The 213,544-nt window shown below is 51.8% G+C and overlaps 4 protein-coding genes and 2 non-coding genes across 10 annotated transcripts; 4 read left to right on the forward strand and 2 right to left on the reverse strand.

Moving 5' to 3' along the window:
• The first annotated feature begins 15,103 nt into the window (after nucleotides 1-15,103).
• Nucleotides 15,104-21,447, forward strand: RPS3 (ribosomal protein S3). Its single transcript, XM_055282965.2, has 7 exons — nucleotides 15,104-15,218; nucleotides 16,360-16,490; nucleotides 17,313-17,406; nucleotides 18,022-18,116; nucleotides 19,702-19,889; nucleotides 20,353-20,549; nucleotides 21,372-21,447. The coding sequence occupies exons 1-6, from the start codon at nucleotides 15,189-15,191 to the stop codon at nucleotides 20,544-20,546; spliced, it is 732 nt and encodes a 243-aa protein (XP_055138940.1). The 5' UTR covers nucleotides 15,104-15,188; the 3' UTR covers nucleotides 20,547-20,549; nucleotides 21,372-21,447.
• On the forward strand, nucleotides 16,057-16,204 carry LOC129485554 (small nucleolar RNA SNORD15). The gene has a single exon (XR_008658694.1). It is a non-coding gene; the product is annotated as a small nucleolar RNA SNORD15 (small nucleolar RNA).
• Nucleotides 20,102-20,247, forward strand: LOC129485553 (small nucleolar RNA SNORD15). Its single transcript, XR_008658693.1, has one exon. It is a non-coding gene; the product is annotated as a small nucleolar RNA SNORD15 (small nucleolar RNA).
• A 14,499-nt stretch (nucleotides 21,448-35,946) lies between the features above and the next one.
• KLHL35 (kelch like family member 35) lies at nucleotides 35,947-46,816 on the reverse strand. The gene is made up of 7 exons (XM_055282966.2): nucleotides 46,656-46,816; nucleotides 43,369-44,250; nucleotides 42,062-42,246; nucleotides 40,438-40,556; nucleotides 38,977-39,165; nucleotides 37,277-37,465; nucleotides 35,947-36,325 (listed from the first exon to the last, which is right to left on the reverse strand). Exons 2-7 carry the CDS (start codon nucleotides 44,247-44,249, stop codon nucleotides 36,137-36,139), a joined length of 1,752 nt encoding a protein of 583 aa, XP_055138941.1. The 5' UTR covers nucleotide 44,250; nucleotides 46,656-46,816; the 3' UTR covers nucleotides 35,947-36,136.
• A 1,454-nt stretch (nucleotides 46,817-48,270) lies between these two features.
• GDPD5 (glycerophosphodiester phosphodiesterase domain containing 5) lies at nucleotides 48,271-142,696 on the reverse strand. 5 transcript variants are annotated; one of them, XM_055282969.2, is made up of 18 exons: nucleotides 141,927-142,654; nucleotides 102,915-102,998; nucleotides 90,935-91,111; nucleotides 76,645-76,748; nucleotides 71,254-71,347; nucleotides 70,324-70,383; nucleotides 63,485-63,583; nucleotides 63,102-63,195; nucleotides 62,562-62,707; nucleotides 58,018-58,100; nucleotides 56,730-56,880; nucleotides 55,957-56,175; nucleotides 55,254-55,411; nucleotides 54,785-54,932; nucleotides 53,504-53,586; nucleotides 52,964-52,978; nucleotides 50,564-50,676; nucleotides 48,271-49,290 (listed from the first exon to the last, which is right to left on the reverse strand). In XM_055282969.2, exons 3-18 carry the CDS (start codon nucleotides 91,049-91,051, stop codon nucleotides 49,151-49,153), a joined length of 1,824 nt encoding a protein of 607 aa, XP_055138944.1. In that variant the 5' UTR covers nucleotides 91,052-91,111; nucleotides 102,915-102,998; nucleotides 141,927-142,654; the 3' UTR covers nucleotides 48,271-49,150. The 5 variants fall into 5 exon arrangements, with proteins under 5 accessions (XP_055138944.1, XP_055138945.1, XP_055138947.1 ...); XM_055282970.2 differs by having other exon boundaries at nucleotides 48,271-49,287; nucleotides 141,927-142,653; XM_055282972.2 differs by lacking the exon at nucleotides 52,964-52,978 and having other exon boundaries at nucleotides 48,271-49,287; nucleotides 141,927-142,696.
• A 44,905-nt stretch (nucleotides 142,697-187,601) lies between these two features.
• On the forward strand, nucleotides 187,602-198,301 carry SERPINH1 (serpin family H member 1). Its single transcript, XM_055282974.2, has 5 exons — nucleotides 187,602-187,838; nucleotides 191,834-192,489; nucleotides 194,252-194,350; nucleotides 194,462-194,694; nucleotides 197,295-198,301. Exons 2-5 carry the CDS (start codon nucleotides 191,868-191,870, stop codon nucleotides 197,595-197,597), a joined length of 1,257 nt encoding a protein of 418 aa, XP_055138949.1. The 5' UTR covers nucleotides 187,602-187,838; nucleotides 191,834-191,867; the 3' UTR covers nucleotides 197,598-198,301.
• Nucleotides 198,302-213,544: the final 15,243 nt, after the last annotated feature.

Raw genomic sequence — 213,544 nt, forward strand, 5'->3', positions numbered from 1 at the left:
GCCATTTTCCCAAGGCCACACAACTGGGATCCACACCAGGTTTTGTGAGTCCAGAGCTTGTTCTTATCTCTTTTTTTTTTGGTTTTTGGTTTTTATTAGAGACAAAGTCTCACTCTGTTTCCTAGGCTGGAGTGCAGTGGCACGATCTTGGCCCACTGCAACCTCCGCCTCCTGGGTTCAAGTGATTTTCCTGCCTCAGCCTCCCAAGCAGCTGGGATTACAGGCATGCACCACCACGTCTGGCTAATTTTTGTATTTTTAATAAAGATGGGGTTTCACCATGATGGCCAAGCTGGTCTTGAGCTCCTGACCTCAAGTGACCCTCTCACCTCAGCCTCCCAAAGTGCTGGGATTACAGGTGTCAGCCCCCGTGCCCAGTGCTCTCACCTCTTTTTGGATCTGCCTTTCCAGTGGGAAACAGGATCAAGAATCCAGTTGGTGGTGGTGGTGGTGGTGTTGCCTTCCCAACACTGTGGTCTTTGAAGTTGAGCTATCTAAACTCTCCAACCTCTTGAATCCTGAATAGCTCTGTTCTCACACCAGAGGGGAACAGAGAGACAGGGGTAGCCACAAAAGTTTCCTAATCTGGGACATGACAAGCTAAGTTGCATTTGTTATTTTATTATATATTTTAATTTTTTTGAGACAGGGTTTTGCTCTGTTGCCCAGGTTGGAGTGCAGTGGTGTGATCATAGCTCACTGTAACCTCAAACTCCTGGGCTCTAGTGATTTCCCTGCCTCAGCCTCCCCAGTAGGTGGGACCACAGGTGCCATATATATATATATATATATATTTTTTTTTAAATATAATTTAGAGACAAGGTGTCACTATATTGCCCAGGCCTGTCTCAAATGATCCCCCCCGCCTCAGCCTCTCAAAATGTTAGGATTACAGGCATGAGGCACCACGCCAGGCCCAGCTAATTTTAAAATTGTTTTGTAGAGACGGGGGTCTCACTATGTTGCACAGGCTGTTCTCAAACTGCTAGTTTCAAGTGATACTCCCACCTCAGCCTCTAGAGTAGCTGGGACTACGGACATGAGCCACCATGCCCGGCTGAGGTTGTGTTTTAGAAAGCAGCTCTGATGGAGCAAGGAGGAGGCCTGAGGGCTGAAGAGACAGCAAGTGTCCAGGAAGTGTGTGGGGGAGGTGTGGGCTGGTAGGGCTGTGGTCAGGGCAAGGAGAAACTCTGAGCCTAGCTATCTCCCACGGATGCTCTGAAATCCTCCTAAGCCCTTGTCCCGCAGCAGGTACTTATCTGACTAAAATTATCAATAGCCACAAGTGGATACTGAGCCCTTGAAATGTGACTAGTCCAAATTGAGAAGGACAAGAAACAAAAAACATCAGATTTCAAAGACTTAGTATCAAAAAAAAGAATGTAAAGTGTCTGAATGATTTTTAGATTAATGGCATGTCGAAATGTGAACATTTTTGGATATATGGGGTTAGATTGAAACACTATTACAATTCAAGTCACCTGTTCCATTCTTTTTTTTTGGGACAGAGTTTTGCTCTTGTTGCCCAGGCTGGAGAGCAGTGGCACAATCTCAGCTCACTGCAACCTCTGCCTCCCAGGTTCAAGCGATTCTCCTGCCTCAGCCTCCCGAGCAGCTGAGATTATAGGTGTCCACCACCATGCCCGTCTAATTTTTGTATTTTTAGTAGAGAAGGGGTTTCACCATGTTGGTCAGGCTGGTCTTGAACTCCTGACCTTAGGTGATCCGCCCGCCTCGGCCTCCCAAAGTGCTGGGAATACAGCGTGAGCCACCGCGCCCGGCCCCTGTTTCATTATTTTTTTCTATGATTCTCTTTTTGAAATGGAGTCTCGCTCTGTTGCCCAGGCTGGAGTGCAGTGGTGCTATCTCGGCTCGCTGTAACCTCCGCTTCCCGAGTTCAAGCGATTCTCCTGCCTCGACCTCCCAAGTAGCTGGGACTATGGGTGTGCACCACCACGCCCCGCTAATTTTTGTATTTGTAGTAGAGACGGAGTTTCACCATGTTGCCCCGGCCGGTCTTGAACTCCTGACCTCAAGTGATCCTTCGCCTCGGCTTCCCAAAGTGCTGGGATTACAGGCGTGAGCCACCGGGCCCGGCCTACTTTACTTTTTTTTTTTTTTTAAGTGGCTACTAGAAAACTTGAAATTACATAAACTTGCCTCACGTTGGACAGAGCCACACATCCTGCCTTCCTTCCCTTTCACAGAAGCTGGATGCTCCGCGGCGAGGGCTCGGCATCAGAGGCGTCCTCCTGGGGCCAGGCTCTTTCTGGGTTCGCTCCTGCTGCGGAACCAAAGCGCGGCTCTGCAACCCGCGGGCTCCGCTGTGCTCTGCCGCCCCCTGGCGGCGCCTCTTCCAAGCTGCCCTCCCGCTCTTCAGCGACATCCCATCTTCGTTGATGTGACTGGGCTGGACTCCGTATCCTGAAGCACTTTGGGATCCCAAGGCGTTCATTTCACTACCTACCATCCTGTGTTGATTTTAGTGGAAAGCCACCTAATATAAAGAATTTAAGGAAAAAATTAGAGTTTAAGGCATGTCCTTGTCCCAGGTCTCAACGCAACGAAAATGTCTTAGGTATCTCTTCTCGGATTGTGACTTCTGGTTGGTGAAGAGTTATCAATGATGTCTGGAAAGCAGTATTGCACCTACTCTATTAAACTCCAGGATGTTAATAAGTAATTTGACTTATGGGACTAGATGTTTGGTCTCAGAAGGCAGTTTCCTGATTTTGGTAAAACAGGTTAATAGTATAGAGATCAGTTAAACTGTACCCTGAGGATTATGGGGCAATAATGTATATAAAGTACTTAGAACAGTGCCTAGTACATTATGAACTCTCAACAAATGTAGCTATTGATAGGTGAATTGATTTTTTAATATATATATAAACAAAAACCGGCCCAGGTGTGGCGGCTCTCGCCTATAGTCGCAGCACTTTGGGAAGCTGAGGCAGGCGGATCGCCTGAGCTCAGGAGTTCTAGACCAGCCTGGCCAACATGACAAAATCCTGTCTCTACTAAAAATACAAAAATTAGCCAGGCATGGTGCACACCTGTAATCCCAGCTGCTCTGGAGGCTGAGGCAGAAGAGTCGCTTGAACCCGGGAGGCGGAGGTTGCAGTTAGGCGAGATCACGCCACTGCACTCTAGCCTGGGCGACAGAGTGAGACTCTGTCTCAAAAATAAATAAATAAATAGTATAAACAACAATTGTTTGTAGATTTGGGGAGTGTTACTTGCCCCTGCATGCATGCTAGAGTCTTAGCTCAGAACCTTTTTGACGAGTAAACAAAGGAAGTGGAAAGAAACAAAACTTCCTTTTTTTTTTTTTTTTTTTTTTTTGAGCTGGAGTCTCACTCCGTTGCCCAGGCTAGAGTGCAGTGGCACAGTCTCAGCTCACTGCAACCTCTGCCTCCCGGGCTCAAGTGATTCTCCTGCCTCAGCCTCCTGAGTAGCTGGGATTATAGGTATACACCACCACACCTGGCTAATTTTTGTATTTTTAATAGAGACGGGGTTTCATCATGTTGGCCAGGCTGGTCTCGAACTCCTGACCTCAGGTGATCCACCCGCTTTGGCCTCCCAAAGTGCTGGGATTACAGGCGTGAGTCACCACGCCCAGCCAGGAAATAAATTTCAATGGGTCACTGGGTTGGGAAAACATCCCGCTGGTCAGATTCTTCCTGGAAAATTACCCAGTGAGACCAAACCGAAGTCAACTCGGCCACCCTGGGCAAGGGGAGCAAGTGGGGAAGAGGTCATGGATCAACTCCACAGAGAACTCTGGATTTTCCGGAGTGCATGAAGACATTCCCAGGGTTGTGCAGAATGGAAATATAAATTCAAGAAGGAAATGAAGCAATAAAAAATGTTCAACTGTTCAAGAAAAGCTTATCTGTGTATTTGTGTATTTTTTAAAGTGGATGATTATGGGTATCAAATCACTGTGACATTTATATTCCCATGGATACATTTTCCTAAGTGACTAACTGCTTTAAAGTGTCGACATTAGAATACTGCTGGAAATTGGCCTGGTGCAGTGGCTCACGCCTGTAATCCCAGCACTTTGGGAGGCTGAGGCGGGTGGATCACGAGGTCAGGAGGTTGAGACCATCCTAGCTAACACGGTGAAACCCTGTCTCTACTAAAAATACAAATATTAGCTGGGCATGGTGGTGGGTGCCTGTAGTCCCAGCTACTCGGGAGGCTGAGGCAGGAGAATGGCGTGAACCCGGGAGGCAGAGCTTGCAGTGAGCCGAGATCGCACCACTGCACTCCAGCCTAGGTGACAGAGCAAGACTCTGTCTCAAAAAAAAAAAGAATACTGCTGGAAATTATAGACTTTGTAAGTTTATTTAAACTTACGGTGAAAAATTCTACCTATGTCAAGGTTCTACATAACTTTTTAAAAATTTATTTATTTATTTATTTTGAGATGGGGTCTCACTTTGTCACCCAAGCCAGAGTACAATGGTGCTATCTTGGCTCACTGCAACCTCCGCCTCTCAGGTTCAAGCGATTCTCCTGCCTCAGCCTCCTGAGTAGCTGGAATTACAGGCGCATGCCACCAAGCCTGGCTAATTTTTGTATTTTTAGTAGAGATGGGGTTTCACCATGTTGGCCAGGCTGGTCTGGAACTCCTGACCTCAAGTGATCTGCCCGCCTCAGCCTCCCAAAGTGCTGGGATTACAGGCGTGAGCCACCGCACCCTGCCCAAAGTTCTGCATGTAACTTTAAACACACAAAAGAAAAGCATATCCTTCAAATTCTTGGAGGGAGAATGTAAGCACACCCTGAATCCCAGGGCTCAGGCTGTATACCTGGGAGTGGTTCATCTGGGTTGTAGGACTGCAGGATCAACATTCCTTAAGGATATGCCAGACTCCACAAAGCGGCTGTGCTGCTGTATTTCCCCCCAGCAGGCTTGGTAAGATCCATTGTTCCACATCCCTGTGAAGGGGTAAAAGATGCGCCATCACGAAATATGCCAGATTGGTATATTTATTATTGCAAGATGAAAACACTGGAGAAATTGTAGTTTCTGAAAGGGTGAGCTGACCTGTCTCTTGCTACATGTGATGCAAGCAATAAAGATTCCTCTGGGAGGAGTCCCTTCTCCATACCAGACAGAGAAAATAACCATTATCACTGGAGACTGGGAATTGGAGGTTGCCATGGACCTGAATAAACATGCTTAACAGTAACCCTTATCTTCCACTTGGTTCACAGCTCCCCACCACCATGTATCTCCTAGTGACTTCCCTAGAAGATCTACTGCCCCATAGCCAGATTTTCTTGGTCCTGTCATTTCTTCTTAAATGTGTCACTCTATCTAAAAAGTATAAAAGTTTCTTGCATTGGCCACTTCTTCATGCTTCACCCTCTTATGAAGATCCCCATATACATATGAAATTTGTATACTTTTCTCTTGTTCATCTGCCTGTTGCTGATTTCGTTTCTAGATCCAGCGGAAGAGCTCACTAAGAGCTAAAAGAAGGGGTTGGAGGTGATCTCTGGCTCCCCGACACTCCCCAAGCTTGATGACTGAGTGGGGTCTTGCAGCATTCGTGAGGCAAACACATCCATCATCTCTCTAGGGAAGTCCAAATTAAGCAGAGGTTACTTGGAGCCAGGACCTCAGACTCCCAAGCCTGGTGAGTCAGGGTTTGCGGTTTTTGTATGTGTGTGTCTTTCGTTTTGTTTTTTTTAGAGACAGGGTCTTGCTCTGTTGCCCAGGCTGAAAAGCAGTGGTACAACCTTGGCTCACTGCATCCTCAAACTCCTAGGCTCAAGCAATCTCCCCACCTCAGCCTCCTGAGTAGCTGGGACTACAGGCATGGGCCACCATGCCTGGCTAATTTTTATTATTATTATTATTTTTAGAGATAGGATTTCACTATGTTGCCCAGGCTAGTCTTGAACTCCTGGCCTCAAGCGATCCTCCTGCCTTGACCTCCCAAAGTGCTGGGATTATAGGTATGAGCCACCGTGCCTAGCCAAGAGTCAAGGTCTGAACTAGATTAGATGGTTCTAATAGCTTCTCTTTACGAAAGTCCTCAGCACTCACCCCTAAGTTAAACCTCTCTCTTCCCTGCCATACCTGGTTCCTGTCCCTCCCTGGTCAGCTTGGCTGCATGCCAGTGCTTGGCTCTTCCCCTCCCCACTTGCATCCAAGTTAACCAGCTGCCTGTTCACACAGTCTTATTCTGGGTAGGAAGCTGGGAAGTTGGTAGCATTGGCTTGTTAGTCTCTTGTTCCTGTCCTCCAGCTACCTTAGTGGAGTCACACAGTATATTCAGACCCATATGTGTGGATTTCACTAGTCAAATCCTGGGAAGCCAGCCTTCTGCCTGTTGTTTCTGTGGGGCATGCCCACCCCTCGCTATGTACTGTTCTCCATGCTCAGGCCTTTGAATGGAATTTGAATGGGGTTACCGATGGTGTCCACTTGGCTGTGGGCCAGGTTTGTAATGGCCCTAGGATGCGGAGAGCAGCAGCCCAACCCTTTCTGGGAAACAAATTGACCACGTTGCTGTAGTTGGTTGTTATGACCACCAGAGTGCGCAGTATGCACAGTTTTGGGAGAGCCAGTTTAGAAGAGTGGCATTTTAAACCTAAAATTAAGTGATAGCCAAGATGGAACTTATGATGAAAAAAAAAATGAAAGTAAAATTAAACTAGATAAACCTACTGCCTCTGGGTATTCCAACTGTGTTCCCTGTCTTCAATCTGGGCTCAGTAACAGCGCTTCAAGAAGGGTCCAGCTGGTCTTTCTTACCTGGCTGACCACTGAAACTGCCCTACCGCTCCTAGCCCTTATTGGCCCTGGGAAGGCCCTTGCAGCTGCTCTTGGGCCCCATCTCTCTAGAACAGATGCTGGTCCCATTCCCCTGCATGACGCCTGATGGGGTTGGGACATCCTTGGCCTTTCTGTTCCAGCAGTCTGATCTCTGGCCGACTTCTTCCCACATTTTTCCTTTGAAGGAGCTTTCTCTGTCCTCTACGTCGTGGTAGTGCGGTCCTTTTGCCTGTAACGAAATAGTGCCTGCTGTGTGTAAGAATGAAAGGCATTGGTGTCTTGTGGTCTTCCGCTAAGAGCAGAGATGTGAGCCACGCGTTCGTGTTGAGTAGGACTTGTTGAAACTGACTCACTAAACAAAAACACTGAATATTAATGTAAACCTAAATGCCAAATTGTTTGTCTGCATTAAAAGCAATGATGGCCAGGTGTGGTGGCTCACGCCTGTAATCCCAGCACTTTGGGAGGCCAAGGTGGGCGGATCACGAGGTCAGGAGATCGAGACCATCCTGGCTAACACGGTGAAACCCCGTCTCTACTAAAAACACAAAAAATTAGCCGGGCGTGGTAGCGGGCGCCTATAGTACCAGCTACTCGGGAGGCTGAGGCAGGAGAATGGCGTGAACCCCGGGGGGCGGAGCCTGCAGTGAGCCGAGATTGCGCCACTGCACTCCAGCCTGGGCGACAGCGAGACTCTGCCTCAAAAAAAAAAAAAATAAAAATAAAGTATTTTTAATTAGGTATGTACGTTTTGGTTTTAGACATAATGCTATTGCACACTTAATAGACTACAGTTAAGTGTGCAATGGTGCAAATATAACTTTTACATGCACTATAGTGTAAATATAACTTTGATATGCATTGGGAAACAAAACAAATTCATGTGACTCACTTTGTTGGGATGTGTCTGGAGCCAAACCTGCAACGTCTCTGAGGTATGCCTGTAATTCTAAATGTTCTAGTAGCAAAAAGCAAAGAGAACCAGATGAACTTAATTGTAATAACATTTTATTTAACCCAATATATCTAAAGTGTTACTGTTTCAACATGTAATCAATATAAAATATTAATGAGACATTATATTCCTTTTTATATTTCCAAATCTGATGTCTATTTTATACTTAAGCACTTTTCCATCCAGACTAGCCATTTTTATGTGCTCAAAAGCCCCATGAGGTCAGTGGCTATGGTAAAATACAGCACAAATTTATATCTGAATAAGAGACTCTGAGTTGTTTTTTTTTTTTTTTTTTCCTGAGATGGAGTCTTGCTCTGTCGCCCAGGCTGTAGTGCAGTGGCACGATCTTGGCTCACTGCAACCTCCACCTCCCAGGTTCAAGCAATTCTTCTGCCTCAGCCTCCTGAGCAGCTGAGATTACAGGTGTGTGCCACCACACCCGGCTAATTTTGTATTTTTAGTAGAGATGGGGTTTCACCATGTTGGCCAGGCTGGTCTTGAACTCCTGACCTCTGGTGATCCACCCGCCTCAGCCTCCCAAAGTGCTGGGATTACAGGCATGAGCCACGGCTCCTGGCCCTAAGACTCTGAGTTTTCTATCATAGAACACATTGTAGGTGAAAAGAAAAAATTTTTTTAAAAAAAGAGACTGAGTTTTCAGAAGAAAGGATTATGCCATTTTGTGGTGTAGGCAAAGACATCCCCATTGTTTCACAAGTGGCCGCAAGATCAGAAATCCATATATGTTCGTGTCTCCTTACATTTTCTTCTTTTTTCTTTGTTTTCGTTTCACAAGTAACACATGCATATATATATTTTTTTCTTTTTTGTTTTTTGAGACAGAGTCTCGCTCTGTCACCCAGGCTGGAGTGCAGAGGCACGATCTGGGCTCACTGCAACCTCTGCCTCCCAGGTTCAAGCCATCCTCCCACCTCAGCCTCCTGAGTAGCTAGGACTACAGACCCACACGCCCAGCTAATTTTTGTATCTTTTTGTAGAGACGGAGTTTCGCCCAGGCCCGTCTCGAACTCCTGAGTTCAAGCAATCTGCCCACCTCAGCCTCCCCAAGTGTAGGGATTAAAGGCGTGAGCCACTGCACCCAGCCAATATATTTTAAGAAAAGTCAAGCCATAAATTGCTCCTTAACCTCCCCTAATACTACTGCATTCCCTAGAGGTAACCTTAGTTCTCTATCAGTTGAGTATAAATCCTTCCATGCATTTACATGCATAGATATGTTTTATTATATTTTACATAAATATTATAGAGTAATATTGTTCTGCAACTTGCTTTTTTTCACATAGCAGCATTACTTGCTGCTTTTTCCATGCAAGTACACAGATCTATTTCTTTTTTATAGTTATTACATAATATTCCATAACCATTTTCCTACTTCAGGGCTTTTTGGCTGTTTATAATTTATTTTTTCACTATTACTAATAATGTTCTAATAAGCATTCTTGTAATCACCGCATGTACATTGTGTGAGTGTTTTTCTGCAGTAGATAAAAAGAAATGTATTTTCTGGGCCGAAGGGAATCTACATCTTCAATTTTAGTGGATACTGCCAAGCTGCCCTCCAAAAAGGAAGTCCCAATTCACACCTCACCTACAGAGTGAGGATGCTTGTTTTATCACACCCTTCCATACACTGAATCTTATTTTTATTTTAAGTAGGGGTATTCAGAAGTGTGAGTCTTTTAAGCAATGATACAAAAGCAGTAAAAAAAATCTGTTCAAATTTATTTGACAGCATTCTTCTATGAATATGCAGAGACTCAATTTGAGACCCAGAGTGAGTCACTGATCAATTTTAACCAAATCATTGAGAATCCAATGACATCATTGTGTCTCTCTGGGGGTGTCAGACTCTAAAGTAAGTGACGACTGAATATGGTCGCTATTGCCCTAGAACAGCAATCCCTTAACAGGTGCCATAATGGAGACCCATGTACCCTCTCCCTGTGAACAGTAGAAGCTCCTCTGTCCTCCCACCTCCCTCTGAGCCACTCTGGAGCAGCGAGGCAGGCACACCCACCCTTATTCCCACGACTTCAATTCTCTCTCTTTCTTTGCCAAGCTCATCGAGTGGGATTCAGGTAAGTTTTTCTCTCTTTCTTTCTTTTTTTTTTTTTTCCTGAGACAGATCTCACTCTGTTGCCCAGGCTGGAGTGCAGTGGCGCAATCTCGGCTCACTGCAAACTCCACCTCCTGGGCTCAAACGAGTCTCGTGCTTCAGCCTCCTGAGTAGCTGGGACTATAGGCCTGCCACCATGCCCAACTAATTTTTGTATTTTTAGTAGATACAGGGGTCTCACCATGTTGGCCAGGCTGGTCTCAAACTCCTGGCCTCAAGTGATCTGCCAGCCTTGACCTCCCAAAGTGCTGGGATTACAGGTGTGAGCCACCATGCCCAGCCTTTGGATTCAGGTAAATTCAATGCTTTCTATGAGGTTCTACTGTTTTCAAACTGTTCCCAGAAACTGTGGGCTGTATTCATTCAACCAGGGCAGATCTCACCTTTCGTTTTCAGGAATTTCAGGAAAGTACCTTTGTGATGCTCAGAGGGCCCCTGCATGGCCCAAGTGTGGCCACAAAGCCATATGTTTCTCAGACACACACAGTCCTCTCTTCACGATCCCAGGGACAATTCTGTGACTCTGTGGGCTAAACAGATAAAGCCTTGCTTTCATTTTGGATACCCAGGGAGAGATTAAGGCACTCTCACTGTCCTTGCTCTTAATTACAACTCAGTGTATTACAACTACTATTGTTTTCATAGCATTATTTTGAGTACTATATTGCCTTTTTCTTATAATAGTCTTAGACAAAGGAAGGGCAGTATGATCAAGACAAAGGCTTCCTTCATGGACTTTCTCCTGGGACTGGGGGGTGACAGGCAGGCAGCCTCCTGGCATCCCTGGGGAGGGGCAGCAGATGAGCTACCACATCATCAAGAGGCATTTACCTCAGAGAACTTGCCACTGTCTGATCCTTAGCTTTGAGCCTCCAGAATTTGGTTTTCTGAACATCCCAAATAAGATACAACATGTGCAGGCAAATTCATATTAGTTCCACACTACAAGGAACTATCTAAAAACCAGAATCCGTGCATTGATTTGTTTGCTCTTCAAGCTTTGACTGACACTGGGCCTGAGCCTGTCCAGATCCAAGCTCTGAATAGAATGAATAAAATAGGCTCAGTCCAGGCTCTTACAGAAATTACAGTCTACTGAGAGAAACACATAGACCATTCCAACTCAGTGAGATGAGTGTTACAGGAGGGGATGCACAGAACGCTATCAAAGCAATGAGAGGAGGCACAACCCTGAAGAAGTGGTGTATTTAACATGCAGGCAGCAGGGAAGGGAAAGAGTCAGTATGAAGTGAGATTACCACAGGTAACGGGGAGAATGATTGCTAGAGCAAGGTCTTAAGGAAACAGAACTAAACTAGGACCAGAACACAACAGGAAGGCTGACCTTGGGAAGAAAGAGGGTCTCTTTCCTAAGCCAGGAAGGAAGGAGGAAAGGATAGCTAGGGACACATGGGATTATAGGATGGGCGGGAGGCAGTTTCTGGTTGTACAATCTATTAGGGGGGCAACGGGCTAGGAGGGAGGTTGAGTACTGAAAGTGAGGAGGAAGTTCTGGGGTTCAAGCTTTGTCAAAGATTATAATAGGGACCATGGGAGAATGTGAGGCATATGGGAATTAAAAATAGAAGCGATTCACTGAGAGGGTCTAGGAGCCTGCTGTGATTTTACTCTGATCCCAGCACGCAAGGCCGGGTGCTCTCCTTCAGCGCCCACATCTCTAGTGAATCCATAGGCAGGTGGATTTACCAGGCTCACGTTTTCAGCAACCTGGCCCCACTCTATAGACAGACCAAGGAGCTGGATGAAGAGGCACATGAAGAGCAGAGAGAGATAACAGATGGATGGGGGGTGGGGGGGAAGAAAAACAACCTATTCCTAGGTTCCTCATCTTGGTAAGCGTTGTCGCCAAGCATTCACACCTGAAGTCACAAACTAGGGCATCTGCTGGGCACAGTGGTTCACGCCTGTAATCCCAGCACTTTGGGAGGTCGAGGCGGGTGGATCATCTGAGGTCAGGAGTTCGAGACCAGCCTGGCCAACATGGTGACACCCTGTCTCTACTAAAAACACAAAAGGTAGCCAGTGGTGGTGCATGCCTATAATCCCAGCTACTCGGGAGGTTGAGGCAGGAGAATCGCTTGAACCCAGGAGGCAGAGGTTGCAGTGAGCCGATATTGAGCCACTGCACTCCAGCCTGGAAAACAAAGGGAAACTTTGTCTCAAAAAAAAAAAAAAAAAAAAAAAAAAGATCCACAGCTACTATCTCTTTGGTTCTTTGGTTCATCCACTTCTTTTCTTTTCTTTTTTTTTTCTTTGAGATGGAGTCTTGCTCTGTCACCCAGGCTGGAGGGCAGTGACTTTGACCATGGCTTACTGCAATTCCACCTCCCGGGTTCAAGTGATTCTCATGCCTCAGCCTCCCAAGTAGCTGGGATTACAGGCATGCACCACCACACTTGGCTAATTTTTGTATTTTTAGTAGAGATGGGGTTTCACTATGCTGGCCAGGCTGGTCTCAAACTCATGACCTCTGGTGATCCACCTGCCTCGGCCTCCCAAAGTGCTGGGATTACAGGCATGAGCCACCGCACCCATCCACTTTTTGTCATCTTCCCTAGTCCCTCTGCTCAGCTCCCATAGAACTCTGTTAATTCCATGATCATAGGACAGGTCACTTTACATCAGAGTTGTTTTAGTGCTGGAGTTAAACACTTCAGTGGCTTCTAGGACCAGAAAATAACTGAGTGATGCTGCCAGGGAGTGTGGCACATTGGAAAGCCTCTTTTTGTATAACAGGGAAGGAGAGCACTGCCCATGAAGAAATGTGGCTTCACTATTTTGCTAGATCTTTCTATATCCTTAAGAAAAACCTAAAATAGTTTTAGAGAGAAATACCCTGACTTTTAAATGAAGAAAACTATTCAAACTTAAAACTGTTGGCTGGGTGCGGTGGCTTACGCCTGTAATCCCAGCACTTTTGGAGGCCGAGGTGGGCGGATCACAAGGTTAGGAGTTCAAGATGAGCCTGGCCAACATAGTGAAACCCTGTCTCTACTAAAAATACAAAAATTAGCTGGACATGGTGGCGCGTGCCTGTAGTCCCAGCTACTCAGGAGGCTGAGGCAGGCGAATCACTTGAACCCGGGAGGTGGAGGTTACAGTGAGCCGCAATCGCACCACTGCACTCCAGCTTAGGCAACAGAATGAGACTTTGTCTCAAAAAAATAAATAAATAAAATAAAACTGTTACTGAAGTGTTTAGGGGTAAAGTTTACCAATGTCTGCAACTTTGAAGTGCCTCAAAAGATGTATTGGTGGGTGGCTACAGGGATGAGTAGATACATGATAAAGCAACAGCAAAATATTAATTGTAGCATCATTCTCAATTCCCCCTCAGCTTGGTGATGCATACATGTACAGTTTTTTCAACTGTTCTGTAACCTTCATAAAAAAATGAAGGGACATTTTTAATTTTTTATTTTTTTTAGACTGAGTCTCACTCTGTTGCCCGGGCTGAGTGCAGTGGCACAATCACGGCTCACTGCAGCCTAGACCTCCTGTACTCAAGCAATCCTCTCACCTCTCTCTCCAGAGTATCTGGGACTACAGGCACACACCACCACACCTGGATAATTTTCTTTTTTCACTTTTCATAGAGATGAGGGTGTCTCGTTCTATTGCCCAGACTGGTCTCAAACTTCTGGCCTCAAGCGATCCACTTGCCTTGGCTTCCCAAAGTGCTAGGATTACAGGCCTGAGCCACTGCACCTGGCTAGATTTTTTTTTTAATTGAAAAAGAAGGCCGGGCACAGTGGCTCATGCCTGTAATCCCAGCACTTTGGGAGGCTGAGGCAGGTGGATCACTTGAGGTCAGGAGTTCAAGACCAGCCTGGCCAACATAGTGAAACTTCATCTCTACTAAAAATACAAAAATATCCGGGTGCAGTGGCTCACGCCTGTAATCCCAGCACTTTGGGAGGCCGAGGCGGGCGGACCACGAGGTCAGGAGATTGAGACCATGGTGAAACCCCGTCTCTACTAAAAATACAAAAAAAATTAGCCGGGCGTGGTGGCAGGCGCCTGTAGTCCCAGCTACTAGGAGAGGCTGAGGCAGGAGAATGGCGTGAACCCGAGGGGGATCTTGCAGTGAGCCGAGATCGCGCCACTGCACTCCAGCCTGGGTGACAGAGCGAGACGCCAACTCCAAAAAAAAAAAAAAGATAAAAATAAAAATAAAAATAAAAATACAAAAATCAGCCGGGTGTGGTGGTGTGCACCTGTAATCCCAGCTACTCAGGAGGCCAAGGCAGAAGAATCACTTGGACCCGGGAGGTGGAGGTTACAGGGAGCTGAGATCGTACTATTGCACTCCAGCTTGGGCAATGGGAGAGAAAAGAAAGAAAGGAGAGAAAGAGAGAGGGAGAGAGAAAGAGAGAGGAAGGAAGGAAGGAAGGAAGGAAGGAAGGAAGGAAGGAAGGAAGGGTCCCATGAGCCACTCTCTGGGACTTCTGTTACAAATTGTAATGGACTTGATGAAAGTAAGGTGGGGTAAATGAGAACAACATAAAGGACACAGAACGCAGTCCTTAACACTTAGTAAATATCAGGTTTTGTTGTTATCATTTGGAACGGAGGAAATGGGCACAGACTGGGGGACATGAGTTGTTTTGTTTGTTTGTTTGTTTGAGACAGAGTCTCACTCTGTCGCCCAGGCTAGAGTGCAGTGGTGGAATCTCGGCCCACTGCAACCTCCATCTCCCAGGTCCAAGCAATCCTCCCACCTCAGCCTCCCGAGCAGCTGGGATTACAGGTGCCCGACACCACTCCCAGCTAGTTTTTCTATTTTTAGTAGAAACGGGGTTTCACCATGTTCGCCAGGCTAATCTCGAACTCTTGATCTCAAGTAATCCGCCCGCCTTGGCCTCCCAAAGAGGAGTCTTAAATGAGTTTCACTAAGGGATTTCAGCAGATTTTCATTACAGTGTCCACTCTGAAAGTGTAGGGGCCAGAGTTCCACGCTGGTTCATCTATCTTGCTATGTGAACTTATACCTGTAATTTCCACCTCTGCATCTCACATTGCTTGTTTTTAAACTATAAGAATTGAACTCTAAGTTCCTCTTAAGTTTAGAACTCCTGCTGGATGAACCCTCTTTCCTGTTCCTGCCTACACTCTTCTTTCCCTTGGCGCTTTATTTACGTAAAAACTACATTTCCCATGAGCGCCCACAGGCGTCCACGTAGCGCAGCCCTTCGCCGTCGCTCGCGCCCTTTATACTCACTTCCGCCCGCGAACCACTTCCTTTCCTTTCAGCGGAGCGCGGCGGCAAGATGGCCGTGCAAATTTCCAAGAAGAGGAAGGTGAGCTTCTGGGGACTGGGTTTGGGGAACGACGGCGCCGCGCGGGTCGAGGGCTTCTCGGGGTGCCACCGCAAGGCCTGCAGCTCCGTGGCCTGCCCTGGGAAGCGGCTTAGGCTTCTTGGCGTTCCTGCGGGCCGCGGATGGCGGTGGATTGAGTGAGAGGCCCGAGCCAGGCGGGCGCTGTGTGACCGGGGAAGGGAGAGACAGGTTTTTCTCTGTTTCCAAGTGAAGCGCAGAGAGATGGGCACCAGGCGCCCCATCTGTCCCGGAGAAGGCGTTTGTGAGCATTTTTTGGTCAATGGAATTAGTAAACGTGGTATTTTGAGGGCGTGTGTCATTTTCCCTCATGTCTTATCCCATGGTTTTGGGAAGGGAAGGCAGCAGTGTATTCTTGCCTTAACTGGTCGTGTGTGGGTACAGTCTGCTGGCCCTAGGACCTCAACCTGAAGGGTTGCTGACGGTTGCTTGCCCTGTCTGGGGACCCCGGGAGGAAGCTGCCTCGGATTTAACGCCTTGTCATTCCATGGGAGAGAACTGTGTAAAAATCATTAGCTTTAAAAATAGACAGTTTGTCGTTTAATATATACACTTCGATGTTAAAATTAAATCCACAACTTCTCGAGAGTTAGGATTTGCCAGCTCTGTTGGTACCGTAAGGCCAGATAACATGGCTGGGATTCTTTAGACGGTGCAGGTTGTGTCTACAAGTGAGAGAGCTTATGTTAAGTCTACTATCTGTTCCTTAAAGTGACAGGTACAGTGTCTTTGCTGTGCTGAGTGAAGTGTAAATAGGCCATTAGAGCAGTTTCTTGTTTTGCATGTGGAACTGTTTTAGACCCTTCGATGAAGAGATGATGACGAGTCTGACTTGGGGGTGTTCTCTTTGCCCAGGTGGCCTACTCTGTGCTGCGTTCTGTGGCACAGTTTAAAGGGCCCTGGTTGAAGTAATTTCCTAAAGATGACTTAGAGGCATTTGTCTGAGAAGGGTTGCTGCACTCCTGTTGGAACAAGGGTTTGGAACCATTGGTTGGAGGTATTTAGTTTTGGTGAGGGATGCATTGACTAATAAGACTACACTGGCTCAGGCGAAAGTGAGCCTACACCCATGTCCTAATTTTGAACTTTGCTTTGTTTGGATTAGTTTGTCGCTGATGGCATCTTCAAAGCTGAACTGAATGAGTTTCTTACTCGGGAGCTGGCTGAAGATGGCTACTCTGGAGTTGAAGTGCGAGTTACACCAACCAGGACAGAAATCATTATCTTAGCCACCAGGTAAAACTCTGGCCATCACCTATAATTGTTGTAAATGCCAAATTGGTTTATTTATTTATTTATTTATTTTTGAGACGGAGTCTTGCTCTGTCCCCAAAGCTGGAGTGCAGTGGCGCGATCTCGGCTCACTGCAAGCTCCGCCTCCCGGGTTCACGCCATTCTCCTGCCTCAGCCTCCCGAGTAGCTGGGACTACAGGCGCCCGCCAACACACCTTGCTAATTTTTTGTATTTTTAGTAGAGACGGGGTTTCACCGTGTTAGCCAGGACGGTCTGGATCTCCTGACCTCGTGATCCGCCTGCCTCGGCCTCCCAAAGTGCTGGGATTACAGGCGTGAGCCACCGCGCCCGGCCGGTTTATCCTATATGAACTTAAGGGGACAGACGGACCAGTGAATCTGGGCTTAGTGAATGTAATTGCTTCTTAAAAGCTAGATTTTAAGGCCAGGCGTAGGATCACTTGAGCTCAGGAGTTCAAGATCGGCCAGGGCAACATGGGGAAACCCCCTCTCTCCCCCTCTCTACAAAAAATAAAGGGTGTGGTGGTGCATGCTTGTGGTCCCAGCTATTCCAGAGGCTGAAGCAGGCGATGGCTTGAGCTCAAGAGGTTCAGGCTGCAGTGAGCCATTGGTGTGATCCAGCCTGGTTGACAGAGTGAGACCCTGTCTCAAAAAAAGCTGCATTTTATAAATTTTAGTTTTTGTCAATGAAAAATACATGCTTTGTGGCAGAGATTTTGCTACCACACATCCACACGTATATGCAAGATTTAAAGTTACATCTAGCATTTGTGAGAATCATGAATTGTCACTTTTTCCCCCCAGAACACAGAATGTTCTTGGTGAGAAGGGCCGGCGGATTCGGGAACTGACTGCTGTAGTTCAGAAGAGGTTTGGCTTTCCAGAGGGCAGTGTAGAGGTGAGTGATTCTGGCATATGCCAGAGATAATGGCTCTTCAGAATGATACTTCTAAAAACTCTCAACTTGGAGACTTTAATTGTTTGTTCATTACAAATGGACTGGTATAACTGTTGAAATCCTCTTAATGAATAATGGGCTTAACTTTGTAAGCCTGTTCTGCTAATCGCTGATGGTTAAAGGATTTTACATTCAACTTGGGTATAGAAATGATGCATATGATGGATTGACTATCCCCATTGGTGTACTTGGTATGGCCAAAGGAGCCAGGGTGGGAGGGCAAGGAACCTGCATTGTGTGTAGGTGGTAGAAGTGCTTTAGGAATTGAGGGATACTGAAATTATATGCTGTATGTGATGGTGGTGTCCAATCTTTTTGGCCTCCATAGGCTACATTGGAAGAAGAAATGTCTTGGGCCACACTACTGGTAGTGCAAAAAATCACGATGTTGAATTTCTGTTGGGCCACAATCAAAGCCATCTCCTGGGCAGCATGCGGCCCGTGGATTGGGCAAGCTTGGTGTAGAAAGTGATACTTGTGTGGCAAATGCCAAATTTCAACTTTCAGTTGAAAATAATGGTGATGGTAACAGGATATCCCTTGCTTCCTTTAAAGCTTTACGCTGAAAAGGTGGCCACTAGAGGTCTGTGTGCCATTGCCCAGGCAGAGTCTCTGCGTTACAAACTCCTAGGAGGGCTTGCTGTGCGGAGGTAAGTGTCCTGAGACCTAATGGTCATGACCTTTTGTGTGTATCAAAATATGTCTGCCATTTGTTAATTTAGCATATGAGCTGTTATAAAAAGTTACAGGATCTGCTAGTCTCCTAGGATTATAGTAAGATACTAAGCCATGCCCTCACTGAACTGGTAGGCTAACAAGACTACTAAAGCAGCAAGAACCATAAAGGGTGGTCAGTCCTGTAATGGAGAAGTGTTCTGGGTGCTTTGGGAGTTAAACACAAATAGAATTGTCCAAGGAGGGGACCAACTCCTGTTGGTCTTCTCGAGAAGGCTTTACAAAGATCCCTGTTGGGGGTGGGGTGGGGGCGGTGGGCATTGAGGAATAATTAGGCCTGTTACTGGGTGTGTGTTACATATCCCTAGGTAGAAGTGCCTTAGTACTTGTAGGATACCATGAAACTTTAGTAGCAATCATTCAAATCTGCTTAATGTGTTCACTCTTAAAATGGTATTGTGAAGAGATAAGATAGACCTGATGCAAAATAGCTTAAAATCTAGACACTTAACCTCTGAGTTGCATGCAGATGGTAGTAATGTGAGGGTCTACTGGTAAGATTTCAACAGGAAGTTATTTGTGCAGTTTGACTGTATGTCAAGGCATTGAAATGCCTTGCCTAGAGGAATGACAGGAAAGCTGTGCTGTAGGAAGATTGATTGGTAGGGATGGGTAGTGTAGGCAAGGCTCTAGGTAGGGACCTAGAAAAGACTGCTTACCTGGTTTGAGTGCCAGCTAGGCTGCTTAGAACAATGGTTCTCAGATTAGTGCCAGTCCCAGACCCACCAAATGGGAAACTGGATGTGTGGCTCAGCAATCTGTCTTAATAACCCCTCCACATGCTGTTTGCACACATTGAAGCAAGTTAATGAACTTCTCAGCCTGGGATCTCCTATCTTCTAAGGTGGACCATTATACCACCTCTCAGTTGTGGGATATTAAGTAAGATAAATGTGAAAGGGCCCTGGAGGTGGCTAGCTCTCCAGTTAGTATCTCACAGAGTGTAAACTATGGAATGAGTTGGGGTGGGGGGTAGGTCATATTTTAAAATGTTTTATCAGCATTCTAATAGCAAGGTAGCCAGGATCCTAGGTGCGTTAGCTTTCCTAGTGAATGAGACTTCGGAGCTTGCAGAGTATTTCAAGGGACCACTGAGTGGGTAATTGTGGAGTTTAAATGTGGTTCTCAGTTTTGATTATACATGAGAATCACCTGGGGAGCATTTTAAAATACATATTCCTGGACTTTGCCCATTTAATTGGCCTAGAGTAGGGCCTAGATGTTAGGGTTTCTTTTGTTTTTTATTGTAGCCTTCTGAGGTGATTGCAGTATGCAGCCAGGGTTGGAAAGTGCATATTTAGGAGCTTGACATACTTAATGAATATTACCCTAAGGTTCGGAATGATAGGTGTGGAAGAGAATTGGTATTCTTGGGGCCAGACTCTGGTCAAATTTATTCTCCATTAAAGGAACATTGAAAACCAAGTCTTTGTTTTGTTTTTCAAACTTGGTGGAGGTCCTTGACAATAACACAAGTGGCTCTCTTCTGTTCTTTTAAAGGGCCTGCTATGGTGTGCTGCGGTTCATTATGGAGAGTGGGGCCAAAGGCTGCGAGGTCGTGGTGTCTGGGAAACTCCGAGGACAGAGGGCTAAATCCATGAAGTTTGTGGATGGCCTGATGATCCACAGCGGAGACCCTGTTAACTACTACGTTGATACTGCTGTGCGCCACGTGTTGCTCAGACAGGGTGAGCAGCTGAGAGTGCTTGGCAAAGGGCATTTGTGGACAGATTTGGTTTTCCGCAGACATCTAAGTATTTGGGGGAGTTTATCATGGAAGCAGCCGGGCATGATCATATTCCTTGGTGTATCGATTGCCACGTTGATCTGTAAGAATCGAATTGCTGAGATCTGTCAGATCCAAGAGTTGGTTTGTCCTTGTTTTAGCCATCTGTGTACCCTTCAGTGATGACACGATGACGAGTCAGAAAGGTCACATCCTGCTGTTGGTCCTTGTCAGTGCCATGTTCTGTGGTGCTGTGCACGAGTTCCTTTTGCAGAAGTGTCCTATTTATTGATCGATTTAGAGGCATTTGTCTGAGAAGGGTCCAGACCCAGGGGTGCTTGAGTAAACTGCTTACTCTCTTTGGTCTTGTGTGATGGGGGCCAGTGAGACCCCAGCTGTGTGCTAACAACTGTGGTGTCCTCTAGGTGTGCTGGGCATCAAGGTGAAGATCATGCTGCCCTGGGACCCAACTGGTAAGATTGGCCCTAAGAAGCCCCTGCCTGACCACGTGAGCATCGTGGAACCCAAAGATGAGATACTGCCCACCACCCCCATCTCAGAACAGAAGGGTGGGAAGCCAGAGCCACCTGCCATGCCCCAGCCAGTCCCCACAGCATAACAGGTATGTCTGCAGGGGCAGGGGTCTCTTGGGGCAGAATAGGGTCCTTCCAAGTCTTTCTGTTAATACTTGTATCCCACATTCTGGTAAGCATTTGGTGAATAAGAATTTCATTTATTTGCTTTATGTGGGAGAATACAAGTTGAAACCTGAGGTCTATTTAACCCTCGATTCCATTGGGACAGGTGTTTGCCTTTATTCTTTTCAGAAAGAAGTTCCTGCTTTTACTCATGTATATGAAATAGTTTTCCCTTATCCTCCCTTATTTGCTCAAAAAATTTTTTTTTTTTTTTTTTTTTTTTTTTTTTTTTTTGAGACAGCCTTGTTCTGTCGCCCAGGCTAGAGTGCAGTGGCACAATATTGGCTCACTGCAACCTCTGCCTCCCATGTCCAAGCAATTCTGTCTCAGCCTCCCAAGTAGCTGGGATTATAGGCACCTGCCACCAAGCCCAGCTAATTTTTGTATTTTTAGTAGAGACGGGGTTTCACCTTGTTGGCCAGGCTGGTCTCAGACTCCTGACCTCAGGTGATCCACTGTGCTTGGCTGCTCAAGATTTTCTAGGCACTTTTGCTATTCTGTCATTTAGCAGCCCCTGTAAAACACTAACAAGCCTCCTATGGTCAACACTTGGGGTTTTTTATAGGTGTTGTGTCTCTAGGTGCCTTGTTTTTTTTTATATATATATATGAAAAAGGACAAACCCTTATGTATGTATTTTATTAATGTTGCTGCAAACCCTAAGTGGGAGTGTGTATCCATTTGGTAAATGAGGAACTTAATAACTCGGGTAAAGTTTCTTACTTTTGTGCTTTATTTGGTTTCAGGGTCTCCTTGGCAGCTGTGTTCTGGAGTCTGGATGTTGCTCTGTAAAGACCTTTAATAAAATCTTGTACAAAGACACAAGGTCTGACTAGACTGTTCAGTATTCAGACTGAGGGGCATGTTGGCCTGGGAGCATTACATACCTTCTTGGTTTTAACCATACTTGTGGTATTTGCAAGGGCCAGAACAGTAAGACCCAAGCAGAGCCAACCAGAGAAATATCTTTGTGTGATAGCGAAGGCTGTGATAGCAAGCAAGGCAGCACCTTGATTCGTTGTCCTGTAGTTAGGATTGTAGGTTTAGAAGAGGGATATATTTTGAGTTTTTCCTATGTATAAGGCGATCCATGTTGCACATAGAAAGTGAATATAAATGGCCATTATATTTTGTGTCATTCTGTGCTCTAAGTGTTCTTTACATATGTACTCGTTAATCACCCTCTTTAAAGTGTAAAGGAAATTTGCTCGCACCACTGAAGGCACTTAAGGCTCAAGTAAATTTGCCTAAGCAGTATAAAGCTATCGTTAGAATCCACATTCCTAAGTTGTGTTCTCTTAGGGTATCATGGAACCAGTCATTGGTACTACAGGCCATTATGTTCTGGAGAACTGTAAAGAACGTTTAAATTGTCTCTGATTTTATCTATCAAAGTTTTGAAGCATTTTCTGCTAGTGTCTGTACTTTACAAGAAATTCAGCACTATTTTTTTAGGCAAAACTAGTGAGGGATAGGTTGGCTTGAAAATCATATGAGACCGATGATAAATCAGATTCTGGTTGATCACAGAGGGGACTTCCAGGGACAGCTGTTACGGGCCTGGAAGGCCTAATCAGGTGGCTGCTTCCTGGTGATGCAGCCTGGCTGATGAGATAACCCTGGCTCCATAGACCGCTTAGCAGGTGCTGTGATGATTTGGTTGTCTTCTCAATTAGACTGAGCTGCACATGGTGTTTGTATTGCTTGGCACATGGTAAGGGCTTAATATTTGAGGTAGTTATGTAGGGCGCACACTGACAAGTGTCTGTCCCCCCTTCCTCTTTGACTCATAAATTGGTCATCTTAACCATTTAAGTGTACACTTCTATAGTGATAGAGTCAGCCCTCTGTCCAAGGGATTTGCATCTGTGGATTGAACCAACTTTGGATAAAAAATAATCAAAAAGGATGGTTGTGTGTGTACTGAACATGTAGACTTATTTTTCTTATTTTCAAAATACTATATTTGTCACTTATTTTCTTGTACACTGCAGTGTAACAGCTATGTAGCATGTACATTAGGTATTAAAAGTAATCCAGTGAAGATTGAAAGTCTAAGGATGTGCCTAGGTTATCTTAGGTATAAATACTCTACCATTTTGTATAAGGAATTTAAGCATCTGGGGATTTTGGTATTTGAAGGGGGTCATAGAACCAATCATTGGTACTGCAGGAAGACTGCTGTATATTCTCATTGTGCATCAATCTCTAGAACTTCATCTTGCAGATGTGCTGCCCCTCCTTCACTTTTTTGAAAGAGTCTTTGATGATTATATGGATTCCTTTTTTTTTTTTTTTTTTTTTTTTTTTTTTTTTTTTTAGGTGGAGTTTCGCTCTTGTGTACCAGGCTGGAATGCAATGGTGCTATATCGGCTTATTGCGACCTCCGCCTCCCAGGTTCAAGCCATTCTCCAGCCTCAGCTTCCTGCTAGCTGGGATTACAGGCACCCGCCACCATGCCCAGCTAATTTTTGTATTTTTAGTAGAGATGGGGTTTCCCCATGTTGGCCAGGCTGGTCTCAAACTCTTGACTTCAAGTGCCCCCCTCCTCGACCTTCCAGAGTGCTGGAATTACAGGTGTGAGCCACCACACCCAGCCAGTTGAACTTACTTGAACATCCGCAAATTTTTTTTTATTTTTTGAGACGGTGTCTCGCTCCGTCACCCAGGCTGGAGTGCAGTGGCGCCATCTCTGCCCACTGGTTCACGCCATTCTACCTCAGCCTCCTGAGTAGCTGGGACTACAGGTGCCTGCCACCAAGCCCGGCTATTTTTTTTGTATTTTTAGTAGAGACGGGGTTTCACCGTGTTAGGGTGGTCTCGATCTGACCTCGTGATCTGCCTGCCTCGGCCTCCCGAAGTGCTGGGATTACAGGCGTAAACCACTGTGCCCAGCCAAACATCTGCAAATTATGTGCTGGGAATAGGTTAAGACTATACTGCGCTGTGTATTACTAGATTAGGTGATCTTTTTAAATTCCTCATGAGTTTTCTCCAGTTCACTTGGAAGTTCAGCTGGTAGGAGAAGTTAGTGCTGTTAATTCCCACTAGGTGTTGCTGTAACAAAGGAAATGTGCAGTAAGAGTAATAGCTTAAGGAGAAAGAAAGAAACTTAATGAATTGTGACAGAAAAGTATGCAGATTATTAGCATAATAGATTACTGAATTATTGGGAGAAAGTGCTGTTAATTACCACTAGGTGGTGCTGTGACAAAGGCAATGTGCAGTAAGAGTAACAGCTTAGGGAGGAAGAAATAATTGTGACAGAAAAATGAAGATTATTAGTGTATAGATTACTGAATTATCAAAGTGAACACCCCTGTGTAACCATTTAAAAATGCCAAAATGTGTGCAGCTGTGGTGGCTCACACCTGTAATCCCAGCGCTTTGGGAGGCCAAGGCAGGTGGATCACTTGAGCCCAGAAGTTCCAGTCCAGCCTGGACAACATGGTGAAACCCTGTCTCTATGAAGAGATTTTAAAAATTTGCCAGATGTGGAGACTGAGGTGGGAGGATGGCTTGATCCTGGGAGGTGGAGATTGCAGTGAGCCATAATTGTGCCACCACTCTCCAGCCCAACCTGGGTGACAGACCCTGTCTCAAAAAAAAAAAAAAAAGACCCCCAGATTTGCCCCCTCCCTTGTATCTAAGAAGATATGGGAGGCCAGGTGCAGTGGCTCATGCCTGTAATCTTGAGGGGGCTGAAGTGGGATTTTTTTTTTTCTTTTTGAGACAGTCTTGCTCTGTCGCCCAGGCTGGAGTGCAGTGGCACAATCTCAGCTCACTGCAACCTCAGCCTCCTGCGTAGCCGTGATTACAGAAGACCACTCCTGGCCAGTTTTTGTATTTTTAGTAGAGATAGGGTTTCACCATGTTGGCCAGGCTGGTCTTGAACTCCTGACCTCAAGTGATCTGCCTCCCAAAGTGCTGGGATTACAGGCGTGAGCCACTACGCAGCCTAGTCTTCTACAGAAAACTATGTAAGACAAATGTAGAGCTCAGGTGAGCACTCGGTAACCAGAGTTTGAGAAGTGTAAATTATGCTGGGACTCCCTCTGTATCCCATTCTAAACACAGCCCCACCCTCCCAAGTTACCTTGATTTTCTTTTTTGAAAAGAACACTAATCTATGTGTTTGTATTTTTATTTTATTTATTTTTTCTTTTTTGAGATGGTCTGGCTCTATTGCCCAGGCTGGAGTGCAGTGGTAGTGACACAATTTCACTGCAAACTCCATCTCCTGAGCTCAAGCCATCCTCCCACTTCCACCTCCCGGGTAGCTGGGACTACAGGCATGTGCCACCATCTAACTAATTTTTATTTTTACTTTATTATTTTTTGAGACAGTCTTGCTCTGTCACCCAGGCTGGAGTGCAGTGGTGATATCTCAGCTCACTGCAAGCTCCACCCAGGTTCATGGCATTCTTCTGCCTCAGCCTCCCGAGTAGCTGGCACTACAGGTGCCCGCCACCACGCCTGGCTAGTTTTTTGTATTTTTCGTAGAGATGGGGTTTCACCATGTTAGCCAGGATGGTCTCGATCTCCTGACCTCGTGATCAGCCCGCCTCAGCCTCCCAAAGTGCTGGGATTACAGGCGTGAGCCACTGCGCCCGGCCTAATTTTTATGTTTTTAGTAGAGATGGGGTTTCACCATGTTGCCCAGTCTGCTCTCGAACTCTTGACCTGAAATGATCCTCCTGCCTTGGCCTCCCAAAGTGCTGGGAATACAGATGTGAGCCACTGTGCTTGGCATTTACCTTGATTTTCAAAGTAATTGCCTCCCTAGACAGTATAATAAAAAGTACTAGCAAGTGTTTTTATTTATTTATTTTCTTTTTTGAGACGGAGACTCGCTCTGTCGCCCAGGCTGGAGTGCAGTGGCGCGATCTTGGCTCACTGCAGGCTTCGCCTCCTGGGTTCACGCCATTCTCCTGCCTCAGCCTCCCGAGTAGCTGAGACTACAGGCGCCCGCTACCATGCCTGGCTAATTTTTTTGTATTTTTAGTAGAGACGGGGTTTCACCATGTTAGCCAGGATGGTCTCGATCTCCTGACCTCGTGATCCACCCACCTCGGCCTCCCAAAGTGCTGGGATTACAAGCGTGAGCCACTGCGCCCAGCCCTTAATATGTCTTAAATGGGGAGGGAGAGTTGAAAATGCTTGTTGCTTGACCAGATGGCGTTACTCTTCCAGCCAGGGCTGTGCCATAGGAGTGCTATTCAGTAGAGGAATTAAGTGGTTCCCTGAATTTAGCTGCTGTTAGAGAAGGTGGGAAGACCTCTAAGGTAATTCTTAAAGGCCTTGTGGCTCTTGGTGAAGCAGTCTGACATTGTCAGTGTCCTTTAGGGATAACCATTCAGCCTTATATGTGGTGCTGGACACAACCAGAGATCCTAGCTTGTAATCTATGCAAGTAGATGGAATCCTGCTGCAGTAGTGGTCGTGGCCCTACCCTCAGGACTGCAAAAGGCTTCCAGTTAAATACCCAGGTAAAGCACATCTATAGCACCCTTGAAGGAAAGGCCAAACAAGGACTCACCTTTCCCTCTTTGTGCTTTTGTACCTGGCTGTTTACACTGCTTGCACCCTTGTGACTGACTCCAGTAGAACTTAGTTGAAACTTGGCTTTGTGAAGCCTTTCCTGATCTGGCTCTTGCTGTTATGGACTGATTTATGTCCCCCCAAATTCTTATGTTGAAGCCCTAACCTCCAGCACGACTGTATTTGGAGCCTTTAAGGAGGTACTGTGGCACTGGCTTGGCTCTTGTCATGGACTCTATTGCCTTTCCTGGCCGGACCTCTCTGCAGCTCCATCTTTCCTACTTCTACAGTGGGGGCTTGATGAATGAGGAGAGACTTGCTTACTTGTAGCTCTCCTGAATGTTCTTCGAGCCAAGGCTGAGGGCCAGGGGTCACAGGAAAGCTCGAGAGTCATTTTCTTTCTGTCAGGGCTTCAGATATAAAATCTGGTTACCAGTAAAATAAAGATGATACTAATCTATGTGTTTGTATTTTTATTTTATTTATTTTTTCGGACACAGTGTCTCGCTCTATCGCCCATGCTGGAGTGCAGTGGTGTGATCTCAGCTCACTGCAACCTCTGCCTCCCAGGCAAGTGATTGTTGTGCCTCAGCCTCAAGAGGTGGGACTGCAGGCACACGCCACCATACCCAGTTTTGTAATTTTTCGTAGAGATGGGGTTTCACCATGTTGGCCAGGCTGGTCTTGAACTCCTGGCCTCAAGTGATCTGCTTCATGCCATTCTTCTGCCTCAGCCTTCCGAGCAGCTGGGACTACAGGCGTCCACCACCACGCCTGGCTAATTTTCTGTATTTTTAGTAGAGACGGGGTTTCACCATGTTAGCCAGGATGGTCTCTATCTCCTGACCTTGTGATCCACCCTCAGCCTCCCAAAGTGCTGGGATTACAGGCATGAGCCACCGCGCCCAGCCCTTCTTGTATATTCTTAAAGAGATACAGTCCATGTATACACAACTGAGTGTGTGTGTATTTTTATCTTTTCCCGGACGCTATTGCCTTAAGTATGACAATACTGGCAGCTTAATGCACGATTTGTTCAGAAGCCATTTTAGAAAGGGCAGGCCTGCCGTCTCAGGGTAACCTCACCACAACAGGATTTTAGGGAAGACTCCCACATTGGAGGCAAGAACCCTCTGAGCTGGATGCCGTCCACAGCAAATTAGGTATTGTATCTGTAAGCAAAAGAAGAAACTGGCTAACATAAGCAGCCTAGAACTTTATTGGAAGGATCCCAGGTAACTCAGAATCTATGAGAAGCCTGGAAAACTCAGCTCTGAAATGAGATCTAGGGAGGCTGGCATCAGGGAACGCAGCCAAGGTCATGGCTGAAAAGCAAGTCTGGTCTAGGATGTCATCACCAGACTCTCCCAGTGAATGATTTTTCAGCTGTCCCTTTTTCTTTGTGTCACTCTGAGGTTTAAAGTTGTGGGTGTGAGCATCTGATTGGCCAAGCCTGGTGTCTGACCCAGCTGCTGAAAAAAGAGCTTTGGCTTCTACAGTGGAAATGAGGCCCAGCCCAGTGCCATACTCAATGCCCGTCTCCCCCAACTAGGCAAGGTGTTGATGCTGGGTGGCCAAAACCATGTTGTGAAATTGTCCTTGGAACCCACTGGTAGAAATATAGCTATTGGCAACATGGAGACAAGGGCTGAAGCCTTTCATGGACTTCTCATCAAAGGTTACTGTTGGCCGGGTGCCGTGGCTCACACGTGTAATCCCAGCACTTTGGGAGGCCGAGGTAGGTGGATCACAAGGTCAGGAGATCGAGACCTTCCTGGCTAACACAGTGAAACCCCGTCTCTACTAAAAATACAAAAAATTAGCCAGGCATGGTGGTGGACACCTGTAGTCCCAGCTACTAGGGAGGCCGAGGCAGGAGAATGGTGTGAAGCCAGGAGGCGGAGCTTGCAGTGAGTTGAGATTGCGCCACTGCACTCCAGCCTGGGCAACAGAGCGAGACTCTGTCTCAAAAATAAATAAATAAATAAAAAATAAAAATGGTTACTCTCAGGCTCTGAAGAGTTAGGTTCTAGTCATTAGGTTTCCTGGCAGCTGGTGACAGACTGGGAGCTGCTTAACTGATCAGCTTGCCCATCAGGCAAGGAGAGAACACCTGCTAGTAATGTGCGCTCTTGAAGATAGACCCAGAGAGTGAGCCAGTCAGGGATGAAAACACCACCATTAGCGTAGAGAACCAGGAGATGCACAATGTGTGCTGAGAGGACAGTGGATAAAGGGTTTTTTGGGGGATCCACTCCCAGACAGAAGCTGGGCTGGCAAGGCTGCTGAAGCTCACAGCATAACGTAATAATCTGGAGTCTGCCACCCGCATCTGTGACCTCACACCACCAAGGGGAGGTCCAAGAAATTTCAGCCACAGACCCCACCCAGCCCACCACCTCCAGTCAGCGATGCTCTGCACTCTTACCTGGGAAATTAAGCAAAGGCTATGAGTATCTCAGTGCTGCTGTGGTGGTGAGGCGAGTGGGAACACCTTCCTCTGCAGTGCTTTACTAAGGAGACTTGAGATGCGGGGAGAAACTGAGCATTGCAATCAGAGACCTGGGATCAAATTCTGGCACCAGCACTGATTGAGTGAGTGGGTGACCTTGGACCTTTCTGTTCCTCAGTTATCTCACAGGGCTGTTGTGGGAGTTAAAGGAGATGTAACTATTAATACGTGTTTCTGTGTTTCTTCTCTAGTGTTTATCATCTAGTATATTCCCTCTGTTTGGAGACATTATAACAGTTAAGAGCCCAGCTCTGGCAGGGTGTGGTGGCTCACACCAGCATTTTGGGAGGCCTAGGCTGGCGAATCAGTAGAGGCCAGAAGTTTGAGAACAGCCTGGCCAACATGGTGAAACCCTGTCTCTACTAAAAATACAAAATTTAGCTGGGCACGGTGGCTCACACCTGTAATCCCAGCACGTTGGGGGGCCAAGGTGGGTGGATCACGGGGTCAGGAGTTTAAGACCAGCCTGGCCAAGACGGTGAAACCCCCCCCCACCATCTCTACTAAAAATACAAAAATTAGCTGAGCGTGGTGGTGGGTGCCTGTAATCCCAGCTACTCAGGAGGCTGAGGCAGGAAAATCTCTTGAACCTGGGAGGCGGAGGTTGTGGTGAGCCGATATTGTGCCACTGCACTCCAGCCTGGGCGGCAAAGCGAGACTCCATCTCAAAAAAAAAAAAAAAAATTAACCAGGTGTGGTGGCACATGCCTGTAATCCCGGCTACTCAGGAGGCTAAGGCATGAGAATTGCTTGAACCCAGGAGGCGGAGGTTGCAGTGAGCCGCGATCATGCCACTGCACTCCAGCCTGGGTGAGAGAGCGAGATACTCTGTCAAAAAAAAAAAAAAAAAAAAAAACCATCAACACTCATTGTAGAAAACTTGGACAATAAAGGAAAACATGGCTAAGAGAAAAATAAAAAAGACCCCAGCTTTTCAAGCCCGACAGTTTGGATTCAGCACCAGCTATACAACTTAGCAGTATGAGCGCAAGCACATCAGTTACCTCCCTGTTCCTCCCTTTGGTCATCTTCATGTAGAGTGCTTAGCACAATGCCTGACCTATCACAGCAAGTGCCCAATTAGTGCTAGCTGTTACTATTACCACTACTTAAGCATATCCTCTTGGATTTTAATACCTAAATTCATGATATTGGATTCTCCCCATCCCAACTGTACGTTCACTGACTACAGGTGCCATGCTTTCTGCTTCTATTCAAAAGGTGGGCATAGCTGGGCAGATAATCAATATCCCCATTTTACAATGGTGAATTTGGCCTTTTACTGTGCCTTGTTCTATTTTCCATCTTGATTATTTCTAATTTTTTTTTTTTTTTGAGACAAAGTCTCACCTAGGCTGGAGTACAGTGGCATGATCTCTGCTCACTGCAACCTCTGCCTCCTGGGTTCAAGTGATTCTCATGCCTCAGCCTCCTGAGTAGCTGGGATTACAGGCATGCACTAGCACACCTGGCTAATTTTTAATTTTTAGTAGAGATGGGGTTTCACCATGTTGGCCAGGCTGGTCTCGAACTCCCAACCTGTGGTGATCCGCCAGCCTCAGCCTCCCAAAGTGCTGTTATTATAGGCATCCATCTAGTGATTATTTCTGAGATCTGATGTTGCTATGTATAAATGCAGCTGTTGTATTTCAAAGTAGGGTCTGCCAACATCAGAGCTGGAAAACATTGAAGTATCATAGAGAGTGAATATTTTCAACCTCAGAGATTGTTTTTCTTACTATTCTCCCCCTCAGGGACATTAGATCTTGATATTATTTATCTACCAAACCATTCTCTTTTTTCCCTTGTAACACCCAGATTGGTATGACTTTCTGTTATTAGCCAAAGCTACATTTATAGCATAAGCATGACCATGGTGAGAAGATAATTGTTATATGCCCTGAGCTTGCTGTAAACATTTAATCTTCCTGACATCCCTTATAATGGACAGATTTCATTACTAACCTCATTTTACAAGTTTAATCCATGCAGTACATCTTGGGGGGAACTGGTGATTTTTCTTAGGCTTTAAGAAGTATTGGCAGGGTATGGTGGCTCACATCTGTTATCCCAGCACTTTGGGAGGCCGAAACGGGAGAATCCTTTGAGCTTAGGGGTTCGAGATCAACCTGGGCAACATAGCCAGACTCCATTTCTTAAAAAATTTAGGCCAGGCGTGGTGGCTCACGCCTGTAATCCCAGCACTTTGGGAGGCCGAGCCGGGCAGATCACAAGGTCAGGAGATCGAGACCATCCTGGCTAACACGGTAAAACCCCGTCACTACTAACAATACAAAAAAAATTAGCTGGGCGTGGTAGCAGGCGCCTGTAGTCCCAGCTTCTCGGGAGGCTGAGGCAGGAGAATGGCGTGAACCCGGGAGGCGGAGGCTACAGTGAGCCGAGATTGTGCCACTGCATTCCAGCCTGGGCGACACAGCGAGACTCCGTCACACACACACACAAAAATTTAAAGATAGTCGGGCGTGGTGGCACATGCCTGTAGTCTCAGCTACTGGGAGGCTGAGGTGGAAGGATCACTTGAGCCTGGGAGGTGAGAAACATTGGTCTCCTGGCCCCTCCTGGGCCCCTGCTGAGCCCTCCTCACCCCTTCCCAGAGCCACAGCCCCAGGCCCTTGCTTTCTGAGGTGCTGCTTGTCCCAGGGGACTCAACTGCTGGTGGTGTGCCCCAGGTGCAGGATATTGCCACTGGAAAGTACACCTGTAAGGGGATGCTGGGGTCTTGGGAAGGAAGGTGACTGTTAACCTATGGAGATCAGCTTACTGTGTGAGTGTTGGCCAAAATGACCAGGCTGTCCAGCCTTGGCCCAGATCAAGATCTAGAGGCCAGGAAGGAAGTGGGCCTACCTCCCCACCATGCCACACAACCGGTCAGATAAGAGGTGCAGATACGGGCTCCACCCCTCCAGGACCACCAGCAACCAGGGTGTTTGCAGCCTCACAGCCTGGTTTTCCACAAGTCTGCCCCATCCCTAAGGCCACACAGCTGAAGCTTTGGCTCCGCTTTCATTCCAGGGATGGGCAGGCTGGCATTGGGCCACCTGCTGCCCCTGGCCCCAGACTCTCTGGGTGGGTGGCCATGTGATCCATCTGGCTGGGGCAATGCCAGGACCACCCCACCCATTTCAGTGTCCTAATTCCTACTTTGTTCTGCCATTGTGGCAGTCTGGTGGTAAATATAACCTTTTGACAGAGTTTTTGAACTGCCTGGAACCCAAGATCCTAAACATTTTTTAACCGTATTTGGATTATCTTTTATTTTGGTTTTTATCCCCAATGGAGAAAAATTAATATGGAAAAAAGTTATTTTAAAATACACGATGGGTGGCAGCAGTGGTGGTAGGGGAAAAAAAGGTAAAAAGAAATTTTTTTTTTAATAAAAAAGTACAGGATGAAATGAATTGAAAGATTTGTTTGATGCACTTTTCTTCAAGGATAGTATTTCTGTGTTCGTAAAATTTGAGAATAAATTGGTCTCGAATTAAAAAAAAATATTTAGAATGTCAAGATCCTAACTTCCAATTTGAGAACACGTAACATGAGTCTCTGGATTGGGAATGACTTATGTGATCCCAAACCCACATTTTCACAAAGAAGATGGAGCCCTAGTAGCTCTGAAATTCAAATGAAGCCATGCCTCTGCTGCCTGGCCCAGTGCTGTGCTAACCCCTCAGCCTGCCCAGGTACAGCTGGGTCTTTGTCCACCAAGCAGGGAGTTCCACTGTGATGTATGCATCCCGCCCTCACTGGCAGGCCATTGACTACACCTGCAACCAGCCTGTTCTCACAGCCCTTTGTGTTGGTGAGCAGGAGAGCTGGACTCTGAGCCATCAGTTGCCTAGAGAGAGGGTAGAGCTGGCCTTTAAGGACTTTTTTGCTTTTTAGAGCGAGCTTCCAGGGAAGCATAGCACAGCAATAGGACCACTTTCCTGCCAGAGGGGGTGGGTGCCAAAGGAGGTGGATCTTTTGCTCACTGGTTTACCCTCAGCATACCAGGAAAAACAGTCATCCTGATTCACCGTTTGGTCCAGGTTTTTATCACACAGTATTGTGTGATGAAATCCTTCCTGTAGAATGATTTAACTGGATGAAAATAACCATGTTTCTTTTTTGTCTTTAGAAATGTTACTCTGGCTGGGTGTGGTGGCTCATGCCTGTAATCCCAGCACTTTGGGAGGCTGAGGCAGGTGGATCACCTGAGGTCAGGAGTTTGAGACTAGACTGACCAACATGGTGAAACCCCGTCTCTACTAAAAATACAAAAATTAGCTGGGCATGGTGGCGTGCACCTGTAATCCCAGCTACTAGGGAGGCCGAGGCAGAAGAATCTCTTGAACCCAGGAGGTGGAGGTTGCGGTGAGCTGAAATTGTGCCACTGCACTTCAGCCTGGGCAACAGAGTGAGACTCCTTCTCAAAAAAAAAAAAAAATAGAAAATCTGATATATCCATATGGTAATGAATGTTTCATTTTATTTTGTTTTTATTTTTATTTTTTGAGATGGAGTCTCCCTCTCTAGCCCAGGTTGGAGTATAGTGACACAACCTAGGCTCACTGCAACCTCCACCTCCCAGGTTCAAGCAATTCTCCTGCCTCAGCCTCCCCAGTAGCTGGGACTACAGGCATACGCCACCATGCCCGGCTCATTTCTGTATTTTTAGTAGAGATGAGGTTTCGCCTTGTTAGCCAGGCTGGTCTTGAACTCCTAATCTCAGGTGATCCACCCACCCGGGCCTCCCTAAGTGCTGGGTTTACAGTCATTCTTTTAAAAAATAACTCTTGTTCTTTGGAAGACCATTGAGAATAGTCATCCTTACAATAGTCAATCCTTACAAATAGAACTGCTCAAAAAAGAAACTCAAAACTAAATTTGGGTTCAGTGGCTTCTGAGGGTATACCATGAGTGAAGTCTCTATGTTCTCAACAAGGAAGCGAAAGGCAAACCCACACACCTGAGGGCTCAGTGCTCTCAGGACTCATAGCCTGGCTTCCTGCTGAGTGGTAGCAGGTCCCTCTCTTTCATTTGGACTGAGTGTCCAAAGTGCAGTGTATTAGGAGCTGGGGAGATCCTCCATTTTTGGTCTTTTGGTTTAACCAATAGTCCTAGGAGCTTAGCACACCTGGGGTGTCACATTTTGCTTGTGTTTGTGAACCTCTCTTATCAGGAACAAGAACCATGTCGCCATCTAGCTGCAGGCCTCTAGGGTGGGGACAGTATCCCATCAGACAGGGATTCCCCATGGTGCAAATGATGGTCTCTCCTCCTTTGACACATCTGTGCTGCACTCAAGCCATTTGTCAGGTTAGCAGACCCTGGCGGAGGCAGTGTGGAGAGAGCTGGCTTCGGAGATAGCTGGGCCCAGGTCTGAATCCTGGCTCTGCTGCCACTCCCCAGCCCACTGACTTTAGTTACTTCACCTCACAAGGCTGAGTCTCTGTTTCCTCATTTATGAGGGGGCAGGCAGGCGGCAATAGTGCCTGCCTTACACTATTACAAGATTTAGTGTAGTCAGTGGGAAGCCCTGTTCCAGGCACTGGAGGACACAGGTGAAACTGACACCTTTCCTGCCTCAAGGGGCATCCTATGGGTGTGTCAGGGGAGACTAGAGAGGTTACATAAAAGAAAGACCTGGCCATGTGCCTGGTGATAGAGGCAGGCAGCGGATAAGGAAGGGGCACAAGGAGAAGAGGCAACTCTGGGGTTGCGGTTATAAGGTGGGCCTGGGCAGACAAAGCAGGAGAGGGCACGTGCACGAAAGCGCACTGGAGGCACGAACAGTCAGCACAGGGGAAATGAGGCGCCCTGCCTGGCATGAGGGAAGGGTGCAGCCAGCTAAGATGCCCACATGTTTGGGAGGAGCGTGCCCTGGATCTGCCCCTACCTTTTCCCTGGGTAGGCCAGTGATACGGTGCCTTCTTTGCTTTGTCCTGAGCGGTCCCCATAGGGTGGGCGCAGGCAGGCTAAGTGTCCCCACTCTCCTCCCCCACTGCCATTATCAGCTGTGTCCAGATGGTCACAGGCTCCCTAATCTGGGATAATCGGCGGGTCGGAGCTCAGCTGGGACTCGGGCCTTTATGCCTGCCGTGATGGGCCGGCCCCAGCCGGAGAGACCCTGTAGACAGGGCCCTGGGGCTTTGGAAGATGGGGTGGGATGTAGGGCTGGCTCTGTGCTGAAGGAGATGCAAGGAGCAGATGATCGCTCTTCTTCCAAAGGCAATCTGAGTACAAATGATGGGGAGCCTGCAGCTGGGGCCTGGCCAGCTCCTCCAGGCCTCACAGCGATATGCACAGAGCCTCACAGAATCTGTCTATGGTGTCTTTTGTTCCCTTTCTCTCCCTCTCTGAGCTCACCCCTCCCTACCCAGCAGTTGGTTGCTGCCCGTAGAGCCCCAGGCTTATAATGACATCAGGGGCTTGTGCCCGCATTGATGTTGGACACCTGACAGGTTCAGGTGCAGAGCCAGGGTGACTGGCTTCTCACAGGCCCATGGCTACGGTGCCTCCACCCTGGGGCCTGTAGTTTGCTGTGAGCCTCCACTCTGTAGTTGTTCAGGGATCCATAACTGTTTTTGTTTTGTTTCAGCCTCTTCCATGAGTGGGGGAGCCCCCTGCTTGTCTCCAGCTCCTAGCAGTGAGTCCTGATAATCTCAAATTTAAGGATGGTAACTTCGTCTGGGATGAGTGTGGGAAAGGATGTGTTTGGGAACAGACGCGGGCCTACAGAGGTGTTTGTAACCATCTCTTTCTAAGTGGTGGGAAATAGACATTTTATGCTTTAACTGTTAATATATATAGTGTGTGTTTTTTATGCATGAAATATTTTATAGTTTTTTAAAGTGCCCACACTACTATTTTGAAAGTAAATGAGGTAATGTGTGTGTCAGAACCCAATACCCAAAGCGATCGTAGTAAGAGGTGGGGCCTTTGGGAAGGCATTCAATTGCTTAGGGAATGAGGGTGGAACCCTCATGAGTGGGATTAGAGCCTTATAGGAGAGGTTGGAGGGAGTTGTCCGGCCTCCCTGTCCCATGTGAAGACTGAGCAAGAAAACATTATTTAGGAAGCAGAGAGCCCTCACCAAACACCAGATCTGCTGGCCACCTGATCTTACACTTTCCAGCCTTGAGAACTGTGAGAAATAAATTTCTGTTTATTTCTATAAATCACCCAGTCTAAGGTGTTTTGTGATAGTAGCCCAAACAGACTGCAATGGCATAAAAGTGCTTCATCAAGAGTAAACACAGGGAGCAAATATTAGACATTCCATCTCCAGGCAGGGCAGACTGCAGCTGGAACACAGACCCAACAAGGTTTTATTTATACAAGAAAAGGGACCATTAAATTAAGGGCTGTTTGCGTAGAGGTGCCATGAGGGAGCAGAGTGCGCACCTGAGCTCCGCCTACCTCTCCGCCTCGTGGCTCAGGCTGTCCAAATCTGAGTCACCTGCCCAAGCTCTGGATGATGGTGACACAGCCGTGGGAGCTGGTGCAGCGCTGCAGGGATGGCTGGGCCTCCACCTGCCCACTGCTGGGGTCAAAGGTGAAGACCTTATCGGTGCTTTCTCCACGATCATCCCGCCCGCCAAGGATGTGGACCTTCCCATCACACACAGTGACTCCACAGCTTTCCTGGGTGGACAAACAGAAAGACAACTATCAGGTCCAGCCTGGGGCTTCCTCTGTCCCTGCCTGGCCAGGCCAGATAATAGACCCTTGACCCACAGACTGTGAACAGGCAATCTGGACTGTAGAGAGGCAGGAAACTGGATGGAGCTGAGTTCCAGCTCTAGCTTGAACTATGGTTCTTGAACTAGAATAAGGGTATTCAGTGAATGGCCTTAGGCAAGTTACTTAACCTCTCTGGACCTCAGTTTCCTCATCTGCAAAGGGAGAAGAACTAAAGTGCCTTCTTCACAGGGTTCCCTTAACAGTTAATGGAAGTTAAGCATGTAAAGCATTTTACATAGAGCCTGGAATGTGGTAAGCACACCAATAACAATAATCTCGACTGCCGCCATCTTAGAATCTCAGACTCAAGAGAAGCCATAAATCTCACCTCTAAGGTCACCAAAGGTCAGAACTGGCAGAGACCACCAGTCCAACCATACTTGTGTAGTCTCTGGAGTTTCAGGGGATGGAGAAGAAGGTAGGGGAGGCAGGGAACTGCAGGGGCCAGAGCTTCCAGGACTTGGGCCTCCCTGCTCTGATATCACTAGAGCAGAACTTAAACTCCCTTCCCCACATCTTACCTCATGATTGGTTACCAGCAGTAGCCTTCAGGGCAGGAGAGACCACAGGGTCATTGGGACCAAATCCCCACTCAGAGCTATAGCACTTGGGACTGCAGGGTTCTAGGCTCTGCCTTAACAGGGCCTAGTTGTTGGCCTGGGCCAGGTGCTGAACCTCTCTAAGGCCAGTCTCCTCATCTGTGAAATGCATGGTTCACTATCACTGTGAGGACGAGCTAGAGAGTGATGTATAATAAAACCACCTAGGATGGAGTCACACAAGATTCATAAGCTCCAAGATCCAGAGCCTTAGAAGTGGGTTCTGCTCTCCTGCCTTGAAGCCTCCACTTACCACAGGGCTGGGGAGGACAGCTGCCTCCCCCCACACATCTGTGCCTGGATCATAGGTGAAGATTTTGCTCATGAGACCCCCCAGGACATAGATGGTGTCCTCAAGGGAGATGGCCTCGAGACACCGCTGTGAGAAGGGTGCTGGTGACCGCAGGCTCCACCGGTCCTCCTTGGGGTCAAAGCACTGCACCTGAGGGGCAAGAGGAGCAGCGGTGATGAAGACTCACCACCCCCCCATAAATGCCCCACTGCCCACATGCTGCCACCTCTCTCCTCGGGGGCATTCATTCAAAAGGACATTTGCCAGTGTCCACCAGGCCCGAGCCAGCATCTGGGAGGGAGGGGGAGATCCACCGTCCCTGCCCTCAAGGGCTCTCCATCTAGTTCCATGTTCTGTCCTCTGCCTCTGGACTCCCTTTGTCGAAAGCCTCCTCATCTTTCAAAGTCCTGCTCAAATGCCACCCCATCCTTAAAGGTCTCCCTGGTGTTCCCCCTTCCCCCAACCCCCCAACACACACACACAAGAATAGTCTCTCTGATGGAGAACACAGTCGCCTCATGTAAGATTAATCATAGAGCACATCATACTGAGCTGGGAGAGGTACTGTCTACTTTAGGGTTATAGAGGGTCCTCAGAGCAGACCCCCGATGGGGATGTGTTCCTAGTTGCATACACTGTCAACTCCCTTCTCTTTTCCTGGTGCTCTCAGGTCATAAGATTCCAGCTGAGGTGTCTTGCAGCCCTATTTCTACAGCTGTCCACATGCCCATGGGTGTTTCTGATGCCCTTAACAGTTTCTGTATTTAGCTGCCTGCTCACCTCACTCTGTTTCCTCAACCGTTTCCTTGGAGACCCCCCTCCCCCCACAGCAGCCTATAACAAATCAGTGCTGCACAGATGGTGTTAAATGGGGCCTCCCACCATGAATGCCCATCACTCAGCTCCAGGAGGGTTTGCTGGAAGAATGTGGTCAGGGAATAAGGAAGGGTGGGCACCCTAATTTGGGAAAGAGTCAAGTCCTAGGACCACAGGCTTATGAGGCCATCAGGGGAGGGAAGGAACTGCTATGATAAATATTTTTATTTGCAAAAAGCCTAATTGTCCAACAATAAAAGATGAGTAGACTCTAGTTCATCCACCATGTGGAATAGTACAGACATTGAAATGATGGCTGTAAAGGTGCTAATCACGTGGAAAGTGCTCATACCTAAATTAGAATAAAACGCAGAATGCAAAATTCTAACAGTGAGAAAACAAAACTGTAAGAAAAACAAAAATCAATTCAGTGGAAGCCTGTAAGGCAATGCACCAAAATACGAATAGCAGCTCTGCCTAGACGGTGGGATTATGGGTTTTTTTTTCTATTTTTCTGTGTTTTCTAAATTTTCAGTAATAAGTGTATTATTTTTGGAATGGAACAAAAGCATTTTAACTATCTTGCCCTCAATTTTTAAAATGTATGAAACTTATATGGCACCAGCCCAAACATCTGAGTCCCAGTGTGCTGCTGACCCACTATGTGACCTTGGGGTCATTTTTCTGCTCATTTCCTTCCCTGAAACATGGAGGTGACTGGTCTGGGCTGTTGATGGGATTAAGTGAATAAATAGACAAGGGCACGGAAACGCCCAATTCTGCGCCTGGCACACAGTGGGCACCCCAGCCTTCAACGCCCTCTCACGCCCGAGGCCCGCGCCCACCTTGTCCGTGTTGACGCCACCCTGCCTGGCACCCCCGATCACGAAGAGCTGGCCCGCGCAGGACGCCACCGCCGCCGAGCTCACAGCCTCCAGGAGGGGCGCGGCGGCCGCCCAGGTGTTGGAGAAGGGGTCGTAGCGCTCCACGCTGTGCAGGCGCCTCAGGCCGTCGAAGCCACCCACCGCGAACAGCTGCAAGTGAGGACATGGGCCGGGGAGCCGGGTGCCTTAGGCCCCTCGGCCTCATCGCTTCAGTCTTACAGTCTTTGAGCTGGAAACTATCCCTGTCCCCAACCCAGCTTCAGGACCAAACTGACCCCGGAGCCCAGTGCTGCCACCACCTGGGCGGCCTCCCCGCAGTTGCTGTACCTCCCTGAGCCGGTTTCCTCTCATTTAGCGGGGATGAGACCTGTCTTTAGGATGGGTACTGAATGCAGGTTACAGCTGTAAAATACCTGGCACCAAGCTGATGCTTAATAATAATAGCTAGTATTGAGACTTTACCACCCCACTTAATTGATTCTAAGAAGCATCTTTGTTTCTGAATTCGGTGTGTAGCTTTCAAAGATAATTGACAGATTTTTTTTTTTTTTTTTTTTTGAGACAAAGTCTTGCTCTGTCACCCAGGCTGGAGTGCAGTGGTGCGATCTCGGCTCACTGCAAGCTCCGCCTCCCGGGTTCACGCCATTCTCCTGCCTCAGCCTCCTGAGTAGCTGGGACTACAGGCACCTGCCACCACGCCTAGCTAATTTTTTGTATTTTTAGTAGAGACGGGGTTTCACCGTGTTAGCCAGGATGGTCTCGATCTCCTGACCTCATGATCCGCCCGCCTTGGCCTCCCAAAGTGCTGGGATTACAGGTGTGAGCCACTGCGCCTGGCCGACAGATTCTTGTATTCTTGAGTGGCACAGTCAAGATTCAAACCTAGACTGTATGGCCCCAGAGCCCACACCCTTGACCATCAGGCTGTTACTATTTTTTTTTTTTTTTTTTTTTTTTGAGACGGAGTCTTGCTCTGTCACCCAGGCTGGAGTGCAGTGGCGCGATCTCGGCTCACTGCAAACTCCGCCTCCTGGATTCACGCCATTCTCCTGCCTCAGCCTCTCCGAGTAGCTGGGACTACAGGCGCCCGCCACCACGCCCGGCTAATTTTTTTGTATTTTTAGTAGAGACGGGGTTTCACCGTGCTCTCGATCTCCTGACCTCATGATCCACCCGCCTCGGCCTCCCAAAGTGCTGGGATTACAAGCGTGAGCCACCGCGCCTGGCCCAGGCTGTTACTATTACAGTAATTGCTATTATTATTAGCATCAGCCATTATTATGTGATCTTGGACAAGTCTCTTTCTTTTTCGGGGGGCTTCAGACCCCTTCTTACAAAGAGAGGGTTTTAGAGAACCTCCCTCCAGCACATCCACAGATCTGTTCCTTGGGTCCCAGGGCAGCCACTGCAGCTCGTGCCTACCTGCCCCTGCACAACTGCCATCTTGTGCCTCCACCTGCCCTTGTGCAGAGAGGCTACCTTGATCCAGGTGTGCAGATGGGAGCTAAACATCCACACATCGTGACTGCTGATGTGGCCTCCTAGGGAGAGAGAAGCAGCTGTTGCCCACAGGCTCTCTTGCTATCCCAAGCACTCCCAAAGGGCTAGAAACTAGGGCCCCCAGATCCAAAGGAAGGGTTAAGGGAAGGCGGCAGGAGGACTTCTTGAGCTGGTGTAAGACTTTGGACCTGTGACCCAGTGTGCTTTGAATAAGTGGTGGGAATGTCTAAGTTACGACTCTCGAGGGGAGAAGCCTGACAGATTCAGGAAGAAGGGGCTGGTTTTCACCGGGCGCCTTGTAGTGGTGGTGGTGGTGTGCCAGGCTATGTGCTCAGGAAAGCAAAGAGGGGGCCGCTGTACTAAAGGTAAGAGTACAAAGGGTACCTAAGGCAAGCATCTGGAATGTACTGGGGACCCAGGAAAAGCAGAGCCAGCTGCACTGGGAGCCAGGAGAGGTAGAGGGTGATCCAATAACCCTCCCTCCCGTCTGCCTTCACCTGCACAATTTCATTTCTCATCTCATCCCTCCATGAGGTGTTGGGAATATTACACCCAGTTTACATATAAGAAACTCAGATGAGGCTTAGAGACCAACAGTGACCTGCGGAAGACTACATGGCCTTTTGTCAGAGCCAGAACCAGAGCTTCTGGCTCCAGGCCCAGCATTGGTGCTGCTGGAGGACATGGCATGCCCTATGGGGCCAGGCACTGGGGATGCAGGATGTGGACTCTTCCTTCCCATGTCTGGCCACCCTGGGGATCTTGGCCGGGGATTCACCTCTCAGTGGGAGCCTCCCTGGGGACAACCCTAACTGCACCCTTCAGCCTGAGCCTGTGACCAGAGCCACATCTGTTTGGTAGCCCTCATCTTTGTTTATTCCTAGTGGCACCCAACAGAGGCCCCACATGTTGCTCAGAGCCATCAAGGGCCTTAGATAAATTGTCCAGTGGTAATCTGTGGCCTGGATGGTCTGTGAGGCCTCCCTGGCTTATTCTCCTGCTGCTTACCCTTTGCAGGCACCCATAGTTCTTTACAACATTAAGGTCAATCCACCTAGCCCCAGACTCAAAAGTCTCCCTGATCTGACTCCTGCCTCCCTTGTGATACTCAACCTGCACTTCAGAGCCCTGAGTCCCCAGGGCTCCTTTCTGCATGTCCCTGCCCTTGTGCCTTTGCCCATACTGTTTCCTCCAACTTTCAAGGTCCAGCTGAAAAGTCATCTCTTCTATGAACCCTGGCTAGATTCCCTGAGTGGCATTCCAGATCATCTGGGGACTCTGAGAATTCTGATCACATTCTGCCTGGCAGTAAAAGTGAAGTGTCTCTCCTCTCCAGGACACTCCAGGGGAGCAAGGACTGTGTTTTATGCTTCTCTGAGTCTTTAGGGCCTGAACCTCAGGGAGGACACAGTTTGTTGGTATCAAACTGTAGGTTATCAGACAACATCCCGCCCCTCTCTACCGATTGGAGGGAAATGCAAAGGGGGTGGAGTGCGGAGGCTACCAGTCAATCCCGAGTGAGCTCCCGTTGTGGCTCCACCCTCACCGGAGACGTAGACGTCATTGCGGAAAGCACAGGCGGCGAATTCTGAGCGAGTGTAGCCGGGCAGGCTGGGCAGTGGGGTCCACCGCTGGCTCTCTGGGTGGTAGGCATCGGTGAAGGGCAGCTTCAGGAGACCTTTGCGGTCGCAACCGCCGATGACCACGATCACTTCAGCTAGGTCCATGAATCTGGCGTGTGGATAAGCCCAGTGCCTGTTGGGCCGCACCCAAGTTCGGCCCTCTCTTACCCTCTCGACCACACTGCACGGTCCCGCTGCCTTTTCATGCGCTTCTGCCCTCACCCCCGCCCACCCGATCCCCCGGCCCCAATCCCGCTAGACTCTGCCACTTCCAACTTTCCCTGTGGGTACTGGGAAGAGAATCGCTAATTCTTACCACATTCTGCTGACCTCTAAACTACAGAAAAAAACAATCTTTACAGAGCCCTTGCCCTCACCTAGAAAAATCACCTCGTTTAATCCGTATGGCAGTTCTATTAGTAGGATTACCCCTTTCTCAGGGGAGGAAACTGAGGCTCACATACCATGGCGTGCCCAAAGTCATGCAGCCATTAAGCGTCAGAGCTGGAATTCAAGCCCAGATTTGTCTGTCGCTAACTCATCTTCAACACCCTTTTCTCAACTCCAATCGCTGATTCTGCTGCCTCCCTCCTCCTATGACATCCCCTCATCCCTAATTCCATTAAGCCGGATAACTCACCCTTTCAGCAAATCATTCTTCCCTCTAATTGACCCCTCAGGCATCTGACCCCACCAGAATTTCCATACCCTTTAGCCACTGGTTTTCTAATTCCTTTGGCACATATTTGAGGATCTCTGTCCCAGGCTCTGTGCTTAGAGATAGTGTCGTCTCTGGGGGCATGATTAAGGGCTACTCTGCCCAGAGCCTCCCAGTCTGGCTTTCCAAAGGTGGGGCAGGCTGCTTTCACTCCTTCCCCATGCCTCTGCCGATTTCTATCCCTCATTAGACTGCAAGCTCCCAGAGGGCAGAGTGTTTTCAAATCACTTCCGCATCCCGGCACCCTGCACAGAACTTGCGTAGAGTAGTAAGTACTCGGAATTACGGTTGCATGGGCCCAAAGAGAGTGTGCGCAGGTGTGGGGTCTCTGCATCTCCCTCACTGGCTTGTTAACTCTTCAAGGGCAGAATTATGGGCACCGAGCCTCTAAAATGTTGAACGAATGACTGAATATCATCAGGAAGCAGTACTAAAGGATGATGAAAGAATGAATGAGCGGTAGAAGCAGGCAGGAAGAACGGAGGGCGGGAGGCTAGGGGATGGCGGCCGTACCTCCGCGGCCGGGTCCGCAGCGCACCGGCCTCGCGGCCCAGGATGAAGCAGGCGCGAGCCTCGAGCAGCAGCGGGCGGCACTCGCCGCAGGCCTGCAGCAGCTCGTCCGCCTCCACCTTTTCCAGGAAATAGGCGGGCGCCAGTAGCGGCAGGCGCACGTGCTCCAGCAGGCGTCGCAGCTGCCCGCGGCGGGCCGGCGCGTCGTGGCGCACCCAGCGCATGGCCGCCTCAAACACGGCTTCCTCGCGCGCCACGCCCAGCGCGGGGTCAGCCAGCAGCGCCGCCACCTCGTCAGGCGCCAGCTCCAGGAAGTCGGCGTGGCGCGCCACCTCGGCGAAGGCCTGGCGCAGGACGCGGCCGCAGCGCTCGGCCAGTGGGGCCAGCGAGAAGGCGGCGGCCACGCGGCGCAGCGCTAGGCTGTTGGCGGCACGCAGGCGGCCCTCGAGGAAGCGCACGCAGGCCTCGCGCAGGCCCGCCACGCCCAGCCGCTCCGCCAGCGCCAGCACGGCCGCCGCCTCGTCCTCCGCGCGCAGCCGCACGCCCGCTCCGTACACGTAGTCGAGCACCACGGCCAGTGCCGCCGCCGCCCCGGTAGGGCTCGTGCCTGGCGCCTCGGGAGCCACCGGCACCACTGGCACCACGGCCGGGCCGCGCTCGGGCCGCCCGGCCGCGAACAAGCTGCGGAAGTAGGCGCTGCCCGCGCTGAGCGCCGCGCGGTGGCACGGAAAGTCGCTGCCGCCGGCGCGCAGCACCACGTCGGTGAGGGTGCCGCTCCGCCGGTAGGCGTTCAGGGTCTGCAGTACGCGCTGCGCGTGGCACGGACCCGCGCACGGCGCCTCGCAGCCCGGCTCCGACTCCTCCGGCCCATGGCCTTGCGGCATCCTGCCGGGGAGAGAACACAAACAGCGTAGGGGAAGCCACCTGACTGCGCCCGGGAGAGGCGACAGCTCTCATCCATTTATTTCCTCCCTTGTCCATTTGTTCAGCGACTCTCCCCTCCGTTCACCATCCAGGTTCTTTATGGCTACAGTGCCCCAGCCCCGCCTCACCAGCGCGACATTCTGCCCTGCCTACCCGCTGAGACACAGTGCCCTTTTCGGTTCTTCAAACTCGCTAAGCGTTTTCCTATTGATATCTGCAGGTGGCAGATGGCACGCTCTCAAATAGGGTAATTGGAGGAGGGTCTAATAAAGGAACTATATTCAACAGCGGAGTAGGCGTTAGGGGCTCCAGTGGGAGTAGGGCTGTGTCCCAGGATACTAACAGCAGGGCTCCTTGGCCGCCCCTTGGTCTGAAGCGGGGAGAGCAGGGAAGTTACTGGAACCTGGAAATATATCTGTGTAAGGAGGGTCCCGTGACAGGAGCTGAAGCCCTGGGTCAAGGGACTCAGGCTGCCCCACAGAGACCCGGTGTGTGCATGTGCAGGGGAGAGAGGGTACAATAACTCGACTGCCCTCTGCTCAATCCAGCCTGTCTCCTGCCCATCTCCGGTAGGTGCTGGACACTGACCACACCCTGAGCACTCCCCTGACAGCATCATACACACAGCATTCGCGCGAACGAATTCGACAAGTATTTATTGGGAACCCTTTCTGTGCCAGGCAGTGAGCAAGACAACCATAGTTTCAGCGTGCCTGGAGCTCCCAGCCTAGCAGGGGTGCCATGGGGAGGCACCGGGTGTTAGGGGAGTTCATAGAAGGGGCACTGGACCCAAGTGGAGGGGAGTCAGGAGGGCGTCCCTGAGGGGAACCTTCCAGCTGAGAAGGATGGGCGAATTCTGAGAGGGTGAAAGGTTAGAGCCCAGGCTGAGGGAAGCTGGCCCTCTCTGTAGTAAGTTCTCTTGGTGTTCTCCAGGTAGCACCGTCAGGAAGTGGAAAGAACTCCAGGGACAAATGGGGATTCTAACCCAGACCCTGCCACTGGCTCACAGTGTGGCCGGGGCAAGTCACTCCTCTCACCTGCCCCCCCTAGCCTCAGTTATCTCATCTGAAATGGGATCATAATCCCTACCTCACAGGAGTGTGGCGTCATGACTGTTACATGGGCTGTATGAAAAGTGCTAGTACACAGTACGAGCTACATGGGTGTTTCCCTATATTGCTTTTACTCAAGAGGAAGGGAGGACAGTGTGTGTGCCATTTGCTTTTATAGACGTAATTTAATTTCATCCTCACAACCTGAGAAGTTTCTTTAGCCCACCCCTGCCTCTTTAGTTTGTCATAAGGGAAACAAGCACACACAGGACACCTGCCCTTCAGAGGTTTGCGGCGAGGCTCAGCAGAGGGGTGTTTGTGAAGGCGCTCTACAGACTGAGGGGCTGGGCCATGCTGGTTATGATTTGGCCATTATGAACACAAAGCCTCTGCTTGCACACCTCCAGGGACAGGGAGCGCCCTCCTTTCCATCAGTTTACTCTAGGGGGCTCAGGTCCACCCTCTGCGCCTTGCCTCTCCTTCCATCCTCCTGCTCCCCGCTGCTCTGCTGCCTCTGGAGGTCAGATCCTGCCTAGTGTCAGCCTGGCTTTCATGCCCTGGTCATCCAGGGCAGCGGATCCCCTGGTCAGCATCATGAGTAATGAGCTCCCTGGTGGGCAAGAAAGTTAACTACTTTTGCCCAAGTGGAGCGACTGGATCCTGAATCCACCTGGCACCAGGGTTTGCATGCCACACTTGCCGGGGGGGGGGGGGGTGTCCCAAGGAGCAGCCAGGACTGGTGGAAGGAAGTGAGACAGGTCATCACAGCACGCTGCAACCAGTCTGTCCTCCACTGACCCAGAAAGCAACCACGCTGTGAGTTGAGACCCAAGAGGGCAGGTCTCATCAGCATAAGGATGGACTTCTTGCAAAGGTGCCCCACAGCACAAGCAGCTCCTTGGAGGAGAACGAGTCCCCTTCTAGGAAGTGTGTCAGTACTTTTTCATTTTACTGTCTACTGCGCTGGGCACTCTGGACACACAGAGTGACATCCCATCCAGCATTCACTCTGGGGACCCAACGACACCCAGTTGGAACATACAAGGTAAAAATTCCTAGGTAGGGCTGGGTATCCTCCCTTCTCGGCTGAGTCTAGGCACTTCAAGCCAGGGGTCATGATGCAGATTGAAGGGCCCAGCCTATAGAAGCTGACTCGAACATGCCACCATCACTCTTTTACACACCCACATCCACTTGAAGCCATTACCCAAGCACCTCCTCCGCATCCTCCCCATCTCAGACTTGCGGACACCACGCAGCCACAGCCGGGGCAGCCCTGCAGCTTAAGCCTTGCCCCATGCACCTGGCGCTTACCTGGCCACGCCCTCTCCCAAGTGCTCCGCAGCTGCTGCTCTCACAGGTATCACTCCCGTTTGTGCCTGCCGCCCGCACCCCTGGCAGCCCAAGCTCCAATGTTCATGCTGCTCTGCCCAGACTCCCGTTTGCTGTTCGCTCGGGCTCAGCTGCGGGAGGACAAAGGCGCTGGACGCCAGGAGGGAGGGGAAGGGAGGGGAAGGGAGGGGAAGGGAGAAGCGAGCAGGGAGGGGGATGCTGGGCTTTTGTTCCACTCTTGGACTAGCCCTGGGAGGGAGGGAAAGAAAGAGGGGGCATGATAGTGGGATTGACTGTGTGTGGAACTCCAGGATTTGGTGTGCCTGGGTTTGGGGGTGACCTGGTGCTGGCCTTGTCCGGGAATGACAATGGGTTTGAAGGTGTATGGTGCTGGAGTTGGGGTGTGGGAGGGGTGTCATCATGCAGTTGTGGGCATGTAGGTTCCAGGGTGACTATGTGTGATTGTGGAAGTACATGGAATGAAGTGACTGTGTAGCATTGGGCTGCGTGTGGACATGTGGCTCTGTGACCATGTAGATGCCAATGTGACTGAGCATGTGGGGGGGGGGCACAGTGGTTCTGAGTCTCACTCCCTTGAGCTCAGGGAGAGGCGGGAGCTGACCTCTGCCCCAGGAAGTGGAGCACTTGCCAGACATTCAGTAGCGGGGGCAGGAGGGCCGGTCCTCGAGGTTACTGTGGGGGCCTAGTGGAGCTTCCAACATTTGCAGGAGGCTCTTTTCTTTTTTACCTATAAGGTGCCAGAATCTCCTAGACCCCAAGAATTTTATCCAGAAGATCCCTGTTTGGAAGAGACACATCCCTTGGCTCCCAGGAAGCATGGAGTTAATTTGATGCAGGCTGGAGCTGGGGCTCAGCTTCCCCCTTTTCCCTCAGGTCACACCCATGACCAGGCAGACTCTCAGGACAAAGAGGGGAGTTACAGGCCTGCTCTGACGCCACCACTGACCCCTGCCCACAGACAGCAGAGGTCCCAAGGACTGGAAGGAAAGGACATCTGTGGTCCCAGGGCTATACTTTGGCTTCCAGCCCAGGTGCCCCCAGTCCTGGGCATGGGCATGGGCCCTCAGGCAGGTCCAAAGCTCGGAGAAGTCAAAGCCCAAGTCAAAGCCAAACTCCTGGCATGGGGAAGAGGCCTCCCTGTGCTGAGGGCTTGTCCCAACATAGCCGGGAGGCTCAGAATGCCTTCGTGTGGCTGTGAGGGCACCTGCCAGTCCCACTCCCAGCCCTACATTGGACCCAGGAGCACTCCCCCTCTGTGTATCATTCCTAGCTTATGGGAGGCACACATATGCACTGAGGCCAGAGTCTGGATGGGATTCTGGCTTGGCCTGTTCTAAGCTGTGTGGCTTTTGGAGGTCACTTTACCTCTCCAAGACTGTCTCCCCATCCACCATATGAGGATACCGGCTCCCAGCCACTGGCACCATGGCGGACCCAGGGAAGGGGAGGCACCATCCTGCCACTTTCCCATTCATTCCTGAGAATGGTTCCTCCTCAGATCATAGGGTCAGAACTGAAACCTAGACCCAGCGCGCTTGTCCCCACCCTCCCGCTGGCAATTCAGAGACAACACACATCAAGATGGCAGCTTTAATCACATTGGCCAAGGCCCTTGGGTTCAGACCTCTGTGCAGGCCTACTTAGCCACACACCCACCTGACCATGTCCAGAACACCTCTATCAGGTGGGCCCTGCCCTGTGGCCACTGATGTGGGAACCTGAGGTCACATCAGTCTGTGGACTCCCGGATTAGGTGACTCTTCTGCCCTGAGGTCTGCTGGACACCTGGGCATGGGATCCAGTAGTCCTGAGCTCACTCTTCTGGCCATCTCCAGCTGCTCCTAGGGGACATGGCTCAGGCCCGCTCCTGGGGCAGGGGGTTGGTGGTGGCATGAGGTGGGTTGGGGAGGAGGACGTGTCTCCACATTGCAGCTGGCTTCCTCCTGGGTTGAACCTCCTTGTGCTTTGAGACTGACGGGAAGAGCAGAGTTGCTTCAGGTAGAGGCTCGGTCCAGGCCCTTGGGGCAGGATAACAGCAGAGAACTCAGGTGCCTCGTGGTAGACAGGAGGACAGACGGCACAGGTGAGCATCCGCACCCTCCATTGCCACAGGGGGCATGGCATGGCCCATGACCCATCAAAGCTTCCAGGTCGGGATACAGGAAAGGGCCTCAGAAGAGGGAGACCAAGCCCTAGGCCCCATACTTCCCAGAAGGAGCCCCAGGCCTGCAGGGGCATCTGAAAGGATGGAGTCCTGGCCCAGCTGGGCCTCAGGTGACAGGGAGTCCCCCTCGAGAGGCTGCGGCTGACAAGGGGCTGGAGCCCACAAGGAGGCTGCGGAGCCTGTTCCCAGAGCACTCCTCTGAGTTCAGACATGCTTCCACCAGCTCTCCTAGGTTCCCCAGCTTCTGTGTCAGGTACAGGTGGGACAGACATGTCTTCAGCTAACGCCCACTTCACTCTATGAGGGTCTTGGCACAGCTGCCACCCCCTCGGGGGCCCACAGGGGTGGCAGTGCTGTTGGCATATGTGTCGTAACTGTTGTCTGAACATACGGAGAGCACATCGGAGACCTCTACACCATCGCTGATCTCTGCTGGGCCAGAAGGAGACAGAATGTGAGTCGGGGAGGAGGCAGTCGTGAGGATGGGTGACAGATGGGGCGGGAAGGCTGCACCACCCAGTGGGGCACTTGGAGGCTGATGAAACCACTGGGCTCAGGTCGACATTGAGCCTGGCACTCAAGGCCCCTTTGGTGTCTGCTGAGCACTCTAGCTTCGCCTTCATCTGCTGTCCCCTGGGACTCCACTTTGCAGCCACAGAAAACCACCTGTGCCCCTGAGCTTGGCACCCATGTGTCCACTCTCCTCAGGGCCTTTGCATGTGTCGGCCCCTCTCTTAGGAGTGACTGCCCCAACAACACCTCCTTTTCCTACAGTCTGGCTCAAGTCTTCTCATCTGTCACTCAGCCTCTTGGGAGCCTCATCAGAGCCCTGGGCCGGGTTGGGGCCTCCTCATGGCAACTCCAGCCCCTGCTTCCTTCTGCCCTGGCCACATGCTGTATGGTTGCTGCCTGGGCCCCCAAAATACCTCAAGGACTGGGGTGGGTTCTGGGCATCTATGTCCCTAGGGCCTGGTAGAGTGCTGGGCACAGAGCAGAGGCTCAAGAAAGCTCTGCTCAGTGGAGTTCGGCCCTATAGAGGGACACTTCTTTCTTGGTGCCCAGGCAAGCGGTGCTCCCTTGCCACCTCTGAGCACATGCCGTGCCCACCTGGAATGCCCTTCCTTCCCTTAGCTCACTCAGCCCTCATCTTGAAACCATTACCCAAGCACCTCCTCTGCATCCTCCCCATCTCAGCGTATCAGGCGCCCAAAGCCTTCCTCACTGCCCAGGCAGCTCTGACCACGCCCTCCCCCCAGCACTCCCATTGCAGGAACTCGACTTTCCATGCCTCTGTTTATATAAGTAGCTGCTGCTTCCATCAGACTGGAATGTTGACAGGGACTGGCAAAGAGCAAGGGTAAGGCCAATATTGTAGGATCCAAGTACGAACCAGGCAAAGGGGGATGGGCCTTCAAAACAGACTCCTCTCCCTACCCCACCCCTGCCCACCAACCATGGCACTGACACCGAGCCATGGTGGATGACAGGGTGGATGACTGTGTGTGTGGGGGTGTGTGTTTTCACATGTGTACTTATGCCTTTGTCTGTATGTGGGTATAATCCCGGTGGGTTTATGTACGTCTGTGCCCTTGTCCCTACCCATATGTGCCGCATGTGAATGTGTGTGCATACACATCTGTTTGCATGTGGGGGTGCAGAAAGCTGGGCCCAGGGCCTGCCTCCACCTGTCTGCAGGGCTGTGTACCTGAGAAAATGAGCTTCTCCTTCATGATGCTGACATCCCGGCTGGTCCGGCGCACCGCAGCACTCAGCATGATCTGCTCAGGGTTGTAGCTCCGTATGCCACCCAGGCGCCACCTGCAGAGACAGCCCCGTGGGCATCAGGTCCCTCCTCACCCCTCCCTTGGAGCAGGGACCCTGCCTACTTCCAGAGCCTCTCTGGATGTGGCCTGAGAGACCAGCAGGACTCTTGTCCCACTATACAATGGGGAAATAGGCCCAGAGAGGGCAGAGTTGGGGCTTGAATCAGAGCCTACTGACTCTCAGCCAGGGCTCCCTGGCCTCCCTCTTACCTCCAGAGCCGTCAGTCAGCAGCCCTGGCCCAGGACTAGGGTTGGTTAGTTCTGTCTCAGGTGTCCCCAGTAATGCACCTGGCTCTCTTTGAATGGGACAGATTTGGGAGCAGGAGGAGCTTAGTAGCATGACTCTGTTGACCTAAGCTGGGGCACACACCAATCTCAGGGAGTCCCAGCTGATGTCTCTTACAGCTCCACCATCATGACCAGACTAAGTGAAGCCATTGGGGAGACCCCGAGAGGGACGGAAGGAAAGCAGGGGGGTGGGGCCAGGTGGTAGGGGGCTTTGCCCAGAGCTGGTCTGCACAGGTTCCCAAGGCAAGGGGGTTAGAGTGACTTGGAGTGGGGCCAACTGCTGCTCTGTCCTGGCAGTCCTAATGGGGAGGGAGGTCAGAGCATGAATCCCTCTAATGGCTGAGACAGGTGCAAGGTGGGGGAAAATTACTCACGAGTGGGCTGGGAGGTGGAGCATGCACAGGGCATGCAGGGACCAGGCACTAAGTGGAAAGGACTCAGGTTTCTGTGCCCAGCCCAGGCCACTGTCTTCACTATTGTCATTCCTCTGAACTAGCCCCAGCCCCTGGCCTCTGAACTTACACCTCTCCTGGGATCCAGGCAGAAGGATCACTGGACTCTCACCCCTGTCCCCACCAAGAGGAGTGGGTGATCAGCTTGGGAACAAGAACCCAACTGCCTCAGGGACTGAACCCTGCTTGGGGGGTGGAGAGAGCCAAGACTCCACAAGAAACCAATTGTGAGTTACTAGATGGGGTCAGCGCAGCAGAAGTGGACAGACAGACGGACAGGCGGATGGATGGATGAACAGAGCAGGCAGACAAGGGGAAAGCAGGAGGCTGGGGGTGGCACGGACACCCTGGCGAGGCTGGCTGCCCTATGAATCGTTGAGTGCAGTGAGCAAATCTCTCTCTGTTCATCGCTGTGCCCCAGCACCATCAGTGCCTGCCATGTCCCGGGAGCTGACCTGTACTTGTTGAGTGAATGAATGGAAGAATAAGGCCCGCAGGGAAATGGTATCCTCCCCTGGCCTTGTCCCCCAGGGTCCCTTCCTCCATCAGGCCTCTCCTGATCCCCAGGAGACAATGACACTGCCCTGGCTGTGTCTGAGCAGACCCAGCATGTCTGTGCCAGCCACTGAATCACCATGGGGCAGCCTCCCCAGCACACTGGGGCTCCACGTGAGAAGTCTCAACACCTGCTGCAGACACAGCATTAGCAGCCCTCATATGTGGATGCTGGTCAACTGGGTGGACAGAGGAATGACTCAAGGAATGTCCCATAGCCAGGGACAGCATCTCCTCCTAGAACCTGGTTGGTGAAGCTGCCTGACCCAGGAGGGGCCAAGGCACTAGACAGAGGGAGACGTGGGTCCCTAAGCTCTAGGTCCCATCCTGGAAATTCATGTTGAAGCCCAGAAGGACAGTGTCAGGCCAGGGTCTCTCGGCCAGGCACATCCAGAACAGGAAGCTCAGCCACTGTGGGGTCCTCTGAGGGGAATGAGGAAAAGGCTGTGTGTTGCGGGGAGCAAAGCAGGGATGGGTGCTAGAGATAGAATGTAAATAAGAGAGAGAAAGAGATGGGAGAGAGAGAGAAAGGTAAGCAGGAAGAGTGAACAGTGGGAGAGGCAGAGCCAGGAAGGGAGAAGATGGGAAGAGAAAGGCAGAAACTTGGTAGGGTCTGCCCTGGGCAAGTGGTGAAGGCCTCTGTGAGTGCCAGAGGCAGGGGGATGGGGGTGCCCAGGCAGGGTCCCCTCCCCCAGGGAGACACTTTGGTGCAGAGAGGCCAGGTCAGGAAGCTGTCAAGGAAACACTGGTCCCCACCTGCAGAAATGGCTGTGGGAACAGGGAGCAGAGGGACACACACGGCAGTGGGACGGGAAGAGCAGAAAAGAGGATCGCAGGGGTAAGGGAGGCTTCAGGCAAGGGCGCTGTCTGCGAGGTGACCCAGGCACAGGGCTTGGTGCACGGTGGATTTTTAGACAGAACTGGAGAAGGGGAAGGCAAGAGGGAGAAAGAGGAACAGAAGGAGGAGGAAGACCACACCAGAATTACCTGATCAAGTGATAGCTGTGAGATGCCAGAGTGCAGCAGAGAGAGGGGGAGGGGGAGAGAGGAGGGACATGCGCCGATCAGAGCAGAATGGGACAGAGAGAGAACGTCAGTCAAGAATAAAATCCCAGCCCCTTAGTTCCTGGCTGGGTGGGGGCCCCAGGCTGGCCCTAGACCCTCCCTGGGACCAACCGCACCTCCCCACTGCGAGCACATCCCAGCTATCTTGCTGGGGGCTGGTGGGAACCCATGCCCTGGCTAACAGATAAGCAGGCCAGCCCGGAGAGGAGCTGAAATTCACTTAAGCCCACACAGCCACTCAAGGCAGAGCTTGGCTCTGGGCTCCCAGCTGCATGTTCATTCCAGAAGCCACCCAGCCTCTGTCTGAGGGAGGATGGGGCCACCGGAGTCCTTCCTTCTTCCCTGGTCAGGCCTGCTCCTGGCTGAGGGCCCAGGGCTCAGGAGTGAGTTCACCTGGCTGGGGTGGGGGCTGGGCCTGCTGCAGGGTAGGGACAGCCACGGAAGTGGTCAGATCCTACTCACTTCTGGAGCACGAAGATGCCCACGATGAGGGTGAAGGAGACCAGGTCGGCAGTGACCCACATGAGACAGTACTCGTCCGGGGGCTGTGGACAGACGGCCCGAGGCCAACTTCCAGTCATGGCCAGTCCAGACTGAGGTTCCAGACTGAGGGTCCGTGGACCAGAGGACCCCCCATGGCCACTGGGGAAGGGCAAGGGAGGATCCTGAGAGGGTCTGGGGGCTGAAGATGACATTTTGCAGGTGTGGGCTCCGGGCGCTGTGGGCCTGGGGGTCGGGGTGTGTGTGTGCACACATGTGTACTCTCAGGGTAGGAGGGGACTGTATGGTGCTCAGGGCAGAGGGGGTGTGTGCTAGGCCTGCAGGGTCTGTGTGTCCAGGGATCTCAAAGCAGGAGCCAGATACTGAAAGACAGTGGCTCTGCTGCCCCCCACCCCGCTGACTCTCATCCATCAGTCTCGCCCCTTTCCCCAGCCTGCCTTCCCTTCACCCTCCTCTCCCATAGAACCATCCACAGCTTAGGTCTGATTCATTGGCACTGCATTCTCTCAGCCATAAGGATACCCTCCACCCCCCTTCCGCATGCTCAGGGTGACAGTGGAGCCACCACCTATCTGCAGGTGCCCAGTCAACCAGCTAAAATATTGCTTTATTTGCTGTTCTCTAAGCAGATTTTAATGTTTCCTATTTATTTTTATTTTTTGAGACAGGATCTCACATTGTCACCCAGGCTGGAGTGATCACAGCTCACTGCAGCCTTGACCTGCTGGGCTCAAGCAATCCTCCCACTTCAGCCTACCGAGTAGCTAGGGCTATAGGCGTGTGCCACCATGGCCAGCAAATTAATTAATTTTTTTTTTTTTTTTTGTAGAGACAGGGTTGCCCAGGCTAGTCTTGTACCCCTGCGCTCCAGTGATCATCCTGCCTCTGCTTCCCAAAATGCTGGGATTATAGGCGTGAGCCCTGCACCTGGTCAGTGCTTCCTATTCCTGTCCTTGTTGTTACCCTCCAAAGCAAAGAAACCCAAGCAGCTCTTTACTTCTCTAGAGCCCTTAGTGATGCTTTTCTCCCTGTGGATCAGGCCCAGGGTCCTCCTAGCACCTTAGTGCAGATCCCAGATGCCATGAAACCCTCATGCCTCAAGCCTGCACTCCCACCATGGACTCCCCACCATGCCAGAGAACTCCCAGCGACAGCCCCAAGCACAGAGCTTGCCGAGTGGTCAGGGCAGGCCATAGGCAGCTCCAGCACTGCCCCCCAGGTGCTCTCTGCCCCCCAACTCACCATGATCCAGAGGGGGGAGGGCACCTGGGACAGGGTGTGGGAGTTGTCAGAGGTGACGGATGGGACCCCCGCACACCACAGCAGGGAGAAGAGCCATGGCGCGTTGACTGTGTAGAGGTTCACACTCAGGTTCCAGGACGCGTAGTCCCTGTGGGGCAGGGGAGAGGCAGGTCAGCATGTGGACCCTGGCAGCTCCGGGCCCAGTGTGGGGGCTGGTAAAGTACGTCCTCTTCACGACCTCACAGCCATGCCCGGGGGAAGGAACATCGGCTCCAGAGGGCCAAGCTCCGGGACAAGCCCGGGTCTGCCCGACACACTCATCCTCTCATCTTTGAACCATGTGTGCCTGATTCCTCTGTGTGCCCATCCCTCTGCCCGACTGTGTGTGAGTGCTGGGGGGTGGTGGTGGCAGGACTGGGAGAGACTCAGTCCCGCCCTCTCCTGGAGGAGCCCTGGGCAGGGCAGGCACCTGAGCTCCTGGCGGGACACCTGAGTGTAGCGCAGGTTCAGCCGCTGGATGTGGCCTCTCCGCAGGCTGGCAACTGCCTCCTTGGAGCCTGATGTCTGTTGGAAGCCGGGAGCCACCTTCCGCACCAGGGGCCTCTGCCTGCTAGGCAGCCACATGACCTGCAGGCAGGAGAGAGGCAGCCTCAGACTTTTCTGCACAATAGGTAAGAGTACCTACTCCTCCTAGAGCATCTGTGGGGTTAAGAGACGGGACCTGGCAGGTGGTGAAAGTTTAGATGCAGTCATTAGCAGGGCAGGACTCAGTCCCAGCTAAGGCTGCAAAGCACACTGGCAGCAACTCAGGAAGCTTCCCATCTGGCCTGCTGTCAGTATGGGAGGGAAAACCCAAACAGCCACTACTCTGCACATGGCCACTAGCACCTAGTGTGCCGTCGTAAACTGACGTCAGATTTCTCCGGTCCCAAATTATTACACCACACGACAGGGCAACACTTCGCTGAAATAACTTGACGACCTGGACCTTTATACATTTTAAAGTGTTTTCTTGTCCCATGATGACCCTGCCAGGGAAGTGAGGGGTGTGTGATCCCCATTTTACAAATGGGAAAGCTGAAGTCTGGAGTACAACAGGGAAAGGCTATGCAGCAGCAGGGCTCTAGCCAGGCCAGGGCTCCCAGGGGCAGAGCTGCGCTGCACAGCCTCACCTGGTGCTGGGGGAAGCCGGAGTGCAGCACGGCCTCCAGAGTCACGTTGAGAAAACTGCTGCGGTAGGGGTGCTCCCGGGGCGGGTCGCGCAGGTTGAGCAGCAGTGTGGCATTGCCCTTGGCCAGCTCCAGGAGCTCTGCCAGGCTGCAAATGGACTGGTTCTGGGCCTCTCTGTGGTCGGAGGGTGACAGGGAGCTGGCCGTCCAGAAGGGGTCAGTCTGGCAGGGACAGGGACACACACATGGCTGCATCATCAGCCCTTTAGGGGCCCCCACATACCCTTCTGGCAACCAAGCGTGGAGACCCCTGGGCTGCCAGAGTCTGCTGGGGTCAGGCAGATTGATGGCTATGGCCATGTGGAGACTGTAGGAGGCCCCAGCCTTAACTTTTCTACCCCACACCCTGCTTACCAAGAGGACGGCGGACAGCTTGCTTGGAATCGCTCCCAGACCCACAGCATTTCTCCTTCTAGAGCATTTCAGACCACAGAGCCAACCCCTCTCTAGAGTTTTACAGAGTTAACAATTCTATTCACTGCTCTCATCCCTGTCAACATTTTCTAGTGAGGGAAATGGACCCAGAACAAGCAGTGACAACCACGAGTCTGGCAGCAGTGGCAGGAGCCTAGGAGGCCACTAAGCAGCTTGGGTGGAGGTCGGGAAAGCTCTGAGAGTGGGGGTCTCGAAGCTGATGGCCACCCTTGCACCTCTCACTCCTTGCAGTCCCTGCTGGTGTTTTCCATGCCTAAGATTGGGATCAGGTGCAGCCAGACCTTCAGGAACCACTGGCCAGCGTTGAGTCTCTGCAGGGTGGTCCAGTTGAGCATGGAGGCAGGTCTGCGGGCCAGCTCCGGGAACTCCTCCTCCACGTTGGTGGTGCGCCGCAGGGTGGCGTCATGCATGAGGAAGGGCACGCCGTCCAGGCTGCAGGGAGGGTGGGGCCACCGAGTCACTGACCCCCCAGATCCCTTACCTGCCCACCAATGATCACCCCACACAGTCACCCCACACAGTTCTCCCCACCCAGCACAGGATCCCGGCTGGCTCTGCCCCTCTCGGGGCCTCAGTCTCCCCATCTGCACAGGGAAGACAGTGGGCTGGTGGCTGACCCTGAAGGGCCAATGCCTTCTGGCTCTCTGTGAGGGTCAGATGGGGGTGGGGACTGCCAAGGAGGGAGAGCTGGGAAAAAGCTGAACCTACTCTCTTAGCGACCTTGGAAGGTAGGTGCTGCCTCATTTGATAATGGAGAAGCTGAGGCTAAGAGAGGGAAGTATCTAGCTCAAGGTCCACAGCCTGTAAGTGGTGGAATCCAGTTTGGAACCAAATCCCTGTGATGTTATGATGAGAACAGTGCAAACGTAGACCTCTTTGGCAAATTCCACCCAACCCCAATCCTTGTCTACTCTACCAGGGTTGCAAATAGCTCATATGGTGCCTTAGTGTGAAACAGTAAAAGGTACCCATGCCCTCTGTTCCTCAAGGCATTTTACCACCGGCTGCTAGAAAGTTGTGATAAACACACAATTCTATGTCTATACTGGGAACAATGTCCTCATATATGTGATGCCCTTCTTCAGTATGCAACCTGTACAACTATATATGACAGTCCTGCCCTTCTTCCCTTCTCAGATAACCTCTGTTATGAGATTAGTATGGATTCTTCCTGCCATTTATACTAATATCTACTTATATATGTACATGGAGAAAGTGCATATGTCACTTTTTTGTGGTATTTTAAAATGTAACTGGAGTCACAGTGAATGTATCACTCTGCAACTTGCTTTATTTCCCTCATGAGAGTGTTGGAGCTCTATCATCTATTTTTCCCTTCAAGTGGCTCTGTGGCAGGGCTCCTGCTTGCACCAAGAGCATTTGTTCTTTCCTCTATTTTACATCCTGGAGTCTGCAGGAACAGGGTGCCTTCCCTGCTGTGGATAATCTAAGCCTCTCTCCTCCCATCTCAGAGGCTCTGAGACCAGAGGTTCCCCCAGCAGAGACCCAGGTGGATGCCGAAGTGTGTGGGAGGGGTTAGAGGAACTATCTCCCCTCCGCTACACCTACCTGATGGTAATGTCAGCCTGGAGCCCATACAGCTTCTGCTCGAGGGCCTTCCGGAAGGACATGAGTGTGTGCTCTGGAGCCAGCTGGGGAAGAAGGGTTGGTGAAGGGAGAGCCAAGATTCAGCTGATGTACCCTCCCCAGCCAGTGGAAAGTCTTCCATGTTGGGAGGCTGGGCTAGGCCTGGTTCTAATTCTGGCTCCTCCACAGAGTAGCTGTGTGACCCTGGGCACCCACTCAGCTTCTCTGAAGTTCAGCTTCCTCATCTGCTAAATCATGCCTACCTCATTGGTTTTACTGGGGGCTGGGGAGGCAGGGCTGGTTAGTGTGATGCATATAAATGCCTGACATGTAGCTAGCACTTGACACATGGTAGCTATGGTCACTATGTTATCATTGCTGTATCCCAGGCACTGAGCTAGACACTGGGACTGGAGGGCTGTTTTACAGTCCTCTGTGGCTCTCTGGCAGTCTTGGGCTGGGGCAGAATGTGAAATTCCCTCTTGGTTATACCCTGAGACAAGTCCAGGGGGAGACCTGGAAGAAGAGAGTGTAGATGGGATGGTAGTTTCAGTGGGGGACCAGTTTCCTCATCTATATAAACATGACAGCACTATTTCCCTCCCTGGACTGTTATGTGAACTAAAAGCCTCTAGCACACTGCCTGATATATACAGTAAGTGCTTAATAAATAGCAACTGTTTTCCCCTTACATGATCCTGGTTCTAGCATTTTTTTAAGAGACAGGGTCTTGTTGTCATCCAGGCTGTAGTGCAGTGACACAATCACAGCTCACAACAGCCTCAAACTCCTGGGCTCAAGCAATCTTCCCGCTTCAACTTCCCAAATAGCTGGGACTACAGGTGCATGCCACTACACCCAGCTCTGGTTCTAGCCTTGACTCTGCCATTAACTATTGTTCTGACTTTGGGTATATTTCTCTGTGGGTCTCAGTTTCCCCATGTGCCCCTTAGAGATGTGTACTCATGAGGGTCTTTATGCTTAGGACAGTTGGGGTTCTAAGCCTCCCTAGTTGGGTCTCATCTGAGGACTGTCATACCCATTTCTGCCACTGGGGGTCAGCACCAAACCAAGGATTGGGCTAAGACCAGTTCCATGAGGGATGGTTGGAGGGACTGAGGGAAGGAGGACATCCCCCGCCCCCCACTGCCCCGCCTGTCAGTGAAGGGGTGAGGTGGGAAGGATTCCCATGGCTTATCTCATTCATTCCCACTGAAGACAATCCTGTTCCCAACTTCTCTCCCTCTGGCCACGATGTTCCCCAGCTACTCCCCTCTTTTGTGACACAGCCTAGCACTGGGGAGCCAGGGAGTGGTGAGGGCTTTGGAACGGACTGAAAAGGTGCAATTTCACTTCCCAGACACAGAGCTGGGGCCTCAGTTTCTTTAGCTATAAAATGGGCTAACATTATCAACCTCATAGGTGAGATAACAAAAGTCACAGACCCTAGCCCAGGACCCGGCACACAGCAGGGTCTCTGTAATGAGTTTCTTTCTTCCCCTGTCCCTGGCATACAGCACTCTTGGAGGACATGTTATCTGTCTCCCAGTCCAGTGGGTTGTGTGAGGCACTTCCAGGGGGAGCAGGACTACACAGGCATGGAGAGAGAGGCATAGACTCAGTGGAATCCCACCCATCTCTAAATATCCTGTGGCCAGGCCTTCCATCAGTGGCCACTTGACAGAGGCCCATGCTCCCTGCTGCATGGGCTGGGGCTGCAGAAGGCAGAAGCTTGGAAGGGGTTACGAAGACCCTCAGGGCAGAGGAAGTGTTTGGGAAGGGGAAAGTCTTTTTTGGAAGCTTTTAGACACAGTTCTCTCTGGCTTAGGTGCTGGCCTCCTGGAGAAAAAGATGTGGAAACCTGGCCCTCCCTGGCCAGACTCAGGACTCCAGGAAGGCCCCAGAAGCATACACATTGCTGGGGTGAATTCTTAGTCCCCATCTCAGAGCTCGCACCTGCCTCAGGCCAGTCCAAGTGGGGTTCTGTTGTCAGGAGGGTGTGCATAGGGGGGTGGTGGTTACTCAGGTGGGCGGGACACTATGGTTAAGAGACCTGGATTTAGAAAACAGCAACTCAAAGTACTATTAAAAAAGAGTCCTAGCTTCAGAGTTAGTGCAAATATTAAAGTACACGTACACATATGCACAGAGGGACAGGCCACATCTGCATAGGAACAACACATCCAGGGACACACAGACAGTCTCCAAGACAGAGATGTGCACTTTCCTCACCACACACAGACATGTGGACCCAGAGTCAGAGCCCCCCAAGGCAATGCACAGGGACACACAGAGGGGACCCTTGCCAGCCCCTCAAAAACTACCACCAGGGCATGATCAGCCAGATGCAGAATGTGAAAAATCCCACAGGACAAATGACTCAATTTCTCAGGACAAATAAACAGCCTAAGGGAAAAAAGGGAGGGGGAATTTTTTTTTTTTTTTTTTTTTTTGAGACAGAGTTTCACTCTTGTTGCCCAGGCTGGAGTGCAATGGCGCAATCTCGGCTCACTGCAACCTCCACCTCCCAGATTCAAGCAATTCTCCTGTCTCAGCCTCCTGAGTAGCTGGGATTACAGGCATGTACCACCACACCCGGCTAATGTTGTATTTTTAGTAGAGGTGGGGTTTCTCCATGTTGGTCAGGCTAGTCTCGAACTCCTGACCTCAGGTGATCTGCCCGTCTTGGCCTCCCAAAGTGCTGGGATTACAGGCATGAGCCACTGAGCCTGGCCGTGGGGTTGTTACAGACCAAAAGGCACTCAGGAGACACGCGAACCAGATGCATGCTATGGACTGCATTTGGATCCTGATTTTTAACAACTAAACTGTAAAAAGACATTTTCAAGACAATAAAGGGAAATTGAACATGGATTCCATTTCAGATAATATTAAGGAATCATTATCCTTAATATTGGCTGGGTGTAATAACAGCATTATGGTTATGTATCTTTCTAAAGTCCTCATGTGTTACAGATACATCCTGAAGTGCCTATGGGTAAGATGATGCGATGCCTAAGATTTGCTTTACTACTCCAGAAAAACAAGTAGGGAACAGATGAAGCAAGAATGGCCAAGCGTTGATAAGTATGGGATTGGATTCATTACATCCTTCTTCATGATGTGAGTCATTATATGCTTTTCTCCACTTCTGCATATATTTGACCTTTTTCTACTAAAGAAAACCATCCTCGCTGGGGCCACCTTCCTGCTTCAGCATACCACTTGTGTCCCCTGGCCACTGGAGGGAGCCCAGGAGATGGTAATCTGAGTCACGGAGACAGGAGGAGCCATCATTTTGAGCCCCTCAGAAGAGTTCCCCTGCCCCCACTGGGAAGGCTGGGCTCCAATTGGTCCTCACAATAACCAGCAGCATGGGCATCTGTACCTTTGAGGCACAGAGGGGACTGGTGACCCCTCCAAGATGCACAGGCAGCATGTGGCCAAACTGGACACCAGATCCAGATCCCCACTGGCTGCCTCTGGGAGGGGCTGGGGTCAGCACTGGAGTTTGGCTCAGGGGCTGGAGTCTTATCGAGAAAATAACACCCACCACATGCAAGGGGCCAGACTTCCAGAGTGAGTGGCAGCCCGGCAGACCCAGCACCTCCTTCCAAAGCAGTTATGTGAGACCCCCTAACTACCCTGAGGTCCCACAACAGCCTGGAACACCAGGAAGCCAAGCCCTCAGGAAGTGCTCACACACCCCCCCACTTGGCAGGGTGGGGGTGGTACTGCTGCTGCTGAGGGCCTGGGTTCAAGGCTTTCATGGAGCAGGAGACCCTGATCCAGAGAGATGGCCCTGCCCAAGGTAACAGCAGTGTCTACCTCTTACTTTCTGTGCACCATGTGCATATTTGGGCACTGCACACATGCTAACTCCTGCTCCTCATAGCCCCACGGCAGGTGCTCTCACTAGTCCCATGGTACAAGATGGGGGAACCAGGCAAAGAGATGGAAACTGTTGGGCCTCCCACAGCTGGTGAGGGCTGTGCTGGGATGCTAACTCAGGCAACATGGCTCTGGAGCCTGCCCTCTCACCGAAGCTCTCCTGCAGGGCTGTGGGGTGCCCTGGTGGCAGGATGCGGCGCTGACTTTGATCCCTTCCTCTCTCTCCAACTCAAGCTGGTTCAGCCATATTCATTGTCACAGTGGGCTCTGAGCTGCCTCCCAGCTCTCCTGGAGGGTTCTCCTGATGCCTGGTGGCAGCCCCCAGGCCCCACACTCAGCATCCGTCTCCTGGGCCTTCCTAACTGGTACCTGGGTCTAGCCTGGGCCTAAAACCCTCCTGCATCTTTGCAGGGCACTTAGGACAAAAGTGAAATCTTTTTAGCAAGACGCCTTCAGGACGCTTCAAGATGTGCTTCCATCCCAGCACTCCCGGCCTTTTTACCAATCCTTCCCATGTACCTCCCCTCAAAAAGCTACAAATGGTTGCTACCATTACATATATCCATTTCCCAAGAAGGTCCCCCCCATTGCACCCCACCCCAATGGGGCTGTTACGACCCTGAGGTGGCACTCACCATGGGGGCCCCGCGGTGGCCAATGAGAGCAGGCTTGGGGCCGAGGTCCTTCTTCTCCATGATGCAGGGAGAGGAGATGGTGAGAGGGGCCAGGTAGAGGGCAAACACCACGGTGAAGAAGGTACAGAGAATGGTCACCTGGGAGGCTGCAGATAAGGGGCCGTGAGTGCTGCCTGGTGAGCCCTGGGCAGGTTGGGGTGCAATGCTGGACCCCTATACTCCCGACCTGTCAGGATCCAGGTGCTCTAGGGGGCAGCCCTTATTCTTGCTGGGAAGGTGAACCCTGCCTCTAACTCACACAGACACAGGTGCATGCATGCAGAGAGAGAGACGTGGAGGAGGAATACAGTGCGAGGCTGACTGAAGCTGTGACCCTCTGTGGACTCTGTGGGCCACTCTGAGCCAGAATCCCCCTCACTGAGTGCAGGGGCCCCACCCCATCTCCAAGCCACCCCCAAGGAAAGCCCAGGTCAGGGCAGCGCCAGCTGGTCTTGGCACCTGCAGGGATTGGAGGGGCAGGCCCTTCACAGTTCTACTCACAGGTCCGCTCTGCACGGGCAAACTGTCCTGCCACGATCCAGGACAGCATGGTGACTGCTGCCAGGGCCCCCACATGCAGGAATGGCGCTGTGCCCTGTTTGCAGGGAGAGGGAAGGGAGACCAGTAACGCCCAGCTCTGCCCAGACCCTGTGTCACCAGCCTCCTACTTCTACCTATGAGCCAGGCAACCCTGTCTCCATCTGCCAACTGAGGACACTGGGAGCCTCAGGACCCTGGTGTCCTCCCTAGTTCTGACCTGCTCTGTGACCCTGGGCCCCTCCCCGCCCTTCTTTGGGCCTTGGTCTGGAGAAAGGGAAGTGACAGAAAGGCTCTTGTTGTGAGGGTCCTGGGGGAGCAGCTGCCCAGGCCCCCTCCTCACTCACCTGCAGGGAGATCAGCAGCACCTCCCACTCATCCTCCCACAGCTGGGCCACGGCCGACATGGCCACCACCGTGGAAGCCAGGATGACCACCAGCCCGATCTGGAGGGGGAAGAGTCACCAGACAGAGGCTCAGAGCAGGTGGGTGGGTTCCCAGTGTGTGTGAGAGAGGAGCCAGAGGGAGAGACGGAGAGAACAGGAGAGGCCGATGGAGCAGGGCAGAGGGGAGGGAGGAATGAGACAGGCATGGGCTGCCAGGAAACCAGAGACCGGCAGATGGACACAGCAGGGAGAGACTGAGGTAGGAGGAGGCCAGCAGACCCAGCGAGGAAGGGACAGCGAGAAATGGAAAGGAGGATGGGGACAGGAGGAGGAGGGAGCTGTGAGGAGGGAGGACATTCAGTAAGGGGGACCTCCCTGGGCCTGGCAGGTTAGTCACATCCAAGGTCCCGCCCAGCCTCCCTGCCACCTCAGCATGGCACAGCAGAGGAGGAAACCCACTTGTCCAGGCCATGCCCAGGCCTCAGGGGAAGGAGGCTGAGGACTTGGGTCCGCTGCAGGAGCCTGGAGTGCAGCCCAGCCTGACACCCTGGTCTGGGCTCACAGTGGCACTTCAGGCAGGGATGGGTGGTGAAACACATCTCCACCTGCCCCACCTCCACGGCCTGCCCTCTCCCAGACTCCCAGCATCCAGGTCCACCATGATGGGGGCCACCCTCCTTGCAGCCTCCAGAAGAAAGCAAAGCACAGCTCTCATGGAGGATGAGGTGGCACCTCCAAGGGACAGAGATCTCTGGTGACAGGTAAGACCTGAAATCTTCAACCACGCGAAGCTCGGCAGAGGTTTTCAGCTCCTCGGCCCCCAGCCCCTCGCCCCTGGCTGTGGATCCCACTCCACCCACCCCCCTCCACACCCCCAGGCGTGCCTCCCTAAAGCCCAGGTTGTGGCTCTCCTCCAAAGCCTCCTGCAGCTCCCAGTTTCTGGAAGGGTCAGTCAAAGCCGCTACCTCCGTCCCCCTAGTTTCTCCAGACTCGTCTCCCACCTCCCTCCAAAGGCCTGTCCTTCTCCCACAGCACTGCCGGCCGCCCTGCCTGCCTGGAGCCGTTCTCGCTGCTGGCAGGGCCCTCACCCCCTTTCTCCTGAGGCAACTTTTCCCAGAGGCAGCAGCGGCCAAGGGCCCTCCGACGCCGAGCAGGGACAGTGGCATTTCTAGATGATGAGGGTGGGACGGTGGCCAGCATCTCCGCTCCCTACCCAGGGACCTTCACTCGCTGGCGGGGAATGCTGAGTCTGGGATGAAGTTTCCCTTGGAAGGCTTTTCATTCCAGCCCATCAGCCTGGAAACAAATGTTCCCCCAAGAGACCCGAGCGAGGCAGGTGAGGAGCTGGAAGGGCTGTGACATACGGGCTTGGGGCGGAAAGAGGCACGGGCGTGCCTGGGCCTGTGGGGGCGCTTCGCGTGGTCCACAGGTTGGTTCCGCGGAGGCATGAGCATCCTCATCTCACACACGGAAAGCGAGGTTCGGGGAGCGGAACAGCTGGCTGGGTCACGGAGCTTTGAAGGGGCAGAACCAGAAAGGAACACCTTCTGCCCATCTCAGGGGGTGAGGGGGTGTGCGCTTTCTTGAACAGACATCACGCTGGTGTCAGAGAGGCTGCGCAGTCTCTGGGAGGCCCAGCTGCGCCTCCGAACCCCTGAGAACCCCGCCCTCGGCACTCAGGCCCCTCTTCCCGGCTGCCCCCGGCGCGCAGCTCCCCCTTGTGGCCATCGTGGGAAGAGGCTCTGCACACAGCGAGTTAAGGATGGTTTCTGGGAGCATCTCATCACAATACCTGTTAATGGAAATGGCTTGCAATAAAACTGATTCCCTAAACCCTAATACAATTAAAAATGTTATTATCTCTGAGTTCCACAGTTGCTTTGGTGGTAATCATCACGCTCAGCAGCATCACTGCATGTTCAGCGTCTGTGGGACTTTCCCTATCTTGCATCATTAAGTTACAGCAATAGCACTGACACCCAACAACGCAACCACCATCGCTCCTGAAATCTGACTGAGAAGGATGAATCCCACCCTAGAGGCCCAGAGACAGACCACCGTCCTTCTCTGAGAAAGTGGCCTTGGGTTCTCTGTCCTCATGGGACTGTGGCTTGTGATAGCAATGGTGGGAACAGGGGATACAACAGTCTTTCATTCACTCGGTGAGTCTGGCCTAGGTGCTGGGACCCGAGAGGAGGTGGAACCCCGCCTTGCAGAGGTGCAACAGCTGGCCTCTTAGGGGTATCTGACCTCTGGGTTTTGCAGTCCAAATGGCAGACAGTTTGGCCCAGGGTTAAGAGCCTCACTTGAATCACGATCTTCAGTCAAATCCTGGCTCTGCTACCTATTGGGGATCTTTCCACATCCTCTCCAGGGACCTTTCCAGAGCTGTGAAATAGGCATAGCGAGTACCTACCTGGAAGGGGGTTGGGGAAGATCAATGAAGAAATGCAAGTGAAATGCTTAGTACAACGGCTGGCCAGAAGAAAATGCTTACTAAATCTCAGTGATATCATTTTAAAAAGTGAGCATGTTATCATGGGAACAGGATTATTGTGAGGAGTGAAATGATTGTGAAATTCTGAGTGAAAGGTGCCTGACACATGTGGTCAGCACCTGATAAAGGATGGTTACTGCTGTTATGGTGAATGCAGTGTCTGGCACACACAGGAGGTGCTCAGTGAATGTGCCTTCCTTAAGCTGCTGCTGGAGGGACAGAGGCTGGACACCAGGAAAAACCATAAAGCTGGGGCCAGTGCATGGAGAGAAGTCTGAATTCACCAGGAGAGGTGATGAAGTAGACATAGCAGATGGCAGGTAGAGGCTGATGGAGCCTTGGTAGGAGGCAGAAGCCCCAGCCCCAGCCCAGCCAGTAACTTGCCTTGGGGCCGTGTGGTACCCAGTGCTCCTCTCTGGGGCTCAGGTTGGGTTGCTGACAGATGCCTCCTCTGTGCAGGTCCTGGGCTGGGGGCTGCTGCCACTCAGGCAGGGGAGTCAGGCGAGGACACAAGAGCAGTGCAGTGTGCTCAGGGCAGCCTGGGGAGGTGTGAGCTGTGACCAAAACACCTCACAGAGGGTGGTGGGTGGGACAGGAAGGGGGGCATCTCAGGGAAAGGGCCTCCTGTTTACTGTAAAGCTCCCAAGAACCCTTCAGCCTGCTCCCTCACCTCCTGGGTACCTCAATTTCTCCTGAACACTCACCTGGGAGAGATTTCTGGGAAACAGGAGATTTTGGCAGACTGGGGAGAGGAGGAAGGTCCCCACATGAGCACCAGATCTACTCAGCACCCAGCCTGTTGTGAATGGCTCCCTCTCACCCTGTCCTGAGCATTTCTGTCTTCCCCTCCTCAGGACCCAGGGGAACCAGAGACTCTCAAAGTTCATGAATAAAACATACTATAGGCCGGGCGCGGCGGCTCACGCCTGTAATCCCAGCACTTTGGGAGGCCGAGGTGGGTGGATCACGAGGTCAAGAGATTAAGACCATCCTGGCTAACACGGTGAAACCTCGTCTCTACTAAAAATACAAAAAAATTAGCTGGGCTGGTGGTGGGCGCCTGTAGTCCCAGCTACTCGGGAGGCTGAGGCAGGAGAATGGCGTGAATCCAGGAGGCAGATCTTGCAGTAAGCCGAGATTACGCCACTGCACTCTAGCCTGGGCGACACAGCAAGACTGTCTCTAAAACAAAACAAAAAACAAAAAACAAACATACTATAAAACTGTGGTCTTTAGAGTTTAGAATGCTATGTTGCTGATATAAGACCAGATAGATAAATGAAAATAAGCAAAAAATTCAGAAATAGATCCAAATACATAAAGAAAATTTAGTATATGATAAAAATAGCATCTCAAATGAATAAAGGACAAATTCTCAGTAGAGAGAGTTGGGAACATTGGGAAGCCATCTAAAAAGAACAGAGTAAGATCACACTATACCCCAAAATAGCTTCCAAAAAGAGAAAAAATTAAATGTTGGAAATATATAATTACCAAGTGACACCATAGAAAAATTTTTATAATCTTGGAGTGGGAAAGACCTTTCTGAGTCTGACACAAAACCAAGGAGTCATCAAGAGATGACATATTCAAGTATGTAAGAATAAAAAAATATATATCCCCATGGTAAAAACGCAATGAGCAAAGTCAAAGGATGAATGACAAACTAGGAAGAATTATTTGCAGTTTGTTAGCCTAATGGCTAATTTCCCACATCTATAAAGAGTTCCTGCAAATGAATAAGCAAAAAGCAATGGCAAAAATGGCAAAAGATATGAAGAGACAGTTTTATGGAAAAGAAAACACAAGTTACTCAAACGTGAAAAATGCTGAATCTAACTCACCCAAAGGGAAATGCAAATGAAAACTACAGCAAGGTACCACTTTTCACCCATCAGGCTGACAAAAGCCAATAAATCAGCTGATGGTTTATGGGCAAGGGTATTTTTATAGAACAACTATCCATTGCTAAGAGAGCATGAATCGGAGGCACTTGGCAAGGAGGCCATTTGGCAAGATCAAAATGATGAAAGTACACATTCTTCACCCAGAAATTCCTCTCCCAGGTCACCGCCACATCATCCTGGCAAAAGACAGAAAGCAGCTGGGATGTCGATCCGGTCTATCAACAGGGAACTGGCTAGACGCCTAGGGAATCAGGGAATATCCAGAACAGGGAGCAGAAGCAAGGGATGGATACAAACAGGGATGCTTTAACGCAGCGAAGGAGCTCCAAGAATTCTGTTAAGGTGCAGAACAGAGGGTGGAGTAGGCGACTGTTTGTGTTTAAAGAAGAAAGAAAAAGGAAATGCATATGTACATGTGCATGTGCTAAAAATCTGTCTGGAAAGAGAGTGAGGAGGACTTTCTTTGTATACTTTTTTGTGCTTTTTGTATTTTGAATCATGTTGATGTATTACATGGTCAAAAATTAATTAAAGCAAACAAAAAAGAATAAAGAGTCCTTAGAATTTTAGAATCAAATGACAGAATCTTGGAAACAGAAGAGAATTTCCAGGCCCTGCTGGAACACTCTGAGCTCTGGGGAACTCCCTCCTGGTAGGGCGGGTCCAGCTCTGGGTCAGCTCCACCTGGAAGGACCCTGCTCATGCTGCTATCTCACAGAGGGGGCAGAGGGCAGAGGAAGGCACCCTGGGAGCTGGCACCAGCATGGACAATGGGATCTGCTTCCTTGCATTGATCTGCCAGCTCCAGCTGGCTCAGCAGCTCTGTAGGCCTCTCCACTAGAATCAAGCAGGTGTGACCTTACCTGCTGAGAGCGAGGCATGGCCACAGAAGGTGACCACAGCATGTGCCAGCCCCACCGGGGGTGCCAGCTGGTGCAGTTCTTTCAAATGCCAGCTTTGCGGCCAGGAGAAGAAAGTCCCTCGCAGAGGGGATGGTGGAAGCCCAGAGGAGGCCTGTGAGTAGAGTGAGGGGCAGGAGGAAGGTGGGGGGACCAGGGGCTGCTCACGGCTCCTGTCTCTGGGGTCTGACTCCCAAGCTCCAGGCCTGTGTAACGAACTGGCCTCGGTACCTCCCTGGATGCTCACAGGCACCTCCCACTCCACACAGCCCAACCCAGGCTCATGCTGTCCCCTCTTCCTTTCCTGTTCCACATCTGTCTTCTAGCTAGAAGTGAGCCCCTCCCCTTGGAGTCATTCTGGCCCCATCTCATGCGCTCATGGTAGTTTCTGAACATTTCTGCCCTTTCCTAAATGGCAGGCCCACAGGGAGCCAGGCTCTGGGGAAAGGCAGATGATCCAGATGTTCCTGGGAGGGAGGGGCTCTGCCTTGGTCAGCTCGGTACCACTCTGTGCCCACCAGGGTCCCAAGAAGACCAGGCATCAGAAACACACTTCAGCACTATGCCTGCAACGGACGTAAGGCAGAGAGTTAAGGCTCCGGAATGGGTGAAGCCTGTCTGCCTTGGGCCCAGCCCTGAGGGGGTCACTGGGAACAGGGAGACAGAGGTTAACTCTGGCCTGCAAGGGGCACCTCAACTGGGTGGGTCGGGGTCAGGGAGCCAGACGAATACTGAAAACACAAAAACACAGCTGTTCAGACATGTAGCAGGGGAGGCTGCAGGGCCTGAGGAAGTCCCAGGAGAGAATCCTGTGTATGTAGGGGAGGTACTGAGGAAGGGGTCCGAGAGAAAAAGGGAGGGCAAGAGCAAAGTGCTAAATGGGGGAAGGAGGCAGACATGCTGGGAGAGCATGAGATGTCTCATGTAGCAGAAGCTGAGGGTGACTGTCCCATGACGGGTTGGGAGATCAGCAGGGGCCAGATTATGCCAGGTAGGGAAGTTTGGGTCATCCTGGGAGTGGTGGGAGTGGTGGAAAGGCTTTAAGTTGGGGAATGAAATGGCCAGATCAGGGTTTTCAAAAGAGCTCACCAAAGAAGGAAGAGGCAGGTGAGACCCGAGGCAGGGCCCCCAGAGGGTGGGTGCCACAGTATGAGCTGTGAGCTCTGCTGGTTAATAGCATGACTACGGGACCCTGGATCTTCCATGTTTAAACTGGGAGACCTTAGGCAAGTCACTTAACCTCTTTGTACTTCAGTTTCCCCAACCACAAAATGGAATGATAACAGTACCTACATGACAACGTTGCTGTAAGGGTTAAGTGAATGAAGACGGGCGAGGTTGTGAGACAAGTGCTTGGCGCATAGTGAGTGCTCAGCCTTAGCTATGAGAACAATTCTAATGGCAATCCAGGGGAGGGACACGGTGGCCAGGCCCTTCTGCTGCTGTTGCCTCCAGCTTCCCTTGCCCTCTCCCAGCCCCGGCCGAGGCGGCCCTTACCTTGTGCAGCCAGTGCAGGTTCATCTGCTGCCCCACGGCAATGTGACATAGTGCCAGGACCTGAGGAGGGACCCACAGGGTGATTGTCAGGCCCGTGTGGGCGGGAAGGCTTTGCCAGTTTCTCAGACACCCTGCTCCCCACTGCGGCTCTGGGCCTGACCCTGGGTAGAGGCAGCAAACCTCCTTCCAGGCGATGGGAATGCCCTGCCCTCCCCAGCCCAGCCCAGACTAGCCAGCCTGAGCCTGGCCTCCTTCCAGATGATTCCAGGCCTCTAGGCTCTTCCTCTGTGGGACTCCCCGTCAAGAGGTCACTGGGTGCTGCTGTACTTGGACTACCCAACTTCATTCATCAAACATTTGGGAGTTCCAATCCCCAGGATTCTGAAACAGACTTGGGCCTGTCCCCAAGGAGCCCCCAGTCCAACATGGGGGATCCACCTGCATCTCAGTGAGTGGAATATCGGGAGCAAGAGCCTGAAGCAGAGGCTCCTGGAAGAGGAAGCCTGCAGTGGGCCCTCTCAGCCAGGACAGCTCTCACTGGGTCCGGAGCAAACATTCCAGGAAGGGGCAGCCTAGAGAGACAGGCAAAAGCAAGAGGACCTCCTGCTCTGGGGGACCCAGGCCTCAGGTGCAGCAGCCCGAGAGGCCCTGGGCAAAATCTTAATGTGCCATATGTAGCCAACTTTCTACTAGTGGCATGAAATAGCTTCTGATTAGTCGCTATTATAAATTAAGATAAAAATGAAAATGTTATACATATCTTTCTGTATTTTGATTACTTCCTTAGGATAGATTCCTACAAATACATTATTCCTACAAATACAGCTTTCCCCTTTATACCAGGGTGGGACCCTCCACCAGCCCGGCACAGGGCCAGTCTCCCTTCCCCTGGGAGCAGGGCCACCTGCCCTCCGAAACAGCCCCATGTACCAGGAGGCCAGCGATGTATGCGAAGGCAGCAGCTGTGGTCACAAGGATGGGCACGGGCCAGTCACTCCAGTAGCCCATGCGGTTGTAGAGGTACCTGCCAGGAGGAGAGGGGGCAGGGGTCAGACCTCCACCAGGCCACTGCCTGGTCCAGGAATCAGGATGGTCTGAGCCTCCACACAGACCACAGGCTGGGCTCAGTGACCAGGCCCTGCTTACCCAGCAGTAAGGCTCAGCGTCTGCCTGATGCTCTACCATGCCTGCTCATGGCAGCCACCTGGGGACCAAGAAATGTAAAGGAGAAAATAATGCCCCATAATCTTATTGGCCAGAAGTAGTCATTACCAAGGCTGTGCTGGATCTTCCTCCTGTGGGTTCCCCCGCCCCCATGCCTATATGTTTGTATCAACAGCAAAGCCAGGACTCTGCTGCACAAAGCAACATGGTCAGGAGCACAGGCTTTGGAGTGAGGCACACAGGCTGGATTCAAATCCCCTCTCTTCTCTGCTTTTCACTGTCTTGTAGGACCTTGTGGAGGACAGGCTTCAATGATTCTAAGATGCCATCAATTGTGACTGTCATCTCAACTTCAATGTTAAAATGTGAAAATTGGGGGTCTTAGAATGGATCAAATATAATACTTGACTTCTCTGAGCCTTAGTTTCCTCACCTATAGGATAGGGATAAGAAAGTGCCTTTCGAGGCCGGGCGCGGTGGCTCATGCCTGTAATCCCAGCACTTTGGGAGGCCGAGGCGGGCAGATCACGAGGTCAGGAGATCGAGAACATCCTAGCTAACACGGTGAAACCCTGTCTCTACTAAAAATACAAAAAAATTTAGCTGGGCATGGTGGCGGGCACCTGTAGTCCCAGCTACTCTGGAGGCTGAGGCAGGAGAATGGCGTGAACCTGGGAGGTGGAGCTTGCAGTGAGCCGAGATCATGCCACTGCCCTCCAGCCTGGGGGACAGAGCGAGACTCCATCTCAAAAAACAAACAAACAGACAAACAAAGAAAAAAAAAACAAAAAACAAAAAAAAAGAAAGTGCCGTTCGGCCAGGCGCGGTGGCCTACGCCTGTAATCACAGCACTTTGGGAGGCCAAGGTGGGCGGATCACGAGGTCAGGAGATCAAGACCATCCTGGCTAACTCTGTGAAACCCCATCTCTACTAAAGATACAAAAAATTAGCCGGGCATTGTGGCGGGCGTCTGTAGTCCCAGCTACTTGGGAGGCTGAGGCAGAACGGCGTGAACCTGGGAGGCAGAGCTTGCAGTGAGCGGAGATCGCGGTACTGCACTCCAGCCTGGGCGACAATGCAAGACTCTGTCTCAAAAAAAAAAAAAAAAAAAAAAAGTGCCTTTCATGGGGTCCCATGAGGATGAAGTGAGGTGAGATGCATGGTAAGTACTCAACAAACTCACTTTGTTTTTGTTTGTTTGTTTGAGACAGGGTCTCTGTCACCGAGGCTGGAGCGCAGGGATGCGAACATGGCTCACTGAAGCTTTGACCTCCTGGGCTCAAGCGATCCTCCTACCTCAGCTGGGACCATCGGCACCCGCCACCATATTTGGCTAATTTTTTTTGTATTTTTTGTTGAGGCAGGATCTTGCCATGTTGCCTAGGCTGATCTCAAACTCCTGAGCTCAAGTGATCCTCCTACCTCAGCCTCCCAAAGTGCTGGAATTATAGGCGTGAGCCACCACGCCTGGCCAACTGTCTTCTCAACACAAGCATTTACTTATGCCAGTAAAAATCCTGAGAAAATGTGATTTTTAAAACAGCCACATGGTTTTCCACTGAATTAATGTACCATATGTAGCCACCTTCCTACTAGTGGCATGAAATAGTTTCTAATTCTTCACTATTATAAATTAACATAAAAATGAAATTTTTATACATATCTTTCTGTATTTTTGATTACTTCCTTAGGATAGATTCCTACAGATACAATTATAGGGTCAAAGAGAATGAACTTTTTTTTTTAAGATAGGGTCTTGCTATGTTGCCCAGGGTGAACTTGAATTCCTGGGCTCAAGCAATCCTCCCGTCTCAGCCTCCCCAGTACCTGAGACTATAGGCACATACCACTGTACCTGGTGGGATTGAAATTTTTAAGGGGCCTGATAGATACTGCTTAGATGCTCTCCAGAAAGAATGAACTACCCACATCCGGCCGGGCGTGGTGGCTCACGCCTGTAATCCCAGCACTTTGGGAGGCTGAGGTGGGCAGATCACGAGGTCAGGAGATCGAGACCATGGTGAAACCCTCTCTGCTAAAAATTAGCCAGGCGCGGTGACGGGCGCCTGTAGTCCCAGCTACTGGGGAGGCTGAGGCAGGAGAACGGCATGAACCTGGGAGATGGAGCTTGCAGTGAGCTGAGATCACACCACTGCACTCCAGCCTGGGTGACAGAGCAAGACTCCGTCCCAAAAAAAAAAAAAAAAAAAAAAAAGAATGAACTACCCACATCCTCCTTGTACAAAGGGGGAAACTGAGGCTCAAAAGAAGCAGCAACTTGTTCAAGGTCATTAGAAAATCCGAGTCAGCGCCAGGCAGCTTCAGCCTGCTGTCATCTGGGACCTTGCCAGACAGCTGGGAAGGGACACCAGGAGGACCCCATGGGGTATCTGCCCCCCCCGGCCCTCATCCTCAGAGTCCAGGGGAAAATCTACTGCCTGGCAGATCACTGAATGCACTCACCTTACCATACAGTTGGGAAACTGAGGCCTGAAGAGGGGCAAGGCTTGCTCCTGATAACTATTCCTGAAAGATGTTCTGGTCCCATTTGTCTCTCAAGTGTGACCACTTTTGGCAGGGAGTCCTTGAGGACAGCAACAGCCGAGATGGCCCTCCCTGGCCCTCCTTGTCCAGTGCTGATCCCCGGCTGTCGCTCACATCCTCTTACTGTATGAATTGAATTATTCCCAGAGATTCTTTTTTTTTTTTTTTGAGACAGAGTCTCACTCTGTTGCCCAGCCTGGAGTGCAGTGGTCTCCCAGGAAGCAGTCCTCATGTTTAGGTAGAGCTTTGAGCCCTCTTATGTTCATCATCTCATTGCATCCTCAGAAAGACCTGATGAGGTCAGAGTTACCCCATTTTACAGAATGGCGTAAAATGTGATCTCGGCTCACTGCACTGCAACCTCCACCTCTCAGGCTCAAGCAATCTTCCCACCTAAGCCTCCCAAGTAGCTAGGACCACAGGCATATGCCACCACACCTAGCTAATCTTTTGTAGTTTTTGTAGAGATGGGGTTTTTTCATGTTGTCCAGGCTGGTCTTGAACACCTGGACTCACGTGATCTGCCTGCCTCGGCCTGCCAACGTGCTAAGATTACAGGCATGCGTCATTGTGCCCGGTCCCCAGAGGCTCTTGAGGCCATCAGGACTGGGCCAGGGCATCCTGAACCCCAGCACTGACTCCAAGAAACTAAGGTGACAGGCTAAAGGAGATGCAGGTCTCCAGGCATCCCTAAGTGCCAGGCAGGCCTTCCCTTGCCACCTCCCCGACAGGGCAGGAACCCATCCTCTGCTTGAAACTCCCAGTGACAGGGAGCTCACTCTCTGGGTAGAGTGGGTGACTCCATGGACATGATACAGTTAGGCAGGCTGAAGTCCCTGTCCCAGATCTGTCTGCTTCTTGCTGTGTGATGCTGGAAAGGCTACTTAACCTCTCTAAGCCTTGGTCTCTTCAGTCTGTCCTCAATTCATGCAGTAACTGGTTGTGTGATCATGAATGAGTCTTGTCCTTCTCTGGGCCTCCATTTCCCCATCTATACATGATAGGGGGGTAGACTTGATGATCTTCTAGGCAGCAGACTCCAGTTCGGAGGAACTGTCTGGGTCTGCGGTTGAGGGCCAGTAGGGAACTTTCCCATTTACTCATGACAGTGCCCATGCTTTGGACATCTGCAAAGATGAATAATTGATTTATGGCATTTAATAAAGGCCAGAGGCCACCTCTGGGACTCTGCCGGGGCTCCGGCTCATCTTGCTTGGCTGCCGCAGGGCAGGGGTGGGACCGCAGCATATTCTTGATTGTGCTCATTAATAAGAAAGGCACAGCCTGGTGCCATGTGGGGAAAAGTGGACACCCAGCTCCATGAGCAGAGTCCCAGGATCATCACAGAATCCTAGAACCACAGCCTGTCAGAAGCCCAGGGTCTTGAAAATCCCAAATGCTAACATCATGCTGCCTTCCGGCTAGAGACGTGGTCTCCCAGGAAGCAGCCCTCATGTTTAGGTAGAGCTTTGAGCCCTGTTGTGTCCATCATCTCAGTTCATCCTCAGAAAGACCTGATGAGGTCAGAGTTACCCCATTTTACAGAAGGAGAGGCTTAGAGAGCACCAGAGACTTGCTTACGGCCACGCTGATCTGAACATCTGATCAAAAGGAAGGAACAGCAATGGATGGGGAGTGAGGAGCCAGGCTTCCAAGCCCCAGCTGTCCCCAACTGGCTGCGTGACCTGGGCCTGTTTCCTTATCTGTCAACAGAACCCGGGGTCCTTGCCCTCCTCCCATGACCTCTCCACTGCTTAACAAAAGGCAGGCGATGGAATGGGGAAGAGGAAAAAACAGGTGCCCCTCCTGTACCCAGGTAAGTGGCTCAGACAGCCCTGCCTTTGGATCTGAGGTACCCACAAAGGACCTTGAGCCCAAACTCATCTGCCAGCCCTGCCCAGGGCCTAGCTAAGGGAGTTAGGAGGCCTAGGATCCAGGGCTATCTCCTCTGCAGAGACCTTGGTCTCTCTGAGCTGTAGATTTCTTGTCTACAAAGGGGGTGACCAGAGGCCGCAGCCCCGGCTGAGCCCTGGCCCAGCCTTATGTTCCTATTTTCCATGGTCACAGCACCGGGAAGGAATGTCCTGTGTCTCCCCAGTGGGCTTCGGCTCCTGTAAGCCTTTGTTCTTTGAGGCTCCCCTCCACCTCTTCAGGAAGCCAGGAACGCAGGCTGAATCATCAATGCAAGCACCAAGGGGTCTCCAAGACCAGCAGCTGAAGTTCCCCAGGTTTCAATCCCACCCATTCTTTAAGGCCCAGTTCCCATGCCTCCTCCTCCAGGAAGCCTTCCCTAAGTTTGCAGTAGGAGTCCCCTCAGGGCATGGATCTCTCTTTGTTTCCTCCTCCTCTTTCTTGCCAGTCTGCGATACAATCCTCACCCATACCTCCAGCACTTCCCACTATAGTCCCACACCAGCCTCCTCACCAAAGCCCTGGAGGTGAGCAGGACAGGGGCTCCCAGGGAGTAGGCCCTGCCCAGGGCCACACAGAGAGCTGGTGGCAGAGCTCAGAGGGCCAACCTGGGAGACAGGCCCTAACTCCAGCCCCCAGGTGCCAGCTACTGGATACCTGGCTCCGGGCCCCTTCCTCCCCCACCCACTGCCCCCACTCACCAGTTGAATTCATCATAGTCATTGTGGACTTCCCACCAGAAGTAGAGCCAGGTGAGCGTGAGGCCGAAGGTGAAGGTGAGGAGCAGGAACCACAGGCGCTCCCACTGGAAGAGCAGAGGAGGAGGGGATTAAGCGGGTCTGGGGCCAGCCCCTTAGGCTGCCTCCCACCAGAATGTGTCCCCCTCCCTCCCACTTTGTAGCCAAACCTGCCAGGCAGGAACTCCTGCCCTCTTTACCCTGGGAGAAACTGAGGTTCAGAGAGGGGAAGTCACAGAAAGGTGGAGAGCCAGGGGCAGTCAGGGCCTCCCCCGTGGGGCTGTGCTCTTTTCACGGTGGCCTGCAGCCTTTCCATCATGTACTGCTCTCCCTATTCTGGGGATGGCTCCCTTGGCGCTGGCACAGTGATCGGCAGTCTGTGAAGTCACATCCCTCACACACATGCCTACAAAGCAGGCACTGTTCTTCTCCACTTCTACCCCGTGCTACCGAGAAAAACACTGAGGTCCAGAGAGGCCAGGTGACTTGCCCAGGTCACACAGCAAGTTAGCAGAGGATTAAGGAAGAAGTACAGAATGCCATGTTCTGCTGCCTCCACTGGGCCAGATACCCCTGTCTCCAGCCAGGTAGAAGTGGGGTGGCGGGGGACACTGACACCACCACTGCTGTTTCCTGAGGGGCCAGCTCAGGCATCTGCAGGCACTTCCTCCTGGCCCTCCGGTTTCTCCCTGCTTTCATCCGTCCCCTTATCTTGGAAGCACAAAAAGCTTGGAATATCCTGCATCCCGGGAAACTGCTGAGATCATCAGAACAAGTCAACAGCCCTTGAGGGGAGGTCAGTGTGAGGAAGAACCAAGACTACATTTCCCTTGAGGGTGTGAAGTCACGGAGGCAGCCCTACCTCTGGGCTCCCTGCTATGTTTCTAAACCATCCCAGTTTAACCTCTTCATGGCTCCTTACTGATAGCCAAGCAGGAGTGTGGCCCCCTGACCTCTCCAGCTTCAACCTACACAACCAGTTCCTGCAATCTGGAAGGGCCACTGCCTCTGGGCTTGTTCCCTGAACATTCCCACTCACCTTTCAAGTCAGCTCAAATATCACTGCCTCTGTGAAGCCTCCCTGGATCCACCCTGCCACCCTCGTGCCCGCCACGGTGCTCCCGCAGCATCGGCACCCCTCTGTCTAAACTCACACTCTGCACACCATGGCCTGTTCACTGTGTCCCCCAGACAAGTGTGGGTTCTGCAAGGACGGAGATTGAGCCGACTTCCACTCCACTAGTACTTTATGACCACATGCAGGATTGGGCAGGAAGGAGGGAAAGTCCTCTCACTGTCCAGAATTCCTCCATCCCACACCATGCAAAGATACCATCAGTCTGCCCGGGAACCTCAGATCCCTGTCACCACTTACAAGCTGTGTAACTCTGGGCAAAGTACTCATTCTTTCTGTGACTCAGTTTTCACCTCTGTGAAATGAGGGCAATACTAGTACTTATGCCATGGGGTTGATGGAGAATTAAATGAGATAATACAAGCCAGGTGGCTTGGCGAGCACTCAGCACACTACCAGTGTATCTGTGACATCCTCTGCCTCTCCAGAACGTAGGAAAGGCCTTCACACCCTAACGGTCCATGACTCCATACCCACTAAGGGCCTGCTCCGTGCCTCGCCCTGGGCAAGCGGGCTGGTGGCTGGGTGACTCTCCTGCCCAGGTGGGTCACTCCAGTTGGGCAACTCATGCTTGGGTGAGCAGCTGCCACCACTCCTTGTCACGTGCAGAGCCAGACTGCCTTGCTTAGCCTCACTTTGTACATAAACAGAGATGCAAAGGTGACGACACCCTGAGGCCCAGTATTTCTAGCAGGTTTAGGCTTGGGGAGGTGGTGGCTTCTCAGAGAGTAGGCCACTTGTGTCTGCCCCAGCTGGACACAGAATGGCAGAAGCTCCAGTTCCAGGCACAGCAAAGCCCAACCTTGGTCAGGAATAGGGAAACCATGGCTAGGAGCCGGGCAGGACATGTGCCCTTCTAGAGCAATCGAACCCTAGAAGCCACCACCCAGAGAATGGCTGAGTCCCTAGACTCAGTCCTGCCTCCCATGGAGGCAGTCTGTGTCTGCACATGACCGTCTCTCCACCACCCTCCAGCCAGCACCCCAGGACTAGTCCTTCTCAGAATCCCCAGTGCCCTGCAGAGGGCCTGGCACAGAACACAACTTCATCAGTCTTGGATGAAGAATGAGTGAATGGAATAGCCTGGAGTGTCAGAACAGGAGGGGAGTTTGGAGATCTCTGAGTCTCTCCCATTCTTTGGGCTGATATAAAGACAGAGGCTCAGACAGAACGGCTTTGCTTGAGGATTCAGGGGCACCTGAATAAGAACCTCAAGTTCTTATTTGCTCATAACAGCCTTCGTTTCCTGCAGAGTGCAGCTGGTGAGTCCCAGGCCAGCTTAAACATCTGAGTCTCCCAAAGGGTGAACCATGTCTTTAGACTGACACCCATCTGGTCATGTCATGCCCCAGCTTGAGAGTCCCACTGGCCAGAGCTTCTCAGTAGATGTCAGGGCCCACTCTGGCCCAGGCCAGCTCTGTGCTTTATGCCCCATGCACAGAATTACATACGGTTCCCCAAACAGGCTCTCCAGACCCCAGGGTCCTATGCTCCAAAGACCATTGTCCTCACGTGTCCAGATCCTTACAGTGGAGCAAGGCAGGGCAGGAATGAGGGGCTGCACCTCCCACTCCTGGGAACCAGCCAAGACTAGAGCTGGCGGTGGTTGGGGGTGAGGCATCCAGGCATGGAAGGAATGCAGGCAGGGCCTAAGCAACAAGGAGCCAGGGACCCCATGATCAGAACTAGCACATGAGCTGGGGTTGGGGCAACCTAGGGATTAAAGCCCTGGGAGCCGAAGCCGGAGGCCACAGGGAGCCTGTAGATGGGGATGAAGAGGCCCCAGCACAGAGGGAGGCAGGCAGCGGGGGTCACTCTAAGAACAATCAGAGGAAAACACTGAATGGCAGGGGCTGGAAGGAAGGGAAGGGGAAGGTGAGGAAGTAGCCGGAGGAAGTGGCCTGGGGAGCAGCTCCACTGATAAAGAGGCCCCAGTGGCACTAATGGTCCTTGTCAGGGCACATTACAGCAGAAAGAGGCCTGCCCGCTCCACCCATTAGCAAGCCAATGTGGCCCTGCTCCCAGAGATGCAGAGCAGTGATTGCTGCCTCAATGCCCCGGCCACGGCCCTCCTTCATCTCTCACAGTCTGCATAACACTAGGGGTTGTTTATTTAGGGGTATCTACCCCCATTGCACAGAGGCTCAGAGAAGGGCCACCACATATGGCTGAGCAAGTTATGCACTGCCCCCTAAGAAGTGCCACTCACATCATGGTGACCATCAATGTGCATATTATGACGATTTGCTGGCACATGGCGGTCGTGTCCTAGAAAAGGGGTGCTTTTTGCTAATTTGCTTAAAGGCTCAACACAGATGAGTGGAGGGGAATCAGAGGGGTTAGCAGGTAGGGGAGGAGTGGGGATGAGATTTGAACCCAGGCATACTGATTAGACTCTGCAGGCCCCCTTGGGAGGCAGCCTGAACAGCTCCCCTCAAAACCCACCTTGCCCTCTGGGACCCAGTATGGCGAACCCAGGCCCAGCCTAGTTCCCTGGATTTCCCTCCTCCATCTCTCTGACCACTAGGCCAGAACTGATGCTCCTTCAGGAAGCCTTTCCATCCCTCCAGGCCTCAAAGGTCTCCCCTCTCTGACCATCCTGCACAGACTCTTGGCACCCACCACCGTGACCCTCAATCAAATTGTAAATTGTGGAGATGGAAAGAGCACGGGGTCTAAAGAGCTGGCTCTGCCACTCAGCACGTCACGTGGCCCCTCTGAGCCTTGGTCTCCTTGCTGTAAATGGGAATAACAGCCCTTCCCTCGGAGGGAGGCTGTTAAATGAGCTGAAGGGCTTCAAGTGGCACATAGTAGGCGCATAATGAGGGCTGGTTCACTGGGCTGCGAGCTCCCTCAGGGCAGGGATGGCCTGAGCTGTCTCTATGTCTCCTAGGCCCAGCATCACGCTGGGCACAAGGTGGTGGTCACCTATGGCATGAGGGATAGAAGGAGGTATGGATGAGAGACAGGGCAACAGAGAGGTGCTCAGGGCCACCAGTGGGCAGGGCCATCGTGCAAGCCCCAGACTTACCCTCAGGGAGCAGGAGAAAAGCTGAGTGGGCTGGGGCTGAGGGAGCAGCTGGCTTCTGGGGTAGGCACCAGGAGGAGTGTGCTGGAGACTGCCTAAGGAGGGACCAGATAGGGCGAGCAGCTGGGGGAGGAGTGGCCCCTGGCTGTGGATGGGGTAGAATGCTGATTCCTGCCCCAGGGGATGGAGGCTGAGGTCGGGGCTGCTGTGATGGAGAATCCTGGAGGCTCCAACCCAGAGGCCGCTGCATCTCCTTCCATTCTTACCCTAACCCTCCAGAAACAGGAGCCCCTCCGTAGCAATCTGGGCAATTGTGGGTCAATTTCCCTGAAGGCCAGTCCTTCTCCTCACTGTCTCCTGAGGATGGTTATGTCTTCTCCTCACCCTTCCTTGTCTCTGTCCTGTCCCTCCCATCCCAGAGCCCTCTGTGTTCAGAGAAGAACATAGAGAAAGACCTCATTAGCAGCGGGGGCTCATACAGTCACAGAGCACGACTGCAGCCACAACCCCGGCCCTACACAGGAAGCATGGGCATGGCTGCTGGGGTGGGGCAGCTCTGCTGCTGCCTTTTGCCACTGGCTATGGGCCCCTGCTACTGTAGACTACAGCCTCAGGCCAAAATGCACACAGCTGCTCCTCCCACTACTAGGGATCCTGAAGGTAATGGAGCACCTCCCCTGGGTCCCTTAACAGAACATGGGGTCTGAAGTCTGCACACATCACTCTGAATGTTACAGACTTTCAGAATCGCAGAGCTCCCCTGCCTGTCCCCTTGCCCTGAGGCAGAGAGTGTGTCTGTAGCCTCTAGGACAGGAGATCACCCTGCTCTACTCCACTGGCTCCTGGGAAGGGGCCTCTCCTTCCAGATGCTGCCTAGTCCTTCTGTGGACTCAAAATTCTTCCTTCCAAGACATGGAGCCTGACAATGGGAGGCTGGGTTGAGGGAGTATAGCAATATTGGGTTTGAATCCCAGACTGGCCACGACTGAGTGACCTTGGGGAAGACATTTCCCTTCTCTGCGCCCCAGCTTCCTGCTCTGTAAAATGGGGACAGTATCAGCATGCTGCCCAGACCACTAAAACCTCCTGTGCACAGTGTCTGGTGAGGCTGACCTTCCGGGCAGGGGAGTTACTGCCCTCCCCCAATGCCCCCCAGGGAGGTGGAGCTGAAATCTGCCTCCTCCACTGCTCCCCTGCAGCTGGTTCTCTGGTACCACACAGAACAAGGCCAGCCAAAGGGTAAGAAATATTGGGGTCAAATGACCACAGAGTGGAGAATACACAAAAGAGCTGGATTTTCACCCAGGCCCTTCTCCCCACTGGCTGCGTGGCTGTAGGCCAATCGCTCAGGACCTCTGACCTCAGCTTCCTCCTCTGTTCACAGAATGACATCACCACCACCTCACAGGAGGACTGCCAGGCCCCAGCACGATTACAGATGTAAGCTGTAAGTCGCCAAATCCAGGATCGTTCCTGTAATTATCATTTCGCGTCTGACAGCCCTTTAATTATGTGAAGACAGTGATCAAGCCTTTCTTCCCTGCTCTACACCACATTTCTCCAGCTGCTGAGGACAGCCAGGTTGATCGCCTTCCCCCAACCCAGAGTGGGTGCCATGGTCAGCCAGATGCAGAGGCCAGGCCTGGCTCTGTAGGCTATGGCCCTGGGAACCAGCACCAACGGAGGAAGAAGACCCTGGCATGGTAGCTGCCCGATCTCACTCACAGGCTGCATCCCGGGCTGTGGGGAACAGAGCCCTGTGTGAGCTCACCATGGCACTGGGGGTGGGTGGGGATGGTACTCCTAAGAGCCCTTTACTTGCTCCATCTCATCATCCCCACAGTTCTGCAAAGCAGAGGAAACCAAGTCTCAGAGGAAGGAAGGGACTTGCCTAAGGTCACAAAGGGTACACATAATGGTGGAACCACAATTCACAACCAGGTCTGTGTACCTCCAGTGTCCCCAGCTGTCTCGGGGCAACAAGGAGCAGGACATGTAAATTATCCTTGTCTGACCAAGGTGGAAACAGGCTCAGAGAGACAGGGCCTTGCCCAAGGTCACACTTTGAGTCACAGGCAGCGCCAGAAGCACCAGAGCAGGGACCCTGGGATTTCAGAGTTAACTAAGATGTCAGAGATTATCTTGCCTCATCTCCTAAAGATCCAACTAAGAAATGGAGAGACTGCGATCTAAAGAAGGAGAATGGCCTGGAAGTGTGGGCAAGAGATTAGGACATTAGTATATTAGTGCAAAAATGATGGGGAATTCAACTTATGGTGTTGGGACATCTGGATATTTATTTGGTAACAACTATAATTAGACCCCTACCTCACACCCTGTACCAAACTAAATCTGTGTCTCTCCTCTACATCCTCACCACCCTTCTCTTCCAGTCATCTACATACACGTGTTGAGCCCTTAGACATTCAGAGATAAATCAGGCCACCCTGAGCCAAGACTGGCAGCAAACAGCTCCACTCCTGGGAATTGGTGTGGTGAGCAGGGCAAACAGGTTGCTTAGGAGCTCAGAGCTCGGATCCTTAACAATGTCAGTTATAGGAGGAGGGGTGAGCTAGAAGCATTCCTGGAGGAGGAGACACCTGCAGCAAAGTGGAAAGAAAGGGCTTGTTGAGAGAACAAGGTTGGGAAACCTCAATCCAGACAGAGAAAAGGAGCAGAGGGCATGAAGGCACAGAGCAAAGCAAGCTTTGTTTTGGGGAACTGGCTCTTTATGGGCTTATAAAAGCTTTCCCTATGTAAGAGAATTAGCCTTCATACATGCTGTATATTTTTTCTTATATATCATTTGAATTAATTTTACTTATCATGCTGTGTAGAAATTTAAATTTTTCTGTAGTCAAATCTAACCTTCTTTTCCTTTATACATTTTGCCTTTGTTATTGTATTTAAGAAGGGTGGCCCAATATAATATATTTAAGTAATATTTTACACTCACGATTTCTCGGCTTCATTGTTTACATTTCAATCTGCAATCCACCCATCCATCGACATCCATCTATATATAGTTCCATATGGATGTCACGTGTGCAGAGAGAGGTTTAAAAGCCTTATCTCTAAAGCATGAAGACTAGAATTTCTTTTACGTCTTTCCAAGTTGTTTAAATTTTTTCAACAAATGTATGCCTTCAAAATAGGAAAAAATTTTAAAAATAGAAAAAAATACATCTTAATCCATCTGGAATTTATTTTGGTGTGAAGTAAAAGGCAGGGATCTAATTTTACTTTCACCAAATGGATGCTTCAGCTGTCCCTACATCATCTGTGATACTGGTAGTAATTTCTACATTCGTTCACCACACAGTGAGTTCTCAGATGCCTGTGGTTGTGTTTCCAGGTTTTCCAACCTGGCCCAAGGCAGCCCTTTCCCTCTTGTGCAGGCTCTGCCTGGCACAGCTCCTTCCTGTTCAGCCAAGCCCTGTCCCCAATGGTTCCAGCTCTTCTCTGAGGTCCCAGAGCCCAGCTGCGCCCTCAGCACGTGGTCCTACAGAGACCAAGAGGGAGAGATTGAGGAGTGCCTACCCCTGAATCTGCCACCTGCAAGCCAAATCTTGGGCACCTCAGCTCTTCCAATGGTCAGCCTGTTCCACCTTTACCAAGTTCCAAATGGGGGGACTGATGCATGGGAAAGCCTGGGAAATGTCAGCTGGAAAGGGTGCAGGGAGCTCCCAAAAGGGAGAGATGGGCAGGCTATGGCAGGATTACCCTGGCCTTGATCCGGGAGATTTGGGGGAGGTGGTGGCCTGGGGAGGTTGGAGAGATATTGCAGCATTAGGGCCGAGCAGGGAAAGGGATTAGAATCCCCACCCCCAGCCGGCTCCTGACAGCCTAAGAGGCTGGATTTATTTTTCTGGACTACAGAGAGCTGGGCAATCAGGCTTCTGTCCTTGCTTCTGCTGGGGTGCATTCAGAGCGGTTCATTAGGCAGGAGAATGCAATTAAGTCCTGCCTGGAGCACCCTGTCTCTCCAAGCCTATCCCTTGGCTGGCATCAGCCTCTTGGGGAGACATGAGCAGAAGGGCTGAGGGGCCCTTAGGAAGGACCATCCCAGATCCCTTCATAGGACCCTGACCACGTCACAGGGTGGGTGGCCATAGTCCCCTGGTAATGCCCCATCTCCTGCCCCACCCTTGCTCCATAACCCAACACTCAAGGTGTTTACACAGTGTCATCAACAAGACTTAGTCACTTCCCCTGGAGTGTGGCATGGTCATGCCAGGTGCCCTTGGTGCTATTCCGAGAGGAGCTAGGCAGGGTGTGGGGGTTTCCTAAGGCAAGAGACAGCATGGCTTTATTGCAGCGATAAATCCCCACCTCCTTGTGCTGCAACAAACCAGCCCCTCCTCTCTCTCTCTCGTGGATGTAATAATATCATCTCCTAGTTTCTTATCCTTATAGGAATCCTGCAATTTTAGAAGTGGGAAAAATGAAGCTCAGAGGGCCTCTCTCTCACCCCTGCCGGGTCTCTTTTCCTCAAAGCACTAGAGGAGAGAAAGCCATCACTTTGAAAGTTTGTAGGAAGGGTACGTTTTCTGCAGGGTTGGAACAATGGTCTCTTTGGTACAAGACAGGAGGCACATTCCTATCCATGATCTAACTGTATCTGTAGGACATAGATTTGTACCTCCACTTAACCCACAAGCAAGCTCAGGCCCAGAGAGGGTTCTGGGACTGACCTGAGATCACACACTCAGTCACTGGGAGGCAGGGTCAAGTTCAGGCTGCAGCTCCCTTGCCAGGAATGCCCAGTGGCATCTGGCTCAATCCAGCCACACCCTAGAGCCCATCTCAAAGGCTGCTTCATCCCTGAAGCCTGCCCTGATTTCCTGAGTGGGTTCCATTCTTTCCAGCTCCGTATCCTGAACACAAATCCACATGGCTGACAGGACAAAAAGTGGGGGCCAGCAGGGAAACTCATCTCTTCCTCCCTCTTGTGCACTGGCAGAGCTCAATCCCAGCTCCAAGGGTGATCTGCGAGGTCCCTCTGGCTGAGGCAGCACCCTCCACTGCCAACCACCACCAGGAGCACAGGAGGCAGCACCAAGAACGCAGCATGCACCCGTCCGCACATGTGCGCCTACATTCTCTGCCAGCTCATTAGGGGTCCGGCCGCCCCACTTGGTCAGCAAGATGGCAATCACATCCCCTAACCGCTTCCTCACTCACTCATGAACACACATGCTCAATCCTCCTTCCGGTCGTTCATTCAGTAAATCTTGTCCAAGGACCTCCTCTGAGTCAGGTCCCTGGAGTGTGCAGGCCCAGGCCCTGTCCTAAAAAGAGCCCAGTGGGAAACAAAAAAATCACAATCCACATGGCCAGCGCAGGTCAACGTGCTGTGGAACCCCAGGGGAGCAAGGAAGGCGGAGAGAGAGCAGTGAGGAGAGAAAGGAAGGAGAAGGGCTATTTTTTGGCAGAAGTTGGAGGCATGGAGGGGGATTTGCAATGAGTCTTAAGGGGCAGAGAGGAGAAAGACAGGGCATTCCAAGCAGAGGGAATGGCAGGAGCAAAGGCCCAGTGCTGTGAAGGGTGAGGTTATCCTGGGGATGCAGAGAAGCTCAGGGTGGCTGGCGTGGACGAGCATGGAGGCGAAGGGGCAGAGGAGCTGGGGATGGATTTCCCTATGGCGAGTGTCTTCCTGCCCGGGTAGGGTGATGGGGGGCTCTCATCATATCCCATCATAGGAGGCGGGCAACTGGGGTTAGGGAGGCTTATTTGTCTGTTCTGCCCACCCCTCCTGTGCTATTCCTGGACTCTGCTGAGACTGCTGTACTCTCACTGGCTCCTGGGGCACAGCATGGGTTCCCGTCTCCAGGACCGGCCTCCATCCACCCATGCTGGGCATCACGGGTGGATGGGATTCACTGTCAGACACTCCTTCCTCTGCACCTCAGTCCACAGTCAGTCCACTGATACCTTCTAGGTGTCTCTGGAATGCCTCCCCGGCCTGCATCCCTGTGTATACCTCCTCACTCCCCACACAGACACCTGAGGCCTCACTGGCCCTCCCACCTCCACCTGAGGGCCCTCAGCATCCTCCACAATTTGACCACAGTGTTCCTCACACAGCCCGAGCCTGGCTCAGGCCCCCACTGCCCAGGATGAAGCCTAGACTCCTCAATACAGCTTCAGGCTCAGGCCCACTGAGCAGCACCCTTCCCCGTCCCTGCACCTGAGCCGGTGGACTGAATTCCTTTCAGTTCCTGAACACAAGACACTCTCTTGTGCACACAGTTCCCCCTAACCTGAACACTTCCCCGGTCTGGGGAGATGGGGCCGATCCTCCCAGAGGCCAGCTCAGGCAAGCCTTCCCTGCCCCCAGGGTTTCCCCAGGCCTCCAAAATGATCAACTTGGGTGGTCCGGGTGTGTCTGATCTTGTCTGTTCCCCCACAAGCCTGGGGGCCCTTCAAGGGAGGGGAGAACCAGGTCTGATATACTTATGACCCCAGAGCAGGTAACAGGACAGGTTTGTTGATTGAATAAGTAATCACGGCACCCCAGACAAGACTGTTTGATGTGGAACAGATGAGAAGGCACAGGCCTGGGGGTGTGAGCAGGGTTAGTGCAGGCTGTGCCCTCAGCCCCTTGGCCTGAATAACTCCCTTGCTCTTCCTGGAGGAAATCAATTAAGAGTATAGCAGCCTTCAAAAGGTAAATGTACTACGGAAGTGCAAGAATTGGCTATCATAGTCTGTCTCTTTCAATGTCTCCGGCTGGGAAGTTCCTCCAGGCATCTGACCTATATCCCTCTCTACAGAGAAGCTGGTTTTGACACTGCCTTTTGCAGACACAGTCTTCAGGGGACCCTGTGGGGATGGCCTGAGAACAGTCTTCTGTCCTACCAAGTCCTTAATTGACAGTATTAGAGTAATGAGTCACAGACAACAACCAATTAATTATCCCCAGTTATAAAAAGCTCTGCTTCCCCTTCCTGGCTGTTGAGTGAGCCTGGCCTCCTGCTGCCAGGCTCCTCCACTCCTCAGAACTGGGGTCAAGAGAAGAGGCCATTTCACCTCTCTGCTCCTTGGTTTCCTGCTTCTTTATTTGTTAAGTGTGTGTCCAGGGGGGCTGGGGGGCAAAGGCTTGGAAGAGGTGGGAATGTGTCAGGCTGGGGGCCAGGAAGGAGGGAGACCAGCGTGGATGGAGAGGAAGGGGCCCTTCCCAGGCTCTCTCCACACACCCTCTCCACTCCCCAGGATCCACTTCAGGGCCCAGGGCTGGATCATAACCAGGGAAACACTGAGGATTCCAAGCCTGGCATTCAAGGCCACTCCCCATCTTGTCCCAAATGCTCCTGGTCCAGTGCTCTTTCTCCTCCATCAGGCAACTTCCCAAGTCCCCTTGCCTTTCTTCTTCCAGCAAACTGTCACTTAAACCTACATCTTCAACACATGCTATCTTCCCTAGTCTCCAGCAGCTTAGGCTGCAAATCTATCATCAGCCTGTGTGACTGATTTCTCCATCTGTAAAATGGGCACACAATTAAACATGGCCCATGGAGATGTTACAACAATGACTAGGGCAATGCATGTAAACTGTTTGCTCCCTGCATACAGTAGGTACTCAATAAATGTTAACAGATACTATTACTTTCATACTTCATTTTCCAGCCTGAGAATGAGAATAAAATGCCTCGTGACTCTCCCACCTTTCAGCCCATTTCACAGATGAGACTCAGGGAGATCGGGTTTCACAGGAGTTGAACCCAGGCTTCTCTGAGTTGGGAGATACAGGGGGAGAATCCCCCCTGGGCGGGGGTGGTGAGAATAAGGAGACACACTAGGCTCACTGGAAGAGCCCTCTCCACCACCCCTCAGCTCAGGCAGCTCTCCTCTCCCTACCAGCCCCCGCAGAGCTCACGCAAGGCCTCTATTTGTTCAGCGAAATTTCTGGAGCCCCTACCCTGCACCACCCCTGTCTTTGAGACACCAGATCGCTATTCCTTCGTTGGGAGAGTCCAGCCCCACCGCTGCCCTCACTCAGCTGCCTCAGGGAGGAATAGGGAGAGAAAAGAGAAACGGAGAGAGAGAGAAAGGATGAGGGGCAGAGGCTGGGAACCAGGAAGTAGGAGGAGACAGGGGGCGGAGCGAAGTGAGCGACTGCAGGGAGAAAGGGGCGGGGGAGCAGAGGATGCTCATCTTCAGCTGTGAGTTTGGGGTCACCTGAGGTGAGCTCAGCCCTTTCTGCAGAGGCGCTGCCACCCAGAGCTGCTGTAAAGCCCTATACCCTCTCCTAGCCTAGCTCATGGTCCCCTGCTGCCCCTCCAGCCTTGGCCCCAGACCCCTGCCTCAGATTGGTGACCCAGATCCTAGCCTTGCAGGGCACATTGTATTCTGGTTCTCAGTCAGCTCAAAACCAGCCTCAGCCCACTTCCTCCACTCTGGGCCCTGTGCTGGCTGCAGCCAAGACCATCACTTTCTGACTCCATGCCTATGACTGGCTGGCCTTGGGCCCACCAAGGGGATGAGACTTCTGGGAGATACGCCTTCCCCAGCGTCTGCCCTGATGGCCAAGGGGCTTCCTGCCTGGGAGCTCAGCCATCCTTCTTCTCGCCTTAGCCTCAGCTGTCTCCCCACCCCATTCACACCAGTGGCTGCTGGACCTCCACTGCCCAGGTCCAGATCCAGAACAGAGTGTGGAGCACGGCAGAGTGGCCACGGGATTCTGAAGCCAAGATCACAACCTATCTCCCATTTCAGAGATGGAGAGGCTGAGGCTTGGGCATCTGGAATGACCTGTCTCAATGGCTAGTCATAGCTGGCACTGTGCCGGTCACGTTACGGCCCTCATCACATGTCATGGCCCAGCGGCTCCTTGAGAGGGGTGTGTCTCCCCTCCAGTTCACCGTTGAGGGAGCTCACAGGCAACTAGATTCAAGTACAGGATGCACCACCAAAACCTGAATCCATCTGACTCCAGAGCCCACAGCCTGTGCCCCTCCACATAAGAGGGAAAGCTGTGACATGTGGTATCTCAGAGGGCTTCCCAGCAGGGGCCTGCAGTGGAGAGACCGGGGCTCTAGTATTGGCGTTGCCAGGGGCCTGCTCTGTGGCCTTGGGCAGGCCCTTCCCTCTCCTTTGCCTCAGTTTGGCCACTTGGCTCCTCTGTGGCCGGGTGTGGGGAGATGGCAATGAATCAGGCCTGGTGCCCACCCTGACAGTTCCTGCTTTTCACTATTTGGAGGTGATGAACCCAGGCTCCTCAGTCTAGGGCTCTATCCCTCATCAGCACAGGCAGAGGAGGGCAGACAGGTGGATAAGCTTCCCCGACCTCCCCAGACAGACAGCCAGGCCTACTGGGCCTCTGACATCAGTGGCAGCCACCGCTCCCCACCCCCCACCCCGGCCCACACCCTGCCACCCCCTGGCCACTCCAGCCTCTTCTGGGGCTGGCTGAATTTAGAGGCTGCCTTCTTTGTTCAGACAAGCAGGAAGGAGGAGGAAAGTTGTTCTCCAGACAGTAAAGCTTTTAGATAAACACCACACAGGAATTGGGTTCCTTCAGAGAAGAAACTAGATCCACCGGCTGACAGTGCCCCAGGGACGGGAGTGCAGCTTAGGTCTGGCCTGGGAAGCCCAGCACTGAAGGAGGCTTTCTTTATCCGGCTGTGCACCTGCTGCCAGCTCTGGCAAGCCTGTGGCTCAGGTGACTGAGCCCCGGTGCCAGACCGTGGCCCTGCCAGCTCCCAGGCTCCAGGATGGCCAGGCCCACCTCCTCACCCTCTCCTCCAGCACCCGCCTGTTTGCCTCCCTGCCTGCCTGTCAGGATCTGCCAGGAAGCTGAGGACTTCTGCTCACCTTCGGGTGACCCTTCCCTTCTGGAGCAGCCCAACCTCACAATGTCAGAGGAGAGTTAACAACTTGTCAACAGGACGAACTCCTTCCCTGCCCTCCTGGTCAGTAGATTCAGGAATTACCATGAGCCCATTTTACAGAGGGAGAAACTGAAACCCAGAAAGGCCATTGGCCTGTCCAGAGCGAGTCAGCAGAGACAGAGCTAAGACCCCTCCCCCAGCCCCTCAGGCTTGCTGGGGCTCACTGGGTCCCTCTGACCCTGTTCCAGGGTGGCTCACCAGTGTGGTATCATCATGGGAGCGCTGGTAGCGCTTCCAACGGCAGCCGTAGATGCCCGTGAGGCAGGAGAGGCACAGCTGTGGCTCGTAGTACTGCAGGGGCTGGTGTCTCACCATACTCGTGCCCACGGCCCTGGCGCCTGGCCCTCAGGCGCCCATGGAGGCCCCCAGCTTGTCCTGCAGGAGGAAGCACAGGGCAGTGAGGCAGGGGAAGGGTGAGGAGTCAGGCACCACACAGCAAGTCATTGTAGCCTAGGTCAGGGAGGATCACCCCTGCTCAAAGCACTGCAGTGGGGCTCCGTCTCACTTGGAGTCACAGGCCCACCATTGCAGGTCCCCAAGGACCTGTCCTCTGCCTCCCACCCAGGCCTTCATCCTCCCTACTCCTTCCCCTCCAGCCACTCCTGACCTCTTCCATGTTCTTCACTGGCCTGGCATGCTGCTGTTCCCTCTGCCTGGAATGCTCTTCCCTTAGAAACTTCCTCCTCTTTCCCCTCCTCTCTTCAGGTCTTAGCTCAAATGTCCATTTCTTTTCTTTTCAAGATAGAGTCTTGCTCTGTCACCCAGGCTGGAGTGCTGTGGCACGATCTCGGCTCACTGAAACCTCTGCCTCCTGGGTTCAAGCAATTCTCTTGCCTCAGCCTCCCAAGTAGCTGGGATTACAGGTGCCCACCACATCTCGCTAATTTTTGTATTTATGTAGAGCTGGGGTTTTGCCATGTAGGCCAGGCTGGTCTTGAACTCCTGACCACAGGTTATCCACACGCCTCGGCCTCCCAAAGTGCTGGGATGACAGGCGTGAGCCATGACACCTGGCCACATGTCCTTTACTCAATGAGACTGTCCCAGATCACCTTCTGTAAAACTGTAGCCCCTTCCCACATTCCCTAAGCTCCTTCCCACGTTCTCAGCTTTGTTTTCTCAATCATGTCCTTAAATATAACTTGCTTATTTTTCCTGTCTGTCTGCCCTACTATAATGCAGTTTTCATGAAGGCAAGGATTTTTGTCTGTTGTATTTTCTGCTGCATTCCCAGTAACTTGAACAGTGTCTAGCACATAGCGGACTTTCAAAATAAACATTTTAGAAGAAATTATCATACCAGCTGAGATGTGTTGAGCACTGAAAATACACCAGGCACCGTGTAAATACTTTACATTCATTGTTCCATCTCATCAGCACAACCATCTGAAGTGGCAGGTTCTGTGTCCTAAACCCATTTGACAGTTCAACAAACTGAGGCTCAGAGAACAAGGAGCAATGCAATGCCTGGCTGCTGTCCCATAACTGGACTGTACTCAATCTAGGAACTGCTCTAGTGCCCCAAAGTATTCATTCTTCAGACACAAGGAGCCCCCTAGCCGGGTGGGGCCTGTGGGAGGATGGTATAGCAGCAAGAGGTGTCTTGAGGGTTGAAGTGTGGCTGCCAGAAGCTACTGCCCCAGCCCTGCTTGGCACCCTGGAAATATCTGTGGGAGCCTCGGCCTCTGGGGGCCAGTGTTGCTCAAGTGTGACCAGGTGGCGATGGGCTTAGGGCACCTCAGACATCCTGAGTATCACGTGTCATCCAGTCCTCCACACCACTGTGAGTTATTCTTATTCCATTTTGCCGATGACAAACCTGGGGCTCAGAGAAACTATTTGCCCAGAGGTGCACAGCTATACTGAGGTGTCAGGACTCCAACGCTGGCCTGTGGGACTCCAGAAACTCAGTCATATATTCTGTACCAGGCCCTGTCCGAGGCCCTGGAGACAATGTGAGCAGGACACACAAAGGCTCCTAGGGCCCTGAGAAGGCCAAAGAGGGGAACAACCAGGCATTGTTCCAAGTGCTTTCTATGCAGAAACTATAACGGCAGCCCTAGGAAGGAAGGATTTGCATTTAAAAAATGGAGATATAATTCACATGCCATAAAATTTACCCTTTTAAAGTATACAATTCAGTATTTAATATACAGTATTCAATTTTTGGTATAGTCACAAGTTGTACAACCATCACCACTATCTAATCCCAAAACAGTTTCACCATCCCAACAACCCCCTACCCCCTTCTCATGCACTGTCACTCCCTATTTACCCTGGCCTCACCCCTCTGGCCCTGGCAACTGCTCATCCACTTTCTGTCTCTACGGACTTGCCTATTCTAGAGACTTCGTATAAATGGAATCATACAATATGTGGCCTTTTGTGTCTTGCTTCTTTCATGCAGCATAATGTTCTCAAGGCTCATCCATGTTGTAGCATGGATCAGCATTTCATTCCTTTTTATGTCTAACATTCCGTTGTATGGATCAATGTATCCATTGATCAGCTGATGGACATATGGGTTGTTATCACTTTTGGGTTGTTATACATAATGCTTCTGTGAATGAGTTTTTTGTGTGAACGTATGTTTTCATTTCTTTTGGGTACACATTTCTTTTGGGATAGAATTGCTGGTCACAGCACTTTGGGAAGCCAAGGCAGGTGGATCACTTGAGGTCAGAAGTTCGAGACCAGCCTGATCAACATGGTGAAACTCCATCTCTACTAAAAATACAAAAATTAGCTGGGCATGGTGGTGGGCGCCTGTAATCCCAGCTACTCGGGAGGCTGAGGCAGGAAAATCACTTACACCTGGGAGGCAGAGGTTGTCAAGATTGCACCACTGCACTCCAGCCAGGGTGACAGGGCGAATCTCCATCTCAAAAGAAAAAAAAAAAAAGAATTGCTGTGTCATATAGTAACTTTTGTTTTTGAGATAAGGTCTTGCTCTGTTGCCCAAGCTGGTATGCAGTAGTGCAAGCTGGTGTGCAGTAGTGCAATCATCGCTTATGGCAACTTCAGACTCCAGGGCTCAAGTGATCCTCCTGCATTGCTGGGACTACAGGTATGTGACGCCACACCTGGATCATATGGTAACTTTTATGTTTAACCTTTTGAGGAACTGCCAAACTATTTTCCAATGTGACTGCACCATGTTACATCCCCAAAGTATCATCATCATCATCCCCATTTTATAGATGAGAACTCTGAAGCACAGAAAGGTTGAGCCACTTACCAAAGGACACCCAGCAGAGCCAGGATTCATACCCACGCAGGCTGGCTCCAGGGACCTTGCTCTAACCCATGGGCCTGCCAAATCTGATCTGCCACCTATTTTTGTACAGCCCAAAAGCTAAGAATAGTCTTTATGTTTTTAAATGGTTGTGAAGAGTCAAAACAAAAATATCTTGTGACACATGAAAATTATATGAAAGTCAAATTTCAGTGTCCATAAATAAACGTTTCATTGGACACAGCCATGCTCATTCATTTATGTATTGTCTACGGCTGTTTTAACTATAACTGCAGTGTTGAGTAGTTGCCACAGAGACCATATGGCTTGCAAAGCCTAAAATACTGACTGTCTGGCCCTTTAGAGGGAAAGTTTGCAGACTCCTGCAGTCACTGGGCTCTAATGGCCCACGAACCTTATGGTAAGAGCAGCGTATGATGGAGGGAGGAAAGGGAGCCTGTGGGCACTGACCACGGTGCAGGGAGGGTCAGAGTATGCTCCCTGGAGTCAGCACTGAGCCAAGGCCTGGTAGATGAGCTCCTAAGATGCCACTCTCCAAAGCCCCACGGGCTGCACCGTAGGAGCACGCTGGGCTTCAGGCCCACTCACTACTTCCACCACCAGGCCTCACTCAGGGCCTCTGGCTGTCCCTCCAACACCACCACCCAATGCTGACTTCACCTCAGTGCGGAGGTTACAGCCTCCAGTCTGAGGGGGAAGATGCATTAGGGGCTTGCTGGGAATACTGAATGACCTGGAGTCTCCTGAGTGCTGGGAATTGACTGCTGCAGCCTCTGTTCCGGGGAGCCCTGGGGAGGCATGTGGACTATGGTGCAGCTGCTGGGGCTTCCCTGAGCCAGGGCCTGGGGGACAGGCTGGGGTGGGGACACAGCTTGGCTCCCATGGGGCTAGAGAGACCATGGCTGGGGGTTGGTGTAGGGTGCTCTCAGCTTTACTATACTCCAGATTTGGGGAGCGTTGCGTGCCCACATAGGCACCCCCACATACCCAGCCTTCCCGCAGGGGTGGGAGGTCAGGGTCCACAGCCAGGGGAGCCAGATCTCACCCTGTGCACTCCCCAGACGGGTGTCTCTACTGTCATGTCAGCCACTACATCTGCCCCTGCCTCCCCAGGAGGGGAGGAGGCGGGTGCAATGTGGAAAGAAGCCTAGCTTCATGCTGCCTCGCATTGACTTGCTCTGTGGCTGGGGCCACTCAGGCTCTTCCCTGAGCCTTGGTTTCTGAATCTGTAAAAGCAGATAACAGCTTCTGCCTTGACTTCTATAGGACACACAATTGGGGGCAGGGAGGGGGAAAGGTGGTGCCAGGAGGTACTGCAATGCAGAGGTACAACAGGTGGACATCCTGAAATGCACGTGGGAGCCCACCCCAGGTTCCCCTGCCTTCACACTCCTTTCCCGGGACTCCCCTGCCCCTAGGACTAATTCCCACATGTCCTCTGCCTGCCCCTCCCCTGTCCCCACGACTGTACATTACAACCCACCCAGGAATGGAAATTCCACTTCAAACCTGGAAAAGAGGGAAGTAGAAGTGCGTGCGTCATGCCTCGGCCCAGAACTTCGCTGATTCTGGCTCTCAGAGTCTCCTCTCCCCAAGGTGCATTTTTGTCCTGTTCCTAACTTGATTCTGGCTCTCAGAGTCTCCTCTCCCCAAGGTGCATTTTTGTCCTGTTCCTAACTGTAGCGGATTCTCTGGGAGGCAAACCTCTTCTCTTTCTTCTGTATGCTCTCCTGGCTGCGGCCATCTTGTCCACTCTCACGGCTTCAGTTACCAGGTGCCGCCAAGGCCACCCAGGCTCTGCCTCTGATCGAGATAGCCAGCAGCTCCTGGATGTCTCCAGCGGTGTCACCCAGGCCTTGCAGACGCAGTTCAGCCACACTGCCCTCTACCACCCTTTTCTCAAGGCCCTTTTCTCGCCATCCCCACAGCCACTCCCCTGTTCAAGGCCTCATCTCCCCTGGCTGGGGACTCCTCCAGATTCCTTGCTGTCAGCCCCATCCCTCCATTCCAAACTCTTACCTGCAGCTGGACTGAAATTCTTAACAGGCAGTGACCGGGATCTGACCCCTACTGCTTTTCCAGCCTTGTTTCCCTTCACCTGGTGAATACCTCCTGATCCTTCAAGTGTCAGATGTTCCCTCCTCCATGGAGGCCCGGTTTGGTTAGAGGTCTCCCCAGCCTCCCATATCCCTGGCATGTCCCTCCCTCTTACCTGGGCACACTGTGAGAGCACCATGGCCATGCCTCCCTCCCCCATGGGATGGTCTGCGTTAACCCTATGTCCCCAGGGAGCAACACAGGGTAGCAAGAGCAGGAAGCACTAGGGACTTCTTGGACCATACTTCAGACAAGTGCCCAGAAGTTCTGCTAATGGAGGCATGCTGCTCACACCACACTCAGCAGCCGGGACAAGCTCTGAGACAGGACTCTCTCCACCATCCCTCACCAGCCCATCACCTCCCCTCCCCTTCCTGCCAGGGATAATGGCATTACTTAGGTCCAATCGATTTCTCCAAGCTACATCCCATGGCTGCTGATACAAGCCAAGTTCCCAAGAAATCCCCTGCCAAGAGCTACTGCTGGCTCTGGGACAAGAGAATGCTCTCACCTCTGAGCCTGATGTCCAAGGCCCCTCCCCAGCCCAAAGTCCTGTTTTCTGTCAGAATTCCTGGCCCCTACCCTGTACTTGCACAGCCTCCTGCTTGCCCAGGGAAAAGCAAGAGTCCATGACTGAGATGGAGTAAACATGCACTATGGAGCAGAGGCAGGATGCTGGGGATGGGCGTGCACCTCCGGCGTCCTGCCCCATCCTCACATCCCGGGACGCACTTGCCTGCTCCCCTACCCTTTCTCCCTCCCAGAACTGCCAGGCCCAGGCTGTGCCCCCCAGACTGCACTGCACTGATCTCAGCCCCTTTTCTGATCATGAAGTGCCTGGATTCTAGCCTGGTCACCCTCAACTGACTTGCTATGTGACCTTGGACAGGTCACTACCTCTTCCCTGAGCCTTACTTTACCCATCTGGGGAATGAGGACTAAATGGGGTAATATATGGAAGTGCTCAGGTCTGTAATAAAAAGGAATTGAGGCATGCAACAACATGAATCTTGAAGACGTCATGCCAAGTTCACAAAAGGCCACATGTTGTATGACTCCATGTATAAGAAATGACCAGAATGGGCAAATACTGAGACAGAAAGTAGCTCAGTGAATGCCAGGGGCTGGGAGGATTGGGGAGGAAAGGCGGAGTGACTGCTAATAGGTGTGGAGTTTCTTTCTGGGCTGGTGAAAATGTCCCTGGACAGGTGTGGTGGCCTGTAATCCCAGCACTTTGAGGAAGCCGAGGCAGGAGGATCACTTGAGGCCAGGAGTTCAAGACCAGCCTGGGCAACATGGTGAGAACTCCATCTCTAAAAAAAGAAATAATAATAATAAAAAGAACTGGCTGAGCTCACATATGTACAGTGTGAGTACTACCAGCCACAATGGTTACTGTTTGTTGTGCTAGCACTTGCTGCTGGGTGGTGTGGGCACTCCAGGTCATTGCTGGGTACTGTGCTGAGCATTGCATAGGCGTCCCCTCCCCTTGACAACCTTCCTGAGCAAAGGCCAATGGTCTTACTTAACAGATTGCAAACATGGGCCTGAACGAATGAGCAAACCAACCGCAGTGCATCCCACACAATGAGGAATATTATTTGGCGATAAAAAGGAGTCAGCTACCCAGCCACAAAAAGCAATGCAGAGATCTTGAAAGCATATTGCTAAGTGACAGAAGCCAATCTGGAAAGCTATATACTGTATGATCCCAACTAAGTGACGTTCTAGAAAAGGCAAAACTATGGAGGTAGTAAAGAGATCAGTGGCTGTCAAGGACTCAGGGGGAAGGGAAAAATAAGTGGTGCTCAAGGAATTTTGAGGGCAGTGAAGCTCTTCTGTATGACACAGTTATGATGGACATGTGTCAAACCCCATAGAGTGTGCAACACGAGGAGGGAACCATAGCGCAAACATGGACTTTAGTCAATCATAATTAACCAATATTAGTTCATCAGTTGTAATAAATGTACCATATTAATATAAGATGTAAAGAATAAGCCAGACTGTGGGGAGGGGGAAGGCAGAGGAGGGTATATGGAAACTCTCTGTACTTTCCAATCAATTTTACTGTAAACCTAAAACTGCTTTTGAAAAAGTGTATTAAATACACACACACACACACACATGCGTGTACGCGCACCCAAGAGGTTAGGTAATTCACCCAAGGCCAAACAGCTAATCATGGAGGAGACAGGATTTGAACCCAGGGCTGTTGACTCTAAAGTCCAGACTCTCCATGGTTGCAGCCCCACAGGGCGGGCCTGTTCACGTTTCTATCACCTTCCACGTCAATGCCAGCTGCAGCATCTGTATAACTGCAAATTGTACCTCAAAGGGCCAAGCTCAATATTTTGGTTGGTATCAGGAAAGCATAGGCAGAATGAGTCTAGGAACATTGGGGAGGAAAGGAAAAACCCCCAACAGTGCCAGGGCTGGTGGGGATGGGAGGCCGACCTTTGGCATTGTGCTAGGGCCCTGGGGAAGAGGGGCAAGCATGCAGATGGAGAGACACCCCTCTTCTCCTTGGCCGTGGCTGCCCTTGCGGGGCCTCAACCCCAGCCCAGCCCTGGGATGATGGTCTGAGGCTGAGCTCGAACACCAGCAGGCTGAGTGACCACCCCAAACCTCTGGCCTCAGTTTTCCCATCTGTATCATGGGAGGGTTTGAGCACCCTTGGCTGATCTCCAAGGGCCTTTCCAGTACACAACTTCTAAAACCCTTTAGCTACCCGCTCTCTCCTCACCCCCAGTAGCAAAGCAGAGAGGGGGCTGCTCGAGGAAAAGGGAAGGCCAATCCCTGATCCCTCCTTGGTCTGACTGGGGAAGAGCCCCCTCTGCTCCCACGGCTAATCACTGGGCATCCTGACAGTCACCCTCCTGGGACACAGTTCAAAACTTGGATGAAAGTGGTAGGAAGGCCCATATCAAGGTTAGGCGCCTGGTCATCCTGAGCACCAGGGCAGAGTTCTGGCCCTGCCCAAGGGCCTCCACCATCTTTGATAGGGATCAAGGTGTAGGTACATTGTGGCCTAGATGACTTACAAATAGTGATGACCCCAAACTTCCCTTACAGTAAAATGCCAGGCATGAAAGGTGCAGGGCCATGGTGACTTGTTTCCACAGGGCTCCGGGATCATGGCCTTGGAGCAGGACCAGGGCCTTTCTGTGGTCCTTCCTCACCACTTCATCTATCCCTGCTCCCAACCCAGCTGTGCCTGTGAAACCACCTTAGCCCTGGAGCCCCTCCACCTATCCTCAATGCCTGGCAAACTCCTGCTCATCTCAGCTCAGGTAGCCCCTCCTCCAGGAAGCCCTTCCTGACTGTGTCACGATCTCTTCTGGATCCCACAAATCTGTTTCCTGACCACTGTGTAGGGGCTTCCGGGAGATGGTGAGATCTATGCAGAATTCAGAAATGAGAAAAGATTTGCAGCACAAAGGGGAGAAGGAAGGGCATTTTAGGTAAGGAGGCAGCACAGCGAAAGCCTAGGTGGCAGGGAGGGCAGTGATTGGGGCTTCTCCCAGGGCAGAGGGCACCCCAAACAGCTCATCAAGTGGACCGTTTCCCAAAACAAAACAAGCAAACCCAAACCTACAAAACAAATCTCTGGCCCCAGGGTGAGGGCTGGAGGTGGGGGAGACAGGAAAGATTCTGGAAAAAGCCCAGCCAGTGAAATGTGGAACCCATCCATCCCCAGCCCTGCCCTGTGCTCTCCAGCCCCAGCCTCCTGCAGGTAGCTTTTCTGGGGTGCTCACGACTCAGTCTATTTTCCATTGCATAGCCTCATTCGATGGCTTGAACGGAGAGATCCCGGCTGCCACCAACTCACTGTACAGCCTTGGGGAAGTCGCTCCACCTCTCTGGGCCTCAGAGAAAGCCCTAGATTCTAATGGAATCTGCAGAGAAGGTAACCAGACCTAGGGGCAGGAAGGAATTCTAAGTCACAGGGGCAGCTGCCAGTGGGGAGAGGCTTGGGGTGGAGGTGCCTGGAAGGAGGCAGGGAGAGAGGCTTTGAGGTAAAGAGGCAGGTGGGGCCTGTGCCACCCAGGCCCTGCAAGACTCCTCATTCTCTGGGGAAATGTTACTCAGTGGCCGAGGCTGGGGCTCAGCCAGAGCCTCCAAGAATCAATCATGCCATAATTAAGGTCACTATTAATCTCTTTCCACGGTGATGCCAGGGCCTCCTGTTTACCCAACACTTCTGTCCCAAGAGACCTCTGATTGCCATTCCTCTCGGGAGGAGGCTGGCAGGGCCCAGAGGTGAAGGTAGACTAGCTCTTCCCCAGCTCAGGAGCCTGCCCAGGGGCCTTGGGTTCTCTTGGTACAGAAAGGACTTCTCTTTCCCAGGTCAGGGCTATGAGCTTGGGCTGAGTAGTCACCAAAAGTGACCTGGCCTTGCCCAGAGGGCACAGCTTAGCATCTCAGAACTCAAAATCTCAGGCTCCAAATGCCCCAAATTGGACCTCTAGAATCACTTCACCCAAGACTCACAGTGTCATGGAATCCTCATTGAATATTTCAACTGGTATCTTCAAATTATCCCTGGATTTCAGACTGCTAAGTCACAAAACATCAGCACTAAAGTCCTGGAGGCACTCCATCCAGCCTCTCCTTCCATTCAGAAATCCCCTGTGCTGCTCTTACTGGTGGTTCTCCAGCCTCTCCAGACTGGCCAGTAGCTTCCCTAGACTCGCATACTCCTAGTGACAGGCCCCTCCCTCCCTGGAGGGCTGAATAGTTTTCTCCAAGCCACCAGGACTGCAGGAAGGCCATCCTAAGAAGAGATCCTGCCCTCACCCCCTTCTCCCCCAGTGACACTGACAGGCTCCCCGGGGAGAAGGCAGAGCCAGTGAAGGGCCCCGGGACTACTACTCAGGGGTAGTAGAGACTTTCAGCATCCCCCACCCTCAGTTTGACTTGTGCAAGCCCCTTCCAGGAGCCCAGTGGTTCAGCTGCAGGGGCCAGGCTGGCTTTTTCTGATGGCTCTTCCTAAGTCTCAGGGAGAGGGGAGTGGGAAAGTGGGGCACACCAAGTAAATGAAAGGGGGAGGAGGAGGAGGAAAGTGAGTACAGTGGAGACTTGTACAGAGCAATCTTGCCTCTGTCCTCTCCTGCCCCTCCTTGTACCACTGTGCTCCAAAGACACCACCTACCCAGCTTTCCCACCTCCATGCCTTCACTCAGGTTGGGCCCTCTGCCAGGAAAGCCCTCCCCAAATCCCAATCCAAATCCCATCCATCTTAACAAACAGACCCTGTGCAAAGCTTGGGCTAATTCCCCCCAACAAAAGCCCACTGCCTCCTCCTTTTTGTGTTCACATCATCTGGCAGAGCTCCTGAGAATGATCACAGGCCTCAGGGTGCTGTAATTATCTGCTTCCGTGGCTGCCTCGCCCACCAGACTGAGAGCTTCCCCAGGTTCAGACTTCTGATCCACTTGGCCAAGCTTTTCTGAAGACCTACGGTGTCTGCAGCCCCACACCTGGTGATGGGGACACAAGATATGCCAGGCCCTGTCCTTGCTAGAAGAGTCACTGTATAGGGGACCTATGTCCCCTGCACTGGGCCTGGCACCAAGGAGGTACCTATTTAGTTGTCAGTCAAAAAGCTGGTTAAATGCGAGATGGAAGGAAAAAAAGAACCAATCAAAGCATCTTACACCACACAACTGCAGAGCCACTTCTGAAAGCCTGAATTCTGCCTCTGAATAATAATTAGCCTTTTCCCAATTTACAGAAAAAAAATTAAGTTACTAAAAAAAAAAAGACTCAATTAGGTACTTTTCTCTCACAAATTTTTCTTAAACCTCTGATATCCATTTGCACATTTCTATACCACATCTAGTGTAAGGACCTCAGATCTAGCACAGGATACTAATTTCATCACTGTCATGAACATCACTACTCTTCACAGCCTTCTGCGAAGAGCAGCAGTCTCTCTGCTTCCAGGCAGGTCCGAGAACCTGGGGCCTAAACTTTTCCTCCCTTCCTTCAAATGTCCAGGTTTCACCTTGGTGACCAATGAAAACCAAGCTTGCTCGAATGCTGAAGATGAAAGTCCCAGGAGCTGGCTGGCCCACCTTGAATGTTCATGCCAATTTCATGATATAAGGCCTCCAAATCCACTATTTGTCATTCATTCCTTTGGAGGAAGCATCACTTTCTCTAGGATTCTCTTTTAAAATATAAATCTTCTCTAGAGTTGGAAGCCCATTCAACCCTCAGATTGGAGGTTAAGGAAACTTAGTTTAATGCTGGGCTCTTGAGAGGCAGTAAATCACACAGGGTTTGTGAAGAGGTCAGCCTGCCTGGGTTTTCATTTAATTTTTTTTTTAGAGACGCAGTCTCACTCTGTCACCCAGGCTGGAGTGTAGTGGCACAATCATAGCTCACTGCAGCTCGAACTCCTGGGCTCAAGCAATCTTCCTGCCTCAGCCTCCCAAGTAGCTGGGACTACAGGTGCGTGCCACTGTGCCCAGTGACCTTCCTGGGTTTGAAACCCAGCTCTACCATGTATTTAATGGAGCAAGTTTCTAAATGCCTTTATACCTCAGCTTCCTTATCTATAAAGTGGGGATAACCATGGCATCAGCCTCATGGGCTCTCAGACAAGTATCTGGAATGCTGTACTAAGGAAGAGACAAGTCTACTCAGAGCTTCAGTTTTTTCCTGTCCATAAAATGGGACAATAATCCCATTTATGCCTTTTTCATAAACTGTAGAGTGCTGCCCCCATGGGGGAGGTGGACATTGTGTAAGAACCCAGTCAGCTGCCCTCTGCAGCCTGTCTTGAACTCCTTTTTCCCTCCCTCCTTTTGTCTTTACCTGGAAGAAGGTACCAGTGGCTGTGAGCTGGGCTCCTGGAGGTATCTTGTCCACAGAGGCGGTGATATCACTTCACTGGGAGAGCTGAGAGGACAAGGGGATAAATCCAGTGAGTTCATTCATCAGTCCATCCTGCCTTCTACTGTCCCACTTGACCCTTAGTGAGCACCCATCCTGTTCCCTCCCTGTGCTGGGTGTGGGGCCCAGTGATGGGTGACACCGAGTCCCTGCCCTGGAGAAGCCACAAAGCTGGTGGATGGGCTGACAGGACATACGTGATCTAATCCCCAGCCATGAAACCAGGCACATGCAATCCACCTCCACGCATGCTGCCCACAAACCAGTCCCAGGCCCAGACCCAGATAACCTGTTTCCCGAACCACTCCTGCCCCTCCAGGACCCACGGACCCAGGATCCAAAGCCCAGCCACCCTGGGGGCAGAGGGCCTTTCACGCTGCCCAGAGACCTGCTTCTCTAAGGTAGCTGCCAAACCAGCTGTTCTTCTAAAGCAGCAGCTAAGGGAAGGACGGTAGCCCGGAGGTGGGATCTGGGGCACCACAATTACATGCCTGAGCTCTGACTCATGCACCACCTCCCCCATTGCCAGCTCCTGCAGCTAGCAGGGCAACCCCCCATCCAGGAACTGGGAAAAGAGATGGTACCGACAGGCCACGGGAAGCAGAGGGGCCAGGAGAGGTGAGGAGGAGACTGCAGGCCAGCATTTCAGGCTTCAGAGGATGCTAACACCTTGTCTACTAGGGACACTAAGGCTGCAAGGATGGAGGCCTACCTGCGTCACATAGAGGCAGAGCCAGGGCTGGGACCTGAGCCTCCTGGTGCCAATATAACAACTCTCCCCAACCCAACTGGATTCTAGAGCCACACACCAGCAAGAAACATACAACCAAACACACACCTCTGTGTGTGAACCAGAGGTGGACAGAGCTGGACTCAGAGACAGCTCGGAAATGACAGCCACCGAGAGACCAGCACTTGAGACACTCCCAGGCCTGCCCCTCTGCACCTCCAGTCCCCAGGTTTCTCACAGTGCCCTGAATGTACAGCACTTTACAGTTTATAAAACATATTTATTTCCTCTACTCCCTACAATGATCCTAAGGCCTAAGTGGCAGAGGAAATATAAATAGACCAGTGGCTTCTCCTCTAAACTTTAATGTTTGAGAAGCCATGGTCTATTTATATTTCCTGGGGCCTTGGAACTTGGAAACCTAGGGAACTTGTTAAAATGCAGTCTGACTCAGTTAAATCTAGGCTGGGGCCTGAGATTCTGCATTTCTGATAAGCTCCCAGGTGATGCTGATGCTGCAGGTCCCTGGACCACAATTTCAGTAGCAAGGCCACAATGAGTCAAGAGCATAGGGCCTGCCTGCCTTCCTTCCTTCCTTCCTTCCTTCCTTCCTTCCTTCCTTCCTTCCTTCCTTCTTCCTTCCTTCCCTCCTTCCTTCCTTTCTTCCTTTCTTTCTTTCTTTCTTTCTTTCCCCTCTCTGGCCCAGGCTACAATCTACTCGGCTTGCTGCTGCCCGCGCCGCGGACTGCCTGGGACTGCCGGCGCCCGCCAACGCTGCCTGCCTTTTCTCCTTTGGATGCAGGCACGCGTTCGCCATCTTGGCTACGCTGGTCGCCAGCTCCTGACGCCGAGTGCTCTGCCCGCCTCAGCCTCCCGAGGTACTGGGACTACAGACGGAGTCTCGCTCACCCAGTGCTCGGTGTTGCCCGGGCTGGAGGGCGGTGGCGTGGTCTGGCCTCGCGGCAGCCTCTACCCCCCAGCCGCCTGCCTTGGCCTGCCAGGGTGCTGGGATTGCAGCCCCTGCCCGGCCGCCGCCCCATCTGGAAGGTGGGGAGCGCCTCTGCCCGGCCGCCCCGTCTGGGAGGTGAGGAGCACCTCTGCCCGGCCGCCCCGTCTGGGAAGTGAGGAGCGCCTCTGCCCGGCCGCCCCGTCTGGGAAGTGAGGAGCGCCTCTGCCCGGCCACCCACCGTCTGGGAAGTGAGGAGCGCCTCTGCCCGGCCACCCACCGTCTGGGAAGCGAGGAGCGCCTCTGCCCGGCTGCCCCGTCTGGGAAGTGAGGAGTGCCTCTGCCTGGACACCCATCGTCTGGGTGGTGAGGAGCGCCTCTGCCCGGCCGCCCATCGTCTGGGAAGTGAGGAGCGCCTCTGCCCGGCCTCCCATCGTCTGGGAGGTGAGGAGCGCCTCTGCCCGGCCGCCCCGCCCGGGAAGAAGTGAGGAGCGCCTCTGCTTGGGCGCCCCGTCCGGGAAGAAATGAGGAGCGCCTCTGCCCGGCCGCCCCGTCCGGGAAGAAGTGAGGAGCGCCTCTGCCCGGCCGCCCCGTCCGGGAAGAAGTGAGGAGCGCCTCTGCCCGGCCGCCCCGTCTGGGAAGTGAGGAGCGCCTCTGCCCGGCCGCCCCGTCCGGGAAGAAGTGAGGAGCGCCTCTGCCCGGCCGCCCCGTCCGGGAAGAAGTGAGGAGCGCCTCTGCCCGGCCGCCCCGTCTGGGAAGTGAGGAGCGCCTCTGCCCGGCCGCCCCGTCCGGGAAGAAATGAGGAGCGCCTCTGCCCGGCCGCCCCGTCCGGGAAGAAGTGAGGAGCGCCTCTGCCCGGCCGCCCCGTCCGGGAAGAAGTGAGGAGCGCCTCTGCCCAGCCGCCCTGTCTGGGAAGTGAGGAGCGCCTCTGCCCGGCTGCCCCGTCCGGGAAGAAATGAGGAGCGCCTCTGCCCGGGCGCCCCATCCGGGAAGAAGTGAGGAGTGCCTCTGCCCGGCCGCCCCATCCGGGAAGAAGTGAGGAGCGCCTCTGCCGGGCCACCCATCGTCTGGGAAGTGAGGAGCGCCTCTGCCCGGCCACCCACCGTCTGGGAAGTGAGGAGCGCCTCTGCCCGGCCGCCCCGTCTGGGAAGTGAGGAGCGCCTCTGCCCGGCCACCCACCGTCTGGGAAGTGAGGAGCGCCTCTGCCTGGCCACCCACCGTCTGGGAAGTGAGGAGCACCTCTGCCCGGCCACCCATCGTCTGGGAAGTGAGGAGCGCCTCTACCCGGCCACCCAGCGTCTGGGAAGTGAGGAGCGCCTCTGCCCCGCCACCCTGTCTGGGAAGTGAGGAGCGCCTCTGCCCGGCCGCCCCGTCTGGGAAGTGAGGAGCGCCTCTGCCCGGCCACCCATCCTCTGGGAAGTGAGGAGCGCCTCTGCCCGGCCTCCCATCGTCTGGGAGGTGAGGAGCGCCTCTGCCCGGCCGCCCCGTCCGGGAGGAAGTGAGGAGCGCCTCTGCCCGGCCGCCCCGTCCGGGAAGAAGTGAGGAGCGCCTCTGCCCGGCCGCCCCGTCTGGGACGAAGTGAGGAGCGCCTCTGCCCGGCCGCCCCGTCTGGGAAGTGAGGAGCGCCTCTGCCCGGCCGCCCCGTCCGGGAAGAAATGAGGAGCGCCTCTGCCCGGGCGCCCCATCCGGGAAGAAGTGAGGAGCGCCTCTGCACAGCCACCCATCGTCTGGGAAGTGAGGAGCGCCTCTGCCCGGCCACCCACCGTCTGGGAAGTGAGGAGCGCCTCTGCCCGGCCGCCCCGTCGGGAAGAAGTGAGGAGCGCCTCTGCCTGGCCGCCCCGTCTGGGAGGTGAGGAGCGCCTCTGCCCGGCCACCCATCGTCTGGGAGGTGAGGAGCGCCTCTGCCCGGCCACCCATCGTCTGGAAAGTGAGGAGCGCCTCTGCCCGGCTGCCCCATCTGGGAAGTGAGGAGTGCCTCTGCCCGGCCACCCATCGTCTGGGAAGTGAGGAGTGCCTCTGCCCGGCCTCCCATCGTCTGGGAGGTGAGGAGCGCCTCTGCCCGGCCGCCCCGTCCGGGAGGAAGTGAGGAGCGCCTCTGCCCGGCCGCCCCGTCCGGGAGGAAGTGAGGAGCGCCTCTGCCCGGCTGCCCCGTCCGGGAAGAAGTGAGGAGCGCCTGTGCCCGGACGCCCCGTCTGGGAAGTGAGGAGCGCCTCTGCCCGGCCGCCCCGTCCGGGAAGAAATGAGGAGCGCCTCTGCCCGGCCGCCCCGTCTGGGAGGTGAGGAGCGCCTCTGCCCGGCCATCCATCGTCTGGGAGGTGAGGAGCGCCTCTGCCCGGCCACCCATCGTCTGGGAAGTGAGGAGCGCCTCTGCCCGGCCACCCATCGTCTGGAAAGTGAGGAGCGCCTCTGCCCGGCTGCCCCATCTGGGAAGTGAGGAGTGCCTCTGCCCGGACACCCATCGTCTGGGTGGTGAGGAGCGCCTCTGCCCGGCCGCCCATCGTCTGGGAAGTGAGGAGCGCCTCTGCCCGGCCACCCATCGTCTGGGAAGTGGGGAGCGCCTCTGTCCGACCGCCCATCGTCTGGGAAGTGAGGAGCGCCTCTGCCCGGCCACCTATCGTCTGGGAAGAAGTGAGGAGCGTCTCTGCCTGGCCGCCCCGTCTGGGAAGTGAGGAGCCCCTCTGCCCGGCCGCCCCGTGTCTGGGTAGAAGTGAGGAGCTCCTCTGCCTGGCCGCTCCGTCTGGGAGGTCTACCACGGAGGCCAGAAGCAATGTGGGGGCTGGACGTGGTGGCTCACGCCTGTGGTCCCGGCACTCTGGGGGGCGAGGCGGGTTGATCACTTCGGGCTAGGAGTTCGAGACCAGTCTGGCCAACTTGGCGAAACATGAAGAATACAACAGACAAACCAACCAACCAACTCAATGACAACAAAACAGGTCTACCCTGGAGTCATACTCTAATTTTTTCTATTTTCCTCCCTTTCTGATCCTTTATCCCACTTTCTTTTTCTTCCTCTTCCTTCTCCCTCTTCTTTGTCAAATAGAGGATTGAGTTATTATCACTGATCCATATAAAGTCCCTCTCTCATTTATTTTAACTCCCACTCCCATTTCTATTCCCCGACTTCCCATGTGCAACCTTCCTAATATGTTTGATATGCATCTTTTTGTTTGTATGTATTTTTAGAAAATGTTTATTGTTTTTGTATGCAAAAAAATTTAATAAAAAAAAAAAAAAGAAAAGAAGGTAAAAAAAAAAAAAAAAAAAAACAGCATGGGACCTGGAATCGAACTACACAAGTTAGAATCTTGGCTCTTACTGTGTGACCTTGGGCAAATTACTTAACCTTTCTGTGCCTCAATCTCCTTAGGTATAAAATACTACTACTAATAAAATCTACCCCATAGGGTCAATGTGGGGATTTAATTAGTTACCATATGTAAAACACTTAAAGTGACTATTATTTCAGATTTTGAAATGGAGGTTCTGAGAAGTGAACACACTCAGCAAGGCGGCAGAGCCAGAATTCAAGCTCAAACCTACAAGCTGCACAAAATGTCACAGCCATCAAGCCCCTCCCCACATCAGATAGACATGGATATTGAGGCCCAGAGAGGGACAGAAAACTGAAATGACCACCAGAAAGTTGGCGTGAGAAACACAAGTCCATAACTCCATCCCAGTGCTCCTTCCACCACACCTTACTGCCTGTCAGGAAGGAAAGTACCGCAGAGTCTCCCCAGGGCTCTCAGCTCTGCTGTCAGCCTTACCTGGGCCCACGGCTGCCCTGGAAACTACCTGTGGGGTTGGCTGGACGTGGAGTCCGCCCCCATCCCCACTCTGTCCTCTCTCCGTCCTGCCCATCAGGCTGAGTGAGGCAGAATGGTCTCATATCCTCCTGCCATTCCCCTCCTCCTACCTCCAGCCTGTGCCCACTGCCCTGTGTCAGGTCACCCAGCTGGGGTCTCAGGTAGAGGGTGACATGCCAGGGTCTGGCTCCACCCCCACCTTGCCTTCCCAGCACGGGGCCAATGGGAGCCTGTGAGTCACTTGAAGGAAGTGCTTGGCCCCAAACAGGAAGTGGCTCTTCAAGCAGAAACCCCCTGCAGTATCCCCCAGTGCCCTGGAGCAGATGGCTTAGTAGTGGAAGCTGGTGAAGGAAGGGAAGCTGATTGGGACACAGCAACATCTATTCAGATTCTACCTGACATTCAAACTTGGAACTCACCCTCCACTTTTTGCTGCCTGGCCTGAGGACTTTTCTGCTGTGGACTGGCTGTGTGTCTTAGGTACATCAGTACCCTCTCTGATCCTCATTCATAGGATCATGGACTGCACTAAAAGACTGCTATAACCTGGTAGTCTACATGAAATGAAGGGTTGGAGCAAGTGAATATAGGGTTTTATTTTATTTTTGAGACGGAGTTTCGCTCTTGTTGCCCAGGTTAGAATGCAATGGTGCAATCTCGGCTTGCTGCAACCTCCGCCTCTCAGGTTCAAGCGATTCTCTTGCCTCAGCCTCCCAAGTAGCTGCGATTACAGACACACACCACACCCAGCTAATTTTTGTATTTTTAGTAGAGACAGGGTTTCACCATGTTGGCCAGGCTGGTCTTGAACTTCTGACCTCAGATGATCCACCCACCTTGGCCTCCCAAAGTGCTGGGATTACAGGTATAAGCCACTGCACCTTACAAATATAGGGTTTTAAATGGATGAACAAATGCACATGAGTGAAATGAACGAGTGAATTAAGATACCTAGATATAAAACTCTAGCTACAGTGTAATATCTATCTATCTATTGTTCATTGTATGATAGAGAACCCTTTATTGGCAAGAAGACCCACCCCCCGAACACCCTTAGACAGGGAAAAGGGGCCCCCACACATCACACACACACACACACTCACAAATAAATTCATTAGAGTACACAGGAGCCTCTGTCACGTTACACTCATGTGACCTGTAATCCTAAACATTCACTCCTGACTAACACCTCTAAGGCCCTAGTTAAACTCTTCTCTGTTTTTTTTTTTTTTTTTCTTAAGGCATGAGTTAGGGACTGGGTCTCACTATGCTGCCCAGGCTGGAGTGCAGTGGCTATTCTCAGGCAAATCATGGCATACTACAGGCTTGAACTCCTGGGCTCAAGCAACCCTCCCACCTCAGCCTCCCGAGTAGCTGGGACTATGGGCGTGCTACCATGCCAGGCCTCTCCATTTCTTGAACTTGAAGAACAAAAGGTGATTCTGTTAAGATACTGTGAAGGTCTATGGGTCGTGTTGCTGCTGAGGAGGGAGATGGATGCTGCTTGGGGGAGGAGTGCAGCAGGGGGGGCCTGAGTGGCAAAAATATATAAGAGGGAGACAAGTTAGCTTATCAAAGCCTTCCTCCCAGACAGCAGTGAGCACCAGTTTCTTGCATAAGCAAGCATCTCTATTCCGGTCTTGCTGTGCATCCCTTATTTTGGCATTTCTTCCTGCTCCAATTTGTGGTTCTAAAAGTACTCATGAATTAGTGTGATATGCACAAAAATGCACATGGTGGCTGAGGAACATCTTACAATATTCTGCAACTCACATTACTCACATTAATGTAACATGAAGTCTGGTATTAATTCTTTAAATTTGCAACTAGATGGACATTGAATACTAGAACTGTGAATAGTTTCATTTCTATAAAATTTTCAAAAATTGAATTAATATTTCATGTCTATTTAAAGATTTTATTTAAAAATCTAATCTTCATTAATTGTGATGGGTATTGTTTTAATTTTAATAGATGATTTTATGGAATAAAAACACTCTTGAAAACATAAAATAAATTTTCCTATGTTTATATTTACATTCGTTTACTATTTTTTTTTGAGACAGAGTCTCGCTCTGCCACCCAGGCTGGAAGGCTGGGGTGCAGTGGTAAGATCTTGATTCACTGAAACCTCCGCCTCCCAGGTCAAGTTATTTTCCTGCCTCAGCCTCCCAAGTAGCTGGGATGACAGGCATGTGCCACCACGCCCAACTCTTTTTATATTTTTAGAAGAGATGGGGTTTCACCATGTTGGCCAGGCTGGTCTCGAACTCCTGACCTCAAGTGATCTGCCTGCCTCAGCCTCAGTGCTGAGATTACAGGTGTAAGCCACTGCATGTGGCCACAGTTCATTTTTATTTATTCCATAAAATCTTTACTTTAGCAAGATCACTAATTAAATTGTTATAATCAAGATTTTCATCACTTGTGTTCTGTTGATGGCAATAATCTAAAAGACTAAAAGTAAAATGTGATTGTATTTAAAGTATATAAAATTTGATGGCCAGATACGGTGGCTCACGCTTGTAATCCCAGCACTTCGAGGGCCGAGGCAGGCAGATCACCTGAGGTCAGGAGTTCGAGACCAGCCTGGCCAACATGGTGAAACCCCATCTCTACTAAACATAAAAAAAATAGCTGGGCGTGGTGGCATGTGCCTGTAATCCCAGCTATTCAGGAGGCTGAGGCAGGAGAATCGCTTGAATCAGGGAGGCAGAGGTTGCAGTGCACTACCATCATGCCACTGCACTCCAGCCTGGGCAACAGAGTGAGACTCCATCTCAACAACAACAACAAAAATATATACATACAGGCTGGACACGGTGGCTCACGTCTGTAATCCCAGCACTTTGGGAGACCGAGGCGGGCAGATCACAAGGTCAGGAGATCGAGACCATCCTGGCTAACATGATGAACCCCCGTCTCTACTAAAAATGCAAAAAATTAGCTGGGTGTGATGGCACGTGCCTGTAGTCTCAGCTACTTGGGAGGTTGAGCCAGGAGAGTCGCTTGAACCTGGAAGGCAGAGGTTGCAGTGAGCCAAGATCACACCCACTGCACTTCAGCCTGAGTGACAGAGATGTCACTCTGTCACACACACACACACACTATATATATGTCTGAATTTAATTATATACATATATATATATAATTTGAATATATATTCAATATAATCCTAGCTACTCAGGAGGCTGAGGAAGGAGAATCACTTGAACCTGGGAAGCGGAGGTTGCAGTGAGCTGAGATCGCGCCACACTGCACTCCAGCCTGGGTGACAGAGTGAGACTCTGTCTCAAAAAAAAGAAAAAAAAAGAATTGTTAAGTCTTACTATTTATATCTGAACATCATCAGCTTAACAACAATATACTCAGAGATGTGCAATAATTAAATTCAGACATTCTTGATATTTTATCACTTGCAGTCAAATAAAACTAAACTTTACACAATGTAAATATGTACACAATGTACATATTTCAATGTACATCGTGAAGGTATATTTGTCAAGGAGGGAAGGAGGGAAAATCAAATCTATTTTATTTAACAGTCTCCTGGCTTGCTTTACAACCTTCAAATATCTGACAAAGATACATGGATCTCTATTTGTATTTTTGCTCTCAGTTCTCCAAATTTAGGAGAGGCCTGTCCACTGCCCACCCACCACCTCTCATGTTGTGGGGCCTAGGCCCCCTGTGCTGGTGACTTCACATCTGTGAGCAACTGCTTGTCTGCCAGCCAGCCCTGCCTTCCCCAGTTTGCCTTTTACAAGTGCTTTCCACATGGAAGGTCCTTATGCTTATGCCTTGTGCATGGGGCTGTATTTCCAGGGCAGTAAGCACTCAAATTTCCTCAGGGGCAGTGACCACAACTTGACTGGCCTCTCCCACAGACCCTGTACTCCTTAAAGTCCCTTCAGCTCCAACAGCACCTTGCAGGGGAGCCAGGGTGCCCAGGGTCTTCCATCCCCAGTTCTTGTTACGCCATCCCCTTGGAAAGGGAGCCGGCTAGGCTGGGAGGGCCCAGCGGCCTCTGCTGCACCAGGCTAGTAGCCCCGCGCCATCCAGCTGGGCAGTGGTCATGGTGACCTGTAGCCCACAGCTATTTTCCTCCTCCTCTGCACCCCCACTCAGTCCCCCTCCTGCACCTCTCCTCTTGCCCCCTTACTCTGGACCTACTAGCCACAGTAACCCACTTTGGGCTAAAGCCACCACAAGTTACCCTCAGGCCCTGACACCTGGGCTGGCAAGTCTCCACATTCCTTGCCCACTGCCCTTCCTAGCATCTTTCACAAAGAGCTTCCAGAGAGCAGGAAGCAAGTTCGGGAGGTGGGGGAGCAGAAGAGTGAGCAGGAGACCTGGCTTTTATTCCTAGTTTGGCCACTGGAAGGCAGGTCAACATCTTCCTATGTCATATGGGGATACTGGGACCTGCCCAGATCCCCTCTTGGAATGACAGGGAGAACCAGTGAGCAGCACATGATAGGACTGTGTAAACTGTACAGTGTGCAGTGGCTGTAACAGGGGCCAGACCCCATCTCCCTCATGTTTCCTGCTCAGCCTGGCACAGTGCCGAGGGCCCATCTATTGTAATACTGCCCAACATTTACAAGGGCTGGACATACTCTCTGTATGAGGACAAGGTTTCTATGTATGCTATCTTATGCCTCTTAGCCTCCCGCTGCAGACTTTTTTTCTTTTTTTTCCTTTCTTTCTTTTTTTTTTTTTTTTTTTGTGACGGAGTCTCACTCTGTTATTCAGGCTGGAGAGCAGTGGCGCAATCACGGCTCACTGCAACCTCTGCCTCCCAGGCTAAAACCATCCTCCCGCCTCAGCCTCCTGAGTCTCTAGGACTACAGGTATGTGCTACCACACCCGGCAAATTTTTGTATTTTTTTTGTACAGACGGGGTTTTGCCATGTTGCCCAGGCTAGTCTTGAACTCCTGAGCTTAAGTGATCTGCCCACCTTGGCCTCCCAAAGTGCTAGGATTACAGGCATGAGCCACCATGTCCAGCTGCAGTAGATATTTTTATAGATGGTAAACAGAGGCTCGAGAGGGTTTAGGGTCTCTTGGATTCACACTCTTACTACCAAGCCAGTCTAGACACCAAAAATCTAGTCACCAACGCACATTTCCTGAGCTCTCCTGTGTGGCCAGCAGACAGACACAGTCCCTGCTGGAGGGAGCCCATGAGCTAATGGTGTAGACAAACACACCAAGCGCATAATGTGAACAAAGGCGGCAGGACGCGTGAAGGGGTGGAGGCCTTGATGGTGGATCAAAGTTGTCTGCCGGCCTCACCCCTAGCTTGACACAGTGCTGGACCCACCACAGGCAGCAGTAATACCCAGGAGTGAACAAACTTGTTTTCCTGACATTCACCTCCCTAACCTAGCCACTCCCTGCCTGCCTCCTGGACAGTGAGGGGGCTCTGGACTTTTTAGACCACTTTCTTCTCTGGAACCACCACCCTAAGGGCACCCCCTCTCTTGGTGCCTGCAGGTGCCCCAGGCCTCTGCAGTGGATTGTACGTTAAACCTGGTGAAAGTAAAACTGTACTTATCTGAGCACAGAACCCCTTATACAAAGGTACTCAGTACATGTGTATCAGATGAGTTAATGAGTTTGCAGCAGTGACTGACCACTTCGGTGCCTGGCTCAGTTCATCCTGACCACTGGGGGCTTAATTCAAGTTCTGAATCAAAGAGGGGTTAGTGGGCCAGGGCAGAGCTGATAAAGAGTAAGATGCTCACTTAATCGGCCGTGGGGCTGGGAGCAGGTCCTGGCCCTCTCTGCTCTTTTGCTGTGTGATCACCGGCAAATCACTTCACCTTTCTGGGCATCCACTGCGTCAAGCAGGGATTAACACCATGTTACAATCTCCTGATTTTAGGTGAGCACATACAAAACTGGTTACAAACATAGGGCACTGAGGCTCAGAGACGGGAGGTGACTTGGCCAAGGTCACACAGCAGGTGACAGAGTGTGGACTAGCACCCAGGCCTGTCATGGTCTGTTGAGGGGGTTGGTGGAGGGCGAGGTTGACTCCCAGAGGCCTGAGTGGGGAGGCCAGATCATGGGTAACATCTCTTGTGATGTCACAGGGGACAGGAGAGAGGTAAGGGTGGGTCCCAAGAGGGCTAACCCAGGCTGACATCACCAGTGAAAGTGAGAGTCACATAGTCGGAGTCTTAGGATTTAGTCAGTACAGCCAGGAAGGGCAACCTGTTTATTCATTCCTGGAATGTGTTGACCAACGAAAGTTCCCCCAAGTGATCCCTGAGCACCTTCTATGGAAACACAGAGTGGGTGGGCTGGGAAGAAAAGCCAAATTCAACTCAGGTGGGGATGGGCCACAATGGCTTTGATTTCCTCTGTGGGTATTTGGTGCCTCCATGGCCTTGAACTAACCTCTGCCCTTAAGCCTTGTCCCACCTCCTACTCGTCACTGATGCCCTCCGGGCTGGGGTGGGTGGGCTGGGAGGGAGAACTACAGCAGGGCACCAGGGCCTCTAGGGCTGGGAGGGACCTGGACTGGTTGGAGAGATTGCCCAAAGCCAAGTAATCTGGGAGAATAATGGGGGCGGGAGCTCTGTGGGATTTTGCCTCTAGAAGCTGACAGAGAAAGACCTGGGGCTAGAGGAGCAGTGGAGCACAGTGCGCATCTCAGAAGGCACTGCCCCTTGCTGACCACACAGCCTGGGATTCCGCCTTCTGCATACCCCTTTCTCACAGCTGTCACTTGCTGGTGCCAGGTCCTGGGCAATCAGCACCTCACATGCTTTATCTCATATAATCTGTTGACTCAGGAGAGAGAGGTATGAATTCTCCAGCATCTTTGCCCCTGGAGGGCCAGCCCTAGGGTATGACCTACAGTGTCCCTCTGGAAGACAAAGCCAAAGTTCCTTCTATGGAGCTTGGCTGGAAATAGCCTCCTGCTTCTCCTCCTTCTCTTTCTGCTTCTACATTTCCTATTCCCTTAGCAGGTTTCCCTTAGCAGGGAAGCTTCCTAATGAATCACTGTCACAAGAATCCTTGTCTCAGGGTCTGCTTCTAGGTCTGCTTCAGGTGTCTCAGGTGGGTGCCATCAATGTTTCCATTTCAGAGATGAGGAAACTGAAGCTCAGAGACATGAAGAGTGTCATGTGAAAGATCCCCATCTTGCAAGCAGCAGAACATGCACTTGAATTGACGTCTGCCAGGTGCAAAGCCAAGCACTGACCCCTCCCCTCAGGCCCCACCCCTTTGTCCACAGCCAGCGTCATCTGAGCCGGTTTATATCCCCAAATGCCACTGTCCCTTCCTGGTCATCTGGTCATCTTTCCTTCTTTCTTCTTCCTTTCCTTTTTTTTTTTTTTTTAAACTGGAAGGAAAGGAGAAGAATGTGCAGATGATCCAAGGGGGATGACTAAGTCCTCAAATTCCTCTGGTTGGCTCAGACCCTGTTTTGGTCAATCCTTGTGAATCAGGGCGGGTCTGACATTCTGGGAATGCAAGGAGACTTCAAATCATCTTCATGAAAACAAGTTGTAAAAATACTGGCCACCACTCCAAGTGGCCAGCTGATAGGCTTGGCTCCATGGAGCAGGGTTGAACAAGTTCACCAGAAGGGAACACACAGCGGGAAAGACTTAGGCTAGACCCAAAGGAAGAACTTCCCTGTAATTGGGAGCTGGGCCCAGAGATAGGGTTGGGTGTGGCCTCTTTGGAAGCAGGCCATCCACGTCCTGACCTTTCCAGGCCTTTCTTGTTTGCAGTGTCTACGAAACAGCTTTGGTGAGCACTGAAGATGCAAAAACCACCAGAGGCCAACCCCCCCCAGCCCTGAGCTTCAACTCCTGACCTGAACCTGGTTTACGAGGATGCTCTGAACTAGTGGGGCTTCTGCCTCTTGGGATCCTCCCCACACCCCAGGGTGGCTGCTACCACCCTACTCTGCAGATGTGAAGACTGGCAGAGGTCAGGGCAGGACTGAAGGCTACCTGCCCAGCACTGCACATCCTCCGCCCTCAGCCCTCCACAGCCATTCCTCCAGAAAGCACCACCCCCTCCAGGCACCCTCCCTGCCCCTGGCAGAGGACTAGGCGTGTGTCTACAGATGACCACTTTACCCTCCCTCCTCCCTCTGGGCTCTCCTCTCTCCTCTTCTGGCTCCTTCCAGTCAGCAGTGAGCAGGCCTGGGGCTCATGCAGTTCATCCCCTGCACCCCTTCCCAGCTCTCCTCCCTTTCTCTCCTCCCTTCTCATCCAAACTTCTGAGGGTTGTCTGCACCCATATCTCCACTTCCTCCCACCCACTGCAAAACCCATTACCCTCTGCTGCCACCAAGTTCAACAATGGCTTCTGTGTGGGAAAATCCATGGGGCACTTCTCCATCCTCAGCCACTGATTGCCTGGTTGTTTGTCCCCCTTTCTGGCCCCACCTCACCAGCCCCTTCACTGGCTCCTCTCCCTGCCCAGGCCTGAATGCTGCTGCTCTCAATCCTAAGCCCTCTTTCCCTCCCTTGCCCATCACATCCTTCTTGGCAGTATCATCCACCCCATGGCATCAACCACCCGTCTCTGCCTGGACCAAGTTCAAGACTCAAGTATCCTGCAACCCTCTGGTCATCTGCACCTGGACATCCCACAGGAAGCTCACACCCACAGTGGCCAAATGGGAATTCCTCTTCCTTTCCACGCATTTCAAGGCACCTCCATTCCCTCCAACCTCCAGGCCTGGAAGATGAGAATCACCCTTCCCATCTCCCTTTTCTTCAAACCCTCCAGTGCCACCTGACGCCAAGCCCAGCTCTGTTCTCCATCTCCTTCCTCTCATCCCCCAAACAGCTCTGTAGTCACCACTCAAACTCCTCCTGTAGGAAGCCCTCCCTGACTCTCCAGCAGGCCCGGGCATGCCTTCACCTGTGTACAGCCATCCATTCAGCAGCCACGCTAGTGTCCAACTGCATAGCTGACTGTCTGGGCTGGCTCTGGAAGGTAGGGGCAGGGTCTGATCTGACCCTGGGTCCCCAACACCGAGGCCAAGTGCAGCATGAGTGGTCCCAAAGAGGTTTCTCAAATCTGGGAGCTTGTATTTCTGCTGAGTTTGCCACATTGGTGAGGTCTGGATCTTCCCTCAGACCACAGGCCCCCAGGGGCAAGGGCTATACCCTGGCTCGGCCTCTCCTTGCACTTAGCCCCTTTCAGAGCAATCTAACCTGCCTGCCATTTATGAGGAGATACCACGGGGGCCCTGAGAGAGCCTAAGAGGCCCACCTCATACTTGTGCAAACACACACAAACACACAGAGACATCCAAAAAGACACAGGGCACATATTCACGGACAGACACAGGTGACACGAGTGGGCACACTGGCGCAAGCATACAGGCTCCCAGAAGTACATGGAGCCATGCAAAGACAGGTCCACAGGGACACAAACATCCTGGAAACAGGGACCCGGGCCACGGCCTTGCTCAGAGTCACCTGCTCCAGGGGTGAAGCCTTTGGCTCGGCCAGGTCTCCAGGCTGGCGCTCGGGGCTCCAGAGCAGGGGCTCAGGGAGACGTGGCAACAGCCACCTGTTGGCCTGTTCCATTTAGACTGTCTGGCCTGTTCCATTTGGACTCTGAGGCTGTGATCAGAGTCGGGAGGGGTGCTGGGAGAGAAGAGGGTGAGCGAGCAGGAGCTGCTCTCCACAGACAGGGCTGGGGGCAGAGGAGGAGGCCACGGGTCCTGCTAGGCTCCTCCAGACCCCTCTGCCAAGGGAGTTACACTTCCACCCTCCCCTACCAAAGAGCCAATCTGAGCAGAGAACAATCATGAAGTTTCTAATATACTGGAAGAGGAGGGAAAGCAAGCCAGGGTAGGTATGTGTATCACATTCAAAACTGATGTAAATGACCCGCGCCAAACACCTGGGTGTGAGCCCCATCAGTCCTGACCTCTCCCTACACCCCCAAGTGTATCTCTAGTATCTCCCCAGATCCTGTCCAGTATCTCCCCAGATCCTGTTGATTTGGCCTCAGAAATGGCTTCCTCATGATGGTACTCAAGCCTCTCATATTGCTGCCTGAGAAACAGAAGGACATCCTGGAACCTACAGGATTAAGTACAAACCCTACATGCAAAACTTTTTTCAACCTGCCCACAACTCACTTTCCAGACACTTCCTTCCCTCCTCACCTCAGGGCAGCCCTGCCACCTGGAGCTAAGTCCCTGCTCCAGGGACTTCCTTCTCCAGCTCAACACTTTTGCAAAGTTAATTTCTTCTGTGTAGAATGCCTTTCCACTTGCCTCAGTTTGGTGAACTCCTATAGATTCCTCAATACCCAAATGGGAAATGCTGCTATTCAGTGGATTGGCTTCCATAGTGGCAGTCACATCCTAAGGTGAGCACATCACGAATAAGTTGCATATGGTCAAAACCACCCTTGGCCTTATCTAGCTACCATTTATATATGATGCCTAGACATTGTTCTAGGCATTCCCTGTGTTTACTCATCTAACTCTCACAACTGTAGCAGATGGTATTTCCAAAGACATCTGCAGCAATGTCTCCCATCCTACACCCTCTTCTTACAAAGTGATGCTGACACCAGTCCCATGGAGAGAGGTGGTGTCTCTGTCCCCCTACTTGAATCTGAGAGGGCTTGGGAGTAACGGCTGAGGTGACACTACGGCACTTTCAGGGACAGGTCATTGAGTGTGAAGCAGCTTCTGCCTCCTTCACCAGGACACTCCTACTAGAGCCCTGCACCACCGTGTAGACACTGTGATTGCTCTGAGACTGCCTTGCTGTGGGAAGGCTCAAACAAGCCTGCAGAGAGAGAAAGGAAGGCCTGAGACTACACAAAGAGCAAGAGAAGCCAGGCAAACCTCCGGGTGCCCCAGCTCCTCCCCACTCTAGAAGCCACCTGACAGAAACCAAGTGAGACCCTGAGCCAGAGCCACTGGGCTGAGCCCAAGGCTGAGCTCAACTTAAATTCCTGGCCTATAGAAACTGTGAGATAATGATTGTTCTTTTTTTTTTTTTTTTGAGACTGAGTCTCGCTTTATCGCCCAGGCTGGAGTGCAGTGGGACATCTCAACTCACTGCAACCTCTGCCTCCCGGGTTCAAGTGATTCTCCTGCCTCAGACTCCTGTGCAGCTGGGATTACAGGTGCGCACCACCATGCCCAGCTAATTTTTGTATTTTTAGTAGAGACAGGGTTTCACCATGTTGGTCAGGCTAGTCTCAAACTCCTGACCTCAGGTGATCTACCCACCTCAGCCTCCCAAAGTGCTGGGATTACAGGCATGAGCCACCATGCCCAGCCATGATTGTTCTTATATAAAGCCACTAAATTTTGGGGTGATTTGTTATGTGACAATAGTAACTGGCACAGGCCGGGCGCGGTGGCTCACGCTTGTAATCCCAGCACTTTGGGAGGCCGAGGCGGGCGGATCACGAGGTCAGGAGATCGAGACCACAGTGAAACCCCGTCTCTACTAAAAATACAAAAAAAAAAAAAAAATTAGCCGGGCGTGTTGGCGGGCACCTGTAGTCCCAGCTACTCGGAGAGGCTGAGGCAGGAGAATGGCGTGAACCCGGGAGGCGGAGCTTGCAGTGAGCCGAGACTGCGCCGCTGCACTCCAGCCTGGGTGACAGAGCGAGACTCCGTCTCAAAAAAAAAAAAAAATAGTAACTGGAACAAATATAAATTATGAACTATCATTCTCCCCACTTCAGAGAAGGATCTTGAGGCAGAGAGGCTAAGCAACTTGTCTAAGGTCATAGAGGTAGTAACTGGAAGAACTGGGATTTGAACCCAAGCAGTTTAGCCTCAGAATCCACACTATTCACTGCTATGCCATACTGACTGCCTGCAAGGTCTGATTGGTCTCCCAGCCCACAGCAGGCCTCAGGGAGTAGTTGCTGAATAAATGAGCGAAGGAAGGAATAGGCAAATGAATGAACGAACGAAGGTGAGCAAAAGCAGAGTGAGCTCCCAGGTGTGAGGCAAGGACCTTAGAGAGCCTGCACCATGCAAATGAGTCTGATGTGAGCCCCCTTGTTGCTGAAGCAGCTCCGCTGTCCACAGCCCTGGGGAAAGTCAGGTGATCAGACGAGACTAGCAGGTGCCATTGGCCTTCACCCACTACAGATGCTCATCTCTTGAGCCTCCTGAGATGTTCATCTCCCAGCCCCCTGCCTCCCCCAGCCCTGAATGCTGCAGGATTAGATATAGGCTCCTGGGGAGCTGATCCCTCCTAAAGACAAGGCTTGCGGATCTCAGGGACTGCAGGGGGAAGGTCCCCAGGCTGGAGAGCCAAGTTTAATCCTGGCATGGCCATTGACTGGCTGGGTGAACATGGATGAGTCCCTGCCCCTCTCTGTGCACAGGTGCTCTCCAGCTCCAATATTCTGAGACTCACCAGGTGCTCAGCTGCCCTCATGATGGGGTGCAGGTGAGCTGTGGGTCCTATAGCCATGGGCAAAAGGGACCTGTCCCTAGAGGGAAAGCGGAAAACGAGAATGAACCCCACCTACTACTCACTGCAAGTCTGCTGTATGCCAAGCGTTTCAACATGAACAATTTCTACTCCTTGCAGTTATCCCACTGGGCACAGTGGCAGGTGAGGAGGGCCTTAGATTCAGCTAAAGGAGGCTAAAAGCCAGGGTCCAACCCAGGCCCATCCAACTTCAAAACTCCCTACTCTTGTTACAAGAGCCAGGAAGTGGAAGCAACCCAAGGGTCCATCAACAGGTGCACAGACAGACAGAATGTGGTTTAGCCACACAATGGAGCAGCGCTCCGCCTGAACAAAGAAGGGGATCTCACCACATGCTGCAGCATGGATGAACCATGAGGACACTATGCTAAGTAAAATAAGCCAAATACTGTACACTTCCACTTATATACGGTATCTAAAATAGTCAAACTCAGAAACAGAAAGTGGAATGGTGGGTGCCAGGGGCCAGAGAAAGAGGGGGAAATGGGGAGTAGTTGTGTAATAGGTATAGAGTCTCAGTTTTGCAAGATGCAAAAGCTCTGGAGATCTGTTGCACAAGTATGTGAATATAGTTAACATATGGAACTGTATCTAACATGGTTATGATGGTGCATTTTATGTTTGTTAACTTAAATAATACAATTTTAAAAAATACTCTCACTCGGCCGGGCACAGTGGCTCACGCCTGTAATTCCAGCACTTTGGGAGGCCGAGGCAGGTGGATCATGAGGTCAGGAGTTCGAGACCAGCCCGACCAACTTGGTGAAACCCCATCTCTACTAAAAATACAAAAATTAGCCGGGTGTGCACGTGCCTGTAATCCCAGCTACTCAGGAAGCTGAGGCAGGAGAATTGCTTGAACCCGGGAGGCAGAGGTTGCAATGAGCCGAGATCATGCCATTGCACTCCAGCTTGGGTGACAAAGCGAGACTCCGTCTCAAAACAAACAAACAAACAAAAAAACTCTCACTCTTGAGGTAGATAGGGAGATTAGAAAGGGTATTAGGAAGGGGAGTCCAGGAAGGCTTCACAGAAGAGGGGGCATTTGAGCTGGACAGGATTTGGGCAAGCACAGATGGGCCTGGGGCACTACAGATAGAGGCTTGGACCTTTGGCCCCTGCCTTCCTCTCAGGATCCAGCTGCCTCCACCCCCCAGCCCCACCCCCAGCCCTCCAGATCACCACCTAAAAGTAGTGCCCCAGAGGAGAGCAGGCACTGGCTTGGAAGGAAGAAGGGATTTCCTACTATGTGCTCCCAGGCCCACTCACTGCATGACCTTGGGCCAGTCCTTTTCCTTGTGGGGCCCCTGTTTTCCTGTCCGTACCATGAGAGAATGACCTGCAATTCCTAGGTGTCCTTCCAATTCTCACACTGGGAATAATCTCTGAGTGGGAGGCAGGAGGCACCGGAGAACTGCAGAGAGCGGGGACCAGGACACTCTCTGATCAAAAGACCAGGAATCTGGAGCCACAGCCTCATCATCCTGCCCCAGGCGGCCTCTACTCACTTCACAGAAGGGAAATCTGAGACCCACGTGGATTTGGTTTAATTCAAACTTAACCAACATGTGCCTGCACCTACTATATTTGTGATAGGGCCATAATTTCTCCCTCAGTCCAGAACCGTTTCTCATGCTGCCAAAAGTGGAAAAGACTCTAACATAAGGTAAAGCATGAATCATTGCAGTCAGAGACAAAATCCTCCATGCCTAGGGTTCTCTCCAAGAATTCTGACTCTTGCCTCTTTCCCCCAGCTCTCAGGAACCCCCAGTTTCTACCTCAGAAGGAACGGGGCGGGGCAGTCCTTGGTTCCAATATCAGCTCTGCCAAGTACCATCTGGGCCTCTGTGTCTTCATCTGCATCATGGGGATAAGGACCCTTCCCAGAGCCCCTTGGGAGGGTCAGATATGGCAAGAGCACAAAAGGCTGAGCCAAGGGCTTGGCACACAGTAGGCACTCAATAAAAGGTCGCCATCATCCGTTCTCTCCTTTCCAGACAAAGACATTTTCATCGATCTGTTTGTTCCTCTCAGGGACGCTTTGTTTGTTTGAGCTCTTGCCAGAAGACACTCCCCCCAGGAACACTGGGTGATGCTCCCCAGCCAGCCCCAGGGAGGAGGAAGGAGGAGGGATGAACTTACTTGATGGGAAAAGGAAAATTCATCATCAGGTAAACACAAGAGAGCAACCCCGGGGAAGTCCAGTGGCTGCCCCTCCACCTAGGAGGACCCAGGGTAGCCCCAGATCCCACTTAATAAGCTCCCTAGGGCCTGGCTGGGAGGCCTGATATGATCCGGCTGCTACTTAAATCGCACAAAGCCTTCTATTCTTAGCTGAGCAGAGGCCTGGTTCCATCCCAGCTGTCCATTAGCACTAACCAGCCCCAGGCACACCATCACAGTGGCCAGTCAAGACCACAAGGAAGGGCAGGGGCAGCCCTGTGATCTGACCGAAGTCTGAGACCTACTTGAGGGGGCTACAGATGACTCCCCAGTTGCCAGAGTGTTCACGGAGCCTGCAGAGGGGCTGCCTGGGCTGGATGAAGGTTTGGATTGTGACCCCTAAGGCCACCTCCAAGTCTGGATTTCATATCACTGAGATTCTATGATTCCATGATCCAGTGCTTCCAAAATTTGGGAACTGAAAGAGTCCACGGTTCCAAGGACCAAGGTTCCAAGATGCCAACAAAGACAGAATGCTGGGTTCTAGAGTGTGCACCCTGCCCCTGACCCCCTCCCCTTCTCCGTCCAACCCTTAAGAGTCAGAGGATGGCCAGCTGTATCCCAATCCTGGGGTCCCCAGGCAGGGGAGTAGCACAGACAGCATGGTGGACTCGGCACTGAGGTCAGCAACACTTGTTTTACGCCACCCCTAATCCACTGGGGCAAGACTCCCTGGGGAACTTCCGGGCACTGCAGGACAAACAGGGAAAGAAAGAGGGGAAGGGCCAAAGCTGCCCTGGGGCTCACTAATGCCAGACACTGCTGGGCAGGATGTTCATTGTCTGCTCTGTGCCAGCAGGGCCAGCATACCCCTGTCAGGTGGGCATGGAGAGGCTGGGCGGGCTACCCAAGGTCACAGGCCAGAAAGTGCAGCAGCTGGGCCGAGAACTCCAGGCCGGGCTGGCTTCAGAGATCACTGCTCCCCTCACCCTGCTTTGCTGTAGGTCACAGCTTCCTGGGACCACTTCTTCCAACATCCTCATTTAGAGGGGAAAACTGAGGGAGAAACGGCCTATGATCAAGGTCACATAGAGAATTGGTGGCAGAGCCAGGCAGAATCTTTCTCAGGCTGGGGGGCACTGGCTGCCTCCAAGCCCCACTGGGTCACAGCCACCAAGCCTTCTCTGCATTCCTCCTTTCCAGCCCAGACCGGGGTTCTTAAGGCAGGGCTGTCTCCTGTTCCCTTAGTCCCCAACACAGTGGTTGCCCCACGAGGCCATCTGAGTGACAAGCCAAGAATCAAAGGATGGGACAGTGGGTCAATGCCTCACACCCAAGGCTGAGCACACACATGGTCTGGAGAGAGCTGACCCTGTCAGATGCTGGGGACACTCACAGGGACACTTGTCAGGAACACTCAGAGGCTAATTAAGCAGCTGTCCCATTAAGGAAAGCAAATCAGGCTCTACACACGCATTGACCATCACAGAGCCTGCCAGTCATCAGGACAGGACACCCAGCTTCAGCTGCGTAAGCCCTTGACCTGCACTCTGGGCCATCATCCCCCAACACCCACCCCCAGCACCCACTATCTATCGGTTGCTTTTTTTTTTTCCCCCAATAGGATTTTATAGATTATTTCTCATCTGAAGCTCACAATGAGCCTGAGAATTAGGTACTTGTTCTCTCCATTTTATAGGACAGAGAGGACAAGGGACTCGCCCAGGTCACCTGGCTAATATGACAGAGTCAGGACTCGCACCCAGTGGCTTTACATGGTCCCAGGGGAAAGGTCAGCAAATACCTGGGTGATTTTGAAGTCCTTTTGGTGGAGTCACAAGGTACAAAAACGTGTCTAAGCTGCACTGACTATTTTGAGGAAGTTGACAAGAATTTCTTCTCTCCTGTTTACAGAGACCACAGATCAAGTATCTAAAAACATCCAATTTCTTTGCTCTGGCCTAGCATTAGATCTGCCCTGCAAATCGGTGGCCTGCCATGTATCCGGTTCCTTCCTGGGTGTGCCACCCACTGGGTTGATTTGATCTCACACCAGCCTTGTGACGTTGGCCTTATCATCAGCATCTTAAAATGAGGCCAGCTAAGGCTCAGAGAGCCCCAGGCACAAATTCAAGGTTGCACAGGCACAGGGATGGAGCCAGGACAGGACGCCAGGTGTGCTCCTGCTCGGTCTTTTTAAGACAGGGGGAGAGTTGGAGGAGGGGTAAATTGACATTTGTTCACTGGGATCTTTTAAAAATAATCCGCTTAGGTTTACATCAATATCCCACTATATCTTTCTCCCTGCCTGCCACTCTGCCTCCCTCACTGTGGCCCCCATGCCAATCTAAGCAGAGGGAGGGTCTGTGATGCCTCTGGGTGCCAGCCTCACCAGCTATCTGCCCCTACTCCCCCTACATAGAGCCAGGACCATCTGGAGCTGCTCAGGAACAAGGGCACTGAGAGGGACTCCCAGAATTCCAGGAGAAGGGATGCTGGGCACAACCTAGCCTTGTCCCTCCAGCACCTACCCTGGGCAGGTGGCTTTGGCTCAGCATGCTGTGACAGGCTGCAGGCCTCCCAGAGGGGGTACCTGAGGCCCTGCTGAAATAAAGCAGTGTCCACATTGAAGATCTTGGTCATCCCGACTGACACCTCCTGGCATGAACAGGGAAGTGGAAGGGATGTGGAATGACCGTCTTGTTCTGCCTCTCAAGCCCTATGCCCACCAGCCACCCAGGGATGCAGGACACAGAGAGGCTCCTGTATGTGGGCAGGCCATGTTAGGCCCAGACTGTAAACAGGACAGACAAGTTGGGTGTGGGGGGTGTTCTTGACATGTGCTCCCAGCCTTCCCCAGAGGCCAAGACCCCTGGGTTGCAGCCAGGGAAGGGGCAGTATCTGGTCCCTGGGCCCAGCAGATAGGAAGGACAGCACCATCTTTCTTTCTGTTCAAACACAGACAGGGCTGCAGACACACAGCTCTGGCCTGTGTGTGTGACTTGTACATAATTCAGAGGCTCCTATTGCTCTGGCCTGGATAAAATGTACCAGCACGGGCAGTTTGCACAGAGAACAGTGAGCTGATGCCAGGGAGCACTTCCTGAAAAGAGGTGAGTGGCCCAGAGGCTTGGGGGATTAATATAAATTGGATAAATGAATATTGTTAATGACAAGAACTGTTTACTCGTTTGTGGAGTAACTCAGTTTACAGTCCATGTTCATAAACTTTATCTCGTTGAACCTTCATAAAAGTCCAGTGTGGAAGTTACTATTAACAGACAAGAAGGCGGAGGCTCAGAGGCTGAGTCACTTGCCCATTTTCTTTTTCTTTTTTGAGATGGAGTCTCGCTCTGTTGCCCAGGCTGGAGTGCAGTGGTACGATCTCAGCTCACTGCAATCTCCGCCTCCCGGGTTCAAGTGATTATCCTGCCTCAGCCTCCCACATAGCTGGGATTACAGGCACGCACCACCAAGCCCGGCTAATTTTTGTATTTTTAGTAGAGACAGGGTTTCACCATGTTGGCCAGGCTGGTCTCAAACTCCTGACTTCAAGTGATCTGCCCGCCTCGGCCTCCCAAAGTGTTGGGATTACAGGCATGAGCTACCACACCTGGCTGCCCATTTTCACATAGATGGAAGCAGAGCTCCCTCCCCGTGCTAAGCTGCAGCATGTGCTCAATGCCACTGCCACTCCTAGTCACGGGACACCAGGGAATGTCCTTTTGGGCTCGGGGGCCAACTGCTGAAGAGAGAAAGCACGAAGGGCAAAGTTCCCTGGCAGCAGGAGGGCTGTCCCCCACTCAGGGCACCATGGCCCCTGCCCTGCTGGGGCAACCCAGAGAACCCTGAGGCAGGGGACAGGGAGAGTGGTCAGGCCTTCCCCTGCACAAGCATCCAGAACTCCTGAGAGCTCTTCAGAGTAGGAAGGGAGGTGCCAGGTGACCTCACTTGATCATGAATGTGAGGAACCCGAGTCCTACAGAGGAAGAGTCCAGCCAGTCCACAAACACCCACTGGGCACCAGCCAGGTGCTGGGGACACTGGGATGAATGTGACCAGCTCTGAAGAGGCTCCTTGTCAGGTGAGCACCCGCTTGGCTGGAGCTCAGACCCTCACAATCCGCCCTAGAAACTTCTCCAGCCCCATCTGACCTCCTTTTCCTCCCTCTGCTCCCACAGCCACAGGCTCCTTACAGGGTCCTCATGACACAGTGTCATGTGCTGCCTCCTTTCACCTCTGCTCCAGCTGTTGGAAGAGTGCCCTTCCCAGCCACCTGGAGCCCATCCACCCCCACTCCCCCATCTCTTCTTTGCAGAGCCTCACTTAAGTGCCCCCCCAACCCCAAGCTGAGACTGATGGACCCCAGGAGGAAGCTCGCTCCCTTCTCCGCCTCCCCCTCTCCTCCTCCTGCGGGCCTCCCCATGCTCTTGCCCTCCCTTGCAACATCTGTGCACTCTGCCCAGGGTAATGGGTCCTGGAAGTGCCTCACTCTCTGTTCCTCAGGACCTGGGACTAAGAAGGTGCAGCTCCACTGAATTGAGTAAATGTGTCACCCACCCAAAGCAACGACCCAGAGCAATTAACAAATCACTTCTTCCTTTTAAGGCATGTATTTAAGGCTTGTCTTTCTTTGAAAACCCTCGGAGGAAAGAGACGCAGCACTCTGGAGGAAAAATGAAATGGAAGAGTCTTAGATTGTCTTGGCATTTCCAACTGCTGGCTCTGTTCCTGGCACACAGTAGATGTCTGAGATACATTCGTTTGGTGGATGAAAGAATAAAAATATCTCCACGGCCACTTGCCCCTGCTGCTTGAAGTTCCACCATTATCACTGAATCTTTTCTGGGGCTAAAGAGTATTCCCTGTGGTGCTCTCTCAAAATGCAGTCCTGGGCCAGGAAACTAGCTCTAGCTGGAGGTTTCCTTGCACAAAACAGCAAGGTCAGGGTTTGCCCATGAGATCTTCTCACAGTGCTTTCTCAAGACGATGTGTCCAGACCCTGCTCTTTGACCAAGGAGTTGCATGTTCAAATAAGCTTAGGAAAGGCTGGCTGCACACTGTGCCACCCATTGGGGTCCCTAATTCATATTAATACATTAAAGACCCTGAGAAGGCCTGTTTGGATTTATGTGACCTAGAGTTTCCCAAATCTGTATGCTCATGCATCCTTGAATCCATTCCCGTGCCACAGGACTAGGGCTCCTCAGGGGACAGTTTGGGAAGTGTGGACTAGATAGTGCACCTGGGTCCAGGTGGGACAAGGTCTGCAGGTTGAAGGGTGTCTGTGGCTGCCACCCAGCCAAGGCCACGCTTCCCTGCACTGACCATTTGACAGAGGCAGAAAGTCCAACCTCAGCCACCACCACCAATAGCTCATGACAGAGACAGATAATGAACATGGCATCAGACAGCTTCCAAACGCAGCACAAAGGAGGGAGAAAGTAACAGCGTGGGCCAGAGACCTGAGTGAGTTCCAACTGTGATTTTGTGCTCACTGCTGGCCATTGGGCGGGGGACCCCATCCTGCTAAGCTTTGTTTTCATCATCTGCAAAATGGGGATAATGCTATTCTCAGGGCTGTTGTGAAGACTGAGTGTGGTAATGCAAGCAGAGGCAGATTATAAACTGTCAAATCCTGTGCCAGCATTTGCTATGTGCATCATTATTTCACTGCATACATGGCCAGGAGGGTGTGGTAATGTCTTGATTGATCACAAGCCACTGCAGAGGTCCTCAATCAGGACAGATGGATGAATGGATACATGGATGCATGGAAGAATGGACAGACAGAATCCCCAGTGTGACCCAGGCTCACCAATGGCTGACTGGTTGAATAGGTATGAATGAATAGATGAACCAATTCTAGTAAGGTCAATTGTTCCATTTCTTAGTCCCCACCTGGTAGAAGCAGCAAATTGGGAAGGACACACACACACACACACACACACACGAGGGGAGAGGAAAGAGATGCAGTGCTCTGGAGGCAAGTCTGTGGAAGGAACCAACAGGGTGGGAAGAGCCAGAAACCACAGTTGAACACGTGCAGCAGCCCAGGGTCATCTGGCACAGGGGTCAAGCTGCGTCGGCATTCTCAGCAAGGCAGGCGGGGTTCCTAAAGCCTGTCCCTCCAGCCATCCATGTTGCCATTGTTCAGGGGAAGAAAGTGATCAATCTCTTTTGCAAAGGTTTCCAACCAAAACTGTTAGAGTTGTTTTTAATGGGATAGAGAGCAGAAAGAAGTCTTTAGGGCTGGGTGTGGTGGCTCATGCCTGTAATCCCAGCACTTTGGGAGGCCAAGGCGAGTGGATCACCTGAGGTCATGAGTTCGAGACCAGACTGATCAACATGGTGAAACCCTGTCTCTACTAAAAATACAAAGTTAGCTGGGCTTGGTGGCGGGCACCTGTAATCCCAGCTACGTGGGAGGCTGAGGCAGGAGAATCACTTGAACCTGGGAGGCAGAGGTTGCAGCCTGGGCAACAGGAGCAAAACTCTGTCTCAAAAAAGAAAGAAAGAAGTCTTTAGAACAAGACACAGGCCTTAGCTGCTCCTTCTGGAAAAATGTTTCTTACAGTTTATATGAATTCATCAACACATCTATGCACAGGACATACTGTGTACCGGGCAAGTGCTGTTGGGCACTGGGGACACAACGCCACGTCTAGACAGCATCACACATGGAAGATTCTGGATAAATGAGGTATTGGGTCACTTGAGGATGGAGAGGGAGGTTTTGTAGAAAAAAAATTCACAGACAAGAAGTCTGGAGGACCAATTTAAATCATTACATGACCTCAGACAAGTCACCTTCCTTCTCTCAGCCTCCATCTTCCCTTCTATAAAGTGGGTCTGATAAAAATCATGAAAACTATTACATGGCACCAGACACTGACCCAGCAGTTACAGATGTTCTCCTAAGGCACACAGCCAGCAAGGCAGGTGTTGCTAACAATTTGTTGCGGAGTAAATTGTCCCTTTCATGGACGAGCAAACTGAGACTTGGCTGGTTACCAACTTGCCTGAGGTCAGACAGTTGGTGGGAGTCAGGGTGTAAGCTCCGGTGTGTCTGATTCCAGAGCGCACACTCTCCTGCCCTCCCAAACAAGTCCCACACTTCCTCCTCACAGACTGCTGTGAGGATGCAATGACATCAGAGATATCAGAGCGCTTCGTAAAGTTAAACTGTTAAGTGTCCAAAGGTAACAAGAAGTCAGTCTTGACTCTCTGTGAAACTAAACACTGAAGTTTACAGGGGCACTCAGAACTAGCCACAGCCTAGAACTCCTGGGTTCCTCGCTCTCAATCTCTGGCATTCCTCGGCTAACTTCCTCCCAGGGAAAGGGACCCAGAAATCCCAGGAGCCCCAGATGACCCCTCAAGGCCCACAGAGCAGGGTGCCCCTGGCACACATACGGCCTCCTCCTAGACCAGAAGACCACCTGGCTAGTAGCCTCCTGACTCTCCTGTGCTCCACTCCTGCTGAGGACCTAGAGGGCACGGCCTGGCCCAGGTGCCATGGGAGCTGCCACAGGGACCCTCACGACTCCCCATCAACAGGCTGTGGGACATCAAGCCAGTCACCTCACCTGTCTGAGCCCGAGGTTTCTCACCTGCAAAATGAGGGATGAAAGCGGATCTCATGTGGGAAAGGATCCATTCCAAGGAGAGACTCAAACATGATTGCCCTTGAGCTGGGTGAGTTCAGCTGAGTGGGTAGGAAGGGGAGCACCAGGCTCTGTTTTGAGGAGGAAGGCAAAACTCTATCTACCAGGAATCACCCTTCTAACCTTGAATTCTCGGCCTGCCCTTGGCAGTCCTGGTCTGAGAGATGGACTCAGCTGCTACCACTGCCAGCCACCAGCAGGACCCTATCTGCTGTCTTCCCAGGTTGGCTAGGGTCCCAGTGAGGGGAGAGGCAGGAGAAGGGTCTTCAGTCAGAACTACATATGTCTTCACTGGAGGGAACTGGGCCCTAGAGCACAGACATCCTTGCAGGCCCACGGTGGCCCGAAATTGTTGCTAACTGGCCTCGGGCCACACAGTGAGACAGAGGTGCCAGGACCCAGGCCTTTAGGCCCAGCCCAGGGCTCTCTGCACTGGCCCAAAGTCACCCCTTTTGGAGCATGGATTAAGCACAGAGAGGAAAAACAGTGTGAAGAGTTAGGATGATGCACCCCCTACCCTGCCATCGTCAAGAGGCTCTGGCCATTGACGGCTGAACCCCCAAGCCCTAAGGTGAAAATCAATACCTGGTCACCCAGTTCTCTGCTTCACTCACTGCAGGCACTGACAGGGCACATCTGGACGGAGGAGGGGCTCAGTCTGCCTCTGCAGAGTCCCCAGCAAGAGGAAGAAGCTCCAATTGCAGTAGAGTGGACTTCAATTAGTCTCAAGAAAGAACTTCCTGCAGAGGCATTAAGCATGAACAGCACACAGAGAAGGGGGGCATGATGAGGGCAACTGTAGCATCTCCTCTGAAATACAGGATGCTGTCTCATTCATTATGTCATTTTACTTTCAAACCAGCTTGGAAGGTAAGTGTTGCTGCTCTAATTTTATAGGTGAGCAACTGAGGCTCAGAGGCTAAGTGACTTGCCCATGTCTTCTAAGTTCCACTCAAGAGAGGCAGAGCCAGGATGCAAAGCCAGCACTCTGACTCCAAGGCCCACATACCTCCCTTCTCAGGAAGTCTCTGAGGATCCAGGTGTTACCACACCTGCCATGGGCATCTCACTGTGTCACCTCAGATGCCTAGGTGTGAGCTGGTGGAGATGCCAGGGGCGTTCCCTTCAGGAAGGAGAGGGAGTGCTCGCTGGCAGCCAGCTGTAAAGGGCTCTGTGTCCTAGGCCTGCTGGCTGTGCCCCTGCAGACAACACCCCATGGGGGCCTCCCACATGGTTTCCATGCAAAATGCCATATCTTCTGTCCTTTCCCTGACCATGCCTCCTCTTGGGCAAGGCTCAGTCTCTGGCACCATTATGCCTCCTGCTCCCTGCCTGGCAAGAACCCCACCCCCCACCCAACTCCACACCCAGACTCCCCATCACAGGGCTCAGCAGCATTTGGTGGCACTTGCTGCACGGCCTGTCCCAGGCCTGCCCAGCCCCACACTCCTCTTACCTGACATTCATAGGCTCCTGGGAGACCCTCTGAACTCAGAGTGGCATGGCTCATGATACCCTGGACATGCGGAACATGTTCTGGGTCCAGGGCTATCCCCAGAACTGTGGCAATGACTGCCCAGCTCTAAGGAAGGTGTGTAAAGTGGCCACATCAGGGCCAGCTCTGGGCTGGGCAAGTCGCAGCAGGGCTGGGGCCGCTGCTCTGTGCACCTGAACTCGCCTGACACTAGCCTACCTGTGACTTGACTTCTGCTCCACTCCAGAGGTTCCCCTGTCCCTGGCAGGGTCACCCCAGAAGCCATCTGTAGCTTGCTTTGGTGGAGGAGGCAGAGGGGGAGAGATGGGTACCTCCAAAACTCCTCTCGCCAAGGTGTCTGTGGCAGCTGGGCTGCTGATTCATCTTTGGGCTGAGGGCTGAGAGCCCCTTCATTAAGGGGTATGGTAAAAACAGATGATCTTTAAACTGTGTCCTAAGGACAGTGTATTCAGTGGACTCCCAGGCTTTCGATGGACAGAGTGAGGAAGCGTCTTTGGTTTGCTTCTCCAGAGCCACTCTCCATATTGTTTGGGGCCCTGGGAACTGACCTCTGTGGAATGTAATGGGCTACGTGCTGCTGGCTTCCAGAGAGGTACACCCAACAGGAAGCACAAATGGGGGACTGAAGGAAAGAGGAAAGATAGTTGAGGTTTATCCCCTGTGAGGTCTCCTGGGTTGACTGGGTCCCTGTACTGATGGCCCACAGCCCCTATCCCTATAGCTGCCCACTTCCCTTGCTCCTTCAGCCCTGAGTGGTAACTGCTCCCAGCCACTGCTAGTCCCTCCGTGCTGCACTATCCCGTGTTGATTTGTCACACGCCTAATGCCTGAGCCAGTCACTCTGGGTTGATGCACCCTCTCTGGCTGTGCCAAGGCAAGGAGACCAAGCACTGCCACCAATGGCCCCTTTTGTAGTCTTCCTCTGTCCAGTCCTCAGAGCCTCCTCTGCTCTTAAAGAAGAGCAGTTTGAAGGGATGCCCATGATTACATGTGCAGGCCTCCTCTGTCCTCTGTCTCAGCCTGGGCCTGGTGGGGCAAGGGGAGCAGACTGGGAGACAGGGAGCGTGGATCAGCCAGTGAAGGAAGGGGCAGGAGGCAGGGGTCAGGTCCCCAGCGAGTGCATGCACCAACAGCTTTTGAGTGCTTAGTTTACGGTAGGCACTCTGCTCCACATACCAAGAATTTTATTTGCTTCTCAGGTAATCCCAGGAAGCCCTTCCTACTAATGCATTTTACAGGAGAAACAACTCGTGCTCAAAGAGATAAAATGATTCTTCCAGGGTCATCCTGCCAGTAAGTGACAAAGCCAGGATCAACATAAGTTTTCTGTCTTCTGTATGGTAGACACGTTGGACAGTGATACCTGGACTTGAGCAAGCCCTGAGAATGACCTTGTATGGCAGATGCACCTTGAATGCAGTTTGGTTCTGAGCTAAGGAATCTGGGAGTAGCCAACCCGGAGATCCATTCCTTATCTATGAGGAACATCTGAGCTCTTAGCCCATCCTATGGAACTTGCGGGCCAAACAGGATTGAGGTCTGTTGTTTTGGGGTAAATGGAGGTTGCTAGGTGGAAGTTGTTGGGGGAGGTGCTAAGTGAAAATGCTATAGAAATTGCATGCTTTTAGGCCAGGGGGTCAGTGGCTCATGGCTGTAATCCCAGCACTTTGGGATGCTGAGGCGGGCAGATCACCTGAAGTCAGGAGTTTGAGACCAGCCTAACCAACATAGTGAAACTCCATCTCTACTAAAAATACAAAATTAGCTGGGTGTGGTGGCACATGCCTGTAATCCCAGCTACTTGGGAGGCTGAGGCAGGAGAATCGCTTGAACCTAGGAGGCGGAGGCTGCAGTAAGTGAAGATCGCACCATTGGACTCCAGCCTGGGCAATAAGAGCGAATCTCTGTCTCAAAAAAAAAACAAAACCAAAACCAAAACCAAAAAAAACTGCACACTTCTTGCGAGTGGTTGTGGTTCTTTGGTCCAGCCAACAGCCACTGGACTCTCTCCCCTGTGTGTGAGCCCCTAGTAAAACCCCATGGCTCATTCGCTGGCTCTGGGTCTCCTCTTTGGCCTCTTGAGCCTGGTGCCATCCTCACTGGCACCGATAGGGGTTTGGCTCAACACCTAGTAACTACCTTGAAATAATTTTAGTGAACTGGCTCACAATCACAGCAGAGTTGGATGACTTAAGTGGGGTCAATTATCGGTGAGGATTTGCACAGAGGCCTCCAATGTTCCCTGGACATCCTCCCCTAGATTAAAAAAAAAAAAATCCTCTGACATTCTTCAGTTCTCCCAGGTGGGACAGGGGCCCCAAGCGGGTGGTGCAGTTGGGTGTCCGGGTTGGAAAAACAAGCAGATTCAGACAAGGCTTCATTGTTAAGGACAGTCTGACACTTTGACCATTAAAGCAAAACTGAGCAAAACAAAATGCTTACTGCCTTGTCTTATCTCTTAGAGAGAAAGGGGACAGTGGGAAGGGCCCCCGGGCTGGGTGTTGATCCCACCCTAACCAGCGCCAGTCTCAGAGACCTGGCTGGCCTCAGGTGGCTGGGGCAGGGAGTTCAGGGTCTCAGTCCAGCCTGGCGTCAGGTATGGGGCAGGTGCTTGCCATGTGTGGCCTCGTCTGGCCTCTGTGGCCCTTTCAGAGAGATCGTTATTGTCATTTTTCAGATGAGGAAACCGAGGCTCCGAGAAGACATGCAGGGAGCAGCTGCATGCTGGAACCCAGGTTAACTGGATTACCAAGTCTTCCCACTCCCCTCATCTCTCCAGGCAGGGAGGTCCTGGAGGGAGGAAGTAGCCTCGGAAGGAATGAGCTCCTTGTCCTGGGGATGTGCAAGTATTGTCTTGGGACACTGTGGGAGGTAGGCTGCAGAGGGCAGCCAGGTGGCTCTCAAACTGAAATCACCAGGGGAGCTTCATCAACTACTGATGCCTGGGTCTTGCCCCAGAGATTGTGGGGCCTGAAGGACTTTTAAAAGTTTCCCAGATGATTCTAATGTGAAACAAAGTTTGAAAGCCATGGGCTTGGATGCCCACTGCTGCCCTTCCCACCTCTGAAACTCCCCTGCCCCACACCTCTCTTAGGAAAGAAGGGATTTATTACCCTGACCCCATTTTACAAAACAGGCAGAAGCTAAGCAAAATATAAGGGTGTCCTCAAGGCCCCACAGCCAGCAACAAATCGAGGCAGCATGAGGGGTCCCCTGATTTCAGACTGCCCCCGGGGTGAGCTTCTTTAAGACACTTGGGGGTCCCAGCTCCCTTGTCAGTGGGAGAGAAGTTTCTCTTTGAGCCTCCTGAGTGAGAGAGTGAGACACATTCTTCGTGGCATTTTTTTTTTTAAGAGTCCACTCGTTCAAAAGCTAAACAGCTGCAGGATTAACGCTGGAAGACCCCCTCTGCTTGCTGGCGTGCCTTGGGAGCAAGAAGATAAAAGAACTCAAAGCAGCCCTGTTTATTCTTTTCTGTAGGAGATTTGGTCGCAAGCCTGGGAAGAGCTGGGCCTGTCAGACCAGCAGCCCACACTTCCTCCCCACCTGCCTTTCCGCCTTCCTCATGCCCTGAAAGCAGAATGTCACAGATGGAGAGACGGTGTGGGTTGGTGGGAAGTGAGAGGCCCGTGGAGTCCACTGGTCCTGGGGTCTGCCCAAGCTCTCCCCCTTGCCAGCTACCTTTGGAGAGGAGCTACTCCTCTCTCAGCTCATTCAGTGCTGATCTCACAGAGGTCCAAAGTCAGCAACACGGGCACCACCTCCAGGAGGCCTTCCCTGACTCCCCTCCCCGCCCAGCGCCGGGCAACCCCAGGCCCCTGGCCTTCTCTGTCACATTCTGTGTTGTCACTGCTTCTGTGTCCTCCCATCCCTACCAGGCTGTTCATTCATTCATTTCACAGAGCAGCTGCCCTTTGCCTGGGATTCACTCCAAACGCCTTTCCCGAGCACCTGTTTTCTCTAAGATCCTCTGTGAGGTGCTGGAGATATATATAGATCATAACAGCTAACCTGCACTGAGTGCTCATTACGTGCTGGGCATTTTTTTGAGTGCTTTACATGTATAATTCATTTCACCCTCACAACTCTATGATGAAGATGCTGTAATTATCCCCATTTTACATATGGGGAAACTAAAGCCCAAAGAGGTTAAATCACTTGCCCAAGTCATTTAGCCCTACCCTGTGCCACCAGCCACAGATACTGATGGGACTGAGCCTGCTTCTCACAATTTGGAAGTTTTGCATCTGTGTGTTTCCTTGTCTAATGTTGTTTCCCCCACAGACCAGAATCTCCAACCATGTTACATTTCGGTTGGATGTATGTGTGAGCAGCACCAAATAAATGCTGCTTCCCTTTAAGGAAGAACTCACACTCCCTGCCCAGCATCTGCTAGCTGGACGCCAGATGGCTTCTCACACCTGGGTCATTTCTTCTGCGTAGGCCTGAGAAGAAAACCCGAGTCCCCAGATATCCCAGTCCTGCTCCCTCCCCTGAACCTAGCTTGGGACCCTTCCAGGCCAACAGCACCTGCTTACACACCACTGTTCACAGGGAAGGTGGTGGGAACTGTGAATCTGCAAACCCCAGCTAAGTCCCCCTAAGGGAAGGCCTCCCGGCCACCTGGCACACCCTCCCTCCTGCCATCACTCACTGGACTCTTCCATCAGCTTCTTACTGAGTTGCTCGTTCACGAAGCCATCGAGGGGATGGGCAAGAGGACTCAAGCTGATGGAGTACCCACCTGTGTGCCAGGCCTGGACAGGCACCCCACTTCCTTCATCTCATTTAATAACAGTTATTATCAGCCCCAATTTACAGGGAAAAAACAGAGGTGCAAAAGTTGAGCAAGTTGTTCATGGGGCAGCTTGCACTGCCTCCCTTGGCCCGGAGGGTGTGGCTCTGTGCCAGGCACACTGCTAGGCACTCAGAGGGAGGGGAGGATTCGGTAGAGGCACATAGAACAAGCCAGCAAGGGAAGGAGACCAAGCAGAACCCCAATCCACAGACCACAGTGAGTGTGCAGAGGGCCGTGAATCAGCAGCAGAGGAGGCTTGGATCCCACTTGCATGGGAGGAGTCCTGGAAGCTTATAGCAGGCAGCATCTTTGGGCCTGGTTGAACTCCTTACTGCTCTTTCCCATGGTCACAGCAGAAGAAAGGGTAAGCCTTGGCCTACAAAGCTCTGGTGCCCAGTGTGTGTTTGCTACCACCCCAAAGGGGGCAAAGGGAGGAGAAGCTGGCTGCCCTGCCAGTGACCCCGCTGTGGCCCGGCCAGCCTGCCTCCAGTCCCGCCAACTTGGCCTGGCCTGGCCCAGCCAGCTCCCAATCACAGGGTCTCCTCTGCCAGCTAATGACCATGCTGCCTGCAGCTCAGGCCACCACCCTCCTTTGGGCGAGGCAGCTACCCACACAGCCTGCTGGCCCAGACAGTGGCCAGGCCAAAAATCACAGCTGCCCGTCATACCACATCCTCTGGCCCTGGTGCTGTGGTCTCCTCCTCCTCCTTCCAGGGTCATGAAAGACGATGTAGAAAGCTGGAGCTACAGGGGAGCTCAGAACCCACCCTGCTCCCCATAGACATGGACACACGGGACCCCAGAGAGGGGCCGACTCAAGCCAGGTCACACAGACAGACAGCCAGCCTGTGCACGGCCTAGGGCCCAGGTCCTTCCTGGGCCTCATGCTCAGTCCAACACTGCCCTTCCTTAGCCTTGAGAAAAAACCTTGTCCAGGCTTTTTACATACCAAGTATGCTTTCGAGGTACTTGGGTGGAGGTGAGGAGACAGGACATCTTCTAAGCACCGATTTACAATTCAAACAGATGCAGGTTGGCTCCCTGCTCCCTACCTTTGAGCTGTGTGACCTTGGGCAAGATCAGGTACCTCTCTGAGCCCCAGTTTCTAGGGGAAAACAGTAGCTACCTCAGGGAGTTTGTGTGAACAAGAGTGTCTATAAAGCATTTAGCACATTGTCTGGCTCATAGTAAGTACTCAAGATATCAGCTGTTGTTGATATAATCACTGTAATATTGTGTGGATACATTTTACAAACTGCAAAATGTTATGGATGGTAGGTATTATTTTTTACTATTACTGCTGAATGTTAAAGATTCAGAGGGGGCATGACCAGAGGGTTGGGTAATCCAGGAATGTTTCTGAGGGAATTTATGACCTGAGTTAGGTCTTGACAGGTGGGGAGGTAAGTGGAGAAGAGGAAGGGATGGCGGTTCTGATGGGAAGAACCACAAACAAAGGGGCTGCGATGGGGCCACATGTGGTGTGTTTAGGAGACAGTGCAGAGCAATGAGCCACAAGGCCGGGCAGAGGCTACAGTGACCAAGGACCTGAATGCCATAACTAGGGCCTGGTCTTCATCTTATAGGCCGTAAGGAGCCACAGAGGCTTCTAAATGGGGGCTCCATTAAGCTTTCTGAAATGTGAGTTCTGTCTAACATTCAAGGCCCTCTCCTATATGGGCATTCACCCGTCACTAACCCCACCAAGCCAGCCTTCTCGCCCCAAGTTCTCCCTACCTCTCGGCTTACCACACTATCCCACCTGCCCCGCCACTAGCCCACTAGCTCACACTCATGATGAGGCACCCCCTTGTTGAGTGCCTATAGTGCCGTGTGTTTCACACATGGGACCTCAAGATCATCCGTAACAGCCTTGAGAAGTGGACATCACAACCGTCATTTCACAAAGGGGGAAATGGAGGCTTGGTGGGATCATGTGTCTTGCCCATGCTCTCATTGAGACGGTGGCACAGCCGGGATTCATTCTCGGAGGGATGTCAGGAACTCCCGTCTTTGCAGCAAGTTGCCTCGAGCTCCTGCCCAGACAGCCACCTCCCTGACAAAGCCTTCCTGGTTACTCCAGTCTTCAAGGGCCTTGCCTCCACCCCTTTCTGCCCTGTACCCTCCCCCTTACTCCCCCCCCACCACCTCTCTGGAATCAGAGGCCCACTTGATCCTAGCTCAGCTAGCTTGGTTCCCAGTGTTGCCTGTGGGACCATCTGGCCCCCAACAGGAGACACAGGACATCATCAACCCCAGCTCTCTCCTGTTGGGGGACAGATGACACTTTCTCCCTGTCCTATCCTGCCTGTCCGCCCATATCCAAGACTGCTAACAGCACAGACAGGAGCCCCCACCTCCTCTGGTGGGGTTCAGAAGCTCACTGAGCATAGAGCTATTTCTCTGAGCCTGCCCCCAGCTGAGGGGAGTATTAATTATTCACTGCACCTTGGTGCCTAGGGAGGTCAGACAATGGGCCCAAGGGAATGGACACCAGCTCCAGGCACCACAGCCCTGCCAGCAGGAAGCCAAGGGAGGGGGTAAGAATCCAGAGCCCCTTGCCAGTGTCCCCAGGCAGACTGATTCTAGAGGCTATGAGACTGGGGGAGTGTGACCCACACAACAGCCTGAGCTGAGCGAATTCAGGTCTCTGAGCCTGCAACCATATCCTGCATTCTAATTGAAGACAAGTCTGAGAATTTCCCCAGACTTCCTGGTCAAACTTCAAGCTTCCTTTTCTTCATAGGGATGGAAATGGATATTTGGCCAGGCACTGCATCTTTGTAGCTCATTTAATCCTCACAACAACCTGCTAAAGGAGGTATTCTAATTTTATAGGCTCAGAGGGATGAAGTGATTTGCTCAGTGCCACTCAGCTAGTGGGAGGCAGAGTAGACTCACGCCCACCTGGTCTGTCTGATTTACCACTATCTGGGATTCACCAGTTACTGTGGCTCGAGGCTGCCGCTTAGCCCATCTGGGTAACTTCCAGGGCACCTGGTATGCAGTTGGCACTCAAACAGTTCTACAAGCAAACTCAAAGGCCCTGGGGAAGTGGTTTTACCTCTCTGAGCTTCAGTTTCTCACACAAGACTGGGCCATTAATAACTACCCCAGTCTTGGCAAGTACAACATGCCCCTTAGCACTTGACAGCCAGATGTGATGGCCCCACTAACTGAGCAGGTAACACACAGCCTGCCATAACCTATTTTAAGGTGGCACTTGGAACCATGGATGCATCAAGAAGTCCCAAGTGACTCTGCAACCCTCCTCTGCTTCACTCTAGGTTCCACGCTCTCTCCACGTCATGAAACGAGATCACAGGTGTGAAATTATATCATCAAAGAGCTTTGTTTAGACATAGAGATTATTGTGAGGATTTGAATCCCTAGACAGAGGTATGGGGTAGAGGGAATCCCAAGCCCCTCAGTCACCTTCTCTTTTGGGTTCCCCTAACCCTTCCACCCCCAGGGATTGAGCTTCAGACTTCCACTGACCTCTCACCACTCTCCTCCATCTTCCAGGGGCTTTCCAGCTTTGCAAGGTGGTTTCCCCTTGACTCCAGGGAGTTGGGCACATCTAGGGTTAACTAGTCCTAGCCAAGGCCACAGGGCCCAAACCAAGGCCATATCCCCTTCCTCTCCCCACACAGAACAAGAGCCCACAGAGTCCATGCCAAGGGCTCTTTCACAATACCCCTCTCCCTACATGCCTTGGGGGCAGGAGAAGCATCCCCTGCCTGGGAATAAAGACACCTGGGACTGTGCCCCAGCCCTGGGAGCCCCCAGCTTTGAGACCCTGAGCAGGTCCCTTCCTTCCTGGGCAGAGGTGTCCTGCAGGTTCCCCTGCACAGAAGAAAATGAGGTTGGACTTTCCATTTGGGCCAAAGGCTATGGGGTTGCAGGCATTCCTCAGGGCCCCAGCACCAACCATACTAATTCTCACCACAGCCTCATACATGGTCGCCCAGATCTCACATCAGGGATAGGGAAAGCCCCAGCCACCTATCCAGAAGATCCTAACTGGGGAGGAGTGTGGATACCTTGCAGGATGCTCAGGAAGGTTTTCTCAAGTCTACATCTGGCTCAAGGACTCACTGGCTTTAGGACCGGACAACTGGCACTCCCTTCGGGCGGGCCTCAGTGTCCCCATTAGTAATGTGAGGGAGGTGAGTCAAGTGAGCCACATCTCCAGCCACCCCAGAGGGGCCACATCTCCAGCTCTGACAGACCCTTACTTGGGGATCTCTGCAGTGAATTCACCAACAGATAAGCACATCTCAGGACCTCCAGAGTGTCTTAGAGACCCTGGAGTCTGACACATAAGGGCCAGGAGCTGCTGCTCTCACATCCTGGGCCCACAGGGAGAGAAGCTTTGGAACTGGGAAGCTTCCCACCTCTGCCCTCAACTCGGAGTCACCTTTCCTCGCGGGTGACATGGCCAGGGAGCGGGAGGCAAGAAGAAGCCACTTCCTCAGCTTTAGGATCAGCGCTCAAGTGCTCTGCCTCTTCCCCTTCTATCCTCTCCCGCTTCCCCAGTCTCCTCCCCGCAGTGAAAGGAGGTCACCCAGCCCCGTTAAGCCTCAGTTTCTCCATCTGCAAGCGCCGATAATAATACACAACACCTATTTCAGGAGTAGCAGTGAGGCTTAGGCGGGGCGGGGCGGGGCAGGGCGCGCACCCGCACACAATGGGCGCTCAATAAGTACCCGTTTTCTTTCTTTCCCCTCCCCTTCCCGCGCCCCCTCCCAGCTAGTTCCAGCCTCTGCTTGTTCCCCCTGACACTCCCTCCGCTGGCCCCCGCGCTGCCGCGATGGGGTCGGGGACCGCTCCTGCCCCGCATCCGGGGCTCTCACCTGCAGCCTTGGCTCTCGCGGGCCGCCGGGACAGAAGGGGACCCCTGTGTTATCTTCGGGGCAGGCGCTGAACCCCTCGCCTGAGGCGGGACGAAGGTGACAGCCTGGGCTCGCGGCACCAGCCCGGCGGTTCGGTCCGACTATCCTGCCCGCCTAGGACCCCTCACGGAGCGCACGACCCGACCAGGGCTTCCCGGGCGCTCGCTCTGTTCCAAGCTGTTCCAACTGAAGGTTGGGGTCTCGTGGAGCCAGAAGCTGGGGGCGTCCGGGGTCCCGTGTACCGGAGGCGAGGGCCTGGGGCCACACTGCGCTAGCCCTGGAGCTGGGGTTCCGACCCTCACTGATGGAAAGGCGCGGAGCGACCCTGCAACCACGGACCCGTCCGGCGGGGTTAGGAGCGTCCCGTCCCGGCGCAGCGGGTCAGGGCCGGGGCTCCGCGCGTCCCGGCCGCACGCCCCGGACCGCGGGGCTGGGACGGGCAGGGCAGTGCAGGCGCCGGCGGGGAGGCGCGGCGGCCAGAGCCCCGCGGGGAAGTCTTTCCAGGTCCCGACTCGGCTCGCTCTGCAAAACGGGGCGGACCTCGCTCGGCGCAGCGGCCGACTCCCGAGCTCCCGGGCGCGGCTCCACTTCCTCCTCTTCCCCCGCTCGCTCGCCGCTCGCTCAGCGCCGCGCCGCTGCCACCTCCGCTGTCATCCCCGCCACCCACCCCCACCGGAGCCGCAGCCCGAGCTCAGCCGAGGCAGAGCCGTCCAGCGCCCGAACGCCAGCCAGCGCGGCCCCGCCCGGACGGGGCGGAGTCAGCAGAGACCCCGCCCCCGGCCGGCTGCGGGCAGGGGCGGGGCGCGCGCCCTCTCCCCTTCCCGGGCCCCGCGCGTGGGGCCGCAGGAGCCAATCCGAGGGTGGGAGCGGAGCGGCACCCTGCGGAAAGCATATTCTACCTCGGAGAGGGCGGGGCGGACAATGGAGAGGTGCGGCTGCAGGAGGACAATGGCGGGGCTGGGGGTTCGAAACGGACCGAGTCGGAGAGGGGATTGGACTCGGGACCCGGATGGAAGGAGAGGCGAGAGGGCTGGCTTGTCTGGGACGGGGGCATGGGGACTGCTGTGCGGGGATTGCGGGGGTCACGGAGAAGGAGCAGGGGCCAGGGTAGGAAAAGAAGCCGGGGCGAGGCAAGGTGGAGGATATCCGGGGTCAGGGGTCCCAGGGACGCTGGAGCGAGCCCTCCTGGGTTATGGGATGCCACCGACACCTTGCTTCTCCCTAGCTTCTAGTGCGCGGCGCTCAGAGGTGAGAGTTGGGCTGGGAAGTGTTCAGATTTCAGGAAACGGTGAAAAATAAGTTTTTGGAAATAAGGAGCGAATTTGTCTTCCACAAGCCTCCCTTCCCTGCGCCCATCCCCGAGGAGGAGCGTCGTGGTCAATTTTTAAAAAATACGAACTCAAGAGCAGAGTTGTGTGAGGACACACACTTCGAATCGTGATGCATCTGCAGTCCGCTTCCGCCCCTTCCCACCCCGCGCATTGAGTGCAGGAGCCGTCTTTATTTTCTATTTCATTTTGTTTTGAGACAGGGTCCCGCTCTGTGACCCAGGCTGGAGTGCAGTGGCACTATCACGGCTCACTGCAGCCTCGAACTTCCAGGCTAAAGAGATCCTCCCATCTGTGCCTCCGGAGTAGCTGTGACTACAGGCGTGCACCACCACATCCGGCTAATTTTTAAATTTTTTGTAGAGACAGGGTCTCACTATGTTTTCCAGGCTGGTCTCGATCTCCCGGGTTCCAGCGATCCTCCTGCCTCGACCTCCCAAAGTGCTGAGATTACAGGCGTGAGCCCTGTGCTTGGCCAAGGAGCCGTCTTCAGTGTGTGCACAGGGCCGGGTGCAGAGAAGGTGTTGGAGGGAATTGATGTATGAATGACAGTTGAGTATGTGCCACGGGGGAGTAGGGTAAGGGCCATGTGAAAGCCGCTAACTGGCCTGGGGAGCTAAGGGATGTTGGTGGCACATTATAGCCTCTTTGTAAGCCTCACACCAAGCTTATGTTGTTATAGGTACCCCATTTCACAGATGAGGACTCAGCACAGAGAGGCTAAGTGACGTTCCCGAGACCACACAGCTGGCACAGAGTTCTATCCACCCATTACTATCAAATTCTAGGGTAAAGCTGTGTGGCTTTAACAGGTTACTCTCCCTCTCTGAGCCTCTGTTTCCTCATCTATAAAAGAAGAATAAAGGTGCTACCTGGCAGGGAGCCAGGTGAGGGACTGGGCAGGCAGCAGGCTTCAGAGGGTGAAGCATGGGCATTCCTTGCAAAAGAAATGGCATCAGACTATGGCTGACAGACTGGTTGGAAGAACAAGGAAGAGGGCGAGCTGGAGGCTAAAGTTCAGGCTGCGGACTTGAGGGTGCCCTCTCTTCTTCAGGCCCAGGGGTTGGGAGTAGGCAAGTTGGGCCCAGGAAGTTGGGACTGGTCTCTGGAGACTGAGGGCTGGGAGAAGGCAGTTTTGCCTTTACTTGTTGAACTTGACGCTAAGAAACCTTGTGGCCCCTCCCTCTGTCCAGAGCCTTCTCTGGCTCCCAGTTGCCAGAATGACCAAGCCCTATATCCCTAGCCTGGCGTTCCAGCCCCTTTGTTATTGCTGTCTGCCTGCTGACCCCACCAGCCTCATCTCCCCATTGCTTACTTCCCTCTCTGCTTGCGCCAACTTCTCTCAGCTCCATCAGCAAGCAGGATGCATTCTGTCTCCACGCAGTTGTCTCCTCCATGTGTTGCCTTGCTGTTCCCCTTCTCTCTGGAGTTAATTCCCATTTCTCTGCTGAGCTGAATGGCAGAACCTCGAGGCCAAATGCCCATCTGTTCTCTTCACTGCTGTATCCCCAGAGCCTAGCACGGAGCCTGGCACATAGTAGGTGCCAAGTAAACAATTGTTGAATAAATGACCCATCTCTCATGAGATTTATCAAGATTTATCTCCACCAAGATTTATCACCACCTCTGAGAAGCCTTCCTGAACTCCCCCAGGCTGCTTGCCTTTGGTCTGGGCTCCCTCAGCTTGAAGGTTCTGTAATGATTGATTTCCATGTCTGGTTTCCCTCCCACCCACTGCCATCCAGCCTGGTACATGGCCTGCCCTTGTGAGATCTCGGCACTGGGAGATGAATGAGGCTCTCAGAGAGTTCTCTGGCTGCCCCTGCTGCGAGAGCCTCCTTAGCCGGGTCAGATGAGCAGGATGTCAGAATAAAAGGAGCTTTTCAGAACAGACCCTCCATGACCCCTGAGGCGCTGGGGGTGTGTGGGGGAGAGGCATGCCCAAGGTCATCAGGAGGTGACTAGCAAACAGGTCTCAGACACCCACATTTGCCCTCTGGCCACTCTTCCAAAGGGGAGGGAGTCTTGTGAGCTGGGGAATCTGGCCTTTTGGTGGCCAAGGAGTTCCATGAAGCATGACAGAGGTGGTCATGGTGGCTGGTCTGGGCGGTGGTCGAGGGCGAGGCTACACAGAAACATTAGCCTTTTCTGCCTGATGCCCTACTTCTCCCAAGAACCTTCTACCTTCCTTACATTCTTCTCACCGGAGGCAGCAGCTTCAGCTTCGGGTCCCAGGGCTGTTAACCGCAGCTCCTTCCATTCTTATGGCAGATAGACATTCACTTTCACACCTACATTTATATTAGTAATTTTGCAGTTTTTCTTAAACAGGGCCACTGAATTGTATGAGGCTTCACACCCCTGGGGATCTACTTCCAACAAATCCTTCCACCGCGTCCATAAATGCAGGTCCTGTGTGAGGCGTTGGCAGGGACGCTCTGCCCTCCTGCAGTTCCCTGTCTGGTGGGGTGATTGGGCTCCACTGAGCTCATTGAGCCCTCAAAATGCTTCGTGCTTTCCTACCCCTCTACCTCCGTCCCTGCCAGCCTGGAGTCCTTTCCCTGTCCCTCCTGCCTGCATGTGTCCCGCTTGCCCAGCGGGAATTTTCTCCATCCTTCAAGGCCCTTCTCACAAGCTGATGCCTCTGAGAACCCTGCCCACTTCTCCCAGTGGCAAGCACGGCCTCTTCCTTTGGAGCCTGTGGCACTGAAGACCCTTTGCCTCTTCTGATGCCTTTGGATCTGGGCTGCTGTTGATGGGTCAGTTTTCCCACCAGATTATGAGCTTTTGGAGGGCAAGGGGTGGAGTCTGATTTCTCACTGCCCCAGTCCCTCATTCACCAATGTTTCTTGAGTTGGACCAAGTCCTATACCAAACATTGGGTATCCAGGGATGGGACAATCAGATGAGAACCTGCCCTCATCATCAAGGAGCCCCCAGTCCCAGAGCTGTCTGCATGGAAATGTGTACCAAGTGCTTTCTGAACAGAGGAGGCTGCCTGATTCAGCTGGAGGAGGGCAAGCTGGGTCAAGGGCAGCTTCACAGGGAGGGTGACGCTTGGGTATCTAAGAAGCAGAACTTGTCAAGATAAGGAGGGAAGCGTCTTCTGGGCAGACGGAACACTGAGCGCAAAGGCATGAAAGTGGGAATGGGCAGAAGCAGAACTTGTCAAGATGAGGGAAGCGTCTTCTGGGCAGACGGAACATTGAGCACAAAGGCATAAAAGTGGGAATGGGCAGGTGGAGGGTGGGAAGTTAGTGTATTTAGGGCAACAGAAATGACAGAGGGAGGGAGAAGTGGGTTGCACAACACAGCAGTTAGAGCACAGACTCTGGAGCCACATGGCCTAGGTTCGAATCCTGACACTACCAAGTACTAGCTCTGTTGGTACTCAGTGCCTCAGTTTCCTTATCTGTAGAGTGGGGATAATCCCAGTACTTACTTTGTAGGATATTTATAAGGATTAAGTGAGTTAATTTTTGTAAGGCACCTAGGGTAGTGTTGATGACACACGTAAGTTCCCAGTGAATGTTAGGTAAATGAGGGGGAGCTGGAGAGGCCATGATAGGTGGGGTTCGTGTTTGGAATTTATCCGGAGGACACTGGAGCATTAGCAAGGAGGGAGTGTGAAGGGAAGTGGGAGGCTTGGCTTGGACCCAGCCTGCTCTGCCCACTCACGCACATCCGGAGGGCATCCCTGGGACCCCCACCTGCCTGCCCCTCTTCCTCTCTGGTCTTCCACTGCCCTCAGTGGCCCTGTGGCCTCAACTGACCTCAACTGATGTATAACAGGGCTGTAGGAGCTGGAGCCACACCTACCCCAGTACACCTGGGGGAAACTTTATGTTCCAGTTTATTGCCAAAGGAGGTCAAGTAGGGGTCCCGAGGGGATCCGGGACACCTGTGCAGGGTGAGCATCTGAGCTGTAGCCTGGCTTAACGCATGGTGGATTTGGTAAGAGTGTGTATGTGGAATGGGGAGTGGAGAGGGGCTGGAGGCACTTGCCTGGCCTGGAGAGCTGGTTGGATATAGGGCACTGTGGGCTGTGATGCTGTGGGCTTGGGAGCCAGGTGCACATCCTGGCCCAGTCACCTTCCCTCTCTGTGCCTGAGATTCCTGTGGGTAAAAGGGAGATGAAAATAGTAGCTCCTTCAGGCTGGTTAGCTCAGTTGGGAAAAAAAAGAAAAAGAAAATAGTGGCTCCTTCAAAGGTGGTAAGGATGAAAAGATCAAATGTTCAGTTAGTGAGGCCTGAGGTATATGGTGTATATCTGGGAGACCAAAATCAATTCTGTAGTACCAAGGCCAAAAGGTCAAGAGAGCCCGTGGCTGGAGAGCGAGGCAGGGGGACATGCCACACAAGGTCTTAGTCAAGAGTTGACCTCTGTGCTGAGGGTGGAGTGGAGCCGTGGGAGGGTTTCACAGGGACAACAAGGTCATATGTGCTTCTCAGAGATCACTGAGGTAGAGACACAGACCAGGGCCTGTTTTAAAAGTCAAGGTGACAAGGAGAGGCGTAGGTCTGAGCCTGGGCCCCAGCTGTGGCCCAAGTGGGTGGGAGGCATCCAAGAACATTTACAGGGAAAGAGGCTCGAGCTACTCATTTGTGTCCACGTAGGGCAAGAGTGAGCTAGAAATGCCTGGGTGACTCCCAGGGCCCAGCTGGTGGTGCCGTTTCCTGGGGCGGGGAGCCTGGAGATGCACGTATGGGGAAAGGTGATGATGTGGTTTGGGGACACAGTGAGTTTGAGGGACCATTGGGAGATACATGGGATATTCCGCGGTAGAGCTCTGGGGGGCGGGGCCGGGCTTGAGTCCACCTCTTGGGAGTGGACAGCCTTTGGGAGGAGAGGGTGAGTAGCCCCTGGGAGGGAAGTGTGGCTCACCATGGATGAAAACCAACAGGGAGGGGATGGGCAGGGGCTGGGGCCTGAGGAGGAGCCCTCTGAGGGGAAGAAGAGGACAGTGGGGAGCAGACAGTGAGAGGAGAGTGTGCAGGGAGAGGTTAGCCAGGGCCGGGAGGGCCAAGACGGAGGTGTCCCCTGGGGTGGGCCATTGGGACTGTGGGTGACTTGGGAAGAGTGATGTGCATAGGGTGGGAGGCAGGAGCAGGGGCTCACTTGGTGACATGGTGGACAGCCCCTTCCAGGGCAGCTGACAGGGCAACATGGTTGGATGGCAGCTGGCGCGGAAGGCAGAGGCAGAGGAGGGTTTTGGTTTTGGTGTTGGTTTCTGGAGGAGGGCTTCAGTTTAAGCTCTGTGAATAAGGGAGGGGCAGGAAGCTGACCTGGGACTGAGGAGAGGCTGTATTTGGGGGTTGGGGGTGAGGACCACAGTGGGGACAGGAGAGAAAGATCTGAAGTGGCCCCTTCTCACTTCGTAGAGGGGGCTTTGGGAAATGTCTGTGTCAAGTTAGTAAAAAATGATACCATGGCTGGGTGGGGTAGCTGACGTCTGTAATCCCAGCACTTTGGGAGGCCAAGGTGGATGAATCACTTGAGGCCAGGAGTTCGAGACCAGCCTGGCCAACATAGTGAAACCCCATCTCTACTAAAAATACAAAAATTAGCCATGTGTGGTGGCGCATGCCTGTAGTCCCAGCTACTCGGGAAGCGTGAGGCAGGAGGTGGAGGCTACAGAGAGCCGAGATCGTGCCACTTCATTCCAGCCTGGGAGACCCTGTCTCAAAAAAAAAAAAAAAAAAAAGATACCTGACCCCCTTTCTCATTCTCCTGGATCACTGCTCAGGCTCCAGTCTTGCAAGGCTGGGGAGCTTCACATTCCTTTCTGACCCCAGATCCTGGAAGCTTCCTCTCCCACCAGGTCTTGTCGCCAGCCAGTGGGAATAACCGAGGTCACTGCAATGCCATGCTGACCCTTCCCCAGAGCCTTTGGATGCTCACTAGAGGAGCTATCTGCTTTGTCCCCACCATTGTCAGTTGCCAGGGTCTGCTTCCCTCCCACCCCCACCGTGAACTTGCCAGATTGATTTCTGTGTCCCAGCACAGGGTGTGGCCACACCCAGTAGGCACTCAATACCTTTAACTGTAGAAATGCAGAGGGGATGCCTTCATTTGGCTGCCTCTGCTGCCCCCTGCTGTCTGAGACTAGTTGGTACAACATTAAAGGGCTGGTTCTGGAACTTAATGGTTTCGGGACCCCTTTTCCTGCCTAAAAATTATTGAGGACCCCAAAGAACATCTGTTTATATGTTTTATGTCTATTTGTATTTACATTAAATAAATTTAAACTGATATCTTTTTTAAATATTCATATTATATGATTAAAATAATAAAGGTAGTGTAACAACATATTTTTAGAAAAAATAACTATATTTCCCAAAATAAAAAATTAATGAGAAAAGTGGCATTATTTTATATGTTTACAAATTTCTTTAATGTCTTGATGGAAGACAGCTGGATTTTCAAACACACTTCTGCATTTAATCTGATGCAATATGTTGTTTTAAGTGAAGTTTATGAAGAAAATACAGGCTTACACGAATACATAGTTGGAAAAGGGATATGTTAACAGCCCTTTCAAATAATTGTGGCTATTCTTTTTTTTATTTTGTAGAGGCAGGATCTTGCTCTGTTGCCCAGGCTGGAGTGCAGTGGCATGATCATAGCTCACCGTAACCTCAAACTCTTGGGCTCAAGTGATCCTTTCACCTCAGCCTCCCAAGTAGCTGGGACTACAGGTACTCACCACCACACTCAGCTAATTTTTCTTTTTTTGGTACAGATGGGGTCTCACTATGTTGCCCAGGGTGGTCTTTTCCTGGCCTCAAGCAATCCTCCTGCCTCAGCTTCCCTAAGTGCTGGGATTACGGGTGTGAACTACTGAGCCTGGCTATTCCTTTTTGATACTAGCGAAAACTTGACAAGTGCTGTTTTTTTGTTGAAGGTTAGTTGTAATTAGAATCTGAAATCTGGCCGGGCGCGGTGGCTCATGCCTGTAATCCCAGCACTTTGGGAGGCCGAGGTGGGTGGATCATGAGGTCAGGTGGTCGAGACCAGCTTGGCTAATATGGTGAAACCCCGTCTCTACTAAAAATACAAAAATTAGCTGGGCGTGGTGGCGCCCCCCTGTAGTCCCAGCTGCTCGGGAGGCTGAGGCAGGAGAATCTCTTGAACCCAGGAGGCAGAGGTTGCAGTGAGCTGAGATTCCGCCACTGCACTCCGTCTCAAAAAAAAAAAAAAAAAAAAATCTGAAATCCTATCAATGAAATGTTTATGTTCAATTACATTAAAATACATTAGACTCTTTTGCATTTTGGATGTATCTTTTGCCCAAGCATGATGTTATAACTTAATGCACTGGCTGTTTGGAAAAAAATGGTTCACCAAGTTATGCAGGTCTTCCAAATATTGACAAATATTAGTATACTATGGTTTAAAAATCACATTAGTTAATATCAACACTGATCTCATCAGATAAGTCTTTAAGTATTGGGAAGCTGCCAAGGTCACAGTGGTGAACACAAGATTTCTAAAATTCTAATTTTCACCTGAGCTTGGGTTTCATCATTAGCAATAAATACTGTCAGTTTGCTGTGAAATGACAGATTCATTTTATTCATTCTTGAGAAAATGTCTGCCAGAGACTCAAGTCTGCATAAGCATAATTTATCTGTCAGTATTTCTTTCAAGACAAAATGGTGTTCCATGAAAAAAAAAGTGGCTAGTTAAGCTCACAGTTCAAACAAGTGCAAATGCTTTTCTGGAGACAACCATTGTGCTGCACTGGATATGGCAGAAGTGCTCTATGTTGCTTCCCAGAATATAAAAAAGATGTATATTCAAGGACCAATATATTGTGAATGGGATCATTTTTATTGCTGCATCAAAGACTTTCCTGGTCGATGTTGGCAGTGTTTTCCTACGAGGGCGTGGCAGTGAAAAATGCGATGACTTCCTGTACATCGCATTGGAGGCCGCCGCCTTGGCTCTTGCACTGTCAGGGAAATGTCAACCCAGCAAAAAAGGCAAATGATGCCTTAGTCCCTTAGTCTCATTATGAAAAGAATTTTGACCTTGCAGACTTCCCCAGCAGGGTCTGTACTTGGCATTCATTTTTTAATTTTAACGTTCTCATACCAGAAGCAGGGCTCAGCCACCCTTGACACAGTCTCCAATACTATGCCCCGCCCAAATGGCCCCAGCTGGTGGCTGGAGATGAAACTGAGAGACTTCTCTCCCACCTAGCAGGCTGGCTCCCGGCTTTCCCACTCTCTCTTTTAAACCACCATTCAGACATGAGCTTGTCAACTGGAAGTGACCAGCTCTCAGTCACACTGTGACCAACTGGAACTAGTGCCTGCTTGCTTTAAACCTACCAATTAAAGCTCCCTGAGGGAAAGCTGGACACCTTCGACCCAATATAGGCAGTGGCCCATGGGTCTTGTCTCTTCCTGCCTGCACTCCCTGACGTGTGTGTGTGTGTGTGTGTGTGTGTGTGTGTGTGTGTGTGACAGAGACCTCTGCTGTGCCCTCCAGGGTGTGTAAGTACTAAACATTCTTACACTTTCACACTGTGGTTTTGTCCCCTGAAGGTGAGGCCACTGAAGGACCCATGCAGGTGGGTCCCCTCCCTACTGGCGCTCTTTTTTTCTGGGCCCCTCCGCTGTTGGGAACAGCTACCAGTTGAGTTGATAGAGTTTCCTTCAAAACATAGCCCTATGACACCCTCTCAGAACAGAGGGGCCTCCTTATCTCTAGGAGCAGCAGGGGAGGGGGAAGGAAGAGGACAGTTGAGAGAAGACACCTGCCCCTCTCATCATGTGCTTAAGAGGCACCCATGGGCACTGTTCAGGGCTGAAAATTAGAAATACCCCAACCAGCCAGTACCATGGGGGTGGTGATAGGAACCCTGGCTTCCTAGAATAACTCAGTTCCAGGAACCTGTGCTGAGGGCCCAGTCCATGCCAGACCTGAGGCTGGCACTAGAGATGCAAAATGCAATCAGACCCTGCCCCTCTGCCCTTGAGGAGTGTTCAGTTTAGTGGGGGAGAGAAGGGTGCCACATCAGTAATAAAAACAGACCCCTTTATTTTTGTTAACTTTACCAAATGAAATTTTATAAATTCAAAGTGCCATCTACTGCTTCCTCCTGGGTTCTCTTCTTTCCCCCAGCGCTCCTGCCCCCCAACACCAGGTTCTCTTCTGATTCTGTTTGGTCAGTTCTCTTTGGTTGGTGGCAGAAACCTGAGTTGAATGAGTTTCAGCATAAAGCGGAAGTGACTACAAGGATATGAGGGAGTATCCCAAGTTCCAAGGACAGGGATGAACAACCTTGAGATGAGAACAAAATAGGGTCATCAAACAGGACCAAGATGAATATAATATTATTTATTTATTTATTTATTTATTTATTTATTTATTTATTTATTTATGTATTGAGACGGAGTCTCGCTGTCTCCCATGCTGGAGGGCAGTGGCATGATCTCGACCCACTGCAACCTTCACCTCCTGGGTTCAAGCAGTTCTCCCTGCCTCAGCCTCATGAGTAGCTGGGATTACAGGTGCCCGCCACCACACCTGGCTAATTTTTGTCTTTTTAGTAGAGATGGGGCTTCGCCATGTTGGCCAGGCTGGTCTTGAACTCCTGACCTCAGGTGATCCACCCACCTCGGCCTCCCAAAGTGCCAGGATTACGGACGTAAGCCACCGCGTCCAGCCAAGATGAATATTATTATGGCTCACCTACCCCAAGAGAAACAGCTTCCCATCTCTGTCCTGGTTCCCAATTCGTAGGAAGAAGGTGGTCGGCCCAGGTTGGCTATGGTCCTCATCCACACTCACAGGGGCCAAGAAGGAAGTCCGTGCTACCTGTATCTGCAGACATAGGGAGGGAGGGGCAGAGGTGATCCCTAGGAGAGGGTGCTTGCAGACAGTCTACCCAGTGTCCTCCTCTCTGATGAATGCACACACATGCCTTCTGTATAGTCGTAATGAGGTTTGTTTGTAATATTGCAGACTTTCCTTATTTTACTCAACATTATTTCATATATATTTCCAAGCAATACACATTCACTCACTTATGACTTAAGGTGACCTGTGATTACGTCCCCTACCTTGGTGTATTGGTCAGCTGCAATGATAATGCTATCTAACAACTCAAAAATCTGGGTGGCTGATAAACAATACATACATTTTTTCTTGTCGCGGGCTTCAGACAGGCTGGAGTGGCAGGGGAAGCTGTGCTTCCGGCTGCTTCTCAGGTTCAGGGCTGCCCCACGTGTGTCTCATTCTGGGATCAGTGGCTCCCCAGAGCATGCTTTTCTCCTGGTGACAGCAGAAACTCAGGAACTGCAAGCAGAAACTCATGATGCCTCTTAAGGCCTGGGCTCAGCACAGTTATACTATCTCTTTTTGCCCATGTTCCATTGGCCAAAGCAAACCACAAATCCATTTCCAATCTCAGTACGGCAAGGAAGTACACTGCCCTCTCCCACCATGGACCACGGCAGTGGTGGAAGGAAGTGCTGAAAAATAATACGGCCCACCATACTTGGTCATGGTTTCCTCAACTTCAAACATCAACAATTGTGAATAGTCATTAGGTCTCATGGGTGCCACCCTCAAATGCCATAACTTTAATTTCTCTCTTTCTCCAGCCCAGACCTCCTCGCTAAGGTCCAGACCCACATTTCCTGCTTCCTTCTGATGATCCACAGGCCTCTTAAACTTACTGTGTCTGTTCCGCAGTGAGCAGCCCCTGTGCAAACCTACCTCTACCTCCAGAGGCGGGGGACACTGAGAGGCCGAAGAAGGAAGCTGGCAAATCCAGTTTCTCAGAAAGCAACATTTAATAGGGACCCACAAACAGAGTGATGTCTCTGGCAGCTGCAGGATGGTGGATCCCTGCACCCACCCCCCTACAAACTATTCTTTTTTTGAGACGGAGTCTTGCTCTGTTGCCCAGGCTGGAGTGCAGTGGCGCGATCTTGGCTCACTGCAAGCTCTACCTGTCGGGTTCACGCCATTCTCCTGCCTCACCCTCCCGAGTAGCTGGAACTACAGGCGCCCGCCACCATGCCCGGCTAGTTTTCTGTATTTTTTGTAGAGACGGGGTTTCACCGTGTTAGCCAGGATGGTCTTAAACTCCTGACCTGGTGATCCGCCTGCCTCTGCCTCCCAAAGTGCTGGGATTACAGGCATGAGCCACTGCGCTGGGCCAAACTATTCTTTATATAGCAAGCTTTTGGGGTAAAATGTGCAGCCGGTCCTGTCTCAGACCCTGAGGAACCCGTGGCCATGTGGCCACTGGGGAAGTTAGATAAGCATCTTTGTAAGGGGTTGTCTATGCTGCAGGCATGTTTCTTCACCTTGCTGCTGAATGCCTTGGTATAGGAACCCCTTGGCCTAAAGCATCTCTTTTTTTTTTTTTTTTTTTTTTTTTTTTTTTTTTTTAATTTTGTAATTTTAATTTCTTTTTTTTTTTTTTTTTTTTTTTTTTTTTTTTTTTTTTTTAATTATACTTTAGGGTTTTAGGGTACATGTGCACAATGTGCAGGTTTGTTACATATGTATCCATGTGCCATGTTGATTTCCTGCACCCATTAATTCGTCATTTAGCATTAGGTGTATCTCCTAATGCTGTCCCTCCCCCCTCCCCCCACCCCACAACAGTCCCCGGAGCGTGATGTTCCCCTTCCTGTGTCCATGAGTTCTCATTGTTCAATTCCCACCTATGAGTGAGAACATGCGGTGTTTGGTTTTTTGTCCTTGCGATAGTTTACTGAGAATGATGTTTTCCAGTTTCATCCATGTCCCTACAAAGGACACGAACTCATCATTTTTTATGGCTGCATAGTATTCCATGGTGTATATGTGCCACATTTTCTTAATCCAGTCTATCGTTGTTGGACATTTGGGTTGGTTCCAACTCTTTGCTATTGTGAATAGTGCCGCAATAAACATACGTGTGCATGTGTCTTTATAGCAGCATGATTTATAGTCCTTTGGGTATATACCCAGTAATGGGATGGCTGGGTCAAATGGTATTTCTAGTTCGAGATCCCTGAGGAATCGCCACACTGACTTCCACAATGGTTGAACTAGTTTACAGTCCCACCAACAGTGTAAAAGTGTTCCTATTTCTCCACATCCTCTCCAGCACCTGTTGTTTCCTGATTTTTTAATGATGGCCATTCTAACTGGTGTGAGATGGTATCTCACTGTGGTTTTGATTTGCATTTCTCTGATGGCCAGTGATGAGGAGCATTTCTTCATGTGTTTTTTGGCTGCATAAATGTCTTCTTTTGAGAAGTGTCTGTTCATGTCCTCTGCCCACTTTTTGATGGGGTTGTTTGTTTTTTTCTTGTAAATTTGTTTGAGTTCATTGTAGATTCTGGATATTAGCCCTTTGTCAGATGAGTAGGTTGCAAAAATTTTCTCCCATTGTGTAGGTTGCCTGTTCACTCTGATGATAGTTTCTTTTGCTGTGCAGAAGCTCTTCAGTTTAATGAGATCCCATTTGTCGATTTTGGCTTTTGTTGCCATTGCTTTTGGTGTTTTAGACATGAAGTCCTTGCCCACGCCTATGTCCTGAATGGTATTGCCTAGGTTTTCTTGTAGGATTTTAATGGTTTTAGGTCTAACATATAAGTCTTTAATCCATCTTGAATTAATTTTTGTATAAGGTGTAAGGAAGGGATCCAGTTGCAGCTTTCTACATATGGCTAGCCAGTTTTCCCAGCACCATTTATTAAATAGGGAATCCTTTCCCCATTTCTTGTTTTTGTCAGGTTTGTCAAAGATCAGATAGTTGTAGCTATGCGGCATCATTTCTGAGGGCTCTGTTCTGTTCCATTGATCTATGTCTCTGTTGTGGTACCAGTACCATGCTGTTTTGGTTACTGTAGCCTTGTAGTATAGTTTAAAGTCAGGTAGCGTGATGCCTCCAGCTTTGTTCTTTTGGCTTAGGATTGACTTGGCGATGCGGGCTCTTTTTTGGTTCCATATGAACTTTAAAGTAGTTTTTTCCAATTCTGTGAAGAAAGTCATTGGTAGCTTGATGGGGATGGCATTGAATCTATAAATTACCTTGGGCAGTATGGCCATTTTCACGATATTGATTCTTCCAACCCATGAGCATGGAATGTTCTTCCATTTGTTTGTATCCTCTTTTATTTCATTGAGCAGTGGTTTGTAGTTCTCCTTGAAGAGGTCCTTCACATCCCTGGTAAGTTGGATTCCTAGGTATTTTATTCTCTTTGAAGCAATTGTGAATGGGAGTTCACTCATGATTTGGCTCTCTGTTTGTCTGTTATTGGTGTACAAGAATGCTTGTGATTTTTGTACATTAATTTTGTATCCTGAGACTTTGCTGAAGTTGCTAATCAGCTTAAGGAGATTTTGGGCTGAGACAATGGGGTTTTCTAGATATACAATCATGTCATCTGCAAACAGGGACAATTTGACTTCCTCTTTTCCTAATTGAATACCCTTTATTTCCTTCTCCTGCCTGATTGCTCTGGCCAGAACTTCCAGCACTATGTTGAATAGTAGCGGTGAGAGAGGGCATCCCTGTCTTGTGCCAGTTTTCAGAGGGAATGCTTCCAGTTTTTGCCCATTCAGTATGATATTGGCTGTGGGTTTGTTGTAGATAGCTCTTATTATTTTGAGATACGTCCCATCAATACCTAATTTATTGAGAGTTTTTAGCATGAAGGGTTGTTGAATTTTGTCAAAGGCCTTTTCTGCATCTATTGAGATAATCATGTGGTTTTTGTCTTTGGTTCTGTTTATATGCTGGATTACATTTATTGATTTGCATATGTTGAACCAGCCTTGCATCCCAGGGATGAAGCCCACTTGATCATGGTGGATAAGCTTTTTGATGTGCTGCTGGATTCGGTTTGCCAGTATTTTATTGAGGATTTTTGCATCAATGTTCATCAAGGATATTGGTCTGAAATTCTCTTTTTTGGTTATGTCTCTGCCAGGTTTTGGTATCAGGACGATGCTGGCTTCGTAAAATGTGTTAGGGAGGATTCCCTCTTTTTCTATCGACTGGAATAGTTTCAGAAGGAATGGTACCAGTTCCTCCTTGTACCTCTGGTAGAATTCAGCTGTGAATCCATCAGGTCCTGGACTCTTTTTGGTTGGTAAGCTATTGATTATTGCCACAATTTCAGCACCTGTTATTGGTCTATTCAGAGATTCAACTTCTTCCTGGTTTAGTCTTGGGAGGGTGTATTTGTCGAGGAATTTATCCATTTCTTCCAGATTTTCTAGTTTATTTGCATAGAGGTGTTTGTAGTATTCTCTGATGGTAGATTGTATTTCTGTGGGATCGGTGGTGATATCCCCTTTTTCGTTTTTTATTGCATCTATTTGATTCTTCTCTCTTTTCTTCTTTATTAGTCTTGCTAGCGGTCCATCAATTTTGTTGATCTTTTCAAAAAACCAGCTCCTAGATTCATTAATTTTTTGAAGGGTTTTTTGTGTCTCTATTTCCTTCAGTTCTGCTCTGATTTTAGTTATTTCTAGCCTTCTGCTAGCTTTTGAATGTGTTTGCTCTTGCTTTTCTAGTTCTTTTAATTGTGATGTTAGGGTGTCAATTTTGGATCTTTCCTGCTTTCTCTTGTGGGCATTTAGTGCTATAAATTTCCCTCTACACACTGCTTTGAACGTGTCCCAGAGATTCTGGTATGTTGTGTCTTTGTTCTCGTTGGTTTCAAAGAACATCTTTATTTCTGCCTTCATTTCATTATGTACCCAATAGTCATTCAGGAGCAGGTTGTTCAGTTTCCATGTAGTTGAGTGGTTTTGAGTGAGTTTCTTAATCCTGAGTTCTAGTTTGATTGCACTGTGGTCTGAGAGACAGTTTGTTATAATCTCTGTTCTTTTACATTTGCTGAGAAGAGCTTTACTTCCAACTATGTGGTCAATTTTGGAATAGGTGTGGTGTGGTGCTGAAAAAAATGTATATTCTGTTGATTTGGGGTGGAGAGTTCTGTAGATGTCTATTAGGTCCACTTTATGTAGAGCTGAGTTCAATTCCTGGATATCCTTGTTAACTTTCTGTCTCGTTGATCTGTCTAATGCTGACAGTGGGGTGTTAAAATCTCCCATTATTATTGTGTGGGAGTTTAAGTCCCTTTGTAGGTCACTGAGGACTTGCTTTATGAATCTGGGTGCTCCTGTGTTGGGTGCATATATATTTAGGATAGTTAGCTCTTCTTGTTGAATTGATCCCTTTACCATTATGTAATGGCCTTCTTTGTCTCTTTTGATCTTTGTTGGTTTAAAGTCTATTTTATCAGAGACTAGGATTGCAACCCCTGCCTTTTTTTGTTTTCCAGTTGCTTGATAGATCTTCCTCCATCCCTTTATTTTGAGTCTATGTGTGTCTCTGCACGTGAGATGGGTTTCCTGAATACAGCACACTGATGGGTCCTGACTCCTTATCCAGTTTGCCAGTCTGTGTCTTTTGATTGGAGCATTTAGCCCATTTACATTTAACGTGAATATTGTTATGTGTGAATCTGATCCTGTCATTATGATGTTAGTTGGTTATTTTGCTTGTTAGTTGCTATAGTTTCTTCCTAGCCTCGATGGTCTTTACAATTTGGCATGTTTTTGCAGGGGCTGGTACCGGTTGTTCCTTTCCATGTTTAGTGCTTCCTTCAGGAGCTCTTTTAGGGCAGGCCTGGTGGTGACAAAATCACTCAGCGTTTGCTTGTCTGTAAAGTATTTTATTTCTCCTTCACTTATGAAGCTTAGTTTGGCTGGATAGGAAATTCTGGGTTGAAAATTCTTTTCTTTAAGAATGTTGAATATCGGCCCCCACTCTCTTCTGGCTTGTAGAGTTTCTGCCGAGAGATCAGCTGTTAGTCTGATGGGCTTCCCTTTGTGGGTAACCCGACCTTTCTCTCTGGCTGCCCTTAACATTTTTTCCTTCATTTCCACTTTGGTGAATCTGACAATTATGTGTCTTGGAGTTGCCCTTCTCGAGGAGTATCTTTGTGGCGTTCTCTGTATTTCCTGAATCTGAATGCTGGCCTGCCTTGCTAGATTGGGGAAGTTCTCCTGGATAATATCTTGCAGAGTGTTTTCCAACTTGGTTCCATTCTCCCCATCATTTTCAGGTACACCAATCAGACGTAGGTTTGGTCTTTTCACATAGTCCCAAATTTCTTGGAGGCTTTGTTCATTTCTTTTTATTCTTTTTTCTCTAAACTTCCCTTCTCTCTTCATTTCATTCATTTCATCTTCTATCAGCGATACCCTTTCTTCCAGTTGATCGCATCTGCTACTGAGGCTTCTGCATTCTTCGCGTAGTTCTCGAAACTTGGCTTTCAGCTCCATCATCTCCTTTAAGCCCTTCTCTCCATTGGTTATTCTAGTTATCCATTCTTCTAATTTTTTTTCAAAGTTTTTAACTTCTTTGCTATTGTTTTGAATTTCCTCTCGTAGCTCAGAGTAGTTTGATCGTCTGAAGCCTTCTTCTCTCAACTCATCAAAGTCATCCTCCAACCAGCTTTGTTCCATTGCTGGTGAGGAACTGCGTTCCTTTGGAGGAGGAGAGGTGCTCTGTTTTTTAGAGTTTCCAGTTTTTTTGGTCTGTTTTTTCCCCATCTTTGTGGTTTTGTCTACTTTTTGTCTTCGATGATGGTGATGTACAGATGGGTTTTTGGTGTGGATGTCCTTTCTGTTTGTTAATTTTCCTTCTACCAGACAAGACCCTCAGCTGCAGGTCTGTTGGAGTTTACTAGAGGTCCACTCCAGACCCTGTTTGGCTGGGTGTCAGCACCGGTGGCTGCAGAACAGCGGATTTTCGTGAGACCACAAATTCAGCTGTCTGATAGTTCCTCTGAAAGTTTTGTCTCAGAGGAGTACCCGGTTGAATGAGGTGTCAGTCTGTCTCACTGGGGGGGTGCCTCCCAGTTAGGCTGCTCAGGGGTGAGGGACCCACTTTAGGAGGCAGTCTGTCCGTTCTCAGATCTCCAGCTGCGTGCTGGGAGAACCATTACTCTCTTCAAAGCTGTCAGTCAGACAGGGACATTTAAGGCTGTGGAGGTTCTCGCTGAGTTTTTGGTTGTCTGTGCCCTGCCCCCAGAGGTGGAGCCTACAGAGGCAGGCGGGCCTCCTTGAGCTGTGGTGGGCTCCACCCAGTTCGAGCTTCCTGGCTGCTTTGTTTACCTAAGCAAGCCTGGGCAATGGCGGGTGCCCCTCCCCCAGCCTCGTTGCCGCCTTGCAGCGTGATCTCAGACTGCTGTGCTAGCAATCAGCAAGACTCTGTGGGCATAGGACCCTCCGAGCCAGGTGCGGGACACAATCTCCTAGTGTGCCGTTTTCCAGGCCCGTTGGAAAAGCGCAGTATTAGGACGGGACTGACCCGATATTCCAGGTGCCGTCTGTTTTCCCTTTCTTTGACTGGGAAAGGGAACTCCCTGACCCCTTGCGCTTCCCGAGTGAGGCAATGCCTCGCCCTGCTTCGGCTCGCGCACAGTGCGCTTCACCGACTGTCCTGAACCCACTGTTAGGCACTCCCTAGTGAGATGAAACCGGTACCTCAAGCAGAAATGCAGAAATCACCCGTCTTCTGTGTCGCTGGGGCTGGGAGCTGGAGACCGGAGCTGTTCCTATTCGGCCATCTTGGCTCCACCCTTTTTTTTTTTTTTTTGAGACGGAGTCTCGGAGTCTCGCTGTCGCCCAGACTGGAGTGCAGTGGCAGGATCTCGGCTCACTGCAGGCTCCACCCCCCGGGGTTCACGCCATTCTCCTGCCTCAGCCTCTAAAGCATCTCTTAAAGCAAAACATCGGTCATTATGGTAGTTTCACTTCAAGATGGCATCACTCTTATTATACAACAGGCTGTTTTCCTATGCTGTCCAAAACTGCATCATTGATTCCCCCTAAAGCCACTCCTTCGGTATTCTCCATCTCTGTGACAGATCCTAACATCCTAGACATCACCCCCTATAGCCCGTCAGTCACAGAGATGCAGGGAAGGGAATTCTAAAGCTACTGGAGGCCGGGCATGGTGGCTCACACCTATAAGCCCAGCTCTTTGGGAGGCCGAGGCGGGTGGATCACTTGAGGTCAAGAGTTCAAGACCAGTCTGACCAACATGGTGAAACCCCGTCTCTACTAAAAATACAAAAATTAGCTGGGCCTGGTGGCATGTGCCAGTAATTCCAGCCACTTGGGAGGCTGAGGTATGAGAATCACTTGAATCCAGGAGGCAGAAGTTGAGGTGAGCTGAGATTGCACCACTGCACTCCAGCCTGTGTGATGGAGTGACAGAAAGGGAGGGAGGGAGGGAGGGAGGAAGGGACGGAGGGAGGGAGGGAGGGAGGGAAGAAGGAAGAGAAGGAAAGAAAAAAAGAGAAAGCAAGCTAGCTACTGGAGTGTCCAGGCTCCCAACTCTGGAGTTTCTATCTCCTGGACATCTAAACATTTTTCCATCCACTCCTTGACCCCGTGGCTCCCATGATCACCTCCAAAGCCAGTGCCCATCTTGTCAGCCTCTTCGGTGCTCTCCCTGCCTCCTCTCTTGCCCTCTCCTATCCACTTCCCACTATTTCAGATCTGAGCATAGCATTCTCTTGATGAAATCTCCTCAGTGGCTCCCCGCTCTTGGCTCCCAGCAGCACATGCTGGGCCCTCTACACTCAAGTCAACCTGGAAGGCACAGCTCCCGTGTCTCCTCCAGGAAGCCTCCCTCTCATCATGAGGTGGGCCTGCCATCTGGGAAAGGAGAAAGGGAAGGAGGGATTAAGTAGAAAGAGCCTCAGACTGCACTGCAGCTCCGACAAAGCCTCAGCTAGCCCAGTGGGGAGGCCCAGAGCACAAATTAGCTGTTAGAGGCTGGGCATGGTGGCTCACACCTGTAGTCCCAGCTACTTGGGAGGCTGAGGCAGAAGGATCGCTTGAGCCTGGGAGGCAGAGGTTGCAGTGAGCTGAAATTGTGCCATTGTACTCCAGCCTGGGCGACAGAGTGATACTCTGGCTCAAAAACAAACAAGCAAACAAACAAAACAAAAACAAACAAACAAAAACAGTTAGAGGAGACATCTGCTGGGCAGAAACAGCCAGGCCTCCTTCTCCCACTGAGCTGAGTCATTGGCTAGGGCTGCCCAAGGAGAAAGTGGCCTTGTCAGGAATGCAGCAGTAGATCCCAGGGTGTTGCTGCTGGGATCTGTTGCTAACGACACTCCTGCTCTACACTCTCTTAAAGGAAGATCTGAGTGGCAAACCTCTATGGCTTGATGGATGTTAAGGTTGGAAGGAATTTAAGAGATGCTCTAGGCCAGCCACTGTCACATTTTACAGATGGGAAAACTGAGGTTGGCCAGAGGAAGTGACTTGCCCAAAGCCACCCAGCATGTAAACCAATATTCAAACCCAGGTTCTGACTCCCAAGTCTGTGCTCTTCTGAATCATTGCTGACTCAGAGTCACAGTGGGGCTAGAGGGCAGTGGGAGGAGAGTGGCAAGGTATGACTTCAGGACGCGGCTCAGGTGTCACTTCCTCACAGAAGCCCTGCCTGGACCCAAGCTCTTCTCTGGGCTCCCCGAGGCCTCTGTCCACTCATTTACCAGTCAGTTCTGTGAATGTCAGCTTGTGTGTCTGCTTTCATGAGGCCATGTCCCCAGCACCCAGCATGGGACCCGGAACATCGTGATACATGTGAAGGTACACGCCTCTGGTTTCTACTGCCCTCTCTGGCAGCTCAACCCTCCAGGACGGAAGAGCAATTCGTTCCACTATTCGTTGCTTCCTTCCTTTCTTCCTGCTTTAAATAAATGTATACTGAGTGATTACTTCATACAGTTCTGGGGACACAGCGGTGAAAAATTTTGCCTTCATGAAATTTACTTTCTAGTAGAGGGAGGTAGACAATAAGCAAAACAAATACAGGGAGTGGTGTATTAGATGGGATACATGCTACGGGCAAAAGAAAGAGCCTCAGAGACAGAGGAGACAAGGAGATGTCAGCGAGGACACTTGCCACTTAAATAGAGGAGTCAAGGAAGGTGACGTTTGAGTAAAAACCTGAAGCAGATGACAGGTGTGAAGGCTCCTGGTGTATTCACACTAGGAGGCCAATGTGGCTGGAATGGAGGGAGTGATTGATGGGGCTGGGAGAGGTAAAAGACGAGCCTACGAGCTCACAGAGATTAAATCACAGAGGGCCTAGAGCCTGCGGTAGGCATTTGACTTTTACTCCAGTTGAAATGGGAAGGCATTGTAGAGTTCTAAGTAAAGAGGTGTCATTGTTTGACTTCTAAGTTAGACCTGGGGGATACGGTAAAGGCAGGGGGAGAATGCCACAATCTGAGGAGAGGTGATGGCGGCTCAGATCACAGTGACAGCAGGAGCCGTGTAACAGGTAGTCAGATTCTGGGGTGTCTTTTGGAGGTAGAGCCACAGGATTTTCTGATGAATTAAATGTAGGTTGTGAGACAAAGAGATGAGTCAAGGATGACCCCAATGTTTTGGCTTGATCACCTAGAAGGATGACATCGCCCTTGTCTGACATGAGGAAGACGAGAGGGGTAGGTTTTGGGGAGCAGATCAGAATTCAGGATTGGACACGTTCATTTTCAGATGTCTTAGGCATCCAAGTAAAGATGTCAGGCACACAGTTGGATACACAAGTCTGGGGTCTGGGAGAGGTCCAGAAATGTGGGAGTTACAGGCATAGAGAAGATATCTGAAGCCTTGAACTTGGATGACACTGTCAAGGAAATGGTGGTTGAGGGAGAAGAAAGAGGACCAAGGACTGAGCTCTGGAGCTCCCATATCAGGGCAGGAGGATCCTCTAGGGAGGTGGGAGGAAGAGCACAGTTGTGTGGTGTCCTGGAAGGCAGGTGAGGAAAGTGAAACCAAGGAGGGGCTGTTGGCAGGTTCCCTGCTGCTGCTACTGGTAAGGGAGAGCAGGATTGAGGACTGGCTACTGGATTTAGCAATGTGGAGGTCTTGGTGACCTTGAAGAGTTTCAATGGAGTGATAAACGTGGGATGCTGGTTCAAGTGAGCTTGAGAGAGAACAGGAGGAAGGAACTGGAAACAAAGATAAGGACCACTCTTTTTTTTTCATTTTTTTTTTTTTTTTGAGACAAGGTCTTGCTGTCCCCCAGATTGGAGTGCAGCAGTGCAATCATGGCTCACTGCAGCCTCAACCTCCTGGGCTCAGGTGATTCTCCCACCTCAGGCCCCCGGGTAGTTGGGATCACAGGCATATGCCACCACGCCCAGCTAATTTTTTAAAAATTATTTTTAGAGATGGGGGTCTCAACATGTTGCCCAGGCTGGTCTCAAACTCCTGGGCTCAAGTGATCCTCCCACCTCACCCTCCCAAAGTGCTGGGATTACAAGCATGAGCTACCATGCCTGTCCTAGACCACCTTTTTTAGGAGTTCTGATGGAAAGGGAAGGAAGGAAAGGAGATGAAGAGGAAAATCAAGAATGTTTTTATGAGATAGAATATGTGTATGCTGACGGGAAAGGTCTAGATGAGAGAACAGTGGAAGGTACGGGGGAGATGGAGGGACTGCTGCAGCCACGGCCTTGAGTAGCTGAGGGGGTGAAATCCAGCCACATAAGCAGGGGCTGACCTTCTGAGGAGCGCGTGGCTTTATCTATCTAGAGAAGGCAGATGCAGGGAGATTGGTCGGTGTAGTGGTGGAGCCTCTGGAGTTCATTGCTGATCGCATCCACTCTCTCCGTGAATCAGGAAGCAAGGCCGTCAGCCACAGTGAGAGTGGGGAAGAGGTCTGGGAGATTGGAGGGTAGGGGACAGCAGGAGAGCAGATGATTAGGGGTGTCTGGGATGACTGTGTGGAAAAGTGCAGGCACCTGGGGTCCGTGCACGTGATTAAGCAGCAGGCAGCCTGGAGAACCTCCAGCCCAGGTCACTTCACAGACCGTGCGGGTTTCTTCCCTCTTGGGTAGCAGTGGGCCAGGCAAGGCAGTGTGGATCTTCAGCTGACCAGGGGCTCAGAGGAAGGAGCATGCCTAGGAAGTCTCAGATTTCCAGGACTGGTTTACATATTTATGCAAAGCCACCTCCTCCCTGTTCCATAATGGAACAAAGTGTGTTGTGGAGGGTGGCATTTAACAGGACCTCTTTGGACTGGTCTTACAATGCCCCCTATGTCAAGGACTGTACTATGCCCACAGGGGCAGGTCCTGTCACCATCCCATCATTAGAGAACTGGGGACCCATCTCCCTGACATGGGCAGGGTGGGGCTGCCCTGTCTGTTTTTCATTGTCCTCCTGCTTTGGTTTCTGCTTTTTGGCAGAAGCTGCTTTTCCTAGATTACTTCCAACATCTGTTCACTTGCTTCTAGAATAAAACAGGATAAGTCTGATTCTGATATTTTCTTTTTCCCTGAGGCCATCTTCAGTGAAGGCCTGGACTCTCTCTAGGTGCCCCGCTAGTGCCTTCCCACTCTGGAGTCTGCTGCTTGTGGTGGGCTTTGGGCCCTGCCTGATGCCAGCCAAACCTTTTCCCCTCCCTGGATCCTCTCTTGCCCCCAGCTCCTGACTCCTAAGGACTCTTTATGCCCCAGAGCCTCCTTTGCTGAGCTGCCTGAGCTGAGGGCCCAGAACTACTGGCCTTCAGATTTGGGGTGGCACATGGTAAGTACTGGGGCACTGTGATGGGCTGGCCAGGCCCATCCAGGGACATCCCTGCCTCTTACCTCCCAGTCAGTCCCAGCCCCATTCTTCCCTCCTCACACCCCACCAAGGTACACAGGATGCCCTGTGCTAGCTTCAGAGCTAGACCCTCGCCTTTCACAGGCTGGGGAAAGGTCAGCAAATGTGAAAGGGAGAAAGAGTCACATTTTCTTTTTTGTTTTCTTTCTTTTTCTTTCTTTTTTTTTTTTTGAGACAGTCTCACTCTGTTGCCCAGGCTGGAGTGCAATGGTGCCATTTCGGCTCACTGCAAGCTCCGCCCCCTGGGTTTAAGTGATTCTCCTGCCTCAGCCTCCCAAGTAGCTGGGATTACAGGCGCACACCACCATGCCCGGCTAATTTTTGTATTTTTAGTAGAGAACGGGTTTCACCATTTTGGCCAGGCTAGTCTCGAACTCCTGACCTCTGGTGATCCACCTGCCTCGGCCTCCCAAAGTGCTGGGATTACAGGCATGAGCCACCATGCCCAGCCCACATTTTCTGAACTCTTTTTTTTTTTTTTTTTTTGAGATAGAATCTCACTCTGTTGCCCAGGCTGGAGTGCAGTGGTGTGATCTCAGCTCACTGCAACCTCCATCTCTCAGGTTCAAGCAATTCTCGTGCCTCAGCCTCTCAAGTAGCTGGGATTACAGGGATGTGCCCAGCATGCCTGGCTAATTTTTGTATTTTTAGTAGAGATGGGTTTTGCCATATTGCCCAGGCTGGTCTCAAACTCCTGGCATCAAGTGATCCACTCATCTCAGCCTCCCACTATGCTAGGCACATGTGGCTCACACTTGTGCTAGTTCCCCGGTATCCATGCCCTCCTTCTTCCATAGTAATAGCACTCCTGGTTTTTACCTGGACTTACGGTCTTTGGGAACAAAGAGCACATTTCACAGCTGTCTGTGGCCCCAGGACTAAATGGAATATAAGCATTGCTGTGTATGTCTTCTGGGAAATGCCCTTAGACAGACATGCACTTTTTTTATTCTTCCATCTGCTGCCTGGGCTCCAGCTGCCATCTTGGTCATTGGAGGCAAGGGTCACACCCTTGGCATAGAGGAGTCATGAGTTGGCAGGAGCCTAAAATGCAGAGGATTTAGCAAAGCAGGGTCCCCACACCACTCCTGGATCACCTATTCCCAGACCCTTACCTGAGTGTGAAACAAACCCTCTTGTTCAAGGCACTGTTATTGTAGGGTTCTGTTATTCACAGCTGCTCCTAATCCTAGGGTGACACGTCACTATTCACGAGTTATGTCATTTTCATCTCACAACAGTCCTGCCAAGTGGATGTTACCTCATTTTTAGAGAGAGAAAAGGAGGCTCAATTATTTTATTTTCTATTTTTAATAAAAATTGACTTTCTTTAGTCTGTATTCTGCTGAAGGCTCAGTGATTTTAAGCAAGTGATCCAAGGCCACCCAGCCAGTATAGGCCGAAGTGGGCTGAAGCCCTGCTTGCTCTGATTCCTGGGCCCTGCTCTGTGAGCCCTTGGGATCACACCCAGGCTGACCTCCCTATGTGTACAGACCCAGGTTGATGAACACCCTCTGGTCTTCCCAGGCTTCATCTGGGTCCAGAAGCATCTACTGAGCAGGCGGAACTGTTGCAGGGTCAGAGAGGTTGCAGAGTGACCCCATTCTGTCCCTGTTTTAGCAGTGAAAGTCTCACATCCCTCATTCCTGGGCAAATCAAGACAGTCACCCTAGAGCTGTGGTCCATCCAGGTCCTGTTGCTGCCCCTTTGGGCACCCAGACCCTGATCCCTTACAACCCGCTGTTTTCCAGGCATTTGTGCACCACCTCCCAATCCTTAGGATCCTCCAGGATGTGGTTAGAGGCTGGGGCAGGGGTTAAGGTGCTACGAAAATGAGGCTCAGGCTGGGCACAGTGGCTCACGCCTGTAATCCCAGCAACTTGGGAAGCCAAAGCAGGGGCATGGCTTAAGGCCAGAAGTTTGGGACCAGCCTGAGCAACATAACAAGAACTTGTCTTTACAAAAAATAAAAAAAAAACTACTCAGGCATGGTGGCAGGCACCAGCAGTCCCGGCTACTCAGGAGGCTGAGGCAGGAAGACAGGAAGATCACTTGACCCCGGGAGTTTGAGGCTGCAGTAAGCTATGATCATGCCACTGCACTCTAGCCTTGGTAGCAGAGTGAGACCCTGTCTCTTAAAAAAAAAAATTAGGCTCATCAATGCCAGCAAGAAGTAACAGACCAAATCGGCTGGGCGTGGTGGCTCACGCTTGTAATCCCAGCACTTTGGGAGGCCGAGGCGGGCGAATCACGAGGTCAGGAGATCGAGACCACGGTGAAACTCCGTCTCTACTAAAAAAATACAAAAAATTAGCCGGGCGTGGTGGCGGGCGCCTGTAGTCCCAGCTACTCGGAGAGGCTGAGGCAGGAGAATGGCGTGAACCCGGGAGGCGGAGCTTACAGTGAGCCGAGATCGCGCCACTGCACTCCAGCCTGGGCGGCAGAACGAGACTCCGTCTCAAAAAAAAAAAAAAAAAAAAAAAAAAAAGAACAGACCAAATCAAGTAAGACCTTGATTTGTTTTTACAATGGCCTCGGAAGACAGCAGCCCCCACATTCATTTTGACTCTCCATTGTCCCCTGAGTCTCTGTATATCCTGCGATAACAGAGTCCCTGCCTGCTGGTGAAATGGGAAAGCTTCCCTTGACCCCCTTGCAGGGCGTGCGACGCGGGTGTGACTCGCTTCTTCAGTGCCTCGCTGCTCTAACCTCTAGAGCAGGTTGCGGGGCTCCGGGCCCACAGCAGTGTCTGGGGGGGATGATTACAGCTCCTGAAGCCCCAGCAGGCGTGTGCTACTGTGTGCTTTTAGTTTTGCCGTCTATAGGCAGCTTGTGTTAACCAGCTCAATTAGACCCTCTACCTTGTTGTGAGGACAGAGGACTTTCTATATCCCGGGTTCTTGCCTTGGTGTTCTGGAAGAATCGGATCACACCTGAGCTCAGGGAATGAGTGCAAGGTTTTATGGAGTGGCGGTAGCTCTCAGCAGATGGGGGAGCCAGAAGGGATGGAGTGGGAAGGTTTTCCCCTGGAGTTGACCGCTCAGCAGCCTGGGCTCTTTTCCGACTGCCCCAGCCAAACTCCACCAGGTTCCACCGGTTGATGGCCTGCCAGCCTGCTGGCTCTGTGGGTGTGCTCCTTCTGCCGGCATGCTCCAACGTCCTCTTGACACCCAGCTGCTCGTGTCTTCTTCAGCTGATGTGTTCTCCTCAACATCCAGCCACTTGTGTCTCTGCCTGCTAGGGTTTCGGGGTTTTTATAGGTACAGTATGGGGGGTGTAGCAGGCCAGGGTGGTCTTGGGAAATGCAACATTTGGATGTCAAGTCAGGAGTGCCTATTCTCACCTAGGTCTATAGGCACAGGCCCGGGGGTGGAGCCGTAGCCAGGGGCCACTCCCACCTCTACCCAGCACTTCCTTGCCCACTTCCATATCACTGGGGCCTGAGGCGATCAGGCTGATCTGCTAGCACTACTCATCCCTGCCTTCATCTAGGAACCGGGCAGGCATGGTGGAGCCCCAACACACTGCAGTATGAGGCCGCTGCACTCAGAAAGGCTTGTGTCACATCTCAGCTCTTCTACCCTTCACCCATGTGACCTCGGCCCAGTGATTTCACCTTTTGAGACTTAGTCTTCTCATCTATAAAATGGGGATAATAATACCTGCCTCACAAGGCTATAGCAAGGATTAATGAGATCATACACCATGAAGTTTGGCTCTGGACCTGGAATACAGTTAACACTTGATAAAGGTTGTCATCATTGTTGTCACTGTATCACCACTCCTCTGTGCCAGGCAGCCCTCATGCTGGATACCAGGGACCCTGCGATACACCAGAGCCATTCAGGAACTCCTCAAGGAACTCAGAATCTGATGCGGAGATGTGCCACAAAGACAATTTAAACAAATAAAAGATGATAGCTCACACCTGTAATCCCAGCACTTTGGGAGGCCGAGGTCGGAAGCTCTCCTGAGGCCAGGGGTTCAAGATCAGACTGGTCAAGGTAGCAAGACCCCATCTCTATAAAAAAATAAAATAATAATAATAATTGTTCTAATGGGGGAGTGAACAAGGTATGGTAGGAACACCGGGAGGAGGGGATTGCCACAGAGCAGTCAGGGAGGTTGTCCTGCAGGAGGCAGAGCTTGTGTGGGGGCTCACAGAGGATCACCTTTTGCCAGGTGAAGCTGGGGGCTAGTGGAAGGAAGCCTGTTGCAACTCCCTAAGTCTAGGATTCGCTAGTTGTGCACTTGAGGTGAAGATGAGGCTCTTCCTGTTGGCTGGAGTCTCAGCAGAGGCTCTAGAAGCTGAGGGGCCCAAGCACCTCACATCCTCCATGGGGAGTTAGACCATCTTGCAGCACAAGCAGAGGATGCCCTCCCAGGCCTGCCCCACCAACCCCACCCAACACCCACCCATGTTAAAGGCTTTTTTTGGAGAAAATTGTTATTTTGCTCTGAGCTTCCCTCCCTTCTTTAAACCAAGTGCGGAGGGCTTCAAGACTTTGGGGGACCTGGGAACCTGAATTGTCCTCACACATCACAGTCTAAAGGCAGTGTGTGGTGGTGGAATGGGGAGATCCAGGGCCACCCTGGGAATGGCTCACACTGCCAGGCTAGACAAAGGATACCTGATTTTTCCAGTGGACCGGATGAGGGCCTGTGGAGGGAGCTGGAGGCGGGTGGGGTGAGGACCTCTCAACAGAGGGTACTGCTGGAACTGATGCCTGAGGGGAGAGGTTGCAAACCAGAGGGAGCATTGTTCTTTTGGGCGGGGGTGGCAGGGGTGGGGGGGATCTAGATGAGAGGTCCCCAGGGGAGGAGGTTCACTGAAAAACCTCCTGGAGAATCCTGTGAGTTAGAGTAGAATTTGGACATCTACCATGTCTCAGAGGGTCCCCAGGCCAGGTTACAACTGTATCAGGCAAGGAGGGCCTGATCTGCTCTCTCTCCCACTCTATAGACAGATGGTCATGGAGAGGCCGCGTGAGGTGGCTCACACCTGTAATCTCAGCATTTTGGGAGGCCAAGGCGGGTGGATCACCTGAGGTCAGGAGTTCGAGACCAGCCTGGCCAACATGGTGAAAACCTGTCTCTACTAAAAATACAAAAAATTAGCTGGGTGTGGTGGTATGCACCTGTAATCCCAGCTACTCAGGAGGCTGAGGCAGGAGAATCACTTGAACCCAGGAGTCGGAGGTTGCAGTGAGCTGAGATCGCGCCACTGCACTGAGGGAGAGCAGAGGCAGTCAGTGCCCTCTCCAAGTCTCTAGTTTCTGAGGCAAGCCCAGCCCCAGAGAAGAGTCTTATTCTACATTGGATGAGATTTTGCAGTTTTAATATTACTTTTTGGTTTTATTACTTTGAACTATACTTTTCAAAAATTAATGATGGACGATTTCAAACATACCCGAAATTAGAGAGATGAGTCTAATGACCCCACCACGTACCCATCATTCAGCCTCAGCAATAGTGGGTTGTACCAATCCTGTTTCCTCTGTGCCCCCACCTACTTCTCCCAGTGTAATTTGGAATCAAATCTCCGAGAAAGAAAAGAATGACTTCCTCCTTGCTTCTGAAAAATTAAAAATAAGAAGAGCCACTGCCCTCCACTGTTTGATTAGAACACTAAGGTTAGGGCATAAACCCGAGATTAAAGCTGGCAGGATCCATGGAACCATCCCATGGACGGTGGGGTTGGTATATGTGTCCTTCACCATCCAGCTCCCACCACTCCGAACAGTGCTCGGCACATAGTAAGTGCTCAACAGATCATTCTGGTGCTTCTCCTCCACTTGCTCCTCTGTAGCCTTCCCAGGCAGCAGCTTTTCCTCTGTCAGGCACAAGCTGGGGCGGATACTCAGCTCTTCATCCGAGGCTGCAGGCTGGTTCTGCCCATAGCAATCCCATCCCAGGCTTGGCCAAGAGGAGAATTACTTTGCAGAATACAAGACGTAAGGAGGAAAAGCATCTACTTCAGTGCTCTGTAATGGTAGCCACTGGTTATCATAAAAGCAGTGGTGGCCAGGCGTGGTGGCTCATGCCTGTAATCCTAGCACTTTGGGAGGCCGAGGCGGGTGGATCACTTGAGGTCAGGAGTTTGAGACCAGCCTGGGCAACTGGTGAAACCCTGTCTCTATTAAAAATACAAAAATTAGCCGGGTGTTGTGGAACATGCCTGTAATCCCAGCTACTTGGGAGGCTAAGGCAGGATAATTGCTTGAACCCAGGAGTTGGAGGTTGCAGTGAGCTGAGATTGCACCACTGTACTCCTGCCTGGGTGACAGCGGGAGACTGTCTCAAAAAAAAAAAAAAATTAAAAAAATAAATAAAAGCAGTGGGAAGGAGACATCCAGAGAAAAGTTTGGGGCAGGAGGGTGGCATATGGGCAGACATTTTTGGAACTTCACCGTCCTCTGTGGAAGGTGGCATAGAAGGGGTGAGAACAGAGGCAGCAAGACAGTGAGGAGACAGGAGCCGCAATCTGAGGAGAAGGATGAAGGTTTGACCCACCTGGGAAGGGAGCCTCCAGCACGTGGAAGAGGGAGGAGCTGGGAATCCTTAGAGGCACACCTCAGCTGCCAGAGGTCCCACTCTGCCTGCCTTTGAGCTCCGGATCCTGAATGCCCCCAGGGAGGCTTTGTAAAGATCCTTCCTAGGACTGGCTACATTTTGCAGGACCCATTGCCAAATGAAAATGCAAGGCTCCTAGTAAAAAAGATTACTAAGAATTTCAAGATGGCGACAGCAGAGTACTGAAATAAGAACAGGGTCCTTTGCATAGGGCTGCTGATACAGAAAGAGAACATAGGACATCCCGTTAAAGTTGAATTTCACATAAACAATGCATTTTTTTTCTTTTTAGTTTGTGTGTCTTGTGCAATGCTTGCAATAACATGTTTCTGTTTATCTGAAATTCAAATTTAACTGGGAATCCTGTATTGTGCCTGGCAACTCCACCAGGTGGGTCCTGTCTCCTCCCTTAACTGGAGCTCCTGGGAGTGGCTCAGGCTTAGGGTTCTTCCAGGAGAATGGTTTTCAAACTTCAGCCTGCATCAGAAACATCTGGGGGACTTGGTAAAATCCAGATTGCTTCCCCCCAGCCAGAGTTTCTGACTCATGCCTAGAGTAGAGCCCAAGAATTTTCATTTCTGACAGGTACCAAGGTGATGCTGTTACAATTGGTCCTGGGACCACACTCAGAACCAGTGTTGGAGTACATCACCCTGGGAAGCCCCTGAAAGAGATAGAAAATCGTAGTGACCCAAAGTGGTCACCAGAGGGCAGAAGCGCCCACTAGTCAGGCTATAGGACCCGCCCACTGGCCTGGGGCTGGGCTTACACCTTTGCTGAACATTTGTTCTGTGCCTGACCACGTCCAGGGCCCTGGAGCGGACAAAGAAAGACGTGGGTCAGCATTAGTCTCTGCCCTGAGGGGCTCAGGGTGTGGAAAGGGAGACAGATGTTCTAACTGAGAATTACAATGGGTGCTGAGATGGGGGAAGCACGGGCTGTGGGAGCCCAGGGGAGGCTGGGGGTGGTCAGGGCCCTCTTCCTGTAGGAGCCTGAACAGAGGGTAGGAGCCATCCATACAGGGAGAAGGGGAGGAGGGGCTTTCTGGGCATAAGAATACACAAGTACAAGGGCGCACACTGGACAGTGCCAGGGACTGCTTGAGGAGGAGTGCAGAGGTAGAGGACAGAATCGGTGGGTGGGTAGCCTGGTAAGGCTGGGGCTTGGCAGATCCTGAGGGACTCAGCGAGCCCCAGGAGGGTTTTAACTAGATGGTGTGTTAGAATGAAGAGTGTCTGGGAAGAGAGACCAGAGGCAGAGAGGCCTAGTGAGCAGGAAGGTGCAGTGGTCAAGGGAGGAGGTGACCCGGGGAAGCAAGGGTGGCCCAGTCTCTCTCATCTGTTCCTCCATTCCTCCATTCATTGCACGTGTGTATGGAGCAACTTCTCTGAGCCAGGCCCTGGGTTGGGTGCTGGCTGCCGGCTGCTGGGACTTGGCAGTGACGAAGACAGTTCCTGGCTTATGTGGAGAGCTCACATTTTAACTGAGAAGACCACAATCCGACAGCCAACCTCACAGTGAGCCAGCTAGTTACAGTTGTGGTCCCTGAGGGATGGGTACCAGAGATACCAAGGGAGCCACAGGACAGGGTCTGGGCAGAGTTGGGGTTAGGGTGGGGGTAGGAGGCATCTCCCAAGAGAGACCCTGACCTGGGCATCCTGACCTAGCAAACAGATGCTTCATTCAGCCCTACCCTGGTGCCTCCATGCCGAAGCCCAGAGCTAACAATATGGCCATTGACAGCTCCTGCCACTGCCTGAGGTCTAGCTTTCTTGCCCCCATCCATCCTTAGCCACACAATCCTGGCCTTCAGTGGGAAAGAAAGAGCAAGATTATACTCAGGTACTAGGGGCTGGGCCCACTCCTCCACCAGAGTCAGCCTGGCCCCAGCCCAGGCGAGTGCCCAGCCAGGCACCTTCCTCAAATGTCCAGTGCTCTTGCCCTAAGCATGTGAAGAGTCCGGCAGCTAGAAGCAGAAGGATGCAGGAGATGACCTGAAATGCCAAGAGGATGCCCTGGACTCGCAGGGCTCCTGGATGCACACTGTAGAACATTTGTCGATAGAGATGGGATTGGCCTCACGAATGACGTAGATGCAAATCAAGCTAACTGGAGCATTACTTTCTAGAAGGCTAACCTTCTTGCTATTCCTAGAGCATGCCTAGTTCACTCTAACTGTGGGGCCTTTGCCCATGCAGCTCCCTCTGCTTGGGATTCCCTCCTCCCACCATAAAGGTCTCCCTCCTCCTTTGGTCGGAGGAAGAATGGCTCCCCAAAGCCATCCATGTCCGAATTCCTGGAACCTGTGAGTGCATTACCTTGCATGGTACAAGCGACTTTGCACATGAGATTAAATTACGGATCTCGAGATAGGGAGACTTTACTGGTGGCCCAGTGTCATCAGCGAGGTCCGTCTCAAGAGGGAGGCAGAGGGGTCGGAGTCAGAGAAACAGATGTGATGAGCGAAGGAGAAAGCAGAGAGAGAGGGAGATTGGCAACTGCCACACTGCTGGCTTTGAAGGTAGAGGCTGAGGCCACAAGTCAAGGGATGTGGGTGGCTTCTAGAAGCTGGAAAGGGCAAGGAAGCAGATTCATCCCCAGAGTCTTTAGAAGGAGTTGCTAGCCCATTGAAGTCTTCTGACCTCAAAACCATAAAAGAATAAGTTTGTATCATTTGAAGCCACTAAGTGTGTGGTACTAGATACAGCAGCCACAGGAAATGATTACAGCTTCTTATTCAGATTTCAGGCTGCCTGGTGTAAAGTAGTCTTACCCACAACACCTGTTTTCGTTTCTTGCTAGCCCTCATTATTACTGGAAATGATCACATTTCTTTCTTAGTTTATTGCCTGTCTCCACTCGCCAGCACACCAGGCTCCTGGAGGGCAAAGATCTGGTTTTGCCCACTTTTTTATCCCAGTACCTAGAACAGTGCCTGGTAAATTGTGGGTTCTCAATAAATCTTTGCTACATGAGGCTGGGAACAGTAGTTCATGCCTGTAATCCCAGCACTTTGGGAGGCTGAGGCAGGCAGATCACCTGAGGTCAGGAGTTCGAGACCAGCCTGGCCAACATGGTGAAACCCTGTCTCTACTAAAAATACAAAAATTAGCTGGGCGTGGTGGTGCGTACCTGTAATGCCAGCTACTCAAGAGGCTGAGGCAGGAGAATCGCTTGAGCCCAGGAGCCAAAGGTTGCAGTGAGCCAAGATCCCACCCGCTACACTCCAGAGTGAGACTCCGTCTCAACAACAACAAATCTTTGCTAGGCGCGGTGGCTCACGCCTGTAATCCCAGCACTTTGGGAGGCCGAGGCGGGTGGATCACAAGGTCAGGAGTTCAAGACCAGCCTGGCCAAGATGGTGAAACCCCGTCTCTACTAAAAATACAAAAATTAGCTGGGTGTGGTGGTGGGCACTTGTAATCCCAGCTTCTCAGGAGGCTGAGGCAGAGAATTGCTTGAACCCAGGAGGTGGAGGTTGCAGTGAGCCGAGATCATGCCGCTGCACTCCAGCCTGGGCGACAGAGTGAGACTCGATCTCAAAAAAGAAAAATCTTTGTTGCATGAAAGGAAGAATGAAGGAGTAAAGGACTTCCTCTGTCTCTCTCTTATGTGCACTGATGGCAGGGAAGGGGGGTGCCTTGGCTGGTGGAAGGAGGCCTCAGAACCATGAGAATGGAGCGAGGCCTGGAGGGCTGCAGAGATCTGTAGGAACTGCAGAATTTGGGCACATGCTGTCCAGTTTACAGGCCACTTCCAACCCAGGGTCTTTTTGTGGTCGCTGTTCCTCGGAACTACCTGGAAGAGGAAGACAGGCTTGAAAGGAACCATGGCTCTCACTTTGCGGGTGGGCATCGAGGTACTGGATGGTGATTTGAGGGTTAGGGAGACACTGCCTCTCCAGCAAGGGTCAGTGGGACCTGAGAGGGGCCTGAAGGCCCTGCCTGCTCCCCCAGAGCCTTCCCCACACCTCACGTACCAGTTCTCCTTGGCACTTGGGCTGCCAGCCTTTGCCCCTGCTCTTCCCCCTGCCAGGATGTCTTTCCTCTCCTCGCCTTCTTCCAGGGCTGGGACTAGGGTGAGACAAGTGCAAACTAAAAGGAGCACCAGAAATCTCAGTAATCAGGATTAATCATATTTTCATGTAATTATTATTATTATTATTATTATTTTTGAGATGGAGTCTCACTTTGTCACCCAGGCTAGAGTACAGTGGCGCGATCTTGGCTCACTGCAAGCTCCGCCTCCCGGGTTCATGCCATTCTCCTGCCTCAGCCTCCCCAGTAGCTGGGACTACAAGCACCCGCCACCACGCCCGGCTAATTTTTTGTATTTTTAGTAGAGACAGGGTTTCACCGTGTTAGCCAGGATGGTCTCTATCTCCTGACCTCATGATCCGCCCTCCTCAGCCTCCCAAAGTGCTGGGATTACAGGCGTGAGCCACCGCGCCCGGCCTCTTGTAATGTTTTTTAAAAATCAAAACAAATGCAAAAGATCCATGATGAACAAAATATCACATTTTAAATAAGGACTTTTTTATTTTTCCTTTTGTCTCAGGCTCCAATATGGCTTGACACAGTCCATACTACTAATCCTGTCTGAGACTGGCAATGTAATTTGTGAGGCCCCTTCTTCAAAAATTATTATTATTATTTGTTGCCCAGGCTGGAGTGTAGTGGTGTGACCTCGGCTCACTGCAACCTCCACTTCCTGGGTTCAAGCAATTCTCCTGCCTCAGCCTCCCGAATAGCTGGGATTATAGGCACGTGCTACCACGCCCAGCTATTTTTTTTGTATTTTTAGTAAAGATGGGGTTTCACCATGTTGGCCAGGCTGGTCTCGAACTCCTGACCTCAAATGATCCGCCAGCCTCGGCCTCCCAAAGTGCTGGGATTACAGGCATGAGTTACCACGCCCAGCCTCAAAAATTATTAAGAATTGCAGCAGCAATTAGCCGGGTGTGGTGGCGGGCTCCTGTAATCCCAGCTACTCGGGAGGCTGAGGCAGGAGAATCGCTTGAACCTAGGAGTCAGAGGTTGCAGTGTGCATTCCAGCCTGGGCAACAGAGTGAGACTCTGTCTCAAAAAAAAAAAAAAAAAAAAAAATTGCAGTGGCTGGGTAGTGGCTCAAGCCTGTAATCCTGGCACTTAGAGAGGCCGACGTGGAAGGATCGCTTGAGCCCAAAGGATCTCTTGAGCCCAGGAGTTCAAGACCAGCCTGGGCAATAGAGAGACCCCATCACTACAAAAAATACAAAAATAAGGCCGGGCGCAGTGGTTCATGCCTGTAATCCCAGCACTTTGGGAGGCTGAGGCGGGTGGATCACGAGGTCAGGAGATCGAGACCATCCTGGCTAACAAGGTGAAACCCCATCTCTACTAAAAATACAAAAAAAAATTAGCCAGGCGTGGTGGCGGGCGCCTGTAGTCCCAGCTACTGGGGAGGCTGAAGCAGGAGAATGGCGTGAACCCGGGAGGCGAAGCTTGCAGTGAGCTGAGATCGCGCCACTGCACTCCAGCCTGGGCGACTGAGCAAGACTCCGTCTCAAAAATAAAAAAATAAAAAAAGAATTGCAGGATGTCAGTAGTAACCATCGAACCACTTGGGAGGGTCTGTGAGACTGCACAGGCTGTACACCCATGAGGTTGGCCCTGATCCTGTCTTTATTTAAAATTGTGATATTTTGTTACTCATAGAATTTTTGCATTGATTTAGATTTTTTGAAATATTGCATGAAACATGATTTACTTTGATGACTGAGGTTTTTGGTGCTCTCAGTAATTGCACTCCCAAGGCAAGTGCCTCACTTGCCTCACCCTATTCCCAGTCTTCTCTGCTTGGTATGCACTTCTCAACCTTAGGCAGCCTCCTCCAGGACGTCTTCCCTGACCCCTGGCCCCACACTGGATTGGTACTTCTGGGCTCCTTCTGGCCGAGCTACCGTCCCAGAGCTCCTCTGCTTCCTCCCCTCCGTCCCATTCCTGAGCACCTGGTGTGAGTCCCATTGTTTAAGGGAGTAGATTTGGTTTGCTTCTGTGTTCCAGAACAGGGCCTGGCTCGGAACAGTTGCTCAGGAAAAGTGGGTTTTGAGAGAAAATGAGTGGTCTGCCAGCGCTTGGAATTTTATGTCAACAGGATGTCTTTGGGTCAAGCCCTTCTGTCTCCAGAAGTTCCTTGGTAAAACCTCTACGGGGTAATCCTTGGGCAAGACCCTATCTCTGAAAATGCCCAGCAGTGGCAGAGCCAGCTCTGTGGGCACTAGACCTCCTCATACCCCTAGGTGGCAGGACAGACACCTGGCAACACCTGGCATAGGCGTGGGGCCGGGCCAGTCCTGTGGACCTGTGATGCTGGCCTGTTGTTGACCCGCTTGCTCCTGCACAAACCATGCCAAGCTCCATCTTCAGGCCAAGCCCTGTAGTTCCTCACCTCAGGGACTCACAGCCTTGCTCCAATAACCTGGCTCCCTGCCTTGTTCAGGCGACCAGACTTGGTGTCTAGATTTGCGTCCGGGACAGAACCTTTCTAGTACTCAGCACCACCATCGTTAGTCTTCTAGCGACCCTGTGTCAGGGAGCTGGAGGAAGATGCCTATGAATTCCTGAGCCTCAGCATATGCTCTGATTGGTCCTTTACCCCAACTATGTCCCAGGACTCCCTCAAGCCTGACCAGTGTTTATCCAGCTCTCCCTTCTTCATTGTTCTAACAATTTAAAGCCTCTGCCTGGGGCCTGGGCAAGGTTAACAAAGTAATCAGCTTTAGGCAGTGCCCAAAATGTGGGTGGCTCCCGGAGTCCTTGGTGACACGGACGCCAGCACAAACCTTCTGACACCCTTGCAGGTATGGCCCAGTGGCTGCTGTGGACAGAATCCCAGGCCTCAAGCAAGGAGAGCTAGCTTCAAACACAGGGCTATAATCTCTGCTTGTTTGGGGCTCAGTTTCATCATCTGCAAAATGGGGAGAAAATGCCTACCTCATAGCAGGGTGATGGGAATTAATGGAAAATGCAAGAGCTCCTGACATACCGCAGGCATTGGGAAATGCTAGTTCCCTTTCTCCTGTGCTTGCTTTTGGTGCGAAGACCAGTCAGCTGTGCTCCCTGGGGACTCCCTTCCCACTCCAGCTCCCAGCCTCTGAGTTCTTTTTCACAACTCTCTGTGCCAAGACATGGGGAAACTGAGGCTCAGAGGGATCAGGGGCTTGCTGAAAGTCAGGTGTAGAGTCAGAGGCTGAGCACAGACTGGAATCTAGGAGCTGGGGCTCGGCCAGAGGTCTGGGCTTGGCAGGTGGCCAGCTCCTCCCGTCCCGTGTTTCCCCATCTGGCCCTGGTAATGCCGAGCCTGTGAAGCACAGCTGTATATATAGCATCAGCTATGGGCTCCTCCCCCATCACACACACATGGGCACACAGACACACACCGACCCAGCCAACAGCGCTGGGTGCTTCCATGAAAGGCGTATTTCCTTCCTGAGTCAGAGCAGACCCCGAACAGACAGCCTTTGGGCCTGGCTGAGAGCCAGCCCCCTCCCTGCTGGAACCTCTGGGCAGCAGCCAGCACAGCTGCATCCCCTCAGCAAGGCCTGCAACGATAGGCCCACGTTGCGTCAGCTCGGCCTGTCTCTGGGCCTGCTCCGGCCGCAACAGCCAATGAGGCCTGGCCGAGTGTACAGACCCCAGCACTGGTCCAGCCCACCCCACCGCCATCACCCTGCGGCCGCCTGGTCCTCCTTCGCTCTCGGCTAGGAGACGGGGACTGCTGCTCCATCGCCTGTGGCATGGCCCTCCCTCTGTGCCCCTGCCCCCACCAGTGGCTCTGCCAGCTCAGCCTTGGTTTCCCTTCCGGGAGGTAGCAGGGTCACCCCTTGGCCTGGCGTGGGCCCATTTCTCCACAGCCTCTGTTCTCCTCAGGCTCTGTGCTTGCTCTGATCCGCATCTTTCACCTGTGGCATCTTTCAGTTACTCTCCTATAACCATGATTCACAAATTGTCATCTTCGGACGGGCCTTCTACCCTGAGTGCCAGAATTACGGACGCTACAGCCTCCTGATGTCTCCAGTCTATGGAGCCCACCAGCTTCCCCCAGAGCTCACTGCCTTCCCCCAGAGTCTCCATGGCAGGAAGGGGACCATTTCCACTTGTTCACCAGGCCAGGCACCAGAGAGTCCTCCTTTTCCCTTCTCCCAGGCCCTCCGTGCCCAACCCACCGCCACTGGGCCCTCTCCAGCCCGAGGCCCCTGCCTGGTCTGGGCACCAGCATCTCTCTCCAGGTTACCGAGCCATTCTCTCCTCTGGCCTCCCTCTCTCGCTCTCCATGCAGCAGGCAGAGAATGCAAAAACGCAGGGTGACCTGTCACCAACTTTCACAGCTTTAGTCACACGTACCCCCTCCCATGGTGGCCTCTGTGGGTTCTCGTGCCTACCCTCCCCTGGCTGCGTACCATGAAATCTTGCCAGGATTTGGCTCTTTAGCCTGAGGCCTAAAGCCAGCAGGTCTGGGCTGGTGGGAAATGCCAGACCTGGCCAGAGGAGCCACAGCCCCAGCCTCCCACCTTCCCCAGGGTTGCAGCGCAGTATCTCTGAGCCCCAGGCTCAGCACCACCACTTCCCCAGCCACCCTCGGACAAGCCCCCTTCAGGCTGGAGCTTGATACCCTTCTGGGTGTTTCTTTTCTATTCACTTGGTTGATTTTTTTTTTTTTTTTGGCTGACTATAAAAGTAATATATGCTATTGAAAACAATTCAGAGAAGCAGAGAAAAGAAAATAAAGATATATATATTCTATCTCCAAAGATAAACACTATTAAACGATATGAGTATTTCTTTCTAGCCTTTCTCTATGAATATTTTATATACCTATGTATTTTTTATTAATTACATATAATACACATTCATTCAATAAAAATCCCATGCTGGGCGCAGTGGCTCACACCTGTCATCCTGGCACTTGGGAGGCCAAGGCGGGAGGATTGCTTGAGCCTTTGGAGTCCAAGACCAGCCTGGGCAACATGGTGAGACCCTGTCTCTACAAAATTAAAACATTAGCCAGGGTTGGTGGCGTACACCTGTGGTCTCAGCTACTTGGGAGGATCGCTTGAGCCCATGACATCTAGGCTGCAGTGAGCCGTGTTCGCACCACCACACTCCAGCCTGGGCGACAGAGTGAGATTCTGTCTCTAAATAAATAAAAAATACATAACCCCAAATCTTTTAATAGCCAAAACTTTGAAAAAATTAAGTGAAAATCACCCAAAACCAGCATTAACTTTTTGGTGAAATGTGAACATTCTTCCAGATATCTGCAGCTCTCCCATGGAATTTTCATAAACAGGCTGTTTCATAAACGGCTTTATTTTTTATCCAACAATCCACCAAGCGAGCTTTCTGTGCCTGGGGATTACAACAAGCTTTCCCCTTTTTGACATCTGCAAATACTTCATCCCGTATTGACCTTCTCTCCAATTTTTTGTTATTACAGACAAGGCTCTGAAGAACATTCTTCTGCATATATCTATGCTCATATTTTTAAACGTCATTTCCTTAAGTGAAATTTCTAAAAATTGATTTTTTTCCAAAAGAACGTGAATAATTTCAAATTGTGAAAATGGGTGAATAGGTAATGTACACGCTGCACACTGCTCTTCCACTCTAACACCAAATTCAGCATCGGGACATAAAGAACTTCCTGGCTTTTTGTTTTTTTCCAGCTTCATGGTATTCCCACCCACTATGGATGGACAATTAGGTTGTTTCCAATTTTTGCTATTATAAACAGTGTTGCAGGGAATTATTCAATAACATATGTTTATTTAAAAGTGCCAACCACCTTCTAGAAAGCGTGTGCCAGTTTTTCCTCCTGCCAGGAGTGTGTACAAATCCTTTTACCTGTTTAAAATTAAATCCTTCAAACTCTTCCAGACCCAGCCCATATCCCATGTTACGGATGAGGAAATTGAGGTGCAGAGAGGTGCAGTGACTTTCCAAGGTCCCCAGGGACAGTTCCCAACACAAACTTCCTGACTCCCAGGCTGGGCTTCTCCTGCTTTGCCAGACTACTATCCTCTGCCTGTGCCTCCCCAGGGAAGTCCCCACTCCAGTCACAGCCCTTTGTTAGCATCATGTGTATGTGCAAGGTGAGGTGTGAGTGGAACGGATGGGACAGCGCTCAGAGGACAGAGCAGGAACGGTCAGAGGACACAGCAGGAATGGTCAGAGTGGCGTCTACGGGTTGTATAAGATTTGACCAGTTGGTGAAGATCTGAGCAGAGGTGCGGAGTGAACATCACTTAGTGTTCACAAAGTCCTCTCCTATTCATTATTTTATCTGTGTGTCTCATCATCCTGCAGAGTATCAGTCCTATTTTACAGAGGGGTAATTTAAATCATGGGCACATAGCCAAGAAGTGGCAGACCTGGGGCAGGATCCCAGGTCTCCTAACCCCCAAGTGAGGGCATTTTGCACTCCATAGCACAGCAGGGCTGCACTGGGCTGAAGCAGATTAGAGGTGGTTTGGCAGGGTGTTGGGGGTGGTCAGAGCTCAGGAGTCCCTTTTCTGAGTGTCAGGGATGCTAAGACAAGGGAGGACAGCCCTGTAGCCCACCTGGGCATCACTATTATTACAGGCTCAGCAGCACCTAAGGGAGAGGAGAACAAGATGGGAAGGGAAAGGCAGGGCTGTAGTTAACACACATCTTCCATCCCACCAGCCCTTCAGGCCTGGTCTTGCAGGCACTGGAGCTGGTTCCATGGGTTGCCAGAGGAAGCCTGAGAGAGGGAGGCTGGGGGGGGCGGGCAGGGAACCTGATCCTGTGTATATGTCAATACCCAGCAAACACTTGTGTAGGGGGGTGGGGTGCATTTGGGTTACTGGAGTTACACAGACGTGTGTACATGGATTGTGTGAAGGGGCTGCTCAAGTGCCGTGTGTGCACCATGTATGTGGGTGCACACATGCCTGTGTATATAGCGTGTCAGTGAGCTTGTGTCTCTTGGGTATTGTGCCAGGCATGTGGGTGAAGGCGCTGGAGTTCCTATGTGGCTTCGCTCAGCACCAGGATTGCAGAGGGGTAGGGGCGGGCCTGCTCTGGGAGGAGGAGGGGAGAAATCATGTGCCCACCCATCCCCACATGGACCGGCTGCCCACCCTCCAACGTGGCAGCACGCAGGACAGCCCTTTTTGGATGGAAGGCCCCACGCTCCAAGAGAGAGAATCCGAGATTACAGAAATCGTGTTTTCCTGACTCATGCCTTGGGCTGAGAGCACATTCTTGGCTCCTGGACAGCATCTCAAAGAAGAGCTGCCTACAGCAGCCCTGGCTCCCCGAGGGAGGGGGCCGACCCTGCACTGGCTGTTGGAGCTTTCTGGGCTCCAATTTTATACCAATGTAAAAAGAAGGGGATTAAACTTCCTTCCGATTAACGTTCTATAATTAAAAGTGAGACACTAATGACGGTGCCCAGCGCAGGCCTGGCAGTGGCAAAATGGCCCATAAATGTCATTTCCTTCTCGTCCACTCCCTGCCTTCCCATGGATATGGCATAAACAGACCTGTTTCAAAACCCAGCTCTGACTCTGGCTTGTCGTGTGCCCTTGACCCTGTTGCTTAGTCTCCCTGATCCTCAGTTTCTTCATGCTGAAAATGGGAACATTCTTCCTTACCTGAAAGGAATAAATATGATAATAAATGTGAATGTGTTGCACACTTAAATGACCTGCAAGTTTTTGTCCTAGGATTCTATGGTGTGAAGACTGAGTGAATCTAGCCACTGGGGCCAAAGAAAGCTGTTTCCGCAGCACCTGGCAGAATTGGGCCTACATACCCCCTGGGTCATTAGAGGGTACTATGGGAGAAAGAGGGCTGGGAGTCCAGGGCTTAGGCTCCAGCCCAGCTCCACCTCTGATTTGCTGTGTGACCTTGGGTAAATTCCTGCCCTCTCTGGGCTTCCGTTTTCCTCTCTGTATGGTGTGGATGCAGCTGGACTTGATGATTTTCTACTTCCTGCTGTCCACACCTCTCGGGACCTAGGGATCTAGAGGATTCCCAGCCAGCCTCCACGTGCCACGCACCAGGACCACTTCCTGCCGTGAAGCAAGGCACTGGAGGAGTCCAGAGACAAAATGCTTGAGAGTTTCTCTGCTTATCAGACTCTTCTCCCCCACCCCCTAAAAGAGTGCTTTTTCCAGAAAGCTCTGCCTGGAATGTGGGGGAAGGGCCACAGTCAGTCTGGGCTGGGCTCAGAGCTAAGAATATTGTGGCAAAGGCTCTTGACTTTTTTTTTTTTTTTTTTTTTTTGCTGATCTTGGAAATTTAAAGGAGCCGTTGCTTTCCCTTCTTCAGGGAGGCTGTGCTAGGGCCACAGCAGACTCAGGCAGCCACTTATCCCCTGGCCGGCCATGCTTACCCAGTGCCTCTTCCATACTGTCCCCTTGCTAGAGCTGGGGACTCACAGTGACAAGGAAAAGGCCTTGCCCTTCCAAAGTCTCCAGTGACGGTTCACTGACAATACAGGGTGATAACAGAGATAATGCAGCAGCGGGATAGGCCACAGAGGAGGCTTCTGACCTGGTGTGAGGTTAGTAGGGGTCGGGTGGGGGTCGGGCCTTCAGACCCAGTCCTCCTTAGGCCTCAGCTTCGCTGTCTGTAAAGGCAGGTCCTCTCTCCTGTGACCGCTCATGATACTGGGTCTATTTAACAGCATGAGCTTTGGTTTATCCCTCAAAATGGGACAGTCACAGCACTCTCAGTCTCCCCCTCAGGTGTTGGTGAAGCCTAAAAGAGCTAAGAGACGTAAGAGAGTAGAGGAAGGAAGTCTCATTGGGATTTTGACATCTGAACCTGCTGAAAACCCAGGTGACCCTCTCTGTTCTGCCAGCACTGATGGGCACTCTTTGTTTCTGCTCTGCCCTGCCCTCAGCTCGCTGACCAAATCACAAGGAAGCCTGAGGAACAATGTGGGGGTGGGAGTAGAGAGTGGGGTCTGGCCTGGGACCCGGGAGGTCTCCTTGGATAAACAAGAATTTATCTTTTTTTTTTTTTTTTGAGATGCAGTCTCGCTCTGTCACCCATGCTTGAGTGCAGTGGCATGATCTCGGCTCACTGCAACCTCCACCTCCCAGGTTCAAAAGATTCTCCCGCCTCAGCCTCCTGAGTAGCTGGGATTACGGGCACATGACACCACAGCCGGCTAATTTTCATATTTTTATTAGAGATGGGGTTTCACCATTTTGGCCACGCTGGTCTTGAACTCCTGACCTCAGGTGATCTACCTGCCTCGGCCTTCCAAAGTGCTAGGATTACAGGCATGAGCCACTGCGCCTAGCCTAGGATTTATCTTTAAAAGCAATATACAGTTGAGGCAGAAGGAAGCACATGAGAACCACGACAGCCACCCCAAAGAGATGGACACCATGCCAAGGCTGGAAGGTTTTGTTAATAATCAGACTTGTCCTAAAAAAGAATGCGGGGCTGCCTCTGAAGGAGGTAAGCTCTCTCTTCTTAGAGGTGCCTGGGTGCTTGCCTTTTTGGGATACTGAAAAGAGGGCTTCTGCCTGGGGCTGCAGACAGGAACCCCTGACCTCTGAGATGCCTTGCAGCTCAGAGTCTTTAATACATTTATTCCAGAATCCTTCGACTCTGAGATTTTAACATGTTAAGATTCCTTAGCTGGATTCAAAGACCCCTTGAGAACTTTGAGTGGAAGTAATCTCTGATTCCTTGACCCTGAATCACAGAGTCTGAAGCTTTTGGGATCTGAGATTTCTCACAGTCCTTGTACTCAAAAGACTCTGAGCGGCAGAAGCCTACCTAGACAGAGAGGTTTGTCACCGCCACCAGCCTTCCCCACAACCACTAACGGAGGGCAGGGACCCAGGTGATTGACTCATTTGCTGGGTGCTGGGATTTTTTTGCTCCCCAAGATCCAGGGAAGCACCTAGAAGAAAGAAGATACTCAATGCAGTTTGTTGACTGAATGAATGAAGAGTCCCTACCCTTTCCCTTCCTCTCCATACTGTGTCCATCCAATAACTATCATTAAACTACCAAAGAGGACTTTTCGGAGGGCAGGCGGCCTCGCTGGCCAAGTCTTTCCTTTGGCTGCCATCATCCAGGCTGCAAGCTGCTGATCAGAAATTGAGCCACTGTCGCCCAGATTATTCAGGGTTTCCTAAATAATCTGCCTCACTGAATTCCCTACTAACACGTGCATACCCCGCAGATGGACATCGCACAGGGCAAGGACTTTGTTCAGCTCTCAGCTGTGTCCTCAGCACCTAGAACAGTAATGAATACCCTAGGGTAACTCGGAGGTCAAGGAGCTATCAGTTTGCGAGGGTGGAGTAGGAATTGACAGTGAGACCTGAGGCCTGTCGGAGGGGACCCAAACAGGGAGGGGATGCAATAGGGAGAGAGCCAGGGGTGACAAGGATTGAGGAAGGGAGGGAGGGGGGAAAAAAGCAAGGGATGCCTTAGAACCACATTTCACAGCCAAGGGAACAGAGGCCCAGAAAGGGAAAGTAACCTGCTTAGGGTCACACAGCACCTTGCTCAGTGGAGAGCCAGGTTTTCCTTCCTGTGCACTCCTCCAAGCCCAGCCAGACCACCTGAAGTTCCCCAGGCATCTCTGCCTCTATTACTCCAAAACTTGAACTTTCCGGGTGCCGGGCAAGTGCCGGGTCTGGTCTGCTCCGTCTCCCTCTGACCATCTCTGAGGTTGAGGTTTTTTGAATGTACAAGCATGGAGAAGGGCACTGCCTTCAGAAGCCTGAACGTCTCCCCTGAAAGGGAGAGGGGTGCACAGGACTCAATTATGTTTCAGCTTGAAAATGGGGGAGAGCGAGGAGAAGGGGAGATGGCTCTGCTTGGGGCAGAGCCCCTGCGGGGAAAGGGGCGCCTGAAAGAATGTGCGATTCGGAGTGGGCTAGCTTGTGCAGAGAGCCTGGGGATGGGAGGAGGCTCGCACTCTGAAGGACACGCTGGTCCCCGTGGGGACTCCCGGAGCCCCGCAGCCCGGGCCGCCGAGGGAGGCAGTAGGACCCAGGGGCCGGGAGGCGCCGGCAGAGGGAGGGGCCGGGGGCCGGGGAGGTTTTGAGGGAGGTCTTTGGCTTTTTTTGGCGGAGCTGGGGCGCCCTCCGGAAGCGTTTCCAACTTTCCAGAAGTTTCTCGGGACGGGCAGGAGGGGGTGGGGACTGCCATATATAGATCCCGGGAGCAAGGGAGCGGGCTAAGAGTAGAATCGTGTCGCGGCTCGAGAGCGATAGTCACGTCCCGGCGCCAGCCCAGCCCGACCCAGGTGAGGGGCGGGAGACGCCTGCGTGTGTGCGGCCCGGGGGAGCGCCGAGCAATCTGGGGGTGCGTGAGGGAGTGAGAGGGGCGAGGGGACTCTGCGAAGCGTTGGGGGCCGAGCTAGAGCCTGCAAACTGGAGTCCTCGGCACTTTGGGGGCCGCTGGAGGGTTTGGAATCGAGAGCCCAGGGTTAGCCAGTGATGGAGCCAGCTGAGGGCTAGGGCGGAGATCCGAGCCGGGGTGGGAGTCCGTACACTCGGAGGACTGGGAAAAAGTGCAGGGGCCCCTGGAAGGTGGTGGTGGCAGATACGAGACTAGGTGCTGTGTAAAGGGGGCTGGGGGCGCAGAGCAGAGCCTCTGCGGAAAGAAACAGAGGAGGAAGGAGATGGGTCTGGTGCCTCTTCCCGCAAGGGTAGGGAGGACAGGCGGGCCTCGCAGTTCCAGGTCACTTCCGTTCTGGGGTTGAGGCTCAGGGGCAGCAGTGATTGGTGGCCCAGCCTCCTCACAGGCTTGCTGAGGGAATCTGAGCCTCCTGAAGGTAGTAGGGTGGTGGGAAAGGAGGTGAAATCGTCTCGACTCCTGGGGTCCGTGTGCTCTGGTAGAAGTGGGCGACAGTGGCTCAATTTCTGATCAGCAGCTTGCAGCCTAGATGATGGCAGCCAAAGGAAAGACTTGGCCAGCGAGGCTCCCTACCCTCCGAAAAAGGGAGTGGGGGTCAGCAGGGTCTGCTCTGCTCTGGGGATTAAGGGGCTAACTAGAAGGATTTGAGTCTTCTGTCTACTGCCACAGGGTTCTTGGAGTAACTGCAGGGTTTAAACTGCAGGGTCTAACTTCCAGAGGCTGGAGTTCCCTGCCCCCCAGCTTAGAGACATTCCTGAGGTGGCTGGAGAGCAGGAAGGAGAATGAATGCACTTCCAGACTGGCCCAGAGTCTCAGCCCCTCCTCTTCCTTGTTTCCGGCTGGTCCCTCTGGGCTGTAGGGCCCGGATGGAGGCCTGGGGAAAATGAGGGGGCTTTGGTTCTCCGGAATTCTGGCCGGGCCCACACCCTCCTGTCTTCAGATGGTTCATGTACCCATCCCCCCTTCCCGTCCTCTCCTTTGTCTCCTCTGTCACCGGGACTCCCAGCAGAGATTTTTTTTTGTACTGGCTGTGTAACAGGACACCGAATGCAGCCCTCAGGAGGGGCTCTGTGCTTCTGTGAGGAAGGATCCCTGTGCTGGGAAGGCAGACTCCTGTTTATCCCGAGGGACCTGGGGTGACCCCCTGCCTTGGCCTCGTTTCTCCCATTGTACAGTGGGGTGGTCGACCTCCAAGGTCCCTGTAGATCGGGGACTGGTTGTGCCCTCGGCACCAGGGGCCTCCTCACCATCTCTCCTCTGCCGGCTCCCGCCCTCTTCACTCTTCTGTTTTCTTTCAGAATGAAAAAGGCAGGCATTGACCTCCCTCTGAGGCAGTTTCCAGGTACTTTAGACCTCTCAAGTGTTTGGGACCCTCTGGTGGCCCCCATCATCTCCTCCCCTTCCCTTCCAGACCCTGCTCAGTCCAGCTAGCTGTGGGCACAGCACTGGCTAGGTGATCTTGTATTTTCTTTGTGGGACTGTAACTCAGCTAACCTTGGCCTGAGGGCTGGCATTTCTCTGTGGCAAGATGGGCTGGGCTGTGGGAGGCTGGCCTGCTTGCAGTAACTTGCCTTCCCCCGTTCCTGCTGCTGGGTTCAGTGGGGCTGCCCTTCTCCCCAGTAGCGCATCTCCCTTCAGAGATCCATGTGCGGATGGGAAGGGAACTAAGGCCAAGAAGGCTCCTGGAGTCCCCTGGCAAATACGTGGCACCCCCTGGGACCTGAATCAGGCCTGCTTCCCAGGCTGGAAGCCCCCCTCTGCCGGCCGGTGGAGATAGTTCAGCCTCCTGCCTGCCACGTCACCACCAGGAGCAGGCGCTAAGCTGCTGTGGGCCTAGCGGGCTGCCTGAGGAATCCCAAACCAGTTATTTGGAGCTTGCTTGAGAAGCCCCTCCCAATCCTTTGAGGTTCTGGCTGGTGGGGGTGGGGGCTGTCAAGATGGTACCTGCCACGTGGCATGACTGGGAGCGGGCTCTTCAGCTGCCTCCTCAGGGAAGGCAGGCTGGTGTCCTCTGCTGCGGTCTGAGCTCCAGCATCACTGGCCTGGATCAGAGGTGGCTTTTGAGTAGGGTGGCCCTATGCCTATTGTCCTGGCATAATAATTAGTAGTGCCCATTTTACTCTTAGAAGTGTCCTTGTTTGTGCAATAAATTATATGGTTGCTCTGCCTTTGAGGCTCCAGTTCTGGCAGGGAAGGAGCCAGGGCTGGGAGGGAGGTGTCTTGGGGTTTATTCTAGGCCCCAAGATACCCCCTTCATTTTAGGGTGAGACTCAGATCTCCCCGCTCCTTCCAGACATTTTTAGATCTCTGGGCCTTCCCTCCTCTCCCCACCTCCCTCCCCTTGGACCCTTTGCTTCTCTTATACTGCATCTTCAAGGCTCCGAGGAGGGTGGCAGTCCCAGGAGATGGGGAGCCTGTCCAGGTTTTTGGGATGGAAGCAGTAGAATCTTCCCAGAAATACAGTGGTCCCCAGGCAGCCAGAGTCCTGAGGGTCTTCCACCAGGATCTCAAATGTTCGGTCTTCTTCAAGGATGACTACAAGTTGGGATCTACCAGAGCAGTGGGATCACAGCCTCCACCAGGATTCCTTCTATCCTTCCCTTTTCCCTGTCATCTCTCCTGTGCTGTTGCATGACGTAGAGGAGGATAATAGCCTGAAGGGAGAGAGGGAGTGTGGCAGTATCCCAGGAACAGAGACTGTCCCAACTGGAGGCCCCAGAGAGGGGACTGGGGCTTGTCCTGGGGGCCACTGCTACTGCTGGGGCTTGGGGAGGAGGCCTGAGGGCAACCGTGAAGCCGTGGAGCAGATGGCCTGTGTGGCAGTGGCTGTCAGATGGGAGGGCAGAATGGAATCTGGCGTGGCTCCAGCTTCCTTGAAGGCTGAGTGCACATCTGGCCAGCTGCTGGTGATGGGGGAGGGGGTCACTGCTCTATCGAGCTGTGCGTGACTCACCCTTTTCCCTAGTATCCTGTCCTTGTGCTATGTCAGGAAGCCTCCTCCCCAGCCCCACCGAGTCTTCAAAGGAGTCGGTCCCCTAGGAGCTTTTGTCCTGGGGATTTCCCATCCGCACTGGGAGCACTGTGGGTAGATGGGCATTCCAAGTTCCTGCCCAGACAGAAGCCGTGGGCATGGAGACCTGGACCCTTCAGCTTGGAAAAGGGAGACTGAGGCTAAGTGGACACAGGACACACACACTCTCTCGGGGTCACCCTTGGGGCAGCAGAGTGGAGCATCTGGGCTCCCCATTTAATGAGTGATCCAACTGGTGACTCATTAACATCCCAGAGCAGAATGAAAGGCATGGGGGCGGGGCAGCCCTCCAGCTCTGTCCCTCATCCCTTGCCCAGGCATCTGGGTTTCCTGCAGATTCTCAGCTCAGCTGCTGCTTTTTCTCACTGGAAAAGGGCCCCCAGGGTTATGTGAGATCAGGGCTGACCACTCTATAAACTGATGAGGACCCCAGGTCTGGCCAAGTGACCCTGTTTTACCTTCGTTCAGGAAGAGCTGAGGCCTACTGTGTACTAGGCACGGGAGATATAGTGGCAACCGGATTGGCTAGCTTTTCTGTCCTGGAGGCCACAGCCTACTTAGGAGCAGAAATAGATATGAAATAAACACACAAATAAGTGGAAGTGTTGGCTGGCCAATGCAGGAAATCAATAAGGTGGTCTGGTGGTGACTTGCTGGGAATGCTTCTTTGAGTAGGGAGGTCACAGAGGCCTCTGAGAGGCTGGCAGCTCTGAGTCAGGTCTGGGATTCCTGGACTGTGGGCTCTCTTGCCCCCATCTCCAGGGGACTTGTGGCAGCCAGAGGGCTGGGGGTGGTTGTTGGGGAGGAAGGCCTTGGGCTTCAAGACCACCCTGTCTGTGCAATCCTCACAGGCCCACCGTGGTGCACGCAAACCACCTCCCGGACATGCGCTCCCTCCTGCTCCTCAGCGCCTTCTGCCTCCTGGCGGCGGCCCTGGCCGCCGAGGTGAAGAAACCTGCAGCCGCAGCAGCTCCTGGCACCGCGGAGAAGTTGAGCCCCAAGGCGGCCACGCTTGCCGAGCGCAGCGCCGGCCTGGCCTTCAGCTTGTACCAGGCCATGGCCAAGGACCAGGCAGTGGAGAACATCCTGGTGTCACCCGTGGTGGTGGCCTCGTCGCTGGGACTCGTGTCGCTGGGCGGCAAGGCGACCACGGCGTCGCAGGCCAAGGCAGTGCTGAGCGCCGAGCAGCTGCGCGACGAGGAGGTGCACGCCGGCCTGGGCGAGCTGCTGCGTTCACTTAGCAACTCCACGGCGCGCAACGTGACCTGGAAGCTGGGCAGCCGACTGTACGGACCCAGCTCAGTGAGCTTCGCTGATGACTTCGTGCGCAGCAGCAAGCAGCACTACAACTGCGAGCACTCCAAGATCAACTTCCGCGACAAGCGCAGCGCGCTGCAGTCCATCAACGAGTGGGCCGCGCAGACCACCGACGGCAAGCTGCCCGAGGTCACCAAGGACGTGGAGCGCACGGACGGCGCCCTCCTCGTCAACGCCATGTTCTTCAAGCGTGAGTCGGGGGCACGTTCAAGGGTCCTCCTCCTCCTCCTCCCAGGACCCCCTACAAGAGTTAGGACGACATTCCGTGTGCTCCATTCCTCACTGCCTCTCATTTATGCTGTGACAACCCAGGGAGGCAGGACTGTCACTCAGCTTTTTGTGCAGACTGGAAACTAGATTCAGAGACAGGTAGCAGCGTGTAAAGGAATGGTTCAGGGAGCGGAGGCCCCATAGGGACTCCATGAAATGTATTCCGATCGAATTTCGTCAAAGTGCTCGTCCTTGTATATCTTGGAATGAATAAAATTTAATAATCCATTCTGCCTCAGTAGTGAGCTAGAGAAAGAACCCAAATCCTTTTTTTTTAATTATTTTTATTTTGAGATGGAGTCTCACTCTGTCACCCAGGCTGGAGTGCAATGGCACGATCTCAGCTCACTGCAGCCTTGGCCTCCTGGGTTCAAGCAATTCTCCTGCCTCAGCCTCCCGAGTAGCTGGGATTATAGGTGCCTACCACCACACCCAGCTAATTTTTGTATTTTTAGTAGAGATGGGGTTTCACCATGTTGGCCAGGCTGGTCTCAAACTCCTGGCCTCAAGTGATCTGCCCGCCTCGGCCTCCCAAAGTGCTGGGATTACAGGTGCGAGCCACCACATCTGGCCAAGACCCAGAATCCTTAAAGCAACCTTGGGGGCAGGCAGTGTTAACTTCATTTCACAGTGAGGAAACTGAGGCTCAGCAAGGAGGAAGCAGAGCCAGGCCTCAGGCCCGGATACCTCTGTCTTCAGTTGAAGATTAGATGTAGGGTTAATAAACATTTTTGAGTACCTACATAGACAACACTATTCTCACAGTTTGCTGTGAGAATGAAGTAACCCTCGTTTTACAAATGAGGCCAAGCTAGGAGAGCTGAGGTCTCCCCAAGTCAGTGGCTGAGCTTGGATTGGAACACAGGTCTGGCTGTGAGCAAGGGCAGAGTTCAGGCCACTCTCAGACATTTTTTGTTGTTATTTTCTGGTCATGGAGACAGAACCTGCAGAGGAAAATGAAGGGTGGGCCGAGCACAGTAGCTCACGCCTGTAATCCTAGCACTTTGGGAGGCCAAGGTGGGTGGATCACATGAGCCCAGGAATTCGAGACCAGCCTGGGTAAGATGGCGAAACCCCTTGTCTACAAAAAATTAGCCAGGCGTGGTGGCGCCTGCTGGTAGTCCCAGCTACTCTGGAGGCTGAGGTGGGAGGATCGCTGGAGCCGGGGAATTCAAGACTGCAGTGTGTCGTGATTGCACCACTGCACTCCAGCTGTAGGATGGAGTGGGACAGACCTTGTCTCAAAAAGAAAAAGATAAAAAAAAATTAAGAGTGGTCATGGGGCACTCCCTGCCCAGGGCACAGCTGTCCCTCAGGTACCAGGTAGGGTAGAAAGCCCTCTTCAGAGCATGTTTCCAAAATATCTGACAAGTGCCAGAGCTGGGCGTGGCCATAGAGGTGGCTGAGCTGAGGGTGGAATTAATTCTTTATCATATGGGAGCAGCAGGCACTGACTATAGGGAACCGCATCCTCAGATGGCATGTCCTGGGGCCAAGACCCCTTCCCAAAGCTGGGAACATAGACTCTGTGGGCTGGGTGCTCTACAGCTGGGCCCTGAAGAATGGAGCAAAGACCTGTGTCAAGGATAAATCAAGGGTCTGCAGCTGGGGGTGGCTGTGGGCTGTGATTGTGTCTGGGGGCAGCCATGTGTCTCTGACCCTGTGTTTTGCCCCAACTACAGCACACTGGGATGAGAAATTCCACCATAAGATGGTGGACAACCGTGGCTTCATGGTAACTCGGTCCTATACCGTGGGTGTCATGATGATGCACCGGACAGGTAGGTGCTGTGAGGAGCAGGGTGTCAAGGAGGGTGGGGGTCCAAGGGTAGTTGGGGTCTGACCCACCCCTGCACACAGGATGCCCAGTGTCCTTTCCACTCCTCTCCCAGGCCTCTACAACTACTATGACGACGAGAAGGAAAAGCTGCAAATTGTGGAGATGCCCCTGGCCCACAAGCTCTCCAGCCTCATCATCCTCATGCCCCATCACGTGGAGCCTCTCGAGCGCCTTGAAAAGCTGCTAACGAAAGAGCAGCTGAAGATCTGGATGGGGAAGATGCAGAAGAAGGCTGTTGCCATCTCCTTGCCCAAGGGTGTGGTGGAGGTGACCCATGACCTACAGGTAAGGGGTGGCCCAGCCTAGGGGCCTGCAGGGCTTGGAGCCAGGGGGAGGTGCTTGGGGGGCCCACTCACCAATTCAGCAGGTCTGTCCCAAGACCCCCTGGATGTCCAGGCCGTGCTGGGTTCTGTGATGGGGGAAGCTGGGGCAGAAGGTGTGGGCCCTGCCCTTGGGAAGATGATGATAATACCAGCAGCTAAATAAAATGGAACACTTCCCGTATGCTAGGCGTTCTTCTAAGCACTTTATACGTATTATTATTTTGAGATGGAGTCTCACTCTGTTGCCCAGGCTGGAGTGCAATGGTGCCATCTCGGCTCACTGCAACCTCCACCTCCCGGGTTCAAGCGATTCTCCTGCCTCAGCCTCCCGAGTAGCTGGGATTACAGGCATGTGCCACCACCCCCAGCTAATTTTTGTGTTTTTAATAGAGACAGGATTTCACCATGTTGGCCAGGCTGGTCTCGAACTCCTGACATCAAGTGATCCTCCTGCCTCGGCCTCCCAAAGTGCTGGGATTACAGGTGTGAGCCACCGTGCCCAGCCTTTATACATATTAAACTCTTTTAATCCTCAAAACAACTTTATTAGGTAGGACTGTAAGTTTCATCATAGAGATGAGGAAACTGAGGCTCAGAAAGGTTAGGTAACCTGTGCAAAGTCACACAGCTAGTAATTCAGACATCTTGCACCAGAGCTAACCCTCAGTCACTGCACTGCCTCTGAGGTCTGAAGTGCCCCCAGTTATAGATTGTTTAAGCTGGAGGATTATCTACCATGCAATAATCAGACTGGTAGCTATGGGTCATCTAGGATGGCCAGAAACTTAACACACATTCTCCAGATTCTCCCTTGCAACCACCCTGGGTGGTGGGCAGAGGCTCAGAGAGAAGCAATGACTCCCTAAGATTCCCCAGGCCCATAAGTGGTGGAGTTGCAATTAGACCTCAAGGTAAAAACGTAATAGCGGCCTTTTTGTCAATCGAGTGATATTTTTGACTTACCCAAAAAAGGAAACTTTCATGTCATTCTTTCCTTGGATGCCACAAATGGTTTTCACCTGCAGAATCAATCCAGACTTGCTGCCCGGAGAGCTTAGAGAGATAAAGCTGGAGATGAAGTGGGGCTTAGGCTCCAAACCAGGGACAAGTGGAACTCGTACTGGTCTGTGCTGTAGACCCTGGGAGTTCCTGGAGAGGGGTCACTGTCTCCCTCCCAGTCCTGGCCCTGATCCTTCCCCAGCCCCTTCTCCAGTGGCTGTTGTCCCACCCCCTTCTCCCCTTGTTCCTCTGGTGTCTTCCTGGAACCCTCAGTGGAGACCCCACCCCCCAGTTCATGGGGTAGATTGAGGGGAAATTTGAGGCGGATGACGTGTGCGAGGTCATTGGGGTGGGAAGAGCTGGGCCCACCTCGAATGCCTGTCTCAGGACCCCCCGAGTCTCAGGACCTCAGACCTAGTTCCTATGTGGCCTTGCCAGGGAGGTGGAGGTTATCCTGCAGAATCCTGGACCCTGGATGCTGCCATTCGCTCAGCCCACAGCCATTTACTGTCCTCTCTCCTGCACTGAGAGCCAGGGAGAGCGCTGGACATGGGCCCCGCCCTCAGGGAGCTCCAAGCCAGGTGGGAGAGACAGGCAGCACCAGACTGATAACAGGAAGGTCCAGGGAGGCACCACTCACCCTGTGGGCTCGGGAAGGCTTCCTGAAAGAAATGGTTTCTAAAGAGCCTTAATGGGAGGCAGGATGGCCATCCAGGATATAAGCTGTTCTGTGAGGCTGTCTGGAGAGTGGGGTGGGGCGTGCCAAGGGATGTGGCTGGAGGCTGCCACGGAGGCACAGGTCATATGTTAAAGAGCTATGGTTGGCTTCCAAGAGCTGTGCAGGGCCATGGAAAGATATGTGTGTGTGTGTGTGTGTGTGTGTGTGTATGTGTTTTAACTTTTTACTATCAAACATTGGAAAAATAAAAGTAGATTAGTGTAATGAAACCTCAAGTGTCTATCGCCCAGCTTCAAGCATTGTCAGCTCATGGCCAATAGTGATCCATCTGTACCCACTCGTTCCCCCCCTGCATCCGATTATTCTGAAGCAAATTCCAGGCATCCTATCACTCTGGACAGGTTTTCAGTCCCAGAGTGATGTGGACATAGTTGTCCTTAGATCAGTCTTTCTCAAACTTGAGTGTGCTAAGAAAGCACTTGGGGAGTTTGTGAAAAGGAATCCATGCCCACTCCCAGAGATTCCGATTCAGGGGGTCTGGGCTGGGGTCAGGACATGAGCATTTGAGATAAGCTCCTAGGTGGTGCCCATGCTGCCTGTCCCTGAACTGCAGCTGGGCAGTGCTGGGATACGTTCTCACTTGTTTTTCTGAGTCTCAGCTTCCTCATCTGTGAAGTGGCGATTAGAAGCCCTTGTAGAGTTGCAGTGAGAATTGAGAAAGCTGTGATTTGAAGTGCCAGTGCCATGCCTGGCATACAGAAGGTGGCCGGGGAGTGGTTCTCTCCTCTCTGAGGAGCGGTCAGGGTAGTATGGGGTGGAGAGTTTGAGGGTGGAGGAGCCTGGCATGCCATGGCCTCACCTGGCACACCTCCTTGTTCCCACAGAAACACCTGGCTGGGCTGGGCCTGACTGAGGCCATTGACAAGAACAAGGCCGACTTGTCACGCATGTCAGGCAAGAAGGACCTGTACCTGGCCAGCGTGTTCCACGCCACCGCCTTTGAGTTGGACACAGATGGCAACCCCTTTGACCAGGACATCTATGGGCGCGAGGAGCTGCGCAGCCCCAAGCTGTTCTACGCCGACCACCCCTTCATCTTCCTAGTGCGGGACACCCAAAGCGGCTCCCTGCTATTCATTGGGCGCCTGGTCCGGCCTAAGGGTGACAAGATGCGAGACGAGTTGTAGGGCCTCAGGGTGCACACAGGATGGCAGGAGGCAGCCAAAGGCTCCTGAGACACATGGGTGCTATTGGGGTTGGGGCGGAGGTGAGGTACCAGCCTTGGATACTCCGTGGGGTGGGGGTGGAAAAACAGACCAGGGTTCCCGTGTGCCTGAGCGGACCTTCCCAGCTAGAATTCACTCCACTTGGACATGGGCCCCAGATACCATGATGCTGAGCCCGGAAACTCCACATCCTGTGGGACCTGGGCCATAGTCATCCTGCCTGCCCTCAAAGTCCCAGATCAAGCCTGCCTCAATCAGTATTCATATTTATAGCCAGGTACCTTCTCACCTGTGAGACCAAATTGAGCTAGGGAGGTCAGCCAGCTCTCTTCTCCTGACACTAAAACACCTCAGCCGCCTCCCCAGCTCTATCCCAACCTCTCCCAACTATAAAACTAGGTGCTGCAGCCCCTGGGACCAGGCACCCCCAGAATGACCTGGCCGCAGTGAGGCGGATCGAGAAGGAGCTCCCAGGAGGGGCTTCTGGGCAGACTCTGGTCAAGAAGCATCGTGTCTGGCGTTGTGGGGATGAACTTTTTGTTTTGTTTCTTCCTTTTTTAGTTCTTCAAAGATAGGGAGGGAAGGGGGAACATGAGCCTTTGTTGCTATCAATCCAAGAACTTATTTGTACAATTTTTTTTTTCAATAAAACTTTTCCAATGAAATTTTGTTGGAGCGTGGAAGAAGATTGGATCAGGAGATTCTTACACCATTCTTCCCAGGGGACAAGGTCTCCTGCTAAGGCAGACTCGCTATTGATGGCTCATATCAGGCCCTGGAATGCTGGCAGGTCACTGTGCAGACAGTGCCAAGTGGCAGGTGCATTCCATGCTGACCCAGGAAATGGTTCTGGCTCTGGCAGCCCTGGAGAAGTTGCAGCTGCAGGACCTGAATGAGAGCACTGGACCTGGAGCCAGTCTTCAGCCTCTTCGCCTTTCTTTCTTTCTTTACCCTTTTTTTAAGATGTGGGTCTTGCTATGTTGCCCAGGCTGGACTCAAACTCCTGTGCTTCAGCAAACCTCCTTCCTCAGCCTTCTGAGTAGCTGGGACTACAGGGAGGGCTATGGGCATGAGCCACTATGCCCAGCTCCCCTAGCCTTTCCTTGCAAGCTGACCTCATGCTACATCCAGGGCCACAGGTACAAACTCAGGCACACATTTAGTAAGTTGCCTGGCTTTGGGCTGGGCTTTGGAAGGACATTGTGGGGATTCTTGTCCTTAGGTGGCCCGAAGTGTTGGATTTGTAGCAGGGGGGGAGGAGGAGGCACCCAACACAGTCCCTTTTGACACAGTCCTCCGGTTGGATGCCTCATGGTCCTTAGGGCTCCTGACACCGTACCTTAGGGAGCGAGGGATGCACAGGACGGAGCCAGTGGCCAGGGAGGCAGAGGAGCAGAGGATATTGGGCTGGAGGCCCATCTCTGCTGCCTGCTGGCCATTTAACCTAGGACAGGTCATTTTTCTCTCTGGGCACCTCCAGCTTTCCTCAGCCAAAGATTGTGACCTGGAGGTTGTTGGTTCAGGAAGGGACCCCTTACCCGGCTGAGCAATCCAGCAGTAGCCACCAAGATGTACATGGGTCTGCAGAAGGGCCAGCTGATTCACTCCTGTCATTGCCACGACAGAGTTTCAGCAAGACTGCTCAGAGTCCCAGGGCCACCCTGTGCTTCGGCTCAATCATTCAGATCTATCCTCAAGGGGCTTTGTCTAGTGGTGGAGACTTAGGGATAGGGTGCTCAGTGCTCGCTGTGTTCCAGGCACCTGGATCATTCTGTTCCAGATGTGCCACACTTGTCCCCCTGCCTCAATGCCTTTGCACTAGCTGTCCTTTCTGCCTGGCAGGTGGTTCTTGTAGATGTTTGCAGGGTTGCTTTTTATCATCCAGGATTCAGCGTAAACGTCTGCTCAGAGAGGCCTTCCCTGACCACCCTACACAACCAGTCCCTCTCCTACCTCAGTTTCTCTACCATGATTTCTCACTTTACTGACTCCTTAGCACGATGAAATTACCCACTTAAGACTTCCCTGCCTGCCTCACCTCCTAGAATGGAAGCTCCATGAAGAGAGGGCCCATGGCTGTTTGTCTATTGCAGTAAATCCTGCACCTAGCTTTAGCATCATGCACATATCGAGGAAGGCTCCCAGGAGGAGGCGACATGGGGGCTGTTTTAAAGGGTGAGTAGGCATTTCTGGATCAGAATAATGCTTTGAGTGAAACCAGCTGGTACGCCTTTGTGTTTTGCTCCTCCTATGTACCAAATACTTGATATGTACAATTTTATCCAAGCTTCCTAACAGCTTGGCTAGTTAGGGATTATCTCCATTTTACAGGTGAGTTAACAGGCTGAGCAGTTAAGTGAGCTGCCTGAGGCCCCACAGTCAGTGGGGGCCGAGCTGGGACTAGATCCTAGTTGGTTGGGTAGTTGCTTCGCCACATAGGAAGGGCAGGAGAGGCCCCTGACACAGTGCCTGGAACCCGGCACTGAGCACAGATTCTAGTAATGGAGGCATGTTAACTTGCATATGATCTGTATCCATCTCACTTAATCCCCACAATAGCCCCGTTAGGTGGGAAGTCTTCCTAACTTTACAAGGTGCAGCTCAGAGAAGGCAGAGACCGGACTGGAACCCAGGCCTCCTGGCCCTGAAGTTCAGCCTGTGACAGCTCCCCCACCAAGTGGGAATGGGCAGTCAAATAAGCCAGGCCTGGGTGTGGGGCCACCGAGAGGACCCAAAGGGGGTCTTGAGACCACGCTCCTGCATCCTGACTCAGGTGGGGAGGGTGGTAAGAGGTCTGTGCTGTTGCATCTCAAACACCCATCCATGAAGACTGGAGTTGCTGGTGTGTGAGTGGCAGTGCAGGTGGCAGAGATGGATGAGTTAGGGGTGGGGTGGGGTGTAGAGGTTGGTCCAGCCACTGTTGCTGCCCCCAGTGCCCCATCACTGCCCTGTGTGGAGCTTTCCTGCCGCCTGGAGGCCATTGGAGGGATTACCCTGTTATTCTCACCCTGGTGCTTGTTAAAGTCTCGGGAGATAATGAGCCTGTTGGATTGTGCGGGTCCAGATGTGGATGCAAGTATGGGAGATGCGGATTAGCCTTCTTCTGAGTGCCTACTGTGTGCCCGGCACTGCCATGTATGATTTCATTTAATTTTGTGGCTTCCCTCCAGAGTAGCTATTACTGCCCCATGTTACGGACAAGAAAACTGGGGCTCAGAGAGGGGAAGTGACTACCTCAAGGCCAGCCAGCAGGACAATGACACAGCTTGGCCCACATGGGAACCCCGGTTTCCTGGCTGTAGAGGAAGAAGTTACTGACGTGTGTGAGCTCCATGCTGCACAATTTGCAGGGGGCGGTCACCCATCTTTTCCCCAGTCCCTGCAGCACGGGGCTTGTTGTCCTCCTGACGCTCCAGCTGTGACCTCTGCAAGAGCATGCCCTTGTCTGCCTGTGTCTTGCTGCATCCCCACACTTAACACAATACCCGGCACACAGGAGGCGCCTAATAAATGCTCCTTCTAAGGAAGCAGCCTAGTGGGAACTGTGGTGTTTAGCAGCAGAGGCGTTGGAGCCTGACAGACCTGACGGGCGTCCCAGCTTTGCCACTCCCTAGCTGTGTGATCATGGGTCAGTTACTTACCTTCTCTGAGCTTCAGTTTCCTCAGTAGTAAGGTGGAAATGATAACAGTACTTACCTCATAAGGTTGTGGTGAAAGTTAAATGAGGTAATCCATGGTACTTGGCAAATACATAGCCAATAAACATTATTAGTAGTTACTAATAGGAGAAGGTAGTGATTCAAAATCATACAGCAGAGCTGGGATTTGAGCCTACCTCTCTGCAACTGTAAAAAGCCTGACCCCTTCCATTATGCCACAGTGCCTTGGGTTCAGGCTGCGCTGAAGTGTCAGGGGAGACTCCTGGAAGAAGGGGCTAGAGCTGGATGACAAGAAGGAAAGAGGCATTCCAGATGTGAGGAACAGCTGGAACAGAGGTGCAGCAGTTGGGATGGGCAGGGTGACTCTGAAACACAGGGAGGGGGGTGGTGAGGAGGGTTGAAGTGGGAGATGGAGGATTGAACTGCTACGTGATGGGAGCCCCCTGGATAAGGCACTCAGCGGGTCGGTGAGCGTTATTAGAGGCAGGACAGATGGCCCTCGCCACTCAATCCCTCTGAGTTTCCCAATCCTCTGTCCCGCCACTCCCGCTAACTCTACAGCCCCTCTCAGTTCTCACCATCTCCCCTTCCTGTTTGCCCATGCTGTCTCCTCTGCCTGGTCCCAGGCCCCTCCCATCTCTGCCTGTTGAGCCCCCCTCATCCTTAGAGGCCTATTTCAAAGGGTACTATAACCCCCAGGGAACCTTCCAGGCCCCTAGACAGAAGCATGACAGCATGCACAGCAGTATCCCTTCAGGTGCCCTGGAGACACACCATCCTTCATGCATCTTGCTGCCGTGTTCCGTTTTCTCAGTGTGACTTTTCTCAGTCTGCTCAGCTCCACCACGTGGTCGTCTCCAGTGCCCCATCCCTCGGGGGGCACCTAGTTCACACTGACCCGCCTGGCTGCTCCAACAAGAATGAGGAAGTGGCTTTGTATTGAAAAGACCGATGCTGAGAAGTGGACAGCTCTTTTCCCTTCTTTTTTTCCATGTCATTTCTCCACTTACCCATTCTTAATGTAAGCAGAGGTCCCAAGCTCAGCAGGGGAAACTCCAGGCAGAGGAGAGTGCACTGAACCACATTTTCTGACTTCCTTTTTTTTTTTTTTTTTTGAGACTCACTCTGTTGCCAGGCTAGAGTGCAGTGGCATAATCTCGGCTCACTGCGACCTCCTCCTCCCGGGTTCAAGAGATTCTCCTGCCTCAGCTTCCCAAGTAGCTGGGCCTACAGGCACGCACCACCACGCCCAGCTAATTTTTGTATTTTTAGTAGAGAGGGGGTTTCACTATATTGGCCAGGATGGTCTCAATCTCTCGACCTCGTGATCCACCCGCCTGGGCCTCTCAAAGTGCTGGGATTACAGGTGTGAGCCACCGCGCCCGGCCTTCTGATTTCTTAAGACATGATTTTGAGGCTGCCGTTGCCAAATTACATAGTCAATTTATCAATTGAATTCATAGTACTGCTCTGTCTCAGGTGAAACTTAGGGCACTGACCTCGATAAGAATGAGACAGTGTCATATGGGAAGATATGGACAATTTAGAGGCTCCCCGCCCCCGCCCCCGCCCCCGCCCCAACAACCACTACTCCACAGCGCCTCCTAGTGGCAGAAGCAGTCCCTGCTCCTCTGCCTGCGGAGGCTCCCGCTGCCTTGCCTGAAGATCTTGCAATGACCTTGCCTGGAAGTTATCCTGCAGTGTTTTAGTTATTTATTGCTGAGTAACAGGCCACTCCACATGTAGTGACTTAATTGGGTTTGCTCAGATGACTGCAATCACTGGATGCTGGGCTCAGCTGGGATAGTTGGGATGGCCGATGCTGGGCCTCTCTGTCTATAGCATCCTTCTTCCCAGTTTATTCATGGCACGGTGACCTCAGGATTCCGGGAGAATGGAGGCAGGAGCTAAGCATCTGAAGCCTGGGCTCTGCAACTTGCATCATGTCACTTATAATACATTCTCCTGGTTAAAGCTAGTCATCAGGCCAGCCCAGATTCAAAGCGTGAAAACTAGACTCTGCTTCTGGAGCAAAATACAGTGGGCATCTGTCACCTGAGGAGAGGCCAGTTCTCTTCATGCCCCACTCACGTTGTCTCCAGCCCCATCATGGGTTAGATCCTTGCCTGCCTAATTCCTGAGTCAAGTCTGGGAGGAGGCAGCACACACATCAAAAGAATTGCAAGATTTTGCTAACTTATATCAGCAAAAATCTGGATAGCATATATCAGAATGTTTTCTGTGAGTGCTAATCCAGGGAGGGAGGAATATGACTTTCACTGGGCTGAATTTATTAATATAGGTACATTTAGCTGAGATTCTAGATTCAATGTGCCAGGGTCAGCAGCTAGGAGTGGTTTTGTTTGCTTAGCTGGTTGACTGACTCTTGGATTCAATCAAGGCCTGTGTTCATTGAAATCGAGATGCCAGAAGTTCCTCGTTTTAATATAGAAGATGCAATCCAAAGACCAAGGGAGGGAGGAATGTTGAGGTGACTGTTCCCTGTGTGACCCACTCCCTCTCTTTGGCTAAGCTCCACATGCCTAACTTCCTCTTGTACAGCCTGGAAGACCCCCTTCACCAAGGCACCCAGAAACACATGAGTGAGGGAAGCATCTCTGAAGCATGTTGCAGCACTTGCTCTCTGCAGGCTGGGCCTACTGGTGGGAGATGCTGCCATGAAAATGGACTCTATGATTTCAGTGGAAATGATGGGACCCCAGGGGAGAAGAGGGCGAGCAGCGCTCAAACGCCCAGGACATCAGACCTCAGGGGGCAATAAGCATGTTCTGACCACAGATGTCTTCAGCAAAAGCTGATCAATCAAGCACCAAATAAGACCAAGGAGACCAAACAGATGGGCAGCTCTTAAGGTCCTCCTTAATCTCTATTTTTTTTTTAAGATGGGAGTTCAGTGGTGCGATCTCGGATCGCTGCAACCTCCACCTCCTGGGTTCAAGTGATTCTCCTGCCTCAGCCTCCCTAGTAGCTGGGATTACAGGCATGCGCCACTACACCCAGTGAATTTTTGTTTTATTAATAGAGACAGGATTTCACCATGTTGGCCAGGCTGGTCTTGAACTCCTGACCTCAGGTGATCCACCCATCTTGGCCTCCCAAAGTGCTGGGATTACAGGTGTGAGCCACTGCACCGGGCCCTCCTTAATCTTTATAACAGAAACAACAAAACAAAACAGCCAACAAACAAACACAAACCCTCTAGAGCTGGCAAGTGGAAGCTTGACTTGAGCCACTAAGAACAAGATCTCAACCTCTCACCCAAAGTCCCTAGAATGAAAGAGAGGCCAGTACCCTTCAGAAAAGCCCCTTCAATAGCACCAGAGATACATACTGTAAATCATTCCTTCAGCCTTCTGCAAAAGGTCCTGGGCCATTTGCCAGAAAATTGTGCTCTGTGAAAGGAAAATACTCAAATTTATCAGGGATTAGTGGATGTTAAGTCTATTTAATGTTAATTCCTGAGGACCCAGAAAGCTGCTGTGTAGAGGCTCAGGTGGGTCAGGTAATAATTGGAGTTTTGACCCAAGTACAGTGGGACCCTGAACCCATTCTGCAATTATTATTATTATTTTTTACTTTCATGATATATAATTGGAATTACAGATAGAATTCATACATGAGCCTCCAGACCTGTGGAATAAGCGTAATTATGGCAAAATGATCAAGTGGAAACCCCTCAATCTCCCCCTTCTTACCAAAATAATATACCAATAATAAGTAACAGGAACTTGTGCCACCATCAAGGACTTGAAAGATGCAAAGGTGGTTTCTGTCACATTTCATTCAACTCATCTATTTGGTCTGTGCAGAAGGCATGGGTCTTGGAGAATGACAGGGCATTACCGTAAGCTTATTCAGGTGGTGAGTTCAGTTGCAGGTGCTATTATTCCAGGTGTGGTCTTTTTATGGGAATTATAATTGTTTTTTGTCACGATGTAAAACTACATGATGAATTATGTTTTCTTGTCCTCTATAGACAGTCCTCTTAGCAGTTTTCTTTCTGTTGGCAGGGATAGTAGTACACCTTTCTCATCTTGTCTTGAAACTCCTCAAGTCTCTGACTTTGTGTCTGTGTGGATTTTGATCATCCTCCCATATCACAGGCCATTATATTTGTCCACTACATTGATTACACTATGTTGCTAGGATTGGGAGAAGGAGAAGCAGTGGGTACTTCAGATGCATCAATAAGACATAAGTGTGCCTGAGAATGGAAGTAAATTTCATGAGAACATAGGGGCCTGCCACCCACATGAAGTTCCTGGGTGTTCAGTGATCTGGATCCCTGCAAAATGAAAGACAACTTGCTGGGCTTTCTGCCTCTTACTGCTAATAAGCATGACACTTCTTGAGCTTCTATGTATTTTAGAAGCAACATATATTGGTGTGTTTCTCTGATCTTTATAAGGTTACTGAGTAACCTATAAGGCTGCAGGGTTGGAGTGGGGTCCAGAGAAAAGGAAAGTTTCCAGGTGGTCCAGAATGAAAGACAAGCAGCTCTGCCACATGGCCCTGATAGCCCAGCCGATCCCAAGATGGCTCAAGTGTCTGCAGCAGATGGGATGGTATTTGAACCCATGGCAAACTCTGATAGAAGAATCACAATGGAGTATCTACAATTTAGGAGTGAAGCCTGGTGCTCCTTAGCAAGCAGTTTTCCTCCTTTTGGGGAAGGACTCTTGGCTCACTGCTGGCTGGGCTTAGCTGACAGTGGTCTCAGTGTGGGAGGCACCAAGGGATGGTGAAAGTAATTAATGACTGTAACACAGTGTGTTCTTTTCTCAGGGATACTTGGGTTATATGTGCCTAGTGGTTGCTAAATGAGATGTCAGTAAAGTATGCATCAGGTATGAAAACACACTTGACTTCTCTCCTTTCTTATCCCCTTATCCGAAATCGGGCTTCTGTTTCTTCTACTCTAGAGGATCTGCAATTGCCAAAGTCAGTCATCTCTTTATTGCTACTTTTAAAAAAACTAATTTCAGCCGGATGCAGTGGCTCATGCCTATAATCCCAGCACTCTGGGAAGCCGAGGTGGGCAGATCACGAGGTCAAGAGATCGAGACCATTCTGGCCAACATGGTGAAACCCCGTCTCTACTAAAAATACAAAAAATTAGCTGGGCATGGTGGCATGTGCCTGTAGTCCCAGCTATTTGTGAGGCTGAGGCAGGAGAATCACTTGAACCTGGGAGGCGGAGGTTGCAGTGAGCTGAGATCACGCCATTGCACTCCAGCCTGGCAACAGAGTGAGACTCCATCTCAAAAGAAAACAACAGGCATCACGCTACCTGACTTTAAACTATACTACAAGGCTACAGTAACCAAAACAGCATGGTACTGGTACCACAACAGAGACATAGATCAATGGAACAGAACAGAGCCCTCAGAAATGATGCCGCATAGCTACAACTATCTGATCTTTGACAAACCTGACAAAAACAAGAAATGGGGAAAGGATTCCCTATTTAATAAATGGTGCTGGGAAAACTGGCTAGCCATATGTAGAAAGCTGCAACTGGATCCCTTCCTTACACCTTATACAAAAATTAATTCAGGATGGATTAAAGACTTATATGTTAGACCTAAAACCATTAAAATCCTACAAGAAAACCTAGGCAATACCATTCAGGACATAGGCGTGGGCAAGGACTTCATGTCTAAAACACCAAAAGCAATGGCAACAAAAGCCAAAATCGACAAATGGGATCTCATTAAACTAAAGAGCTTCTGCACAGCAAAAGAAACTATCATCAGAGTGAACAGGCAACCTACACAATGGGAGAAAATTTTTGCAACCTACTCATCTGACAAAGGGCTAATATCCAGAATCTACAATGAACTCAAACAAATTTACAAGAAAAAAACAAACAACCCCATCAAAAAGTGGGCAGAGGACATGAACAGACACTTCTCAAAAGAAGACATTTATGCAGCCAAAAAACACATGAAGAAATGCTCCTCATCACTGGCCATCAGAGAAATGCAAATCAAAACCACAGTGAGATACCATCTCACACCAGTTAGAATGGCCATCATTAAAAAATCAGGAAACAACAGGTGCTGGAGAGGATGTGGAGAAATAGGAACACTTTTACACTGTTGGTGGGACTGTAAACTAGTTCAACCATTGTGGAAGTCAGTGTGGCGATTCCTCAGGGATCTCGAACTAGAAATACCATTTGACCCAGCCATCCCATTACTGGGTATATACCCAAAGGACTATAAATCATGCTGCTATAAAGACACATGCACACGTATGTTTATTGCGGCACTATTCACAATAGCAAAGAGTTGGAACCAACCCAAATGTCCAACAACGATAGACTGGATTAAGAAAATGTGGCACATATACACCATGGAATACTATGCAGCCATAAAAAATGATGAGTTCGTGTCCTTTGTAGGGACATGGATGAAACTGGAAAACATCATTCTCAGTAAACTATCGCAAGGACAAAAAACCAAACACTGCATGTTCTCACTCATAGGTGGGAATTGAACAATGAGAACTCATGGACACAGGAAGGGGAACATCACGCTCTGGGGACTGTTGTGGGGTGGGGGGAGGGGGGAGGGACAGCATTAGGAGATACACCTAATGCTAAATGACGAGTTAATGGGTGCAGGAAATCAACATGGCACATGGATACATATGTAACAAACCTGCACATTGTGCACATGTACCCTAAAACCCTAAAGTATAATAAAAATAAAATAAAATAAAATAAAATAAAATAAAAATATTATAAAGACTAAAAAAAAAAGAAAACAACAACAACAACAACAACAACAAACTAATTTCATGCCTATGAAAAAAATTCCAACATACATGACAATTAAATAATAGTACCCATAGCCGTGCGCGGTGGCTCACGCCTGTAATCCCAGCACTTTGGGAGGCTGAGGCGGGCAGATCATGAGGTCAGGAGTTCAAGACCAGCCTGACCAACATGGTGAAACCCTGTTTCTACTAAAAATACAAAAATTAGCTAGGCGTGGTGGTGTGCGCCTGTAGTCCCAGCTACTCAGGAGGCTGAGACAGGAGAATCACTTGAACCTGGGAAGCGGAGGTTGCAGTGAGCGGAGATCTCACTACTACACTCCAGTCTGGCCGACAGAGTGAGACTCCATCTCAAAATAAATAAAGAATAGTACCCATCACAAAACTTCAATATGTAATGACATTTTGCCCATTTTGTTCAACAGATTCTAAATCCGTATTGTAGAGAAGCCGTTATGGTCTCTAACCCTGTTGACTCTTCATCCTTGATGTCTTCCCCAAGGTGACATTCCTTTCTAGTTTTCTTCTTACTCCTCTGCTGCTTTAAGGCAGCCTCCACTTCGGGGCTCCTTCTTCTGCCTGTCCCCTGAATGTGGGTGTTTCCCAGCGCTCTGTCCTGACCCCATTCGTCTCTCACTTTCCACACTCTTGCTGGGTAAACTCGCCCTCTCTCATAGCCTTTTTACCTTCTGTGGGTTGGCGAGGCTCACATTTCAATGAGGTCTGCATCTCCGCCTTCAGCTCAGACCACCATGTCCAGAAGTCTCCTGGACACCAAATTGAGTCCATCCTCCTGCCAAAACAAGCTGTTTCCTGGATTCCTATTAATCCACACAACAATAAAGATCACTCATATTTATTAGATACCAATTTGTATGTAAGAAAAAAATGTAAGATTCTGGAATAAGCCAAAGAAATTACTGCTACATGAAAAAGATGGACAATAACAAGTGTTGGTGAGGATGTGGAGAAACTGGAACCCTCCTACATTGCGGGTGGGAATGTAAAACAGTGGAGCCCTGGCCCACCCAGAACCAGAATCAACCCTGTAGAGGATTTTTCCCCCTTCCTCCCCCCACCGCTTCAAGAGATGGGCTCTTGAGCACAATAGAATGATCAGAGCTCACTGCAGCCTTGAGCTCCTGGGCTCAAGTCTCAGCCTCCCAAGTAGCTGGAACTACAGGCATGCACCACCACACCCAGCAAGGATGTTGAACTGATGGCCCAAGGTGGAGAGCGAATGAAAGTGCAGGTGCTTTGATGGATGAGGGATGGAGTGGCTTGCCTCTGGGAATGAAGGTGTGCAGAAAGGGCCACGCGCCTGCGGGCTGGGTTGCAGGGCCTCTGAGGGATGGGCTCAGATGTGGAGGCTATAGGAATGCCTGGGCAAACTGGGCAGAAATACCACAACCTGGGCAGGCTTTGGGAGCTCCCCAGCTAAGCCCTAGGGAGAGGGAGAGAGGCTGCCAGCACCCCCTGGCTTGGGCTCAGGGAAGCCATAGTGATTCTTCTCAGGATGGCCTGAGCCTCCTGGAATTGTGATAAGCCCCAAAGACAGGATGAGGCTCCAGGAAAATGACTAATATCAGATTTCCTGTCAACCCTGGCAACGAGAGAAGGGGGCTCCCACTCTAGTTAATGAGATTTACCAAAATAAAGACGTGGCATTTCTTACACCTGAGTGCCATGCTGTGATGCATAGACTGAATCACAAATTGTGAGATGGGTGAGGTAAGGGGGGTAGCCATAGAGATAGTGAAAAGTGGGCAAATTTGCTATTTAGCAGGAAGGCCAGGCAGGTCTTACTGATGGTTTGGAAGCGGAGGGTCGGAGACTGGTACTAAAAAGGATTTCCCGGTTTCTGGCTGAGAACCGGGTCAACCCGAGTGCATTCCCACCTACTTCCTCTAGACCACCCATCCACCCAGCGGCACAGACTCCCGAAAGTGTCGCTCCAGTCCGAGTTGGCTCCTGTCCCTTGTCCACATAGACCGTCTCCCTGCTCCCCCAATATGGCACAAGGTGCCCAGGCCGTGCGGGGCGTCGGCAGGTATCACGGGTGGGGTCCATTGTGTGAGGACTAACATCGCGGCCTTTCCCCAGACCAGCCACCGGGGGCTCCAGCGAGGCTTCGGCCCAGCTCCCGGAAAGGGTCCCTCAGCCAGGCCTTCTAGCGGCCCAAGGCGGGTAGGCGGAGCGCAGATACCGCGGCCTCTTCCGCCCACCCTCGCCAGGGCACTGTCCTTCCCACCGGCCCGATCCCGCGTCCCGAGGTCTCGCGGGGCCAGGCTGCACGGGCGGCGGAGCCCGGAGCCGGGGCGGGGCCGGAGATGAGCCTGCAGGCGTGCGAGTGCGCGGGGCCGGGGGGCTGCTGTTTCCGAGCCGAGAGCCCTGGTAGCGGGGCTCTGTGGGCGGAGGCGCCCTCCCGAGCCTGGGCATCTTTGGGGTGGTACTCTCGGGTCGGAGTTCCGCCGCCGGCCCATCCAGTTTCAGCGGGTCGCCTTTGCCCCTGGGCCGGGCGGGGAGCCTCCCATTCCAGAGACCCCCGACTCCCAGCCCCTCGTGGCGTAGGGGTGCCGTTTCTGCGGCGCTGCGGGGCCGTCCTCTCCCCTACCCGGGCGGCTGCAGCAGGGGCGCGGGAGCCCGCGGACTGCGGGGTTGCGGTCGCCCCTGCTTTGTGAGTTCCCGCCGCGGGGAGGAAGAAGGAGAGGAGGGAGGAGGGAGAGGTGGGGACGGGGACGCCGCGGGAGACTGGGAAGTGGCTGCCGCAGGGAGGAGCTAGGCCTCGAGTGAAGCCTGCTTATAAGGAGGCTCGGGTGCGCCCCCGCCCTCCCTGCCCCACCCCAAGATGGGGACCCAGGAGAGTCGGGTGCGTCCCGCCCTCCCTGCCCCACCCCAAGATGGGGACCCAGAGCTCCTCCTCCCGCTCTGGGCCTTCTTTCTGGGTAGTGGAGGGCTGGACTGGACTGAGCTGGGAAGGCCTGCAGCTCAGAGGTGCTGCTCTCTACGTCAGGACCGGCTTGCAAATGAAGATGTTGAGGGGCCGCCTCTGGGCTCTTAGCAGAAGCCGCCAGATCTAGCGGCCATCCCTCAGTCCTCATCTGCACCGGCCCTCCCAGCTTTCGACCCGGCCTCACTGTCTCCTGATTGAATCACTCCGGGCACCACAGGCCCCTGGTTCCTCCTTACAGCCAGCCCCTCTCAACTTTTTCTGGGCGATTCTCTTCTGACCTCTTAAGTCCGCAACGCTTGGAACTGGGCCCACATCTCTTTCCATTCTGACACTCTCTGAGGGAGCGGAGCGTCCTTCATGTGGGGCTTGTGACCATCCTCCCCCCAGCCCCAGGGCAGCTGACTCCCAGGCCCTGTTTCCAGACATCTCTTCAGAGGTCAAGCCTTGGTAGCCAGTGGCCTGGACATCTGCCCCGCGGTGTCTCAGAGGCCCTCAGGGAAACCTTGTTCTGCTTATCAGAGACGGCACCATGGTTTGCTTGGCCTGTGGAAACGTGTGTGTCATGGGACCTGGTGTGTGGGTCAGAGGAAGGACTGGGAGGAGGAGGAAGGTGTCCACATGCAATTTTTTTTTTGAGACTGAGTCTCGCTCTATCGCCCAGGCTGGAGTGCAGTGGTTAGATCTCAGCTCACTGCAATCTCTGCCTCCCAGGTTCAAGCGATTCTCATGCCTTAGCCTCCCAAGTAGCTGGGATTACAGGTGCCTGCTACTACACCCAGCTAATTTTTGTATATTTAGCAGAGACGGGGTTTCACCATGTTGGCCAGGCTGGTCTTGAACTCTTGACCTCAAATAATCCACCCACCTCAGCCTCCCAAAGTCCTGGGATTATAGCCGTGAGCCATCGAGCCCGACCTTCACACGCAATTCTTTAGCCTCAATGTGGCCTTGTCTTATCTTCAGGTTTCTGACTATTGGAGCTCATATGGCAGCAAGCTCTGAGGGCTACTTTTGTGTTGGGCCAAAAAAAGCCAACCTCACTGTGAAGAAACTTCTCTCTCTCTCTCTTTCTCTCTCTCTGTTTGTGTGTGTGTAGACAAAACCCTAGTGCTGTTGGGAACGGGGTGAGGAGGCAGGCTTGGGGCCAGTTGCATGGGGAAGGCTTGCTTAGAAAACTAGACTATTTGGGTGTCCTCCATACTGTACTTCCTCTGATGATTTTCTTGTAAGAACTGAGCTGAGCTCCTTTGAAAGGGGTAGCAGTATTCCTTGGGAGCCAGCTTTGGTGGGGGCAACTGGTGGAGCCTCCACCCTAGCTCCTTGGCGGCTCTGGGCTTTGAAAGGGAGGCTGTAATACGGCCTTGCGGCCCATGCCAGTGGCATCCCGGCCGGACCCATCTTTGACTGAGGCTGAGCCCCAGGCCTGCTGGCAGCTCCCAGCCATCCTCGCCACAGCCTGGCTGTGGCTGTTCCTTGGCCTGCCAGCCCCACAATCACAGCCCACAGGACGCACCCCCACTCCCTCCCTCATTTCCTGGAATTCAGAAAATGGATCACCCCTGCCTCGTCCTAGTTTTCCACCCCAGAGACCTGCGATACCCTTGGTCAAGTCCTCATGCAAACCAGATTCCTTTCATTCAAGGACTTCCAGAGGGAGCGTTACCCAGTCCTCAGCCACACCCCTGCCGCCCTGTCTGCCCTGTCTGGACTGCCTAGACTCCATCAGAACTCCACAGCCACTTTCTCTGGAAAGCCTTCCTGGCCGCCTTCGCCAGGTGTTCTCTCTTCACTGGCCTCTCAAAGCCAGGTCTTGACTTGTCCTAGGGCCTCATCCCATACCACGTTTTATTGTCATAATATTCTTTCCCATAGTGACCCCAGTGCTCAGCACTGAGCCTGGCACAAAGTGCATGCTAAGGACAAGCTTGCTGCACGGAGAAATGAATGGGGACTTCATATATATATATACACACATACGCTTTTTTTTTTTTGAGATCGAGTCTCGCTCTGTCACCCAGGCTGGAGCCAGGCTAGAGTGCAGTGGCACAATCTCGGCTCATTGCAACCTCTGCATCCCAGGTTCAAGTGATTCTCCTGCCTCAGCCTCCTGAGTAGCTGGGTTTACAGGTGCCTGCCACGGCACCTGGCTAATTTTTCTATTTTTAGTAGAGACAGGGTTTTACCGTGTTGGCCGGGCTGGTCTCGAACTCCTGACCTCAGATGATCCACCCACCTAAGTCTCCTGAAGTGCTGGGATTACAGGCGTGAGCCACTGTGCTTGGCTCTAGGTATATTTTTTAGAAGCTTTTGGTTGAGCTGTCATGGATATTGAATGAGGATTAGCAGATGTTAGGTTATACAGTGTCCTGAGACTTACGATCAGAGGCTTGGTTTCCTCAAGAAGTTTGACCCCTGGATGAGCTTTAAGGCTGAGCTCTTGGCAAACAACTGTCATCCAGAATTCCCCTGTGCCAGGTGGGTCCCTGCTCCTG

This window comes from Symphalangus syndactylus, chromosome 6, assembly GCF_028878055.3.
Source record: "Symphalangus syndactylus isolate Jambi chromosome 6, NHGRI_mSymSyn1-v2.1_pri, whole genome shotgun sequence".
NCBI lineage: Eukaryota > Metazoa > Chordata > Mammalia > Primates > Hylobatidae > Symphalangus > Symphalangus syndactylus.

Excerpts from the sequence above, each read along its gene's own strand:
- RPS3 (XM_055282965.2), top strand. The coding sequence starts at position 15,189 with ATGGCCGTGCAAATTTCCAAGAAGAGGAAG. Across the intron at positions 16,491-17,312 it reads ATCATTATCTTAGCCACCAG|AACACAGAATGTTCTTGGTG; the intron begins GTAAAACTCTGG and ends TTTTCCCCCCAG. Across the intron at positions 19,890-20,352 it reads CCACGTGTTGCTCAGACAGG|GTGTGCTGGGCATCAAGGTG; the intron begins GTGAGCAGCTGA and ends GGTGTCCTCTAG.
- KLHL35 (XM_055282966.2), bottom strand. The coding sequence starts at position 44,249 with ATGCCGCAAGGCCATGGGCCGGAGGAGTCGGAGCCGGGCTGCGAGGCG. Across the intron at positions 42,247-43,368 it reads CTGCGGACCCGGCCGCGGAG|ATTCATGGACCTAGCTGAAG; the intron begins GTACGGCCGCCA and ends TCCACACGCCAG. Across the intron at positions 36,326-37,276 it reads CTGTCCTCCCCAGCCCTGTG|GAAAGCTGTGGAGTCACTGT; the intron begins GTAAGTGGAGGC and ends TTGTCCACCCAG.
- GDPD5 (XM_055282969.2), bottom strand. The coding sequence starts at position 91,051 with ATGGTGAGACACCAGCCCCTGCAGTACTACGAGCCACAGCTGTGCCTC. Across the intron at positions 76,749-90,934 it reads CCCATGATGATACCACACTG|TGGGAGCGCCTGTGGTTCCT; the intron begins GTGAGCCACCCT and ends CTGCTCTTCCAG. Across the intron at positions 58,101-62,561 it reads GCCACCGCGGGGCCCCCATG|CTGGCTCCAGAGCACACACT; the intron begins GTGAGTGCCACC and ends CTTCTTCCCCAG.
- SERPINH1 (XM_055282974.2), top strand. The coding sequence starts at position 191,868 with ATGCGCTCCCTCCTGCTCCTCAGCGCCTTCTGCCTCCTGGCGGCGGCC. Across the intron at positions 194,351-194,461 it reads CATGATGATGCACCGGACAG|GCCTCTACAACTACTATGAC; the intron begins GTAGGTGCTGTG and ends CTCCTCTCCCAG. Across the intron at positions 194,695-197,294 it reads AGGTGACCCATGACCTACAG|AAACACCTGGCTGGGCTGGG; the intron begins GTAAGGGGTGGC and ends TTGTTCCCACAG.